The sequence below is a fragment of the Colossoma macropomum genome, unplaced genomic scaffold (genome assembly GCF_904425465.1).
Source record: "Colossoma macropomum unplaced genomic scaffold, Colossoma_macropomum, whole genome shotgun sequence".
NCBI classification, from domain to species: Eukaryota; Metazoa; Chordata; class Actinopteri; order Characiformes; family Serrasalmidae; genus Colossoma; species Colossoma macropomum.
The window spans coordinates 27,953,032-28,192,899 of record NW_023494789.1 but is presented as its reverse complement, the minus strand read 5'-3'; the positions used below and the strand labels follow the sequence as shown (position 1 = coordinate 28,192,899).

Below are 239,868 nucleotides of genomic sequence, written 5' to 3'. Positions count from 1 at the left end.
AGAGGAGAAAGTCAAGCTTCATTCTTGCTTCAGATCTGAAAACATCCACAGGAGTTTCTGTCCATCCTTCTACTGTGAGAAGACAATCAACACTATGGGTCTGAAAGGATGTGTAGCTGTCAAGAAGCCTTTAATGAGAAAAAAATAGACAAAAAAGGCAAAAAAGAGAAATTAAACAAAGAAGCAGGTGTTCTCAGAATAATGGAATGGTCAGCCCAGAGTCCAGACCTCAGCATCACTGAATGTGTCTTGAATTACTTGTATTGTGAGAAGAAGAAAGTTCAACCAACTTCTAAGACTGAATTCTGGAAAAATAATATCCCTGCAGATTTCTTTGAAAAACTGACAGCAAGTCTCCTGAAAAGAAATAAAGGGCAAAGCGTGGACACACTAAATACTGAAAAAATGAATAGTATGTTTACTTTTTATATATATTATGTTTTTTTTTATATCAGGGTTGTTTTACGCAAAAAAGAGAAAAAATAGCATATTGTGTGTGTCCGTTCACCACAAGGCTAAATGAATGAGGAGAAGCTGGATCGGGACTCACAATGCCTCTCATTGAGAGGAGGTCACCTGGCTCATGCTGAGCTGCTGCTTTGACATCACAGCCAGCACGCCGCTGCAGCACACACACACACACACACACACACACACACACACACACAGCCCACGGCCACAGGCTCTTTTCCCATAAGCCACATACGTGAGTGCTGCGTCACATGCAGGATCAGACATCAGCCTCGGGCCACATCAGCGCACAGCCGTCCAGGACTAAAACACTGCTCCACTTTCTGCTGTAGGCACACTGCCAGTATCAGTAGACTGCTTCCACAGTCAGACTGTCTGTATGCTTCAAAGAAGCATCATGAACCTTCCATAAGACTTTAGTCATGTTTTGTTATGCTGCTTTAAAAGTGCTTGACTATTTCTGTGCTTATTTATTGAAGAGCATCCTGTAAAAGGTTGCATGTGAAATAGCAACAATAAATAAATAAATAAGAACCTATGCTCTGTTTTTTTAAGACTGATGTGGTGAATCACAAGGAGTAGATAAAGCGAGGCTCACCGCTGTAGGAAAGAGAGAGAGAGAGAGAGAGAGAGAGAGAGACTATTGCTCAGTTCTTTATATGGCTGCTTGAGGATGTTGGCCCTGGACCAACTGAATATCTGGAGACCTGCTTTTTTTGTAGTTTTCAAAATATTCAAAACTGTTACCTTTAACTGGTTTGACAAGATAATTTAATGCAAGCCTTATTATTTCAGAACACTATTTTGCCGTCTGCAGAAGCAGAACTACAGTAACGTTACCCAGATTCTGAGCTGCCACCACCAAACATAGCAAAAAGCTTTTATACTTTTTTTTCTCTCGTTTCAATACACTTACAGAACAGAGGAATATTCCTATGCTCTTTAGAAAAAAACATGCCAAAAGTGAAACTATAATTCAGTACAGTACAGCAAACTGAAACAAATTAACTACCTGGCAAAAGTCTGGGGACATTATCGTCTTTTGAAATATGAATTTTCAATTTTCTTGCTGTAACGTCTCAATTATGTAAGAAACATAGCTGCAGAAAAAGTTTTGTTAACAAAAAATTACCAGTCAAAAGTCTGGACACACCTACACATGGAATGGTGTGTCATACGTTTTCCCATTTTAGAACATACATACATACATCATCTAAACCGCTTATCCTTCTGGGTCGCGGTGGGGTGCTGGAGCCTATCCCAGTTGTCATTGGGTGGAAGGCAGGATACACCCTGGACAGGTCGCCAGTCCATCGCAGGGCCGTTTTAGAACAATAATGCAAAAAAAAAAAAAAAATTTTGAAATCACACTGTAAAAATCTAAATCTTCTATTTTAGATTTTTTTAAAAATTTGCCCACTTTTGCCCTCACATACATTTACACACTTTTCATTATTCTCTCAAGCAGCTTCATTAGGAGCCACCTGAGATGCTGAGAGCTTGCTTTTGCTGAAAACCATTTGTGGGGGCATTTCGAGATGATCCAATTCTGTGCAAAAGTCAGAGACCACTCTATATTTTTTTATTTCCTGTCAAAACAGCCAATAGGTACAACTTCATTATTTTTCAAAAGATATTTCTGAGGAGATTATATATAAGATTAAATATAAGATAATGTGCATAACTAAGGAGAAAGTCAAAGGAAAATAAAGTTTAAATATTATTAAAAGATACAGAAAATACTGGACTCATAACAACCATACAAGACCTTGTAGACCATCAAAACTGTGACCATCAGATAAACATTCTTTAAAGCTTTCATCTTTCAGAGAGAGGAGAAAATCAAGTTCCACTCTTGCTTCAGATCTGAAAACATCCACAGGTGCTTCTGTCCATCCTGCTACTGTGATATGACAACTTTATGGCACCTTTCATACAAAGTGCTTCACAACATTGAATAAAGCAAATTAATAAAACAGTAAAAACAATAATAAAACAACAAAAGTAACATCATTAAGAAATATGAATACAAACAGGAAATAAAAATCAATGGTACAAAATAAAAACAGAAAAATCAACAATTTTAAGAAAAATAAATAAAGTAATTATGAATAAATCAGAATATGTCTCAGATAAGGTAGCCATTACTAATAAAAAGGCAATCTAAAAAAATATGTTTTTACTTTTTTAAACTGTTAATGGTGGGTGTGTGACGAATAGCTGTCGTGAAAGTGTTCCAGTGATGGTGATGGAAAGCTGTTTCACCTGATTTTTATATTTGATTTTCGGAACCCTCAGCAGGCCAGCACTGGATGATCTTAAAACACAGTTTGGAACATATTCTGTCAGGCATTCTGAAACGTATGAAGGTGCAAATCCATTAAGAGCTTTAAAAACCAACAAAAGAATCTTAAAATCAATGCTAGAAGAAACAGGCAGCCAGTGCAATAATGCTACAACAGGTGTAATATGTGCTTTCCTTCTTGTATGTTATAGGGCTCTAGCTGCAAAACTCTAGAGAAGCCGCAGTCAGTCTATTGTGTTTTTGTAATCCTATAAACAGTGTATTTCAGTAGTCTAGGCATGAAATGGGTTAGCATCATGCAGTGTGAGTAAAGGCCTGACCAGTGCTATGTTTCTTAAATTTTAAAAACTGCTTAACGCAAGATTTAACTGATATGATGCTGCAGGAGCATAACTATGTACTGGAGGGGTCCAGGTAAATGTTCCTCCAGCAAAATTTTTTTAATGGGCCCAAATGTCTGATCATCAAGAACTTATTTGGTCAAACTGGCACACAGCAGATCTGTCTCGTCACATTTTGCATTAAGCACAGAGCTAATATGACTTAAACACAATATTAATCCACTTACAAAAGGCATAGAGATAAGCTGCAATGTCCTAAATACAATATTCAAATACAGATTATAGATCAATTTAGTCTCAGTTGGTGCAATCAGAATGAGTGCGATTTTGCTCTGTACGCATGTTTAATTAGCAAGGTGACAAAACGTCATGGTCATAGTGACATATGATGTAGTGTTCATTTTAACTGAAAGCTTAAACAACTCTCCCTCGCTTTTTACTTGATCACTAACCTCCATCAGATCTGCTATTTCAGTCCTGTCAGTCTCCTTCAGCTTCTTTCTCTCCCTCTCTACCTGTGTCGAGGAATACATTATTTTTTATTAAACTCAGATCTACAAGAACTCAAGGAAATAATGATCAATCAATTTATTTTTTTAACTGGTAAAAATCTCATCTGACTGGCTTTTGACGCAGGTGCTGCCTCTTAATTTCCTTCTACAGGTTGAGGAATTGAGGGATATAAAACTGAGTTAAGATGAACACTACATGACCTTTTCACTGACAACGACTTACAACGCTAACATTATATGGTAAACACTGGTGTCAATGTCTCTAAATACTGAAGTGAATATAAAAACAGAGAATATAACTAACTAGCTTAACGAGCTGTAAATAATGTTATTTTGTCTATGACGCTCATTCACACTCTCACTGTGAAGTGAAGTTTCTTCAAATTCTTTAACTAATGATAGCTGGCTCGTCAGTTAGCTAGCTAGCTAGCTATTGTTAGCTAACAAGCAAACAAGTAAAAACCTGATATCCAGCTATACTGACCATAATTTGCCACAAATTCAAACTGTAGGTGGGTATCTTCACTCTGTTTCACTCTGTATATCATAGATTTTGAATAAGGTCTAATGTTTATTTTAGTGAGCTTATAGCCAAAATCCTGTCACAGCTCCAGTGGTTGCCGACTGACCTCATGCTGCCTTCAAGTCGCGTCGAAAATATCGGATTTACGAGGTGGACGCACATGAACGCCACCACAATGTCGTATTTACTAGTGGGAAACTCGGATTTTTCCTGAGTTTCCGAGTTGGGGGCGTGTCAACAATAAAGAAATGATAATGTGATACATCTAACTGCATAAAAACACTGTTCTTCTTATAAACATCTTCTGCTCTTCACTTTGTTGCAGTAACGCAAAACACACTCTCTTTAATGACAGAAAAACAAGAGTAAACCAAACATATTATTTCCAGTGTATCTACCTTGTTTCCAACCAAACCACTTGAACACAAGTCAAATTGTACTTACAACCTCCTAAGTGGTAAGTAGGAACCTCCAAGGAGCACTTGAAGGCAGCATTAAACTGCAGAGCTTAAAACAAGAGACCCGCCCCCTGGTCTGATATGATTGGCTTCAACTTGCAAGGTCTGATATGATTAGCTTCTAACTTTAGAGCTTTGATATGATTGGCCGAGCCGCGGTTCCACTTTCCACATTACGGTAGTAAATCTCTGGCAGCACAGCAGAGGCAGCGCTTTATTAGAGCAGCAGCAGCGCCTCCCCAGTTCGGTCTCTGCTATTACAAAATATTGTGAAGTTGGAGACGCGATGGCAGGTTAAAAAAAGAGGAATGAGTGAGAATAAACTGATGATTTGAACTGATAATGTACATTTATGTGGGAATCTGGCTTAGCAACGCCCACGCGATGTTGAATCAAATATTATATCCAAGTTTTATCTTTTGTTTGTAAAGCAAGATTCCCAGCCTAGTTATAACGTTTGTTCACTGTGATTCATTCCCAACAATGAGGATTTATGCTTTTCTTTTTTAGTTTTAAAAAAATCTGTTCATCCAAATTATGATGATTGATAGACAGGCAGCCAGTTTATTTAAGAAATTGGTATCATTTGCCTCTGCAGATAAATACAGTGGTGTGCCACTTGCCTAACTATGAAAACTAACCCCATGCTCTTTAATATGTCCTAGTGGTAACATGTATAATGAAAATAAAACGGCCTAAAATGAAGCCCTGTAGTACACCACAAGAATATCATACTCTTCAGTGCAGTGTTTACCTAGACTTACAAAATATTTTCTTCCTAACAGATGTTTCAAATCTTTCCAGTACATTTCCCAAGAGGCCAACCCAATTTCTAAAGTGTTCTATTAAAATATTATAATAATTGTATCAAATGTAGCACACAAAGCCAAAAGTGCAAGTACTGAAACCAATTTAGGAGACTATTTATTTGTGAAAATACTGCCTTTTCTAGTATTTTACTCAGAAATGGTAAGTTTGAAATCTAAAATTACTTAAATTTAATTTCATTACCTACTATGATTTATTTAACTTAAACTCATGCATTGTGTATGGTGGAGAAAATAGATCTTGTATCTTCACTGGATGATAAATAATGTGCTAAACCAGATTGAATATTAGTTATTTTGCCAGTAATTTCATACAGTTTTGTACATTTAATTAAATTGTATAATTTTGTAAACTGTGGAAGAATTTTGGAAAATGTTAAAATCTTGCTGTTTTTTGCAATTTGTATCTTTGTGCTTCGTTTTGAAGATGTGGTGAAATAATTTTTCCTCATTTTAAAGTAGAAAACAGCAAATTCTTTAAATTTGAATGGAGACACTTAGAAGAACCAATTATTTTCTGAAGTAGGATTTAATCTTTGTTAATGGTTGGGAATACGACTCTGGAATTGTCCCCATTTTCATTTATGATTTTTTATAATAAAGAGCGATTCCCTCTCCAACCAGACAGCTTTGTTATAAATATCATTGTTATGTTTAAGAATTTAATAGTTCTTAGGTTTATGTAGGACTTCTTTCTAAATTCCTGCAGGTTGACATTCTTATTTCTATAGATGGACCCAGTATAAAACATTGATCATATTGACAGTAATACATATGTGAGACACACTGACAGCAATAAGACTATTTGGATTGTGAGAAGCAGAAAATGTAACCAACTTTGGACATGTGGAAAAAGATCCCTGTAGATTTCTTCCAAAAACTTTCTCCAAAATGGAATCTGTAATAAATGCAAGGTGTGGCCACAGTACATATTGAAACGTTTGATGTTATATTTGTTTGTTAAGATTTCGAGATAATTTTTCTGCTGTTCCCCTAACCAAAACAATCCTTTTGCTGGGGGGGTTGGGGGTATCAGATTGCTGTTTGTTTTTGGAGCTTTCAGATCAGAGGAAGTGTGTGAATGCTGGTCAGCTGCACCACTGCTCTTTCCTGGAAGTGAACTTTGGAGTTGAGAGTTAAGTTGGCTGTACTCAGCACATGACCGCAGGAATCCTACACCGCTACAGTAGGCTGAGCAGTCAGGAGTAAACAGTCCAGTACTACATTGTGAATTACAGTTAGCACTGGGTTGTAGATTGTCTATTCGCATAGAGTGAGATTGACACATAACGATCTTGCTGATCGGTTTTAGTGATATTTCTAGCAAAATATTTCATAGATAATGAGAATTCTATGCATGATATAATGCAAATAACATAGATGTGGGGTTAGGTTTTAGCTTGGAAATTTCATTTTATGTAATTCTGAGTGCTTTAGATAAAAATAAATAGCAAAAATAAATAGTAGGTTTCCTTTTTGAAAATATGCTTTCAGTCAGGTTTGCAAGACATTCTTTTAGTGTAGAGTAAAGCAGCACTCAGGAAGCATGGCTTCATTGACTTTTAATACTTTAATAACTTAAATACCATCTGATTATGTGCAATAAAGAGCAATCAGAAAATACTGTGATGTAGACTTTTATCTATTCTATTATCTATTTAATTTCTCTTTGGTCCGTTGCTTTGTCAGAAATGTACAGAAATAGTTTTACAGCTCCAGTACAGTACACCAGCCTAACGTGTCCTCAGGCCACCAGAGATGTAAACACAGTAAGTAGCTCATTTACAGTGAGTTCAGCTGACAGAGGGGCATCAGTGGACTAACATACTGTTATATTCACATGAAAGCCTTCTGTTTCTTTCTAATTCCTCCACACTTTCTCTCATTTTCTTTCTTTTCTTTTTCTTTCTCTCATTCTTTTTCTTTCTGCAGTTCTTTCCTTTTTCTTTCTCACATTGTTTTTCTTTCTTTTTCTTTCTCTCATTCTGCTTTTCTTTCTTTCTTTCTTTCTTTCTCCAATTCTGTCTTACTTTTTTCTTTCTCTTGTTCTGTTTTTCTGTATTTTTCCTTTCTTTTCTTTAATTCTATCTTTTTCCTCTTATTTTGTTTTTCTTTCTTTCTTTGTACATAAGACATGGACATGGACAGTGCAAAGTTCCAGTGTGCGCTCTCTGCTAACGTTATCTCTTAGGTCTTCTCTGCAAGCTCTTCCTCTCTCTCCCAGGCTCACTGCTGATTTCCTTAGATTTCTGGAGCCTGCTCTGTGTGAGTCAAGCACCTGACCCACTCCTGGTAATACTTTGTGCTTTCAGCTAAAAGGGAGAAAAAAGAAAAAAGCCCTAAGACGACAAAGAATGCTCCTGATTTTTAAGCCAAATTAAGCGATCATAAAACTTTTTTTTTCCTCCTCCTTTCTCCTTCATACTCCACTGTAAATCCTTTCAGCTCTGCCAGGTCATGTGCTACTACACAGAGAGACTTCACTGGAGCAGAGCGGGACGCCCTTGCTAGTATTTTCAGTGTTTATACACAGTGACTACAGGGATGGGTTACAAATATGAATGATGAATGTAGGGAGTTCATGAGAGCTTTCTAGCTTCCTACTAATTATCTGAAAGCTATGAAGTTACACAGGACTAGCACACTCAATTCAAACTTACTGAAAAGTTTCTCAATAATGTAGCTTTTGAAAAGTTTAGAATCAAGTCTCCACAGTAGTATTGTCATCCTGATTGATTGAACATTTCCTCCATATATACAGACAAGTAACAAATTAAAGGATAAACCTGAATCATTGAGTGGGGAAACATAATGAGTGCTGATGCCTTTAGACAGAAGTACTGCATGTTTGACTTGACTTGGAACTTGGAGGTCAAAGCCCGGAATTGCATCAGTTTTAACCTCTGGGCTCTCGAGCTACAAAGTGGGGAGAAAACAAAACATTATTGTAAGCAACAAGCTAGCCAGCTAACATTACAGATATTTGTGATAACTTTGGAGTTCATGCTGTATTTACCTTTTCAAAACAGGGAACCTTATGGTCAGTGTTATAGTTTAACCAACTGTCTGTACATTGACCAATCCAGAGATATTTTAAAGGACTGATCAAAGGCTAATCTCATTTGAAAGTAGTAAAGTGTTTATTGATGGTGTGAGCAGCCATGCTGATTCGATATCACACACTAAGCTTAAAGTTGAGAATACTGCCCCAGATTTCTGAGTAGGAATTCCTGGTTCTTTGATTTTTCCTAGTCTGTGATTGGATATTCAGAGTTACAAGTTTCAATTGAACAGCATTAATATCTAAGCTACCATGCTCTGGATAATGTGTATGCAGAGCAGGTCCAGATTTTGAATCAAATATGACAAGTAGTGATGTGTTGTTTGCTAATGATTTGGCTATTATAGATGAATGTTAGAAGCTGATTCTCATTGAAGAGTGATTTTTTTTTGTAAGTCAGGAGACCAAACAAGTAGATCTTATGACACTGTAGCTGACCCCATCCTCGATCTCATTGGAATATATGCCTCCTTGTTATCTCCAGCATTTCTTGCTTATCATGTCATTATGTTTTTGGTGTTATTAGGTTCTATGTCATGCCTCCTGACCACCAGAGGGCAGCTTATCCTATGAATAGTTTCATCTGATACCTCTTCAAATTGATGATGGCCACACTGAATGCCCATCCTGCCTCGGTGCAGAGCATCTCAGCAAGGCACTGTGCCGTCATGCCCCTAGCTATCCATTAAAGCTGGCTCACTACCGCAATTGTGAGTATTGATACTATGCTTTCCTCTTCGGAACATGAGCCACCATGAGTGGAGTGAAACATGCAACTACGCACTTCAGTACAGCACATCTACCAAAAAAGAAGTCCAAAACATATTTAAGATCCGAGCTTCATAAGAAAGTAGGTGATCTTTCAAACACCATGGCTCACATGGAAACCTTATTGGTGCAGCTCAAGCCTCAACAGGTGCAGCTAGCAGTTATAGCATCACCTACAACAGTTATCCAGCCTGTACTGGATATCTCTCCCCCAGGTGAGGAATTTGTGGATGATGATATGGTTTCTACTGTGGCTACTAATTCTCTGGTCACCTCAGAAGGTGACAATAAGGCCCTTATGCATGCTGGTTCACAGGCACCATCGTTTTCCTTCAAGGACATGCAGCTCGGTGTGGACCCAGGTGAGACAGACAAGAGCACAGCAAGTAGCTCTCATTCCTTGTTAGCCACCATCCAAGCCCTGAATCATCTATGATTGGAGACAACTACTGGCACAAGTGCCTACTTCAGACGATCCTCCATGGAAGCGCCTGTCCTCATTCCTAAATGAGAAGCATCCATCGAAGAGTTTCTTTCTGTACGTAAGCCCACTGCTACGTGGACACATCCCTGCGATTGGGAAAATAGCAGATTCATCCGAGTTTGGCTTAGAACTAATAATTCCTGTAGATACCAGTGTCATCTCTCTGGGCTGGGATTCATTACCAGGAACTGGCGTGTTTAATGGCAGTCTTTGTACAGGCACAATGCCAGGTATGGTTTTCACAGACTCCTCTGCCAGACACACGTAGAACTACACGCTGAGAGCTTCATTTTGTACCTGGCCACCTCTTTGCACCAGCTAAGGATGCTATGGAATGTCATATACTTGTGTCTGAGTCTTGTCAGTAACAAGTGAGTGTTCCTCAAACCGCACATGTCCGCCCCTCCCTGCAGTCACTGCAATGGTGGAAACTGCTATCTTTACAGGGCATGGCTTCCATCACTTCCAGTTCAGTGTCCTGCCATTTGGTCTGCCCCTAGCTCCAAGAGTTTTCTCCAGATGCATGCAGGCAGCTTAGTCTCCTCTAATGGAAGTGGGTATGAAGATTTTGCCTACTTGGACGACTGGCTGGTATGTTCACCTACTCAAGAACCAACTCTGGCAAACATCACTGCACTAAAACTCCATATCAGGAAATTGGGGTTGAAGGTCAACCTGGAGAAGAGCTCACTAACCCCTAGCCAAACCACTGGGTTCACAGGTATAGTTCTGAATTTTCAGCCCATGTCACCGCAACATTGTTGCCATTAGGGGTGCGGGAAAAAATCGATTCTTAGATGCATTGCGATGCGGCTATAGCCGCTTTTCTTCCACCTCCGCCAGAAAACTTTTCCTCAAAAGTTTAATAGTTTCTTGTAAAATGTCTCTCAAAGCTCAACTGTTTTACGAGGCTGAAGTCGCTTCTTATTCTCCAGCTTCTTGTTCGAATTTTCCCGTTCCACCTTAAATTCTGCATGAGGTGCCAGAACGTAAACGTGGCACTATTTAAGGTGGAACGGGAAAATTAGAAAGAGAAGCGACTTCAGCTGTGCGACTTTTTAGTGTTTGACAGTTTCTTGTTGCAGATTTAACGTACCAGGAAACCAACTGCGCTGCTTATAAATGCGAATAAGTCCATTTGTCTCCAAATGTTCGTCTGTCTTTCTCTTTTCCTGTTTTGTTCGCTACTCGCTCGGAGAAACCTCGTTGCTAGATGACCTGAAGTCTGCACGCCAATTCTCAGTCGTTGCAAAACAGGGCTTTCGCGCTATGTTGCTCACGTCCCGTCTCGAAGATATTTTACTGTCACAGCGACCCCCCTCCCCTCCGTCTCTACCACGAGACCAAAACTGAAGTTATAAAATCACTAAAGAAAACGGGCAGGACGGCTGGAACGTGCTGCGTGGACATCTATCACCACTGGATCTTATTTCACCCTAACAGCGCATTTTATCACCGATGAGTGGCAGCAGCGTCTCATGCGCTCCAAACAACAGCAGTGAATGAGAGTCTTCTAGTTCACTTACCACATCACTTCCATTTGATTTATTAATAAAATATATTGGAAGTAAATGCATTATGGATCATTACAAATGCTTTGCTTTAAAACTACCAAGTCCTCAGACAGTAAGAAAATAGAAATCTTGTACAGAAAAAAAAGATGCATCGAGATGCATCGATAATCATTTTATAATCGCATCGCAGCCCTCTGAATCGTAATCGAATCGAATCATGAGGTGCCTAGAGATTCCCACCCCTAGTTGCCATGGTGCATAGAAGACTTTTAGAACCCAGTGGCACAAATTCGCCTGGGATGCCTCCTTCACTATGCACGGAGAAGTGGTTTCCACTGATGCTTCATTAACAGGCGTGGGGGCAGTTTGGCAGCACTGAGCATTTCACGGCTCCTGGAGCCCAAACTACACCACAGAGCATGTAAATCTGTTAAAGTTGAGAGTGGTGTTTATGGCTCTACGCCACTTCCTACCAAGGTTAGAGGGTTGTCATGTCCTCATTTGTTTGGACAACATAACAGCAGTATTCAATATCATGAATGATGTGAGAACTCCAGCAAAACTGCTGTATGCTAACAGATGGAAACTGTTTTCTAGTTGGTGTGAAGCTTTGGGGGTATCACTTTCACACTGTGATTTTCCAGTGGTGTCAAAATTTCTCCAACAGCTTCTGGATGAAGGTAAATCACCTTCCACAGTTAAAAAAGTATGTGGCTGCCATATCTACTAGGCATGCAGGACTGGACAGCTAATCTCTGGGGGCCCATAGACTCGTCTGTAGTTTTCTCAAAGGTGCAAGATGCCTGTAACCATACAGGCACCACATAGCTCTCAATGGGACCAACAATGGACACTGGATTCATTGTGCATACCCTCTTTTGAACCACTACCTCAGATGGACTGCTTTCTTATTAGCAATGGTCTCTGCAAAACAGGTTTGTGAATTGCACACAATTTCTGTTAGCACCACCTGTTTGTGGTGGAAGCCAGACTTTTCTGGTGTCACCCTGTTGCCTAATCCATCCTTTCTGCCTAATGGTATGTCACCATCCTGTGTCAATCAGTCTACTGAATTGTTGGCTTACACAGAAATTTCTGATGACTGACGCTGGCTTTTATGCACTCAAGCATTTTGTGTAGATAATGGAGTCTATTCATCACACTGGCCAGCCCTTTATTTGCTTTGGGGTATGTCACTCAACAAGGAGCCTCTCTGCATCATGGGCTCCTCTTAGAGAAGTTCCACTTTCAAACATTTGTGTGGCAGCAACCTGGTCATCTTATTTTATTATCATCAACTATGCATTTGTGTGCTTCAGTTCTGTCAGCCATTGATCAGCCTTGATGGTGATGCACCTGTCCTCCTGACTATGCTGGTAGTCATCCATAGGCTAAAATGCCCTCTAGCAGTATGGAGGCATGAAATTGAACATTAATTAGGAATGTAACTGTGAATCTATGAATGCCGGATGACTGCCAGAGCTACTCCTCACTCAGATGCATTGTGGCGACATGAGAAGTTTGCAGAGGACAAATGAATATGACAATTCTCTTTGTAGCACAAGCAACATTACACATGACTTTGGAGGCATAAGTCTTGATCCGCGCTATGCGCTAGGGAACTACGGGTAAGGCACCCTCTGGCAGACATCCAGCATTTATAGAACCACAGTTACATTTGTAATAAATTTGTTCTCAGCAGTTTTCATGCAGTTCTTAGCCGTGTTTCCAAACATGCCTAGTCAATTCTTTTAATTTTTGACTTTTACCTGCCTTTGTTTGTTGATGACTGGTTGATGGATTTGCCTGCATTTTCCTCATCTACCTACTTAGTGATCCCTACCTTTCAAAATTAATCCAATGAAACTGGACAGATCTGTTAATTTTTTTTTGTAATGAAAAATCAGTTATTTCTGTTGATTAATTAGAATGTGAACCAATGTTTTATTGAAAATTAAGTGACCTCTAACAATACTACTGAATGAAAAGCCAAAAGAGTTTGTACTAAATTGGTGTGCGGAGGTAGCAGTCTCTACTACAGTCATATATATATATATATATATATATATATATATATATATATATATATATATATATATATATATATATATATATACACATACATACACACACACACACACACACACACACACACACACACACACATACACATAAAATCAGTGCTGTCAGAACAAAACCTCATATCTGCAAAATGCTAACTTTACAGGAGAAGCAAAAAACTTGTCTGGTTTACTTTTGATGTAAGTCAATGTAATCAGACCTTTTCCAAGTAATTTTGGGCTGTTTCTTTTGATCCATTCATCATAAAATTTACACTGAACAGTGCATATACAACAATGGATATACAAAGTTTTATTCCGACACCAGCGATATACAACTTGAAGGGTGACAACTGTCAGACAGACAGACAGATAGATAGATCATTGCCCACACATGGAAAATTGAAGCCTCCCTTTAAAGTACTGAACTTCAATGAACAGTCTTTTGAAGCCCCTTGGTGGTCCAGTCATTAATCTAACCATAGCCACATAGATCATTAGGAGGAATTTCATTAATCCTACCATGCTAACACCAAAAGAACTGCAGAAACTGTTAGAGGGACAGGGTGTGGGAATCCTAAATAAAATGCTTCTTTGATCAAAAGTACAAACTGTACAATTCACCTGGACTAAAGCCTGATTAAGTTTTAATATTTAAGTATCGTTATTTCCAACACAGAACCAGGCTACAAGAGATTTCATCTATTTTGAACACAAAAACATCACTGAACCTTGCAATGTCTATATATTGATTTGACAAGGACACGGTATGATTAATGCGATGCTGCGCTAGTCCATATGGCCTGGTGCTTTTTTTTTGCCTGGGGTCATCTCAATATTAGCTGGAGTACTGTTATTCTGATTGACTGAACATTTCCCCCCATCAGTAAACAGCTGTTTTCATACCCCAATGTAACGCAAGTTGGCATACACACATATGGTGCATTTCAGGCAATATGTGACAAAGTATTTGTGAGATCCTGCTGATGTGGGTAACATGGGGGAACATGCAAATTCCACACAGAAATGACCCTGGTCGCCCGGCCAGGAATCGAACCCAGGCCATTCTTGCTGTGAGGTGACAGCGCTACCCACTGCACCACCATGCCGCCCACTTCTAAAACGTGTAAAACAAAATATAATAAATAGATTTTTACTACTTTCACATAAAGACTGCACTGGCTAAACCAGATTCAGCCGTATCAATACTGGAAAAAAACACACTGGCTTTGTGCTTTTCAAACTGCTGATTAGGTCCACTGAATACAAGCAAAACAATATTATTTGGATTTACATTTTTTAACAGAAATTTATTAACATTTATTTTATTACATGGGAATGAGACATCTTATGAACACATGGCACAATAATATTATTTACATTCCATCAGGAAGCCAGTGCAGACACACATTGAGATGGAGGGGGAGAGAACACGTAATACAGTGACCGACGACCTAAAAACAACCCCTGAACGAGCTCCCATTGACACCAAGTCAAATTAACATGATTCTTACGGTTCAAAGTTAAAAAGGTTCTTAGAAAGAAACACTGCTATTTTTTGAGAAGGAGGATGAGGAATTGCTGTTTGATGCTTTTTAAAATAAAACAACAAAGCAAGACTGAGGGAGGAGGGGTAAGGGGGAGTGTCAGGGGTCGTCTACCACAGTGCTAGGCTAGGCGGCCTTTCTGTCCGCAGTCATAAAATATATAAACACAACGTCTACAAACAATCAAATGTGCAGTTTCTCCCCTCACTCTCTGGCTCTTTTTTAAATAAACAAAAAGTTTTCTTCATCAGCTTATAGTGCTTTCAAAGCTAATTGCACATAAAGATACATTTTTACCTCTTCATTTTAGTCATGGTAGTACATATGCGTGTATGTGTTTAAGTGAGTTTAAAACAAATCTTCAGTCCTTTTTATTTTCTATATTTGTTTTCTTCTCTTTGCTTGGCAGCATATTACTATGACTCTCCATGTGTTGCATCTGCCACATCAAGGAGTGTGTGTGCGTGAGGGTGTGCGTGGGTGAGACCGTGATACGCAGAGGTCAGTGTCCGGTTAGGTAGTCCTGTGTGGAGTCGGACGCAAAAGAGTCTGCATCCTCGTTGTCGGAGTCATCACTGCTGTCGTCGGCTGCAGGCTCCCCACTCAGCGCAATGCGCGCATAGTCGTCTGTATCGATAGACTTGCAGAAGTGGATGGCGTACTTTAGCTTCTCCTCCAGAACCAGTTTACAGGAGTAACGAGGCAGTTTGAGCAGGAAGAAGCAGGTGTATGACTCTGGGAGGAAGTGGTCAGGTGGATTGTACTTGTCCAGCACCTGGAAGTGGGGAAAAAAATGATCATAAACGTAAAGGGGGATGAACTTTGCTAGTGATGCGTGTTCCCATTACAAGCCTTACTACTCAATACAGCTGCTCAAATCATTCTGCTTTGATGGTTCACATCTATATCTGTCATTAGTTGTGCCTTGAAAGGAACCACATGCAGAGATTTTATCAACACGTTAGCTGCTGCTGACTCTGAATGATGCTGTAAAGTGTGACAAATAAATAAATAAATACATAAATAAATAAATGAATAACAATCTGTCCCTTTTCATTATACCCACAGTCATGCATGGGCCTATGACCTTGTGGCATGCGCCCACCCCCGCGAGTGACGGCGGGAGGAGGAGGAGGATGACGATGGCGCCAGCAACGAGAGGCACCAGGGCAAGGAGCGAGTCCCGAGCTCTGCCGCCTGGGCCCCGTCCCCTGTTACGCAGCGAGGCCACTCCATTACACCTCACATTCAACCCGGGCGGCTGAGCTGCCAGCTGGGTGCGGTGACAAGGAGGTGGAGCAGCGAGCTCTCGTTCCCTCTCTCTCTCTCTGTTCCCTCTCAGCTCTTTTAAAAGGCGCTCACGCTCCTGAGCACCTGAGCCGAGAGCAGACCTCATATGAAAGTGGCTCAAATCTGATTTAAAAATGAGACTTTGTTGTTTATACAGCTCTTAAAAAAGGCAAACTTGTGTTAAATTTAGGTAAAAATAGGATTTGTGCCACTTCAACCCTGTAATGAAAACTAGAGGTGGCAAAATACCACTTTTTCTTTTCTGAAAGCATACAGGCAGTGCTCTGTTTTTATGCACCAAAGATCTAGAACACAGTACCAATAAACATCAGTCAGGCTTCTTTGGTCAATGTTTTTTAAAAACTTTTAAAAACATATTTCTTTACTTCAGCGTTTAACTATTTTTTTGTTGTTTCCCTTATTTTACCTCAATATTACTTTTACTTTCTTGTTAGTTGTATTTTTATTGTGTGTTTTATTCATACTTGTGCATTTTAATTTCACTTATTGTTAATACATCCCTTTTCTGCTATGGTTTTCATTTGTTGCATTTTTATTTGTTTATTTTTGATTTTTTTTCTTTTTTCTCTGTTGTTTTTACTTTTTATTACGAAACACATTTCCATACAGATAACACAAGAGCAACTTCTTTATATGTTTAGCTGTATAGCTAGCTACTTGTTATAATTATATTAACATTAGGTTACTGTTATCATGTGACCTTCACTTTGCTTTCCACTTTGTTGTGTCTAATATTTCAGCTAGATTTATTAGAGAATTGCATCAATCAATCCCAATACAGAGATCAGTGGGATATGTAACGTGGACATAGCCAAATATGATTCAATTGTCATAACCATCATCATCTCCGAACAAAGCCATGTACGGGCCCCTGAAAAAAAAAATTATGTATGTACCTGAAGTCTCAGAAATAGATAAAGATTTTCATAAGTCTGATAGGTAATTTTTTATAGATTATATACATAGTGCAACAAAGCTAATCTAAGTTAGAAAAAGGTGACTACGTTGGCTTGTGCTGATCAGGCTGAACATGCCCCCTCACCTGCACCACAAAGTCTCGTCCACGGAAGTCTGCGATAGTCCTGGGTAGGCGCGTTCGTCCCCACACAAACCTAAGGAAGAGCGAACGCTCTGTATTGGAGAAGGACTCCATCACCTCCCAGAACCACTGGATGAGTGGAGCTGTGGGTTCTACCCCCTTATAGGTAGCTACAGACTTCAGCAGGTGCAGTGGAATGTCAGGACTGCCACACACCTGCAGGCCAAACGTACAGGCACAGTAATCAGAATGAGCATAAAACAAGTCTTTCAGCACACACCAGGCTCATATCAGTATCCATCACAGTGTCACCACCCTTCTTCTCTGTCCTCCCTGGTCTCTATATTTTGAGAGTAGGCCCCTAATAAGAGTGCCTTCCAGGGCTGGGCGATATCTAAAATGTAATTATCACAATATTTTCTTTTTGCTTATTGAATTTTTCCTATTTAGTTCCTCATCATTTCTTTTTCCCCAAAACTGGGGATCATCATCAAGGATCAGATTCAGGTTGCTTGTAAATCACTGCTGATTTCCAATTACATAACCATATTGCCCAGCCCTTAAATGTGGTGTGATGTGTGTGAGGGCTCTTACCATGGTCTCCAGCTCATAACCGGTGAAAAGAGAGAGCAGAGGCACAGGCACAACCCGGGCCATACCCTCCCTCACTGCAGCCACCTGCTCGTCGAACTCATGCAACCTGCACACACAAGAAAATCAGTCAGCAGTGAGCTGACAAAGGCAGACAAATAAAGTCCCGTAGGCACAATATGCAGCCAAGATGTCAGGAAAAACAGAAACACTGCAAATTGGCCATGTTCCAATGCAGATTTGCCATGGTTGACTGGGATGTGTGAGCATATGATGTACTTTTATGTAAGTGGCTGAACTAGGCCTCATGATCAAATAGGCACAGCTACTGTAAAGGCTGGGAGAAACTCTTCTGACAAGAATACTAGTGCAAATCAGAAAGCAGGTCTGACCGTAAATCTAAAGCCAGGCATACACTGTGTGATTTTTTTCCTGTCTTACACTGTGCCATTTTTGATCTTATTCTTTGGTGACAAAGTCAGCCAAAGTCTATAATTTATACACGCTGTAACAATGTATGAAAACGCTCGGTCCAACTGACATGCTGCGATGTTTGTGCTCACACTGCACACCAAATGCAAGCCCTACAGACTACCGATACCGCACTGGTGTAGCTACAGCCTGATCCGTATCGGTGATGGGGATACTGATACCTATGACCAATACCACAAAGCGATTTCTGATGTACATGTGTGCTGACGTGCGTATGTGTGCCAGCAGAGAGAACTTAACAGCACGCTTGTGGTATAGGTTGACAAGCGAAGTAAAACACTCATGGCAAAATCTGTAATGCCAGTATTTCATGAAAAGGCAATAGTAATGGGTGATACACGATTTGGAATTCTTCCTAACCTATTGGTTTCACCAATGTCACAAATATACTAGATAATGCAACATACGAACAGTGTAGAGACTGACACTCTGAAGTGTAAGCGCGAGTGCACGGAACGTACGTATCGGACAACTTCAGAAATGAGGATGCACCGGTGCTGCATATTTACATATACAGACCACAGGTTTAACCATATATTGTTTGGTTTTGTTTTAAACCATTTCACACAATAAAAATGTTTTGCATTTATCTCAGTTGTTAAATATGGTTCTTTATACTAATAGAAGTATAATAGTAAATACTAACTATACATAGTAAATGAACAAATATATCTTAGTCTTAAGCATCTGAAATCATTTAAGCTTGATATGTTTTATTAGTGACAAGGGACATCATTACCAAAATAATATGTTTAAAAAGCAGAATTATATCAATATCGGGACTTATAAGCTAGTAAGGTTAAACAGAGGTAGTATCAGCATCAGTACTCAGTATGGCCGATCATGTATCCATAGTGGTATCGGTGTATCCCTACACCATCTATGGACACTCATTCACAACAGCATGCTGAGTTCCTGAGTACAGAGCAATAAAATGTTGAGAAATCATGCTACAGCAGCTTTGCTGACATATTAACTTTTATACCTTGTAATTTCAGACCAACAGAGCAAAGTGAGTATATACACAGACTTAGTTACTGCAAATGTTGCTGACTGAGTAACTGAATACTGAGACTGCTCAAACTGCAAAACAAGCAACTGAACATCCTGTCTGCTCAATCAGAGCTTGTTTGGGTAGTTAACTGGCAACACTACCACTACGAATTGAACATATCTTAAAACGAACAGGATTACTGCATAACTGACTGCTTTAGAAAGATTTCAGCACTCACCTGTAGTTGATTGCGAGGCGCACATACTCTGTGCGGTTCTCTAGGCTGATGTGAGAGTGTTTGGAGCTTAGCTGCACCTCCTGGCCACAGGCATTGGGCACAGTGAAAGGCAGGGGCATGGCCTCAAACTCTTCTGCTGATGCCTCATTATCTCTGATATACATTAGGCCAGGGATGAAGTCCTTATCCACCTGAACACGTATACAAAGCTTTAGGGTACTACGTTATGCCATTCAGTGCATAGTATGACACAGGAGACATGCAATTTGAAACTGAAACAGGTCAATTAACAGAGTAAATTTCATTTCTCATGGGAAACTAATGATAACATGTATTGGTTAATGTAGGGCTAAACAACTCGGGTGAGGATGGCATGCTGAATGTAGTGGTGTGCCAGACTACCAGTTCAAGCTCTGCTATATTTCCAAAATTTCCCACTTAAAACTTGTTAAGGGAACATTGAGTAATGTGGGACATAATTCATCAAAAATGCAATCTTTCAAATTGCGATTTAGATATAAAAACAGGTTTGACCACTGGCTGAATATTAGACCTGTGCACACCTCTGTGAATGACTGCATGTGTGAGAGAGTGTGTGTCTGCTTGTTGTAGTCTTGTGGTGAAAAGACTTCCTCTTTAACTTTTTTGATAGCTTTAGGCAAAAGACTCTGAACAAGAGCAGCTCTGTGAGTAAAGGCCATCCTGCAATGCAGAGCCCAGTCTCTACACACATTTCAGCATCTCATGATTTCAGCGTGAACACAGGAGAGCTATCCCTCTCTCTCACACACATTCCATCTCTCCCTTATCCCTCACCATCAAATTTTGCAACATAAATAAAGAAATAACTTAAACAAAGATATGAAAAAGGTAGCCATTTCCCAATTCAAACTTTATAAAAGAGTTGGACTTAAAGAGGAATTACACATATGTTTCAAAATTCTGAATAATTCTGTCTTTGCAATGTACACAAAGTCATTTAGAGTGGTCTGACATGACATGGTCTGTTATAAAGTAACAGACTCAGATTTCTTTACAGTGGTAGTGACAGAAACCAGAGGTCGCCATGTCTACAACACAAATAAATATACATTTTATTTACTGTCTAAATGCACCAGTGAACCTACACGTGTCTTCTGCATTTTTATATGGCAGGGTGATGATAGTAAAATAGTGGAAAATCTGGAAGAAACTGCCCTCACAACACCTTGCATGTACCCCACTGCCATAAATGGATAAAAATAAATAGATTAACAAGATGTTTTAGGCCAAAACTTTATCAAAAAACTATGATAAACAATGCCTCAGGTATCAGGGAGACATACATCTAATAACTTCAAGTAATTCGTGTGAGGAGATTTTAGAGGAAGATGTCTTTCTATCACTTCGAGTGTGAACAATTCTAACTTGGGAAGTTTCTTTAGAACAGAGCATTTGACACCAAACCATTCTGAATGACTCTGCTTACTTAAGCATTTAATTATGTGGAACTTTTGAGAAATTGGTGGAGTTCCCCTTTAATAAGAGCAAAAAGGGGTTTAAATGGGTTGAGAACTATGTTATGGGTTTGAGACCTAACAAATATTTAAAACTCATAAATGAGGAAAAAAGCTTTGCACCAGAGAAAGCTAAAGTGAACTAGCTAGATTCCATATGCAGTTCATGGTCAGGTAAACATATAATAGTGTAAAATATGCAATAAATGCAATACAAATAATGAAGACATGACCAAAAAAAAAAATTTAATTCAACCTAAATTATAATCACATACAGCTAGCTTTCACTCCCTGCTTTATCTCCTGTAGGTTATGCAGCATTTCTAGGGTACATATGTACCAACAGGTCACATAGTTTTGTACCACACAGTATAAGTTCTGAGAAAGCAGCTTATATTTACATTAGACGAAGAACTATGACCACGTCTGCTGACCTGATCTCTGGAAAATGTAAAGAACGTAACAAATCCCGTGTCTACTCGTTTGATCTTGTGGTTTATATAAGGGATTTAAGTGGGCCTGAGAACCTTATATAACCTGCAGACAGATTTCTTTTTTTTTCTTTTCTTCAAATGGCAGCACTACAGTAGCACAACCTCCATTTGTGGGAAGTACTGTATGTAATCCCCAGCTGTAGAAAAGATACCCAAGCAGTGCCATTCACACCACAAAACATTTCACCTCTACAAACACACACAAACAAAAGCATCTTACCTCACTGAGATCAGCGATTGTCAGGTTCATGCCAGCAAGCTGCTTCCACACAGGTTCAGCTAGGTACAAACTGAGGGGACTGCCTGTACGGATAGCTATACCCAGGAGCACTCCTACACACACACACACACACACACACACACACACACACACACACACACACACACACACACACACAAAACACACGCACACAAACACACACACACAAAATCAGTTTACAAACTTAATAGCTTAATGCATCAAGCAACACAGACAAAGGTAAATAAATGGTAGAAGTCAGAAGAGTAAAGTGAACCATAAATTCAGTTTAAAACTGAACCAGGCAAAATGAGGCTGAAATTACTTCAATTTAGTGAAGTTTACCAATCTGCAACCATACTGTCTGACTCAGCCAAGGGAACTAAAAATGTGACAATTGTTTATTAAAAATAACAATGGACAACAACGAAATGGCAGCTTTTTTGCACAGTGATGTTATGTGTGCTCCAGGTTTTAGCTTTAATAACCAAAATTTAGGAAGAGCGGAACTTTACAGAATTTAAAATCCGGATTATTCTGTTAATACACTTAGAAACATCAAAACTGAATGGCTGCAAAGTCAAGGGGCGTTCAAATTCCCTTTTTAGGTAAATGCAAAACCTGAAGTCAAATAACACTTCAAGCCTCTGCTTCTACACAGATTGGTGTATACAGTAGTAAAAACATTATAAGATGCAATAAAGATACATGTGTGGAACAAGGTATAGTTACATGTGTGTTAATTACTGTTTTGGTGGAAATTAATTAAGATTCATGACTCCCTAATACAGACGCACAACTAGGCCTTGTACCATGCGTCTATCTTTATTAACCCTACTATCTAACAAACCATTATGAGGCAATTCAGCACTTTTTTTAAATGAAAAATTACAATATTTTCTGTCTCCAGATTTGGGCTCAATAGCTATAATGCAACAACCTAAGTCCTGAGTGTGGGGTTAGGTTGGGTACCTAAGAAGCGGAACATGGTCATGTGTAGAGGGCTCTTGGCAGCAGGATTCAGCAGGAAGCAGTCTCTGTTGGCTCCGGACTCGTCTCGGCCATTAGGAGTGACAATAAGCAGGGGAGTGAGACCATTCTGCAGCTCCTCGCACATTTCTGCTATAGACTCACTATAGCCTCCTCCACAGTCATCTACAGACTCCCCTGCACACAAATACACACAAGAGCTGTAGGCAACAGCGAAAACTAATCTGCTTAGACATGATGGCAACACTTTACTAAAGGCAGCATTTGTAAGGCTACATGGCACTTACTTAGAGCATTTAGCACACCTGCATAAACATTTATAAAGGCTTTTTCCAACAAGCATCAATTGTCAAATTCTGCTTTTGTCAATTTTGATGTCACTTCACCTCAGAAAGAGTGATGACGACATTTGAACAAATGGTTATATAGGTTTACGTCAGTTGTCATGAAAGGCTTTAGTAGGTGTCTTGTAGCCTCATTTTGGCCTGACCCATAATGGTCAGTGTTATTTGGAATATTCTTGGCAGTGTTCCGGTACAAGCTTACCTACAAACTTGACCTTCCAGACCCGATGAGGCAGCAGTAGACTGTCTGGGCTGAAGGAGCTCATCTTGGCACACATCTGCCCAAACACAGACTTAGTGCCATCTGGCCCTGCTAGACCACCCTTACTTCGAGAACGCTTTACCTTAGAAAGAAAAAGAGAGACAGAGAAAGATCGAGAATGTACAAGAGGATGAGAGGGAGTGGACTTTACACTATTGTTCTGTTATTCTGCTATTCTGTTACAGTGCAGAGATCACACAGGCAGACATCCAGGGTTGCATGCCCTACAGAGAACCAGTGGCCCATAAACAGAAATCTAGTCTGGTGAGGGACCCCCTGCTAACTGGAACATGCTTGGTACATCCCACAAACAGATACAAGTACCCTGTATTATAAAAAACATCACATGTGGAGCAGAATACTGGGGCAGATTTGTAGTCACAGTATAATAATAAATCATATGAATGTCATGTGTAAAAGAAATCCAAGGATAAATAGGTAACATGATAATTTTCAATGTAAAAAATAACGTTTGAAGCTTGCCAGCATGTCACCAGCATGTTTACCTGTATTCGGTTGAGCTCCACCACTGGTCCATGTTGCCGGTCTCTCACCATTGTGGCTTGCACCACCTTACGAAACGCAGCCTCCTATGAATCAGAATGCATCATATTAGAATGTTCCAATATAACAAGTGTCATTCAAATGTGTATATCAGAAGTAACCTCTCCTGACCTTGCCCTGCGAGATGAGGATGCCTCGGAGTGTGTCGAAGCCCACAGACGGGCCCTGCCCAGTCTGACCCAGGCGTCCCTCCAGGTCAAACATTGGGATGCAAGGGCAGAAAAGCTCAGAGATGTGGTGCAACAGCAGCAGCCTGTTCCTCAGAACCATGATTGGAATTTCTTGAAGATGATTATACTCCATAGGGACCTGGGTTTGTACACATTCGAAGACAGAGACAACTGATGTAGTGACCTATATGACTAGACTCCAAGTTAGGATACTAGCTTTATATGAATTAAAGGAGCATTACATGCAAAATCCATAATGCACTGTGTCATTTACTGCTACAAAGTAGGTTTGAACAGATTCAGCTATTTACTTAAGCACTCTATAGTTGGACAAAATGAGATAGCAGGAAATTTTGTAGTCATGTGACTTGGGGACTTTTAGAGTTAGACATTAGATCTTCTTTCTTGAACTAGAAAGAAATGTGAATTTCATAAACAACTCACTCATTGATTATTTTTGCTCTAAGACGTTAGAGACCCTTTCAGATGAGCTTTTATTTATTTATTTTAAAGGTATTTGCACCCATGTTCCAAATTCATCTTGCCCCACAACCACTAAGGCTAATTCATTACCAGCTCATTTTGTCCAGTACTGTTGGTTAGCAATCACATCCTAAATCAAACATTGTATATGATGCTTCGTTAATGCAAGACAATGGCACAGCTATGTTAATATGATGATATGACTTCATCTCCCAAACTCTAGCACACTGTTTATTATAATAGTTGTATTAGCACTGAAACTATCCAGTACCTGAGCAGGGAGTTTGCCAGCATTGGTGGGCTTGCTGGTCGACCAGGCGAGGGTGTGCGCAGAGCCACAGGCCACCCTGTTGATCTTCTTGCCCTGCAGTGCTGCCACCAGCCTGGGCCTCTGGATGGCATTGGTTGTCCCATCACCCAGCTGCCCCTCATCGTTATCACCCCACGTGTATACTTCACCTGACACAGACAAATGACCGTTATACACAGATCACACCACTACACAACAATAAAAACCAAATCTCCAACCGGAGTTTAGCATAAAATACATAAAACAATACATTTTACATGGAACTCCAATTTGTAGTCATAAACTGCTCGCTTGACAATGGAAAGTATGCCAACATCTTACCATCTTCAGTGCAGCATACACAATGGAGGGAACCAGTTGCTATGGCAATGACCTTTTTGCCTTGTAAACCCTGGACCTGTCGGGGTCTGCGAACATGGTCATCTGAGCCATGGCCCAACCTGTGGTAGTCACCCTTTCCCCTGAGAATGAAAACACACAATATCTCTACTCTTCTATGTTCTGAGATGTATAAAAGTAATACAATGGACTGCATAATATATTATTGTGAACTGTCAGTATTGCCCTTTACATCATTATCATCATCTCTCCAAGGTTTGAAATGTAGAAATAAGCCCCCAAACAAACACTAAATATTTATCGTGACCCATCTTTAATGTCCTAGATGAGTTTCTGTGGGTGTTTGGATCATCCAACAAACGTAAATAATTTTGGACAAAATTACGCATATGGTTTTCATATATTGCAAGGCATATCATAATATACAGAAATGTAAGGTATTTTATCCCTACTGCTCACCATGTGTAAACAGCTCCAGACTTTGTGAGGGCTACAGAGAACTGAGAACCACACTCTACTTTCACCACTCCCAAACCAGTAAGAGAGTCAATCTACAGAGAGAGAGACAGAGAGAGAGAGAGAGAGAGAGAGAGAGAGAGAGAGAGCGAGAGAGAGAGCGAGAGAGAGAGCGAGAGAGAGAATTTATTAGACTTTCGTTATATATTAAATACAGAGACACCTTGCCGGAGATCTAATGAATCTAAGTGTTAACTCTTGCCTTCATTGGCACTTTGCAGCCATCGCTGCCCCCACGGCCCAGTTTGCCGTAGTCTCCATCTCCCCATGACCACACCATGTCATCATCGGTCAAACACAAAGTCTGAGCATCACCACTTCCACAAGCTACGTCTATCACCCTGTGGCCCTGCAGAGCATCCACCTGCACACAGAGCACACAAATAAAAAAAAGTTTTCACATACAATAACATAGCAACTTGACAATAACCTCTTTGAACAGAAAATACAGAGAATGGTATCACATATTCCAGTGCAATATACGCGTATTCCAGTATATGAATGCCTCTGTATTCACTCTACATCCACATGGGAAGAATGTAGCAGGTGGATAAAGGGATGTAGGAGGACTTCAGCTAAACACAAGCTTGCACTAGTAATGTTCTTACTTTTGCTTCTGTAAATCAATCAATTAGTGCTAACATAATGCATTAACAAGCCTGAAGCATGTAGCATATTAAGGCATATCCTCAGCTTACAACAAATTGAAAAGTTTGAGCCTGAAAAGTGGGTCAACGTACCCAATCATGTCTTGAACTATGTGCAATGGATTTCAAGTATGTTTGTTCACATGTGAAAACATGCTCTTCAGCTGTCTGGTCATGTTAAGTGCCAGATACACAGACACACATGTATGTCACTTCTAAATGTGCATGGGCACTGTAAACGTGTCTGCACACTTGTTAGCCCATCAGCTCCAGAGGCTTCAAGTAAAAGGTCACATCGTGTTGTGCAAATGCCATACATGGTAAGAGCAGTGTGATAAACAGAGACACGTTTAAATCTGTCAGTCACATACTGGCAGCATGTTTTACTCCAGGCACTGACCAGTTTAGGTTTGAGCTGGTCCTCACTGTCTCCGTGGCCAAGTCGCCCATAGCGTCCTTTGCCCCAGGTGTAGAGTTCTCCACTGGCTGTGATGCAGGCACTATGTGCCCCTCCAGCAGCAATGTCCACCACCTCCACTCCCCTCAGAGACTCAATCACTCGTGGACGGTCACACGGGCTGACAAAAAGACCACAGGCTCAGTCAGAGAAAATACATGCTGTTTCTTCACTACATGTGAGAACTCACGCACAAGGTTCATGATGTTCACAAGGCTCAACGTGTGCTAAGCATGAGCACAAGTGACATCTGCTGGAAGCATAGAAAACTGTACAACTCTGCACAATTTCCACTGGAAATTCATGGTATATACACTTACTATACATATACTATATACTGTTATGTCACGTATGGTGTGCGCATAGTGTAAAGAATATTTACTATTTATCTAAAGTCAAAATACCCAAAGGTTGAACTATGCTGAATGTCATATTTAAATTCAGAGAATATATTACCGAATATATACACACAGAGTTTCAAATAGCAGTCACTAAGTAAAGAACACACAAAAGAAACTTCTCCTGACCTCCTATTGCCATGACCCAGTTTGCCATCCTCGGCCTCTCCCCAGGAGTAGACCTCTCCCTCTGAGGACAGTGCCAGGCAGTGCTTCCCCCCAGAGTTCACTGCTACCTTCCGGATGAAAACATGCTGGATGGACTCCAATAAGGTTGGGGTAGAGACAGATTCAGTGCCTCCAATCCCCAGACGTCCTCCAGCTCCATAACCTGTAGCATACAGCTGGAGAGAGAAGCATGACAGTCACTGCAGCACAGCTTGTAAAAGGGTTATCGGGCAAAAATTTTACAAAACAGCTTATTTCAAAATATTAGCACTGTTTCAGCCCTTGATAAATAAATGGAGAACAACAAGGAGAAGGAGCATCTGATAAGACAAAGACACAATTGACAGTCACATATTCATCAAAATATATGTGAGGGTTTTTAACATTGGCATCCGATAATCTATTAGCGGGGCATATTTTTAGCCAAAAATCAAATTTACACATTTTTTTTTCTTATTCAAAAAGTAATCAATGAGTCAGGACATTGTGCCATGCATGTTCGGCATGCAGTCCGCAAAAGCCAGCAGGTGGCTTTAAGTTCTTGTACTTGTTAGCTAAATTAGCCTCAGAGCAAAAATGCAAAACTAAACACGCTAACTTCAGACACCAAATGTCCTAGCTGACTGATTACATATGGAGTAGAGGGACAACTGTATAGACTTTTGGCCGGGCCACTTTGTTTAACACCAGTTTCTGCTAGGTTAAAGTACTGCTGAGGTGGAAGAAGGCTGCCTTACCTTCCCATCAGCAGTTACTGCAAAAAGAGTCTGCTCTCCACCGATGAGCTGAACTGGACGCAACGTGGCCAAGGCCTCTGTCGGTGTGGGAACTTTGACCTTTGCGCCTTCAATACCACCCAGCTGGCCTCGATGGTTGTGCCCCCAGCCATAGATGGTCCCGCTACCTCCAGCCGACAGAGTCCAGTCATCTGGACGTCTATAGAACATTTAGGACATGGTCATTCACCAGAACAAGTTTACTTAAAGAAAAACTACATCCTGATCAAAGATTACTGTGACAATCACCTATTCATCCACTGCACTAGCTGTTCATCATGCTCCCTCTTGAACAGCTCATGACTTTCGTGAAGCCCATTCATGTTCTCATGGTCTGCCATTAGCTCCCGGATTTTCTTAGCAACCTTCAGAAAAAAAAATTAAAATAATTGCTACTATAATGCAATTAATATAAGAGACATATTATGAAACACTGACATTATCAGCATACCTCATCCAGGAAAGGTCGGGGTAAGGGTGTTCTCTTGTCCAGAGCCACTGCCACCCTGGAGGCAGTGCAGTAACGACGGAACCATGCCCACTTGTGAGTTTCAGCACAGCAGGGCAGAGTGTCCAGCTCCAGATCACATGCAAGTGCCACCAGCACCTAAATACAAAACATTTATTTAGTTTTAGTTCTCATGCACATGCACATGTACATGCTCCTATGTCTTTACACACCACATTTCTTACACATACCTTGAAGAAGGGACTATGGAGAAGTTGTTTGCCTCCTCTGACAATGGGGTCCTCATATTCATACTGCCTCTGCAAAGCCTCAGGAAGCCCCTTCACCAGGGCAGCCAGAGCACTGCCCGTAAAACTCTACAAGAACCAATGAACAATATATTAGCCACTTTAACAGATTTTATTTTGATCTGACACATAATGTGACACACTGCACTGAGTTTTCCATTAAAATAGAACAGCTAAGAACAATTCCCAAAACGAAGAAATCTCAACATGACGTTCACAGCAAATCTGACATATATCAGCACAAAAAGTTTGGAATCATTTGTCCTATTAATGTGTCACTTCTCCTATAAATATTGTTGTTTTATTCAATTTGAGTATTAATTCAAACAGTAATTATTTATTTGTTATAACTTCTTTCCAAGTTATCTGCAAGAGATTTGATCATCACCTTTGAAATACAAGGAATTCTGGGTGATAATTTTAGCATAGCTTCACTCTGAACGTTGTACAGCTTTTAAGTCATCACAGAATCGTCTATAGCTCGTTTCATCATTCAAGACACATCTAACATTACTTTTTAATGGCTTCCTACTAATTAGTTGAATTAGTTCATAAGTTAGTTCAAAATTCAAAGTTATGTTTTGTGATTCCAAACTTTCAAATTACATGTACCTGACCATACAAGATGGACATTAATGTTATATGTGAACATGTCTTTCAGACAGCAGGATGGCTTTGGCCAGACTGACCATTGAGCGAGACTCTCCCTCATTGTCTCCTAGCAGACGGTTTATGTTGATGGACTGGCCATACTCAGTAGTCAGGAGTTTGCGTAACCTCTGCAGGGCCCACATACGGTGTCCAGCCGCTGGTCAAAACACAAACACACATGCATGCACACGAAAGGTGAGCAGAAGCAAAACACCTATTACTTTACTCTATGCAATCTTTCTTACTAACAGGCTGATTAAGAAGTCATGCCGACATACCTAGGGCACTGAGCTGAGCGCAGGCTGCAAGTGAAGCAGCCAGTCTGGGAACAATGCTGCGGTTGGAGGCAAAGTTCAGACGAAAGTCCAACAAGCAGGTGACCAGATCCATAGAGGGACAGGACAGGATACAGCGATCAGAAAGGAGGTCTTTAGGGCCTGAGAAACATCAACAAAATAAAAGCAAATATTTATAAAGCCTAAGAACAACTTGTGTGTTTAAATATTAATTTGAATGTTCAAGGTTGGGTGATGAACGTACCAGCAGCAGGCATGATGGGATATACAGTGAAGCGCCAGCCCCAGCCATTGACAGAGCCATCACTGGTGAACTTCCATTTCAGCTCGTCTCCTGGGATTCTTAACTCGCTGGACCAGTCTGACCACTCTCGACCTGAAACACGGCACAAACCGTAAGATAAATCACTTACATACAGCTCTGCCACTTCTTTAAATAAAAGATTTTCACACTGTTAGCATCTAACTAAACAGAATATACTAGACTATCTCTATTGTGACTAAAAGTCTAATTAGCAGAAATAATTAGAAGTTCTTACAACTAAATCAAGTTTAAATCACCTGATCGGACAGACACTATCCTATTGGCTCCATCCATGACAGTTAACGGGTCGTGTCTCCTCTCTGTAGAACACTGCCGGTCAAATTCCACACGCAGTCCTTCAGCACCTGATAATGCATGAAAAAACAGCAATGCAAACAATTATGGACACTGCTTTCCAATGATGTGTCAATTTACTGTAAGAAAGTGCTTTGATGTAATACTGATGCAGCTCATACAGACAGGGTTTGTTACCTGGTATTTTGACGGTTCCACTGGTGGAGGTGTCATCAGTGTAAGGGTGACTGCTCTCCACCACTACAGGCTGAGACGAAAGACGCCCACTCTGAGAATCAGTGGCCACATCCTCCAGCTCAGTCACACACAGCTCCAGTAGCATGTTAGCCACCTGCACATACACAAAATTGCAGAACTTCAAATAACATACAAATGATAGAATCAATGTTCACAGTGAAAAGACATGATCAAACAATAGCTCAACAAAAAAAATGTGTTAACTATAAAAATGGACATTTAAATAATGGCAAATAGGTGATCGCATGTGCAATTGGTATAAGCCTTCTTTAGCCTCATCAGTGCTGCAGTGAAAAATTAAAGAAGCAGACTTAGAAACCAAACTTAACCTAGCTGATCAATTACATTTGGGGCAAGGGAAAAATGTTAATTTTCACAAAATGACCACTTTAAATCAAACAGAAGAAGGCAGAAAGAGGCAGTGTGAACCTGTGGGTAGGCAGTGCCCATGCCTGACAGAACAGCAGATAGCACTTCTTTTCCTTTCTCGCCTGCACGCATAGACACAGCCAGCTTTAACAGGTCCACCATCACTCGGGTGTCATCAGGCACCAGCAGACTTGTGAACTCATCCAGATATTGTGGCTCAGGCCCTACGGCTTTGTTCTGGCACTCAGAGTCCTGTCATAATGAACAAGGAAGCAAAGAAAAATCAAAAAAGTTTCCAAAAAGTTTCAGCTTTCCAAAGACCTTACATGATAAACAGAAGCAGAGCATCAATTCACACTACTCTGTGGCTGACCTCTTTGGTTTTGGTCATAGTCTCAGCAATGATGCTGGCCGCTCCAGGGTCATCTGTGACGGGGATGAAGGGGCGGGAAGAAGCGGCAGCGGCAGAGGGTGTTACAGCAGACGATGGGGTGATAGCATCCTCCGATGATGCCATCTAGTGACAAGACAATATCATCAATAAAAAGGGAAAATCAAAGGTAGGTACATGTTTGTCTGATATCAAGTACATCACCAGTGTTCTGTGAGGTGTGCTTGAATAGTAAAACAAGGAAAGTAGGAGGGAAAGGAATACTCTAGATTGTGTAGTACAGCATACCTCTCCCCTTTTGCTGTCCTGCCAGGGGTGAGGGCTGACCCGCTCCTCGGTGTCAGCAGACAGAGAAGGACCTTTAGCCTCTGAGGGACTGGAGGCAGACGAGCAGTCTGAGGGTGGCACAGGGGAGCTGGATGGACACTCCACCGGCATCATACAGGCTGGCATCAGAGCTCCCACTACTGCATCCCTATACACAAACAAGCAGAGACACAATTCAATTACTGCATGTTCCTGTCCATTAAACCACAGGTCCCAAAACCTGGTCCTGAACCAGCCTCTGCTTTGCACAATTTGTCTGTTCCTGTTTTAACACACCCACTTTAACTCCGGAAGGGCTTGTTAATTAACTGATTAATTGGATCAGGTGTGTTGAGAGCAGGGTAAATTCAAATCTGCAGGCCACTTGGGAACCACTGCATTCAACAATGCTCAACTGATGATTAGGTCTACATCTGTCACAATTATTACATGATTGTCTTATCTTATTTGAGCTGAATACAATTACTTTCCAGTTGTTATAATTTCACAATTTTATGTTTACATCACAACAAATATAATGTGAATTGAGTTGTGGGTGCATTTCTATCCAGTGGTTTGAGGCAAATGCATGTAAATAAAAGAAAGCAGAAAACTAGTCAGGTATCAGAAAAATAACAGAAGTTCTAACAGAAGTTCTGATTTGTGCTTCATATGTTTAGAGGGCAGCAGTAAGTAACATTTCTTTATTTGAGTTAGAGCTCGAGCAGTTGCCAGTCGGAAGCTACCAAAACCCTTGCCCCAAATCTTCCTTTAGAGTACTACTCATCAGAATGACTAAGTGTATCATATGAGCATTACAGAGTGCTTTGTGTTTAAGCAAATAATGTGTCAATCACACCAATTGACATCAAGAAATGACTAATCTGCATTTAACCAACTGTTACAGCCGTAGCGCTTTCCAAATTTCCTTTGAGCTATTCAATCCTAGACCCTATCAGGCCAACACATAACAAAGAGACACACAGTTGGACAGGTGGCATGATACAGTACCTGGCATACATTATTTGCAGAGCAGACAGCACATGAGACAGAGCCTGCTGCTTGGCTAGATTACCATCCAGAGAGAGCAGGATCTTGGCCAGAGATGGCCTGTTGGGCTTCATGCTGCTCTGTCCACTCAGCTTATTACTCAGCAAAGATGGGTCACTGTCTGACGGTACACCTACATGACAAAACAGACACACAAAAAATGATCACATAACTGAACTTACTTTTGGGGTGACCATAAAGAGAATTGTCTAGGAAATGGTGACCAGTGGAAAATGGGTGACAGAGAGATAGATACAAAAAAGAGAGCAAGAGGGAAGAGAAACAGAGTATCCAAGTCAAATTCAGTACTTTCAGAAAAAGCAATACTGTTTCTTTACCGAGGTAGGAGGCTCCAAGCGAGTCCCTGGCAGTCTGGAAAAGGACGGGCTCATGGACCGAGGGCGTGGTGACGTCCACGGTTGTCCAAGCCACGCTGTGAGAGGAGCCGCAGGCTACACGTGTGATCTTCTGGCCCTCCAGACCCTGAACAAGCGTGGGCTTCCTGTTAACTGTGGTAGTGCCATTCCCCTGCTGCCCATGGTCATTATCACCCCATGCATACACCTGAAAAGAGCAAAAAAGGGGGCCTCAGCACATACAGACTCAACATACAGATGGATCCTGACACAACAACACTAATATATGCTTCCTCCATGTGTGCTAACGTAGTTTTGGAACTGAAAAGTCTGGTGTTTACTGAAAAAACTGTAAAACAAATGTAAGTGATGCACACGCTGACTACACAAAATATCTTCAAGAATCTGTAGCCTTACCTGTCCTGTGTCTGTGACAGCCAGGCAGTGCAGGGCCCCCACAGCCACATGAATTATCTTCTTGCCTCGTAGTCCCTCCACCATCTGGGGCTTCCGCACATGCACATCTGTGCCGTGACCCAGACGAAAGTAGTCCCCTTTCCCCCTGCACAGGTCAGCACAAGATTTGAGACATACATTAATAATAATAATAATAATAATAATAAATGTATATTATTACATACTTATGTAGGTTCTATGCAATCTTAATGTAGTGAAAATGTCCAATGGCAAATAATTTAGCTTATTTCCAGAAATTATTTGCCTCGAAAAATAATGTCTAGGCAACTGAAATCATGTGAAATATATATTCTAAATATGTAATATTTCTCATTATAAGATTGTTGTAAGAATATTATTATTTAATTTACTTATGCTTTTCTACTTCTTATTCCAGTTGCAAATCATTTTTCTCATTTTAAGGAATAACATAGCTAAATTTGCTTTGCTCACGCAAATAGAACAGGACATTTTCTTTAGATTAAAAGACTTTAGATTAAGATATTTTTCCAGCGGATGAAGTGTAACAATGTACCAGGTCCAGACAACTCCAGATTTGGTGAGAGCGAGTGAGAATTGAGCTCCACATTCAATCTGGCACACGCCCTGTCCATTCAGCCGCTCAATGTTCTGAGGTATATTGCAGCCCTCGCTGCCTCCACGGCCCAGCTTCCCAAAGTCACCATCGCCCCATGAGAACACCAGTCCTACACGCACACATCATATTATTTATAATGTAATAATTAAGTAAATAATAATTAATATGCATTTATGTAAGAATTAATTACAAAAGTCCACTGCAACATAGAACAACAAAGTGCATTCAATTATACATAGTGAGAGACATGCAATCCAACACTAAACACAGTTTGTACCTTCGTCTGTAAGAGCCAGAGTCTGGGCATCACGACTTCCACATGCCACCTGAATAACTCGATGACCCAACAGCACTTTAACCTGCAAAACAAAAAGATGTAAGATGGAATTATGAAAAATGTTAAGAGACATAACTAAAGCTGATGACATGAATGGCACATGAAAAGTTTGCTAAAGGAGACTGTACCAGTTTAGGCCTGAGCTGGGTGGTGTTGTCTCCATGGCCAAGGCGGCCATATTCACCAAGACCCCAGCTGTACAGCTCTCCACTGGAGGTGATCGCTGCACTGTGGGAGCTGCCACAAGCAATGTCCCGAATCCGCTTGGTCTTCAGAGCTTCAATAAGTCGTGGCTTGTCACAATTCCTAGAGACCCATTTTTCTTAATTTAATGCTATGAAGCATTTAAAAAGGCAATATTTTGTGAGCATATAAGGTAAAAAGACAATTTTAAGTTGGCCTTACATTCTACTGAAATGCCCCAGTTTGCCATCATCTCCCTCACCCCAAGAAAACACTTTTCCATCCACTGTCAGAGCCATAGCATGGCGCCCACCTGTGCAAATACACAAATAGCTTCTAGTGGATTAAACCAACATATGCCAATAAGAAAGAGGAAATACTCATAACAGGCACTGACCTGAATGTACAGCAACCTTCTTCACCACATAGTTGCTGAGGGCAGAGACCTGGCGTGGGATAGGTATAGTACCGCTGGACAGCCCTAAGCCCAGCCTGCCATTAGTGGCCTCCCCACAAGCATACACCTTTCCCTCTGCAGTCACTGCAAGCACAAAGACACACACACACACACACACACACACACACACACACACACACACACACACACACACACAGTCAGGCTGCAAGCATAACATCAAATGACTCAAAACTGCTCATCTTCAGCAACCTGAGACCTTAAAAGAGATCATAAAATGTACACATTCAAGTAACTTTAATGTCATTATAGGTAATAATGTAACTTAAGTATCTTCACGACGTTACAGCGTTCACATATTAAAATATACTGCCATTTTTTGAATAAACAGAACTGAACTCACCTGCAAATAGGCTCTTGGAGCCTCCGGACACCTGTACTACATTCAGAGCAGAGAGCGTCTCAGAGAACGATGGAACTTTGATCTGGCGAAAGGTGAAACGAGACTGATAAGTTCTAATAACTACAAACATCAAAACACCAAGGCTCTCTGAAAAACACATTATATTCATTAAATTCAATCAAGAAATAAGAAGTATTTCACATTACTGACTTTTGACCCTTTGAGACCACCCAACTGGTCTTTGTCGTTGAGACCCCACACAAACACTTTGGTTCTGATGGAGGCACCAGATTCCAGCCCTGAGGACCTCTTTCGAGTAAGGCTGCAGCAGGAGACAGAGTACTCAACTATCACTAAAGTTACAGATACAGTAAAGTAAAAAAGATTCCATGGCAACATACTGAATGAAGACCACAGAATCGAAAGACGCTTCGCACGTATCTTCCATTGTCTTCAGAACCACTTACCTCCCAGTGGCTGCTTTATCATCCTCCTCCTCTTCATTGTCTGATGCCAGGAAAGGCACAGTGGCCAAGTCTTCATCCTCAGCACGGATACGACCCACAATGCTCAGGCCATGGATCTTGCAGTCAATCCCTGAGCTTCGACACTGCTTTATGGCTATCTCTATGTACCTGTGGTACTGAAAATACACAAACAGCTCTGATCTCAACAGAGACATTAACAGGCCTGTTTATAAGAATGGTGCACAGTAGGGCTGCACAATATTGACATAAAATGCAATGTTCAATAAAGCTGTCAGATATCACGTTGACAATATGAGAAGTGATAAATTACCGTTAAAATAATGTGCCTCCGGCTGGATATAACACAAGCGAGGACGTTTTTTGGTATGTGTAAACAGAAATCTAACTAATCTCTCTTTAAACCCAGCTTCAAACAAAAAACAATATACAAAATTACAAAAGGACTATTTACTATTCTGCAAATAAAGAGAAATTATTGTCATTGTCATTGCTGCTCTAACGATACGTTTATCGTGGAAACTCGTACTGTGATAACAATAAAAACACAATTTATAGAGCAGCTCTAGTGCACAGTGAAAAATTAACTCACCTCAGTGCAGTCATTTAACAAAGAAACAGTAGTGTCTGTAGGGTTGATGTTGATGGTCTTCAGCTCAATCAGGTTGTTCAAGGAACTTCCACCTAGCACACATTATAAATATGTTTCAAAACATATGCTTCAAAAGATCCAATATCAGAAGAAAAACTTTTATTCTAAGAACCATGTAGTTTTTACCTGACACAACAACAAGTGAAGGCATGTAACTGCTATCTGCAGGGTCCACCATCATCTTCAGCCTGTGGACCAGAACATCTGGGAAGAGCTCCAATCGAATCCAGTGCTGTGGTGATCAGCACAGACATACAGACATACAAAAAGCAAAAACAAAAGAGCAAGAGATTTAGAGAGTTCCTTCAACGCTTTTTAACATTTTTTATAAGACCTAAACAAAGCAAAAATAATACCATTTCCACAAACCAAACACACACAAAAATCATGGCATGCATTGATATCTATTTTACTCAAACCAAATGAAACTTGAACAGATACATTTTTGTTTGCAATATCCCTGCATGATCTTTTCAGTGCATTTGACTTTTCAATTCTACTGTCCTCCAGGCCTTCATCACAGGTCAGTTTCAGACTACAGGACTACTGTCAGAGGCCTATCTGGGGTTGGTAAACTATTTAAATGTGATATGATTTCATGCTCTAACACGTGGGTATTAGCCTGCTCCTTTGTCTCTGTTTTGAATATGTGGTTTCTGTTAACAACGGTTTTAACGCTGCAGAAGTGCCCAGCATGGCTGGTAAAGCAGAGTGTAACATTTTTTTTTTTTTGTGGTGATTAGTTGATTTTGGTGGCATTTCACTAACACTAAGCAGCAGGAAACACATTCAAAGCTCAATATTCACACATTTACATTTTATGTGCCCATGTTTCGACAAAGCCCAACTGCACTAGACCACTTTGTTAACTTCTGAAATTCAGCCTTACTGCTGCAGTTTGTGAACAACAACTGTTCATAGTGCCTCTCTCCAGCAAAAGAATAAACAGCAAAAAAGACACAAAAGATTAGAACTGTATCGGACCTAATATATACAAAATTAATCCATTAAAATAATAACTGATATAGTCATCCCCAAGCTGAATACTTCTAACATTGTTAAACAAGACATTTTATGACATTTTACATTTAAAAACTACTTTTAGAAGACCTTGAAGTGTCCACAAGAACGCTGTCTTACTTGACACAAATGAAAAACATACTGTCAGCATAGTTACTTTATATTTACCCATTTTAATTTGTATATTTCCACCATGAAAAAGTGTGTACATGTACATGGCTAACGGAACTATTACATTTAAAATGTTATGATTATCACTGAGTTTTATACCACAGTATTATCATTAAAACCACTAACAGCTCCATCCAATGTTGGGACACTATCAGTAACGGTCAGAACTTCCCTGTACATGGAGGAATGCGTAACTGACCTTGCCCTGAGAACCAGAGGACTGCCAGCACTGATCTCCACAGTCTATGAGTCTGGAGGCCTGGTTAACCGAGGAGGACACATTGAGGTTCTTCACTGCTCTCGACCACTCGTCTATCAGCATGCCCCGCTGGCTACTGTGGTGCCTCTTCAGCTGTTTTCCTGACCGCCCACTGAAGGCTGGAGACTGACCTACAAGTCAGAGGTTGGAGGTCAAATGTGTGGCAATGAGCTATATTAAAGCAAACCAATTCAAATCTGCCAAAATACATTTCTAAACTTGTCATATCTAATTTGTACATGAGACTGACCTGGTTCATTTATACGTCCAAAGGAATGCCTGGGGTTGTGTTTGCGGGTTTTAAAGCAACTTTCACAAAAGTCAAAGTCATCACAGCTGCGACACTTAAACCTGGGCCCATTAATCGGAAACATCTGACAGCCGTCGCACCTTCAGATGCAAAAATAGCACAGTCACCAGAATGAACAACAATTTATACTTTGCTGGTGAATACCTCAATCTGCCATTCATATGTGCACAAGCAAACAAGCACATACCTGACCCCAGGGTGAACACTAGGCACTAGCTCCATCTCAGACAGCAAGCCTGTCCAGTGTGACTGCTGAGGGAAATCCACTATCACATCCTTCCCATTGGCACTGAAAGCTGAATCATAAGGTTAAGTAGTGCGCTACTAAGAAAACACAATTCTCTTTTAAATAAACATCAGCTTGTTTTCAATAAACCTCACCTTTGACTGTGCCCACACTTCTGTGGGTAACAGAACCCCACTTGTACTTTGGTGTTGTGACTGAAGGCTTGACTCGCACCTTGTCTCCAATCTTAATGTGGGATGGAGAGCTCTGAGGAGGAAATCCTGAAACGGAAAGAAAAAAAAAAATGCAACTTGGTTTCCATTGTAAAACATCAACGTTATAGGTCTAATGAAACAGAAGCTTGCATTATACCCATATACATATTTTGGAACAATGGGTGTTAAACTTGGATCCAAGGGGCCACAGCTGTGCAGAGCTCAGGGTTCTGTCTCATTAAACACATCTGATTCAACTCATCAGGTAATGAGCAGGGTCTTAATGTGCTGATCTCTGGTTGATAAAAAAGGGAAAACGCTAATCTTTGCAGAGCTTTGGCCAAAAAGGAACCTAGCCTGAGATCTGCTTTAAACCACTGTTAGAACATTCTAAGATCCTTGAGAGTTTACACTTTTCCAGAGTCACTAGTTGTAAAAATGCTGTGTGGATGAGGGGAAGATTACCCAGCAATTCAGTGTGGATGTAGCGGACCCAGTAGGTGCCACCTTTTTGTTGCCAGTCACACTGAACATTTAGGTCATGCAGGCCATCTCTGTCTAATTTGATCACTTTGCCAACATCTCCCTCATACACTTCCTCATACGTTCTGCAACACTTCACCATCATTCCAACCTAAAAAAAGTACAGACAGACACACACAAACACACCATATGAGCTAAAAACATGCAGCATGAAGAGCACTATAGCTGCAAGCCAGTTGCTATGCCATCCACTCTCCAATAAAGCCAACAGGAAATAATGCATGTAATTTCAAACTGGCATGAACCCGCTAAGCCAACTAGCATGTAACATGAAAAATGATGCATGTGTCTCCCTACCTGTATGTTCTCTCTTACATACACTGCATAGTCATCATTACTCTGAAAGTCTGACCGCTTCTTAAATGTCTGACTTTCAGTGACCACGACTCCAGGAGGCTTGAGAGAAAGAAGAGTCAACATTAAACAATGGTCAAAATCTCAGCAAGTGAGTCTTTGTCTTTATTAGACTTGTGTGTATGTGTGCATACCACAGGAAAAGCTGCTTCTGGCTCCTCAAGTTCTTCCAGCACTTCTTCATCCGAGTATTCATCAGATACCGTGTCAGCATCAGACAGCTCTGTGACGTGTACATCAGGGTGATCTAACAGCCAGCCTACCAGTGCCTCCACACCTGAAACAAACAAAACAGAGGTAAGGATGTGCCCAACAGACCAACCCACCATCTTACATTTACATTCTCTAGCTATATATAAAACACATATACACCCATAGAAACTTCATATTATCTTACGTTATAGTAGAGTTACAAAAGCAACAAAAACTGTGTGAACTAGGTACACATTTTTGGAGAAACTACAGGAACTTGCAAAATTTACTCAATGCTTACAGGAGGCTTAAATAATACTACGGGTTTACAAACGAGTGCATGAATGTAGATGAATATTAACACACAAATCAACTTGTGGTTTAAGCTTCACTAGGACAACACAAGCGCAGTCTATTATCAACTGATTAAAGCTCAGTACTATTCACTTGTTTTTAAAAAAAAAGACTAATAAGCTGACTGGACAGAATCATACTACCTGGAACTCCGGAAGCACTTCCTGTGGTTCCAGACAGGGATTTTAGGGCAAATTCAATGTTCTTCCTTTGGAAGCCCATCTCCATGAGTTGCAGTACTATGGGTGCTGGGGGCACTGGTGATGTCTTGTGCTTCTTCTGCTTGGGAGGGCGTACATGCTGTACAGTGACTGGCGTGGTGGCCTCACTCGAACTGCTGTCCTCAAACAGTGGAGATGAAGGGTGAGTGGACTCCACTGCCAGGAACTGACACACGGCCAGAGCCGCTGCCTACAGAGTACAGTACAGCATCCAGTAAGAGAAAGTGGAAATACCAGGACTGCAAGCGTGCCTCTGACCATAAAATGATTCAATTTGTTTACAATTCAATGCATCATGAAGCATTAAACTTTCACCATGATTCGTTTCACAATTAGAAAAAAAAATACACAGTAATATATTATAGACCATAAGAACAAATATACAAATCTTTTGGTCAAAAACACAAAACACACACTTTGAATATTATTATAGCCCACCCACATCATCATAACCAATTATGATCATTTCAGAACTGAGGCACTTGAAATCACTCCCTTGACATCAATGAATCACAATGTATCAATGAACTTTTACAACACCAGAGGACACAAGGGAATAAATAGAATACTGAACACTAAGAAGAAGTATGTGACAAGGTACTGACCTCCAGCTCCTGCCTATCGAAGATTGCTTTAATGGGTGAAGGCTGGGTGGCAGCAGAGAGAAGCTGCTGGAGCAGGATGAGGGGAGGAAGAGGACCCTCAGGGGACAAATCACCTACATCTGGAGATGACACAACTTGCTCCTCTACACACACACACACACACACACACACACACACACACAAACACATTCAAAATAGACATTCAACAAAGTCAATTTACATCATTGGGATAGTATGCCATTATGTCTTGAACCACCAGGAGGCAGCAAATCACCCACATGACATTTAACAATCTGCTGAATACAGTATAAAACAGTGAACAGGGATTTCCCTACACACAATCCAAGTTCCTTAGTAATTACTATCCACACATGTCCGCCCCCATAATGGCCATATTGGCTCTGTAGCAGCTTTAATCCAGGTAAATTCATTAGCATCAGTTAAAAATGTCCACCCCCAAACCATCCAACACTGACTATATGCTGTGTGAGCAGTGAGTAGGAAGAGCTGCTGAACAAACTTCATTAATTTCCCAGCACCTCTGTATCGGGGGGAGATTCACAAGGAGAAAGGCATAGACAAGTGTGTATTGTGTAAAAAAGGAGTATACACAAACACAGCAGAGGCAAGAACAAAGTAAGAAAAGTATTGAGATGTGAAGAAAGATAGGAGGCAGGAGCAAAAAAAAATCAAAAAAACAAAAAAGACAATACAATAGCAGGAGGGAATAATGCAGAAGAATATATCTATGTAAAAGATTCCAGAAATCGCGAGTGAATGCAGTCTTACCGCTGGGGTTTGGGCTGCTGTCTATGACTGCTGGCTGTGAGAGGATCTGTCTGAGTTTGTCCTGGTGGGAGAGCAGAGCTCGTGCAGCCTTCAGGATGTACAGTCTCAGCTGCTGACACCGCAACAAGTGCACGTCCACCTGGTCTGCTGCAAGATCATGGGCACAAAAACGCTGTGTAAAATGCATCATAATGCATCAGACTGAAGGTAGCAATTCAGCTGCATTGATGTATTGTTTTTATTGCCTATTTTGCACTGTTGTGTAAATTTCCTCCATTCACATCTATGCAGTCTGTGTACATTAAAAAATAATATTGATCTGTATCCAATTAAATCATAGTGAAATTTGAGATTTCATGATATACATCACATTATTTCCTAAAAAATGTAACCTAATTAATTAGAGATGCACGATGATATTGGAATTCCAGTGTATATCTTCTGATATTTGCTTAAAACATAAATAAATAAAATACTTTTACTGGACAGATTTTTAGATTAGACTGAATTTCAAACTGATATCAGATGACATATTTCTTGTAATCTGGAAAAGCAGAATGTTGGGTGAAGCTGGGCAACGCCACCAAAATGTCAGAATTTTATTTATTTTACTGCATTTGTAAACCTACAGAAATAAGTTGTATATTTCTCTGTAATGCTAATACTGATATAGCCCCAACTGTTCATGTACAGGTAATAACAGATATGTACATGAAACACATTGGATCTTGGCACTGACCCATTATTCCCATATCGGTGCATCCCTAGCATTAAGTTGAACCTCTAAAGGTCATTTTACACCAGCGCTAAGAAACAACACAGAAATGTGAAATATTTGGACATGATGTTTTTACACAAAACTATAAACACTGGATGTGATGCTTGTGATGATTTTTTGTTGTTAGTGCTGTGAAAACAACTAACCAACAGACAGAATGCAGACAAGGCCAAAAAAAATATAAAAAGATAAAAGATTTTTTGTTGTTATTTATTCCTGAATTATTAAAGTCTGAATAAATCTCTAAAAACTAAAATAGATCTTGGGGTCTGAGAGGCTTAAGTATGACAATTTTTCGCCAACAGCCCTAAAGAGGGAGAAAGGCAGAAGCAGAAGAAAGGGTCAGAAGGCTGTGAGCTGCTGTGCACAATTTTGAGTCAGTGGGCTGATAGTTCCAGGAATTTTCTGCTGACTAACAGGAAGTATGGTCTACCTGACTGCGTAAGAACATAATGAAATAGGCGGTGATATTTTGAGAGTACAGTGGATTCATTTAGCTCTCTTCACCTGTGTGAACTGATATTTGTGTGTGTGGCGGGAGAAAGAAAGCTGTACCAGCAAGTCCTCTGCTTAGGGATTTCTTCATGCGTTGTTTCTCCAGCTTGCTTCCGGCCAGATTGACAAGCTGAGCCCACACAGCCAGCATTGGCTCTGTAAAGGGCAGGTTCTGAACACTGAATGACACAACAGGCAGCTGACAAGAGAAGAAACCAAGAAAGAAAAAGGGGTCAAAGGGAAATTAAAATTTTGTATAATAGCACCATATGTGCAAGAATGAAAGAGAAAGCGAGTGTTTAAATGTAAATACTATCATATTGATGTTTATTTATACTAATGTATCACGCTGTGCGTACACACCGGTTTGAGCTGGCTCAGAAGACACACTCGGCACGTCCTCATTTCGTAAAACTGCACAGTGATTCGACCTTTAGGAGTGATGCGTGTGACTGTGCCTTCCCCATACTCTTCATGAACCACCTGACCACCTAATCTGAGACGTCCATCAATTCCACCAATCACCGCTAGCACAGCCATTAGACTGCCCACCACTGGAGCTTCTGCATTAGGGAAGTACTCCTCCAGTAGCGTCTGACATGGCAGAGACAGAAGAACGAAGAGTCTTTACTTAACTGTATCATATAGACCTCTATAAAATCAAATTTGTGAAATTCCCAGCAATACAGATGCATATTTTTATTTTTTAAAACACGGAAGTCTTTTATAAATTAAATTACTGAAAGATCGTACCGCTTCTGACAGACGACCTGCCATTATGTCTCCAATGCCACTAAGCTGGGAGTTAATGTATTCATTGATGAGGCCATTCCACTGGCTGAGAGAGTGCAGTGTTCGCAGAACGGCCACAATCTCCTCTGCTAGTGTGCTGCTATGAGTGGCTGTCAGGGAGGCCTGTGGGCGGGATTTCCTCCTGCGCAGAGAACCCTCTGTCGAGCAAATGAGACAAGTTTGAAAAAAGTCTAAATGTAAAACTAAGAACTAAAAAAAAAAATCTAGGGTTAATTGCAAGCACACGTTACATGAGAAATATCTCCAAACAGCTAAAATATTTATTTAATTTATTATTAATGTATTCTAAAGTTAAGCTCTTGGTTTATATAAGCCAAAAAAAGACTGTATTGTGAAAGGTGTTCAGGAACAGTACGAGGGGTGTATGCTACCTCTGAGAAGTGGTAAATCTGAGGAGCAGGTGCTAAGAAGGCTGCCCAGGAAGCCGAAAAGTTTCTCCACAAGGAACTTCATATCCTGAGAGCGTTCCATTTTATCCCACGATGGTAGCACTGCCTGCAGTAAGCGCAGAGCCAGGATCTGACAGAGGGAGGAAAACAACGTCAGCTAATTTATCAGTACTGCATATGCAGATGTGTAATTGTGATGACAAGATGGATGAAATGAGTATGCTCTATGTCTGCAGTGCCCAATCCTGATTCTGGAAATCTACCACTGCGCAGAATTCAGCTCCAGGCCTAATCAAACACACCTGTTACAGGTAACAAAGGGCTGTAAGGACATCTGAAAATTAGAGCCATATGTTTTTTGGATCTCTCTCCAGGGTGTTAGATCTCCAGCAAAAGGATTAAGCAGCCTTGCTCAGCAGCCTAGCTATGCTTTGAACTTATCTGAATTCATCGTTGTGACGTCCCAACCATCAATTTATTTACATAAGACTGCCTATTCAGCCTAGCAATTTAGTCGGCTCTCTCAAAAAGATAAACAATAAAAAAAGAATATAAAAACCAAAGAAACATAAGTGGACTTCAGGGAAAAATGAAGTACATGAAAAATGTACCATATGGGCCCTTTAATATTTAAAGGCACAGAACATGTGTTTAGAGTAGCAAGTCTGTACCTGTCTCTGTAGTGTGACAGCAGTGAATGACTGGTGGCCCTCCACAATGCGGATGAGCAGGCTGATCCATGCAGAGGAGCTCAGAGTGCAACACATCTGAGGCATCAGTGCTATACTGCGGATAAAGCCCAGAGTACACCAGCTCCTGTGCTGCTCACGAGATACCAGCCTGTAAGATGGACAACCTGACACAGACACACAAAGAAACAAAAAGGAGTGAGTGAAAGGCATACGTTCTTTAATTTCCTTAAAAATCATTTATGCTCTGCAGAGAGCTCTGCAGCATTATCTCCAATACCACAGCAGACTGAGGATTAAATTACCAGTCTGGTCGTTGGCTCCACTCTCCACAAGCATGCGGAGTAGACCGCACAGAGTCCTGGTGGCTTCAGTCTGCATAACCTCTGCATGAATTCCGGATGAAAGGGACAGAGTCTTCAGCAGATTCACCGTACTGGTTAACATGACGGCTGTGGGGTGAGTGCTCTTCTCCATCACTTCCCCTTCTAACAATTAAGGATAAAAAAAAAGCAGAAGACAGTGCTTGAAAAGACAATCCAATTTGCAGAGCCAACAATGAGCCACTTAAAGGTACCAGAAATTTCTGTACAATAAACACACCCTATATTTTACACCAATGCAATGCAAACCTGGTCTGGGAATTACCTCAGTCCAAACAATTTTTGTGCTTTCCCTGCTCTAACACAATCCTTTCAACTCAGTAGGGGCATGTTAATCAACTGAACAGTTTGGTCAGGTGTGTTATAGCAGAATAAACATCAAAACACACAGGACAGAGGAACTCTAGGATCAGGACAAGAAGACATTATACTAGGAAGAGAATGGAAGTACTGACCAGTGTCATCCTCTGTGTCTGAGTCTTCAGTAGCAGGCTGTGTAGCAGGAGGAGGCTCTGCTAGTTTGAGGTCATATTTGCCCTCTTTGCCCATCCTGTAGGAATTAGTGCTGCTGTTATCCCACTGCACCCGAATCCAGCCATCCTCCCCTAACTCACCAATCACTCGTCCTAGACCTGGAGGAGGGCCATCCTGGAGAGCAACCAGAAAACATGAACAGGGTTATACATGCAGAAATTCACTGCTAAAAATATCAGTGTGAATACGCATCGCTACCTTCATTAACAAGAAAAGCACAGACAGCTGTCACATACCTGATCACCCCATTTCCAGTCCTGTCCCCTCATCACCCTGGTGCCAATCTTCATCATGGCAGCCAGCTCAGGGCCAGATGCGGGGAGGGGCGCTGGGGCGGCCTCCTTCCTGGACTCCTCCAGCACTGTGGCTGAGCCTCCGTGAGCTCCAGCACTTAAATCCTCCTCACTGCTATCTGAACTGGGACCTGCAAGAAATATCACTGTACATCTAAGCTCTATGCGGATTAGAATTAATTAATAATAATTCTATTTATTGATTTAATTAATTAATTAATTAAATCACAAATTCTATCCTACTCACATTCTTCAATTACAGTAATATCACGACAGGATTGGTTTTGCGAAGGGAAATGCAGTAATGTAACTGTTACCACAGTATCTCTACAGATTAGTCCTGTCTGAATTTCTCATCTCAGCTTTTTTTAATGAACTGCATACTCTCGCATTTTTAACAATTACAGCATATTTTACCTTACCATATACCAAACCTTGGTAAATATATTTGTGGAATCGTCTTAAAGTTAGGAGACAATCGAGTTATCATTCAAATGTATTTTCCATGACTCCCATCAAGCCAATATGCATTGAGCTAAAGTGTATGATGCTGAACATTAAAATCCAAAAAACCTGTCAGAGGACTGACGTTTCTGTAATCTTTAACTAACCTACAGTGTACCATACCATAGGTACATTCTACATACACAAAAAAAAGTTTGAACACCTCTGGTCAAATAATAAGATCTGTTGATTTTTGAGCTGAAAATACGTACACATCCTCTATATGAAACATACTTTAACATGTCATTTTCTGCTAATTTTAATGCATTACTTCTTTTTTTGACTAAGTTTAATATGCTGGAAAAATATAAAATTAGCCTGTTTCACAATCCACATTTTATGCCCCCATGTTTAACAAAACATGTTATTTGACCAGGGGCAGCCTGATTTGCCATATGACTATATGTACAGACATACTAATTCTCAACTCCAAGTTATGTGGACACAAGCCTGTTTTTTTTTTCCCACTTTTTAGTCTGATGATGATATGCAAATCGAGTACACTTTAGTCTCTAAACTTTAGCCTTTAGTCTCTTCTGTAAGTCATACAGATATCCCTTTTCCTCTGTGAATTAGTCACAAACATTACAGACATCCTGTCACAACATTATGGACATAGGACCAGAAAACGTATTCTGGCTGAACAGTACTTATGAATGCTTCAGTGTAATCTACAGTAACAGTTAAAAGACTTTAAGAGTATGTCCAGACATGCTATACTAACTATATGATTTTAGATACCCTTGTTCAGAAGTCAGACAGAGAGTGACTGCAAGCTACAACTAAACTGAATAGAAGGTAAAAGCACTGACTGCAGGTTAAGACAGAATAAGTTCAGTTCTGACCAATGAGGCGCAGGACACTCTGTGTGAGGGCCAGGGTGCCAGAGTTGAGCAGCAGGCTGAGGCTGTTGGCTCCATGTTTTAGGGTCAGCATGTGGAGCATGGCCAGGAGAAAACGTGCTTGGGGAATGGTGCCCAAACTAGGCCCTGCTGGGTTCTCATTTGTGATGGTCTGCAGAGGCACAGGCTGCACTCCTGCATGGAAAAGAACGAAAGTTTTAAACAAATCACTATTACATCACACCAAAGCTACTGATCTGAAATGGATTTAAAACATCTTTCAAAATGATTCTTTGTATCAAGGTGTACCAAGTTCTTTAAATTTAACGCTGGCCTCCAGCAGGATGTTGCGGACGTTTTGGATGGCCCAAGTGTACAGTTTGCCAAAGGTGACCTCCAGCAACATGCGGTTAAAGGGAGGAATGAGATCCACATCCTTCAGACAGTCAGACAGAGGCTCTCTACAGAAGGAGAAGAAAACATGCAAACAACGTATATGGGTATATTGTGCAAACATTTCCAACAGTTTAAAAGTTTGGTTTTGCTCACTTACCCTATATTGCGCCCTTCAGGGATGACCCTTTGCCAGCCACAGAGCATGGCGTACTGTACAGAAGGCAGCAGAAAGCTTTTGGAGGCTAGTTTCAGCATGGTGTCTATACCTTCCAGCCTCACCTCTGCTCGCTCCAGCTGAAGAAATAAGGTAAATGACATATGTTTGGACTCAACATATTAACACAAATTCAAAAACTTGACAACGTTTAACATAGAAATGTGTTGATTTGCTGAAGTTTAATAAAAAAGTGCTATGATAATGCTCATTTCTGCTAGCGACCCTGGTATTCGCACCATGGCATGTTAGTACTAAGCTACCAGGATTAGCTCAGTGTTATATCAGATGTCAGATCTAGTATAAATACAGACATTTTCATCTCATAACAGGCACCTAAGTAACATATTCTTTACTTTGCAACTTAATTAGTGAGTTGCAGTATTACATTAGCTCCTTTTTTAAAGGCTGGACTGGAGCGTTAGCCGGTTAGCTTTCTGCCGATCCATTCATCCTACTAATGCGAAGGCAGAATATATCCAGCTACAGAGAAGACCAAAATCAATCAAATCAAATCAAATCAGATTTATTGTCACATCACAAGAGTACAGGGACACAGGTGAGTGAAAACCTTGAGTGCGAGTTCCACAAATTATGCAGAGAACAGTATTTATAACATAGATAAACAAAACTATAGATAAAGATAAAGATAGGAGATAAAGTGTAAACTAGTTAAAGAGAGACTGTTTGCAGTGATGTTCAACTGGTAATTTTTAACTGCTAAACTGTCTAAATTAGATTTTCACCAAGCAGTCACTTTAAGAAATTTGGCATAAAAGTCTCTTCACCTGTTTAAGAAGGCACTTCCTCATCTTCTCCACATCCAGTGGTTCCTCTTTGAGAGCAAATTCCACAATGGTGCTCATGAGGCTAGACTGGGAGCAGGAACCTTGAACACTGTGCTTCAACCAGCGGTATTTCTGAACATTCGCCACAGTGTTCAGTAGAGGCTGCCACTTATCCTGCTAAATACACAAAAGGTAGGAAAGGGAATGAGCCGAAAGAAAACAAGAGCATGGTTACAATATGATGACATATACAGAACAATGAAGCAATGAAACAAACAGTCACAGAGCAGTATAAAGTAAGCAATCAGAGACTGAGATAAAAAGGAGTACCTTTGGTGATTTGACAGTGATTTGTTTCTTGTCCACAGGTGTGGGGCTAATAGGAGGTGGGGGTTCTTCCTCGTTGGTCCCTTCCCTCTCTCTCTCCTGCTTACCCTCTTCCACATCTGCAGATTCTGACTTCTTAGGCACTGAGAGAGAAAGAGCCACAGGGACATCCAATATAGATAACAAAAAAATGTATTTTAAATTCTTACTAGGATTGTAAAAATTTATAAATTCATGATATTGCATCAATCTTATGGTTGCAATTCAACAGCATCGATTTTGGAACATTCTAATAAATTACAAATCAATTATAATCAATTATAATAATATTTAATAAAAGTGTGTGCTCATTTTTTTGTCCAAAAGTCTTGGCCTATTGAAAAACAAGTAACAATTTGTGTATTTAGTGTAATTAAGTGTATTTAAAAAAAACTGTTTTACAACAAAATAATTTATTTAAATTGAGGTGAAATTTGTAATTTCCATGATAAATCGTTTGCAAAAGAATCATAATTAAACTGAATCTCTGTCAGGTCAGAGATTTACATCCCTAACTTTCACTAGGCAAAACTGTCTTGAATAACTAGGTTTATTCTATTTTTTTGTGTTATTTCTGCTAACTGGCCATATTGGAGCCCACCTCGCTTTTTTCTGCACTCTCTGATCAGCTTCCGGGTGATCATTTTCCAGCGGGGCTGGGAGCTCAACAGCTTCAGCTTGCACACAATAGACAAGTCATTACTGACAGCCGGCCTCAGCTCATTAAAAAGAAATCGCAGCCTTTCAATCACAGGAGCACACACTTCCTTATAGGAGCGGCCCTGCTCCTGATGGGTCTGTTCAAGTAACGACAAAAAGGAAGGTATGAGAAAACAACACCCTCAATACAATGGTGACATCACAGTAAAACTGACAAAACTGAGCTTTTCACTTGTTAGAAAATCTTACTCTGATTAAAGAGCACTTGGCCTGGTACACCATTCGACACACATCAATCACAGATTTGGGGAGGGACCGCTGCTTCCCCTGGTCCACAGCCAAGGCACACTGATTGACAAGCGAAAGGGCAACGTGACCTAAATAGGGAGAGATCAGCCGGTGTCAATTCTCTCACAGCAAGTAGAAACATGATCATAACAACATTTTGTTTACATGACTATTGAGATCAATACAATAAGCAGACATAATCTGTCATGATTACAGGAAGCTAAAGGAAAAGGGCAACAATTCACCAGAGTGTAAGAATTGTGTGTACTAAAGGCCAGTTGCTAGGTTACCAAGGTCCTGGTGTTTAAGAAGGCAGCAGAGCAGCAGGCGGCCCACTTCCTCCACAGGGTGCTCTGGCGGGAAAGTGATGGGTGTGATGAGATGATACTGCTTACAGCACCGCTCAATTTGACATAAAAAGTCCTGAAATACAAACAGAAGAAGCAGCCTATTACACAGTATTGGTGACAGCATGAACTACACCATAAAATCACGAGGATGTCAGTCCGAGCTTTAACTAAATGCAGCATAAGCAGCATTAAGGTAGCTAAAAGTGAGGAAACTTAATGGTGCCAAGTTAATGTGTTAGCAATGCACTGACACATTATACTATTAAAAGGCATTAATTTTTTTTTGCCATGTTGCTATGACTACGCAACCTCTTGTTCAAATACGGTTTTTAAAAGCCAACAAGTTCCACTGATTGCTCTCTTGGAAATGAAAAGGTATTTCCAGCTACTGCTATGGGAAATCTGTTTAACACAGAAGGACGCAGAGTCGTAAGTAAGCAAAATATTGCGCTGATGCCAGTAACACCAATAGTAACAGTGAATTCGGTACTGGAGGACACTTTTAGCAGACTATACTAGACAGTGCTCACGGAAGAACGACAGATAAAGAAAAATAAAAAAATTAAAAAAGTGGCAAACTAACAGAAGCAATAGTAAAGCGAAAAGTTACAGTTCCTCTCAAAACAAGATGTAAAATAGTGATATGAGAGTGACAGGACCGTAATTAAGAAGAGTTGAAAAAAAATGCACTGTTGCTCTCAGCTTACATTGTGGTTGAACATTAAAAACTGTGTTGTTGCTTTAAAACTCACATGATTCACATGAGACAAAATCATCAGGGTTCACATTTCACATTCATTCAGCACATGAGTCTGTATATGTGCACCCTGCTACATCTTTGCATTTTGTATACTAATCAGAGTATGAGTGTAGAGTGGCAAACATCACTCCACTCCAGGTTTTCTTTTTCCTGCTCCTCACTCACATTAGAGAAAACTTGCTCCATATGATTTATTCTTAAGATAAGTATTTTATGTCTTGAACATATGGACAGTACTCTATATGCTTCATCTCAAATTACACATTTTATCACCATTATTAATAAAAAAATCTAGTTAAACATTCTGTGCTTCACAGGCTTTTTTCAGTATATATAGGCTCAAAACCACAACCGAAACACAAGCCAGAAAACTGACTAGGGTAAACAAATGCACATGCTTTTAATACAACCTTCTTTATCAATCACACAGCAAAACAGATGACAGGAGACTAATGCTGTTTAATATCTGTAGAACTTTGTTGCGATCAGTGAGAATTTCCAATATGTAGGTCTGCAGCACAAAGAGTATGGCTGCTGTGTGCAAGCTGTAGCAGTCGGACTGCCACATCACTAATGTCATGCAGAGGTCATCAGTGTGGAAGAAGGACTGGCTTGTTAGACGGAGTGGTACTGGAGCGATTTTGGAGCGAGGGAGAACACATTTACTCTGACATTCTAAAAAGCCACTCTGCTCTGTGGGCAAAATCAGGCTGCTCTACTCCCTATTCCGCTCCGACTCTGCACACTCTAATGCTAATCAGTGTACATGTACCTTCACAGTGTGGTCCTGGGTAGTGTTATCAGCAATTGCCTGTAGAAAAGGCTGCGCATGGTCACTGAGAGTGATTCTACGGGAGTAGAGTTTGGCTTTGTCAGGTGTAGTGGTCCCTGGAGAGCTGCAATGGTCCTCATCCTTCTCCTCATTATAGTTATAGTGGATCTGACTGGTCTGCAGACCTCCACAGAAGATTGATGACTGGAGCCACTCTGAAGTAGCAAAGTAAATAAGGTTGTAGTCATTAAGGATGTACTTTTCTAACATAAAAATCAAAATGTACACTGAATGACAATGGATCACTTTCAAAATGTAAAGTATGGAATTGTTTTCATTTCTCATGATATGGTCCATGTTATCTGAGGCAATGCACTCTCTTCCTTCCAGATTAGAGACAGAGATAGCAAAGTGAGAGAAAGGCACTTACTGTCACATTCTATCTCCATGCGAGAGAGTGGTGTGCTCATGGCCAGGTAGGAGGCATGAAGGCCAAGCAGCAGGCCCAAGTTTCTCTCAGTGTCAATCAGCGGAGAGGACAGGCTGCTCAGGTCAGGGGTCGTTACTGTCTCTTGATTGGGCTGGACACAAGAACCATCACCATGGAGTCAGTTATTAGATCATCATGCCCTTTAAACTAGTATAAATGTGCTTTTCACATTACGTTAAGGCCAGTTTAAAAAAAAAAATAATAATGTGGAAAAACTTGCCTCCATATACTGGCCCACACAAAAAGCCTGCATTGATTCTCGGGTGTCTTCAAACTGCAGAGCAGCCTCTAAAGCCACCACAGGGTCCTCACCAGCAAACTGAGCTACAAAGAAGAAGAAAGCATAACCATGATGATACAGCCCCATTCCTCATTTGAAACCAAATACTCTACCCTGTACAGAAAGTCGGAAATTAAAATCAATGTGGTTGAGATTTAGTACCAACACCAAGATATACATTTTCAACATATCTATGAAGTTGCAGATTGGGGGTCATTTCAGGAAACACTTACAGCTATGGTTTAAACTTCCTGTGATAAGATATGGCAAGCAATCTGACTGAATACCAGATATCTTCACTCCTATTTCATATGGCATACCAAGAATAGTGTTTCCAGTAAGAGACTGGGCCTGGAAGTCTTTGATGTCATATACTTTTCCGTCAATGACCGTCCAAAAGCCACCATCTTTGTTGTGGTTCTCCAGGTCAGCTTTGCGGATAAGTGAAACCTCCTCATTGTTCTTTGAGCTCGGCCCATTAAAGAAAGACCCTGTAAAAACATGGAAAATGCCACCTTACTTCCTGCCTCAAATCCTGAAATGGGAAAAAATTTACTTAAATTAAATGACTCTTCATGAGAAGAGCAAGAATGAATGTTCCCACACACCCATGAGACCAGGCCAGGCCAGGTCTTCACTGTCATCTCTCTCATGGCCTGGGGCAAGGTGGTTAAAGCGGTCCACATGTTCCAGCAGAGCAGCCAGCAGAGGGATGGAACCAGTCTCCTGCATCAAGCCTGCATCGAGAGTCAGTAGCAGCACGATGGACACAACCAGCTCTGGGAGCAACACACCTTGGGGAACAGAGGTGGACAGTGCAGTTAACAAGACAAGCTTACCAACACTACATATAAACATATGCTACAAATACCATTCAAAACTTTGCAATTACTTAAATAACTTGTCAAGAATCATCTGCAGCACCATTTATTATTCTAACTTTTTTTTAGTTGCACAGGATTAGCTAGAGCCATTTAATAATTTGCATGCAACAAATTGGTTTTAGATTATTAGTAACATTGATTCCAAACTTTTTTTAAACTTGCAACAGTGCAAATCTGCTTTCTTGCCAAATCTAGTGGCTATGAAAAAAATGCTAGACATTCATTTGCTTTATAGCAATGAGAATTTGGATGAAATGTTTGCGAGTTACCAGTAAGGTCTCCCTCAATGACGCGGGACACCTCAGCAAAGTGGCGGTGACTGTTGAATGCAATGCTGGTGGCTACAGGAAGGATGTCCCCAATGTGTGTACACAGCAAGGCAATGTACTTCTTCAACAGGGAGCCCACTCCTAGAATCTCAGAGTGGGTCAAAGCTAAAACACAGAATACAGAACACCTTCTTTTAAAGGCAAATAACATCTAGTTATCTAGTCTATTCAGGTTCTCTATGGACCCAAACAGATCAATTGTAATTTAAAGCCATGAAGCATGGAGGTCTAACCTTATGTAACATCATGCTCTGTGTGTGTGCGCCTGGTACTCACTGTATCCCCCTACTCCCACAGTGCCGTGGACTCCCACATACAGCTTGCAGACCAGCAATCTCTGAAAGCGCAGAAGCAGGTCCAGGGAAGCAGAGCGCTCTTTACTCACCTGCTCTGCATCCTGGCAGTTTGAAATGCGCCGTGCCACGTCTTTCAGACGTGCTATAGTCTGTGACGCAATATTCCTGAGCACAAAAAAAGTGGGAACAATGAATAAAAAAAAATCTACTTTTCCAATTAGTGTGTTTCCATGGAGTTAATTTATGTATGAAGTTGATATGACAATAAAAGCTTTTGACTTTTTTTGACTGAACGACATAATGCTGTATCCAGCAACAGTGAAAGCAGATAGCAGATAGCTAGAGTTGATTAGCATAGCGAGGTGTTCAGTACCTGAGAAGCTGTTGGACGAGCTGGACCAGCGGTAAGCTCTGTTTGCTTGCGGACTCATAGATGCCCGTGTTGATGAGGTCTTTATCCAGGGTGGTGCGGCAGCGGTGCAAAGTGGAGGCATTAGCCTCCTGCTCATCAATCTCCTTTTCCTTCTGTGCCTCTTTCTTGGCCTCAATATCCTGACAGACAACAACCAGATATAGTACATCTTTAAGAGAAACAGTGCACTCTATGCTGGCAATTACTGTGATACAAATTTGATGACAACTGGTAATAACTCTGGTAATGCTAATGACTCATTTCTTTTTTCACTTGTTTTAGGTTTCAGAAAATGCAAGTACTGCCTGGGTTCAAAAATAAAATTTCTAAGAAGGGCAGTAATAAATCAAAACAAGTGCACTTTTATTTAAAATGTAGCTTTTTTCCTGTGTATGAGAAATCAATTTCCAGACATAGTCTTCCCTAGGCAGGAATTTGGCCATGCTACACCAAACAAGGCAGACGTGAGGCATGCTGGATGTGAATAAATGATGAAATGGCTGCTGAATAATGCACACTGACCTGGATCTCAGCTGTGATGGCAGCATTCAGAGCAGACTCCAGTCCTCCGTCTGCCATTAGACTGCTGACCAGCAGGTCAATCATGAAGCGCCGGCCTGGACTCACGCTCATCTCATTACCAGAGGCTGACACACAAACACACACAGTAATAAACTCAGACATTAATTAAACTACTTTTTTTATCTAGAGCTACTTTATCTATTATATTTTCACAAATATTTACAATAAATCTAATCTGTATGCAGTATCAAACATGTCAAAAATATTTTGGAACAGAAGATTTCTAAAGAAAAAGGCCTGAACATGATGAAGCAAGATGTTGGACGAATCTTTGTGGCAAAACAAGAAAGACTGACCTTTGAGACCACAGACCAGCTGTATGTGTGATGTAATCTGTGATATAACAGCAAATAGATTGCACTCTGATGCCCCAGCCCACAATGAGACTGACCTGCGTTGGGCAGTAGTGAGGACAGGGCTCTAGCTCTTTCCTCTGCAGTGGGCAGTAGCACTGACCAGCCACTCTGGAGCACAGCCTGCGCGGCTGCCTGCACGGTGTTGAGCACCCCGGCGTTGCTGGCCAGCGTCACCACCGTCTGCTTGAGGTTGTTGAGTAGGCTGCTGCCCAGTCCTAGTCCCAGCTCCTCCGGGTCCACCTGGTTACTGATGGCTGCATGGAGCTATAGGCCACAGACAGGAGACCACGACAGGGTTGAACAAACAAGATCAGGTAAAGCAGATCGAAGGGTATTGTCACAAAAGCTAACATTTAAGATAAACTGGGAAAAATATTTAACAGGCAAATACTATGTAGTCCTAGAATAATCTTGAGAGCATATTTTCCTCACATTTAATAACAATAATTACTTAAGTATTTCCTAATGCTTGATTTTCAGTCTGAGTAATATTTTGAGATTTTCAGTCTGAATAATATTTTGATTTTTCAACTACATTTAGCTAAAAGTGCCTTTTTGCCACAGTCACCTTGAGCTCAAACTTGTTCATCAACTCACACTCCTTGATTTCCTTTTTCACTTAATCTTAACACAATTTTTAGCTACTTCAGTTTCCTAACTGGTTTGTGCGGCCAAGAAGGCACACATCACTAACCAGTGTCCCGTAGCAAGAAACTTTTTCCTGCTTATACAAGATTGAGGATCGGAATGTCATAATAATTTTAATAAACAACAAATATGCATTATCAATATCGAAAAAAACATTATTTCAATAATTCTTTTTTTAAGTTTTATCACCCAGGCCTAATGTACCCTACTAGGCTTTACAGTTTGCGGGCCTCCATAGACAATCGCTGACCTGTAGTCTGAGCAGGTTGAGAGTGGCCACCACCATACATTCTTTCTCCTGAGGTGGCGGCCAGTCCGAGCTGCCGTCCATGCCCTCACTGACCTGCCGCAGTAGCAGGTCCAGCTGCTCAAAGGTCATTGGGCACACGTCTACCACAAAGGGAACACGCAGCCCCACTGACCACTCCGAGCAGGAGGACCATGCAAAACTCTGAGAGAGACAAAGAGCAAAAGGTACTATTAAACAAACCTATACCAAAAGTTCCACACAGACACAACAATGGTTTATCAGCAAACCTGTGAAAATTCCCTTCCAACAAGAATACTAAAACAATTTCCTTCACTATGAACTTGTGTCTCAGCCAAACAAAGGTTAGATCCCACAGATAAGAATGCAGTACCTGGCCTGGACCACAAGAGATGCCCACTATGTGTTTGGAGTTGAGACCTGGCAGAGCTTTGGGTTGCTTCTTGTTGGAGAAGAGTGTGTCAAAATGCTGTAGTTTATCGTTACTTCCCCAGCTGTGCACCTCTCCATCCTCTGTGAGGGCCAGGCAGTGTGTGGAGCCCACCGCTATATCCACAACCTTTTTCCCTGGGTAGTTCAGAGAAACACACTCATGACCAAAGAATTTCATCACAAGGTATTCAAGAAATATTTTTCAAACCTTCTGCAACATTAGTCAGGGTAAATTCTAACCTTGTAGACTGTCCAGCAGCTTGGGGTAGCGGACATGCTCATCAGTGCCATGGCCGAGGCGCTGATTGTCTCCTTTGCCCCAGGTATATACCTGGCCATCTTTAGTGAGAGCTACTGAGAACTGGCTGCCACAACACACCTTTACTATGTCTAAATCCTGTAGCTTCTCCACCAGCTTTGGACTCTTACAGCCATCACTGCCCCCACGGCCCAGCTTCCCATAGTCCCCATCCCCCCAGGACCATACCTGACCTAGAGAGAGAGAAATAGACAGATACAGAGAGAGAGAAGGAAAGGTGAGGACAGGGTATAGTTTTACATTTTTATTGTGTACTGCAAGCATCCTGTACAATGACATATTTTCCACAAATTTTTAATGAATAAAGAGATTTACATAATCCACATTAATTAATGGTAAATAATTATGAACAAAAAAAAGGCAGGCCAATCTTTAACCACAGTACATGGCGCAATCATGTAACCATGTTACTGTTAATTACTATAAGTACTATTAATTTCTTGCAATCAAAATATTTTGCAATCACAATATTTAAGCCTTATCATGCAGTCCTAAATATAAGATGCCAGCTTTCATAAGTGAACATTGGCTATGTCACAATACACGTTAATATTAATATTTTTTTTTAAACAAGAATTGCGAGACAAATTGCACTGTGAATTGAATACAGTTATATTTCATGCTATGGAATGTATGATAAGGGGAATAATTTCTACAGTTCTTTTTAACACAATCCATGAATCCCAACAGTGATAACCATCAACAACTGCTGTGCAGCTCTCAGAACTGGAAAAAACTGGTTTGGTAAGTCTTCCTTGAATGGTTGACTAGCCAAGCTGTTTGAAATGAAGCTGGTTTCTCAGTCAAGTACAACAATAGGAAAGGTGAGGCCAAATGAACAGTGACACAGTGCCAACATTGCTTAATGAAAAGATCAGATACCTGTGCTAATACACAAATTATTTAGCATATCTGAAGAAGACATCATCCATACATGTCAGATATGGGAGCAAGGAGAAAACATGAAGCTGAAGTCAACTAGCTTTTAATTCAAATTTTTCACTCCACCTTAAATGGAGCAACAGATGCATGTTACTGCTGCTCCATTTAATGTGAAACAGAAAATTTTAAACCACTTTCAGCCTTGTGGACGAATCACGAGTCTTAGCAGCTACGTCTCCCCACAGGATTCAAGCAGCCACTAAGTGCTGATTCTGAATGGCTCAAACAAATAACTCCCTCACTAAGATGTTAATAGCTAATGACCTGCATCTCTATTTGATTGCGGACTTCACAGTTTGCTGTGAGTGACTGCACTACATTAGAAAAGCCCTCTTACTCATTTCACCAACATTTTATATAGAAACACAAGACCAAATTGTAAATTAACTTGTCATGCTCGGCTCATTTAATACTGAGATGCAGCCACTTAACTTACATTTTTTACTTACTTTTACATAGATATTGTAACTTTTTTTTAATACTCTTTTGTTTAGTTTATGTTATCTAAGAAAAGGACTTGTGCTACTGTTGTCCTTTAGTGGTAAACATGGGAATCACAAATAAATAAATAAATAAATGCTGAAGTTATGTTAGCAATTCTTTCCTAATTCTGTATCAAAAATGTATCATGTGATGCAAAAATGAAAATATGTAAATGTCATGAAATTTGAGAATCTCACCCCTACTGAACATAGTATTTCAAATCTTCACTCTGATTACCATGCCACAGACATCAAATAAGGACATTACCATTGAAAGAGAACCCTGCACAAGTCAAAGCAGAAAATATACAAATTCTTTTTATTTCCCATACCATTCTCTGTGACCGCAAGTGTCTGTGCATCTCCACTGCCACAAGCCACATCTATCACCTTCAACCCCTTCAGAGCAGTCACCAGCATGGGGGTAGTCTGATCCTCACTAGAGCCTAGATTAAGGTCACAGAAATGTCCAGTTAGTGTAAAAAAAAAATAAAAATAAGGAAAGTAACAATATTACTAAAAGTGTTTTTTTTAAAAACGTTATTATTAAGCAGAAGCTATAGTGTGGTAGTAAATGGACAATACCATGGCCCAGCCGGCCGTAGTTGCCTCGGCCCCATGTGTACAGTTCCCCATCTGCTGTGATGGCTGCACTGTAGGTGCTGCCACAGGCTACATGCACTACATGCTTGCCAGCCTGCTTCCCAGAGAATGCTGCAATCATGGTAGGCTCTTCCAAGTACCTGTACAGCAAGAGGAAGTACTGCAGTCACCATTAAAACTATTTGTTAAATTATATAATGCGTGCATATGCACAGCATATATGCATGCATCTTTAGGCCAATCTATAATGAGAACTGTAAGAGTAAGGAAGCTTTGCAGTATTGCAGGTAAACTTAGAGTTTAAGAGTAAAACGACAGAGTGAAATGACATTTATGGCAGACAGACGTTTTCAATGGGTTTTAATGGTGAAAGTTTAATTATAATATGACATCTAACAAACGTTTATTGCTTTATCAGATCATAATTCATAAGGGAGAGGTTCATGAACAGTGGGACTTCTCAAGATCAGAATACCACAGAACAGAATTAGCTAGACTCTTACGTGGTGTCTCCATGTCCCAGGCGACCCCCATCCCCACAGCCCCAGGAGAAAACCTCTCCATTGGCCGAGAGAGCAAGGTAGTGCTGCCCTTCCGGGTGAGCCGCCAGCTTCACTATCTTCCTGGATGACAGCCCATGGACCAGCATGGGGGACTAAAAGACAAACAACTGGCTAAATTACCAGAATTCCATCTTATATTTAAGAAGTATAGATCATGACCATTAAAAAGCTACATTAGAGACACTGACCAGGGTGGTGCTTTTGTAGTTCTGGGTGTATACAGCACCAGAAATTGACAGGATGAGAAAGCCCTTTTCTGAGCACACAATTTGGGTTACGCCCACGCTGGACAGAGCTTTGCACTGAATTGGTCCATTCACATTGGCATGCACCTTCCATCCCAGCAAACCCCATCCGATCACCTCCTGCAATGTACCCTAAAAAAACATCAGAATTATCAGCACTGGTTTAAGAATTTGCTGTTCCTATTACAGATGGCAAAGGCTGAAATCTGGAATTTTAATTCAGACTTGGACAGATTTTGTAGGATTTAATTTAAATGTCAGTATGCATGCATTGCACTTTACACAGCACTGCACAGACCACCATACATGAACAATGCAGCTGGAACTGTTTGGGATCGCTCTAAATCATGGCTATCAAACCAGGTTACTTTCTGTACCACTGCTCTGTAGAGTTTAGTGTTCTGCCTCATTACATGCACCTGATTGAACTCATCAGCTAACTAGCAAGGCCTTCATGAGTGTCAGCAGATGGGAAATGACAATCTCTGTAGAGCTGTGCCCCAGAAGGAACCTGGAGTGACATCTCTGCTCAAAGTACTATGAGTCACCAAAGTCTCTCTCTTTTTCGGGGTGAGATAAATTCATCCTTAGCCACAGCTAAAACATGAACAGTGGTTTGGTCAGCAACCCTGTGATAATTCTCCTCCAACAAGAGTATTAATAAGATTCTCTTTGTGATGCAACTGTGTCACACCCACACAATAGGAACTGTATTTAAATTATGGATCTTCAGGGCTACCCTGAGAGAAAGAGTGCTTTGGTGCAGAGGATGGTTTTATAATCTTGCATAACAATACAGAAGTACAAGACAATCAGAAAACTCAGTCTAGGCAGGAATACATTAACAAACCCAATTACCTGTACAGGGCCATGGTCCTCCAACAGGGCAGACACAGAAAGAACACAGTTAGTCTTGCAGGAGTACGTAGGAATATGCTTAAATATCATAGCTGAAGCTAAAAAGGCAACAAGCAAAGCTTAAAAATGTGTCAATGCAGCAGAAAGATCAGCAACCCAGAATATTTCCAAAACAGTTCTGACCATTTTCTGACATCTCTGCTGAAACTATGTAATGTGCATTGCAAAGCTTCCTAGCAAAAGGCGAAGCACAAAAAGATGAAGCATTAAGTGGCATGGCATATGCAGTACCTTGCTGGAGGTGGGAGAGCTGCATTGTGGAGGGCTACAGGGGACTGCTAGGCGGTCCAGGTGGGCCATGATGACCACAGCCGTCTGTCGTAGGTCAATGGCCAGGTCATTGTCTTGGGGCAGGGTCAGGTAGCGCAGGAAACTTTCATTTGGGCTCAGTGGGGCAGACAGAATCTGTGGGAAGGTTACTAGCTTACTTTCAAGAAACAAAAGGACATACTAGTACTAATACTTGAGACTTCAAGGTAAAAAGGACACAATTAGCATCATTCTTCCATAGCATTCCTATTTTGTTTGGTCATCAATCTAGCTGAAGTGTTGTTACGTTGATCAATATCTGTACATAATCATCATTCCACAATGGCAGCAGCATCAAATGTATTCTGCATTTGTGTAATTACACAGGGTATGTTTAGCATAGTTTTGACCCCTTTTACTTTATCTACGCAATTTCAGGTTGCAAATGCACGCATTCATGAAATCCTGCTGGTGTAGGTTTCCTCCTCTTGAATAATGCACGCAAAAGCTACTTATGAACTAACAGCCACAAAACATAAGTGAGCAATTGAGTGAGTTACATGTCAGGTCTATGAGGTGTTTTGCATCTAAAAAGAAACAGTACAGTAATAATGGAGTGAATGAAGAAGCAATCTCACTTCAACCTCCTCCTCTGGGACGGGTTCCTCCTTGCTGCTGTGGATGCTTTGGAAGCGTTGCAGAAGTGGCAGTAATGGGGCGCTGGTGCCCTGGCTGGAACGCTCATTATCCATCTCTCTGGTGCCACTATCCCACAACCTCAGCAGCAACAACACCGCAGACAGCAGCTGACTAGATGCCACAAGAGGCAGAAAGTGTTACAGTGTACATCGATATTTATCAGACTGGCTTTTAGCTACCATTACAACAGCAGGCTTATTATGCAGTTATTAATTTCAAGACATTATTATTCAGTAATAACTATAGTGGGTGGTATAGCGCTTCATCTGGTATACTGGTTGAAATTCTTCCTAAGGTATCAGTTTTGTCACAACCTTCAAACCAGTATAGACAGTGCAACACATTAATGTTAGCCTGTTTAGCTGAATGGCAGAATCAGGTATGTTTTAGCCAAGTTTCAAGTGAAAATGAAATGCAGCAGCTCTTCGACCACCTGCCAATGAGTTGTCAGTTGCAACCTGAGGCTGTGTATTGTGTTTTTGTGGCAGTGGACATAAGATAGTGATATCAAGGGACGAGGCAGTCTCTTGTAAACCATGGTGTGGCTATTAGACAGCTCCATGTTGATACCTCTAAAATCTAAAAAATTCCAAGAGGATCTAACAGTCGTCGACATAAGCATGAGTGTATGGGACTCATGCATGAGAAAAAGTTACTTGAGAAATTCAGACATGAAACATCAGCACTGTTTTTGGTAGCCCAGAGAAATTCAGCAAAATAAAAACATTTCAGATTTACATATTAACGTATTATGCTTTTCCATTTTTTTTTTCCTTTAGTGTGTTATATAGCTTTTTGTGCATGTAAACAGTCCGCAAAGTTACAAAGCTAAAAGTACACACCAGAGGGAGTAACTCTCTCCCACAGAAACCACTTTTCCCCAGATACGCCACATTGGAATTCCAATCATTTTTCTTTGTTGCAAGATGATGCAATATTTTAACACAATCCTTACTGCCCGCCTACCGGCAAGCTTGGAATCCCCTCTCGCCACGCCAAGAAGACGCTGACCTTACTTTCAGGATCGGACTTTAGCTCAAAATGACAGGGCAGAACCAATGTCCCTGGAAAAATAGCCACACCAAGGTTTACAGCTGCTCAGCAGAGTAAGGCCTATCTGCAGGCTGCAAGACAAGGGTGAAACATGTAGGGGTGGAACCACTCTGGCTGTTGACCAATCAGAACAGAGTGGTGAGGTGACCAATCAGAACACACTGTGCTCTCAGGAGGGGGGCTTAAAGACACAGGAACTCTAACAGAGCATTTCAGACAGAGTGAACTGAGATGTATAGTATGAGGAAAATGTGTTTTTAGAACACTGAAGCACTTACATCTGTTACAGTAGACCCCAAAAATAAAATTATGAACAATGAGAATGAGCATAATAGGTCCCCTTGAGAAGTGAAGGAACATCAGTGTACTGTAGTATGTTGTACAGAACTGTTAGTTGAAGCACCCTGGACATGTAAGAACTCTGTTGTACCTATACGGGTCCTGTCTGAAATGAACAAGACAAATAAACCCTGAAAGCTTGAGAGAGGTAAAATTCATGGAACACAAGCTGTGTGTACCTGAGTGTGCCCCTCTGAACGGCAAGCTCGAGTAGAATCGCAAGGGCCAGGTGCTGGTCCTGCAGAGGAATGCTGCTTGGGGCTTTGCCACTGCCACCTCCATGCACATCACTGCTCCAAATGCAAAGCAACACTCAAGTATTTACTATGACAGTCACATGAGCAAAATTAAAATACTGAGCAACAGTAAATACAGTTACTGGTGAAAACTAGTGAAACAATTTTATTAACATCTCCTGTCAGTTTCATCACCTTTCGTTTTTTGTAACCACATAATGAAGTTACTAACCTGAGGAATTTAGTAGCTCTCTCAACAACCTCTAGCCAGACAGATGACACAGTGCCTTCGTCAAATAGAGTGGCCTCTGGAAGGGCACGTAGAGCATCCAAGGACTCCTGAAGCAGCTCACTGCATAGGTCTGCATCATCACCTACAACACATATTACAATCCAGGTTGAGAGTTAGAATGATTTCATAACTTGAACAAATCATCCATTAGTTGAAAAAATGTTAAGGCATCAGTTAAAGGTGCACCATACATTGCCACACAATGTATTATTCCTAAGGATCAACAGAACATTTTTATTACATCCAATAATTTGATATTTGTGCTTGCACATGCACTGATGCTTGCGTAATCACTAGTTGTGTGCATTTATGATCTTCTATCGGTTCACTTCCCTTCCAGGCAGGAACGCCACTGGGACACCAGTATGAGTTCTTGAGTAAGACTTGTGCAATTAACATTAAATTACCATATCTAATATGTTTAAGGTGAGTTGGAGTGGCACCTGTGATCCAGAGCTAATCAACCAACATCAGTATCCGAACTCACTACTGCTCTTGTGACAGACTGTAATTAAATCTTCAGTGCTATATAAGAAAAAAAAAAGAAAAAAGAAAAAAAAAAAACCTAGAAAGCCTTCCCAGAAGTGTCAGTGCTGTTACTGCAACAAAGGGTGGGAAAAACTCCCTATTACTACCCTTAATTTGAGAAGAAATATTGGATTAGCAGATTTTTGGACATACAGTGGATGTAACTGGTATGTAAAATTATTCAACGATCCATTTTAGCGCTTAAAACAAAGCTTAAAATCTTTTGCTCGGTTTTAATTTGGCATGTAATTGAAACTAAAATGACTGATATCAGTATTGACCACAACAAGGTGCTGATTATCAGTTACCGTTATTGGTCCAGAAAATCCATATCAGTGCATCCCTAGTCTCTTAAAATTTTCCACTCTCTATAAAGCACATTACTGCCAGAATGTTTCATCACTAGTCTGGCTAAAAGTGTGTTCTGCCTGAACATTTCCTCCCCTTATTTCCTGTCTCCTTCTACCACTCCACAATTCATCTGTTTCTTTCCCCATTCTCACACTGTCTCATTCAGAACTACAGCAGTTCTGTTCAAATCTCTTCAGACAGGATCTCTATATGTAGCTCAGGTTACAAAGCAGCTCTCCATTCAGAGCCAGAGCAGCTGGCCTCACCCATTCCCAATGGACACCAATAGATTGTGCAATTCTGCTCTCAACAAGCCATCAGCCCACTGGATCACATCACTCCCCTAATCCACAGCTGATGCCCAGACTCCCAGCAAAAGAATAGAAAAAAAACAACAGAAAGCTTTTCCTGTTTGAGTGTGCAGCACGCTGAAAACATTTTCAGGCATGGAATCTTTTTGGGAGGGTTGAGCTCCACACCTGTCATATAGCCAGATTCTCTGAGTATTTTCTTTTCATGGTCCAACAGTCTCCAAAGGCAAATGGAAACTTACCATGCAAACACATAGGAGTCCATTACAATTTCATTAAAAGGTCCGATTAACATATCTGGAATCAAAGCCAGAGTCAATAAAAGTCACTGCGCATTTTCCACTGCCATGTTATACAGTTTATGGATTCAATTCCACAAATTCCAAAGAATACTGTACCCTTACCACAGAGAGGTGGGTTTCAGGTTGATTCTGCCACCTGAACATAATGTTTCAACTTGGCACAGTGTTTGAATGGGGCTGTGTAAGGAACCCTTATCCCATAACTATGAGAGGATTATACAGCAAGAGCCCAGTTACACAACGCATAAAAACTCAAAGCAGTGCTGTCTCAGGAAAGGGTTTATGAATAAGTGGCTTAATCAATGAATATGTAACAAGAGCTAAAAAATAAATAAGGGTACAAGCAGACAGACATTGTTTTAAAGGCTAAGGTGTCTTTGAAGGTCAGCTTTCAAAGCTTAATTTTTTATAGAGCATTTAGACAGGCAATAAAGTAAATCTGGGCCAAAATAACATCTGCTATTTCATAAAAGATAATATGAACAATTAGGCTTGGGCAATAATGTAAATTTAGACAAACGATTATCGTCTCCAGAATTATCGCGATAAACGATATTATCATGTTAAAAACTAATTTACGAAGAAAACTCAAGTGAGTGAGCCTTTCAGTCACGTGATCATTTTATTGCAGCTTTTGTAAGTGAACTTCTGCATCTCAGTGGAACAGCAAAGGAGAATTATAGCAGTGAATCTTAATTTGCAGTTATGTTATGAAAAAAACAGTTACGTTAGAAGAAACAATAATAATAATAATAATGTGGCATGCGCCCGCCCCCCAGGCCCCGACAATGACGGCCGCGAGAGCCGGCAGGAAGGCGGGGCCCAAACACCGAGCGGCCGAGGGACGCGAATCACACGAGTGACGGCAGGAGGAGGAGGACGACGGTGCCGGCCACGAGGGGCACCAGGGCAAGGAGCGAGTCCCGAGCACAGCCGCACGGGCCCCGCACCCTGTTCTGCAGCGAGGCCGTTTCACTACACCTCATGTTCGATTCGGGCAGCCGAGGTGCAAGCTGGGGGCGGTGACGAGGAGGCGGAGCAGCGAGCTCTCGTTCCCTCTCAGGTCGGGTGCTTTTAAAAAGAGCAGAAAGGGAACAGAAAGAGAGAGAGGGACGAGCAGCAGCAACAGAGACTGACTGAAGAGGTGAAAAGCTGGTGTAAGAAAAAGACTGAAGTTTATCTAGTGAAAGCCACTGAAAAGTGGCAAGCATAGCGTTGGTTTTGTTAAGTTTATTTTGTGAGAGTTTGAAGCAAATATTAAAGGAATGGCTGCTGCAAACGTTTTTCCTGCCTCCAGCGTCCTCCTTGAGCCCGGGGTAGCGCATGACGTGCTACAAATAATTCTTAATATTATTATGATTATAGTCTTTAACAACCTAGATTGTTTCATACACAATTAACACTATTATACATCTCAGGCACCGCTGTCTTTCTGATGTACTTATGGCTTGGCAGCTCGTACTGTGGATTCAAGGTCTGTATTGCCGCCTTTGATGATGATCAGTTTTCTGCATAGACGGCATGTAACACTGTTAACATCTAACGGTTCTCCGTGTTCGTCTGGTTGGAAACCAAAATATTGCCAAACGGGCGCAGTAACACCCTTCTTCTGTACAAGCTCATCTATTTTTCACCGTCTTGGGTGAAGGTCACATAGCGGAGTGTTTCATTTGCATATACCCAGCATTCAGAAATCAGACTGAAACGCTACAGTCTAATCTTTTCAAGTGGCGTTTTAAAAACATATTTGTAGTTAATTAGTTATGTTTGCATGGTGTATACCGTCTTTTCTGTTATAACTTAGGTCTAAAATTTTAACCTACCATAGATTAGAATGCTTGTACAAAGTAAATGGTTAAACACAAAGAACGACAAAATCAGCAAAAGTCACACGGCAAGGTACATGATAAAAAATAAAACGATAATTTACTTCATATAGTCATTGGGTGAAATTATCGCGATATTCAATAATATCATTTATCACCCCCATGACAAAATGCCATATAAATAACTGATGAACAATTTATCAGCCTTTTTTTTTGAAAGTTTATTAATTTAAAAGTTAAAGCCTAAAGTGGAAAAACTGGCCGCTATGTGGCTTCGTAGCTGCTGATACTTAGTTTCCAACTGACCAGTTTGAATAAACAAACATTACTAACTGCTACACTCGAAAGGAGATTTAGTACCAGTCAGAAGTTAGAACTTTTTTTTTTGTTTTCATGAGATCCACAACATTCTCTTTTATTTACATGTATTTTCCCCTCAAACCAACTCATGAAAATACACAGAATTAAATTCTGTATAATTCGATGTTAACATATGATTGTGAGAAATAACAAGCATAGAAAATAACTGTGACAAGATGATTATATAATAATTGTGACAGGCCTATAAAAGATAAGTGCTGATAACGACAACTTAAAAATTAAACGTACAGTTTAACAGAGGATTAAATATTTTAAAAATAAAATAAAGTAGCCAGTGTAACCTCCCAATAATTTTTATTCCATCTTCTTAACACTGATGTGACTGTGGTAGCTTGACAGGAGGTATGAGTCAACTGATTGGCTGCCACCCAGTAAAAATTGCTTATTACTTGCATAAAGCTCAGATATTATTCATTTTTTGCTCTGCTGCCACTACTACAATTCAGAATGCACAACTGTCACCTCTCTCCATGGACATCAGAAGGAGGAAAACAAATCACTTTGCTCCACGCAGTGTATTTTGACGATACTGATATGGTGCCTCTAAGAACAAAGACAGTCTACAACGTCAGTTTTTTGGGCCAAAACCTCAGGATGTGACTGCAGCTATGACACATGTATAAAAAGTCAACAACAGCAGTACAGCACGGGAGCACTCATAGTAACTACAGGCGGACTGTAGAAGTGATAAGAGTGAAACACAAATGTGGTATGTGAGGATTTAAAGCTCACCAAGTCCATGATGACTTCATTTTCCATGCCAAAATGGCTCCAAACTCTCCCTCACCTTTTCAATCACATTTGCCTAGATTATTTATGGTATATATAGTTACATGGCATATGTCACATGGAAGGCCATTTTTTGTTTGCACATTATTTTTCCTTTCGACACAAGACCAGAACAAGGAAGTGCTGACAGCTGGATGAGTCAAGCAGAGTATAAATCGTTTTCTTGATCCTCAAAACAATCTTTATCATAATTTGGCATGTAGCAGAATCTCTACAGTGTGGCATGCCATAAACTTAAAAGACTGCTGTTATTGTACAGTTTGCAAGGGGCTTAACAACAAGGAAAACTGGAGGGGGGGTTTACTTACCAGACCTCCAAGCCCTGCGGAGAAAAGCAAAGGCAAAGGAAAGAGCTGCTCTTGACCCGACTCGAGCCAAGCCCTCCACTCCCTTACTGACAGGACGAGTGCTGTAGAAAGACACACGGCACAGTATAAAGCAAATTTTAATGGACACCGTAGTGTGATTTTGCTTGGTTTGAACCAGCACACATGAGACTAAGCCTAAAACAAAAAAAATATCATGTCTTCTTTCTTTGGTTAACGTCCTTCTCTCATACCTTTTGTTATCCACAGTGGGCAGCGGGGGGCTGGGCGGACTTTTCCACCGAACTTTGTACTTCTCCTCCATCATGCTGTGAGTGAGTGAGATGAGGTAGCGCTCCAGGATGAGCAGCCGTTGGCTCAGACGCCGCGCAGACAGAGTGCTTTTAGCTGTCTGTGTAGCCAGTTTCTGTTGGTCATCCACCAGAACCGTAAGACAGTCCTTCAGCTCCACCTCATCTGAGAAGATGGACATATAAAAATATCACAACATGCAGGTACTTGAATGCATTTGAACATAGAGAATTATTTTTAAGAACAGTATATATTATACACGTGAATACACGATGCATTATATTCTCTAAACATTTATTTTTTAAGAAGTGCAATTGCTAAGGTTTAAGAGTTCATTTATATCTGGAGAAATCATGTAAATGCTTTACAGTTCATGTTGGGCTAAAGCATAATTTGCATATATTTCTTTAGAACTGTATAAGAACAATGTGAATAGCCCCTTAAACCAAAGGTATAATGTTTGAACAATCAAATCTATAAGAAAGTCCAAACAGATCTGCTTTGGATTATTGGGGCTTTCAAAAATACTATAAAAAGTCAGCTGCTTAAGTCTGCAAACATAAGCAGTTTTTGTTTCCTCACACCAAAAAGGCAAAGTTGAAATACCAGGCTTTGATGCTTCAACATCATTTTTCAATTTAAAAAATATACGAACAAAGTTAATATTTAAGTTTGCAGAAAACAACCCCGTTTCTTGAAGGACCAAGAAATTCTTTGATTAAAGCCTATTGACTAACTTACTCACTAGAAGAGTGCAGCTAGCTCCTCTGGCACAAAACTGGACTTGTGATGTGAATTTAGTGCATCTTTGCAGATGAAAGACATTCTACAACGTCAGTTTGTTTAGGCCAAGACCTCTGCATGTGACTGCAGCTACCGCACATGTATAAAAAGTCAACAAGAGCAGTACAGCATAGGATGACTCACACCAACTACAAGCAGATTGTGGAAGTGATGACTAAAGTGAAACGGAAAGATGGTATGTGAGGATTTAAAGCTCACCAACTCCATGATGACTTCTAAAAAAAATTTACTATTAGAAGCAACTTTAGCTTGCCAGTGAAGTCCTTATGCTGTATTTCATCTAAAACAGGCAGCACGTTTTGGCTGGGCAATGGTAGGGGAAAGGCCGTAAGAAATAAAGAACAGAAAGTAGAGAGATTAACAAGAAAAAGGACAGATAAAAGGGACAACAGGACTAATTATTCTAATATAAAAAAATCATGGAAAATGAACAATTTTCCAGTAATGTATGGTAGCATTTTACAGGCAGAGGCATATACCTATTCAAGCTTGTAGTTTTTAATGGTTAATATATTTAATGTGCGTGCTAGTACATGTACACTTATACAGCAGACTTGACATGCATATGGTAAACACCTGCATTATTAAAGCTCATGTTAGATTATGTTTTTGAAAAAAGACTAAACTGACCCATGTATTTGAGGGAAAAATGTTTATATTTACATCACTGGCTTGCTCTTGCATACATATTATAAACCACATTTTGTTCTGTCTTTGATGCTAGTCCTGTTAATTACATCCTACCACAACAAGAAATGAATCAGTTCAAAATCAGATACATTTCTAATAATATCAAAATAATACCTAAAACACGGAGAACACGTTCTTTACACGTTCCCAAAGATCTAAATCAACCAGCATTCATTTCACTGCAATGGCTGGAAAGTGGCATTGTACAACAGACCAGCAAGACAACAGAGTGAGTTAAAATAGCAGTTCCAAAATCCACTTAAGCTTTCTGCATGCCAGCCAGTGTCCCGCTCAGATACCCTGGATGTCTACACTACATTGTGAGCACAACTGCATATGGTACGAGAGTGGCACACCTGTATGAGTGAGAAACTGTGTGAGACAGACAGAGAGACAGACAGAGAGAGACAGAGAGAGAGAGAGAGAGCTGTACATCAAACGTGCCCCTGACATTTTGGCATCCGACTGGCCATGCACAGCTGTGTCAGTGTTGTAAAAACACCATCACACTTCTCCTCCAATTACAAAACAGTTCATCCAACTAGAAGTGTGGTGGTGCAGAGGCCTACTAGAGAACTTTAACTTTAATTTAACCCTTACTGCTTCTAAAGGTGGGTACAGGTGGTAGAACCCCTGAGATCCTGGAACTGCATTACATAATGTAAGTCTAGATTGATGGGCATAGTTTTCGTGAACTGTTTATACAGCAGAGAAAAGATCTAGCTCAGCACAGTCACCTTTGAGTTTTCTCAGCTGTAAGATGAACTTGAAACAGTTTTCACATTGTTTAATGTCAGTCCTGAAGCCTGTATCATAGCTTAGACGATAAAACATTAGCCCACTCAAAATTATTGTAGGCCTAGGCCTGGTCCCAACCACTGATGTAACTATAGCCCTCGCTCTGTGTGTGTGTACATATACATATATACATACATATACACACACACACACACACACACACACACACACACACACACACATACATTACTGAACAGATGTTTACATCTGACTGACAAAATCTGATGATGTATTTATTTTCCTTCATAAAGGCAGAATATTTAGGTGATGCTAAAATGCTGAAGGGTCTGAAATGTGATTCATTTTACTGCATTTTTAATTTGCTACAAATTTCTTCGTAATGCTAATTACAGTATGAAGGTTTGGTTCAAAAATTAAAAGAGTGTCACCATTAATTTCTGGAAATGTATGGGCATATGCTGTATTGTTCTGGAATAACGATGGAATAAAGTTTCTGAACCACTTTTAGTCATTCATTCAAAAAGAAGAGAGATGTTCCCATGTAATCACTCCCTTAACATAACAAATCTATCTTTTACTTTCATGGAATTTCTTAAGAGTCATGAGTCGCTGGGTTCATTCAGTAGGAGACGGGTGTGAAGGGATGCAGTTTCCAAGCATTTGTTGTGTGAAGGGCTTCCAATCATGTGATGTTTACGGAACTTTTTTACCATGTGATGTATATGGAGCTAGCTGTGGTGTAGAGCCTTTCCATCAGCATGCTCTTATCAGCACCCACCAGAAGAGTAGGTTACCCCACCCAGACCTGGCTGTAAACACACAGCCAGCACAGAGAGTCAGTGGGGTAAAAATAACCCCTCAGACAGTTTGTACAGTCACTCGAGCCCCCAACGCTTCACGTGCCTCAGGCCAAAACCTCACACTCTCTAGTTTTCTCTCTCTCTCTCTCACTTACTCAAACACACACACACACACACAAAATACTGGGACACATTTAGATGTCGCAAATCCATCTGCTCTACTCCTTTACTGCTCTGTAATGCCAAGGGTGGGAAACCTCAGCTGGAAACAGTCACAAGGTTTGTACAGAGGTGCCAGGTGGGCAGCTACTTAGCAGAGGAAGACTGGCAGAACAGGGGGGGTACAAAAAAATTGGGTTATAGCAGGGCAAGATCCAAATGCCCACAGCAGCAGTGTTGGATGATATCACCTATAGCAGTACAATGGTGTCACAAAACGAAAAGTTGATTTTAGCAATATTTAGTACTGATAATTGGTAAAAACTGCAATGCATGTAATTTGCTGGGTGTTTCAGATTTTTTGTAAGCTCAGTTTTAAATGCATAAGTTTCCTTTCTGGAAATGTATTTTCTGTATAGTAGACATTTACAGTGCTGTGTAAAGCTGCTGTCATGCTGAACGAGGTACATGCTGCACTCGCTGCTCACACTGTGGCAAGCTGTTTCAAACTTCAGTGGACAGTGGAAAGAGACGGAACTTTGTGTTCAGCTGTAGCTGAATCAAAATTACCAACATGTAATTTTACACATTTTTATAACCTGCTAAAAGGCAATGGCACTTTCATTAGGAAGTCAAATTGGATTAGAATGAAAGCATTCAGTTTTAGCTTGTTTTGATAGTTGAGAGTCTGAGCATGAGACTAGCTTACTATGAGCTAAATAAATAAAAAGTCAGTGCGACTTCCAATTCTAACTTAGAAGCATCATGTTGTTTTTCAATGTGTTTGTGAAGTGCTCACCCGTTGACATGAAAGTGAGCACCACTCTCTAAAGAGTGAGGGAGAATTTTAGTGGACACCAGAAAGAGAGGGAATTTTCTGTATTTAGCTGTAGCTGAATCATTTAAATGAAACTGCAACTCTGAAAAGCCCAAATATTTATGCGTAGCCCATTGTCACTACACGTAACATGTGTTCTCCAATCACAACACAGATCAGCAGCTACGGTACCATACACTGGCCAGTTGGAGATGCCGCAAGCTATGGAGATATCTTAAATGCTAATTAAGTTAACATGAACCTGAAATCATAACGTATTTCCCCATCCATACTGTGACATTTACAAGTAAAATACAGTAGCAGGGACAGTCTCTGCGCTATCTGAGCATTTTCAATCTATGATGTGTGGGTGGTAAGAGAGGGAAGATGATATCATTGGTTAATATCCTTTTTTCCCCACCTGATAATACAAAGTAACTTGGCCAAAAATCAAATCAGACATTTTAGAGGTGGGTAGTAATCACATTTGGGAAAACAAGAATTATAATATATGAGAAAACATGCTTAATATGACCAGGGACATGAGCTAACAAGGTAAAAATAGGTAAATTTTGATTTCAGGATGACTTTTAATAACAAATCTGGGACGCAGACATAAGTAGACATCTACATTTTGTGACGTTACAATTCCTCATACTTACTAAGTTAAACACTTTAACTTTAGGTGAACCTATGCGTTGGCTCTAAAGAACCCACTCTGATCTCAGGGCACCAAAAAAATAATGTGTTTGAAAGCACAGCAGTAAATTTTTAGTGTTCTGTGTGAAAGCAGCTTAAGGCTCCCTTTGATGTAATAGTAAAAGAAGCAGAACAGAACAAAATCCAATCAAAACAAGCTGTGTCAGGTTTGTAAGACATTCTTTTAGCATAGAGTGCTGGTACTCAGGAAGCATGGGTTCACAAAATTTAAAATCATTTAACACTGTGATATATTTGAAAAACACTGTGATGATCTTTTTCAATACATCTGAGCACTAGGCTGGAGTCAGGAAAGCAGAAAAGCAGTTGGAACAAGTCAGAGACTAAATATTTATCCTTCATAGGAAGCAGAGAATAACACTAGTGTCATATTGAAGCCAGAAATGGCATCTTACACCAAGTTTTATTTTGAGTTCCTTTGGAACAGTTCAACAGGCATCGGCACAGATTAGATTGCCTTGGCTCACCTAGCAACAAAGGAATGGACAATGTGCCTTTCAATTTTCCATACAGTGAAGGCTGGTGAGGAATGAGTGGGATGACCTTTCAGAATGACTGTAGGTGGACGCTGCAATCAGCATGTCGAGTTCAGCAGTCTACGTGCCAACACCTCATCTATAACTAGAGTGGGATTTTTTAGCAGCTCTGCTTACCTGGCTGCCTCCCCCAATCCCAGGTCTCTATGATTGAATGATGGACAGACGACAAAGACGCCTCCTCCTCCTCTTTCTTCTCCTTATCATTGCACTCATCCTTCTTTTGAGCACCAGCACAATCTGCAGAGTCCTCTGAGGATGGAACAGAAAACCATGGGAAACACTTACTCTATATACAAAAAAGCTTGAAGAAACTAAGCCAATTAACAAGTTTATAGTACATGTAGAAACAGAAAAACATTACGTGTGGATAATGCTTTTTACCTGGATAGGCAGATTCTTCTCTGTCAAACACAATTTCCTCGTCCTTTACCATTTCATTCCACATCTCACTCAGTCCCTCTGGAGAAAACGCACGCTGTAACAACAAAAATACATCAGACATCACTCATGGCCTTTTCTGTTCTAAAATTACCTAGAAGTAAGTGCATATCATTTTATGACTTGTTGGAAGGTTATGACACGTTCATCTGGGAGCTTAATTACATGAGAACGAAAATATTCACTTTCTGCTTTTTTTTACGTCTCTGTGAGTCTGTCTCTGAGCATGTGGCAAACTAACTGTGAACACACAAGGACAGTATGATGTCACCTATCATGACAATCTCAAGAGAGTCAAAACACTAGAGGCAAAAAGAGCTCAATCCTAACTTAGAAGCATCATGCAGTGTTCAACGGCCACAGTGGCTCCACATAAACATTTACATGAGCTAATCTGAATGGGAGTGGGCCCTAATTTTTAAATACATTAATACACCGAGAGACATAAGGACTCCAATTACACTCCAACATTGCCCACAGCTATTCACAATGGCTACTCAAACTACAAGTACAAAAAAAGAAAGGGGAGGGGGGTAAGAAGAAAAAAAAAAAAAAATTCAGGCAACATTTCAAAAACTATAGAAAAATTGTATGTGTTGATTGCAATATTTGCAAAACAACTCTCTCCTCATACAACAGCAACCGCTATAAACAAGAATCCTCACAAAAACAATAATATATAGAAGCAAATGTGAGGCTGCAGTCTAAAATTTAGTACTCAGGTTTTCCATTAGATGTAATTATACCTTTATCTAACTCATTTAACAGCACATCAAAAAGTGCTTTTATTTGGGTTGTAAGCTCTAGGAAAGCTTTACTGAAACACTTTTTGTTCAGTCTCCCACAGCAGACCTTACCACAGACAACAGATGTGGGTATTTTTAGGCCTAATTATACGGCCATAAAAGAGATATCAAATTTACCTTTTTTGGCACCAATTTGCCAGATTTGATCAGGCACTTATCAGATGAATGAATCATAAAAATATACATAACTCCACAGCCTATAAAATAAATACACATACAGTCACCTTTGTAAAGACCACTGACTGCAGTTTTTATGCTAATTCTGTATATTTCACAGGCTGACATTCAACGACTAGTCTAGACAATCAGTAAGCAAAAAATATTACCAAAGCAAAATGTAACTTTGTAACAGTAGTAATGCCAACATTCAGTCTAGTGAACACTAAACCAGTTCCCCAACTGTCCCCCCAACATGAGAGAAAAGCCATTCTGCTCATACTGCAGACAACAATAGCAAAACATTAAGCACCGTTCCCCATTTTAGTGCCTTTAACAAGTTACAACTGGGCAAGAGCTATCCTATTTTTGAAACAACTGCTCGCTTAATACCTTCATGAGAATAGACATGCAGAAAAAACTATGCATGACACTTGATACAGTTGAGTTCTGCTTAGTGTAAAAATAACTATTTTCATTATCACCTCCTTACGTTTAGTTGCACTGTCAACACTTGGTAGAAGCCGAAGAACCTACATTTAATTAAATTTTACAGTTATAAAAAACGATGAAGGATGAGACACACAGTATCACTGCTTTTCATAAATCCATGTTAACTCACGTCTGATTTAACACTGGTGATTCCATCCAAAAATAACAGTCCCTCCTGCATTATCTTTAAAACTAAACTACTCAGGTTAGACTAACTACAAGTTATTCTCAATGTAACTGCTTACATCCTCTGGGGACTCTATCGCAAATATTCAAGTAAAGTCAAGCTTTATCGTCCTTTCTCCTCATCAAAATCAACGAAATACAGCTCCACTGGAACACAATGCTATGGTGCTTAAAGTTTAACAAAAAACAACCATCATAATATACCATATCATTTAAAACAGTAAATGTGACAGCCCAATAAAAACATGCTCTTAAAAGATTCTAATTTCAAATGTCAAAAGGGAAAACAGAAAATTACATCAGACCTTGGGATGTTTCCTTCCCACAGGACAAGACTCCTTATTTATAGTAAAACAAATCCAGAACTACAGTGTGTCCAATGGAAATGTCCCATACTTGTTCTTGTACTGGACAGTGTAAGATTTCGCCCAAAATCTTGCTTTGTGACAAAGTCAGACGTCAGACGTCAGTGGTTGGATGCTAATTATGGCAATAACGGAATGGGACTCCTTGTGCAATATATTGTCAAATGTTAGCCAACACAGTTCCAAACAGGGAAAAGTATTATGTTCACCACTAGATCACTACCAGGAATTCCTAACACATCCAGTACTCTCATATCAGACAGACTCTAAGGACATAATTTATCAAGCACACAAATGCGTGCAACTCCATATTCACAATCTGAATTCATCAGATGACAGATGCCAGTGTGGGACACAAAGTACATAAAGAGCATCACTACACAGCCTACTTATTTCTACTGCCAGCCAAGCAAATACACAGCAACAGAACCCATTTATAATTTTATAAAGAGCACAATTAACATATTCATGTGAAGACAACAGGTAATACATATACTGACCATTTTACAAATACATACAAGCATAAATGGAAAGTGGATTATGTATTTGATACATTTAACACAATATATAAATGTTATGATACAGGACGTTTTTCATGACACACGACAGGCATAGCAATATTTCATTTTGCTCAAGTTTGATCTTTTGGAACAGACACTATGAGTACAGTGATTTATTCAACGCTTCCCATAATGCACTGCACAACACTCATTTAGCATGTGTATTTACGCTCTTTTGAGCCTGTGGTGTCTTTGGGGACGGAACTCACAACAGCAAGGTGAAACCTTAAGACAGCTACACCACTCAGGAGCACTGGCTAAATCTTTTCATAATGAAACATGTGGTCAGTGAATGTTCTTAAAGGTCCAGAGCACAGATCTATCAATATCCATCAAAAAACTATTTATGCCATTTCACTTTTCCAAAAATAAACTACAACAACAGGGAACAACTCCAAACACAGGGTTTAATATGCTTTTGAACAGCAGTGTTTCTTCTGTAGTGCTTTTAAAGCAGAACAGCTTGGGTTGTACTGTACCTCTTCTCTCTAAGAGGAGACATCATCTTCAATTTTTAAGTGCCACAATAACCAAGGCTACTCAGTAAGAGTGCAAACGTAGAGACTGCATTATCACAAATTATTGACCCACAAATAACAAGGTGATTATCCATGCTTGTTATGCAACATTCAGCCTGCCTGTTTTTCGGTGCTAAACTGCTGTATGTGTTGACCTAGAGCTCACTAAAAAGTCAGCCACCACAATGTAATCTGTAAAGAGAGACATCTGCAGTGTTTCACATGTTTCATGTAATGGGAACAGCATTATAAATGTACAATATTTAACTATATTTTGATTATGTTTACCTGCAAATCTATCTTCAGCCATTTGTCGTGGAACCGCAGCTGGGCATCCAGGGAAAAAGAAGGAGACGGCATCCTTTCCTCTTTCTGCCAGGCTGCAAATGCAGCCTTCCCTAGGTTAAAATACACACTTAGGTAAAAGACTGTACTCACTTCCTAACACAGTTTGTTAAGAACAGAAAACTACCATATCAAGCTACATAACACTACAATAACTGACCTACTCATATTCATTATATTAAATGCATCTACCTGAACAGTAGATACATTTAACATCACATCTTCTCTTACATTTGGGGTTAAATAACAGCCATTTCAGTTCTCCGGGTTTAGAAGATTTATCACAGTTAACAGTCTTAAAGATAAATTCCATAAACAGTGTTCTCCCTTATAATAAATGTGTTTAAGGCAGGGATAATCAGAGCCTATGCTTCAGACGTCTCAGACTCTTATGTTAGCATCATGGAGGGATTAAGCTAAGGTTAGTGCAAATATAACTGGCTCTTAGGTCAAATAGCTAGCTATATTTCAGCCCAAGAAAGACTGAAGCATCACAGTTTAAAATTAAACCTGTGTAACTATGCTGTGTAAAATAATTTATTAAAATAAACAGGGTGTTGGCGTGGCCTGGTCACACTCATCCCTAACGACAGCTTAAGATACTCTGAAAAATCAGAAATAACAACAAATATCTTGCTAAAGAGGCGTTAAGTATGATACGGCAGGCAGCTTTCTCGCTGGTCTCGGTGTGTTTGTTGATGTGAGCAGTCAGTCCGGATCAGTCTGTTAGCTGCCTGCTATCTGACTGACTGTCTAACCCAGCTGTGAAGAGCAGAGCGCGGCTCTGACACTGAGCTGCCCTTCAGCTGCCTCCACACGAACACCGCTGTTTTCAAAAAGAAGGTTGTTTTTCCCGTTACCACATTTATTAGAGCATAAATAACGCGTTTTACCTCTTTGGTTTTCTTACTGTATTCCTGTTTCTTCGGGTCCCCTCACAAGCTCTGCTGCAATTTAACGTCGGCCATGTTGTGTGATGACTGACATCTCCCGCAGCCAATCACACAAAAGAAAACGGGGCGCTACGTCACACCAGGGGACGGGGCAACCGGGTAACCTACCAGCGATTTCTCCTGGAGATGCGGCGAACCGCTGCTGCCGTGAACTTCATTTAAATAGAAAAGAATCACAATAATAACTGAAAACAACAGAAAAATAGACAATTTTTTGAATATAGGGTGCAGTTCAGCCTCTCCACGGCAGTGTACTGCGTTTTAAACGGTGAAATGAGTGTTTCCACCTGATTAAGTTTTTTTTTCTTTTCTTCATGCGGACACCGCCACCTGCTGGTAGGGCTTGAAAACATACAGCTCTGGGGGGATGCGTGCATGATGTCATGATTATTAACATGAGTTTAGAACTCATTTCTAGTTTCAAATTGTAAAAGCACCCGTTTTTGTTTAGTAATCCAACAGTTTTTATATCTTATCAATCACCAAGTTTCCATATCCTGGACGGGGTAGGGATGTAACGGAATACAAAAGGCCTATTGGGAGTATTCAGAATACCGAAATTAAGTATCTGTATACAGTCCAAGTTACATTTTCTAAAGGCAGTATTCAGAATACAATTATTTTTTACATTTTAGAAGAATTATTTTAGAATACTTACCCACTAAATAATAAAAAAGCATACAGAAAAAATGCCATCAGTGCTTGTTTATTATCTGACCTAAGAAAAAAGACCAAACTTAACTGCCTCTTTACAAACACTGAGGCTCCTACTAAAGCCTGAGTAGACTGATAAATCAGTGTTACTGGGCTCTTTTGAATGATCAAAGCAGTCTCCCCAGTAGTGGGCATGTTTGCGAGTAATACGTTTAGCATTAGTGTGGTGACCTCCTGCTCGGGGGATTGTGTGAGCAGCACAGGACAGAAGCAGGAAAAGAGCGAGAAAAAAGTTGAGAATTTTTTTAACTTTATTTTAACAGATGAATTACATACAGAAAGATGATAACCGTGTAAATGAAGTTAAAAAAGGTTTTGCCATGTTTTTTTTTATCAATCTGTATCCTACGTGTATTCTAAATGAATTCTGAACATGTTACCTTTAATGTATTGTAATGGAATACAGTACTGACTACATTTAGGACAGTGTATTCAGTATCCAGTCCCTCCATGGTGAATCCCAGGCTGTGTCCTAATATTTGAATGAAACCTCCTTAGCACGGGCCTTTGTTTTGTCTGATCTGTGGTTCAAGGCATCGCTAAATACTACATGGGCGGAGCAGAAACACTGTGGATCCACATGGCTACCAAATCAGGCAGAAGCAAAGGCAATCCGATAAGAAAAGAAGCTTCATTTAACTATTTGGACAGCGCCCCGTCCTCATCAGCTCAGACACGCACCCAGAGAGCCATAACCATTACTGCCAGAGAGGCGCTGCAGCTCTGCGGCCAAACCGGCTAAAACACCGTCTTCCGGCTTTTCTACCAGAGGAGCGTCCTGGCAGAGAAACCCGAGCTCGTCTTCGTGGCCGTTTAGCTTCGACCCAACCCATCCACACCGGTGAGCGCGGCTGCTGTGAGCAGTACTGAGTATTTCTTTTGGAAGAGATCGTATGATAACTCTACAACACTTATGGAGGACGCTCCTTTACCAGCAGTTGGTGTTGGAATAGCCATCGTGTCCAGTTTCGTCAATGGATCGACATTTGCGCTCCAGAAAAAGGGAATACTGCGAGCTCGCCGGTCAGGTAGCTAACTTAGCTGACTTACTCTATCAGACTGGAGTTTACTGCAGTAAGAGTTTACATAAGTCTTCTTAAACGATGTCACTACTTTACATAGCATTTTGTATGATCAGCCTACGTTCTGGCCTTGGTCAGCCTAGCTGAACGTTTGTTGGGTGTCTAACTCTTGGGCATTATTAAACAGGTAGGACTTACCTGACTGACTGTGTGTGGTGGTGTGGGACACTTGCAAGTGAGTGAAATTTCGCCTCTCTGCTTGACCACTTTTAATGATCACATTTATGAATTTATGGGATTTTCTATGTATGTATGCATGTATTTTATATTGTATGCATTTATTTGTATATTATTCATTCATGAAAATACTTTGCTTTTCCTCAACAGTGATAGTGGGTCAAATAGGGAACTTCCTGGCTCATAATGCAGCACCAGCAGTACTGGTCACTCCTCTTGGGGCTTTGGGAGTCCTGTTTGGGTGAGTTACACTCTTGTGTTGTAATCCTCTGCAAGAAAAATGCTGTTTCTATTTTTTTTCTCCATTTGACTGTTGGGATTAAATCTGTGCTGTTGTTGAATTAATAATAGTAGTATTGGATAGTTTATTTTACATCAGGAAATAAACATAGTAGATTATGCCACAGTACAGTACTTGTTCTGTGTTGATGATGCTTGTTTTGCAATGCAGAGCCATCCTGGCCTCCTGGCTGCTGCAGGAGCATCTGAATATTCTAGGGAAGCTTGGCTGTGTGTTGTGTTGCTGTGGTTCAGTTGTGCTCATCATTCATTCTCCTAAGTCTGAGAGGGTGGCATCGAGAGTTGAATTAGAGGAGCGTCTTCTGGACCCAGGTATGACCATGAAGCCCAATTCTGTAATCGTATTACTGTTACACCATACATGACTACTGTTGTTTTTTCTAAACCTGTTTCTGAACATTTTGGGGGCCCTAAGCAACATCCTACTTTGGCACCCCCACCTACCCCGTATTAGGTGGGGCATATTGATCTGTAAGAATGAAAAATTGATATGTAATTCTTTTTGATCAAGGTTAAATCTGTGCAATGCAAAAACCTGCATGCTTGTGGGGCCCTCTTGTGGCCTAAGCACCATTCACATTAAGACATGTTTTTGTTGTTCTTATTATAGTTTCCATTATAGACTCTTTGTGTGTTTATGTCTTTTAGTGTTCCTGAGCTACATTGCACTGGTGGTCCTGCTGCTGGTCGTACTGATTGGCTGGCTCTCTCCAGCTTATGGAAAGTCCAACATCATGGTGTATGTGGGCATCTGTTCCCTCCTGGGGAGCTTTACAGTGCCCAGTTGCAAAGGCCTGGGTCTGGCTGCAAAGGATGCCTTTAGTGGAGGCTTCACTACAGACAACAGAGCCCTGTACCTCTTCCTGTGTTTGCTGGCAGTTCTCACAGTCAGCATCCTCATCCAGTTCACTTTCATCAACAAAGCCTTGGAGAACTTCAGCTCCAACATGTTTGAGGCTGTGTATTATGTGGTATTCACATCTTCTGTCATCCTAGCCTCTGCCGTCCTTTTTAAAGAGTGGGAAACATTAGGCATTTTGGACTGTTTGGGTATTCTGTGTGGATTCACCACAGTATCTGTGGGTGTTACTTTATTACGCATATCACAGGAAGCTGTGCTCACATGGACTCCAACAAAAACGAAGGAGGAGTAAATAAACTTACTGATTTTTTTTTTTTTGTATAAATGTGCTACAGTGTTAAAAGGGAATTCCACCAACCCTTAAAAATTTCTGTATAATCCAGTCTTTGAGATGTAAACAGTCATTCAGAGTGGTTTGATGTAAAATGGTTCATTATAGAGAAACTTACCAACTCATATTTCTTTAGCATGCAAATATAGCCATTTTATTTACTATCCAAAATAATCACTGAACATACATGTCTTTTGAATTTTTTTATGTAATGGTAAAATGGTAGATGATGGTAAAATAGTTGTAAATCTAAAAAAAAAAGTTTCTTTAGGGTCTGTTGTGCCTTACAATGCCCTGCAGGTACCCCTCTGCCAAGAATGTGTTTCAAAAAATAAGTTTTAGGCCAAAAATTATAATACAGTGTCTAAGACATTAGGCAGTGTATTCATAATCTTTGCATCTAATAATTTTCTGTGAGGAAGCTTTTAGATGCCTTAAACATCAGATGTCTGGTACCTATCACCACCACTGTGAACAGTTCTTACAGTACCTACAGAGTCTACATTTCAAATCAAACCCCTCTGGATGACTTTATTCATATCTTTACCGTTTAGTAATGCAGACATTGTTAAAAATTGGTGAACTTCTAATTTAATACACCTACTAAAGGTTTCTTGGATGTAGGCCTAGATATGAGCTAAACAATTAATTTTTATTTTTTTTATAAACATTGTATTTACACATAATTTGTACTTGAAACAGAGTGTCTTGACTGAAAGGAGTTTCTGAATCATACCTCTGACTTGATAACGCTGGCTTATTTATAATTTAACTGATCTTAAGAAAACATCACAATTACATTTAAATTTTTTTATTTTTGTATTAATTAAAATGTTTATGTAGTAAATAGGATCTGTGATGTGGAAAGGACTGTATACTTGAAATACAAGTGTTTACTTAGACACCTGAGCTGTGGGCCAAAACCTGTTCTGTCTGCTGAATATTCATGGTCTGCACTGTATAAAGCACTTTTGAGGCATACTTTGGAGTACAAACTATTCAGTGCACAAATAATGGCAACATGCTAGACTTTGAAGTAGTCCACTGTGCTGTGAAGTGTTGTAACTCATGCCACTCCTCAAACTGATGCCTCAATGTGGGGTATCACGTGATCTGCTGCGACCTATGGGACAGTTAAGTTCTGGAGAGCCAGAATAATAGTTTATTACAGGCATGAGAAGTGTGCACACTCATCAAATTTCTAAAGAAGTACTGCACAAGTATAGTGAACAATATGGATGTGTGAGCTTTTACCCACTCCTCAAAATGTTGAAAAGCCAACAGGCTTTACGCAGAGGACATTCTTTTGATTTATTGTGGCAGTATTAGATGTTCAATGTCTTAAAATCACACATGTTTACTAGTAGAACATTTTGATAACTTTTTATAACAAATTGTTAACAAATTATTATTGTTTATTATTGCTAATGGAATAAAACGCAATAAATTTTGTTTTAATCTCAGTGAACATAATGGTTAAAAGTGTTACCTAAACGCATTGAACGTTGTTGTTACTGGAGGCAAAAGACAAACGCTTAATATGAAACGTAAACAAAGTAGTGTTATTTCCACCCGTATTCGAGAACCCCGCCCTTCTGCGCGCGGATTGGCCAATAGAGCATACTCACGCAGTGCTCCGATTGGACAATTGAGAAGTCGTTCACATCACCTTAGCAACCGTAGAACGCGATGGGACACGTGAGATTTGACTCAACTGCTGATCTGAGCAAAACGAGTAAGTAAATAAATAATTAAACTAAACTAAATACATGATACAGCGAACAGGTTCAGTATAGTCCTTTTTCCATTTCAATTATACCGAACTGGAAGTCTCCCCTTGTAAACTTTTTTGTTTCTGTTGGTGTGATCAACAAAACTTGACCAAAACTAGTAGTTTGGCACATAATCTGAAAACAAAAGACAATAATTATTTCCCAAGGCAGTTAACCTCATGACGTGACACTTAAGATTTTTGTTCGATTTTGACAAACATCTTATTCTCTAGTTTTAGCTCCTTCATATCCGTCCCGTTGGCGGACAGCCTGTGAGTCCGACATACTAGCCAGTTCCAGCGCAGGAGGCGGGGCTTGTCGGAATACGGGCAGAAAAAAAAACAACACAAAACTGTTCACAGCATTTACACAGTGACGTGACGTCGAAGAGACCAATCAGACGATCGCTTTGGCGCAGGCGCAGTTCCCTGCCCTTTCACCGTGTGGGTGGAACCGTAAAGGTTAGCAAGGGAACGTCATCCGCTCTCTGCGCCAGGAACCGCAAAGCAAAGCCGGACAATGAAAGTCTTACTGTCTGGACCGCACTCGCTGTGACACCGGGAAAACAGACAGGTATTTTGAAATCGACCCTGTGCGTGAAGCCACTTGGATGCCTGAACTCATCAGGCCAGTTTTGGATGCCGGTCAGTCGAGTTAGCAAGCCGCTCGGCAGCTAATCGCTAGAGCCTAGCTGGCTGGAATAGCAGCTTTAAACATCCGGCTCCTGTTAAATGGGCTGCTTTATGTCTCATTAAGTCACCCAGTTATAGGGTGTCAATTCCACGACGGGATGAGAATCGGCTTTGTTTAACTCAGCTGAGGTGAATGTCAGTATTTTGTTTGTGGTGCTGCCAGCACCAGCTAATTTAGCCACTTACTAAGCTAACATGGTGGCTAATTTCTCTGCATGTCGCCGTAATGTGGTGTGCTGAGTGACATTTGGCCAACTAAGAGTTGCACCCTGTTCTAGCCTGACTACATTCCTGACAAGTTTTCTATGGCTCCCTTGAAAAAAACCGTGCGCTATTTAGCCAGACACTATTATCATTTCCTAATTCATGTAGTGCGCTGCTTAGGGAGTTAGGGATCCATTTCAGATGGAGATGACCCTGAGGCTGTTTTCAGACTTTGTCCCAGGGTCAGAGATCAGATCCTTTTATGGCATGGACGTATCACGGATATTATCCTCGCGTTTCCATGTCCAGTTCTGTAGGTGGTGTTGAGTAGTACATTTCATCACCAGCTCCACGGTCAAGTCATAATGTTTGCTCATCAGGCAGCCTAGCTTAAGTAGCAGCGCTCACTTCCTCAATTCCTCAGATCAACGCCTGTTGACCGCGGCTGGTGGAGACACATCATCTCTCTCTCTCTCATTGTGAGAGATTTCGCTTTTTCGTTTTGATATGAACGAAACGCCAAAACACGCCGAATGTATTTTCTGTCAGGGTCTTTATGGAAATGGTGGGCTTACTTTTGTTTGTCGCGCTGAGTTTTCTCTCCGATCGGTACGTAGTGACTGACTAAAGTACTGACTGCTTCTCTTGGATTTCTCTTAAGGCACCGTATCGGGACGGGAGTGCGTTACCGGACAGCGCCTTCTCTGCCAGTTCCTCAATGTGACGGACGGAAGGTCTTTGTCGAAGAGCGCTATGGGGCAAGACCGAGGCAAATACGATTTCTTCATCGGCCTTGCTTTGGCCATTAGCTCCAGTATATTCATCGGGGGCAGCTTTATACTGAAGAAGAAGGGGCTCCTTCGGCTCGCCAGGAGGGGCTCGACGAGAGCAGGTAAACATCTGCAGAAGACGAGCCTGAAGTTGGCTTCCTACTCGCCGGCGTCTTGTTCGAATTTTGTCGTTCCACCTTAAATAGTGCGGGCGCCAGACTAACTACTGCGCCATTTAAGGTGGAACGGGAAAATTCGAATAAGAAGCTGACTCGAGCTTCGTCTGTCACAATATGTTTTTATGAGCTAAGGAGAAGTCATACGACTTTTAAACTCACTTGTTCTCCGTCAGGGAGGTAAAACCGGTAAAGTGTGTTTGAGGTGTTTCGACAGACACTCCTCCTCCTGTGTGGTCTGTGGTTCAGTGCTGGTTCGTCAGCTCTCCAGCCTGAGGGTGCGGCTCATTTGGGTAGATTATAATCCACTTCACATGGAACCACCGCTCAGCCTTGACTGTGTTTTATATTATTACATGAAGAGTCATTAACTGTGGTCCACCCTCCTGATTTCATGATGCAGGGATAGCAGGATGGATGGCCGTGTGCGTTCTGTTAACACACTGAACGGTTCAGTGTCAACAAACGCCTTACTGACAAATTAATCTTTCACCTTTAAGCGTGCAGACTGCTGTTCAGTAACCGCCAGCTTTTTATAGCACTTTAGGCTAAGATATGTGTTACAGATTGTACCTCAGAAGCAGTGTTGCAGTGTGTAAATTAACCATAGAATTGTGTTCAGACGTACCTTACAAGCAAAACATGCATTATCCCTTGTTTTTTTTCCCCCTAGGCCAGGGCGGTCATGCATACCTGAAGGAATGGCTTTGGTGGGCTGGCTTGTTATCAAGTAAGTAACTGTGTATGAACTTCATTTTCATAATGGCTTCTGCAGTCTACTCCACTTCTTAAAGGGGCACTCCAGCCAAAAAAAAAAAATGTAACCATTGCTGCGTCTTCCGTAAAACATGCTTACTTACCTCCTACAACAGTGTCACAGTAGTCCCGAGAGTTGGATTTTATAGTTTAAAGACCAGGAAAACCCCCTTCAGATGAAGGTGGGAGCAAAACTACAAGCACTTTTTGCTAGACACAGGGGAGACCGTTTGATTTTTTTTTTTTTCTGTTAGCTGGTAAATGCAGGAAGCCAGAAAGCTAATGTTACTGCTAGGAAACTGAATATGTGAATTTATGTGTTTATTAATTAAGGATGCACTGATATGGGAATTGTGGGCCAGTGCTGATACCCGATACTTTTCTGGGCATATTTGCAGATGCCGATGCATAAAGATTTAAAAAACTTAGAGAATGGGATCTTCCTGGATTAGTATTACAGAGAAATTCATCAGGGAATGTAACATTTATCTGTAAAGGGTTACGGATGCAGTAAAATGAATAAAATGTAGACATGTTGGCACAGTAGCTCAGCGTTCCCTAAACATTCTGCTTTTTCAGAGTGAAATATCAGCTATATCAGATATATACTGAAATGATTCCTGGTGTAGTCCTAATATTAACCCAAAAATCAGGGTGATTTTTCATTGAGGTGGAGGGGATTCCTAATGATGTATTTGCACCATGCTGAGCCTTGTAGTGAGAGAAAATTGAACAGCACACAAAAAGGATACAACATTGTGAATTCTGTCAAACCAATAAGGTTGAGGAATGCAGTACTGCCCTATAGAATACTACAGAACAAATAATATATTACATCGTAATTTTAGGCCAGAATGCCCCTTTAACGATATAGGACTGTATGTGTTTGTAGCTCTGCTGGCCTATATGTGTAACCTTAATTGGTTAGAATTTTGTGGTAATGAGTAGCACTTGTTCTGGTTTTGCAGTGGGTGCTGGTGAAGCTGCAAATTTCGCAGCTTACGCCTTCGCTCCTGCTACCCTCGTCACTCCCCTCGGTGCTCTCAGTGTACTTGTGAGGTATGCTTTGCATTACAAACATATTTTGCAGACAGATAACTAAACATTAAAAAAAAATACCTCAACTATGTAAAAAAAAAATTGATTTGCACAAGTTGTACTGATAAACACTGCTTCTCTGATGATATTGAACTTGATGAAATTGCGTGTGTAAAATAATGTGCAAGTCCTATCTTTAACACACATTTTGTAACTTACCAGGAGGAGGGATTTCTTAGTTAGCTTGATAATTTTACCCCTTATTATACTGACTACAATGTAAACTGGCTGAGTTATTCTTAGGTTATAGAAGTGTGCAGTACAACTTTGGGCCCTGGCCATTTAAGGGTCAATTCAGAAGTGATTATCCAGTGGCAATGTACTTTACCTTTTCTCTTATTGGATGGGCTTGTCTTTTGGCTTAAGTTATTTGTTTAACTGAGAAACCCTTCTTTTCAAAATATTGTATGTGCTATCAAAATATTTAGGCATGTTGTAAGATGAATATGACTGTTGTTGCAGTGCTGTCCTTTCCTCCTACTTCCTGACGGAGAGGTTAAACCTGCATGGGAAATTGGGCTGTTTGCTCAGTATCCTGGGCTCCACCACCATGGTGATCCATGCACCGCAGGAGGAGGAGATTGACAGCCTAGAAGACATGGCCAAGAAACTGGTGGATCCAGGTACGCTATAACAGTGTTTTCCTCAAGTGGACAAGTTTGTCACTCTGTTTGGAAAATTGTGCTACAGGCCTTTCCTCTTGAGCTTAGTGAAAGATTCCTCACTCTGAATTTACCTGTGAATAGATAGCCTTTGTTCACAATGGATGCCATTTGCAAGTAAAATTTAAGTGAGGAATATGTAATAGAACCGTGAGAGTAGCCGGCCTGAAACAAGAATGTAATTACAATGTAGTGTGCAGAACTCAAGTCTGCTAAACCAAAAAAAAAAGCACCATATTTAGACATAAATTTAAGGCTATCAAACAAAATGTAGCGTGTGAACAGCTATGTCAGTAAAAGAAGCCAACAGCAGTGTTGTACCATATAATGATTCTGATGAGCTGCTGTTCTCATGTCGTACAATCTTCTGTTGTTTCACTCCAGGCTTTGTGGTCTTCGCAACATTTGTCATCATCATAGCTCTGATTTTTATCTTCGTGGTTGGTCCGCGCCATGGACAGACCAACATCCTGGTCTACATCACCATCTGCTCTGTTATCGGTGCCCTATCAGTATCTTGCGTTAAGGGCTTGGGCATCACTATTAAGGAGGCCATTGCTGGTCAGCCTGTACTGCGAAACCCCTTGTCTTGGCTGCTACTCCTGAGCCTGGTGGCCTGTGTCAGTACACAGATTAACTACCTGAATAAAGCACTGGACATCTTTAACACCTCTCTGGTCACACCCATCTACTATGTCTTTTTTACCACCTCTGTGCTTACCTGCTCTGCCATCTTGTTCAAAGAATGGGAGAACATGGGATATGATGACATCATTGGAACCCTGAGTGGCTTTGTTACCATAATAGTGGGCATCTTCCTGCTGCACGCCTTTAAGGATGTTAACGTTAGTCTGGCTACACTGGCTGTGTCCATCAGGAAGGAAGAACGTAACGGGCCAGTGTCCAACGGGGTGGCGGTCCACAGCCATACTTCCTACGAGCTACTGCATAATGACACCTCAGTGGATTTTGAGGACAGAGAAATAGGTTTGCCTTTTGATAGTATCTCCAGACGAAATGGCAGTACAGCCTCTTAGGGCCAAAAAGGGACAAGATCTGAACAGCTCATTAGTGTGTTCTGCTGTGTGGACATTTAGTATTCTTACTCCCCTCAAATCGGAAAAAACCCTAAGACAATCAAAAAGGCAAAAAAAGTGACTGATGGACCAACTGATTGTACTAAAGTGTTTTCCTCTTCTGCCTTACTTTATGTTGGACATTACTACATTGTAAGGCTTCCATCTCATTCCTCATGTAGCACTGTAAATATACACCTGTTTTTAAGAGCCTTTTGTTATACTTTATGTACAGGTATTACTGAACTGGCACTGAACTGGCACTGAATTCTAATTTCCTTTCTACAAAATCAACTGATCAGCTGCTTTCTTTGTAATAAACTCATGTGGAATCTTAGCAAAGCATACTCACATTGAAGAATCTTGATGAAAATGAGATTTGTTACATATTTATTGAATTAAAATCAGAGTACAATCAAATACAAAAGGCAAATGTTTAACAAGAGTAAGAACTTGGTTATTCTGAAACTTTCTTTTAAGAATGGGGGAGGGGGCATGCAGTCATTTTAACAATACCAAATAGAAAATATACTATAGATCTTTCACCACAGCAAAACTTAAATAATCTCTAGATAAAAACCCACTTGGCCGTTCCCACACTTGGCTATAACTTTGAAGGAGTATAAAACATAATGAGTAGCACTGTACTAGATGAAATGAAAAAAGTAAAGTTAAGTCATTCATAATAATAAGGCACATTGTGTATACAAAAAAAAAATCAACTTAGAAGACAGTGTTTAAAACTGGGCCAAAGAAGTCCGCTTCTTACATCTACATCTTTGGGCTTGTCTTACCAAAGCCTTGGTCTTAGTTTTACACAATATCAATATTGCAATCAGTGATTGCTTCATAAGCATGTCACTTGACAAATCACAAGCTGATTTACTGGCTCGATGAACACTACAGGCTTAGGTAAAGTAGTTCCTCTGACAGAATGTAATAGTGAATGTACTAGTAACTGAAAATTGGTCAACTACATTAGATGTAGTTTGCTGTTTTGCTGGTGCCTTGTTAACAACAGTACATCTAACCTGCACCAATCCTGCTAGTTTAATTAAGAATTGGTTTAAGGTAAAAAGTGATCTCAGTTGCTGGCCAGTGATTGGTGGATTGGTGGCTGGAAGCATCGGACATGTTCCACTGGCATGTTCTCTCCATCACCGGATTTCAGGTACTTATTCAGAATGGCAAATATCTCGTCATTCAGAATTTGGAACTTGCGAATGCGGTCAACCATTTTCTTTAATGGCTGAAAGAGAAGAGACGTTAGTTGGACTGTGGAAGTTAAAAGTGAGGAAGACCTTCACTGATAAGAGACAAAAATGTTACCCAAAACAGAACCAACTAAACATTGAGTATAGAGCAGGAACAACTTCTGGATTGATTATTTATTTTTTTTTAATTTATTTTTTTTTAAGTGGGCTGGCCATTATGATTTTTCACGTTAACACTTTTATGAGTTGCACCAGTCATTGTTAAGAAGCACTGGCAGAGTCTCCGAAAAGGGTAATAGTTAAGATAATAAGACTTACCACACTCTTGATGATCTCATCCTTGCCATCATGTTTCTGCACTTTGAGCAGGTGGTAGCTGAAGTCCAAGATGTCAAAGCGTCTCTGCTGGCCCAGCAGGGTGATAATCATGCAGCCTGCCCAGTTCAATCCATCTCCAAAACACTGCCTGTAGATGAACAAAATGGTCTTTATAAAATGGAACTGCTACTGTTACATCTGTAGTTCTTTCAATGCCTCCAGAGAATTTGTTTAGCCCATATAAGAAGTGTCTCTTAACATAAGTGGGCTTACCAGCCCTTAGCAACGTGTACTGTATGCAGTCCTATGCACAAATAGTTTCCTACCCTATTAATCCCTCAAACTGCAGGCTTATTATCAACCATAAAAGTGATACAGGTATTAAACAATCACGATTTCCAATGGGTGGGACCCATTTTGTGAGAGAAACATCACTCTTCCGGATGCCCTAGACACGTCACTGACTGAATACAAACAGTAGCCTAATCAGGGCGTTATTAGAAACAAAAAACAGTGGGAGCAGCTGTATACTAAGACTTTCCGATGAGTCACTGTGAAACTGCTACAATATTTCTGTCACAAGTTTCAAATAAAACGTAATGTCTTAGGTTTTATGTTCCTTAAACAGTGCATTTACATTCTGGCACATTTAGACACAATAATATAACTGCTAACTTCAGCCTCTTTTGAAAGCCTTAAAGCGAATCACCATTAGCCTAGAAGTGAGCATTATCACTGAGGTGTGTTTTGTCTGAGTTTTGACCTTTATGGCCTGAGCTGAAAGCCCTGCTTTAACAGATACCGTTCGCCACTGGAAACGGTTACGCAAGGTGTATCGTATTAGAGTGAGGAATTCAGGCCTGGGCCTTCAACAGGACCGTATAGTTCAAGGGGTTAAACAAGAGATGAAGTAGGAACTGGACTGTTTCTGGGTCACTCACTCCACAGTGAACTCGTGGGCTCCTACAGGGATGCAGTACACAAACTGCATGGCACTCCACAGACGATGGAACTCCACACACTCATCCACGTGCATCACACCATTGCTGGGTAACGGGCCGCGCCAGATAGGGTCGTCCAGGAAACCACGTACACGGGTCAGGATAACTTCAAACATGGACAGTCCACAGCACAGCCTCTCTTTTGTCAGCAGGTCCGCCTCACGAGCAATGGCAATTTGCTAATGGAAGGTGTAAAGGAGTTTTAAGGTTTTCAAGATTGAATTCTGGATTTTTTTTGACAATGCATAACTCAAAATCTAATAAACATGAAATCCTTAAAACAGTGCATAAGAAGATCATTTCCTTTAGCTGCATTTACAGTCTAAACCTTCTTCCTTTTTTATTATTTAAAAGGCTTGTATCCTATATTTTTCTTGTACTTTAATTCCTGCGGTGCACTTTTTTGTATGGGTTTTTGCACCAAAGACGGTCTTAATTTATTTTTACATGAACATTTTCCAACCTCTCTTTATCCATTAGAATTAAACAGACTAGTTCCAATAAAACCCAAACTTGTAATGGCAGTTAAATGTATTAATATTTATTTTCAAGTAATTCTGGTCCATTTCTATTGGTCCGTTTATCATCACATTTGGACACAATACAAAGGTAAGTGGAGTTTTCAAATTATGCAAAAAAGTACAAATTTACAAAAACAGAGATACAAGGTTTTTGCTTGACAGCAATGATATGTAAATAATCTCTATTCTGACTGGCTGCCCTGTACTGTATTCAAAAAGGAGTCAAGAGCTGAAATGACTCTTTAAAACTTCAGTGTGAAGAGAGGAACTAAATGTATGTAGGCTGAAGAGGCAGATATATGAATGATTGTTGGTTTATAACATCATTAAAACAATGCATTCTAAACAGGCTGCTTTTGCATCTTAGTTTCCTTATGTGGACTGTATGGACTGGCCAGTGAACAGTACGTTTTGAAACTGTAGCAGTGTTTTTATCAAACTCACTGTGGTTTTCAATAGGATGGAACCTATAAAATTAACCTCTCTATTGAACATCTCATGACAAATGGACCAATAGAAAAGCTTTCTGGGTTGTTTTCCTGGACATTTCCTGGACATTCCTGGGATTAAGCCTAGTCCAAGACTACACAGCATTTTGAACAGAGTTTCTCAGAAATAGGCTTCAGCCCTGTCCAGGAATTCGACCCTTAATGTTTACGTTTAACCTTGCATCCATCGAGTTACATGAACAGATGTCAAGAATGTTTATTCTTTCTCTAATAAAGTTACCATTTCAAGAATGGTACTGAACTTTGGAAGCTTAGCAGAGCTTGTTGCAGGAATGATCAAAAGGAACTGCTAGGCAGGCTCATCATTGATGGCTAAATGCGTGTAGGAGTGGTACAGTTTGCTAACAAGGTTGGGAAGGTAAATGATTTGGTGCCCACCTGCGGAGTTCCCAGACGCTCAATTAAAGGCACCAGATGCAGTGCCGTGTACTTGGCCTCCAGCCGCTTCATCTTAGCATCCAGGCGCTCGCCCTCTGCATAGAGGAAGGAGAAGGTGCTTAATCTAAGCAAATACACTTCACAAGAAACTCATTTCACAAGATTTCTTTCAAGACATTACAGCCTGAGAACACAAAACCACATATGCTTCACAACCACTCACCACAAACATTCACACTTAGCCCTGTTTATATCTCTCTCACACTACACCAGATACATGCACACATTTCCATTTCAGATTACCTTTGACATGAACTCTTGGCAGAATGTTTTGGAATGGTGCAGCATGCAACAGGTCACATACTTCTTCCTGAGACTATCAAAAATGGAAATTTAAGTTAGAAACTATTAAAGATTCAAGATCAAACATTTGTAAAATGTTCAGTAGCAACACTGACAAGGTCAAACTTAAACATGTGACAAGCATGCACGTTATCAACACTGATATCAAGGTGCTAACAATCAGCGCTTTGTGGTGAAACGCTATTGAGAGTCCAGTTTCAACTGCAAAGAAACGCAATGGCAGATTCTGATAAAGCCGCCAGCATTCACACGTTATTTATTTAGTGTCGTCAAGTTGGTTCCAACTCATGTCGATCGTGTGGACAGTGTTTCTCCAGAATTTGTTTTAGCTGGTTCATGATTCCCTCGATAGTCTCCATCCAACTTGTTTCTGGCCGTCCTCCTCCTCATTTACCTTCAACTGTTCTGAGCGTAGCTGTCTTTTCCAGTGAACTGGGTCTTTTCATAATAAGAGAGCTTCATTTGGTGTCTAGGTTCGGAGTGAAAGTTGAGGCTTGATTTGGCCAAGAATCAATTTGTTCATTTTCTTTGGTGTGCAAGGTATATATTTTATGTAAGACAGACTAGGGGTGGACAATATTTCAAAAATATATTATCATGATATCTAGATATTTTCAAGATACACAATACATCATAATATTCCGTTTGATTAGTTGCAACAGACAAAAAGCCCCAGTAGTTCCACATTTAGGAACCGCCATGCAAAAGTACAATGATTTGTATTCTATGTTTCTTATACTGTGCTGTATTAAATGCAATTAAACAGCACTAATCATGCTCTTTGTAATGAAACACGCAGTTGTTTAGTTTGTTGTTCAAATACTGATGAGATTCAAGATATGCTGAAAAAAGCACACTGTGGCAATTCATCACGATAATGATGACATCGTCATATTGCCCACACTTAAGACAGACAATGATAAAGAAATAAGCATTAATTAATAACGGCAAGAAAAAAAAAAGCACAAACACGTTTTCCCATGTGAAGCACATTCAGGGTGTTGAAATGTTTGCTCAGAGTTTGACTGACTTGTAGACTTCCGGTAAGGGTGAATTACTTGTGTGCTTTCGATCATGGCCACTAGATGGTGCTGTACAGACACAAACACTACGACAGTCTAATTTTCAGATGCTCTGAGCCATTGGCAGTCATATCCTGACCCATGCAATCAGAACATTTCCACTAGGCTGTTCAAGAGGAATGGAGAGCAGGTGCTGGATGTCAGTAATAACCACAAGGAAGTATCTTCTGCAAGTCTGAACATGGCTGAAGATGGCATTAAGAACTCTTGAACCCTGATACAAAATGAAAATGTGGCCTTTGAATCTTTTGTTGGTTCAAAAAGAGCATTTTTGTCTGTGAAATAGCACTGCACTGTCCGGACTATTGGCTCTTATAGGAAGGCCTGATTTGCACCTGGTGCTAAAATGTAATACAAATGGAGTTTTGAGAGAAAAGCTGAAGTGTGTGTTATGTTTGTGTGGTGTTTTCTCTCTGTATGGATGATTATTTCCTGAGAACGTTGTTGTGATTGAAATAAGGACTTGCTTTTGTCTAAACTCCTCTACTGAGACATGACAGATGTGGCATAACTGGGTGAGAGGTCACTTTGTGGAGGCCTAAATGAAGGTGCCTGTTGCAGAGGTCATTAGGGTGAACATGAGGGACACCTTTATTGACTGGATTTAACTAATGACACTAGGTTATGTTTGTGAACCAATCCAAGTCTCTATTTTGTGTCTGAGGATGTGTGTTTATTCCAATGTGTTGACCTATTGAGAAGCTTTCTCCTTTTTTCTCTATTCTCCTCTTTTTTATATTCATATGCATTAAAGTTTACAACATTTCCTCTCTTTTTGCATTATGGGTTATTTTACATCACAGAAATTATGAATGGGTGTTTTTTTGTTCTTAGTCTTGCTGATTCATTTCCTTTTCCCTGCAGTAAAATCTTTTATCCCTCATTGGTTTCTCAATGTAAATTTACAGGAGGACCAGTTAAATAATGAATACAAAATTAAATTTATTTTAATGTGCTTATATCACTTAATATAGATGACTGACAATTCTGAAACCAACTTAAGATGTCCACAACAGATAATAAACTGAATCGCCAGTAACTTGTACAAGGCTTATGTTAGTTGTATTTAAGTGCCAGTTTGTCAAACGTGGAGCATGTTACTGATCTTTTTTTCAACCACAAGACAAGGTCACTCCATGGGCATGGAACAACAGCCCTGCTAATCTCCTAAATCATGTTTACTTGAGCTCTGCTGAATCTGAGGGAATTGACAGAACTTCCCTAAAGGTTTTAATTAAGCTTGAGTTTCAGTCTTATAAGATTTACTACCAGGTTTTTGCCCAAGGTTTTTACTAAATGTATTAGAAATTTCATCATCTACCATTATTTGCTGCTCCTTTTTTCTTAAGATTTTATTTTCTAGTAGCCCATGTTTCAGAACAACGGTTTTGCTGCTTTGATCACTTAAACATTAGCAAATAGTACAAAAAAATATTATGGTATCAAGCATACCTGGTTAATAAAAGGTAGTACTTGTGTATTTGCGCATCAACAATAGTCTAGCAGCAGCCACTGAGTGGTTCCTACTGTTGAAATAGCTGAGACAACAAAACCATGATGCAAGCATGCTCCAATCTCAAATGATATTTTCACAGGGTTGTCAAATGCTTCATTAAATCAATTCAATTTTCTCTCCTGTGCACTACCACTCAAAGCAGTCCAGGTGCAAACATCAAAAACACATCTGACATGACTGAATCTGTTTTCAACTCAGAAACAGCAGGGCAAACTATACTGTGTTAAGAATAAAACCAAATACTGCTACATGAAGCACAAACACAGCTGTGTTTCCATGACAACCCTCAGCAGGCTGCAGGTAACCTCTCTCAAAAACGCATATCCTCAAAAGCAGGTGGGACGGAGTGCAGAAGCCTTTTCTCTTACATTATCTTTACGTTTTGTGCACTGTGGGTATATTTATATATACATATATTTTCTCTTGCATCCCTTAAAGACACAGTAAATAATTCCTGATTTAAAAAACTCAGATATTCTCTTTTCAAAGACTGACTATGGACTCCCCTTTGACAGCTGATACTTATACATTCTGGGACTTAGATCAGTGGAGTGCATGAGAGAGACCACCATTCTGTGCCACTGATATCCTTTGCAAGGTTTAGTGAATCTAGCCAATGCAGTAAATGACGACAACAACGCTATGTGTCACAGCACAATGAAGAGAGTCTTCATGTCCACATCGAGGTTTAATCAAGGAAATGTGGTCAGGTTCATCTTACTGTTTCAATATTCCATAAACCCTCAACATAAATCAGAGTAATACGGGAGGCTGAAGTTCCAGTTCGTCTATATCTTTGTGGACTCATGTGAACCTCCAGCATACATCAGCGTGGTGCAAGTTTTATTCTGCAGTAGATCTGTATGGTGTTAACCTACCAGGCTCTGTTCACTGAGCAGGCAGAAGAGCACAGCGTTGCCCACCTCCCTCAGGTTCTGGAAGCACACAGTCTTCAGCTCAGCATACTCCACAATGTCCTTCAGCTGGTGGTGGAAAAACTCCAGGATACCTGCAAAGGACAAATTCAATGAAACTCCACTACTAGTTAATTATAAAGACTTTTAGGTTTTTAAACTACTGCAACTGCATTACAGCCAAAGCCTTAACATAATTACACGACTAATTACACATGTACTTACACAATTAATTACTTTCACATTCTGTAACAATTCCAACTTTTCTGCTTGTTCTGATTTCATTTACAAGAAAATAAGAAAAACATGATCTGGATGTTTTTTTCTTTTGGTAAAACAATGCTGTTTGCACGGTGATGATTTTTCATCAAATTCAAATCATTTTTTTTATTATTTTAAATTACATTTAAAATAAAACACATTTAAAATGGAAATTTTTCAAAAAATATAAAATTTCTCAGTTTCAATCTCTGACATGTTGTCTGTACTATTTTCAATTAAATATAGGGTTTAAATGATTTGCACATCATTGCATTCCGTTTTTATTTACATTTTGCACAGCGTCCCGACTTTTTTGGAAGCTGGGCTGTGAACAGTGAAGTGTGATTCATCACTCCAGAGAACGTGTTTGATGCTGATGTTGCTTCCAGACGCAGTTTGGAACTCTGTAGTGAACGATGCAACAGAGGATAGGCACCGTGCGCTTCAGTGCTTTGACGCCTCGCTCTGTGAGTTTGTGTGATCTACTGCTTCACAACTGAGCTGTTGTTGCTGCTAAACGCTTCTATGTCACAATACTAGCACTTAGTTGACCAGGGCAGATGTTGCATGGCAAAAATTTCACAAACTGACTTGCAACAAAGGTGGCATCCTACGACAGTTCCATGTTTAAAGTCACTGAACACTTCAGTATGACCCATTCTGCCGCCAATGCTTGTTTGGACATAAAAGGTATATTCTGAATATCCAAATTCCAAACAGGATTAAAGAGGCCCTGGCTTTTGCTACCCTTCTTGCAAGGAGGAGGATACTGCTCAACTGGAAATCACCCCATCCATCAAAGGCCTCACAGTGGCTCTGTGACCTTCTGCTCTTCTACAAACTAGAAAAATCAAATTTATCTCTAGAAATGTGTTTGTAAAATCAAAAACATTTAGGACCCTATGATCTCATAGTAATACACATCATTTTGTTTTTTTCTTCTTGTTTTATATTGATTTGTTTCCTTATAATGCATATTGGGAAAATGTTTGATAGACTTGTACCTGTTTAAACACTGCAAATTTGCATATTTCCACAAAAAAAATCTAATTGAAGTAATTAATAAAAATCCACTACATGCCTTTCATTATTACCAAAAATAATTGTGACTCATAAGAAAATGCAGGATGCTTACCAAACTACAAGAACTGTATTTCTGGGCTGCTACTAACATATAATGCAATTATTTTATCAGCAATGTAAATAAACATAGCTTTGATGCCCACTGAAAACTCCCAATAAAGGTAGTACCATCAGCCACTTTCTCTCTCTCCCTCCTCCTTATCCTCCTTCTGACTGGAGTCTTCTTTGTAACACTCCTTTTACCAAGCCAAGTCATGACCCCAGTGTGGAGTGGACCCCCTCACTACGGACAGCAACACAAACACCCAGCACTCAACAGTCAGAGGCAATTACCCAGCATGTTCAAGGCAGTGGTAGGTGTTGAAGTTGAGAAGCCTCTCATTACAGCCAACAAAACACTGAGTACACTTTGCTCCACAATCTCACAGAGCACACAGACGCCATACAGCAACCTGCTGCGCGACAAATTATCTGAGCTACCTGGAAACACTCACTCCTGTTCCAAAAAAAAATAAATAAAAAGATCATGTTTTGTGTTGGGTTTGAGTGGGAGCTGATTTTCACCAAGTCAGTGCTCCTGGAGTTTGACCATAGCTACATAAAGGCTTTGGTACAAAGCAGAGTCCTTAGAGCTTCTACTTTGGTTGCTGTGTAACACAGAACCCTACTGAGCAGCACAGAGAAGGCAACTCTGTTCCATCACCCACCTGGTGAGCCGTACTCGTGGCGTGGGAGACGGCAGATCTTGGGCATCACTTCCATCAGGGTCTTAACATACTGCAGGATTGTGCCCTGGAGCTGCACCATAGAAACATTCAACTGTTAGCTTCATTTTACAGCCTCAAATGTTCAAGACACTGCAAAAATAAAAAGAATCTATGATAGCACTATGCTATATGATAATATACATTGTCATCTCTATGATAACATCCAAGCGATCCCACATTTTAAGGCAACAGTGACATTACCATGGGATGTGATGTTGCAGTTTTGGGAGTTAAAGGCATTCATATTAGTCTATTCAGTAATACAAGCCTCAAAGTAATGGTTCAAAGCACAGTTTTTCACCTACCCTAGGTGTAATCAACTGATTCTTCAGTTCAGGTCTGGAGGCTAACATTGCTAAACACTAGAAGTCCAGTCACCCATATCTTTTCCTAAAATATATCCCCATACACACTGATACAGACTTGTCACTGGACACAGTATGGCTTATTGTGAACTGTAAAAATGAACAAAACTTCACCTTGTAGCTAAACACTGGGAGCAGTCATTTTAGACAACAAATGTTGTGCCAAATTCTGACTGCCCCACAGAATCTTGACTCCCCTTTGCGGGGACACAGGCATATTGATGCTACATTCCCAATCTTTATAGTTTCTACTTGTAAACATACATCTTCAGTTTGAAAATTCAATATTAAGAGCTCTTTAGAAAAAACAGATATTAAGAATACAATTTGTAGCATCTATATGCCTGTGTAATATGTGTGCACATGAAGGAGAGCTGCATTTTGCCGGGGGAGCAGAATTCAGCGCAGTAGCCAATTTAAAATGTCTGCCCCCAGCGTTTAGCAACACAATGTTGTTTTGTTCATTTTTATAGTTCACATTTGCAGCTCCAGCTTAAAACTAAAGAAGCCACATTTTGGACTCAAAACATGTCTTGGCTAATTAACTACATGCAGGATAAATGGTAAAATTGTGTAATTTAATTTACTATCCCTTTATGCTAAGGTTACAATAGAAAAAAAAACACATTATGCTCTTACCAGGCTCTTAACAACTTTCAACAGTTCCTCCATAACCACAGCGATGCCCTGGTATCCCAACAGTCTGCACACAGCCTTGATGTGGGGTGGGCCTACAAAGTGCCGGTAGAAGCCAAATATACTACTGTAGGCCAAGTTCAAGGCCTACATTAACATAATGAGAGAGAGCGAGAGAGAGAGCGAGAGAGAGCGAGAGACACATACTTCAATTAGATTTTACCAAGGCTTATGTTATGTTACTGCAACAAAAATAAGAAAAAGAAACTACAACTGAAACTAAAATTAAAAACCTGCCCTGTGCACTCCAAGATGAAACAGGCTAGAAAAAGAATATAGTCTGTTTTATTGTAGTCATGCCTTTGAGTCAACTTATGTTTTTATTTATGTATTTAATCATTGTTCTTATTTATCTAATATTACCTCCACATACAGTTGTATGCAAATGTCTGAAAGGCCCTGCGCCAAATGACATTTTGTTGATTTGTGTGAGAAAAAGTGAGAAAAAGATAACAGCCTCTACTGAGAACAAATGGCATTTACTGCAAATTTTAGTGCACAACTTCTATTTATTTGCTGAGATTAACATACTGGAAAAAAATTAACCAAGCAAACATAACTTTGCCCAGGCCACTTTTTTTTTGCTTTATTTTTCCCAATATACTAATTAAAATACCATACTGAGTGACCTATTTAGAAATAAGTAGTTGTTAGCGTAAAAGAGTGCAATGTACCTTAACAGTTAATTCATTAACATCTAGATTATTTTAAATAAAGTGCATTAGCTAGCTCTACTACATTAGTTACCTTGGACAGAGCAGTGCAGCAGTGAAGAAGTACAGGTTTTGTTATACACCAGAAAGGAACTTCTGTAAAGCTGTAAATAAAGTATGTTTCATAGTTTTGATCCCTGCTCCTCATCTGTCTCTTTCAACAAAACTCTCTGTATCACAGTGACAGCAGGAATCACATCTGAGGCTAATGCATCCGAGGAGCTCACTTATGGAGTTTTATATCTTGTTGGAGTCTTTTTGGCTGGTTGCACTGTAGGTGGATGTCCTCTAAAGCTAGGCATACACTGTGATTTTAGAAATCTTGTTGTTTAGTGACTCACTGTAGGTTTGAATACACCATTGTGTACTGACAAATATGCCAGTCAAAATCGCACACTGCATGTCTGGCAGGAATGTTCCGTGGCGAAATGTTTAATGTGACCAACACTTTGGGGTCCCGCTGCCGCGGTGTCAGTGACACTTCTCTGTGTGAGCAGCTTGAGTCACTGCATACACTAGGCTTACGTCACTTAAAAAAAAAAAAACACACAAAACATAATTTGACCAGCGGTTCCCAAACTTCTGCATACAACTGTATAAAAAAATGGATACTAAAATGCCAAAAGCCTGTTACTGAAAGAACAGGTTAAACTGGGTAAATTAGTTGGTTAATTACATAAAAAAACTATATTTCCTGCACACAGCTTGTATGTGTACAAGTCTAGGCACCCTGGTCAAATCACATCTTTTTGTTTATTTTCTAAGTGAAAATAAGTACACATCCTCCATAGAGATGAAACGGTTACCGGTTTCACGGTAAACCGCAGTAAAATTAATGACGGTTAGTAGTACCACGTGAACTTTAAAGTATCGTTAAAATCGTGTGAAAAACTCAGAGATTCGGAGATATTTCAGCCTTCTAAGAAGACCAAGTCTGACGTTTGGTCATATTTTGGGTTTTATAAGGATGCAGAAGGAAAGTTAATTGAAGATGACCATCCTGTCTGCAGAACAGGCCGAAAGAAAATAGCGGCGAAATGGGGGCAACACATCAAACCTTACGAGTCATCTTCGCGACCACCACCCGCTACTTGCAAGAATGCAAGGTTAACTTTAACGGAGAAGTCTGTGGGGACTTCGAAATAGAAGAAATGTCATGGTTTGTGTGGTTTAACTTATGCTTATGGTTTGTTAATAATATAAAATGAAGCTTTTAGCGTAAAAAAAAAAACAAACAAACAAACAAAAAAACAATCGCTGAATCAGCTGTGAATCGAAACTAAAGCTTTTAACAAATATTTCTGTGGAGCAGAGTCTCCAAAATGAGCTCTGAGTTAACAGTCACACAAGCTCTGGAACGAGACGCTGCAGAAGTTCAATCTGCACAGCTCCCCTTTCTCGTCTCGCTTGCAGTGTTTACTGTCTGAGAAGAAAATAACACTCTCAAATCACTCAATGTCCCCTACATAGAGCGCTACTTTTCAAACAAGCACGATCATCATTAACAAGCAGCTGAGCTTTAAATAGGGAATTTGTAACCTACTGTTAATATATTGTTATTGTGAACATTTTACACACTCTTTGGGTGAAGGATTTGCTATTTCATGATCCACAAAGTGCACTACATAGGGAAGATAGTGTGCTTTGAGACGGGACCTTGCACGAGTAAACGCTGTGTGCTGCTTTTAGGAAAAGCAGAGTTTCAGAGATTAAACTTCAGGAGTGTTTCTGCCGCAGCTCAGATGCGCGTTAATTTTAAGTTATGTTTTAGTATTAAAATGCTTTTAGAGGAGCAGCTCCACAAGTGAAGACACACTGTGTGAGTTCTACACTGTCTGCAGCTCACAGCGCGGTCACGCAGCTCCTCTGTGATTTTGTTTTTCCTGGTGCACTGTATTGATTAGGGGTACAGCGCCACAACGGCACAATAATGCTGCAATTGCAGTTAGGAAAGAAATCCCTCGAGTGCAGCACTTCTAAGAAGTAGTAATTTAATAAGTAAGAAGTAGTAAAAGACCCAGAGTTGGTCGAGATTTAATTCTCTATGCAGGGAAATCCCTAGTTATTGTAATTAATAATAATAATAATAATAATAATAACAGTAATAATAATAATAACAACAGTTATAATAATAAGAATAAGAAGAAGAATAACAGTAATAATACATTTGCTATTCTTTTGTTTACAGTGTATTACAAGTATTGTAAGTAATACAAAAACAATACTAAAAATGTATTGTCCTTATTTTTTAATGTTTATGCAAACAAAAAGTGCATATTGCTGCCAATTCTATTTGTGTTAATATAAAAGTTGGTGAAACGAGTTTCCGTTTGTGTTTCAGTATTTATTTTTTAAATTTATTTTACTTTTCAACACATTTGAACAATATCGCGATAATACCGATAATCGTGATAATTTTGGTCATGATAATCGTGATATGAAATTTTAATATCGTTTCATCTCTAATCCTCCACATAAAATGTGGTCTGTGCAAAAGTTACGGCATTTTTACGGCATAATTTTTCCCCCCAATTCATTCAACAAATAGTCAATAAACAGCTTTCATGTCATATTTAAGTTTATTCCCTGTAGATGATGTTATTAATCACTTAGAAAATCAACAAACCAAGTAATTTCCCTGGGAGTGTCTTTTGCATACAACTGCAGGAGTGAGTATGAGATCAAAAGCGCCAAATGAGACAACAAGCATCAAAAGAGAATTGACTATTCCAACCAGCCTTTGTGCTACAGATTTCAGACCCAGAGAGTCAAGACACAATGAGAAAAATATACAGGCAACGCAACTGGCCAACTGACACAAAGAAAGTAAGGATATGAGAGTGAGCGCGAGAGAGAGAGAGAGAGAAAGAGAGAGACAGGAGAGAGAGAATGAAAGAATAAGTAACTGAGTGAGCAAATTTGTGTGTATGAACGATTCAAAGAAAGCCGGGGGAAACTACCATAGAAGGGAGGAGAACGAGAGGGAAATGCCTAAAAGAAAGAGTGAATGAGATGTGAGAAAGACAGAAAAAAAAGAGAGAGGGAGAGGGGCAATGAGAAAGGGAGTGGCAGTGTGTTCAGCGGTAATCCTTCTTAATGTTCCCTCTACTCAGACATACAGCACTCTCTCTCTCTTTCTCTCTCTCTCTCTCTCACACACACACACACACACACACACACACACACACACACACACACACACACATCCCCCCACCCCACTCCTGCCGCTGTGATCAGGTAGCGTTCTTGTTCTCTTCCCTCTGCAACCTTGCGCTGTTGCATTGTGCAGAAACAGACCTTGCCACTGAGCGTCCCTCATAAGCCCAGCTTATTGCCACAGGCATTACGTGCCTGAACCATGCCAGAGAGAAACAGCCACGGGTCATCTTTTCTCAGACATCCGGCTGGACACACCATCAACACAACAGCAAGAGTCACCAATCAATTAATTCAGCTGTCGTCTCTTCTCAGCTCTTTGGGTAAGATGATTTGTCTATCGATTGTTCCATGTCTTCTATCTTTTGTCAGACTCAGAGTTTTAAGACACTTGTATCTTGTTTGCAAGAACGGGAACCTGATTAATTCTGATATAGAAAATCTTTACTACTCTTAGCAGTAAATTTATCATATTATGAATGTGAGATAAAACACCATAAAATATGTAAGAAATATGCAGTTTCCATAAAGTTTAATATTTATCTCATCATAAAAATATCTGTATTTCTATTATGAGATAAACATGTGGATCAGTTACCCTTTGTAACAAATGTAGAAAAAGACAAGGGAAAAAGCAACAGGAAAACTTATTTTATTGCACATATGATTGTATAAGTAGGAATCTACAATTGTATTGTGGAATCTACACTTTTTGTTCCCTTGACTACAGCACAATAGTTTATATGTACGCATAGGTATGTTAGACAGATACAGCTTATCCTCATGCCTTATGTTTTGTTATTTACAGTGGGCTTTATACTCATCATTATGAGCTTTATACCCAGGGATAAGGAAACACTGAGCAAAAAAGTCAAGAAGTAGAGGGGAAATGTCCCTTTTCCTCTTCATGAGCTGGGAAAAATACAAACTAACCAATAAAACTGCACAATTCAGCCAGCAGAGCTGCATTCAATCTTTAAACCATAGGGATGTACATGGATTATAGACGTACACATTTTACATAACTTTAATACTGTGTACTTGCCCTAATGCATGTTTAATATGAATATGTATATGCATTCAGATGCCTACACCACAAAAGAGGATGAAATTCCAAAGGGAATATTACCTTAATAAACAATCAGAACAGTAGTTGGTGAGTTATTAACACAAAGTATATTTCGTACTGTTTGACCTATTTGTTGAGCATTGTGTAGGTGCTGCTTCATGTTTCTGAGAAATCTCAATGACTACTGCTCAGAGTAATGATTATCACTCACAATATCCATGGTTCTGGCAAAGCCAGTAAATCCACTGTAGCCGCCTAGCGCTTATAGTCAGTTCTGGTCTTTACATAATCACAGTGAGCACAGTGGAGAGGTATTGATTTACAGCTAACAGAGTCTCAAATCCTCAGCATATCAAGTGATCGAAAGGTAAAAAAAAAAAAACTAAGTAACTAACTACAACTGTAACAAGAAAGTAGGACAAAAATAAACAAAAAGCCAAGTAAATTTTAAATCAAACTAAATTCGAAGGGGGAAATCACACCAATTATTTTAAAATTCTGCGTGGTTTAAATAGGTAAAATGGGAAAGACAAAGTCATTCAGAGTGGTCTGATGGGAAGTGTTCACGGCTGTGATAGGAACCAGACGTCAGATGACAGTAATGCTTCTAAAAGCTTCCTCACAGAAATGTATTACATGAAATGGCAACAAATATGCTGCCTGATGCCTGAGACATTGTTTTATGATAGTTTTGAGATAAGGGTGGCCCTAAATGTTATTTTTAAACCCTTTCATGGCAGAGAGGTACACAGAGGATGTTGTAAGGCAAAATAGAAAAAAAAACATTTTTTGCATAGTAAATAAAATATTGCTGGTTCCTATCACCACCACTGTACAGAAATCAGTGTTGTTGACTTTCTCTAGAATAAACAATTTCTCATCAAAATATTCTGAATGACTTTGTTTACTCATCAATGACTGAATTAGGCAGAACTTTTGGAAAAAAAGAAACAGTGGAATTCCCCTTTAACAAAGCCCAAAAGTGCAAAAATCAACCACAGAAATTTCACACAGAGACCCTTAGAACAAATAAGAAGGTTACAAAGAACTAAAAAAAGGCAATTCACATTCTTTTACTGTCCTAATCCATGCAAAGCTATGGCAGACACTGAGATTCCTAGAGATAAACCATTTGCCATAAGGCTTGTTTATGAAGTCATGTCTGTGCTCTGCACTGACACCTTTCATCTGTACCAGTAGTGCCAGCGTCTGGGGACACAGTGGCACATAGCTCAGAGGGCAGCTGTCTTTGAAGCTTCAGCCTTTGATAAAAAATTATGAACAAAGACCTCCGACACTGTCAGATGTAGCTGAATGTCTTCACTTCTATATAGCCTCTTTACTAATTAATCACAAGATAGAATACATTCGCCCCACCTGCAGCACATTTTCAGGCCTCAAAATACCAAAAGCTTCATCCACACAACAATATACTACTGCTTGTAAATTCATTTTTATAAACTGAAATCTGTGACTAGTTTCTGCGTACAGAATAATTCAGCTCTGTCACTCTCCCAAAAAGACACAAAGTTCTATAAGAAATGTTTATGATTAAAAGTACTGCATTACAAAAGAGAATTCACATGAATATTTAACACTTGAATTTTATCACTGAGTCACTCCTAGCTTTTCTGTACCTAGAAACACAAAGAGGTGACTGGAATTATAAACATGCTTGTCTCCTCCACTGCCATTCAAAAGGCGAGAGAGAGAGAGAGAGAGAGAGAGAGAGAGAGAGAGAGAGAGAGAGAGAGAGAGAGAGAGAGAGACAGACAGAGAGAGAGACAGACAGAGAGAGAGAGAGACACACACACACACACAAAATCATCTCTGGCTCTTTGTGCTCTTTTGTTCCCAAAAATTCAAAGCTAAGTGCTTCAGGCCAGCAGACTTTAGCTAGTAAGACAGAGAGATGGGCACAAGGTCACTAACAAAAATGTGAATATAAAAGGGGCATATTACCATGGAAACAAAGGTCAGGATGCATATTACACTTGGGATACAACAATCATGACATGTTATGGCCAGTTCCCATTTCTTTACAGCCAAAGCATAATTTTTTTAGGACACTTTTTTTAAAGCAACAGGTAACAAACACAATAACACTGTTTACTTGGTCTTTAGCAGAAGCAGGATAAATGAACACATGGACTAACAAACGCATACATGGTTGGCTCCATTATTTACATCACAAAGTTACAACAACAATCAGTCAACATAAAAATAGAAGCAAATATCAGCCAATTTCAATCCTAGCTGATTGTCATTGTGCACTCTCGCCTTACACTCGTACGTAGGGGAATAGAATACAGAGAGGATCAAATGAACTACAACACACTTAAAAAAGCAATGTTATTTTGTTGCTGGTATATATAATAATGCCACTGCCGGAAAAAATCACATATTGGCTTTCTGTACAGAGATGAAGCATAGTCTAAGGCGAAACTTGATTTTCAAAGGGTAATTTCCACTGCCGGTGTAATTTAGGCCTTAACTAGTCTCCAGAATGAGGAATGGTCCCAGTAGTGCCTGTAGCAAAGCTGATTAAACTTGGTTATGCAATTAAAACAACAATCAATTAAAATTCGGCTTCTTAATGAATCAGCATTGGTTGGCAACATGCATGATGCTACACACGCTTTAAATTCTTTTTCAAGGCTTTCTTTGGCCTTTTAGAAACTGATTACGCAATGAATGAAATCTTTAATATATTGAAACAGCATCCTTGTCTGTTCTTCCAGCAGTGTTACCTACAAACTTGAACTAGCCTCGTAAAACTGTAAATAAATCCGCAGATCCATGAGGAACCAACATTGAACCCTCTGAAGCGCACCCGCAACCTTCAAAAAGAACAATGATGATCAATGTGCAGAATGTTTCCGCCACCTCGGCCATCGTCAGCTGGCCCTCCATGCCTGGCTGTGTGGACACCTTTTACAGTGTGATGTACCATCCCAACTGGAACAGCCTTATGATGGGCTACACACGCAAGAGCTTCATGAGGGAAGAGAGGATTCCAGTAAGCCAGACAACAACGCACCTGGGCAATCTCAGCCCCCAGACCACCTACATCCTCTGTGTCACCTGCCAATCTGCAAATCCTACAAGGGACCAGTGCCAGCTTTTCAGCACCTTGGATGAGGGCGCAGATCGTGGGGGAAGCCGCAGGGAGCTGGCTATGGGTGTGTGGCTGGCCAGCAGCATTCTGCTCTTCATCATCGCTGTGGTTCTGCTCTGGGCCTGCCTTCACTCCATATGCCCAGCAAAGAGGCACTCTGAGGGGGGAAGTCGGCCAGGGTCCACCCCACCCAGCCAAGCTCTGACGCCCAGGAATGATTATGGGACAAGGGAAGGCAGAGAGAGTCTGTACACACCAAGCTACAGCGAGGAAGACTCCCAGCAGGCAACAGTGATAGAGAACCCTTTTCACACTGAGCATGGAGGAGTACCCGTCAACGGACAGAGCCATGAGCTCAAGACACTTGGAAACAAACAAAACGGCGGCCCTGAGTTGGCCTGAACTAAAATAGCCACTGCTGTGCTCTGGACATTATGATCATTCAAAGATAATCATTGTGTTACGTGGGGCTGCTAATGCTTCATAATTTTGGTCAATTTCAAATCCCAAGATAGAAAGAACATGAATCCCATCAAACTCAAATGCAGCCTTTTTGCAGTAACAAAACAAGAAGTTTAAAACAAATAGCAGGCAAACCATCATTTAGTCCATGATAATTGCAAGGTCTACAATGAGTCTGTACACATATATATGTATATAATTCCATGCATTCGCCTAGCTAAGTAATATCACATCTGCCACAGCTACAACAGACAGATTCTACAAAACATCCTTAAACTGCATACAGTCCTATGGCTTTCTGCAAATGTATTAGACATATGACAACAAAAGGACAACTTGATGGCTGTCTTTGGCATACTCGGGTGCCAGGGAAATCTTTATCCATCCTCTCAAACCCACATGAAAAGGTAGGTGGCCTTGTAACGTTTCTCAAGTCTAGTGAAGCAACTGTATATTAATGCTAAAGTAACATTCTGACACTGGTGTATTGAAATAATGTGACCTATACATGGCCATGATTATTGCACCCTTACTCATTTACTTTGTTGAATACTGTGCTGACAGACTTATGACAAATTCAGTGTGCAAAAAAAATGCGCTCTTGGCATTTTCTTCTAGGAAATGAGACTGGAATAATTTTAGAAAAATCACAGGATCCTGTGTTCTGATTAGCAACCCAGGTGAAAACCACTTAATGTGAATGTCAACCTGAAAGGAATGATTAATCTGCTAATTGCAGATCTGGAGAAACAGTACCAGAAACCATAAAAAACTGAGGGCAAATGAAGACTTCCTATGAGATTTTACCAGGACTCTGAGGACATCTACAACTGCCTTTTCCATCAGAGAAACAACCTTTATACATGAAGTATTTGTTTCCTGTATTCTTACAAGAATTTCTTCTATTTTGTGTTGTGAAAAAGAAACTGATAAAAAAAACATTAAATACAATTTATGTTGTTACAAATACAGAAATATTAAAAATAAGGTGTTTAAAATAATATTTTTGACTTTGAGCAATTCTTTACCTAGAGACACATAATAAAGATCTTCATAAATCATCATCCTTTTCTGTAAAGCTGTGACACAATGCAGAGAAACCTTCTAAGTGTGTGAATATGTATGACTTGGAAATCATGACCTGAAAAGTACAAAATGGAAAACAAACTTACCTTAGAGCCATAGAGGTACTGTGGCTGGGCGTTGGGTGGCTTGTCCCGCTGGAACTCCTGTGAGAACGGCAGCACAGTGCGAACAAACCTTGAGGGTGGAAGAAAAAGTCAGTTAAACAGTTTGATATTTTTTAATTGGCCCGGTCGATATATATCAGTTGACCAATAACACTGGCCAATATCAGTGACCTGTGGTGTTAGCTGTATCAGCCGATAACTCAATATCCTCTGACGAAATGGCAAAACATTAGACAGTATTAAGGTACTCTCTGGTTAATTATATCACAATAATACAGGCTGAACTGCTGAATCTAAAAACAAAAAGTTTTATAAAAACACTTAAAAATGCATCCAAACCTAACCTTAAGCATGAGAACAACATAACTAATAAAAAATAAGTAAAACAACAGGTGATAAACATAAACAAAAAGTGCAAAGCATTCTGGGTAGCTGCACCATCAGAGCTATATTATTTTAGCATTTCTGTTGTTTAACAGCGTGACAGTTGATAACTGACAATCACATCAGTCAGTAAAGTGCTGTTTAACTAAAACTATTGGAGCATAAAATGAAATTCTAAAATATGAATATAAAATTACATCGGCTAATAATATCAGTAGCAGTTATCTACATTTTTAGCCCCTAAAAACAGTAATATAGATCATGTTTACCTTCACTAGCCTTTACTGACCAATAGTCTTTTAAATGACCCTCTATCTGCCTATTTCATCATGCAGTCCATCACTCTCCATCCACATCTTTCATGAAATACATATCTTGCCTCTGGTACCCCTCCCACTGTTAATCTTCTTCACGCAATCTGTCCCCTACCCTACATCAGTAATTCCATAATTTCTTTCCTGTTGTTCCTTTTCTCTTGATATGTTCTATTGTCCTCATTTCCTCTCTCACTCTGTGCTCTTCAACTGACAACTGAGGTGAAAAAGTGACATGTACTTCACCCCATACTCCACGCCCAGAAACATAATTGTGTCTGTGGCGTTTAAAAGCGACAGTAGTAGTGATGAAAAGAAAAAAGACAGTTTAGCAGACGGGCAAGCGCAAGCACTCAGAATTCATCTGCTGATGAAAGAGGAGAAGAAATGAAGCAATGGGGAAAGAAATCAGAATGTCTTCAAAAGAAATGGTGTTCTCCTCTACGCCTCTCACCACAAGGACAAAAGCTCTCTTCATCTCCCTAACTGGCTCAAAGTTCCATGAAGCAAAAACTATGAAGTGACTTTCTTTTTATTCAGGTTGATTTCTGAATGCATTTCAAACTTCGATGACAAAAGAGTCCAGGCTGAAAGAGTTGCTCTATCCATTAGGAAAAACATCACAAACACATTAAACCACTGTGTTAAACCAAACATGGGCAGATACGGTTTGATACCATTCAGAGATTAGAATGTTTTATGTTTTAAATTCCGGCTCAAAGCTTTGAGTGCTGTTATTCTGCCATATGCACAGATGGCATGATCTTGCATATTTGTTAAGTACCATAGAAACAACTGTTCGTTTATTTTTTTAAGGGTCAAGCCATAAACCAGAGGGTGTCCAGCAAAATCCAGTGATTTCCCTGCTCAAACATACCTGACTGAACTTAGCAGTTAATTACCAGGTTGAGGAGGGGAAATGACCACACTCTGCTGGGTGGTCCATGACCACTCTTCCTGTCCTCCAGGAATTGGAAGTGGATACATAGCTACAGACATGTTTGAAACCAATTCAGCAGATGTACCTGTTGGTAGAGCCGTTGTAGCAGTAGTTGGGTAGGAAGTCGTAGTTGAGTTCCCAGAAGACATGCAGTGTGATCCTGCCATATGGAGCAGATACGTTGTGGTTAGCCTCACGGAACATGGCATCCATGCTGTCCAGGGTCAGGAACTTGCTGAGGAGCTTGTGGGTCATCCGATTGATCTCCAACAAGCCCTCCAACTCCTGAAAAAGAAAGATGATGGAGAGGCATTAAATACTCAAACACTCAGACATAAGTAGCTTCAATAAAAAGTTAAACACAAATACACTAAAACAGAAACTAAACAAATAAAACCTACAAAAGGCATCCACCAGTGATCATCTTTAAACAAAAATTTAAATAAATAACCAAACACAAATGTTTTTAAATGCATTACTGAATGCACACACATACTAATAAGTCCATGCCCCCACTCAGAAACGCTCCTCACAGCAGTGCAGTTTATTTCTGCCGTGTCTCGCATTTCAATTAATCACTGAACACTGAATGCGTTTACATGCACTTAATAAATCTAATCTGCAGTTATCTTATTATTCAAATGGTCATGTAAACAGCATACTCTGATTTCTTAGATCAGAGTATGGTCTAGAAATCTGACTAAGAAATCTGATAATTTTTAGCTCAGTGATCAGATTTCTCAGTGCATGTATACTCTTATTCTGATTTCTTGAGGATTTCTCAGTCTGTATACGTGCAAAAACAGACCACAGTACCAGAAATAAGCAAGCAGCATTGCCGCTAGATAGTAGCAAAATGCTTTTGGAGCAGCACTGAAACTAAGCACATGCTTGATGAAATAAAGGATTCAAATATTCATCATCTAGAAGATGATGAATATGTTCACATTTTCAGGTAAAGTGTTCTAAAAAAAATAAATAAATAAAATAAGGTGTGGCATGAAGTCTGAATTTCACATTACTTTTACGTCACATCTTCTGTGAGTCTATTGGCTGGTTGCAAAGCAAAAATCTGATTACTGCTTGACTCATGCAGACCTGGAGTTTCCTCATTATCTGATTACTCAAGTGCATGTAAACATGTTGATCGGATTACTGACAGAATCTGAAGTAGTTATCAGATTATTAAGTATATGTAAACGCACTCACTGTCTGATAAGGGAAGCACTGAACTTTACATTATAGTGAAACACTCAAAAAATTCAAGGTTCTTTTGCTGAAAGACAAATGGTTATATTGAAACATTCCTCCTGCATTCCCAGTGGCAGTGCTTTAATGACGAGCATTTGTAGAAAAAGAACGCACTACGATGGAGGTGAGGTCCTCGCTCTCAAAGCGATTAATAGCCAGCTCAAGGGACTTGTAAAGGGCAGCAGACACTCGCTGAGTAATGAGACGGTTCAGGTCAATGGAACGACCCAACAGCTGAAAGAGAAGCAGAGAAAGTTAAATACATGCATAATAACATATGAATACCAACACACACTGGGGCTGCATGATATGAGTGAAGTGAATTCCCATGATAAACACATCACACTTCAGAATTACAGTAGAACATGAAAAGCTGAAAAGCTATGCTATCATTATACATTAGCCTGTAAAATTAGGGCAGCCAAGTACCAAAACACAACAAAGAACAAAAACGTAAATAAGTATACTGCACATCGTACTGTAATTATAACACCATCATCACAATATTGAACAACTGTACCACACTTGGCATTTTTTGTCCATATCATGCAGCCGTAACATGCACAAGGAGTATCAAAGATACATTCTGTCGTGGGAGTGCTGTGTTTAATTTTAATAGACTGGGCATCTTCACCTGAACATGTCTCTGCTTCAGCAGTGTCTCATAGCGGTTGGAAGCAGGCCATGGAATGTTGGCGCCCTGGTTCTTACACTCAGCCCGCAGTCTCTTATCCAGAAGCAGACTGAAGACAGCAAACCAGACATTATCTTTAGGGATGCATCAATAACACTTTCTCCATTTCAATACTGATACCTGATCCTCAAGCATCTGCTGATAACAAGTACTTATACCTTTCCCAGCCCTATCTAACCTAACTACTGGACAGGTGACAATAAATTTAAAAAATGGAATATTTTATTTTCTAAAAGCAGGATTCTGTGTCCCAGACAAAAACAAGCTTGAATGAATGGCATTTACAGGGTCGGATAACTTCACATTCAACTGGTTTCAGAGCTTCAAAAAGTTGCTGTGCTCTCTGACACGGGTTATCTTTAAGTGCTTAATTAAATTTGATGCACTGAAATTCTTGCTGGTTTTACAATACTGGCCTTAGATTATCTTAAATTCTGCAATGAGCATTTTCACTACTGCTTGTCTCAAGCAAGACATAATATCACATCAGCATGTCACTTGCTTTAATTTCGGACCATCTACTGGTACACATGCAAGCATCAAGCAGTAGCGCATCAGAAATTGCTTCACAGTATCAGTACTCTCTATTGCTGATACTGATACAGTATTACCAATACCATACCAATACCAGTCTGCAACTAAACATTATACAAACACCACCCACATCTAAGCACATACTCTGCGACCCATAATTAGACATAGACTTTTTTTGTCCCTGTTCTCCAGCAAATGTATATGGTTGCTGTCACACAAATACTTTGTATCTCTTTTTTTTTTAGTTACACTTTGCTTTTGTCACTGTCAAAATTCTGAAAACTCTGAAAAAAAGTTGTTACATTAAGTTCTATTATAAGTTAATAATTTCTTTCCTTCTCCTGTAAAGTTATAGTTTTGAATGGAATTGAAACTGTATGAAAAAAAGGGCCTGGGACCACACTGTATAATATCACTCACATAGAACATGAGAAACCATTTGATTAGATCATCTGATGCTGATTAGCTTTTTAATTTACCTTCCAGCGAGAACCTTGTAGTACGCAAAGATTTGGTCTGCAAGTTTGTAGACAAACTGGTCAAAGCACAGATTTACCTACAAGTGAAGAGAGAAAGGGACAAATAAAAATAACTAGAGCATTAAAAAAAGAGAGATCTGTAGCAGTACAATCTTAGTGGTATCAAGTGATGCCTCCTTTCAGCACAGAACAGACTTGTTAATGCCACCATTACTCATGTTTTTAGGCTTTTTACTAACAAAACTGTACTACATTAGTGGCCTCTATTATTACTGAAAATCAAAAGCTTTGAGTGCAAATAAACCGTGAGAATTTTACCTCAGCCTCAATCTCATCATAGAGGAACTGCTTCTTGAACTTGGTGAGAGCGTAGTGTGCACTGTCGTTGTACAGGTCCAGGGGATACAAAACATACCTGGGGACACAAAAAACAATTCTGAGTCTGAAAATATAACACAAGTCTAAGATATAATCGACATTTGTTCAGTTTCATTTAACGCAACTACAAACATTTTCTTATATTTAAGTATTTGCACACAGATAATTTCACATGCTCATGCAGTGCAATGTAATAGTGTGCTTACTCCATCATTGAGGCCTCTTTAGTCTCCAGAATGTGATCGGTGAGGATCCAGGGCATGGACATCTCAATAGGGAACTGGATACGGCGGCCCATGGTGAGCTCCAGAAAGAACTCCCTGAACCACAGCTGGGACAGGTCACAGCACTGTTGCAGTGTCTCTGGAACAGGAAACTCAAACATGAGACAATTTCTCCATCACCACTGGCCCTATGCATCAGTTATTTTATTCTGAGCCATTGGGAGTATGGTACGTCTTGAATAGGTGTTTCAGCAGATCCCACAAATGTTTAAGCTTCATAAAACCGGTAGTATACTTTCCGTATATTTTCTAACACATACACAGGATAAGACAGTAATCATAGTGTGCTATATAAAGGAAAAATTGGTGGAAAAAAATCCAAATGATGCCAAATCGTTAAGTCTCTGTGTTTTCTTCTTTTTTAATTTTTCACTGCTGCTACAAGGCTAAAGTAGCCACCTTATACACCACCAATCAGCACTGTGCAAAATGCATGCCTAAATCAACAAATACTCACCTCAAATCATGTCAAGCTGTCATGTAATCTTAATCAGACTAACTAATGTAGTTACCATCACTATATGACATATAGTTACTGTCACATTCACACTGTTAACATAGGTTTACTGCTGACACTAAACAGGTCTTGGCTAATTTAATACATTTGGGGCAAGTGGAAAATTGGGTACACGATACATGTAATTTTTTTGGCCAAATTATTCCTTTAGGTAATTTCTAATGGGCCTGTGTGCTCTAATATATACAAACCCAAGACATACTGTTACAACCAAGTCCATATTTGTAGTAACTCAGAGAATGAATCATCAGCCCCTTCCGGCTTATTGACTGTAACTGGTTAGCTGATTAGTCGAGTGGTAGAGTAGGTGTAGATTAGCCTGTTCAAATTCTTCACAGCTGTGTGACTCTTGGGGTGTGTTGAAAAAGTTGAGCGGTCTGTTTAAAGTTGGTAACGCGTGCTCTAAAAACGAGTTCCACTCCAGTCCTGGCTTTAAGTAAGGTCACAATTTCTGAACTGTGGGAGTATGATAGACCTAATGATACTGTAAATAGTCCTTACCACTGAAATTGAGCAAGTGAGTGTAAAAGAAGGATTCACGATGGAATTTCTCTATGTCCAAGATGGTGGGGCCTTCCAGGCTACTGCGCAGAGTCTTCTTAGAGCCACTCTTATCAGCAACCAGGGATTCCAGCATAGTCCTCACCATGTACAGCTACAGAGAAGATACCAAAGAGATGTTGAAGTAGAACAAAATGGAACTCTTGACACAGTGAAATTGAACGTCAATTAAAAGAACACTCTCTACAGACTGAAAATCCAACACACAGGCCTCACTCACGCCATGCACCATTATCACAGTGGAAATCTTCTGTACAACCTGAGAGACAAGACTCCTTAGCATGTCAGTGTTTGCCTGTCTAGTGGAAGCCTCCACTGAGACACAGAGCCAAGATTAAAAGGACTCATCTTTCTCTCTCTAACCCAAAGAGAATCATGTCCCATATGGCAGCCTTAGAGTGGTATGTTCATGTCTGTCTGTCTGTGTGTGTGTGTGTTTGTGTGCACGCCTGTAAGCAAGCATGCATGCATGAGTCACATGAGCCTGCATCACTGTATTAAAAAATAGCCATGTCTCCCACAGAACAGCTCAACCAGTGACCCACCCTTCAATAAGCATATGAAACTCTATAATATAGACTGATGACCGTCTTTAATGCCCAGTGCCTTAAGCCTCTTAGCACACAGAACACACTGCAATGAAGGACAGCAGCATACGGAGCTCGAGAATGGAAAACCTGAAAAAAGGTTGTGTTTATTCATAACTAAACCCAAACACAGACTAGAGGAATAATGAAAGTAGGAATCTGCTCTCACACACACACACACACACATATAACAAACGCGCGCACACGCACACAGGGGTATGACACAAACGGAATCATCCCTCTTAAGGATTATGTACTTTGTTAGAGCAGATTGATAGATAAATCAGGTCAGGCATAAATTTTCTGCTAAACGCTGATAGCTCTGATTCTCCAGCACACATGTGGAGGCACAAAGCTCAGATCAGTCTGAGTGACTAAACAGATTACAGCTCAATCTCACTGACACTGCTGACATTTAACATGTTACCGGTGGGCTGCACGATGCTAGAGCTAGCACACTATTAGACATCTGGATACAGCATGGCTAAGACTGTCTATGCAGTAAGCACATTTCTCTATGTATACACATACAGTATGTAAAAATTAAGAAAAACTATTAGCTGTTTCAAATGATTAATCGCAATAACTGCATTATTTCATGTAGTTAGATAAGTTAAACTACGTTTGTCTCATTTGTTTCCATTTAAAAAGTAGTGCTTTTTGTCATAAAGTATATGAGTGGACAAAATAAGCATGCTAATTTATTAGCATTGGTTGGTATAGTGTAGTGGGTAACACCTCTGCCTTCTACACTGTAGACTGGGGTTCAAACCCCACCTTGGTAAACACTCTACACTATACCACTAAGAGTCCTTGGGCAAGACTCCTAACACTACCTTCGCCTACCTGTGTAAAAAAAAAGATCACACTGTAAGTCGCTCTGGATAAGAGCGTCTGCCAAATGCCATAAATGTAAATGTAAACGTATTACTTCGAACAATATTAATTTCATCAGCTTCTGAAGGGAAGGGTGTATTTGTTTTGATGTTGAGTTCATATAACAACAATTGTTCTGCAGAATCGCTTACTCCGCCCTGGAACGTGGCATCCAGTCTCGTCCTCGACTGGTATTGGCAATCGGCCAATCGCATTAAAAGGCGATTGGTATCGGTTCAAAAAACACTAAACTGTCCATCTCTAACAAAAACATTAGCAATAAAACTAAAACATTTTAGTTCTTTGAAGAGCTGAACCCTTCACAAAAGTCACCCAAGCAGGAAACTCAATTAGTGCTACTAACTAATTTTGCAACACCACACAAACAACAGCTTTGTCTGAAACCAAATGGTTCCAAAAAATTAAAGCAGAAGCAAAGCATGTCAAATAGGTCAAATATGTATGTAAGCTCTGTGTTCCCCCTGTTAAAATCTGCTTAAAAATCTTTACACCAGAACCAGAAAACAGCAAGCGAATCAATGATTATATCTATAATCCATAAACCTATTAACAATAATTCAATTAACTGACTAATCTACTTATTTTGCATTCTTCCGTTCCTCCCCATTCGCCACCACCGTCACTGTATCATATGAACTTTGTAGTGCACTACAGCATGCTTTTTATGAAAATGAGGTGTGCACAACAGAAGTCCATGTCAACTTTTTCCTAGTAGCCACATTAGTAAACAAATGATCAACTCTGTTGACTAAATGCTGCAGCCAAGTCCAAACTGTAGTGCACAGCTCACAAGTTATTTAGTATATTTAGGTGGTGAGTAAGAGAAGACATACCTGAGTGCTCGAGGGTCCCACAGCACGACGGGGCACTTTGATGTCAAAGCCTCCTTTGGGGTCCTTCTCCCCTCGCAGGGCTGGATCATTATGAGGCTCTCTTCCTGTCTCCCAGTCACAGATAGTCTTTCGGATGGCCTGGAGGACACTGCAATAACAATGAAACACCTTTAATTAGATATATTTTAGTGAAAATCAATCTCTGTTTCAGTTCTTGAATCAAAAAAGTTATTTTGGATCCCATGGAGTATTATGTAGACATCACTGGTCACCTTTATATTTATTATCCATATTATTGATCTATAGTATTTATGTTTATATATGCAATCTCACAAGCACAAGCACATATGCACTGCACATTCTGAGGACCTTTTCAATATTTTTTAAATAAAGCAGCATATTTTCTTTGTCAACTTGCATTAATATAGTAAACAAAAATAAAAGCTGTTCTTAATTTGCAGAAATTGCCAAACTGAAGGAACACCTGAAAACTGAAATAATGCCTTCGCTTTTTCCCCCCTAGCTGTGATCTCATCAGTATGGCTGATATGTCATCTAAATAAATATTTGTGATGCTGCAGTCATCTGTGGCTGGGAGTCCAAGAGAGCACAACTGGCCTCACTCTCTCTGGGTGAGTAGGATGGCCCTCCCTCTCCCCCAGTCACTCTGCTAGCCAGCGCAGGAGTCTGTTAGCTAACATAACAGAATTGGCAGTTAGTGTTCTCCTCAAAGCGCATTCAGCTGTCCAATGTCATTGCAGTTCAAAAAGATGCAGTGGCTGGCTTCACATGACTCGGAGGAAACTCGTGTTTGCCTTCACCCTCCTAGCACTGACAGTCTCGTGTGACTGGGAGAGTCCTAATTGGATACAGCTAAATTGGTGAGGAAACTGGAAAACGAGAAACGAGAAAACTTCCTAATTTTCTCATAATTTTATCTCTCTTAGCTTCGGTCCCAACAAGAAGAATTTCAGTTTTTTGTTCATTAAGTTTAAGGAAATTTCTATTCATCCACTTATCGATGCTCTGTATGCAGTCTGTCAGAGCATTTAGAGCAGTAGTGCTATCTTGCTGTATAGTTAGGTGTTGTCTGCATAGCTATGGAAATGGATGTCATTTGTTCAAAATATGGCCAGGTGGCAACACAACCAGGCATGACCATATTTTCAAAAAATATGACATCAATATTGAAAAAGTACTTTCTACCAGTTAAACAAGAATAAAACCACCTAAGAACATTTCCTGACAGTCCAATCCATTTTAACTGACTGGAACGTTTCCAAAACATTATTACTGAGGAGAAATATGTTTAGTTGTTTTAGTACTATCTTTATTATTTTACTTAAGACATGCAGGTTGCATACTGGTTTCAAATTGCTTCAAGACTGAAGGGTCCACATTATTTTTCTTCAGTAGAGATCTCAAGGCAGCAGTCTTGAGTGGATCTGGAAAGCTACTAGTTTCTAGTAAGTAGTTTACTATGTCCAAGACTGAACTACAGATACTGACAAAAATCACTGTGAAAAAAGGATGCTGGTACCAGATCAAGGTGACAAGTCAAATAATTTAACTAAGACAGTGCTGAAAGCAATTCAGTTTCATTCATTTTTGAAAGTACTAAAGTTACTAAACGGGTTGCAGGATATGAATCTATTTTAAATACTGCTCAAATCTAAACTGTTCATCTGTTCAGATGACTTTTTCAAGCAACTATCTGTTGATACCAATATGATTCAGATGTCATTGTGCATCCTATTTCAATATGTGCTTTTAAGAAACAGACATATCTGGTATCCCAACACTTCTGAATTTGCAGCGTATGTATATTCTAGGGTTTCATGGTACCTCTGAATGACGTTCTTCTTCCTCTTGATGGCTTGGCGCAGCGGGTCTCGGAGCGTGAGCTGGGCGAAGTCTTGCAGGGCGGAATAGATGGTGTAGCGAATGGCGTGGTTGAACACACTCTCCATACGGCCCATCAGCACCTGTAGCCCCTTTATCATGGCCATCACCTGTAGTTGGTGACAGAAAGATAAAGAATTACTACTATACTATCGGAACAGCAGTACGAAATGTAAGTTATGTCCTTTTAGCAATAAAGGAGATCAGAAAGGAGTAGTGATGCTAACCTCCACCAGAGCAAACTTCTCCTCGCTGGTGTAGTTGTACCTAGTGGCACGTTCATACTCCTCAGCATTGTCAGGACATTCCTTGTTGGAGTACTTGTCTGTTGGGTGCACCAATTTCCATGAATACTGAAAAGTGAAAATACTGTCTATTAACGAAGCTGGTATAAGGAATGCTATAATGAGTGAACATCAGCAGTTTAATGGAGGGCAGTCTGTAAGTAACTGGGCAGAGACATTTTTTGTTGGTTTGGATTTGCACTCTATCACTCTGGATTTGAAATTAAGTAATGATACAAAGGTTCAAGCACAGACTGTCGACTCTAATACCATCCTGGGTGAACCATGTAGGAATTACAGCCCTCTTATACATAATCCTCCCAATTTAGGGAATCAACACTAACTGGGCACTCATTTTTTTTGCTAGCTATGAGGTGCTATAACTTAAATTCATGCACAAGAGGATGGTACATTGTTAAGAAGCACTGGCTGTCTTAGCAATAACAAGCAGCCTGGCAGACCAGAGAAGACCACAATAGTGAACGACAGAAGAATATCTTCAATCAATAGAAAAAAAACCTGTTGCATACATGAAGAAACTCATATATACAGACTTTCATAATGAGATGAATACACCAGCATGACTTTAGAGGATTTACCACAACATGAAACCCTTGTAAGTCAGAATAAAACAGAAAGGACAGCTTGCTAACAATGTACATAAAACAGTATAGCACTGGGGAAAAGTCTTATGGATAAGAGTAATCTGTACTAGAGTGATAATAAAAAGAAAGTGTGGGGAGAAAAAAAAGGATACCATGAAATATAGTGGCATGGACATGTATGGCTGCCAGTGGAATGCTGATGAAGAGCAAGTGAAACGTTCCTGAATGGCCGAGTCAATCATCCGACCTGAACCCCACTGAGCAAGCATTTCACTTACTGAATACAAAAAGCCCCTGCAAGAGGCAGAAGTTTAAAATGGCTCCATTATAGAGTGGTTAGAGTATCATCAGGGAAAACAGTGTCTGGTGATGTGAATGGGTCACAGGCGTAATACAGCTATTAATTTAAAAAGGATTTGCAACCAAATACAAAAAATAATGTTGACTTTGTCCAATTACTTGCACTCCCTGGAACTGCGGCACTATGTATAAATCCTATATGATTCACCCAACATAGATGTAAACATCTCTGAACTAAAGCTAACGTCACTGACCGATAAGCACTTTGTCATTCTTCTTTATGCTGGAGACACATAAAAACTCAATCACTGTTTAATTACTGATGGACAGCACGATAAAGAAACTGCAATCAGTCAGAAGAGATTAAAAACAATACTCCCAAATCTAAATTATCTTTCTTCATTACCTGTGGATGATTTGCCTTTGAAGCAAGCGGACGATCACTGAAAACTACTATCGTTCCATTTGATTAAGCGTTACAAGCATCTATGCCCTTTGCCTCAGTATCCATGGCAACCAGATAATATAACCCTATGAAAGGCTTTTATGCTGTTAGTCCTATTTCTAGGTAAAAGCGAATGTGTATGGCCATTCCTGGAAAAGAGAAGTACTTCTTGAGTATCTTGAAGAATGAAAACAGCATCCTGGCAGTGCGCATTGACAAATCATCATATACGGCCATGCACTGAAATTCAGTTTCCAAAAGGCCCCGAATGAATCAAATTATATAACGTCATATATTCATGTTTAATCATAATAAAATCTTGGTTATCTAACCTATGCTGACTAAAGTCAACAAATAGACACAACATATAAATTGTAAAAACATTTTACTTGAAGTCGGTAGTTTGCATGACAAATAGCTGAGTTTAATTTCAATGCACATCATTTCAATACTGATGATCGAGCACCAATATACTGTATTTCAGTGATTAAAATCTGATGAAATGATAAACTATCACACCCCTGGTTGGTGCCAGCATTGGACATGCTAGCTACCAGGGATCTACCTATTATGCTGAGTGCCTCTATTATCCTTGGATCGATAACAAGTAAGTGCCGATATTAGGCATATTATTATTCTCTCATTCTCTTTCAAGTAACACATTTTTGTTATTTATCCTGTATTTAAACGTTTCCTTTTGTACAATCATCCTAATTTATGGCTAATTTGAAAATAAATACAACAGAAAAGATTGCACTTCATTACAGGCTATACAAACTAGTCACCAACTAGTTAACTACATGTATACATACTTTGAAGTCCACTTTGAAAGATTATAACAGATTTTTAGTCTTGCAAAGAATGCTGGGGAACATGCAAATGAAACAAAGAAACCCAAGGGCATCTTTGGTAGAGAATAAAATGGACAAGTGCTTGTCCAGAACAAGGATGGCAACACAGCAGTTTGATAAAATTATGGTTTCCAACCAAATTAACGCAAAGAACCACCAGATGTTAATACTGTTGCATGCTGTCTGTGCAGAATATTGCTGTCACTGTTTTTGCTGTTTTAAGTTTAATGTCAATAACAGCTGTGTTACACTGTCCAATGTTAATCTTACAAATATTCTTTTCAGTCTGTAAAATTCTGTAAATAATAGTTATTATATTATATATCTACTGAGACCTACATATGTATAGATACTCATATCTGCACATGTACAGATATTCACACATCTCTTTAGCTCCTTTCACACTGGCATTTTATTAGTCTTTTGGAAAAATACATGTTACTAGTCTGTGTGGTCGTCCATAAAGCGGCGAAATAAAGTGATTCTGATTCTGCTGTGTGGTGTTTTATGTATTTTTATCATCAAATAAATACAATTAATTTCAATTCAGAACAGATTCACACCATGTCCTAAGAAAAAATGTGGACAATGTTGGACCAACGCATGCCAAGCTCTTTGTACTGTGTGATGCTTGAGATTCACTAGCCGTCTGTCACTAAAGTTACGTTTATTTTCATCAGAAAGGTCAGTCAGAAAGAATCAGTGGGTGAGGAGCAGAGAGAGCGCAAAAGCGAAAATTCGGCAAAAAATCAATTTTCACCTCACCCCCAATGTAGTTGATCAGTCAAGACACGTTTGGTGTCTGAAGTCTGCATCTTTAGTTTTGCACTGGAGTTACAAGCTCAATGTAGCCATCAAGTCAAGAAAGTTAAACCCCACCAACTAGCATCAAGCAAACTGCATACATAAAATCACACGCTTGTCTCATCGGATCTTGAGGCAAGCTCAACCAGACATGCTTATGTGGTGTGAATTTGTTTTTGTTTTAAATGGGGAATTCTACTGATTTTAATTTTTTAGCTTAAACAATTAAGATGAAGAGTCACTCAGAGTAGTACGATGTGAAACAATGAGAAAATTACTGAGTCAGAATTGTTCACAATGGTGGTGATACGTACCAGACGTCTAAAGCGTTTAATGCTTATTAAAGCTACCTCACACAGTTATTACATGAAATGGTTATGAATAAACTGCCTGATGCAAGAGGCATTGTTTTACGACAGTTCTGAGATAAGATTCTTACCTATAATGTATTTTTTAAACCCATTTATGGTTGAGAGTTGTATGGAGGGTGTTGTAAAGTAAATTCTTTTTGAAGAATTACTGCAATTTTACCATTATCAACATTACATATAAAAATTCAATTGAAACGTGTAGATCCACTAATTGTTCTAAATAGTAAATAATAGCTATATTTGTGCTGCAGACATCACAACTGGTCTCTATCCCCACCACACTGTGAAGAAAACAGAGTCAGTAAGTTTCGCTACAATGCACCATCACTCACCAACCACTATGAATTATTTTGTTTACATCTCAGTAACAGAACCATTCCAACATTTTGAGAAATCAGTGGATCACCCTTTTAAGGCTGCATGTGGAACTTACCACTTCCATGACTTGGGCGCTCCACTGAGAGAGCAGCTGCAGGCCTTGCAAAGCCAGATCACACAGCTTCTTGTACTCGGAGTCTGTCTTTTGTGCATCCTGGCGACCGGACCCTGTCACCACCTACACACACACAGACACAGACACACGAGGAATATAAGATGGGGGGGTGAAAACTTGATGCAACAAAAAAAAACTGTTTGCTTGAGGAAAGAGAAAGCAGTTTCTCAGAATAAACCACATCCCCAATTCTACTGGAGCAGTTAGAGACAGAATAAGACAACCAGCCACCTTTCACTGCACTGTGCCACAGCTCAGCACTTGACAATGACAGTGATGGCACCAATTTTTCTCTCTCCAACCCTTCAGCAGGGTGCAACTGCTCTGCCTGGACATGTCAGCATGCTCTCCCACCCAGCCCTGCTCCTCCACTCTCTTATTATGCAGCTTCTAGTCCGACATCTTCACAGAAATATTTCACACCATATTTGCATATTAATCTAATTGAATTTTGATGCATGTAATTCTGTGTGGAAATTCAAATGTGCTCCTAGTCAGCGATGGGAATATAGACAGTCTGAAACAGACAGGTATGAGCTCACAACCTTAGCATCCACAAGCAACCTTAAAGAATACATGATAAGTGGGTACATGATTTAAATTCCAAATACATCATTAAGGTCATAACAGTAATAATGCTGTGGTCACAATAGACTGCTAAACAATAAAAGGCAACAAATATGCTAATAACAAATGCCTTTTTTCAGACAGAAGATACACATTAATTTTCACTGGTGTGGTTAATTCTGCACCCTTACAGAGTATCTGTGCAACAGTAACTGGGTAGAATTTGGCACTGAATTTGAAGATAAATTATGGAAATGACTAATAAATCTCCAACCTGCAGAATCACCAGCCACATGTCAACATAAGCAGATGATTTGGCACTTCTGTTAATGACCATTTCAGGTCTAATGCTGAGGCACAATGTGCTAATTCATTCTGAACAGTGAACATGTCCATGGACACACCAGGAAAAAATTACAGCACAGAGGCACCTTTTATTTCTGTTAATAAGGTCTGAATTTCAGCTGTGCAATTTGGCATCTGTTGCCAGGGGTCCCCAATGCCTAATGACAGCCCACTACTTCATTGTGAATTGGCTACTAAACTAAACTAATGCATGGGAACTAGTTGTTGTAATAAAAAAAAATAAAAATAAATAAATAAAAATAAAGATCAAGTCACTCACCTCACTGTTGCTATAGCGAGCCAACTCAGAGATGAAGCGCATGTGGTCATCTCTGATTTGAAGCATTTGCTCACAGATATTATACTGAGGACTACTGCCTGCAGATGTGCAAGACCACCTAAAAAGGAGAGAAAAAAAAGACAGAGAGAAAGCGAGAGTGTTAGTCAGGTAGACTTTAGTTAAATCTGCTGAATAAAAAATTAAAAGCTTTTTTTATTCTTTTACTGAAGGCATTAAACTCGTGGAGTTGCTAAACAAATCTCCCTGTATTGTATGACAAAGAAGGCATTCATGAATTCATTCAGTGAAAAGGATCTACTATCATGTCTGTACTTACAACCATACACTGTAATACCTGCAGTACACTAACTGAATGTACTACTAAAACAAACACTTAATAGCGTAAAATTACTAATTTTGTCCATTCTACTTTGAGGACACATGATTAAGATCTCTCACCTGGACTTGTTTTCCTCAAAATGAGCACTGGTTTTGATGTAGCGGGACAGCTCAATCTGCATGTCTCCAAACAGTGGCACCACTTGCAGTTGCTGTAATTACATTTCAATATGAGATATTCCAAACTTCTAATTAAGCTATGAGTTATTTCCACATTTGGGCTAAGGCTAGGCAGCTAAAACTATAGCTGCATATACACAAACAAACTTTGTTTAGACATATGCAATCTCTAGCTGTTTAGAGTAAGAGACAGATTTAAACTCTGTAAACTCCTGTTTCCATGATAGACACAAGTTCATTATTTAGTTGGAGAAACTCATTTAAAAAACATTATATTTAAAAGCACTGTTGCAGCTTTCAACACACTGTTATAGCACAACGATCTAATAAAAAATCTTCAATCTGGCTCACTATATTATGGAAAATGAGGATCCCTTTGAGTGATTCACTGGTTTGACTAGCACAATGAAACAAACAATGGATATGGGAAGCAACACCAGTTTCTGGAACTGAAACTCTAAATTATAAATACAATGGATATATGACAAACATGTTTCTAAATTTCTGGCCACAAGGTTTTCACTTTGGCCACAAGATAAATTGGGGAAAAAAAAAGAGACAGACACACACCTTAAAAAACTTGTCAATCTTAGTGAGGTTGATTCTCTTCTTAGCGTCCAGTTTGTAGATGTTGCTGTTGGTTCCGTCCATTAGATACAGGCCAAAGCCCATCACCTGGAGGACAAGGTAAAAGTCAATAATAGAATCCAATAATAGAGTGAGGAATTCTTGTACGTAGTTTTTATATCTAAGTGAGTTTGTGTGCATCTTACTTTGAGCAGCATGTGTTTCTCACTGGGGGTCAAGTACATCTTGTTCTCGTAGTAGTCCACACAAAGATTGACAATGTCAGCCAGCAGCTCTTCGTAGCCATTAATCACCTCTAGCTGCTGCTGCAGGGACTGAGACACACAGGAGACCATTAAACACACATCAGCGTCACCCACACAAACGGGACATTTTAAAGACATTCATTAGTGCGACAGCTACCACAGGGAAAAGTCATTTGTTGCACTGTAGTACCTGGGTGATCTTGTTGTGGTTGGCCAGAAACATGGACAGGTTCTGAGACTCCTGGATGGAGGACGGCTCGGACATTTTTCTCAGAAACTGGGCCGCACTGTTCAATAGAGGACAAAAGAAAAGGCAGAGAGCAAGATTAAAACAAGTGATAGAGAGAGAAGCCTGATCCATACAATCTAATCTCTTTCACAGACACAAATACTATGGCTGCATGATACATATAAAATAAATCTAGTGTACAGACTGTATTGTGATGTGCTTTGTAATGTATGAATAATTAATATGCATTGGTAAATCAGCAATGTGACATGGTTAAGGATCAGTCTGCACTATTTTGACCAAATTAATTTAGTTTTGTTGGATTACATGAATACCTTGATTATCAAAACACCCAGAGAAACACTCATCTGGCACTGAGATTAATCAGTATCCTGACAGCAGCACAGTTAAAAAACTCTTGACTGGCTAGAGGGCCAGATCTTAATATTTCAGATTTTCAAGCTACATATTAATTAATGATATATTTTTACTAAGTTATAAAATATATATTTTAAATATTCATCAAATACAATATTAAAGATCATGTAAAATATTTTTTATTTTTTTAATTTGAACTTTTTTCCTTTTTATTGTTAGATCCTTAAAAACAAAAAAAAATCTGGTCTTGGTCTTGAATTAGGCTCGACTACTACAAAGTTTTGGTCTTAACTCGGACTTGTCATAGACATGCATTAATACCACTGATATCTGGTCCTTAAGTATTGGCCAATAGAGAGTACCGATACTAGTACTAACTCTATCTAACCTAACTAAGTTCTGATATTTATATGGTTCCACGTTTTAAATATTTTATTTTGTGTCCTGTGCCACTAATAAAACATACAAAGCATGAATGATTACATATATATGTTCTTTAATAATAAGACAGGTAAAACAGATGTAAAACAGAACTCAACAATATATAGATAACCCTGTGGTGTGTAAGCCCACAGCAGCTTCTTTGGCCCAGCAAAAATGGTGCTAAATGCTGTTTCACATCTGAGCTTCCCAAGTCATGTGTCTCATATGTGTATAATGCAGCTAACAGACAGAGGAGCACCGCAGACAGTGCGAGTGCACACAAAAGCACAGCTAGCAGGCTGCTAAGCTACAGGCTAAAACAAGGCCAAAGGCTATAGTTTACTTGAGGAAGTGACCTGTTGCTCCTTCCACATGTCTCTCTTACATTCCCTCCCTCAAAAACGACATGGACTAACATTAACTCAGACTGTAACTGACTACACAGCAGAAGAGTGATTACTGAAAGTAGCCTGACTCAGCCGTTCAGGTATGTGGCTAACATTAGCGTGTTTTACATTGTTTGTATGTTGCATTATCTGGTGTACTTGTGGCATATCAGCGAAACAAACAGCTTAGAAAGAATTCTAACTGGTATGTCACCCACTACTACCGCCATTCATTGAAATAAGGCGTTACAGATTTTGCTATGAGCATTTTTACTGCTGCTTGTCAACCCACCCTGACAATGTGTTGTCAAGCTCTGTCTACTAGCACAAATGCATGTCAGAAATTGCCTCATGGTATCAGTCATAGGTATCACCATCGCTGATACTGCGTTTAAGTGCCAGTATTGGTGCTGATACCCGATACAGCATTGGTGCAACTCTACCTACTGCAAAAGCCAATATTCTGGCAAGTTTAACAAACTATATATTGTGTAGTTCCCCTCCCCATACACACACACACACACACACACACACACACACACACACACACAGAGGCAGCTGTAAGCTTTTTCATTCTGACATGCTCAGGCAAGTATAGGCTGATGATTGAAGGCACGGGATAAACAAGTGCAGGGGAGAGAGATGGAGAGAGGGAGATAAGGAGTGGAAAAAAGAAATAGTAGAGGAAAGAAAGAGGGGGGAAAGAGAAAGCGTAAAAAAAGCAGAGAGAAAGAGAAATAGAGGGGTGGTGAGAGAGGAAAAAAGCGGTAAGAAGAAAGGAAAAAGGGGCAGGGAAGGGGAGAGGGGTAGGGAGAGAAAAAGAGAGACGGAGAGACAGGGATAGAGATAGAGAGAGAGAGAGAGAGAGAGAGAGAGAGAGAGAGAGAGAAAGAGAGAGAGAGTAAATAAAAAAAGAGGACGAACGTAGGGGCTGACAAGTCTGACCTTTCAGACTGAGACCACTGAGGGCAGCCTGACTCAAATGAAACTTTAATCCATGCAGAAGAGCGCTGACACCAGTCACACTGACACACACAAACACACTCCACATGCAGATAACAGTAACAACTACAGGAGATCTGAGCAATCTCTCTTAGACACACATGCACACAGAACAAATTACTGCTCACACACAAGTACACACAAGAAGAAACTCACAGCTTATTCAGGGGTTTAATGTAGTTCATCACAAACAAAACTGGTTTGTATGTACTGAGGTGCTACATAATATAGTTCTAGCTTAAATTGTTCTATAAATATAGTAAAACGTACTAAAAAGGGGAAATGCTCTGTGTCTGCTGATCACCTCAGAGCTCCCAGTGAAAACCAGAGCAGCAGCTTGGCTGCCATCTAGAGGCCAAATATATCAGTGAGATGTACAAAAAAGGCATCTGCCAATGTGTGGTGGTGGTGAACGTTTAAGAATATGTGCATCGTTGTGTGTATGACAGAAATAGAGACAGCGTGAGAGAGTGTGTATGTACCGTTTATATGCTGAGTGGTCGTTCTTCACGCTGCACTTCATGTTCTTAAGTTCGTCCAGTACAGCAAACATGTTGATAAACTTTCCCAGTGTGAGTAGATAGGCCTCAGAAACAAAGTCCTTCCGGCGCTCAGCGTGACACAGACGACGCACTTCACCACAGAAACGATCGATAGCTGTCCGCTAGAGAAAGAGAGAAGTAATGTGTTTGTGTAAAAAGATTTAGAAATAGCATTCCCTTATTATTATTTTTTTTATAATTTTACTGCAAAAGTTTAATGTAACAAAGAAAAAAAAAGCATATAAGGCTTTATGTTAAGCCATGCTCACTTTAGTGAACAGATTCATATTTTTACATTATAGAATTACATTGTACAGTCACAAAATATTAGGAAATGTCTTTTATAAAATGAATAAAAACAATGAATAAATATTCAGGCACTGAAGAGGAAGGGGAAGAAAAGTGTAGAGATTTTACAGAAGATCTGGAGGATGGTTTGCTATTATGTAGTTCATCTATTTATTCCTCTGCCAAATGTATCCATCTGAATTCTAGAGGAATAAACCAGTCTTCCCATAATAAATACTTCATTAACTATATCAAAACAGTTGTATATTTTGGTGGGTTTGTGGGACTGCCTTTTTTGGGTAATTGCCTTCTTACTTGTAGTTCCTTCAACAGTCTAATTCGCTTTTAAGTCATCTGAAGCTCTCACACAGAGCAGCGAGCAGCAGAGAGGTTACCTGGAAGTACATGAAGTTCATTAGCTTGGTGACCTCAGGCTCCAGCACCTCCACGGTCTTCTCATAGATCTCCACTCTGTTGGGCTGCTCGTTGCACTTTACCTGAGAGAGTAGGGGAGCAGTGGTGTAAATGAGAAGACAAAGTAAAACAACATACACAAGCAAAATAAAGAGCTTTGCATATGCAAGTGATGTGGTGCACGGCCAAAGTTGGGCGTGTTACCTGGGGGATGGCTCTGGAGCAGCTTCTCCATGTGTAGAGCATCACAGCGTACTCCTGGCCCTCCTCCAGCATTTCATTCTGTACAGAAACACAGAGCATGAGATCACGACCAGCTTGTATGCATAAGCACAACAAACTCACCTACACTGTGGTAGGTATAGGTCAATTGTTTTTCAGTATTAATAGCAATACAGAGTCCTAAACAATACTTTTTTTCCCTACATTACAAAACTCAAAAGTGGATGTGGATTAAACCAGAATAGAGAATGAGGTGCAGGAAGTGACCACAAAGGACTGCAGGCTAAAACTGCTGACCATAATGGGGGTGGGCACTCATGACATAGATACAGAACGCTATTTAGGCAGCCAATCAGCAGTCTAGATTTTGGTACAAAACTGCTTACTGGCTAGCAGATCCAAAGACTGACAACTTAGATGTTAATATTTGGTACTGTATAACACAAAATACTTGATACTTGGTAGTGTTGAAGTAATTCAGTCGAAATCATAAATGTATTGTATCCAACGTGATAACTACCTACCTATCACGCAACAGCAATGCTGTAGTATTATAAAAAACTACCAAGATTTGTAACCTCAAACAAATCTTTCCATACCATCAAAAATGAGAACAACCACGCACAAACACACTGAATGTTAGGCCTGGGTGATAAAATATCAATATCAGCATTGCCTGCTTGAGATATTTTTGATTAAACAGCGATGGCATTTTGCCAAAAGACTGGATGCAGAACAACTGCCACTTTGGATCAGTGCACTGCTAGACAAGGAGGGTGAAGAAATCCAGGCATTTAGTGACAAAAGCACAAACCATTTTGTCAGTTACAAAAGTCAGCTAGCTGTTTTCAAAATGGTCACCTCTGCAGGCTGGAACTGGAGAACAAATTATACCTATATATATATATATATATATATATATATATATATATATATATATATATATATATATATATATATATATATATACACACACACGCACATACATACATACACACACACACACACCCATGCACACGGATTCTCTTGATTCTTGATGATTTAGGCCTGTTTGGTTTTCATTCTAGGAACGCAGGCCAAAGTAGTACATTCAATATACATTAGGTTCCCATACAAAACATCGTTTCAGCTAACCTCAAACACTCCGTGACAGCAATTAGCCCTCACTAACAGAGCATATACAAGTTCTGGTCCAATGCGCTGAAGCTCTAAAGCACACATTCATCACAGCACCATTCAGACCAGGGCCCTGAACTTGGCCAGGGCTCCTCCAATCAGCACAGGGAACAATGCATGCTTCTTTCAGGTCCTCTTTGAGCCATTCATTCTCCTGACAAGCTTCTTTGACCAGGCTGCCAGAGGCTTAGCACTGAGGACTGGTTTGAATGGGTCGGGGCTGAGGCACTGATAGAGCACAGTAAATCAGCAAAGACTCTGAGGGCAAACTCATTCACCCTGCATGGAAAGAGAAGGACAGAGGGAGGTATGGAGACCAACCATGCTGGAGTGGACTGTGGCTTGCTCAATGTAGCGGGCAATTCCAGTCACAAAAGCGTTGCGATCTTCGAAGTTGGTGTCAAAGTTGGGCTGTTGATGGACAAACACAAACAGATAAAATACTAGGACTGGCAAATGTGCACATAAAATCTGTGTGATCTTTATTTCATAGCTGATTCCTAGTACCAGACATAAGTATGGATGTCATTTCCAACCTTTTTTATAACTGAATAATAATCCTTAATATGATTCTTTATCTGTAATCTAAAACATTAGTCCTTAATGTGATACTTTAAATCTAACACATCTAAAATGACAAAGCCCAGCTGGTAAAGTCAGCATTCTGAATATTCAGTATCAATATCATATACAAGCATCAGGATCAGATACTAAAACATTTCTATTCTAAAATGTCTCTATGCTCTGATTCCATATTAACTTTTTTAAGAAAAAGTGTATGCAGTATCAGCATCATTCAGCCAAATGACTGGCTGGTTCCATCCATTAGATACACGCCAAAGTCCATCATCTGGAGGACAAAGTCACACTCAATAACATAATAACGAATGGGGATGTGCTACCTGAAAGATGAGTGAGGATGGAAGGGGCTCGATACAGGGCTGCTGGTCTGGAAGCGGAAGCTCTTCCAGCAGGTCCACATTGGACAGAGCATCCTCCAGGGTCACTGTGGCAGTCATGATTCTGTGGAGAGAGGAATGGAAAAACTCAGACTACAGTAACCAAACACAGTCTATTACACAACAGCAAAATTCTAGACTCAGACAGTTCTTTATTTCCCGAAATAGTCTAAATTCAGAAATCAATAGGCAATTCAAGGCCACTGACTTCAAGTCATGCTTTTCACATACGTATCACAATGTGAAAAGCACACACAAAAAGAGAAAACCATAAAACTGTCATAGTTGTGCAAAAGAGGAAGGAGTGATTTTACAGAGCTGAAGTCTCTGCACACCCACTACTTTCATTAACCAGTTCCCAAAAACTTCTAGAGAAACTTGCAAAATAATCCTGGATTTAAAAAAAAACTACAAAGTCAAGGATCAGAAAAATTTTAAAATAGTAATAAAATTACTCCCATTAAAACGTGGCACATTACAAAGCACAAAATATGACTATGAAAACACTGTACGGTTGCAAAGACTTGCACAACAAAAGAATGATCAAAACATTCTGCTTTCAGAAGTGGATCAATTGGAGTCTTCAGTCCACAATTATTAAACATTGTTAAAAGGAAAAGTGATGTAACACAGTGGTAAACATGCTCCTTTCCCAACTTTTTTGGAATGTAAAATTTGGAACAGGCATATATTAAAAAAACAAAAAAAAAGTAGTTTACATGGTAAGACATCAAAGATTGTGTTTTTGTGCTGCATTCAGGTCAAACAGAACTTACTAATAATTGCGTTCTGTTTTAATTAGCATTTCACATACCGTCTCAACATTTTTAGGATTAACGTTTGTGTTAGCGATGCATGATCATGTAAAAATCACATTGGTATCAGCAGATGTTTAGATTTGACAGATATTTCAAATCAATATATGTACGTATCATATTCTGGAACAATACAACATTTAGGTATTTTTCCACAATACAAATCCAGGTAGAAATCACTCTCAGAAAACACACATTTACATCAATAAGCTCAAAGAATTCAGTAAAAATGCTTGAATGATTCGGTGCAATACAGCATATACATAATTTAACCCTGTACATGCAGCCAGTGAGCCCCAAAACAAATACTGTTTTATGAGTTACCGACTAGCTGACAGTTCAAAACAGTCCAACATCAAAACTCATCCATTACAATTCACCAGAGAACAAAACTTAAACCCATCCCAGCATTCAGACCATTCCACACAATTCATGTGGAAATATATTTAGCAATAAGCTGTGCAATACAGCCCCACTCACTAATCATGAGTCAAAGGAACGACAGCAGTAATTACAGGCACAGAGCTATCTGTTGTGCATAGACGTGCCATTCTAAGCCTTTTATTTGTAGGTGTGAAGTTTGCACATCCTCATCAGCTGTAAGTACAATCTTCTCTGAGGCAATACAAGATTCCTGTAAAACAAGACTGGCCACAACACAAGACTCTGGTGTCACTTAAATGTTACTAGCAATCATTTCATGACTCAGCAACTGTTTTTTGCTTACACTCCTGAAAACAGATGCACTTCTTTATTTGGAGCTAACTATAGGAGGAAACCCAGACAAAGTACCCATAAACCACTGTTTCCACAAGGAGGAAATGCATTCAACTGAACAAAAAAAAGACAAATAAACATGCAGGCATATCATCTACAGCTTTTTCAACTGTGACTTAAGCCAAAGACTAATAACTCTTTCCTACTTGCTTTTTGTCTTAACAATTTACAGGACAACAGAGTCTATACTGGTCACTTTCTTTATGAAACAGAACAGCCCACATCTGCAGCTGTCAGAGTGAAAAAGGAAGCGCTCTGCTACTTGCTGATCCCTTGTTCCTCTAAAAAAAAAAATGCAACATTTCCTTGCTCTCAAATTTCAAACCCTAGCCTTCAACGTTTCAATAATTGCAAATGTAATTCACATTGAATATAACAGCTTGTAGGAGGAAGAGCACCATTAGTTACAGTAGCTCAACAAACTACGCATTGTCCATGCTAAAATGCTAATCAGCATTGTATCACTTAATCTTAGTGGATTTTCAGCCAGTTTCCTGCTCTAAGTCAAGTCAGGTTTGGTTGTTTTTAAAAGCAAAAAGCTGCTTCATTTTAGATCTTAAAAAAAAGAAAAAACACAGCAGAGTCTGATTTCAGAGCTGGTAGAAACCGAAGGCAAAACATATGACGCTGAAACAACTGTAAACTAGGGGCTGCAACTATGAAATATTTTTATTACCCTGAATATATGAATATTTTAAAGCAATAAGACATTTTTCATTTTAATAACTGATTGGAAAAAAACATGATTTTTATTATTACTTTTTCTTGCACTATTGCAAAACCTGTTTTATTTATTTAGTTTTTTTTAAATGAAAAAATATAATTGTTAAATAATGACTTCACAGCAGCTTGTTGATTCTACCCAACGTGACAATGCTGATCTGGCTCTGTCTGGACAGTTGTGGCGGCAGAGAGCAGAACCAGCATCTTTTTAACCATTGTGTTAAAAACGAAAGCAAGGTTTTAAGCTGCTCAAAACTACTTTATACTGGAGCATGCGTTAAACTAAGCCACAATGGCTTTAACAGCCAGTGCAGCCAGGCTGAACTTTCCTACAGCTCTGGACAGCTGGCTAGTCGACACTCTTGTTTATTCTCGGTAATGAATGTAACTGAAAGCCTGCTAGCTAGCCAGGTAGCAAGCAATCCCAAAAAATTAAAAAATGATCTGGACTGAACCTGGAGTTAAAACTGATACTTTCACCTGGAACTGCAAGAGTCCTGCAAGCTGTGCCAAATCAAAAAGGCCAGCGTGCAGAGCTGGCAGCTGTGTGCTACTGGTAAGAACTGGTACTGGTTAGGCTTGATAAATGTTTGTTTCCTCACAGAAGTGACGGGGTTGATAAAAGTAGTAAACATGCTTGTTATTCAAATGGCTTTTCGATTTTCAAATATTTTAATTATTGAATTTATTGAATATTATTAAATATTTGTTGCAGCCCTATCATTGGGGAAATCTGGGGAAATTACACAGATCAGTCAGTCAAATCACACACAAACTACATTACCGGACCTGCTTTGGTAAAAACTCAAGGCTATAGACTGAGGTCTATGAGACAACCATACAGATGCAAAACACTTTTATTGTGCCGCTTTCCACAATAAAAACAAGGTGTTTTCTGTCGATACTACAGCATTTTCATAATTCAGCTAAACATGTAATCTGTACAGAAAATACTGTACACTGGCTGCAGACAAAGAACTTTCTCTTCAGGTTAGGCTTAATTTGCCTGCTCTACACTAACTTTCGTCATTTTAGCTCGTTTTCTTTTTACTGCAGCGAGTTACTTTAAGGCCATGTTCCAAAGCTCATCAGCATTCATTTCCGATTCCATTTACATAAAAGTAAATTAGGGTGAAGACGTGCGGCAAAGCTAGCATTACAGTGTGTAGCAGAGAGAAATAACACTGACAGTTTCTTATCTCTCTCTCTCTCTCTCTCTCTCTCTCTCTCACTCTCTCTCACTCTCACTCTCTCTCTCTCTCTCTCTCTGGTGCGCGAGGCTACACACTTCTTAAAAGTGAACCCCAGTTTCCCTACATATTTTTCAAGCTCTTCAATTGTCTCTCAGTTCTATTACCAAAACTACAATTATCGCTTTTTCCACATCGCCCTTGGGTTACCTGTCCATCATCAACAATATCCCATTACATCGCCTTATCACCCAGGCCTACTGCCAAGTGAGCACTCTGTCAAGTAGCATATGTTTGGCATTCACTAGTTACCATTGTTACCTTGGGTATTACAGAACTGTCTCAGCTACAGCATCGGCAGCACTGACATTTCCATCAACAGTATCTGCTCTGCAGAAGTCCATAAGAAGACTTACCCAGTTATCACCTGGATCTGATGTGTGTTTAAAATCCCTCCGGATTTGATGTCCATCTAAATCCTTCTTGTTTTTAAAACAAGTTGTTATCTGATACATCAAATGGTGTATTTTTGTTAGTGTTCAAGTTACTGACAGCCAACCACTTTTACCTCTTTACAGTCTTTCAGCGATGTGTGATTAAGACTTGCTTTGCTTTCTGAACACCCTTCAAGAGAACTGCAACGCTAAACTAGCAACTCGCAAAAAACTTTACTGCTCTACGTCATTTTGGTTCAAGAAAACCTCAATCGCTATCTCTATCTCTAAAGCTATACCGCAAAGTCATGTTTTTTTTTTCCCTGAAAGTTTAGTGGGCTAGGCAAATGATCAAGGCTGTTTGACAGCACGATTTACCCCCTTTAACTTCAAGCCTCTAAAAAAGGAAGTTAAGTGTGGGTGTTTTAGATGAGAAGTAACAATTCCACAAGCTCTGTGCATTAAGTCAGCAAGCCTCAATACTTTGCAGTAGTGTTGTTTTTTTTTACGCTTTATCTTATTGCTGACGTTCAATGGTAAACACTGTCCTCACAGCGCACAAAATACTGTCCACTTCATATCAAACATTTAAAAAAAAACAAAAAAAAACAACAAAACTTAATGCACGATTACATTCCAGTGGGTTTTCACTTGTTGAAAACAAGCTACTGAATGTCAAAAGTGGCACAAATGAATGTGTGCAACACATACAAACAAGTAAAATAGTTCTAAGTGAACTCAGAATTGCATGGGTGAATAAGGATGGTCACAACACAAGAAGCACTAATTACATCACAGTATAAAAATATGCACCCATGGGACAGACTCGCCCCACAGAGGAAACATGAGAGAAGTGATAAAGCTCAACCCTGATCCTGTGCAGAGGCCTGTGTTCCTACATGCCTCTGTACAGAGACAAAGCCTGTGACATCGTGTGAGACCCAAAAGCCGTGAAAAATTCTCCACAGTTAAACAAGTGTCTATTCTCTTAGGCCTGAGTGGCTGCCTCGAAATTATTTCATGACATTTTCAAGGTTTTCACGCTAATCATGTTTAGCAAAACTAGGCCTGGGCAATAGGGCAATGTAAACAGATGTCGGTGATGATAAACGAGGACCCCAATGATGATGCTTCAAAGACTTCAATCAGCTCACTAAATAACAGGTACAGTGCAGTGAAAAGTATTTGCCCCCTCCTGCTCTGGTCTATTTTTGCATGTTTGACACATTACACGGTTTCAGATCCTCATACAAGATGTAATATAGGACAATGAGACCAAGAGGAAACACTGTCATTTTATTTACTGAAGGTGAAAAAAGTTTTTGCAATACCTACTTCGCTCATGTGAAAAAGTAATTGCCCTCCCTGAACCAAATAACTGGTTCTGGCACATTGTGCAGTGCTTTGCAGAAATGCTTTAATTCAACCATAATGTAAGGCTTTCGAGCGTGAACTGCCCGTTTAAGCTTCTGCCACCGCATCTCAGTGTAGTTCAAGTGAGGCATTTGACTTGGACACTCCAAAACCTTAATTTTGTTTCTATTGAGCCATTCAGAGGTGGGCTTGCTCTTGTGCTTCAGCTCACTGTCTTTAACCCAACTGCACCTGAGCTTCAGATCACAGACTGACGACCAGACATTCTCCTGCAGGATTTTCTGGTAGAGGTCAGAATTTATGGTTCTGGCAATCATGGCAAGTTGTCCAGGCCATGTAGTAGAAGTAGAAATCTCCACACCATCACACTACCACCACCATGTTTTGACTGCTGGTATGACATTGTGAAATGCTTTGTTAGCTTTATGCCACAAGTAACGGGACCCCTGTCCATCAAAAAGTTGCACTTTCGACACATCAGTCCACAGAACATTATACAAAAAGTCTTGGGGTCATCAAGGTTTATTTGGCAAATGTGAGACGACTATATTTACCTCTTGATTAACAGTGGTTTTCACCTTGCAACTCTCCCATGGACACCATTTTTGCCCAGTCTCTTTCTTAGGGTGAAACCATAAACACTGACCTTATCTGAGGTGAGCGAGGCCTGCACTTCCTAAGATGTTTGTCTAGGATCTTTTGTGACCTTTAGATTAGTCATTACAGTAGTTTGGTAGGCGGGCCACTTCTGGAAAGTTCCTACTGTTCTAAGTTTTCTCAATTTGGAGATAATGGCTCTTGAAATGGTTTGCTGGAGGCCCAGGCCTTAGAATTGGCTTTGTAACCCTTTCTAGACTGATGTATTTAAATTTTTCACAACTCTTCCAGAATTTCTTTTAATCACAGCATACTGTGCTTCTTGTTGAGACCTTTAAGCCTACTTCACATTGCTGGAAAGGTCCTATTTAAGTGATGTTTACATTTAACAGAGCTGGCAGTAATCAAACCAGGGTGTGTCTAGTTTAATTGATTGTGATTATCGACGACACTTGGTTAATTGGGTAATTGAGTAACTAAGGGGTCAATTTGTGTTGAATAACTTTTTCCTTTAAAAAAGGAAATGATACGTTTTTGTTTACTCAGGTTGTCTTTGTCTTGTATTAAATTTAGTTTAAAGATCTAAAGCAACTGAACATGACAAATATGCAAAGGCAGGAGGGGCAAATACTTTTTCAAGGCACTAATGATGTATTGTTTTATTTCTTTGCCCTGTTAAAACAATGGATTATAATAGGACATTAATAGGCTGTTAGGCTACGGTACAGTACATTTTCCACTGTCACTGTGGGTTTTCTAGTGTGTATTTTCCACACAGCTTACGTGATGGTTCAGATGAGCTGTAAAATTATGAAAATACAACACTTCATGGTTTTCCACAGGCATCTACAGCTGAATTTCAGAGGGCATGAACCATAATAACAGAAAACATTATTGTATTATTGTTATTAAACAAAAATTATTTAATATGTGCTTTTCATTACATACGTTAATGCTTAGAAAAGCATTAAGGGGGGTATTTAAATAATACCCCCAAGTTTTAAGTTTTAATAAGAAAGTATCATGTTACTTATTGTTACATACCTCCCAGGCCTAATCAACAAATCAAAACACACATGACGAAAAAAGCTGTATATACAAGATAACACTGCAAGATGCAACAGATAATGCTGCACAATGAAAACAGACTTGTTGTGAGAAAGACCCATCTATTAAAAAGCAACTTCTAATAAGAAGAAAACCTATATAACACAACCAGCCTACATACTCCTAACACTGTAGTTCACTCAGAAAAAACATCCTCTGACACTTACAGACTGTTTCCATAATCCACATTAAGTTAAAGTCTTGTCTTAAAAGGATCAATGATGAATCATCATTTAGTCCAAGATTAGACTTTATCCATCCCCAACAAACTAGCCTTTAACACCGCCCACATGCAGCACTGAAGCGATGAGCTATACAGTCCATCTGCTCCAGCCAGGCTGCCCTAAGCCTGACCTCTCTCAAGGCTATCAGGTGCATTTCTCAAATAGTCATCATTACATGACACAGTCTGTTCAAAATAACACTCAATCCACCCTTTAACTACCTCCATGGCACATAAGCCTTGGGAATCACAGCCCTGGATGGTGTATGACTGCAGAACCGAATAACTGAACTACAGAAAAAACCATAGTAGAGAAAAATCATGAAAATCAACATTTAATTTATTTAATGTGTATTACTTCTTAAAATTTAATATTGTCAGCAATATTGTTTTACTGCATCTATAATGGCAACTCATTTGAGAGTAACACAAAGAATAAATGCTTTAACTGGGGGAGGTGACGTTTTATTTTCCTTGTTTATTTATTATCTACTGAATTGTCTGCATGAGTTAGTGTGTGCTTCATATAAATGACGTAAATTAATTACTGGTAAGCCGGCACTTGATTTTACACATTGAAGCTGACATCATTTCCATGATGTATGAACGTTTCATGAATCAGACAGAGTAGTTTGTACATAATTAAAGTTAATCAAATCTGTGCTTTTTTTGAAACTTTGAATCACGATATTTAGTTTTTTCCAAGGTTTGATAAACTCAAACAGACAGAATACATCACCAGTGGTACATGTAAAAAAAACTACCAAAACTATTAATATAATATACTGTATAATAAGTACAATGTCCACTATAAATACAATGATTTTCAATGTTGATTTTCAGCATTTTAACTACTGCACTGCACTAGATCCAATTAAACAGAAGAAATTATGTTCTCTTTGTAATGACAAGTACAGTTACTCAGTGTCATGTACGACTAATATCCACAATATGCTCGGAAAAGCACGCTGTGACGTAACTTATTACATAAATAATTATAGTCATATTGTTGACTCAGATAGGCTACAGCCAGTGAGGTAATGAGACAACTGCTGAGGCATTTGTGAAACAAATTTACTCAATTATTCAACACTTATTAACTGTATTATGATCATTTGTTGATTGTATGAATGTCACAACCAGTTACTAACAAAGTGACATTTAGCTTATAAAAGTATTTTGCTGAAGTAATAATACTTTTATTTTTCCATATTTTTGAGCTTGAACATGAAATCAATAAAACTTTGTCTGGCTTCACAGATGGACAGCCCATCAACAGAGAGATCAGAAGCCATGCTGCAAAGGGATGTAGTATCTAAACTTGAAAGATGTTTCCGCTGGGTGGTGCCAAATTGGACCAAAAGCTCCTCCCAAAAGAAAAATCCTTTCATGCAGGCTGTTCACGCTGCACAGACTCGCTGCACTTCTCTCGCTCACATGCAGAAACTCAAAGAAAACATGTATAAACTGCATTTCCTTCACAACACTGGCACTTTCACACCTCCCTCCCACACAAGAACACACACACATTCCTCTTTCACACATCACATGGGCAGACACTAATCAGAAGTGTGAGTACCAAGTTAACTGTGATAACTATTCAAGGTGCTAGTTACAGATTTTACTCTAAACTACCTGCTTTCTCAACCTTGTCTTCTTGTAAGTAACAGTAAACTGGAAGACAGGAAAACTGCGCTGAGGATTTTAAGGAGATAATATCAGATTGCCTTGAAGCAGTGCCTCAGTGGGGAACGTGCTAAAGAAGCCCAAACATCCACAGGTCTCCTGACCCCCAAACCCAGCAGCTACAGTTGCCCATGATTTTACTGACAATACCAACAATATAAGAGCTCACAGTGAGTCAGGAATGAAAACATGCTGTGTGATGACTATAAAACAGGGATCTACACTGAGATTTTAACAGGCAGGTTTGTGAAAGTCAAAGATGAAAAAAAAAAAAATTGTATGGTGGAGACAAATACAGATTTTAAAGGGCCTAAATTTTGACATGACTTTACTTTTCTTTAAATCAAAGAATCTAATGTACGATGTAGTTCACACAGTTCATATATATGGAAACTAAACTATCAAAACAACCCATTTAGGACTCACTATTTCTGTGATGTCACATAAATCAACACATTTACATATATCCATCTATTTGGCCTACAGCAGTTTAGCTCTGACCACTCACACCAAGTTCATGGAAAATGAATTACAACTAACTGTTTTGGTACATAAAACCACACAAATGTTACAACTGGACATTCAGCTAATTGGAAAATAAAGCTGAAGAAAGTTGCAGGATGTGGACCTTTAATGAAAAAGAACCGCAGGAACATTACAGGACTTTCCACAGGATTCCTATTAGACTAAGATGCCATGCAAACTCTATCATGCACTACCAAAAGACAGTACTGCAGAAATACGGAAATATTTTAGACTAATACAGAAGTATACAGCTCCACGTACATATTTTAGTCTGACAGTATGACACAGTTCCTTTTTAGCCATAAATAGTAATTCACTGCTCTCACGAATGAAAACATGCTGTATAATTCAGCTAAACAGAGACTGAAAATTGAAAACACAGGTTTTTATGCTGTGATTTTGTGATCATTGATCAGCACTGAAGACCTTACAGAATGCTTGAAACTTATCATTTTCACAGCACCGCCGCTTTTCAGGATTACAGGCAATATTAATGAGTTACAATACAAGCAATTAAAAAAACATTCAAACTGCCTCTCACTTCTGAGCTGTTTGCTGACTGACATTCCTCAATGAAATATCCATTCCTAGCCAAACACCCATTCAGGAAGTAAGTAGCTGCAGTACTGCACTGTAGTTTCATGTCTCTTTTTCATGATCTTAGTGTGCGGGGGTTTATTTTCATTTACATGCATTATTAACCAACCATGACGAAGTAAGTAGCTACCACTTCGGGGCTTTACCAATACAAAACCCTGGATTTAGCTAATATAAAAAAGACTAAAACACAGCTACCACCAAAAACAAACCATAGGGAAATCACTTAATGGCTTAATCGTAATTTTCAACGAAAGCAAAGCCCATTTCCTCGCTACTTCCCCTTTCGCCGCTCGTTTCTGTAGCTGAACTCCTAAGACTGACTCGTTCCCACCTGGCTTCGCTGAGCTCCATAAACCACTGCACACTACTCAGCCTGACACAGAGGCCTAACTCAGCTAACTCGCCCCAAAGATTACCACCCTGTGCTAATTAAGCAGCTACGCTGCTTCTTTTCCCTAAAAAGCCTCTCGAGTGTATAACTGTGCCAACTAAACTCCGAGAAACGATTCATTTGAAGCGCAAAGAGTCGCGACGAGCACAAAAGCCAACACCCAAAGCCAGGGAGGAGGAAAACTTTTCGGCTGAGCAGACGCTAGCACAAGCTACCCACCCTCAGTTTCTGTTTTTTTTTCCCAGGGATAAACTGCTCCGTTCGGGTCGTTTAACTATCCATTTGCTGAAGTCGCCGCGAAGATATCTCAGCTCTGGTATGTTGTCTGCCGTCTCAACGCTCGTTGTATTTACTAGTAAAACTTTCCTCGGGTCTGTGTCGTGCTGAAATCCTGTCTCTCGCCTGAAGCGCTGGCAGGCAGGCGGCCAGCTCACTGTGGGAGTTCCCGTTCCTCTACTACAGGAAAACTCAACAGGAAAGTCCACAGGCGCACACCAAGCCCGGCCATCAGGGGGCGCGCACGGACAACCGCCGTGAGCTCACAGAACTGCTTTAAATCAAACTATAACATACAAACATCCCAAATCTAAAACTTCAAATATGAATAGTAGCAAAGGTCGGGCTCTAGAAAGATTAATATCTCTGAAATCATGTTTTTCGACATGTGAATATTGTACTCCATTCTTGTTGAGGAATAGGGTCTAGAGGTTTAGTAGTAGTAGTAGTGTGGTATGTGATATGTGAGGCTAAATGTGATGACACTAATCTTTCTCAAGCACTATTTTGTCCACAGATGAGAGCAGAATTATGAAGAAGCCGCCCAAGACTTCTAACTTCTGTACCTGACAGAAAAATCCCAAATGGCTCCCTTTTGGACACATGCCTTCACACTGACTAAAGTTGGCTAGCTAGCTAAGAGCCTTATTTCACCAATTTATTAAGCGTCCACTGCATATGGTATGATATAGGGTAGTAGCTTTTAGCTGTTTGGAGGGCAAGTGTCCAGCACAGGCCTGATTCAATCCAGACATACACATCTGATTCAATCCAGCTGTCAACTTCCAGATGTTGCACAGCACATTTGACCGCATTTATACAACTTGAGTATATTTGTATACACTGACCAGCCACTTCACTTGTTTCTACAATCTTTCTCTATTTTATCAGGTCCAATTAACATACAGGAGCACTACATACAGACTGTAGCGCATCTGTTTCTCTGCATACTTTGTTAGCCCCCTTTCTTCAATGGTCAGGACCCCCACAGAGCAGGTATTATTTGTGTGGTGGATCATTCTCAGCACTGCATGTGTGAGTGGTATGAGTGGATCAGACACAGCAGTGCTGCTGGAGTTTTTAAACACCTCAGTGTCACTGCTGGACTAAGAATAGTCCACCAACCAGAAATATCTAGTCCTGTCCTGTGGGCAGCGTCTTGTGACCACTGATGAAGGACTAAAGTGTTTAACACAGTGTTTAAAAACTCCAGCAGCACTGCTGTGTCTGATCCACTCACAATAGCACAACACACATTAACACATCTCCACGTCAGTGTCACTGCGGTGCTGGGAATGATCCACCACCCAAATAATACCTGCTCTGTGGTGGATCTGTGGGGGTCCTGACCATTGAAGAACAGGGTAAAAGGGGACGAACAACATAGCAGAGAAACAGATGATCTACAGTCTGTAATAGCAAAACTACAAAGTGCTCCTATATGGTAGGTTGAGCTGATAAAATGGACAGTGTAAATGAAAGGTAGGTGTACTTAATGAACTGGCCAATCAATGCGTTTGTGCATCTTTTAATTTCTTGCCTGTACATCTGGTATATTTGTCATTGTCTGCATATACACTATATAGACAAAAAATATTTAGACACACCTCCTAATTGAGTTCAGGTGTTTTAGCCACACTCATTGCTAAGAGGTGAATAAAATTAAGCACATAGCCTTGCAGTCTCGATATACAAACATTGGCAGTAGAATGGGTCATAGCACTGTCATAGGACGCCACCTCTGCCACAAGTCTGTTTATGAAGTTTCCATCCTACTAGATCTGCCCCTGTCAAATATAAGTGCTATTATTGTGAAATGGAAGCACCTAGAAGCAACAACTTAGCCACAAAGTGGTACACCACGCTAATTCACAGAGTGGGGCTGCCGAGTGCTTATCTTCTGTCGAATCGATCAATAACAAGTTCCAAATTGCCTCTCAAAGCAACATCAGCAAAAGAGCTGCATTTTAGAAGCTCATGAAATGGTTTCCCATGGCTGAGCAGCTACATACAAAACTAAGATTAAAATGCACAATGTCAAACAGGACTGTGGGAAGCGGTGTAAATCACGTCACCACTGGACTCTGGAGCAATGGAAATGCATTATGTGAAGTGATGAATCACACTTCTCTATCTGGCATTCTGATGGACGAGTCTGGGTTTAGCGAATGCCAGGAGAACGCTACCTGCCTGACTGAATTGTGCCAACTGTAACGTTTGGTGGAGGAGGAATAATGCTATGGGGTTGTTTTTCAGGGGTTGGCCTAGACCCCTTAGTTCCAGTGAAGGGAAATCTTAATGTTTCAGCAGACCAAGACATTTTGGACAATTCTGTGCAGCTTTGTGTAAATATTTTGGAGAAGGCCCTTTTCTGTTCCAGCATGACTGAGCCCCAATGCACAAAGCATGGTCCATAAAGGCATGGACATTTAGTGTCTGACCTCACAAATGCACTTTTAGATGAATGGGCAGAAATTCCCAAAGACCCACTCCAAAATCTTGTAGAAAGGTTCCCAGAAGAGTGGAAGTTGTTATAGCTGCAAAGAGGGGACAAACTCCATATTAATGCCTATGAATTTAGAATGGGATGTCATAAAAGCTCCTGTGAGTGTAATGTGTAGATGTCCCAGTACCTTTGTCCATATAGTGAATGTACATTGAAATCTTACTTATCTATAATAAATCTGTACTCATTATACTATACCTGGTCATATTACATTTTATTGATTTCCTGTGAAAATAAGTACACATCCTCTACAGAGAACACCCTTTTTCTTATGCAATGCACAATTACTGGTTACTTTCTGAATTTAACATATTAGGGAAAATAGAACATAAAATGTGCGAAGTGCAAAAGTTATGGCACATTTTATATTATAGGTTTTATTTTTCCCCAATGTGTTAAACACAGTAAATAAATACAAATTGTGCACCACAATGTTCTCTGTAGGGGATGGGTTTTCAAATTAGAAATCAACAAAACATGACCAGGGGTGTTCAAACTTTTGCGTACAACTTTACTTATAAAACCTCTGTTGTATGTTATGCTGCTGTAACTGCTAAATGTCCCACCTGGGATTAATGCAGTTATCTTAATTCGGAGGGGGTTTTTGAGAACTCAGATTACCAAACTGTGCTGGATACTGGCCCTCCAGGACTGAAGCTAAAGAAATACCCTTACTCTACAGAGTGGGGAGTCCTCTGATCTCTCTACATCATGTATTTAGGAGCAATTAAAGAGCCACTCAGATTCACATAGCAAACAATATACTTAAGTGACAGGCTTTAATATGAGACACTAAAGGGATTATTTTATCTAACACTTTCTTTTTTTCTTTTTATTGAAAATGAATTTACAGTCAGTTTTAGAGTAACGGCTCTTTTATTGCACACAAATAGTCACTGAATGAAGAAAAATACAGTTTTCAGCAGTAACAATACATACAAGCAAATAATTAGCTGATATACACATGTACAGGCATTATACATCCTTTAGTTTCACAAAGAATAATGTCCCTATTTGAACAGAAACACACAACCAGCAAAATACCTCTTGTACTCAATCCGCATTAATACACTGTATTGTCTTTGTTGGGGACCATAAATGCTTTACAACTTTCACAGCACGCAACAGTGACCAAGTGCTCTTTAAGTAGAAGTCAAATGAAAAAGTCTTCAGTCTTGATTCGAAAAACATCGAGAGCAACATCACGATGTGCGGGCAATATCCATGTTTCACTGAGGTGGCCTTTATACAGACACAGAAACACAGCTCCCTTCACACTAAAGAAGAGCTGTTGTTTTGACCATCAGCCCCTTATGTGCTTTGACATCAGACATCTTGGCAGAGACAAACAGTACAGAAGGAATCATACAGCATGGCAGTCAACAGCTGGACCAGTGTGCTGTGTTTGCAGTTGAGAGTCATCTAGCACTGCTCAAAACCAGCCATCAGAGACAGAGCAAGGGACTCCACTAGGAAGTAAAAAGGAAAATACAAAGTTAACAAACAGCATAACACTGTGCAGTTAACTTAAGACACAGAAACACCAAACTGATGCAAGAGGGGAAGCAGTTAAATAAAGCAAAAGTAGTCTCACAATGAGGAAACGATCCCCTGCAGACGGCCTTATTTAGAATGGTCACCAAGAACATGTGACAGTTCTTGAAATCCGACTCCATTTTGTCAATAGATTCAATTCTGAAACAGATAAATAAGACACGTTTTGAGAGTCTTCAGAAAATTCCAACGACAGACTAGATTCATAGACGTGTGCAAAATGACTAAATAAATGTGATACCTTATACCAGATTAAAATACATTAAAAATGTTTTTGTAAATTAATACAACATACTTCCATGCTCCAAAGCCAGCCTGCCATCGGTCAGAGAAGATGAGAACCAAATTAAGGACTTTCATGATGGCTTCTTTGACAAAACTTACCTGCAAGGACAGAGTAACCTTGATTCTGTGTTCAAGTACTGCAAACAGCATTGACAGAAAGCAATTGAATATTTATTACGGCACTTAAAATAAGCACAAGCTCCATTAAGATACTGCCCCAAAACGCTATCAGATGGGATGTGGAGGGGGTGTCCTACCTTCTCCCGCAGAAGGCAGCGGTCGTGAATGGTGGACAGATATCTGTAATGGATTTTTATGAGCTGGTCCAGGTCTTTTGCCTCTTGTACTTGGTGCTGAAATTCCAGGCCTGTGCTATGTAGGATCTGAAATTAGAAGAGCAAAGGCAATGTAGTACAAATGAATTTGAATGATACTTGGACTAAACTAAATAAATAAAATGAATCACATTGTTTTGTGCTTTTAAAGTGTGTAGTTAATAAAACTTTGGACTAAATAAGCTTCATCAGACGTTCAGTAATTCAGTGACACTATTGTCACCATTTAAACATATGGTTCATATGAACCTAGGCATGAAAATTACACAATTTCCATAGAGTGAACAGCTTTTCCAGTTTTCAACTGTGGCTTGTTCCAACCACACACACATTTACTTCTGACTACATCACTTTTTTTTATATTGTTTTTCCATTCTTAAGCACTTTTGATGTTCTTTTTGCTTGTATTGCCAATATAAATGTTTCATATCATATATAAAGTCAATGGTTTCAACTCTTATTCTCTTTCATATAGTTTGTCGATTCTTTTTACAGTGGAACAGAACTGTAGCTTTCCACTTTGCTATTGCCTTTGTTTGGTTGCTGTTAGTTAGGTCTCCTGTGAGCTCTGTCCACACAGTCTGCGGAAGGTGTTAATTTAAAAGCCATTTGTAAGCTGTATTTGAACCAGAGGGTTACAACAGCAATTATCATACACATACAACATGTGAGCAGTTTGGTCTGCCAACCTGGATAGTGTTAAATTACAGTTTTGTTTTTTTTGTTTTTTTAATCATGTTAACTTTGACGGCCCTAATTAATACTTGTGGGACATCTAACACAATTCTCATTGTACAACAAACAGAAATCTGGCTAATACAAACTTCAAATACCTACCCTGGTCATAATGTAGTTGTGCAGACTATTAACAAAATGCATTAGCTTGACCCTTAGTAGGAACATCCTATGGATCTGCTGGTTTATGGGTTCTCTGGCTGTGTACTCTTCAGACTGGCCTCCTTCATGCCTCTTAGCAGCTGCTGTCAAATCTGTGGAGAAATAACATTTTTAGCAGACAGAAAATCAGGTGACCTAAATCAAATCAGCTAGATCCATCTCAACTTTCCCAAATGAACTTAAAAAGTTGTCTGAAAGTTTGAGTTGCCCTTCAACTAAAATTAATGCAATGTGAGACACACACAGCACAAAAGTATGTAGATGCCCCTCCTAATTACTGAGTTATTACATTCAGATGTTTCAGCCACACCTACTGCTAACAGGTGTATAAAATCAAGCAAACAACCATGATATCTCCATTCACAAACACTGGCAGTTGAATGGGTTGTTCTAAAGAACTCACTGACTTTAAACGTGGCACTGTCAGAGAATGCCACCTTTGCCACAAGACAGTTTGTGAAATTTCCGCCCTGCTAGATCTTCCTCTGTCAAGTGCTATCACTGTGAAAGGGAAGTGTCTAGGAGCCAGAACGGCTCAGCCACGAAGCGGCAGACCTCGTAAACTCACAGAGCAAAGCCACCAAGCGCTGAAACGCATGGCACGTACAAATCCGAACTGCCTTCAAAAGCAACATTAACACAATATTTGTGCATCAGCAGCTTCATGAAATGGTTTCCATGTCTGAGCAGCTGCACACAAGCCTGTGTGCAGGCTTTACACCAAGCATTGGCTGGAGTGGTGTAAAGAACGCTGCCCCTGGAGTCAGGAGCAGAGACAGAGGTTTGTCCATTAGGACATGAAGAGTGTTTGAAGAGTGTGGTGTGGAGAAACTCGAGTGGTCTGCAAAGAGCCCTGACCTCAACCCCACTAAACATCTTTGGGCTGAACTGAAATGTTGACTGCAAGCCAGACCTTCTTGTCCAACCTGAATGCCTGACCTCACAAATGCTTTTTTCAATGAATGGGCACAAGTTCCCACAGACACACTCCAAAATCTTCTGGAAAACCTTTATATATATTTCACGGGGAGTACTACGTAAGCATAACTTACCACTGAATCGCAGTGTATCCAGACTGTATTTAGCCCATTTTATTTGTAGAAGGAGCAAGAAAACTTGATTGTAGATTTTCTGACATTCGGAACTAATAACAATATCCACAGGCCATGGAACCTGGTAAGCACAAGTAATTATATTAAACAAAAATGAATAAATTCATAAAAAAAATCCAGATCTAAACAAACAGACTGAAAAAATAGGTCTAGTTACCTTATAACTCAATGTAAGACCATCAAGGTTGTTGATTGGCTGTTTTTTCCTTGTGGGATCGATTGTCTCCAGAAAGATTGACAATCTGTGAAAATCAGCCAAAAGACACAGCAGTAAGTCAGAAAACTGAATTACACTAAAACAACAAAAAGACGAAAGTCTTTAAGAACTTATAAACTGTTGAAGTTCAGGCAGTACCTGTTGCTGTCCTCTGGGTGGCGCTGTCCAACAGCCTCCTGCAGCTGCACGTTGAGAAACGCCAGCTGCTGCCAGCTCTCCTTCTCCAGCACCTTGTCAAAGATGGCTGTGTAGAAGTCATACATGGTGTCACCGGCCTCCAAAAGGAAATAGTTTCTCATAGCCTGAAGGTATCCTAGTAGCCTTAAAGAAGAAATGAGACCAGTCAGCCAAGATATGAAATTGCTCAGCCAGAGCTTTCAAGAACAACAACAACAATATAAACTCAGCTAGACTGGGCCGATGTTTTGAATACTAATAGCACAATTTACATAGACTGTATTCAAAACAGACCTCTAAAGGTTTAAAGACAGAATTTTACCTGTAGTCCTTTTTGAGCGTTCTCATGAGGTTGCCACAGCATTCAATGTATCTCTTCTCAATGTGTGGATACAGGCAGGAGCGGAGTGTCAGCTCGAATGTTTGACATGTCACTGATTCTGATGAACGGTCCACAATCACATCACCACCACAGAACTTCTCATGAAAGTCTTTCTGTTCTAAATACAACCTGAGGATGATTCGGAAGACAATTTATTAGAAACACAAGCTCTTGTTTCTTATTCTTCTTAGTCTTCATCCTTATTAAACAGCTGCCTGTGTGAGCATATTTTGATCTCTTTGTATTTAAAAGATTAATACATTTTTTATCTTGTGGTCTGTTGTAACCTTCTGATGCTTCTGCGTTAGGTTAGATCACCTCGCAAAGTTGATGGCCAGCAGGGGGTCATGGATGTCATCCATTTCCAGATGACGGGCCACGATGGACTGCATCTTAATAAGGCTTCTCTTTGTGGCTTGTTGCTCCGTTACCGTATCTGTGGGTGACTCTTCTCCACGTCGCAGACGAGTCTGCACTGATTCCAGAAAGAGTGTATAAAGACTTTTCCTTTCGGCATCTAAGAGAGAAAAACACACAAACAATAAACTGTCTTACATCATTACATATAACATGAGATTAAAAGTGAATATTAGCTTAGAGTTCATGTATTAAAGGAACAGTTCGGCAAAAAATCTAATTTACATAATTTTCTACCTACACCAGATGTAGTTGATCAGCCAAGATATATTTTGAGTCCACAATTTGCTGTCCTCTAAACAAGACTGAAAAATCTGCATGACCTTAATACACAACCTGAATGTGGTTTGGATGTGGTTTGAGAGAAGTTTTGAGGATGTATTCATAAAAAAGATTTCAGTGACAACTGACCTCTACTGTTTGTTAGCAATGTAAGCCTTGCAAGTTCAGCACTGAATTAAAGATACACAATTTGGACACCAAACATATACTGGCTGATGTACTACATGTAGGGTAAATGTAAAATTTGTAAATTTGATTAACAAATCATTCTGTTAAGCTACAGTATTGAGTATTTTGCATCCGACAAAGTAAAAAGGCAAGCTGAAGGGTATTTCAGAGATAAAGACTTCTTAGTAAAAGTGGATACCTTAAGCCCAAAGTGAGGACCATCTCCCACCTCTACTCCAATAGGTCAGGAACGACCTGGGCTTATCATGAACTACTGTTCCCTAACCTGAGATTATTGCATCCTACCCTATCCTTACCATGTTTATAGCACTATGCATACAATATATGAAAAGTGTGCTGGTAAGGCAAATTACAGAAATCAAAACCTTTCTTTTACATTCCACATTTAACCAAACCCAGACCTCTAGAAGATCCATCAGCCTGCTCTTCCTCCTTGCAGTCCAAGTTTTTCAGGAGCTGCATGGACTTTCCTGCCATGATGATCTGCTTAAGGACAGGCTTGAGGAAGGACACCATTGTGTGCTGCTTGCTGCTGGAGCCCTGCTCTCCTCCAGAGCTTCCACTGGCAGCATCACTCAGCCTCTCCTCACTCTCCACTGCCTCAGACACACTGTACAGGGTGTAGGTGGCGTACCAGAAGTCCCTGTGATTCACAGGCACATCCTTGTTCCTAATGCACACAGACCCAATGCTTAGTAAGATGAAGACACTTCAGTTGATTATTATTGTTCTCTTAAATCATGAAATACAAACTGTCTCATATATTACTGTCTAAAGAAATATTATGGAATTTTCTACTATGGAAATTACTTTATGAAAATAAACAGTATAACAATAACAAACAAACAGTCCTACAGGCAGTCCGCGTTCAGCTTTCAGAATTCAGAGTGTGTGCTGCTTTGATGTAGGTTTCTAATGTTGAGTTTTTCAACAGAATATTCTGCTAGAACACAACCGAAAGACATTGTGATATGGTGTATTTAAGCATCTACTTCTTCCTAAATCGGTGCTTTGAGACATTCTAATTCCATTGTGTGAACATATAGAAACAAATGCAATTACTACATTTTTCATTCTTTACCTCTGGATTATAAACTCTTTGGCTGGGTCGAACAAGTGGCCGTGAACAATCCATTCATCCACTATCTCAAGGTATGGCCTCACTGTTTCAACCCAGAGTGAGAAGAGAAGCGCCACCTGGTGAAATAAAGGGCAACTGGGCATCAGATAGTTTACCACTACTTTATTTGTTTGTAAAGCAGTAATACAAGTGCTACAGAGCAAGCAAAACACTAAACTATGCAGGATGCCCACCCCAAATACAGAAAACCACTCAGCGTCAGCTTGCTCACATATACACAAACTAGCATATCTAAATCACATATGTCAGGCTCCAGTACTCACAGGCCAAAACACTGCAGACTTCAGCGCACTGCCTCATTAAACACACCTGATTCAGTTCATTAGCTAATTAGCAAGGCTTTCATGAACTGAATTCAGAGTGTTTGATGAGGGTAAAAACTAGGCTAATGTCTGCAGCACTTTGGCCCAGAAGATCCCTAGTTTGAAACGCCTGACCTAAATAGTGGGTAGTTTAAAAGGTTTTTCAACTCAGGCAAGACGCTATAGGCAGAAATGATGATTTTGGTCCTGTCAATCAATTTTTGTGGGTAAACTGCATCTATAACATGTCTTCCCTTAAACTGTAATCATAAAAAAGTCAGATCTCAGCAGAAACGTATTTACTTCACAATGGTTGTTTGATGCTTCCGTTTGCGAACACTCAATGTCTAACTGTTTTTTCATAAAATCAACAACTATAATGAAGGTACATGTTTTCTTAGTAATACCATTCCAATGTCAGAACCACAAATCTCAGTTTCTAGAATACCTGCATTCATAAAATTTCATTCCTAATACCATTCTAAAGGGTTTTACAGAAGATTTTCCTAATATATTGCTCATAGTCGGATTTATGATTTATGATAACATGAAAAATATTTTAGAATAGGGCTTGGCAATGTGACAATATTTATCGTTAACATGATAAATTATGTCACAGTGAATTACACAGTATGACACAATACGCTCCTCTGAGTATATTGGGGATATCATCAGTACTTAAAAACACTTCTCATCTGTATGCCTGATTACAAAGAGAGCATAACTGGTCCTGATTAACTGGATTTTGTGCAGCATAAAATGTGAAACGCTGAACATAAATCATTGTATTCATAGTTTTTGACAGTATTTTTAAATGTAGCACCACTGTTTCATCAAATGTTAGAAGAAATAAATATTGTGACATATCTTGTGTCATGAAAACTTTTTGAAGGTTTATGATATTACATTTTTGCCACATCACCCAGCCTATTTAATAATATTAGTGCAATGTTTTCTTGATCAGACAATAAAAAATGAGATCCCAGCTATTTATTCTGCAAAATCTTTTCTGACATGTCTTCACAATTTTAATTCTAACATCACTCAAAAACTATCTTTAAAAAATATGCAAATGAATGCATACTTAAGTAGATATCTCATCTAAATATGATTTTTTGCCCAATACAAACCTTGCATGAATATCAGTGATTAGCTGGCAAAGATTGATTAAAAAAAAATCCCTATTTACCTGTAGTATCTCACCTTAAGTACACAAAACTAGGAGACTGCCTCTAGTAATTAGTTTACTGTTGACTACTTTCACCCCTTAACAGATTTAAAAAGACAAACGTTTTTAACACAAACTTACCGATTGCTCAGAAGCTTCACCCACACTGTCATACTCAATGATGGCCTTGTAGAGCGTGTTGAGTAAATGTGAGGCTCGTACCACATTTGGCGTGCCAGGGGGGACCTCAGCCACCCCTGTGCAGAAAACTCTGTGCAAGACTGTGATCTGAGCCAGGTGAGGGCTGAGTCTTTCCAACACAGCGGACAAAGTCACTGTCTCATCTGCACACACATCACAAAACAAACATCATTTTAGAGGCTGCACCCTTGACATCATTACCTTGCATGTTATTCAAACAAATAAAGGTAAACACCTCTTACCTCTGCCGATTATATCTTTCTCAATGGCTGTGAGCTCCTCTTTAAAGCTGGTAAAGTACTTGTACAGTGCCCACACAAAGGCTTGGTAGGTTCTGAATGGGGGCTCAGAGTTCTTCTTGGACGATGAGGAGGAGGAAGAGTTGAGCCCAGGAGGACATGGCTCTGCACTGTGACCAGTCACCTCATCAATGAACCTCTGTAGACGGAACACCGCCTGTCCATAGGCTGCTATATGCTCCAGCACTGAGCGAAGGCAATTCTGTACCAGTTACAATTACAAAGTCAATATATAAACACAAACCAGAGGCACCTTGAATGCATATTTAGAATCTTTTAAGAAAGATCAGACTTGTGACTTAAAGGAGGAAATTCATAGCTATTCTGTTAAATTCTGGCTAGCACTTTACAATAAAACTACATCCATTAACAGTACTTAAGAAATAAGCATTACTAAATCGTTAAGTAATGTAGCAATTAATCATTAACTGATGATAGAAATGAGGACTAACATTTTAGATTTTATTAAGTAGTTTATGATCATTACAAAATGCTTAAGTAATTTTTCAATTAATCATTAACTAATGATAGTAATGATAAGCACGTTATTTTTAAATATTATTAAGTAGTTTATTAATGTGTTAATTATTGTGAATCAATAAGAGACAGTAAAAACTAAGCACTAATGAACACTTTGTTGCAGTCTATAATAACGTCAAATGCGGCTTTAATAAAAAAAAAGGCTTAAATATCTACCTTATTAACACTTCATAAACATGTAAGAGCACAGAGTAATATCTATAGTTGTATATACAGTCCCCTCCACAATGTTTGCCACTCTTGGTAAAGATGAGCAAAAAGGGTTATAGGAAATTCACCTTTTGGTGAACTAGCTTAATCTCACAGTGAAAAAAAATTAAGTAAATTTATTTTCTCATCAAGAAATAATTATTTTTAATGAAACCGTACGTGCCACAAGTATTGCCATCCCTAGAAATTCTTAGAAGCAAAATGCAACTGAAGCATTTTTTCCCAATTATGTTTTACTTTAAGTTAATCAGAAACTTTAAAGCAGTAATCAATGGCTATATACATGCGTGTGTGCGTGCGTGAGTGTGAGGTGACTCAGAGGTGAATGGGAAAGACAAAAGAACATACAATTCAAATAACAGGAAAGTGTGTTGACATTCCTAAGACAGGGAGTGGCTATAAAAAATAGGTACAAGCCTGTAAAATGCCCATATCTACAGTTAGCAATAATTAAAAAGTTCCAATCAGCTGGAACTGTGTCAAGCTTGCCTGGACAAGGACTCAAGTTTATTAAATTCATTAAACAATGTTGTGTGATTATAAAGTGCTCTTTAGACTATATGTGCACATAATGTTACAATAAGAATCATAAATAACTTTAAATGATCTTTAATAATGCTTAAGTAATACTTTGAAAAAATAATTATATATTAATATAATGAATAATATTAAAACTATGTTAATATGTTAAAAGTAAATAAATGTACTAACTACTACTTCTTGAAAGGAACAGAAAAAAGCAAACACCTACATGAAGACCATAGAGCCTGACCATAGATCTTAGGCTTTACCAATAAGTCTTACCTTATCTTAGCACACAGATGATGGTTAAATAGTAGAGCAAGTACACAGTCCACTCTCTCTACCAGTTAAGATGACCTAAACTCTAAGCTTTTTTGGGAAACTTGGCCCTGATCAATTGGAGCAGGGAAACACCTTTAAGGTTTATTAGTGCTTAGTTCCTACTGTTCCAAATGTTATGTTACATTTATTAACACTTTAATAAACTACTTATTAAAATCTAAAGCAATATGCTAGCTATCATTACTATAATTTGTTAATTATTAATTTAGATATTACTTAACCATTAGTAATTAATATAAACTACTAAATAAAATGTAAAATAATATTAGTTTCTATTTCTGTCATTAGTTAATTAGCTGTGACATCATTTAACTGTTTAGTAATGCTTATTAGTTATTAGCTTACTGTAAGTACCGTTAACTGATGTACTCTGGTTGTAAATTGTTACCGAGGACCTAACTAAATAAAAACTAAAACAACGTTAAAGCTTACATTGGTCAAGTGGGTGACCACCACGTCATTCCTCACGCTTACTTTGCCATCATGGTGCTGAAATATGAAAAGCCTCTTTACCCCTGACAACAGCCTGAGCACAAAAAAAGAATACAGGGGTAAATAGCATTTTCATTTGGCCATGTGTTTAGCATGAAAAAGGAAACACCTACCACTGGGATTCAGAAACCTTCGACACTTGATATTGGCAACATTCATGGAAATGAACAGCACATTCCACTGAGGTTTTAAACAACACAACCAATGACATTTATAGAGGGTATCAGTGTAACACTCAACTTATTCTGTCTTCACACTCCTAACTATAACATTCAGATAGAATAATTTCTTATTAATTAATAAAAATAAAACCTATTCACCTATTATACTACTTACTAAAATACTCCTATCATAATTGTAATTTTCATCATATCTATAACTATATGTCAATTAAAATAAATGTATCCAATCTTACCATAAAGTCTCTCGAATAACTTGGGTTTCAGTAACAAAAGCTTTTTCCTCAGGCAGGTACAGCGGGTCAGTGTTGTAAAGATGCTGATCCCTGCAGAGAGAATCAAAGGAAGTATATCAACACACTTAACAAACAGATGTTTCCATTAATTAAAGCTACTCATAAGCTTTTTCCTGGATTTAATTACTCCTTAACTGCTAGGAAATTAGACCCATTTCAGTGTAGATGTTCTTTTCACTGATCTGTGGTTCATTTTTGAATTTCTTACAGAGTTGTAAGTTTTACAAGGGACATAAAATTCAAAAAAGAGGGGCAGAGAACTGAATGATGAAATGGAAAAGCATGTTTAATGCACTTTTAATATTACACTGTATCATGGAGGATCAAAAAATAATAATTAAAAAATAAATAAATAAATAAATGGGCCCATATTGTTGAAACCTGAATTTTCCTCAGTATTGCAAAAATATTAAAACATACCATTCACTCTCCACCCATACAGTTTATTTATGGAAACTAAACTCAAATAAGGGTAGACTGGATGCTCAGGCTTTTTTCTCACCAGACGTTGAGCAGGTTAGAGTGCAAATGGAGACTGTGTGGAAAACGGGGTGAGTGGGGGACCCAGTACGGCGTTACAACATGCAGCTCCAGCCAAGCACGGGCATCTGGCTCACCCACTAAATAAATAAATTATAAAAATTACACGAAAACCATTTACTTGTTAAACACATCTAATATAATTTTCAAACATTGCACTAAAGCTCTTCTGGAATCATCAGTGATGCTTACAATATGATGTTCATAATTTTAAGTACCCCTTGCATTGTCACAATTTGTGTTGAGATCATGCCTTTACCAGTCCAAGTGACTTGTACTGTCTTATTGTTCCGTTCCTGGTCTTCCTGTGGCGTTCTGTCCACCTGTATCCCAGAATCCTCTCTACTGATAGGCTGCTGGCTTTCTTCTTCCTCACTCTCCTCTTCTGACCACTCCTGAAAAGCAACCATATGCATGCGTACTGAAAGATGCACTCACATTGCTACATATATCTGCATCAGGCCATTCAGTAAAGGTATAAGCAGCACTAATAGTAATAGTAATATTAATAGAGCGGCACTAATTCTAAAAGTGCAAGGTTACAACAATTTTACACATAAAGGCACATTTTCAGTGGCATAAAATAGCCCTGCTTGAGTGTGTCACATGTGTGTAACTGTAAAGGACCATATGATTAAACATGGCCAAACACAGACATATGCTTATCAGTATTCAAATTAATGTATAATTTAATTCAGCCTACTCACCGGAGTGTCTGGAAAAGGGCCCGTGTCAATATCTTCTCCTTCCATTAAGTACTTAGCCCAATCAAAACTGTCCTCTTTTTCTGCATTAAGAAATTATTTGACTAAGAATTAGGCACATGCCAAATATTTAAAAAATGATTCTACAATAATTACCAAACTTTTCAATCATAGTTTATGATATTATGATATCAATGCATTTGAAAAAAGAAAAAAGGCTTCATTAAAGCTAGACAAACTATTTCTCTTAAATAAAAAAGCTCTCTAAATATTGGTTTCCTAATGATCATCATTTATGATTATTATATTGAGTTGAGTACCCCTGCCATAGAGCACTGCAAACCTTTGAGAACTGTGAAAATGCTCAAACATAAAATAAAGCAGGAGATATACCAGCTATTTCTTTAACTTTTCAAGTTTTTAATTGTATATTTATAGTAATAAACATACGACAGCTACATGATTTAACACAATCCATGCTTAATGTGGAAGCGTTTGTTTATCAACTGCAACAATAACACATCTCTTTTAGTACATAAATGGCTATTCACACGTTAAGACACCATCAAGCTGACAGTTTAATTCTCTATGTAGCTCTAGTCTACACATGGACATTTGAGCTTTCAACAGGTGTACAAGCAACATATTTTCACTTTGCGTGTTCCAGAGTCATAGTAACTCTTTAAATAAACATTTCAGCTCATTTCAGTGTCAGTGTTAAATGAAAGAGAGTAAGGGTGCTCTCACCCCCCACCTTGCTCACCTCTCTCACCTCTCTCTCTCACTCTCTCTCTCTGTGTCTCACTCACTCAAAGTTGGCTCCTTGAGTTGTAGCCTGTTGATCTCCTTTTGGTCTCATATTTAGTCTTTTTACTGGAGTGAACTCTTTGCATGTGAGATGTATGTTTACGCTGTTGAAATGATTTATGACGGCAACCTTCCTGTTCCTGTAATTTGAAAAACGCTCTTTCTATTAATTATTTTTCTACTAAAACGTTACCGTCTTTCTGGGCAAATTTGCATTCACTTTTTTTTGCTCTTTTTGGGTATATCACAACACAGTTATTATTGAATTGGTGCGTTTCATACACATTCCACCCTCCTGCTATTAACTGGTCATACTGTCTGTCTAAAAACACAGAGGTACGATACAAGACAACCAACCTGATTCTTTCAATCTGGGCCTTTCGCTGTAGGTAGTGTTGGATGGAGAATCAGACAGCAACAGTAACAAGGCCAATACACCATGATGGACATCAGTCTGTATGAAAGAGAAGAAAGGCAACCTTTGTTATATGTATTTAATGTATTTATATCTTAGTGGTACAATATGATTTTACAGTGTCTTACCATGGTACCCTCAGTATTAGGAAGAGGTGAGTTCAGAAATTCTTCCGTCAGTCGCGTCCAACTCTCTGCCTTACTCAGGTCGGAGTGCACCATGAGTTTTTCATAGATCCTGAAAATCACGAATGGTGAACCAGATATGAATTTTCGGAATTTAAAACATTGACGTGGGCAAATTTGTGAAGCACTGCTTGAATCACATTCTCACCCTTTTATTGAGCGCTGTACTTTGTGGCTGCTGACATCTAAGAAACGGTGAAACCTATACAGTGTGAGGAGGAGAACAAAAACTTCATTTCATCGAGCAGCAACATCCACACTACATTTGGAATGAATGGCAGTTCCTTAGAGAGGAATTATGATTTTTCTACATTTTTACATAATTCTATAGTTGTACACAAAGTCATTCAGAGTGGTTTTATATGAAATATTGTACACAAGTTACAGACTCTTATTTCTTCACAGTGGTGGGAATAGGGATCAGGGGTTACTATGTCTTCGACACAAATACAACCATTTTATTCATCATCCCAAACCACCAGCAAACCTACACATTTCTTCTGAGTTTTTATTTGTAATGGTGCTAATGAAAAAATAACGGAAAATCTAAAAAAAAAAAGTTTTCTTTGGGGATTAATTTGTCTTTGAACACCCTTCATGTAAAATAAATGGATTCACAAGAGGTTTTAGCCCAACACTTTATCAAACAACTATCATAAAACAATGTCTCAGGCATCAGACAGCGTATTCATAACCATTTAATGCAATAATTTTCTCTGAGGGAGCTTTTAGAGATGGACGTCTGGTTGCCATCACCACCACCAGTGTGCACAATTCTGACTCTGTGAGTTCCTCTAGAACGGAGCATTCCACACCAAACCACTCTTAGTTTACACCACTGCAGACTTTGTTTACATCTTCAACACTTAGCGCTTCCCTTCAAACAACTAGCTAACGTTACGAGAAACCCACACTGGCACCTGGGAGAGTGCCAAACCCAGGGCTTCAACGGTTTACAGACCCAAGGCTGCCAACGCATCCTCACCTGAAATTTGACCAGGCAAATTTGAGAGCCAATTGGAAGTTCTGGTCCTCTTCATCTTGAATGCCGGTCATATGCGCTATCAGTTTCCTCACCTCTTGGTCCAGTTCTTTCTCGAATTTGGTCCAGTGTGCCATCCTGCAGTCACTTAGCGTTAGTTAACTTACGTAGAAGTCAGCTAGCTACTTTATCAACACCGGGTTATGCAAAAAAGACCAAAAAACACATCGACCGTCACTGATTTATAATTTCCGCAAATATGAGCCCCACACTGAGCTGTTTTATACCAGCTGAGCTGAAGCTTTTTGCTTTCACAGTTTGCATTCTAGCTACGCGGCTAGTTAACAAGCTAACCTAGCATCAACACCATATCAGGCTCAGTTATGTAACCTAGCTGAGCTAGAAGACGGGTGGAAAATCTCCACTCATGGTATTTGCAAATTGCTGCGGGGCAGATTTTGTCCCTTCACTCGTTACGACAATCATTCAGTCAGAGAGCTGCAGTTTATCAACATTACTCGGAGCTTCATCGCCGCTCGGCGCTCAGCGCGGCTCCTTCTTGCCGCTCAGCTTGTTATGAAGCTCCTTCTGTGGTTGAACGCGAACACAAAGCTTACCAGCTCTCTACCTCCACCTATCGGCCTGGACACACGCTGAGGCAGCCCACTGAAACAAAAATTAAAACTGAAACCACGACAGAAAAAAGGGAATTTTCGCGAATAGAAATAAAACTAAAAAGTAAAACATGAAGGATTTTTGATTATCAAGTTAATCATAACGAATAAGGAAATACAATCATTGTCATTAAAACTCATTTCCATGACAAAAGAATGAAAATGATGTGTACCTTCTGCTCATTTGATTTTCATTTTAAAATCTAGTATTGAAAAACCAGAATATGGGTCAATTCTCGTTTTTGATTCTGTGAGTGTCAGTCGAAAAACAAGAAATGGCTTCATTTTACAGTTTCACAGACTAATCAAAAATACAAATAACAAACAAACAGCAATGGAATAAGGGGTCGATTGTACTGATTTAAATTAAGCAAAAATATGGTCGCAGGTTGAAAATTGATGAGGACAGGAAAGATCGAGCATGAGTGTTGAGAAGGTCAGCCCAGATCGGCCATTATTCAAGGCTTTATAGCGTTTTATATGTGTTCATTGACTTTGTTCTATTAGCAAAAACGCGACTCCCGCCATGTGCGCTGTCCTATGTTCGTGGGTGTCTTATAATATAGTGGCCGTGGCGTTGGCTCCGGTTTGGTGGGGGGGGGCGGAAGGGGAGCTTTAGAGGCGCGTTAGTGCTGCGCCGGGGCCTCTGTACTCAGGACTCTGTGTCCAGTTCGCTTCTGGGAGGGATTTTTTTTACTATGGTCTGAATCACATGCCTGGGTGTGTGTTTAGTTAGTTGGGTTAGTTAAGTGTCTACCATGAAGCGGAGGTGACCTTCATTGCTAACGGGCTGCCCTGTATGAGCCTTTTCTGCTGGTGTCAATACAGAGCACCTCTCGTAGCAGAATGACAGTTAGCGGAGTTCGGCGCAACGCCGACAGAAAACTTCTTGAACTTGAGCGCAGCTGATCTGGGGAGCACGAAGCCCCTGTCAAATGGTGGGAGTTCATTTTCCTCCCTATATCATTTCTTTCTCATATGGTTTGTGCACGTCAAATATACAAACGCTTATACAAAAGTAATATAGCCGACCAATATACCAGATCCACAGGCCTGATTTCTGTGATTTCTGAGCTTCCATACCTGCGCTCTGCACGTTTATTTCAGCTTATGATGGAAAATTCCAAATTTGGATCATTAGAATACGACTTCATTGCTGTTTGCTTGTTATTTGATTTTGTGATTAGTTTGTGAAATTGTAAAACAAAGCTATTTCTTGATTTTTCCACTGACTATACCAGAATCAGAAAAGAGAATCGACCCATTTGCCGTTTTTCAATAAATGAAAATCAAATGAACAGAAGGTACATTGACCATAGCAAATACTCAGTGTTGAACTAACAAACTATATTGTATTACAACATACAGTACAATATTGTTTTAATACAAAATATAGGAATACTATAGCTATAAACTCACATTAAAACACAACAAATCTTTATTAGTTCGCTCTTTTACTATTACTGAACTCGTGATCATTCATAAACCGAAAATTAAGAGGGATATGATCATCGCTTGTAACGTAGACCTGCTGATTTTAAATGCATTCTATTCATGAACTTGTTTAAACATTTTATAACCATTCTCAGTGAGTGATAATTGCAAAGAACAGTAAACAAAGTAACAAAGTAACAGTGAACAAAGTAACAAAAACAAATTCATCCCCCATTTGACACTGAGCATAAAACAGCAGCTTGCCTTGTTTCTTCCAAAACAGACTCCCTCGATGGCCTCAACCGCCTCTTTCTGATGCATTTTGTTTGTAATCTACATGGGCCAAATTAGATAAGAAGTACAGCTGAGAACATAATTTTGCTGGGTACAGTGCATGTACACTTCGGGTGGCACACAAGTCTGTCCCAAATGCACCCCTGAGGTATCTTGTCCTTTATGCCTATATATTGCTCACATTAAGTTTGGACTTTGAGGAGGGCTGCAGAGCTCAGGGCGCCTTTTGGGACAGGACCTTTTTTGCCTGGCTGTGGAATTTAATAGTATCTATATTTATTTATTTTTATATTTTATTTTATTTATTTGTCTGTATTTTTATTATATATATATATATACATACAATTTCCTATGTTTGGATTTATGTTGCCTTCTTGTAAATCATTATTTTGTCTGCCTGTGTTCTTTATGCTGCCTTTTTGGGGACTCTTATTTTGCCCGGTTGTAGGTTTTTACATGCCCTATTTTAGGATTTATTTTAGCCTGCTTGTGGATCCTTATTTTGCTCTTTCTTATAAACTTATATATACTTATATAAACTTATATAAACTTATATATATATATATATAGCCTATTTTTGGATTTCTTTTTTGCCGGCTTGTAGACTTTTACTTTGTTGTTTTTGTGGACTCTTATTTTGCCAGGCTGTGGGCGTTGTCAATTTTGTGGATGTAACTATTTTTCCGGCTTGCGGACTTTTACTGTGCCCGCCTCTGTGCCTGCGTATGTGTGTACAAGCTCGTGTGGGCGTGTTCATAGCGGCGCAAGCAGCTGAGCGGAGGGCTTTTGGTGGCCGTTCGCACCGGGGTCGCCAGATCTGAGCGGATCGCAGAGCCGAGCGCTGCGGCAATGAAGAGGAGGCTTCAGAAGAAGTACATCATCCTCATCGTCGCCTACTCGGTCCTGCTGCTGCTCGTCCCGTACGTGCTGGACTACCGCGGCCACTCGGCTCATGCGAAACATGCAGTGCAGCAGCAGCGCTGCCCGGACCTGGAGAACACGATGGCGCTGTGGAGCAGCAGCGGCATCGGCGGAGCCAACGGCAACGGCACGGAGGCGGCGAGCGAGGATAACGGCAACAGGAGCGACACCAAGATCCACATCTACCTGCACGCCACGTGGAGGACGGGCTCGTCGTTCCTGGGCGAGCTGTTCAACCAGCACCCGGACGTGTTCTACCTGTACGAGCCCATGTGGAACATGTGGCAGGCGCTGTACCCGGGCGACGCGGCCAGCCTGCAGGGCGCCGTCCGCGACATGATGAGCTCGCTCTTCCGCTGCGACTTCTCGGTGCTGCGCTTGTACGCGGGCTCCGCCAACGTAAGCACGGCGTTCGTGTTCGGTTGGAAGACCAACAAGGTGATCTGCTCGGAGCCGCTGTGCGCCGCCTACAGCAAGCGCGACGTGGGGCTCGTGCAGGGCGACGTATGCGCGCGCTGCCCGCCGCGGGACCTCGCCGAGCTTGAGCGCGAGTGCCGCAAATACCGCGCCGTGGTGATCAAGGACGTGCGCGTGCTTGACGTGGGCGTGCTGGCGCCGCTCGTGCGGGACCCCTCGCTCAACCTTCGAGTCGTGCAGCTGTTCCGCGACCCTCGCGCCGTGCACAACTCGCGCCTCAAGTCCAAGCTGGCGCTCGTGCGCGAGAGCATCCAGGTGCTGCGCAGCAAGAAGCACGCCGACCGCTACCGGAGGCTCCTGGCGCCCGGAGCGCGCGCCAACCGGGCCGAGAACTATGTGGCGCGCGCCATGGAGCTCATCTGCGACGGCTGGCTGGGGGACATGCTGCTCGTGGCAAACGCACCGCCGTGGCTGCGCAGGAACTACATGCAGATACGCTACGAGGACTTGGTGCTGCGGCCCGTGGACGAGCTGAGGCGCCTGTACCGCTTCGCGGACCTCTCGGTGTCGCCGGAGCTCGAGAAATTCGTGCTGAACATGACGCGCGGCCGAGGCTACAGCTCAGACAAGCCGTTCCTCATCTCGTCCAGAGACGCCAAAGAAGCTATATTCGCTTGGAGGGAGCGGCTGAACGTGGAGCAGGTCAACCAGGTGGAGGCCTACTGCAGCGAGGTCATGCGCCAGCTGGGCTACCAGAAGAGGAACCTGGAGCAGACGTAGGCAACAAGTAAGAGAGATCCTCGCCCTGACACCACAGGTAGCAGTGGGTCTGTTAAGGGAGGGAGGGGTTCAGGCAGGTCATTTAACTGTCTTCTGCAGTGTTTCACTATCTAGTCCTTGGGGACCTCCAGACACTTTATAGGTTCTGCACACCTGAGCCAAACATTCAAGACCTAAACACCTGGTGCAGGTGCGCTGGGAGGTCCCCGAGGACTGGACTGGGAATCACTGGTCCAGTGATAGTGAGTAATGGGGCCTGGACTTGTAGTGTAATCTTGAAGAGCACAGAGCGAAGTGGCTTCATTTGTGGGCTTCAGTGAACTGATGCTGAACTGGCAGGAAGATCTTGAAACATCTCAACGTGGGATTTCAAGATCTTGAAGACAGTCCTCCTATTTTATTTTGAATCCTTTGGGAAGTGATCACTCTGTAGTAGTATCTGCAGCTGTTTTCTCCTCCATCAGGAGCTTTAATGAAGTAATCAGGCTACATTACAAAAGAGATGATTAAGACTTTAAAAATATATATCGCTGTTGTTGGAACAAAACCTTGTTTCTCCAAAATGGTAACTTTACAGGAGAAGGAAAAACATTTACTCTACAACTTTACTCTTAATGTAAGTCAATGGAACCAGACTTTTTTCCAGGTAATTCTGAGTAGTTTCTTTTGGTCCATTTATCATGAAATTTACACACAATGTAAAGTAACAGGCATTTTTAAACTATGTCAAAAACTGAAAAATGACAAAAATGGAGATACGAGGTTTTGTTCTGACAGCAGCGATATATATTTAATACTGACAGAAATATAACCTTTCAGTGACTGACTGATTGTCCCAAAAACGTGTTTCTCTCAGACATCTTACAATGTTTCAGTTTTCCCTTATTTTTCTTCATCAGTTAAAATGAGTTTAAAGGTGTTCCACCACTCATCCAAGGGGCAGGCAGTAGCAGTGGGGATGATAATATCGCAGTCATATTGGTATTGACCGATAATTGCCTTAAAAAATGATCAACATTGGACAGAGAAACCAATATTTGATGATGTATTTATTGTACACCAGTAGAGCTTTTAAAATGTTGCACTAAAATGTTGGCATTTTATTTACCTTACTGTATTTATAACCCTAAAAAAACTAATAATATATTTTTCTCTGAAGTCTATCCAGGTAGATTAGCAGTAGATAAATCAGCATCGACAGATATGTGCATGAAAAATACTGGATATTGGCGTCAGCCACAATTCTCATATCAGAGCATCCCTAGTTAGCAGTATGTCGGTGAAGGGTTTCAAATCACTGAATCCTTTAGTAGTAAGTCAGTGTGTCTGGATTTGTGATATGATCTTGAAGACATCTAGAGGACAATGGGAGTCTAAATGAAGGCTCAAAATAAGACCAAAGTTAGCTAAAAAATTCCCCCCATCAGTCTATCTGAATGCCAGTGATCTCACCAAGTATTTGAGTTGTCTGGTAGTATTAAGTCAAGATGATTGGGTTTGGTGTAATATTGTCGCCACCAGACAGTCAGACTTAAACAGTTCTGACCCACTACCTCCATCATTACTGCCCTCTGTTTATTCTTGTAGTCATTGCTGTTGTAGTGATTGTTTAGACTGGCATTCACTATTCACTATTCACAAATAGATTGCCTGTCTAACTAGAGCTGCCACCTCCTACATGGTGTACTGAATGTCTTGTCTGAATTTTGTACTTTTGTCCTATAATGTATACTTGAATTGTTTCTTAGCGGTGCTAAGAAGGAACCACAAATTAAGAATGCAGTGTAACTGCATATATCACAATAAAGGATGTGAACTGTTTATTTATCAGTTCAAATGAGCAGTTCAGTTCAACTGATGAAGCCCCTCATATGAGTGCTGAAACATATTTTCAGGGATTCACCTTTTTATGAATTTTTATGTCAGGCTTCACTTTCTATTTCTTTATAACGAAATTGGCCAATTGCTGTTTTTCATTAGGCTGTTTTTTAGGCCAAAACTCACACCATGTGGGCTAAATCAACACATGAAGCACACTAGCGCTTTTCCAGTGCTTTCTCTTATTTACAATACAAATAACACTATTTGCTTTTTAATACGCAGACATAGCTATAAAATACAGTGTGAGTACACTTTCCTGACTCACGTTATTTACATCCTAAAATTGCAACCAAAATAATAAATTGGCCAATGGGTTACGTTTGAAACCAAAATCTACAGATTTTGATCATGTGGCCCTATTAAGATTACAAGAAGTCCAGTTTCTTTGACTTACTACAACTAGACAGTGTACTCATAACATTGTTTTCCCAACTGCCACCTCCTATTTTCCATGGAGTCCTGTGGGAAGCAACTGCACTGAAAAAATCTCTTCAGCTGTTTTTTTTGGCACAGCGGAGCCCTCAGGGTTTAGAAGAGTTCTTTCTCCCTCTTCCGTCAGGAGCTTTATTCAACTGACCAAGTTACATTACAGAAAAGATGATTAAGCCGTTCAGAACAGTACAGTTGTATTCATCTTCAGCTCCAAATTTAATACTGACAAAATGTTACCTTTCATTGGCTTCCAAAATTTGCTGAGGCATGTCAATTTCTTACTAATTCAGACAGCCAATCAGGCTGAAAAGAAAAAGGGGGGGTTGCCATAGCAACAACAAAGATGGAAAGAAATAAGATCGGCAAGGAGTTTTTGTTGTTGTTATTGTTAATATTAATAATATTATTATTATTAGAAGTACTCGTATTAATGGTAGTAGGATTATCTGATATTTATAGCTAGGTAGCCAGTATGATAGGATAATGCTTTCTGTTATGGCAACATATGTATATGTATATTTTTTTGTTTGTTTGTTTTCATTTCTTGCCTATATCAGCACTAAAATGAGTTTCAGTAGCGCCACGTTTCTCAAACCCGCTCTGTGTGACGTAGCCTCAGGCAGATACGGCCAGCTCAGTTTGACGGAAACACAAGACAAGCTCAAAAAAGTAACCATCACAGAAGGCTTGGATGAGAAGCCTTTCAGTTTGAATGTAGATTACACAGCAGTGCGAGTAATGCTATGACACAGCACCACATTGTTTCTAATAATAGCCTAATGCACTGAAGAGATTCAATTGATTAACAGAGTAGAGCTGTTGGATGGCAGTCAGATACAGCACCAGTTTTCCAGCTCCAATATTGGAGGCGCACCTGCACTTCACAGCTTTTGTATTCCCTGCAAATGAGTAACACCTTTAGCTGAATCAGGTATGTTAGAGCAGGAAAAACGAGGGCAGAGCAGGCAGAGTACAGGACTGGAGGTAGCAAATGCTGAATATAGCATGACATGCTTTTCCATTCTTATCTGTACTTTTATGGTAAATGTCCACTTGCAGTTGTTTGTCGCCGCACAACGTCACACCGCTTGTTGATTGCCACGGCTGAGCATTTCTGTTATAATGAAGGAAAACAAACTGTAACTGTCACAAACATTTGAAAGGCTAAACAATAAACATACTGTTTGCTATTTATTTTTTAGTTAATGTGCATCTTTTAATGCTTAAAGCTCACAATTAGGATAAACTGTAGGCTTTTACACTTTTATAAAGTACATAATTTGTCCACACATTCAAGACCAACATATAAATAATGAATTTGTTGGCTTGAAGGCTACCATAATAAGTAACCTACATGCCCATGTGAGCCTGCAAGTGAGTTAAAAGCTTTCCCACTCAAACCATGTAAACCTCAGCCAGTCAAAGGTTTTTTCTTCATATTTTTTTTGTTAACAGTTACGTATAACCGGTAATTTTTATTATTCTCCGAATCAGTCTTGGATTCAAAGAAAAGAAAGATAGCCATTGTTGCCTCTATCTACCTTTGGAGAAAGTGTAAAGGATGCTTCGGCCTCACTAGAAGAACTTGCTTCTAAACAAAAGGTAGAAAGAAGATTTGACAAACTACTGCTGCTTTTGGGGTGGATTTTTGGAGCCTATACAGGATGTCTGGAGACTGCCTTTTGTGTGTTGGCAATATAATGATTATTTTGCTCACTGGTGAATGTAGAACATTATTGCTAGAAAGCTAGATATCATTTTTCAAGCAGCCCACCCCCATAAAACCACCCAAAAACAGCAGTTTTCAAATTTTCCTCCCACCTTTTGATGCATCATCAGAAGAGGCTTTAGTCTGTCCCCTTTGACGGTAGTGACGAAGACCAGTCCACCTTTGCCCGAATAGCTAAATGCAAAGCAGTGGTCAGATTCATTTGCATGAAGTAAAAATCTGCTGAACGTTTTCTCCACAGCGCAACAGTCATGCACTGTGCAAATGAATAAGACGTGGCTCGGTGAACTTGCAAGTGGATGTGAACCAAACTGCTGAATCAGGGTTTTTACCGTATGAGCTTGGAGTCCTCTGAGTCCTTCTGTGTAGCTTTAGTCATTGAATAGCATGTATAAGAGGTATTTGCATAAAGCAGTTTGTCATCTCTGAACCTGAAAAGGGCAAGTCAGAGGTGACAGTGGTGAGGAAATCCCCCCTTAACTAAAAAAAGGAAGAAGTGTGAGGAGGAAGTAATATAAACAGAGAAAGCATCCTGTGTTCATGCCTGTAAAGATGTTGGCTTCTTCCACTGAGTGATTGCAATTTGGTATTTACTCAAATCACAGATTGATCTTCTTTACGATCCTTATTGCGAAGTCAATGTCATTCTGGATACTTCCAGTGGGGACTTTGCATCTGATTTGACTAGGGTTTGTAAAGGGTAATGGAAACAGGGGATAGTGAACTTGTTGAGGGTCACTGAATCTCCAGCTGTGTGTTAGTCACTCAGATTAATGTGGGCAGCTTTACTCTCACACTTTACTGTAGTCGTTAAGTTATAATGACTATATTATTGTGGGTTACAAAACATGGGTTACAAAAGTCGCAGCTACATCTTTAATTCCCACCATATGTCCATATACAGTTTCAAAAACACACCAGGCTTTTTAGTCCTTTCTGAAAGTAGGGTGTCTCATATGTAGCTGCTGCTGTCACTTCCCTAACTCTATCGAAAACCACTAGAATCATGTGACCAAGACTCTTCACTACTTACATCAGCAATCTATTTATATTCTTCTCGGTTCAGTTTGGCCATACATACGAGAGACCAAACTGACTCTGCCGTGACAAAACTACCATTTATTTGCATTCAGCAGGAACATGCTGATGAACAGCAAAGCCTAACGCTGAGCTCTTAAACCTCATAGGAACCATTAAATATTTACTACAGAGATACTAAGCTGTAACATCAGTTAGACTCTGAGAGCAAAAATGTGTCCCATTGACAGATGGAACGCATCCAACAAAGTGTATCTGAAATTATATACACTGCCAGTGGCAAAGCAACACAGCAGATAAAATCCACTGGTCTGCTCTTTGTTTGCTGGTGCAAAGTATCACTCTGTTAGTCTCATTGCGTTAAGTGGAGGAGAGCAAGGCACACAAAGAACTCACAGTTAACACTAGCCAGGCTAAAATACAGCCTACACACAGCAGGGTTAGTTGTAATGCAGTGTTGGTGAAATAATGAGAGTAGAGCCTGACCAATATAAAATTTTTAAGACTGATACCAGTTTCAATATTTAAGGATTTAAAAATCCAATCCAAATATAACTGCCAGTATTCTTTTTTCTTTCTCTTCTTCCAAAATACACAACGTAGATTTCCCCCAACTTTTCTTATGTGTAGTTATTTAAGAGTCTTGACCAAGATAATATGATATAATGCAGTTTAAAAATAAACTTGCATCTTTGGGATTTCACACTGTAGTGTTACGAACACAAATTAACATCTATTGTATGATTGTTTAAAGAATTTAATGATTAAACAGATTTTTTACCTGAACCATCTGAACATGGAGTGTTAGGGCCGTTACACAGGGGCGTGATGCGAAAAAAACAACACAAAACTGAAATATTCGCAAGCAAAAGTACACGCTTTTTTGTAATTTCATCAAATTGTTTGTGCTGTTTAAAAAGATGGGCAGAATTTCTCTGAGAAGATCCTTTAAAAATGGGAAAACTGTGACAGTTAAACAGAGTGTCTTCAAGTGCAGTAAGACCTCCTTCATTTCTCACAGATCGAGATTACAGTGATACTACTATCCCTTTGGGAAAGTGAATGTAGCATGAGGCACCAGAATGTAACTGCTGCACCATTTAAGGTGGAATGGAGAAATTTGAACCTTCTTTATCTACGTTCTGTTTTCCAAAATGGTGAACAAGAAGCTGACTTCAGCTTCATCATGTAGGCAGAATAAATAAAACGCTGTAGTTTAACCACTCATTGATGTTAGTTGTTTTATCACTGATAAAGATAGCGTAGCTAGCTTTGTGGGTAACCTAATTTGGCAATGTGCAGCGTTATAAGCTACGATATGTGATGTTGCCCGAGAATTTTTAGACGTGACACTGTTCAACTCCATTTCATAAATAAACAAACAATCAAATTTGTCTACAGCTCAGCACAAGCTCAAAAAGAAGGTCTGGATTAATGTTTAAAATGCCTAAATTGTCTCAAATGCAAAATCTACATTACACTGATGACAATAGATAAATTACATCCACAGAAGACATGGCTTTCTCTCTCAAGTTAGCTTAGGTTTTGACTAAGTTCTCTTTGAATACTTTGTCAACGTGCTCGCAATGAACAGAGTCATAATTCATTATAATTCATTATATTGGCCAGGCCCTGCTTTCAGCTTTATCCAGACGTGCTACACATTCTTAACCTCTTAAATTGCTAAGGCCCACAGTGAAATTCCACACTCGCTTAACTATGTTAGAGTAGATTCATAGTAGTTACTGAATAATTTGTTGCACTTACTAAATAATAAGTCTTAAGATTAATAATTGAATAAGAAGTGTGCAGTAAGGGACTGTATCACGGAGCAAGTAGAAGAAGCAGTGGAAAAAAACCCTATCGGATGTGGCTTAATTTCACACATGCTACTCCTACACAGCTGCTGACGTGGCTTTATTTAACATCGACCACAGAAATGATGTGATAATGAGGTCTTAACCACTCATTTTAATGTGTTGGGATGATAGGTGTTTTTCTGAGTGTGCTTGTAATCCATTGGACACTCAGTTCTGGAGTGTGCTGTAAATTCAACACTGGTAGGATGCATTTACTTTGTCCCTCATTTGGCTAATAGTGTGCTAAGTATGTAAGCGCATGGGCTTTATCTGGATATGTAGCTGCTGTAGCTCATCTGATTGAGCAAGGCCAAGGTCACAAGATCCTTTCCCAGGGAGCCTGCATAGTGATTTAAAAACAGTACTAGGGCGTTAGGCCTGTGTGATATGGCACAAATATAACATCACAATACTTCAAAGCTTTTTTACAATACTCAATATGCATCACAATATTTTTTTTTTCTGAGGTTTGATAAGTTGTAACAGACTTTTGAAATACTCAAAACGATCAAAAACTATGAATACAGCAAACTCCCAAGGGACAATTAATTATGCTACACTTGAGATAAGCTTTACTTAAGCCTAAACATATGGGACTGGTTTCCTGGAATAGTCTCAGACTAAAGTGCCAATGTTGAATCGCCATTAGAAATTCTTTTAGTGTAGGCTTAGCCTTTATCTGGGTCTGGGAAACCAGCCCATAAACAGTTTAAAATAATGTCACTGTATTAGTGCTCCTTCCTTCAGTGCTTATATTATAGTGACAAGAACAATATGAATTTTACTAGTTCGCACCATGCCTCAAATATAGGGTCGTAGTAAGAGAAGAGACTGTAAACAGGGAGAGAGCCCTGGAGTTGGAGTTCTGGGTGGCTTCTGCTTTAAGTTAGAAGGTTGAATCTCCCCATTTGATGAACAGAGGTAGGAGAAAGAATGGAGGGACAAGGAGGACATGGGGTGTATGTGTGTGAAAACTTGAAATTTATAGGATGTTAGATTGGAAGGAGGAGGAGCATTATTATCATCATTATTATCATTATTATTATTATTATCACTATAATTAGGACTGTACTTTCTATGGGACTTCTAATATTACACACAGTCATTAGTTATTAACAGTTGATAACTAATGGTAATCAGTCAGTCAGACAGTTTAACTAAAGTGACTGGAGTCTAAGAAGTTTAGTTAATTGTCCACTAATGTTACTTTTTTAGCTCTTTAAAATCAGCATCAGTCACTAAATGTTTATATCGGTCTGGCCCTAGATATTCTAAAAGTGTATCTTATAAACATATATCTTACGAAGTGATCATGCAAATGTAAATTTGTCTCTTTCATGGCAGAAGCCTGAGGAGGAGGACTGTGAGAGAAGAGCAAAGACAGGAGGCGGAGCTAAAGCTGCAGCAGAAGGTGTGAAGACTGGCACTGAGCTGCGAGGGACTGACACTAGCAATGTTTCCTTTTCTAGGAGAGGCCTCCAAAGCTGTGTGAGGCAGTCCGACAGACTGGACCAACATGAGGGACACTGACAAAACCCACTGGCCTCAGAAGATCAAACCCAACCAACACCCCACCCCCCAAACCTGAATAGAAAAACACTAACAATGACTGTAAGCTTGAACATGAGATGGAAGAGGGTTACACGAAGAGAAAGAGAGCGCGTCAGTCCAGGCTGTGTCCTGACGGCCAGATTTCATCAGTGCTAATCCTTCTCCAATCCCCAACAGCCCCTAATCAGCCACAGGAGATGGAGCCCTGGGCCTCTGGGCCAATCTGTGTGTGTCTGTACGTGTATATGTGGTCAGTCTGGGATGTGGGAACTTAGGAGCTCTGTGTTTAGCTGTCCTACTTTTGTCTTTGGCACGCCATTGTTTGGTTGCCCAGAATGGGAGTAATCTAAACATTCCTGAAGACCACGTTGCTTAAAAAGCTCCGAAATAGACGCACATAAACATCCACAAAAACTCACATCCCATCGTAGCCATCTCATGCATGAACCCCAAGAGGTTGTGCAATGCACAACAGTGCTTGCCAAGGTGGCTTCTGAAAAGGAAAGTGGAAGACATGAAGAGGCAGTGTTCCCTTCTGTCTCCAGACTGGTGTGGGATTGTGTAATAATCCAGGACAGTGCCTCCATCATCACAAACTGTGCAGAAGGTCTGATGGGGTGGGTCTGCAAATGCAGCCAGCAGCCCCTAGAGTGCATGTGACACTCACTGTGTAATGGTCAAACATTTGAATGTGCAAATGGACAGTATCTAGACCAGGGGTCTTCAATTCAGTTCCTGGAGGTCCAGAGTCCAGCGCAGTTTGGTTTCCTTTATCTAACTGACATATTAAACGTAGTAACTGACTGATGAGTGGAATGGGGGGGGGGTATTTCACAAAGCAGGATTTTTCAGGGAGCCAGAAAACTTCCAGTGTTCAACGATTGTGAAATAGGAATGTCTCTCAGCTCTTTGTGTATTGGACAGGCTTGACTCTAGGCTTAAGTTATTTTGCTAAACTGAGTAATCTAGCAGCTCATCTCACACATTAAGTTTATACAGGGTTCTGATTAATCCTCAGGCATGTGCACATGGAAGTGTTTACAATGAACAGCCAATCACTGAAAACAGTTGCTCAAAGAAGGAATGAGAAATCACACTACCTAAATATATATAGGAAATAAAGCATTTTTAATGGTCAAAATTCAACAGTGTCACCACCCCAATCGTACTAGTGCTTTCTGGATTGAAAATGGCTAAAAATTATATTCTTGATATTTATGTTTTCTCCACTGAAAAGCAATAATTTTAACATGACTGATGGAGAAAAAAAGTGACATGAAAAGGACCACAGAAGACTGTCCCTGATCGGTCAGATGCTCATCCAGAGCGATCCAAGAGCTGTTTATGATCTGCAATCCCAAACTTAACCTGCCCTAGAACTGCTTCATGAGATAGACCCGTGCCTTGTGAAATACCCCGCAGGTGAGCAGGGGGAGGGGAAGAGATTTGATATGTAGAGCAATGTGATGTTGAACTCTGTTTGACATTGAAGAATGTTGACTATCATTTTCTTTTGACAAGCCATGTTCATCATTTGTCTTTTAGGGAACTAACAACTGAACGCAACCTCTGTGAATGATCCTGATATTTATGGGGACAGGTTGTAAATAAAATAGTTTTGTAGTAAACACGGTCACTGTTTTTATTTGATAACATAAAATAAAGCAGATCCCTCATTTGTAGAATATTGCTACTGTAAACCAGTTCAAGACATAGAATATATATTTTGTAAATGCACAATTATACTACAATGCATACCACAGTTTTGTCACATATTGTCAGACAGGCTGAGTGCATTTTTAATTCTAGAATATTAATAAGGGATGCTGTCAGAGCAATACAGGACATCTTGGTATATAGGTATTTCACACAGTCAAAATGGCATCCTGCTTTTACATGCAGAACATAGCAGGTAGGAGATGATGGCTACGGGAGAGCATAAGCATAACCTAGACATATGTACAAATTCATCATACTGTGGTTAAGAAAACCAGCTGTAACACGCAAGAGTCTGTTTAGAGCAGGTGTGAAATCACACAGCCCCAAAAGCAGCTGAATATAGTCCCAGAAAGTCTGTTTAGCCACAGTTGGGTACAGATCAACATTACAACATTTTCTTCAGACTGGGACTGACTCATTCCACCTCAGGAAGTTTACTAGCTGAATCACTGATAACAAAGTGCAATTATCCATGCCCACCCTTCCAACCCCACTCTAGTGTTTCATTGCTGAGACAGGATTAGGATTCTAATATGTGATGCTAGACCTGTTGATATTTTTTAACTATATTTGCCAGCCACTGTGGTCAAACAGCAACTTAAAAATGCTTGTCAGCAGTTCACACAACTAACACATGGTGGTTTTCACAGTTTGCTCTCAGGTCTGTGATAGTCTTGTGATAAAGTAAGGCCAGCCAAAGGTTAGAGACTTTTAAGTTCTTTTTTTTTGCTGAAGCAAGTGTTAAATTAAAACAAGTATGGGATTAAAAAAAATAATGATTTTGAGGGGACCCGAAACAAATGTAAGTCAAATCAGTATCCAGTCAAAATAGCCTTAAGCATAAGCAATATAAGCTTATACTAAGGATAAACCGAAGGTAAATGCCGTTTGGTGCTTCTAGCATTGAAGTGAAAGTTGCACTGTTTCAAATGTTCTTTGAAGCAATTGGTTAATGTGTTTAGATTAGTCATCAAACTGAGCATGTCTCTACAATTGACTGTAATCTTGCCTTCAAAGCCTGTTATACCAGATACTGCCAGAACAATACACAGAATGGTGGGAGTCTTTGTAGGTGTAAAGGTGGTGTACAGAGTGGGCTGAGGCTTTGACAAACTACACTGCCACCCACAAACCATTTAGTCACATTTGTAAGCTTCACATTTCTGCTGAACAAATGCAGCATTTAGTCACTTTTCTTTTTTTTCTTATGAGGCCTTCTTATTGTGCTACTCGCATGTAATGCAAATTGTCCCAATAAGAATTCCTTACATTCCAAACAAGAACAATCTAAATCATTCAGTTCCAACTTCTGCATTGGCATGAGTCCAGTTCCAGCTGTTTGTGGTGTTTTCGCAGCTATGATAAGCAGCAACTGGGTTTACGCAGCTTGAATGCCCCAGCTCCACTGCCTCTAAAGTGCTCAGCTTGCCCTCTCTTGCTCTGCACAGCTGTGTAGATCCATCCCAGATGGCCAGCTCTACTGAGAAGGACAATGCAGTCACAGGCTATGTTGCACTGATCATATTTACAATGGCTGGTTGAAGAGAACTGCACACAGCAATGCATTGTGAAAACCTTCGAGTCATCGCACTGGAGCAATGAGACAGGGGTGCCGTCTTTGGGAAAGTAATGTGAGGCAGCACTTGGATGATGGCCAATAAGCTAAAGTCACAGCGTGCCACAAAACACAAACACAGCTGTGAGCTTCAGTCACATTTAAATGACTGCAACCACAACCTACTGAGAGTGCTGGGTGACTAACCATCAGACGTCACCTTTAGGTTATGGAAACAATATGATACAGGACATCCATTGCAATTCAACCACCTTTTTCAGAATACGGAAGCAAAGTATGTAAAGCAGGGCAGGACACTGGTTTTCAAACAAAGTGACTGTACCTGCAGATTTGTACAAAGGAAGTGGGGAGGGCAGTCTGTCTATAAGAGCTCACGACACTGCCAGCTGGAGGCACGTACATGAATAATAAAGAATATGGATGCAAATGATGCATCATGGTTACACTGTGGGCTTTGGAGAGGAGCTTATGCTGAGTAAATACTGTCACTGATGGAATGGCTTTGCTTCAAGTAAGTATGTGATGGTGTGAGAGAATGAAAAAGATACATTTGTTTGTCAGGCAGATCTCCTGTCTGTACTCAGCGTTCAGGTTTCAAACAGCATTGCCATTTGGTGTGGATGATGATTGACACACTAATAAAACCACAGCAGCTGTTGTTCCAACATCTGAAACCAACCTAACCATCACATACCCACATAACCGCTCCAAGAATGCTGCTTTCCACAAAGAGCTTTCCTATTCTCTCAACACAAATAAAGAGAAACAGTGGAACAAAATATCACAGTATATATTTATGGCCAGTCCGTGAGCCTGGGGGTCACCAGATGTGGTCCAGACCTCTACGGCACCTCTAGTAAATGTCCAGTAAACAAATGAGGATGGAAAAAGCCCTATTTTCTCCATCCACCTCTCAAACCCTCCATCTCTCCATCTTTGTCTTCCTTCATCTAAGGTTTCCCACCCCTTGCGTTAATGTCTTTGGAAGGGGGTTCAGTAAGATGAAGTGAAACGTCAGTGGGGTGGAGGGTGCGGTCAGAGAGCAGCCAGGGTGGAGGGGCGGCGGGAGCGGGCAGTAGTGGTTATTTGTACTCAGGCGTGGTCTTCTATGGGGAAAACCAGCCTCGTTCCCCGGCTCAGAAGCTCCTGCTCTCTTGTGTCCAGCTCTCGCTCCAGTGCCTCCTCGGACGTGCTGCCGTTGCGTTTGCTGTTGAGGCCCTTGGGGCCCGAGCTGGAAGAGGCTCCATTGGCTGTGATGGCCGTGTCGCCGTAGGTCAGTGTCAGGTCACCATCCGTCAGGATGAGGTCCGAATCAGCATCTCTCAGCTGCTCGCTGTTCTGTAGAGCACAGCGACAAGTCGGACATGAGGGGACAGGGGTGGGGTGCTGAGGGCACATGGACACACACATACTGACATGCTGTTAATCCTGTGGATCTCCAGCTTAGTCTTGAAAGACATCTGTCCTGCATATTTTGATGACATCCCTGCCCTAGCTCAATGAATCCAATCAATCAGTCCGTTTACAAGCCCTTCCGAAGTTGAAATGGATACGTTAGAGCAGGGTAAACAATAAAATGTGCAGGACAGGGCTGCTTCAAGACCAGGGTCAGAAACCACACAGGAAGACACACTCGCTTGCAAACTCAGAACAAAGGTTCATGAGGGACACTGGAGACACACAAGAACAGAGTAAAGAGTGGAACTAGACTTAGATTGTCTTAATACAAAAAAAACCACACACACCTCCACACCCACACCCACACACACACACACACACACACCTTTGTGCGTAAAAAAAAAAAAACTAAACTACCTGTGTATCTCTGAGTGAAAGGGAAAGTCCCTATTGTCTACAAATGTCTTTCATGCCAGGGCTACAGACAGCCATTCTAACAGCAGATTAACCCTTGGTTTAGCGTTATTTTTGTTGTTTTGTTGTACTATTGCAATGTAATTGCAGTATTACATAATTAATCACACAGGTAGTTACAAATTATATTTACAGTACTGTGTAAAAGTCAGTGACCATCCTTCATTTATAACTTTTCACTTAAAAGAGTCAATAAGTTCAAGTTATTTATTTTTCATGGGATATTTCTAAGGAGATTGTATATAATAAATCAGATTAAAAAAACTAAAAAGTTGAACGATTACTAAAATATAGAGAGACCTGGTAAACCATCAAAACAGCCACCATCAGAGTACTTCAACCTTTCATATTTGAGAAATAAGAGAAAATTACGTTCCACTCTGCTTTCAGATCTAAAAAAAAAAACACAGGTGGTTCTGTCTATCCTTCCCTTGTGAGAAGACAAAGCAACTATATGGGTATGAAAAGATGTTGATAGCTGTCAAGATAGCTGTCAAGAAGTCATTACTAAGAAAACAAAATCATCAAAAAAGAACATTTGTAAAACAAAGAAGCTGCCTATGTTCTCAGAACAATAGACTGACTACCACAAAGCCCAGACCTCCAGAATATTACATGTGTTACAAGTGCAACCAACTTTTAAGATTAAACTTTGGAGTGTGGAAAAAGATCCCTGTAGATTTCTGAAAAGAATAAAAGCTGTGATAAAGGCAAAGGACACACTAAGTACTGTTTTTATACATGATGCTGATAAAGGAATAATCTGTACTCAATGGCCACTATGACTGGAAATTAGATAAATGACAAGGCGGTCTCTGATTTTTGCAAAGTACTGTGCATTTGATAGACATTTTGTATGAACAGGTTCAGTCTGCAATTGTGCCTTTTTTCTGTTTTGCAAAATAAGACTGTATTGAAGACTGTATAACGAACAAAACTGTATAACTAATAAAAATATGGTGTTGAAAGTTTAGAAGTTGCATTTCTGACAGAATTTCTCCATTTTTGTTCAATTACTACAAATGAAAAATAATACATTATGCTGAAAAATAATACAACATGCTTGTGGTACCACAAGCAATAACAGTGACTTCTAGGGATTAAGCTGGACATTTATGGAGCACTGCTGCTATCGTAGATCTGATCTGTCCCAGGCTCTGGTTAGCCATTTTGACAGGTCAAATGCTGGAGGGATAAAAGTACAGCATGTCACTGAAAGGATTACTGCATGTAAAGAGGGATGAAACAAACTAAAGCTTATTACATAACATCTAGTATAAAATGCAGATTCTCTTAAAATCTTTAGAGCAATTCAGATAATTAATGAACCATGCTACTTGAAAGAACAAGAAGAGCTTATGGTTGGATAAAACAACTAAAGACATGCAGTAAATTGAAGAACAGAAGGATATTTGGAATGAACAGTTGGGGGTGTAACAGTGCGTTGTAACACTGTGATACAGCAATGCAAAAACATGACATTGTGCACTGTGTACATGTGAAAATGGAAAATTATTCATTCTACTGATTATGATATGTAATGTAACTACATTGTTTGAACACAGATGTTTACAAACAATCAGCAAATTGTGTCTTTAAGTGAATTGTGCAACAACACGATTATAGTAATTTTTTTTCTCCGTTCTAATCTCGTTCAAAATTTTGTGAGAATATTCAACTGTGAAGACAGTATTGACAATCCAATCAAGCTGTGGGCTGAATTGACTTTTACAGCCCTAATGAGCAGCAACCCTCATGTGTTCACTGTCAACACTCATGCAATGAGCTCTCTAGGCAAAACAATGCATCAGACTGAAAAGTAGCTGCAGCTGACCCTTCACAGACACTGTATCAGGGCCAAGAACCTGTACAGTATAATGACCAAATAAGGAGCATGTCTCACTTAAGCTATTAGGGAAGGAACAAAGAAAGGGGGTTGGAGGAATCAACACAGGAGGATGGAGGATAGAGCTATGATTTAAAGCAATATTTTAATTAAAATCGAACGTACACAGTAACAGGGAACACATTTAAATATGGCATTTCAGTTAAACTAGTTATTTGTGTTTAACAAATAAAAAAAAATAAAACATACATTAGAAATTGCGCCATACCATACACACAGGCCACATTTTATGGTTTGTTTTTTACCAAATGTTATTTGACCAAACTTTTGCACACGCCTGTAGCTGGTCAGCCAAGACATATTTAGTGTCTGAACATTGCCGCTTTAGTTTCACAGCTCTGAGGCCAATGTAACTAGGAAGTAATGCACGCTCATACTCCACTAAATGGTACTGTGCAAATTGCATACTTCAAAATTGCTGCTACTACTATTTAGTACTTTAATTTTTTTGTTTGTTTTTTTTAAACAACCAGTTTAAACAGTATGTCACAACATATGAAACAACATAAACAAGTCTATTCGAGATTACTTGACAACTTGATGTGGTTTGAGGTCACTGGGTGATTTTGACATGCAGATTTCCTCTTCTGCTCAAATCAGCTTCTGCTCAAACTCTCCTGCTCAAATCAGATATGCTAAAAAACTGGATTCGAGCTGTCTGCCTGAACAAAGCCGTATGCATGCAATTGGTAGGATATAAGCTTCCATTATTTGAATTTGTTAGCTACATTAGCCTTGTAGGTTCAGCACAAAACTAAAGAAGCTATCTTCAGATGTCTTGGCTGGTCTACTGCATATGGGGTAAGTGAAAAATTCTGTAATTTTTTTTTTCCGTTTGTTGTCGCTTACTTTCCCCTGAAAGCGATCGTTCAAAAAAAATGACGTAAATAAATTAGAGACGCAGCAAAAAGTGCTTGATTCAGCGAATGCTGACAAGATATTAACAAGAAGAACACAATGATCCTGCAGAAACTACAGGTTTCTAATGTCTGGGAAGCTGTGAGGGTGAAGATGTTACATGTCACATTTTGAGTAGTGACAATCATTTTTCTTTGCTTTTATTCACTCAGAGCTCTGTCCTCTCTAACAATAGAGGAGGATGGGGGCAAGAGGGCTGGGGGGATGTGGCCCAGTAGGACATTTGGCTCATTGTGCCAAAGCAGCACAATGGAGGACTGTGAGACATTTGTGAAATCAGCCAAGCATCCCCAGCTACAGTATCAGCATTGAGATGAATAGGGGAATTTGCCAGAGTGAATCAGACTGTGACCGCACAGTGAATGGCAGTGTTCTCCGTGTTTGAGATATTGGAACGGAATGGCTCGCAGGCCCACGCTCATCAGAGTGCTATTACTGAAAGCCTCTTTTGTAAAAAAACGAATACAGAGCGCGTCTTCCTTCAGTTTAAAAGCTCTGGCGCTTTTGTGCCCTCTCTCCCCCTTTTCAAACATAGTTTCATAGTGCCACAATAATGTCAGCAGTCAAGCTATAGAGGCTGAAGCCTTAGAATGAGGAGCTCACGAAGAGCCACTTCCTTCAGAACAGAGAGCCGAGAGTGCAGTGTGAGGACACTGGAGGAATTTGAATAATTTCTGAAAAAGCTTTAATCTTAGTATTCCAGCCAGTTATTCAGCATTTACTCCACTTTCTCAGTGTTAAATGCATGGTGCATTTTTCCCCTCCATACTGGTACCAGTACCTTGAAATGAGTACCAACATAAAAACAAATACATTTTCCTAAAAAATCTTTAGAATAAGCTTCTTATCATGTCCTATTAAAGAGAAGGCATCATCCACATTTTAGGTCTTTGTGTTCCTGAAAACACAGGCCTATTGTTGTGCCTGTCCAACTGACTGAACTATGCTAAGCCCACAAATGAGTTCTTCCGTAGCAAATGCCGTGAAGTTGGTCAAGCTTTACAGAAAATTGGCAGAAGTTCCATTTTGCCTAATAAAACATTGTAGCATACAACTATACAAGTGCACTGTTCATATCAAATTACATTTACTGCATGTGAAAGTTACACTATTAGAATAGATCATGAGTAGATTTTTGTCACATAGCTGAGATAACATTAGTATGATGGCAAATTTGTTGTTTCCAACTTGAGCAATTAGCTACATCAGCACAGTCTAACGCAAAAGCATAGCATTTTAAACTGGACTTTAGACTAATAACTCAGAGAATCTAAACTCTAACCTAAATTCATTTGGTTAAATAGGATTTCAGGCAAAATCCTGTATAGCTTGTCCAACCTAGCAACAGCTCGAATGAAAGAACGCATTCATGGGTTGAACATGGATAGATCAATTAGACTGTTAAAGCCACCAAACACAGGATGTGCCACATCATGTCGCGCAACATCCAAAAATCCAAAATCATGGTTTTTAATTAAGGTACACACGCCAACATTCCGTGCCAGTAAGTGCTGGCGTTTAGTGACTCAAAGCACTGTTTAATTTCTCAGCATGTCTCAGCACACCCCTCAGCATTTCGCCATTACTACAATAAATAAAGTCATATCAACAAAACAGAAAGCCATAGTAAAGCACATGTAGCTTGAAATTTACACCAACAAAGGCGGTCAGTCTTTTAGCTCAACAGACAAATGGTCTGTTACCTCAGCTAACACTACTAACCTAGTCCTTTTTTCACTTCTGTCTTTCAGCTTGGAGACACAAGTTTGAGAAGAGGTAGCAAACTGATGGCTTTTAACTTCACGTTTATTGGCGCTCTCACTGCAATGCATTCTATGTAGTATTGCAGCGCTTTGTTCTGTATCTGGTATGCGATGCTACGTGATGTTGCTCAATACCACAATAAGCTGTGCAGTGCCTTTAGATCTGTCTAACAACTGCCTGGTAGGCTTATCAATTTCATATAGGATAAACAATTTTTCTTTTAAGTTTTAAAAAGTTTTAAAAATCTTTTGTGCTGGAAAACTCAGTTCTACATTTTCAAAGACTTTTTTTCATTAATGGGCTCCTTCGGACAATAGTGAGTAGGCTAATTTCAAACCAAGATTAGTTAGCTGGCACTAAGTCAATGCTATGTTGGTGGGAGCCAATGTAGGCCTATACAAACAAAGCAGACTGAGTTCTTGTATGGATATGGACAGGATAGTAGCCCTGGGAGACAAAAAAGAACCTTTCTAATACAGTCAGAAACTCTGTAGCTTCACTCATCGATTTTAATTCTGTGTGTCATAATAAGCTGCATTACAGTTTGGATTGAGAACAGGCTTGCGTGTTACCAGTACAAAGCATCTGGTATAGCAATCATCTAGCTTTGAAAACTAAAACTAGTCAGCAGGCCATGTTCGTGCTTCTCTCTTTTCGCTGCTCTGTGAGTCACATAAGGAACCAATCGCATGCCACGTTACATGAAATTTGTTGGAGTTCGGCTACATATGTACCCACAATTATTGCACAAATTCACCATAATATTTGGGGAAAGAGTACAAAAAAGTCTGAAATTTTGTCTAGCCCCTTTACAGACAATGAAAATGTTTTGCCACTTGTAACACACACCAACCTTCAGCTTGTTTAATCAAAACAAAACACACACAAAAAAACCTCCCACATGAAGTTTCTTCAACTTCTGCCTTCAGAAGTTCCACTTCCACAGTAGTGGAAAATGCAAGGCACACTGATTTTAACAACCTGTTTCAGCCACTGGTGTTAGGCAGTCACATGCTATGAAGTATAACATGACTGAATTTTCCTGAAGTTCTAAAACTGACCAAAAATAGTTTAACTCTTTCCCTTCCACCAAGAGTCACACAAATACAGTAGTGTATGTGTTTCAGTACTCTTACTACATGCAGTGCACATGTACTAAATAAATATTTGTAAACTGTTTATTTACACTGTGTGTGTGTTTCTTACCTCGTAGGCCTGAGGGCTGGTGAGGCAGTGGGCCAGGGGGCCACAGCAGGCTGGTAAGGTGGTGGTGAGTGGAGGACCACTGTGGGTCAGGATGGGCTTCAGGTAACTGTGCTTAGGGTTCAGGAGAACAGAAGGGGATTGATGGGACAGTAAGTATACTCTGACAACAGTGGTTCTCAACCCTGGCCTGCACATTTTAATGCTGTCCTTGCTCCCCACACACCTCATTTAGGCATGTACCAATACAAAAAATAATATCACAAATATCAAACCATTTGTCACTGTCAGTGTATAATATTATCATGTTATTGTAATAAGAAAAAAAAAATACTACATACAGTGGTATGCACCTCCAGTCAAATGATATATTTATTGATTTTCTAAGTGAAAATAAGTTAACACACCCTCATTAATTGTATGGAACAAACTTACTACTCTGCAAATTGTATTGGACAGTTTCTATTTATTTGCTGAGTTTAATATACTGAAAAAATAATACTTTACCCACATATTTTTTTCCCCACTGTGCTTGAATTAAACAAATAGTCAGTAATTGTGCTTCAAAATATGCAGAAGTGTTTTCTGTTGATGTGTATTTTTCACTTTAAAAAAAGTACCAAAAACAGCCACAAGTCATTTTTACAAGACCACTTTCCAGTCCCTCTTTACCCACTGCAATTAAATAGGCTGTTTTTGTTTCTGTAACTTTAAGACTGATATGTAAACGAGCCCTGTTTTGATTGGCTGTTCTGTACACTGGTTATAACTTCAGTATGAATAGACAGGGCTAAACTGCTGTGGGCTGAATAGGCAGATGCATGTAAATTTTTTGTTTTTGTGACGTCAAAATCTTCTCTAGCTAATACATAAATTGTGTATGGACGTACAGCACTGTGACTTTACTGCAAGCTGTGAAGGTGCTAAGACTAATAAACAGCTTTATAAACATCAAATAAAGACTAGTGCTACTCTGCATATTTTATTAGCTCATATTCACATCCTCAGATAAAAATGGCTGCTCAATGTTTTTCTCTGAGCAGAACTGCATAACAGGCATGACTTAAATATATATTTTTTTTAATTTGGCAGGGAATAAATTCATTACTTTTAATTGCTTTTTTCCTGGATTGTTTTTGTCATGAGACAGACAGTCCTGAAATCTCCACTTACCAGCAGACTTGTATGAATCTCAAATGAACACTCCACATAACGTCTGCCTTCTCCAGTTCACTTCCAACAGTCCTTAATATGATTATAATGCTAAAGGCCTTTCATTAAACCCAGAGCCTCCCTGTCCTCCAACACAAATACATGTCAGCAACACAATCAGAGGCTTAAGCCCGCTTAATGTAGTGGCTGCTTACTAAGGCTATCACGGTTATTAAAAGTGCACAAGCTGATCTCCTGGCCTGTGCTTGCCTCAGCACAGCACAGCACAGCTGTTGTACTGCTCTGCTAAAGCCATTCAAATGCACTCTTTGCTTAAATAAAGCCATCTCTTGTTTTTATTGCTGGAAGGACTGACACTGATAATGTACCTACAATCCAATTAAAACACTGAGCACTGCAGACAATGGGCCTCATACACCAACATCAATCTAAAGTTTTTTTTTTCCCTTAAATTTATTCTTGAGAAAAGTCTTAAGAAAATGTCTACATCAGATTCTTGATGTGTTCATAACCACAGAACTGTTTGTGCCTTTGTGCTCTTGAGTGTGTAGATTCTGTTCTTACCTAAGAACAAATCCCAAATAAGAAAACACTGGTGAATGTCAGAATCTTCATAAAAACTGTGTAAGTGGGTTTCAAGAAGAAATTTCTTCTTAATTTTTTTCTTAATCTGAATGAGGCCCAAACGTTTTAGATATGAAAATTTCAACCCCAATAAATAACTCTTGTTGAAACACTAGGGTCCACTGGCAATTCAATATTAATAAAAAAATATAGTGAATTACAGATGATCTGTACAGTGATTTAGTCACAAATGTTTACATGTATTAAATGCTTAGATTTAGCAGGATCCATGTGCGTCACAGATCCAAAAACAGTAGTGCTTAAAACATATGCTTCAACAAATGTGTCGAGACAAAGTCTTGTGCCAGAACAGAACTCTCATTTAAGATAAGCATCACTTCACATGATAACATCACTCAGCATGAATTCAGTGCAACAGCCACACTAGCACCACCACTGAAAAAAACCACAACCTAAGCATGTTTTGCGGCTGTGCTTTTCAAATAAAAGGTGGGCCTTGCTGCAGTAGAGAGTGTTACCAAAGGGGGCGTACAGAGTGTCTAATGAAGGTGCTCTATGGTTTAGGTTTCAAAAAGTACAAATAATGAATTTCCAGGACATTTTAAACAGTACTGTGCAAAAGTCAGGCACCATTCTTCATTTATGTAATTTCTAGTCAAACTAGTAACAAGAAGTACAAGTTAGTCATTGTTCAGTGCAGGGAAAAAACAGAAATCAAAAGCTTACAATAATATAAATTTTTCAGTATTTAAATGTTTTGACCCTTTGTCTTTATTACACTTTCCATTTTTTTCTGGAGACTTGCTGTCAGTTTTTTAAAGAAATCCGCAGGATATTTTCCACAACTCCAAAGTTCAGTCTTACAAATTGGTTTACATTTTCTGCTTCTCACAATCCCTACTACAAATTAAAACTCAACAATCTATAAAACCTTCACAAGTCAGATGTTGGTGTTATAGCACAAATCTTCTTCTTTGTCTATTTCCTTTTCTTAGTAATGGCTTCTTGACAGCTACACATCCTTTCACACCTAATGCATCGAGTCGTCTTCTCAAAGTGAAAGAACAGACAAACGCCTATAGATTTCTCAGATCTGAAGCGAGAGTGCAGTTTGATTTTCTCCTCTCTCAAAGACAAAAGCTTCAAATACCGTTTATCTGATGGTTTTGGTGGTCTACCAGTTCTTATACAGATGTTAGGAGAGCCATTTTCTCTATGATTTTTTTTTTTAACTCCAGTTTTGGAAACTCCTGTTTCATGATTTTTCTTTGGCTTTGCCCTTCTTAATGTCCTCAGGTATAAACACTGAAAGTGAACTTATATTTCATGGTTGTTTTGATTGGAAATGAAGTGAAAGATGGTCTGACTTTTGCACAGTACTGTAGAAATGAAAAAGCCCCTTTTTGTCTCATGACTAAGAAAAACATTTAAACCTACTGGATCATGGACAAAATGTTACACAGGCTTTTTAACAGTTTGCCGACGCCAATGACACAAAGATGTTTGATTGCTAAGAACAGTATGATGGAAATTTTTTTTCTAGGTCTTGCTTAAGTTGAGATCAGATAAACACGGACTACGTTCAGATGGTTATCAGATTCGGACCGAGTATCACATGGCTTGTTTTCTTTCACATGTAATGTTTGTGTAATTGGGTTTAGCCCACAGTCATACACCCATGCAGCTTGTTTTGTTTTTCCCTTCAAATGAGGACGTGCCTACACCCTGGCAGATCCAATCAGGTAAACGAGAAGCACAGAGGATTACAGCATGATGTCTCAAAACAGCTGCGCCGCTGAAGGTTTGGTACTGAACAGACCATATGATGATACACAGCTTATTTCTGTTTGTGTTATGAAACTTCAGCTGTTTGAATAGGGTTACAGTGCAGTGTTCACACAGAGCTGGTGAAGCGGGGGGGGTCTCCTGCTGACACTAAAAAACATCTCTGCTGGAGTTCTGGCACCAAGGTCTAACACAGAAAGAGAGAAAACAGCATGCTGCTCTGCCAATCCAATACTGTAACCTTTAGCAACATACAAAAAATAAACACATCCAAATACCTGCTCTCACACCAAGATAAAACAACTAAAATAATAAGCACATAAAAGTTCATGCCCTAAAGCAAACAAGCTCATACATGAAAAAGCATGTGTTACTATGACAAAGTCCCAAGGTACTACAAACACACACACACAAAGCTGGTCTATGGCAAGGCCCTGTGACTCAACTGGGGAACTTGTTGTTCCATCTGTGCAGGAAGTGAGTAAAGGGTTAATGTGCATGCATATGTGCAGAACACTTACTCGCTGTCATTTTTTGCATCTGCATCTTAACTGTAGCCCATCTCCCCTCACCTGCTGCTGTTCTCTTCTGTAACGCACTGCTCCATTTTTTTTGCACTTTAAACTTTCAAAAGCATAAATCACTTCGCTGCCAAGCGCTCCTGCGGCTTGCTCGGATTTGCTAATTATGGATCTAAGAGTCTCAGAGAGCCAGCTGCAATTATTTGCTCTGAGCAACTTTCTTGCAGTAACAATTACAGATAAAAATGAACAGAAGCACACAGCAAATTCAGACTTCAGCAGTGACTACTGTTTTTTAGTTATTCAACATGCACTACCATTCAAAAGCATGGAATTATCATTCAAATGTTTGAAATTCAGGTTTCAGGTTCAAGTCCAATCATTATGCAGATAACTGTATAAAAGTATTCTAAACTACGAATAACATTCTGAATAATTAGCAGGAAGCCAAGTGAAATTAGATACATCCAGCATGATGAACAAAGCTGTATAGTGTATATGGGGGGTCATCAAATCTGGACCTTTAATCCAGTTTGTGGTCCTGGATTTTGCTCTCACTGGTAGGTAGGATGCTAGGTGGCCAATCAGTTACATCAACAAGTCATTTTCACTACTAGTGATTACAAAATGCAGGACTGGAAACTGGATTCAAGGTCTGAAGACCTCTGGTATATATGTATGGTTCTAAAATGTCTGCGAACACTGTATATGAGCAAGAATGAAGTTATGATAAATGAATGAATATCCGGAATGTCTTATTTGAGTTGTGATAAAGAGGCAGATAAACTGAAAGAAAAAAATACTATAAATAATTTAAACTTTTTATGCAATAACTTGTTGTTCCCAACTTAAAATATCGAATTAAATATCTAAAAATAATTTTGGTATCTTGTTCATGAAACTTAAATCTATGCTGTAAAGCTTATTGTATATAAAATAGCAAATATTCATATGACAAGTTTTGTCCATTTTTACAGATAACAATAGCTTAAACCAACCAATTAGCATGACGCAGCTTGCATGTGTATATCATTACACGTTTGTCTCATAGCATAATGCTGTTATCTTAAATAGACTTACTTATTTTATGACAAACTTCTCTATAAAAATGGAAAAAAGTATTTTGCATAGCTAAAAATAGTCGCAGCAGCCATCTAGAAGCTTAAAATTTGTTTGTACCTTCCCCCATGTTCACAAATAACAGTATGTCACACAGAGTCTGAATCCATATAAGCAAGTCTCTTTCTGATTACTTAACAACCTGACATGGTTTTAGGCAAGAATGTGATGATTTAGGTATGCGGTTTGCATGATGCTAACTGGTGAAATAAATGCTTCAGTTACTTGTTAGCTACCTCCAATCCACAGAAAGCAAGCATCTGAACGTCAGATACCAAACATTCACTACTGACAGTCTCTAGGCTAACTGTACAAATGAGATTTTTCCCCAAACTACTGCTTTCAAGCTCATGTCATGTGTTCTAATTTGCCTCCACTGTTTCAGTAACAGAGAGCTCTCTGACAGAGGGGTGAACGTGGGGCACCTGGTGAGAAGGCAGTAAATGGAGGGAGACTTCTTTTAGTGCCTCACAGTCTCTGAGGAACTCCCTCAAGGATCAAACAACTTTTACTAAAGCCTGGTATTATTCACTAATCATCTCTTCCTCTTTTTCTTCTCTTCCCTGTCTCTCATTTCCCTTGATTAAATGCCCCCCGCTTAGTCACTCCAACCAAAATCCACAATGAGATTCTTCCGCAGCTTCCTGAACAGCTCTCCCAGATCCCGTCAGTGCATGCTGTCCTCATTTTCATCCTTTCGCCACATCGCAGCAGACGTCAAGTGGTTTCTTTCACTCATCATTTGTGCGGGTCTAAAGCAACGTCACTAAGCTGACTCACTCAGACATGAGGGTAGAAAAAAGGAGACGGAGGAAGAAAAAGACAAATAAAAGAGCAAGCAGAGAGATGAAGGGTGGAGTTAAAGACAGCAGCTTCAGAAATAGAAGACTGCACTGATGACAAAGTATTTCCTGGGCAGCAGGGCTATAAAAAGTCAACATTTGTGAGCTCTGCAGAACAACATACTGAAAGGATACTTGTGGTCAAAAGTGTACCACAGTCTAAACAGCCAAGCGCTTTCTTGCTTGGTCTTACTCTGGCCCTCCTGCTGAATTCCATCCTAGAGAAAAGACAGAAAACAGCACAAGAATAACAGCAGAATCTCTAAGCATGGTAAATCATATTTTTGTCCAGTTTTCCATTCAGAGCAGACAAAGCAAAAAGTGTACTTTTTCAGTTTTGCCATGAAGCTGTGAGTAGCTTACAAGTATGGGAAGACTGTATCCCATCAATTAGCAATTGGCAAGCCACAGTACATATAAAATTCAGGCCTCAAAATAGCTACTATTACTGTTTTTAGCTACAAGATGCATTTTTGTGATTTGAGGCATTTTTGAGGCATTTTTGTGATTATTTATTTTATTTCTTTAAGTTTGCACAGTGCTAATTGGTGGACAAAAAGCTGTGTCTACCTGTTAGCTAGATTCACCTCTAATCTCTAGTGCAAAACTAAATAAGCAAACTTCAGACATCATACATTCCTTTGCTGACCTGGACCACAATGGGGTGAAGGGGGACTTGTGTCTTGATTTTCACACTGTTGCTTTCAAAGAATTCTAATTCAAAGGAACTTTTCTTTCAGTTGTCAGCCAATACAGTAGTGTATAAGTTTGGACAGCACATACTCTTTAACTTCTGTCATGGGCACAGTGTTCAGACATCTCTCTAAATAAAACATTTCTGCCTTAAATTTTCTTGTTCACTTACCTGTCACTGACCACTGAAAATAGGGGTTTACAGGACATTAAGAATTCATTCACAGCTACCTATTATGCAAATCTTTAAGAAAATCATACTAGTTTTTTTACAAGTAGGTCTAGGAGTCCTAGCTCCTTCCAACCCTTAGTTTAGTCTCAGTTTTTGGTTTTCTTTTTAAGTGAAATGTAATGAGACACATAAGATTTACTGAGAGTATTTAAGGTAAACTACTCTGACCCAGTACCGTTATTTAAACTGTGTCAGAGTAAGAATGCAACAATCTCTTCTCAAGGTGGGTAGATGTGGCCTGAGTTTTTGGACTCATGGGAAAGATCTGTTGTACACTAAAAGGAAGCAAAACCTTTACACATCAAAGGGCTTTGTGGTTAGTTTCAGCCTTCTGTTTCTCTAGCAAGCTCTGCTTATCTAATCTTTTAGAAGCAAAATTTCTTGTGGGGCCAAACTGAAACAGTACTAAATAAAGGATCTAACTAGAACACCTAACCAGAGATGTGGAGCAAGATGGTCTTGCCATGCATAAACACACGGCTCACTCTGATGCACAGGAAAGGCCAGAAGCTCGTTATACAGCTAAATGTAGGCTAACAACAGTCTCTATTTTTGTTTCTGGAAAAGTAAATACATCTTGTATATATTTGGAACTGAACTCACTCCTTGAAGGACCTGGAAGCTATCTCCACATGGCTGAAGGTCCTGATCAGGGTCCACTCCAACTCTGAAACAGATAAAAACTATAGCTCAGGTGTGTTGTGTGTATTTATGACTTGGACCGTGGTTGTGTGATTCACAGTGCATTGCAGAGCTTCCATCCAATGAGAAATGAGTGTCAGTTTACCAGGCCTGACATGCAGACAGCAGTGAAAAGGAAACAGTGACCTCTGCAGAAAGTGCACAGTGGGACAAAGCACTGATCATGAAGGTTGAGGGCTGCTGAAAGAGACACATCCAGGCCTTGATTCTATCTATTCCTGAGCTACTCTTCGAATATTCTATAATACATGACAGATAGGTCACTAACTGGGTTTCCGCCCACATATTTTAAGCGTATTTTGATGTAAACAGCAAATACTGTAGAAAAAAAAAATAAAAAATCAAATTTCAAATTTGCATAGACGTTTCTACACTCACTATAGATGGATACATTTTTCCGAATTTCAATTACTATGGAAACGTATTTGTCAAATAAATAACATAAATGTGAATAGTATAAAGTCATGTAACTATTCAGATGATTCTGATATGCCTGGCAGAAAGCAGCAGGTGCCAGCGGACTGATGAAGAAATTAAAAGGTGCCTTTATCTTATCAAAGCAGAAAACAGAGATATAATGTGAAGGCAGCTGATGGTGAACCATTTTATTACGTCTTTGTGCTCTTATGATTTGAAATATAGCCATAATTAAACATTAAACAAGCACAGAGAAGTTGCCATTACTAAATATTTCTCTGTAAACTCTCTCTATATTTTGTGTTTTTATGAACACAGAGAGCTGTACTCTCCTGTACAGAGCTAAAGGAAACTCAGCCTTTTTTTTTTACATAAGTTTTACACCACGTCAATTAATAGCTTGAATTTAATTTGACAGCTAAATGGAAACCTTTATACCATCATCGCAAAGTAACAACAGGACTAGTAGTGGGCAATATGGCAATGTTATCATGCTAAATTACGTCACGATACATTTTTCGATGTCATGGGTATTGCCTGCACTCCTTATAAAAAGGCTGTAAACAAAAACCACTCTACAATAACTGTACAAACTAAACTGAAACAAGTAACTGATTATAATAAGATCTAGTTTTATTAATGTAACAGTCAAGGGTGGAAAATACTTGAGTACTGGAACATTTGTACTTGAGCACTTTTTCAAGAGAATTTTTTTTTTTTTACTTCTTACATTTTTATTTAGACCTTCAAAGTACAATTTTCAAAGCACAGGAGGGCAGCACATTTTGCCTCTTTTTTCTCCTATCGAGATCCTATACATCTGAATTTACATACATAAGCACAGATAATGCAACAGCGCAAACCACACTGGCGTTATTCCATTTTGCTGGGAGGTTGCCAGGGAGGTTTAACTCATGCTTCAAATGAAAATTAAATTGCAGCAGCCCCTCGATAACCTCCCGCTGTCTAGCCAGTCACTACTGAACAGTGGAAAGGCAGGACTTTTGGGGTTAGCCTTAGCCAAACATGGACACTAGACTGTTGGTGCCTGGATGAGAAGCCGCCTGACTTGGTCAATGTCGCAGGTTCTCGGCCTTGTCCGCACAACAAGTCATGAACCAGCTGATACTGACAGTCTGAAGGACTCATGTGTGTACAGGACACACATATGAGACAGATGACTTGAGAAATACGTCAACAGAAATAAAAACTTGGATTGATATATTTCTGATTTAGTTTGGTTGTTCAAATGGTTTTATTAAAACATGAGAGGTCCCAAAATAATCAGTTACTGTTAACCTAAAAAAAAAGTTTTAATTAACTTTAACCATTTACAAAAAAGATATACCAAAACAGCCTGAAATCATCCAAATAATTGACTTAATAAATCTTGTTACATTAACGCTTTTGCCTTATTCTATGTGGTTATACTGGATATTTTGGAATTATGAGGTTATGTATTTATTATGTCCTCCTTTAACTGCTGTTCATTACACAGAAGAAATTTAGGCAGCATATAGATCAGTACATGATCTACATAGACAGGCATGCTTGGATAGTCCATACTACCTCTTTCTCACTGTGCAACTTGTGGGCTCCATGTACTCCTATCTATCTAAAGTACTGAATGTTCCAGTGTGTAGACACTCTGTCTGTACCCCTATCAGTCTAACACTCCTGTGCTGCATTTCAGCCTGTGCAGCCAAGAATTCTGCACTCTCATACACATTTGAGACTCCCTGCCCACATTTTGAGCTGTGTGTGCGTGCGCGCGCGCTCTCGCGCTCTCGCTCTCTCGCTCTCTCTCTCTCATGTTCATGTGCCTGCCATTATTAATGTCAATTAACAGTTTGCACATTCCAGCAGAGTCATGGCACTCTAAGGCTGATGCCAGTGATCCAAGAGCCCACGTGAACGGCTGTCTGCTTTATTAGAGCGCTCACATAACACTCCATGGGAACATCAGAGATTAGTCAGCACACTCACATGGGGGGGCGCGTAGAAGCAAAACAGGGAAGAGAAATATAATCAGCTTAAGCAAATAAACTCTCACAATCATGTCTATAAGCCAGGAACTAACAGAACATAATTTTCAACTGCAGCAGAGAAAATCTCTACTTGACTTGCCTCTTCTCCGATTTGGCATTTGTTTGATTGCTGAAATATGACCCATATGTCAGTGGCCTTTGGAGCTGTGACAAAACACATCGCTTATTTTGCTGAAGTAACAAAATGCAAAGGTCATTTGAGTTTCCACCCACTGATCCTTCCCAGGCATTTCATTATAGTTTTTCCTTCATTCTCCAGTAGTACTCCAAGCAGTGGCCTGTAGGAGTAGTGTACTTACATTTTAAAAGGACAGACAACACATTCAGTGGGGTCCAAAAGTCTGAGACAACTACTGAAAATGCTTACATTTTGTATTGCTTTCTAATTTGAGAGAAAGTAGAATTTCTAATGAAAACCTATCACCATAGAACTTTGAATGAAAAGCAGAATCTTTGAAATTTTAACATAATTCCAGAATGTCTTTTGTATTTAGTATGTCCCTCTTATACTTAAATGACAGCATGCACTCAAGATGGCATGTACTCTACAAGTGTGTGCAAAAGCCTCTGATGAGTGTAACAAATGCTCCATAGAATGCTCGTCTGAACAGAAGATTCAGCGGAAGAGATAAGACTAAAAAAATAAAATTAAAAAAGAAAATGATCTGACCTTTTTGTACACAGATCTCAATATGATCAGGTTTGCTTAAATTTGAAATAAAGCAACATACTGAATATTTCTTTTTCATTTTACTTGTCATAAGTTTTCTTTGTTTCAAAACGTTGCAAATTCTAAAGTGTTCTCGTGTTTGTTTACAAATTTAAAAGAAAAAAATCCCAGACTTTCAATGTGGTCTCAGACTTCTCAGACTTTGGACCCCACAGTATATATTTCACTTTGAATGGGGTCCTGTTCCTTCTTAGTTTTTTCTTTCCATGGATGAATAGAATAAATAATTGTGCTTTTTCACAGATTTTAGGCTGTGATTTTTTGTCATTTTTTCTGGTGCATTTTTGTCCTTCCAACTTGGCAAAAAACCACAGAAACTAGAGTATCACGACACATACCGTGTATTGTGATAAGGCCTTGAAGTACCGTGATATCTTTTTTTTGCTGTATCGCTATGTGTGAGCAATATAATGACATCTATCATTAATGTGATAAATTACATCACAGTATGCTCTTCTGAGTATATTGTGGAGAACAATAGTGCTTAAAGAACAATGACCAAGTGAAATCTTATTTCACTTTAATGTTAATTAAAAGAAGAGCATAATCAGTCCTGTTAAACTGGATTTACTGTAGTGCAGTATGCTAAATAAAATTAATTATACTTATAGTTTAGTTAAATTGTGTCACTACTGGTCCTTCTTGTCTGTTCCAACTTATGAAACCTCAGAATAACTAACACATAGCCTGTATCATTAGTGGGTAAAAGAGAAAGTCTTACAGCTGTCTGGATAACTTAATTATTAAGGAAGGACTGTGGATATCTGTGTGTTCGAGATTTGATAGCTATCTACATGAAAGGCCAAAGTACAAAAAAACAGTGACTTATAATTTGTCAGAGGCTTCATGAATGATTAAACTATTACTGAGTGCTTCATGGTCCTTGTCCTCACAGTGTGCATAGTGCAGATGAATTTAAATAGGGAAAGTAAAGCTAACAGTCCGGCCATTGACGCACGCCTGTGGTGGGCTGAGCTTCTAACGAGCTGCTGTCATTTCTGCCACGTCTGGAGGAGAGCTAGTGGAATCTGAAGAACAAAAGGACTCCAGCTGAGGGGCATGACTGCAGAGCAGCAACTGTCCAAATAAACCCCTCAGCTCAGAGGTCAGAGAGGGCTGGCTCTAGCAGCAGACTGCCACACTTCCACACAGGAAGAGAGACATTAGCCTGCATAATTTTCCCTGTATCTACATACCTCTCCTCCTGTGGCTGCTTCATGTGAACAAAGATAAAAGCAAAACTCTCACTGTAGCATTAACAATAAAAAAGATTCTGTCATTCTGGAAATAGTCACTTAATTTCTCTCACTCAGATTTGTGTCTTATTCTCTAAACTTGCCTCAGTGCGGTGTCAAGACAGCTAGAATTGCTGGTGGTTTAGAATTTTTGTATTATGGTCTGTAATATGGTAAAACATTTAATAAACAAATCAGTCCAAGTAGTCATAATAAACCATCAAAGAGGAGTTAACCATTTAAAAAACATATTTTTGGTACAGAGCATCTTTTAAGGTGAAATCAAGTTTGTTTGTTTTTTTTTGAGGAAAATGATATAACGCATAAATAAAGTGATGATATTTCACTTCCTCATGTGACATCAGCACTAAGTTCTTTCAGTAGTTTAAACCACCTTTGAGTGGTTTTACATTATTTATTCTTAAACATTCAATAAAAATTTAATATTCATTAAGTAGGCAAATCCTGATTCTCATACCAAGAAACACATTTAGATGAACATGAACCTGAGTGCTGCAAAATATACCCAGAAAAGTTGTGGTGTAACAATTTATTTGTTTTCGTGATGCATCATTTATAATTCTTCTAACAGTTGTTCAGTTTATATTGTTCTTAATTCACAAAACGTTTTTTTAATTGAATCAAAAACCAATGAACTGTGAATCGATCCTCTAGTAAATCGCTATTTAATGTTAATATCTTCAAGGTAATTAATTTTCTTACGTATTCAAAAGAAAGCAAGGTGTCCCCAACTCTTAATGGGCAGCGTACATGTCTGTATAGTTAATATGGACCTTTTCATTTTAAACTTTGGAAGTTAGATTTGGGTGGTCTAAGATATGACCACAATGAAGTATCAGAGGAATGACAGGAGAGGAAAGAAAAGATGCAAATGAACATTAATTAATCAACGTTAATGAACAGGAAAAGGCAGAGAGCAGAAGAGGAAGTGCAGGAACTTAAGAAAAAAAGATGGGAAGTGAAATAAGAGATAGACAAGTAGACAAAGAGAAAGAGTATAGATTACAGTAAAAGGAAAGAGCATGAAGGTTCCACAGGAAGCAGGCCTGCAGGCTGGGCGTTCTGCGACATGACTAAATGACAAGAGGTCAGAGGGACCTGAGGAAAACAAAAAGGGTCCTGAGGCTGGGGGAGAGTCAGCTACAGGAATATCAAAACCAAAGAAAAAATTCAAGAGGAGAGGAAGTATATAGTATAGGCCACACCCATGACCACATATTCAGACAGAAATAATGCAGGAGAAGGGGGGGGGAGGGGGCACTGTACAGAAAAGGCCTATACAGCCTGCAGCCTGAACTTGCACAGACACAACACAGACACAGCAGAGGAGACTCTAAACTCACAAGCACAGGTGGGAAGGTCCATTTACTCAATTACATATACTTAGAAAAAAGGAACCTCGTAAACTCATTTTTACTCAGTTCCACTTCAGTCAGTTATACATTTATAGTTCCTGAGTCATTTTTTGTGTTTAATTGTATTATCTTCTGTTGACACCATCTGGACTGCTTAGCTGTCACTCAGCTGTAACAATGCTCACTTATCAGTTTTAGCATTTATTTTAAGAGAAGAACAGTGCCTTACTGAGTTTGGTTCTCGTGCTGATATACATTGCTGTGTAGTTCAACTGTAATCATTTCATGTTAGTGACTGCTGCTTTTTTTCATTTTCACATTCCTGCGAAAGCAGAAATTGATCCCCCCCACCACACACACACACACGACAACTTGTAAGCTTAAGATAAGAGACTTAGAATGGCACTCTTCTCTTAAATCTCTTCATTTCCTATGAGTCAACAGCATAATTCTTGCCTCTTGCCAGCAGCACACACACACACACACACACACACACAGGAGCTGAGCATCTGACATCACAGTGTGAAAAATCAGAGAGACAACAGAGAAAAACAGAGCACCATTCTTTCTCCTTCTCGCTCTCTCTCTCTCACACACACACACTTAAATTTAGCATTGGCAGAAGTTTGCAGATGCGCCATGGGCACAAACACCTAAGCAGAGACAGTGAGCCAGTGATGGAGGAAAGAGCTGCTTTTGAATGTGCTACATTGCTGTATGGCGCTTTAAATTCAGCAGAAGACTCTGGGGAGCACAGTTCTCCTAAATGGGGCCAAAGCGCCCTTTGAAGCCAGGAAGAACCTTCAGAAATAGCAGAGAGTTATTTTCAATGCAGCTTTTTTTTAGCGAGCGATTTACCAATTTTAAAGTCATGGAATGTGCTGCACAAACCATCTCTAGTTGATGCTTTAAACACAGAGAGGCACAGAAACAGATCACTGCTCAGTCAGAAAGGATTGGGGTATTCTAACTAGGCTCCAGCTGCAATAATGCACATATATTGTGCTGAAGTTTGAGACTCACTACTAATCTTAGTTAAACCACTAATTTCAGAGGATTTTAATGGTTTCATGATTCGTAACAGTTATTGTAGAGACTGCTAGTAAGCAGTTAGTCACCTCTGCTTATCTTTAGTACAGTGTCACAGGTTGAACACAAAACACCATGGCTAAAGTAACAAAAACATGCAATCCATTTTTCATCAGTGCTCCTGTAACAAGGTTTTTTGCGTTAACACATCCTAATGCTAACAGTTAATAACCAGAAAGCTAATAACCAGAAACCAACATGACCTCTTGGAAGAGATATATTAGTATATTAATGGTGCTTAAGTTTGTGCGCTAAAGACATATTAATGACATTTTTTTTAACACCACAACTTTGTTTAATGCTGTTAACTCATTTTCCTAGTTTGCCCCTTCCAACTGTCTACTGAAGCACAGTTGCTTGTACAGTGTTGCTATGAAACCATCACTGTCGGTTAAATATTTGTAATGGCAGGTTCCACTGATGATTTTTGATAAAACCAAAGTTATTTTCAGGCACTGCAATGCCATGAATTTGCTTATCACTGAAGGACACTGTGTTTTAAATAAACACAGCACTCATGCTGGCAATATCAGTAATATCAGTAACGTTAGCACTGGAGGATGCCATCAGCAAACAACAGCGGACAGTGCTCGTGAGAGAATTACGGATAAATCAACAGTAAACAAAAGCAGTAGCAAAGTGAAAAGCTACAGCTGTGCCCCAAATAAGACATAATGTAGTGTAGTAACTACAGTCATAAAGGAATTGGAACCACTGACTAAATATAATAACACAAGACATACACACTCATTGGTTAAAACATGTAGCTACTGTTATTCTCTCTGATGAAAATGGAAAACTGTTCACCTTTGTTTTTCCATGTTCACTCAGCTTTCATGTGATTTTCAGGTTCATGTCAACCCCCCACATCTGCATGAGAAATCATCTTAAGTAAATAAATACATTTCAATGAAGCTTATTTTGTCTACTTACACAACATTTTAAGCAGAAAAAAATTAAGGTAAAATTTGAGCAAACAAGAGAACTGTAACTAATTATGACTAACTATACAAAATAACATGATTAATTGCGAGCAGTTAGTTTAATTGAAAGCCCTAATTTATGCTGTTTACAGCTGAATAATATCAGCCAGTAAAATAACTAAAATGTCCATTTAATTTTTGACCGTGTGAAATCATCTCAAATGTTGTTTACAATAAAAGCTGGTTAATTTTAGCATGTGTGAAAAAAATATCATACTAGTCCAGCCAAAAACCCAGCCATCTGGGTTCTCTCTGCTGCTGGGCATTCTATTCGAGTACAACATGGACCCAAAAGACTCCAATCTAATCACCCACCAGCTTTCATCTGTTCATCCTGCTACATACACGCTATTCAACACTCATACCAATTGCCTTCATTTCAGCTGTTAATTGTCCTCCAGCTGCTAACAAGCTCAGGAATCAAAAGTTGATATTCATCACTATTGAAATTAAAAAAGAACAAATTAAAACTATTCTTAAAATTAAGTGCCTGAAGCAATTAGAACATGAGAACATTGGTGACTTGTACACTTTTCCTCCCCAGAGAAACAGGGACGAGTGCTGAGGAGAAGGCCTTTTAAGGACAGAAGTGAGAGGAAATATGAGAGGGCACCACTGTTTTGACATGGCACTCACGTGTCAAGAGGTTTAGCAGTGCCACTCACACACAGACGATCCCAAAAAGTGTGTATCCAAGTGAGCCCACAGAGACCCAACCACCAGCAACTCCGTGAAAGCCTACATCTACTTTACCTGAGGTAATGCCACAGCTTCAGCAGTCTCTCCTTCTCTGCAGCTGAAGCCTGGCCAACCCTGAACGAGCAGAGCACAGGAACACTCCCTCAGTCTGTTCCCACTCTGGCAGAGCACCCGCAATCTGACTCATTTACAAAACACTCAAATACTGCACATCATGCTCATTTCAAAAGGTCAAACATACTTGATACTGCAAACCTCATTAAGCCATTTTATATATAATATTATACAATTTTATAGGGACACCGACTTTCTTCTACTGTTTCAGCTTTTCCAGCACCTATACGTCTAGGAATCACAGCTCTTACAAGTTCTGCCAGGCATGTAATGCAATAGTTTAACACTCAACCTTGTTTTATCTTCAATAACTGAAATTTCTGATTTTTACCCACTTTTTCCACTATGAAAAATAACTGCTTTAGCAGTACAATTTGGGCGATTCTCCTGTTGCAACACATTTGGACTTATCTGGACAGTTGAGACGCTTCTGTACACTTCAACACCCTCAGAATTTATCCAGCTGCTGTAGTCTTATATTACAGGAGAAAGTGGGATTTTAACTGAGTTTATTAATCAAAAATACAATCAAATAATTAGCTGGACAATGAAAGCACTTTCTGCAGCTCATTCAGATGTAACTGTGGTTAGACATAGAGTTATTCATTTTCTGCTGTTGAAGCTTCCTTTTAGAACTGTGCTGTGCTAAACAAAAGATGTTTAAAAATGTTTAAGAAAAGTAAAACATGGCTTTGCTCATGGTCAATGAATGTAATATTAATGTTCTAGCAGGGCATCACTTAGACATGTTAAGTAACATCACATTAATCCAAATTAGGATGGTTCGGGGGAGGTGGGCAAGATTGGTATTCCCTCAAATTGAGACCTGGTTATCTTTCAATCATCATAAGTCATCTTAACATGTTTGGTCAAGCTATTCCTTTAATCACTTTATAAAGTGCAAAGTTTTGCAATTCTCAGACAAGCTAGAAGAGATGCTCTATAGATCAAGCCTGTTCTCCTATGACATTTTCTTTAATATGTAGTAAACTCATCCGATCTGTTGTAGTAGCCTTGGTCTGGTGCTCTGACGAGAACACCTGCACCACATTCCACCGGCTGTTCTGAATCAAACCTATGTGCCCACCATACTTGTTCACAGAGGAAGTAAGACCTCCCTAGACTGTTCTGGATGGAGGCAAACCCAAACAGGTTAAGCTTCAGCTGAGGAACAGAGGGAGCCTCCTGGCTCAGTGTGTACACAGCCGCAGAGTCCTCTGACCAACAGAGGCAGCAATATACTGAAAAATAAGACGTAGGAGTTTAAAAATGGATTCATTCCACGGCTGTAAGATTAGTTGAAATGGCAATTTAAAGCAGTGCAATTTTAAAATTACAGGAGTTGCAACTTAAAGCAAACATGATCAATAACATCATCTTAACAGCTTCAAGAGGGGAAGTTTAACCTAATAATATGGAGCTTGTGAACTGCCTGTAGGTAAGTTAGACCAAACAGAAGCAACCAATCACTAATGTACTGTGTACATGACATACACAAACACAACTAACTGGCAGTGTGGTACACGGTGTTCAGTACTCAGCCTCAACATTAAAAAAACGAATATGCTTCGTCCTTCACTGTATCAACTTTGGAATAACAGATTTGATCATAGTAATATTCATTAAAGCAATTTTTGGGTCAAAATAAATTCTCATGCTATTTTCAAAAATAAAATAAAGGTTTAGTGAAGTATTTTATTGTATGTTCTACTACTGTGCAAATAACTCCTCCAGGCACATTTGCTTTTTTCAGCGTTTTTTCAAAAAGAATTGAATTGTACCATAATAAACACTCCACGATCATTACTAACTGACATCTGTCACCCCGACGCCTATTGTGGTTAGTGAACATGCCGTTCCAAAGCATAAACCCAGATACTACTTCTGGAAAATGCTGAGAGCATGTTTGTGTACAGTGTTCTGAATGCCATGGGTACACCAACGAGAACATTGAGCTGGCCTTTTAAAGTAGCTTGTATTACTGATGACTGTGGCAGAACCTGGGAACAAAGGACTTTTATTACTTATTCCCCCCCTTTAACTTACTACAAACACTAACGCAGTAAGAGCAGCCTTTATCTAGTGGAAAGAAGTGAGGTACCATTAAATAAGAATCTGCACTGTGTTATTAATGTGTTATGAATAAGGGTTTAGAAAGGAACCAAATGTACCCATGCATTTGCTTCAGGTCTGCTTTTTTCCAGCATGCTGGAACTACATTGACCAGTGCGTGACCTAAAGCACATCATTGATTTTGATGTCATAGGAGGCTCAGCTAAAAGCATCTTTTCATCTTGAGCCAAGATGGTCAGGCTGAACCACACCAATGCTCTGGCATGGGGGGAATCACTGGTGTTCTATTCTCTGACGTGAAACGGCTTTGTTCGTATTTTTCCAATGAATGATCCGACAGCCTATTTTAATTGTGGATCGATCAGTCTGTAACAGCCCTGAGCATGAAATCCACTACAGTAAGGTTGGGGGCAGCAAGCGGGAGAGAGAGAGGGAGAGAGAGACTTGCGTGCATGCATAGTGTTGCAGGCTCTCTTTATTACATGGAAAAAGCTGTACAGTCCAATGCCAATTGAGTCAATTGTAGAACACCTCATAGAGAGGAAACAGGGGCACTACAATAAAAAGCATCTCTTCACTCCAATCCCATTTCAGCGTTGAATGTAAGCCAAATAAACAAAGCGAATTCCTCAAATTCCTCCCTAGCTATGTAACAAATAGCGAGACACTTCTTTACCCCATTATTAAATCAAACAGAATTAAAAGCTCATTCTCAAGCTCAATATTTATTTGCCAAAATTCCAGAAATCTTCCGTGTTAGCTTTAAGACTACAAAATTACAGAAATACCTTTAGTGAAGTACATCTTTATGCACTCATCATGACACTAGAGTCTTTCTTGCGTGCATTTAGCTCTCACTGTTCAGTGGCTTTAGCCATGCATTAAAGCGTGATTATGTAAAGTGAACATAAAGTAGCGATATAGCAGAGAAAATCTGCAGCAATGATCTAACCACCTGACCTTTCTGTGTCATCATGGCCTTTTTACAGGGCCTGTTTTTGGCTTTAAGGCGTTAAGAGTGTGGGCTGGATCATACAGTGCAGAGAATTTAATGGGCCCACTCAATTCCACACTGATATTTCCTTCTGCGTTCATAAAATACAAGACGATGGCTGATTTACAAATGGCACCCACGCATATCATAACTTTAAATGAAGTTTTTAATACATGCCATATAAAAGATCTTTTAGTAGGAATCTGATTGTTTATAAGTATTTGCTTTCATTTCAAACTGTTGAAACGCTTATGAAAAAGTCTGGAAGCAACAGTCACACTATGTTACCAAAAATTTTTTGATACACTGACATGAAAATTCTTGGCCAAATCCAAAATTCAGGACACCCTCAGCTGAAAACGAAAACCCATCACCTTTTTTTTAGTTTTTTTTTTTGTTAGCTTTTTAATTTATGCTTTTCAATTAAACGTACAAAACAAGGAAATAAACAAAACACACTTTTAATAAACAAAACAATAACAACTAAAAACAGTTAACAAAAAAACTATACTTGATTACAGTATGTGCCAACAAAATCCAGTGTCCTTGACAACAAAGAGCAGCCGGTCATCTAACGCAATGGATTCAGGTATTTATTTTAGTAACACTTTGCACTGTAGCACTGTCTTTGAGAATTTTTCCATAATTTCCTGTAATGGAGAAGTTGTATCTTCTCGACATGAACAAAGATTACGAATCGCTTGTCTAATGTCCCTCGTTGGAGCCATAAATAAAATGGGTTCATATAGCCAATATTTTCACTGCATTTATCTGTGTAACTGCTGTCCTATACATTGTTGTTGTGCGCTTCTGCCCCCCCACCAACATTATGTTGCAGTGTATGCTGGGGATTGGTAAACGGGCTAATATTAATAGAAAACTAAAATAATTTCGTGGGCCGGATAGGATTGAGCCACAGGCCTTATGTTTGACACAGGGGCCCTAGAGCAAGAGTACATCACTGCAAATTAATTGAATATTTTGGGGGGAAAAAAGTTCTTTGATCCAACCAGATGTCAATAAACATGAGTTTCAATGGTTGTTGGCAATTTGTCTTACAAACTAGCTTTAGCAGTCTTTTTTGAAACTTCACTTTTTAGAAAAAGAAAATCACTGCCTGCATTCATATTTCTTCCTGCAGTGGATATAAATAAGAATTTAAGTGTTTTCGTTGGCCCCTCAGCAATTAAGACAAAGATAAGCACCGCCTCTGGATCCCGGGGTATTGTTTACATTCTAGGGTCACAGTTACACTGGGTGAGAAGAATGGCAATACCATTCCAGCAATTTAGCCTGTGCTGGGTCACGTATGCAGAGCTAACCTGTTGGCAGCAAAATATTTAGCAGACTGGATATGGTGAATCACAGGAAGAGGAAGCCCTGAGAAAGAGAGGGAGCAAGTCCAGAGTGGATATTATCTCCCCCTTCCCTGACCCCTACAAAGACACTGGGCTTTGGCTTAGGCAAAAGGATTATCTAAGCTATGCTACTTCTGCAAGAGCCAAAAGCTGGAAAAGACGTGCTGTCTTAGACTTCAGCCGAGCATTAAATAGCTTCACTATAGAGCAAATCCTGTATACCTTTCCAGTTACGTACATATATTTAACCACATTCATTAACTGGTTTACTTAAAAATGCGTTTCTACCATCACAATATCAAACCTATATTCCTTAATTACTATCTGTTCCCTTGTAAGTTACATAAGAAGTGGCACAAATCATTGCCACTTGTACTAGATAAGCTAAACACTATAATTCTGTTACTCAGCAAACGTAACGTCTGGGAAGCCTCAAGTCCTCAATTATAGTTAAAATAAAGAACAGACGATATTTGAAAGATGATATTTGAAAAAACATTACAATACCACTGAATACAGTAGGTACAATACTGAATAGAATACCATCAAGTACAACAGCAATAAAGACTGCTGGCTGCAAATCTATTTCAAAAAAAGGAAATCAGATTCCCTTAAAGAAGCAGTTTATGTTTGCAGAAAATAATGTTTGTTTTTCCATCTCTTACTTAAAACAAAAATATTTTAACTGCCTTGCTTGGATGCATTTGTAGTGCTCCTACTGTAATCACTATCTTATACATATGTGAAACCCAGGACTGGGAATTAGTGCTCTTCCTTCAGGAAACTCCAGAGTGACCTGGCACCATCTGCTAAACAATGCAGCGCTGCCTAGGCTTGCTGTCACAAAACTGTAAACAAAGGAGGAGAGGGACAGTGGAAACAGCCAAACACAGGCAAAACATATCAGGCTCTTACAGATGGTTGCACTATACTGTGCAAAAATCAGAATCTCATAAACTAATAATTGTTTTCCTTTGTAAGGGCTTGAAGAATAAGATGATATTTGATGAGACTGAGGTTTGAGGTAAACCTCAGTCTTGACTGGCATGTTTGGAAAGGCACTGCAGGCAGCAGTGATGGAGAAATAAAAGGGGTGTCATCCTGCTGGACTCTGCATACTTAGATTAGAATGCTGTTCGCCAACTTTCTTCATTTGTAATCATAAAGGCTGCAGCATAAATTTGAGGGAACATGTGTGTACAGACCTTAACAACAGTTAGTAACAACAAGTTCATTCATTAGTGTAATATGTATAGTACAGTAGCAGATTTAGTTTCTCCTAAACATGTGGCGCTCAAAATGGTCCAAAGTTCTATTCTAATACACCCTTTTATAAAACTTGAGAGCAAGACTTTGCCCTGTGCTGGATGCTGTTTGTGCCGCCTGTATGGGGCAAGTATCTGTGTAACTGTGAGACTGGCTGATTAAATGAAATTCTTTGAAAAGTTATGTCAGAAATTTTTGAAGTATCCCCACTGCCATTTGACATACCCCTGGGGGTATGTGTAACACAGTTTGGGAACCACTGCTTTAGATTAACCAAAAAAATTTACAAATGCCAGCAAGGCCAATAGAAAATCTTAGAATTTAAATCTTATAACTTTACTAAACAACGAATTTCAACACAAAATCTCAAATTTCAACATTATTTTTGCTAAAATGTGTATTTATAATTAAAAATAGAAAGAATACACAAAATAAAAAACATTAGTACAAAACAGATCATAAAAACAATAGTTTATTGAATATTATTAGGGAAAAATGGGGGGAAATGCTCCACTTAAAAACACTTACTGTAAAGCAAAACCATAACTGTATGGCAGTTTATCATTTACAGGATGATGATGCATAAATATTCACACAGTTCAGAGGAATGCAGATGAAATTTCAGAATTAGTAAAAGCATAAATCATTCAGTAAATGAGCAGGATGGATAATTAGGATTAGGTGGGTATTGCACATTACTCTGAGGGTCTTCCTCCCCCAAGTTACCAAATGATTTGAACATTCCGTCAACAATGTACCACCACAATACGCTGATGCATGTTTATTCACCTAGAAGTCAAAGAGCACAACCAAATTATTATTAGACTAAATAAAATTCTTTGACATTGGCAAACATAGCCACCATACACACCCTGGAGGTACAGGTGCAGACTTACAATCAGAAGACCCTGGCAGAAGTGCAAGCAGCAATTTTATTTACTGTCAGACACCCTCAAAAGCACTGCAATGTCTACCAATAAAGCCTGTGAGATTATATGTCTACATCTATTATTTATCTGAAACACTGGACCACATTTAAGTAAAGGATGTCTCACACTTCCGTTAATTTCGTCTTTGCTTGTCCTGCCAAACCATTCCACAGCTCCTTCACTGCACAGCAGCATTACACACAATAACATGAGCCATTGAGTCCCATGAAGCATCTGTCATCAGCATCACAGTGCTATAATCCTCTTTATCTCGAGAACTAGAGGCACTTATTAACAGTGTGCAGAATCTACAGCCAGCACAACCCCCGGATAAACAACTCCACCTGCTCTTTCTGTCAGCCCTGAACCGGCTCTCTGCTGCTTCAAAACAGCTGCTAACCTTTGGTTTGTTATCTACACACTCGCTCTGTTATTATTCCATTTATTATTCCATTTCAGACTTTATTACAATAGAAGGATTTGTCTGTGAATGTTTCACAGCTGACCGATCTGGTATAAATGCCACGGGATAAACTATGCAGCAATTTATATCTCTTTTCTTTTCTACAGATTTTCTGAACCCTGATATCTTACACTCGAAAGCTAAGGATATGCGTCATAAGTCAAACCTAATATAAACTTCACCATAAATAAAAGCCCACTCCTCTATGCCTGCTTTCGCAATGAAGTGTTCTCCAATCCTCTCTGGCTCAGCTCTCAGGCCATCGGTCGTCATGGAGATCATACAAGAGCAATACAGTTCAAAGGGGTCATTAGTTGCTGAGGGGAGCTTTTGCACCCTCTGCTGGGCACTGCAAGTAACTGCCAACAGCTTTAAAGAAATAGTTTAGTGAAAAACCAGACTGACACAAATTTCCCCGTACCACAAATTTGGTCAATAAACATTTATATATAAATAACAGAAGCAGCCACCAATTAGCTTCAGGCAAACAGCATGTCTAAATCAGATTTGCTTATGTGATTTTGAGACTCTAACAGATAGTTATCTATAAAAATGGAAAACATATGGACAAAATTCAGATTTCAAGATGCCTGCTACTGCTGTTTTAGCTGTGTGACATAACTCTGTGTAATTTATTTTATTTCATTAGCAAAACTAATGAAGTGAACTTCAACTACATTGAGTGAGGGGGGAGATCATGTATATTTAATTTTTCACCAAACTATTCAAGAAGTGAGTGAAGTCTTTCCTGACCTGATATGCAGCCATGACAGCATGGGCGTAGTGCCTCCGCCAAACACCCATACAGTGAAGAACACGATGAGCAGCGTGGTGGTGAACATCATCTGGCGTGCATAGGTCGCTGTATCACGGATTGCCAGTGCGAACGCCATCGCCCCTCGTAGCCCTGCATCAGCAGCACACACATAGTGAAAATCATACAAGCACAAACTGAAGTGTATGAACAAAAGAAAAAAATGTGAACATTGTTGATGTGTGTACCCATTCACTATGAATACAGATTTACTGCACTGAACTGCATTCCATCCAACCTTCTGGTGACTAGTTCTTATTATAAAAAGTGCTTAACTGAAAACAGTTTTGACTGATTATGGAGCGATAATACCATACCTGCAAACATCATCATGTGCTGGAAGTTTCCGCCAATTTTGTGTCTGCGCCCCAAGTTAAGCAGGAAGGACAAGGGGTAGATGTTAGATGCTCGGCCGATAAAGATGGCAATCTATCAATCAGGATGAGGTTAAGAAAAAATACAAAAGTAACACACACACACACACACACACACACACACACACACACATACATACACATACACACATACATCATCTCCTTTCAATGGATAAGAAATGCCATAATAGTCCTAGGAGTGGTTATGTAACTGTAAATCATGACCCCCATTTCAACACTACTTTTAACATGCCCTCGCCAATTGTGAGAAAGTGCATCACACCTGCCTGACACAAGCGATTATCCACAGCACAGGGAGGAGGGGAGAGCAAGGAGTGGATTGTTCAATATGAACACACTCACCCTCGGCCAGGTTAACCTCAGTCTGAACATAACGTACCTAAGTCCTGTGAATTCTTGCTTTGTCTGACTATAAGCTTTGATTTAGAACCATGGTGTATTGCTTCTCTTTTTGTTATTATCTGTGTAGCCTTTAAAAAGGCAGCTGTATAGAGAAGAAAAGTCATCAGACCGCCTCCTTACACATTGCAGGTTAAAACAACATAACGTGGCATGTCACTCCTGTATTGAGTTACATGTGACATTACGTAACAGATCCAAATAATTGACAATAAAAGACAGATCTACACTTTTTACAAGTGTTTCAGCACAACGGACTACAAAGTCTGTTGCATGGGAGATGTCAGCTATCACACATCCCACAAAAGGGTGCCGGCATGAAACCATGGGAGTTTAGCTGTATTTCATTTTTCAAGCTATAGAAAAAAATATACTGTTATTACAGTCTATTTGCAGCTGTTATTAAAAAATCCCTATGGAGAAAGAGCTTGCTACATAAAATCACTCAGTATGAGCACAGCAAGTTGAACATTAAAATTTTGAAAAGTTAAAGTATTTTACTGCTATAGTTTATAAACAACTTTGTCCAACTTTTTTGCCATTTGAAAAGGGAATTGTGTTAGAACAAAGTGATTTCTGGGCAAGTTCTGCTGCTGAAGTCGACATTTATGTTCACTCAATCCCTCGCCCCTCCAAGAAGTCATCTAACAAACTTTATTTGAGGACGGATTGGAATGGCCCTTAAGTTAGCATCAGGGACTGACAAGGGCACAGTAAAAGCAGTATGAAAATGGGCAGACAGAAATATCTTTCATCTCGTTTTTAAGTCAATGCGAATCGCAAATCACAAGTTTTCCATTTGCATCATTACATATTTCTGAGTGAAACACATTATTAGAGCGGGTTTCTGAGCTGGCAGAGCATTTTCACTTGATGATAGGAGGGTGGAGAGATGAAATGTATGTTATTTGCTAAATGGTGATGTAATCAAAATACATACAAAGGCAGGCAAACTACTACACTTTATTCAATGATTATAGCTAAACAAGAAATTTGTTTTTTAAACTGTATCGTATGATGCATCATGCTTAATATAACTCAGGACATTAAATAACCAGATTAAAAAAAGGTCAACTTTGATTTCAGATTGACTTTAATGTATATGCATTTATGCATATACAAAGGCCTTAGTGTAGCCTTGTTTTATAATGGATTATTATATTGATTTACATTGACTACAGCACAGTATATCAAGAATTCCCAGTTAGACAAATTACTAATTACTTAAGAGAAAGGTGAAGACTGTCCAATAATACAGGTAAGGGTCATTCAACAGTCTTGATCATTGGTTTATTTTTTTTCCAGCTGAATGGGACATTTTGCTGTGTGAAATACCAGCCCACCTCCAAAGGCAGCATTCTTTAGGTGCAGTTTGCAGGCCTTGATCAAACATAAATTGCTAGCTGAGAGAGAGAAAGGATACGAATGCTCCGACGATAAAGATGGGACTGAAGACGTGGTTCTGGAAGGTGAAAAGAGCCAGCCCCATGTAGGAGAAGATGAAGTTCTCTGCCAGGAAGTGCAGCACCTCAAACAGCTGAAAAAAGTGATGATAAAATAGGTTTATTCATATCTATGGACACAGCACATGTACACAAAAACATGTAGCATGTCTGCAGGAACTCAGCATTCTGTAGTCTAGTGTCTCACCCACCCCACTTCAGCTCTGGTAATTGGGTTAAGAGCATCCCTGAGGGACAAGAACAACCCCAGAGTGTAATCATAGTCTCAAAATTTCCTCCCTCTCAGGCTAGCACAGTGTGCGCTACTTTGTGGAACACTGCAGGGGGTTCTGGCAGTTCTTTTCTCACAGCATCCTGACTGACGGCAGCTACCAGTAGGGGTCTCTTAGAAACCCTCACCAGACTCATCCTCCCCTCCACACTTTTTTCGCTAAATCTTTCCTTTCACCACTCTGCACATGCAGGAATGTAGCAAGTTATTAAATTCACAGGCAGCTGTTCCAACTGCTTTCAGAGAAGAGGCAGCTAGAGAACAATTTCAAGCAAGTACAATTTTACAATTATTATGACTTCACAAGTCAGAACTTAATAGGGCTAAAGGATCTGCTTATTGACAATATATTTTGCTGAGGTCTATCATCAGGTTCTCCAGATTAGAATCCACAGGTCCTCCAGACTGTAGAACAAACTGTAAACAGTTTAAACCCTAGTAAACTGTTTTTTACGCTTCGGCCTAAGTACATCAAATACAGAACATTTCATTTATGTGCCTATTTAAAACATACTAAAGCTCTTCAACTAGCCCAATGGCAAATTAGCTTCAAGATCATGTTGTAAAACCTGCCTACTGCTGCCCCCTGCTAGCCACTGCTGATAACACTGTCGAGGTCTAAGCAAAGGGCACTAAGGGGCAGCACACTGATAGCAAAGGTGGACACAGAGGGCCAACACAAGAGGAAAGAGAGAGAAAAGAACCTGTTTGGTTCGTTTGGTAGACTCCTCAGAGAGATTGTTGTATGTGTAGTGAGCCTGAGTGATCCCACAGAACAGCACTGCTACAACACCTGGAACAGAAAAACAGATAAACACAGCAATAAATTTGAGTCTAATAAATATCGCCAGGCTGAAAAAAACATAACAGGAAAAAGGTAAATAAGAAAATGCACACACATCTGTAAGTTCAACATCCAAATACACTCTATAAAAATAAAGCATGACAAGTAGTGGCACATTCAACTAATATATTGACTGCACTGGTAATTCATGCCTGTAAACGTCAGTAAAAATGTTGAAGATAAATAATGTGGCTGCAAAAAGTATTTGGACATTTGTGCCATTCTTAAAAGTTCACTGGGTCAGGAAACAATGTGTCAAAAACAGACCATTCAAAGACTGTAAATTTCCTTTTTGGAAAAGTATTCTTTCAAAAGTTGGCTGGTGTTTCAGATTGTTATCGAGTTCATGATCCCATTAATGACGCCGAGCTCACCAACACCACTGTAAGAAAAACTGCCCCAGACTTTGACATTTTCACCTCTGCGCTTTACAATCCTCTTACAGCAGTCTGGCTGGAATTCTTCTCCAGGATTTCTCCACACAAAGAGTCTGACATTAGTTTAATTTTGTGCAAAAAGTGAAAAAAAAAAAGTTTCTGTGAAAATAATATCATACTGCTAAATGCAACGGTTAAATGATTTAAAGGGAACTCCACCCATTTCTGGATAATTAAATGGTTATGATTTAAACAAAGTCATACAGAGGGGTCTGGTGGAAACGCTCCACTCCACAGAAACTTACTGAGTCAGAATTGTTCACAGTAGTGGTTATAAGAACCAGACATCACTAAAAGCTACCTCACAGAAAGTTATTAAGTCGGTAAGCTTCTCTACATGAACCGTTTCACAACAAACCACTCTAGATTACTGTATTTACACCTCAACAAGCACATTATGAAAAATCAGTAGAGTTCCCCTTTCCAAATACTTTTTGGGGCCACTGTAAAGATGACAATGGAAGTAAAAACACACACACACACACACACACACACACACACACACACACCTGTGAAGCCACAAGCTTCTGCCAGTAGGAAGGTGCTCCAGGACATGAGGAAGAACAGTGCCGTCTCCAGCAGAGGGAAACAGTGCAGCTTGGTGAATTTAGTGACGTAAGAACAGAGTTAAAGCCTTTAAATACACAGAGATGGAATGAAGCTCAAACAGCCATTAAACACAGCTCACTGATAACAATATCTAACTGCTGGGTCAGAGCTTGAGATTTACAATGTACTGAAAGGATATGAGGGCAGTGACAACTCCAGTGACTGCACCCATAGCAAAAGATCCACTGAAGATCCCCAGAAAAATGCCAACTGATTTAAAGAAGGCGGAGGCATCAAATGTATGAGTGTTTACTCCAGCGGGCTGATAGGCCACAATAGACCTACAGAGAACACAAAACAAGCCAAATTTAAAAATACATAATGAATAATAAATCAATTTACAAGGCCTGTACCTGAAAATACAGGTGGTCATAAATAAGGGTTGTCATGTTGCTTCATGAAGTCAGTGAAGTCTGTTGAATACCAAAAACAAATGTTTTCTACATGAAAGATATATATTTTCTACATTAAAGGGCCTATATTCTATGTCTTTATTGATTTATTCTTTATTTTTTTTGTCTGTATCAAAACAGTCCATTTTTGATCATGTGCCTTTAAGACGGACAGGGTAAAAAACTTCTATTTTGATTGGCTGTCCTGTATTGTGGTAGTGTGGCTGAAACACTCTTCATAACTTGATTCTGTACTGCTTAGGTGGGAATTTTCTAGAAAAGTACCCCAAATGACACACTGATTGTTTTGGCCAGCAGATGGAGCTCAAGGTCAATTCTTCCTAGATTTGGGCACTGACAGCAGTTTTGAAAACATGTGTTTTATCTGTTTCACATTAGATTGTGGAATTTCCCCCACAAAACACACTGACCTTGCAGCCTGGGAAACAGCCAGGAGAAAAAGCAAGAGTGTGTGTGTGTGTGTGTGTGTTTGTGTGTGTACCAGAAAAAGAAGAGGAATAAAGTTTGTGTGTCTGTGTGCGTAGTGTGCACGAGAGAGAGAGAGAACGAACAAGAGAGAAAGTGAGCAAATGAGTTTGGGCAAGCGAGAAAGAGTGACGTGAAAGAGCTTACGACGAGAGGACAATGGCCACAGCGTCGTTCATTACACTTTCTCCAAACAGCAGGGCATAGAGATCCACATCAGCATGGAGCTCGTTGAAGATGGCCAGTACAGTGACTGAAAACACACACAAACAAAAACACACAAAAGTATGACTACGCTGACAATATCCTTACTATATATTCAATTTATTTTGCACAATTAAATTGTTAACCATATGAACCCAATGAAAAAAAAAGAAAGAAAGCCACTTGTTTAAAACGACCAGAGGAGTTAAGACGCACACATATCTCTGCTGGCAAGAGTAAAATCATTTCATTCATTTTAGCGTGCATAACCTTCTTCTGTGTACTACTATGTGTTCCGTCAGTATATAAAAGCTGCACAAGGCTTAATTTCTCGTGCTTATTTAATCTGAGTAAAGGTAATGTGACTCATTTGTGACTTATATTTCTTTTCATGTTTTGAAAAAATGGTAGTTTGTGTCACAAAGTGAATACAAATCTCAGAATTGTCAGCTTTGTTAGATCATATTCTTTACACATCAAATAAATGCAACAAACGCATTAAGAAACTGGATTAATAAGTGAAAAGAGTAGACAAATTGGCAGAAAATGCCTTTTTTTGCATCGGCCTTAAAGGGTTCAGATGTAAACAAAGTCATTCAGAGTGTCTGGTGTGAAATACCCCATTCTAGAGACACTTGCTGAGTCAGAACTGTTCACAGTGGTGGTGAAAGAAACCAGACGTCTAAAGCATTTAACGGTTCTATAAGTTACCTCAAAGAAAGTTACAACAAATGGCTGCAAATACAGTGCCTGAGGGCTGAAATATCTTTTTAATATTTGTTCTGAGATATAGTTTTGGCCTAAAATGTATTTTTTAAAATACATTTATGGTGGTGTAAAGCAAAATAGTACTTTTTCAGATTTCTCACTATTTTACCATTACATGAACACTCAGAAGACATGTAGGCTCACATGTTGTTTTAGAATAAAATGGTTGTATTTGAGCTGTAGACATGGTTGGTCAATAAATGTCTCTACAATGCACTACTTTACTTTGAACCACTCACTGACATCTAACAGCTGAATTGTGCAAAAAATCAGCAGAATTCCCTTTTAACTTATTTTGAGAGCATAATCATCATCATCACTTTTTATTAATGTAGAGCCTGTCCCATGCTCAAGGACGCTTTATAATCATAGAACATGAACACAACAAACAGGAGGTAAACAAAAACAAAAGACATGTCTATCAAATACACAGACATTACATTAAAATACAAGACGCACACTGATAGCATAGGGGAAACAAATACGTACAAAACAGAGATTTAAATAAGGATAGAGAGGAGGCATCCGAGACAGCATAGTATTAATGCCTTCAGAAATCCAATGAAATCAAAGAAAGCAGTGCTTTTTTCAAGAAAAGAGAGGTGAAGCAGAGAATGCAGAAAGCGAAAGAGAGGGACAAAAAGCATTACCTGGATCTGTGGCTGAAATGATGGCTCCAAAAAAGAGGCAGTCTGTGTAGTAGAACTTATCAGTGAGCTGCCCAACCACCTGCATCAGCTTCACCACTCCATACATCATGTTTCTGAAAAACAAGGGAAGCCATTCAAATTCAGGAAGGAAATCAAACAGTTAAAACACTGATTATTACCAAATGTCCTGCAAATTACAGTATGTACACTTCCAGAAAAACAAGCCCTCACTGGATGATTAAGTAGGTCATTTTAAAGATGCCAAGCAGGTTAAGTTCAAACCATTGCTGTAATGCACAGTGTTGTGGACTTACCCAATGACAAAGCAGGAGATGGCTGTGCCCAGGAAAGCGTATGTTATAATGGAGCCCAGGTTTCTGAAGAAGTGCCTCTGGAGGAAGAGAGGCAGACATGCATCACTGTCTGCTCCACAGTGCAAAAACAACTACAGCATTGCTAACCCACTTGAAAATAACAGCCACCTAAACCCAAACAGTGAAGAATCTGGAAAAATGATATTAAGCACTGCATTTAAATGCTTGATCACTGTTCACTCTCATTTTACCAACATCACTGGTTTACCTTTACAGCGTTGCACTAGCAGCTATTTACATCCTTTCATTTTCATCAACTATGTCTTATTAGTTTCGGGGCTGCGAGGCTAATCTAGTTACTACGAAATGGAAGCTTATAGCCACCAATTAGCACTATACAAACCAGCATGCCTAAATCATCACACACTTGCATTAAATTGCTTCATAATTAAGTGGATAAGACACAAACAGTCAAAGTGGTTTTATAAAAAAATGCTCCATTCTAGAGAAACAGAGTTAGAACTGTTCACAGAGATGGAGACAGGAACCAGACTGAAAAATTTAATGCCTCTAAAAGCTACATCACAAAGTTATTTCAAGATATGGTTGTGAACACACCGCCTGTTGGGCAAAACATTGTTTTATGTTTTTAGATAGAAAAACTGTTTTTAAAATTACATGCTGGGTGGACAGGTACATACAGGGTGTTGTAGAGCAAAATTATAAAGAAATCAAATCATGTTTATATTTCAGCAATAGAATTTTACAGAAACACTGAATGGTTGTAACTGCTTGCGACACTGCATGTCTATGCATGTACAGGAGTGTGTGGCTGTAAAATTATTGCTGAACAACAAAATGTTCACTAACAGATGCCACAGATTGCATATGACAGTATCATCAGCGATTTAGCATTTAACAAAGCTACAAGATGAAGCCACACCACAAAGCTGCAACCAAAAGGCTAACAACTCTGCTACTGCTGATTAAACTTTGTCTGTGACAGTGAAACTAGCTCGAGTACACAACTAACACAGAGCATAAAGGACTTAAAATAACAAAGGTTCCTAAAAGATATTCATTCATGCAAACAACAGCACAGGCAAAACTAACAGAATTTATCTTACTCTGTGCTCAGTTTCTCCTGTGCATGCAATGCACAGAATGGACCAGAATTAAACACTCTCTCCAACACAGATTTTTACACAAAAAATTATAAATAAAGAATAAAACGCTAACTGTTACAGCATAAGTTTCCCATGTGCTTTATGTTATAAATATTATGCTCTCAGATTTTAATGGAGCACCAAAGCTCCATTCAACTAAAGCAGATTCATAAGTATTAACATACTCATCGCTGTTTATGCACCGTTCACATGTCTATCCATAATATAGGCCTCGATATAGGTCATGATCATGAAACTTTAGCTTGCCATTTTTTTTGCCATGTAAATAATTACGACAAACAATGTAACTGTCTTCTTTTGTTCAGTGTTTACAACTAGTAATAAGTACAAGGCTACTAGGGGTGGGAATCTCTAGGCACCTCACGATTCGATTCGATTACGATTCAGAGGGCTGCGATGCGATTATAAAACGATTATCGATGCGTCTTGATACATCTTTTTTTTCTGTACAAGATTTCTATTTTCTTACTGTCTGAGGACTTGCTAGTTTTAAAGCAAAGTATTTGTAATGATCCATAATGAATTTACTTCCAATATCTTTTATTAATAAATCAAATGGAAGTGATGTGGCAAGTGAACTAGAAGACTCTTATTCACTGCTGTTGTTTGGACCGCATGAGACGCTGCTGCCACTCATCTGTGATAAAATGCGCTGTTAGGGTGAAATAAGATCCAGTGGTGATGGATGTCCACGCAGCACGTTCCAGCCGTCCTGCCCGTTTTCTTTAGCGATTTTATAACTTCGGTTTTGGTCTCGTTGTAGAGAGTTTGGGGTCACTGTGTCAGTAAAATATCTTCGAGACGGGACGTGTGCAACATAGTGCGAAGAAATTGACTGAGAATTGGCGTGCAGACTTCAGGTCATCTAGCAACGAGGTTTCTCCGAGCGAGTAACGAACAAAAATGGAAAAGAGAAAGACAGACGAACATTTGGAGACAAATGGACTTATTCGCATTTATAAGCAGCGCAGTTGGTTTCCTGGTACGTTAAATCTGCAACAAGAAACTGTCAAACACTAAAAAGTCGCACAGCTCAAGTCAGCTTCTCTCTCAAATTGTCCCGTTCCACCTTAAATAGTGCCACGTTTACGTTCTGGCACCTCAGGCAGAATTTAAGGTGGAACGGGTCAATTCGAACAAGAAGCTGGAGAACAAGAAGCGACTTCAGCCTCGTAAAACAGTCGAGCTTTGAGAGACATTTTACAAGAAACTATTCAACTTTTGAGGAAACGTTTTCTGGCGGAGGTGGAAGAAAAGCGGCTATAGCTGAAGCTTAAAGCAGAGCAAAGTAAATCTGCATTTTCATTTATATTTTTTAGTCTATACTAGAACATTATCACATAATGAGACATACTGGACATTAAATGTTGTGGCTCCCAAGGTGGTTTGATATTTGTTGAAAGGACAAAATGGCTCTTATCATTTGTGCTGTGACTCCTGACCTAACCTGGCTTTTAATGCAGAGGGAGCCGGCCGGATTTCTCGCTCATCCAGTTGTGTTTTTGTTATGTGCGTGTCACAGAGTGTCTAGGCGCTGCACTTACCCACTTACAGGTTCCGCTTTTTGCGTTCCGTCAACATTACGTTATAAATTTAAATTTAGAAAATTGATTTTTTACATTTGTGAATCGATTCAGAATCGTTCACGTCCGCATCGCGATGCATCTAAGAATCGATTTTTTCACACACTCCTAAAGGCCACTGATCCCAACTGACGACAGACATAGCTTGAGCTAAATAAACAAACATTACTCACCACTGCCCTCTAAAAGTGTTCACGAGCACCAAATGAACAAACATTACTCACTGCGGCCCTCTAAAGACGTTAAAGCCACAAGCTATAACTTTCACAGTTTTTTTTCCCCAAGACTCATGATGCATCTCAATATATGCATCTTTTACTTAACTGTATTTGCTGTAAATCAACTGAAACACATCCAATTCACATTATGTTTGTTGCAATGTAAACATACATTATGAACGCTAGAAACTGTGGAAACTGATTGTGGTCACCTCTAAATCATTATGATCGGGTGATTATGTAATAAAGCCTACCACAATATATTGCCATATCAATATTCTGAACACAACCCTGGCAATGTTTCATCTACAAACTCACAACTGGCATTACAACAATGGCATGTGTTCACCATTAATCATGTCGTTGGAAGACTTTACGTAAAACTGCATCTCATCACTGGTGAAAGGCCCATGAGTTCAAGGCATTTTGTTAATGCCAAAGCTAATAAAACTCAAACCTCCCCAGCTCATCTCTCCATGGTTCCATAGTGCAGTGATGTGGGGCAGGCTCCCCTGGGCCTGGCTCTCAGTCTCAAGATGCTGAGTCACCCAGTCCTTGTCTCACCAGCTCCACTTCCACGGGTGGTCAGAGGCAAGTGTGAGAGTGAAGTCTGCCAGCAGTGCACTGAAGCGTTCAACACAGACTGCATTATGAAAATTCTCTAGAGTCATTAAAGCCAACAAAATAGTTCCCATTACGAAGCCCAATCAGAGATATGAATATTATTTGACACAGGAAAAGTTATGTTGGAAAGTTATGAGACTCTGGAGTAGAGGTTACAGCATTAAATCTTGTAGTGCGTTTTACTGCTGTCCTATTAAATCTTTTGCCTTTTTTCATCTGAAACTTCTAACCTTCTTCCTCTTTTCGGTTGAAAACCGAAAGTGCCACTTAGGATCATTTTTGGCTGAAATTGTTTGGTAGCTGAAATTTTGGTACATTCCTCCTCGCAGACTGTTAATCACCTTTACCGACAGCAGGAGGAAGTGTGTGTGTTTGTGGTTGAGGGGGGCCAATTTTAAAAAGGCTTGGAATCAAGTTAATTTACATTTATGTAATGCAAATCAAACATATCAAAATAGCAATAATAACTCTGAACTAAGGTTTGTAACACTTGTGAGTTTAACGAGCTCCTCATTTTCTCAGGGATGGTCTTTCACAGAAGCAACAGCATTAGTCCCAGAGCAGAAGGTGCAGATGCAGAGGCATACAAAGGAAATCCCCGACTATGTCCAGATCAGTTTGTGCTTGTCATGCAGCCCTGGGTAAAAGAACGCCACTCAGACATCCAACATGCATCAAGGAAAGCAGAGAGCATGATGCTAAATCCATGCAGCAATTGCACTACTGACTCTCCACATAGACAGCTCTACTGTCTGCTGACTTGTGTTGCCTCTGTTTGGTGCCAGATATCAACCATCTGCTTTAAATTCTGTCTTTTTCCCCTCCGCTGTCAGGCACACAATCAGCAAAACACTGTTGAAAAGCGTCTCAGTGTCAGCGAGAGAAAGGAAACAGTGTTTATTTCTCTCTCGCTCTCTCTTACTCGCTCTCTTGACAGAAATCACAGAGTATGCAATTTTATATGAATTCACATGCAAAACATGAGTGAGTGAATAAAAATTTAAAAGTGATAGTTTGGTTAAAAAAAGAAAAAAATTCGAAATTTTCTCCTTTGCCCAAATAAAGTCGATCAGCGAAGACATGTTTGGTCTAAAATTTGCTTCTAGCAGTGGAGTTACAAAGCTTATAGCCCGCCAATTAGCATCATGCAAACCACAAGCCTAAATCACACTTTGTCGAGTTGTTAAATAAATTCAAATAGACTTGCTCATGTGGTTTTTGATATTGCATGACTTGCTCTCTATAAAAACAGAAAAAGCATACTGCATAGCTAAAAACAGTGGTAGCAGCCACCTTGAAGTCTGATTTTTACCTACACTTTTGTCCATTTTTATAAATAAAACATGTTACACAGTGTGAGTAACTGATCAGAAAGCCTACATTTGGAATAAAGGCACTATCATGTAAATTTCTCCCTTTTTTTTTTAAACTAGCACTTTAAGCATGTACAGAATTGCAGGGTGCAGCCTGTGAAAAACTCTCTCTCATTCACACGTTTCAAATAAAGTCAACCCTCCAAGACTATAACAAGACTGGAACTTACACATTTCAGCTACCACTAGAAAAAAGACGCTGGACTTGATATCAGGTATTACATTACCATGACCACGCATTACTAATTTCACTGGTTTGGAATCTCCCTGGATTTCTACACCCACCAAAGCAAAAACAGTAAAGAGGCTTAAAGAATACTGTAAGCTGTGGAAGTCACAAGATGCCACTCTTTCTCACAAAACCATGTTTTTGATTACATATGCAATACTCCAAATATTAAACTGCACACACAGAGCCAAGCAGTGTTCCAGAGGAATATGCAGGATTTAGTGTTTTCAACATGGCTTGAAACAAAATCAGTTAATTTTGTGAAACGAAAGCAAATAATGCAGCCCAAAACTTGAGTGGATACACATAGCTGATAGCATCCTAAATCAATAGTTCATAGTGCTAAACAAAAGTTAACAATGTATATTCAAAACCCACAGCAATTTATGAACACACAAACACTATGCGCAATGATTTTGTCAGAACACATCTGGCAAATCTGCATGGCAGACCACTACAAACGTAGAAAATCAAAGGCCCTTTTTAAATAAAAGACCCTTTGTTTGCCAGGCAAGCATGGAGGTCGTGCCTGTTGTAAAAATACCATACAGAACACTGGTGGAAGGTAACTGAAGGGAAGTGAAAGACATCTGGACTTCGCTTCCGCAAAAAAGCTGTTCATTACTAACACGCAATCAGCATTTTTTTAACCAACAAAGGCAGTTCTCTGCTCTTAACTAGCCAAATTCCCCAATTTCCAGCAGTTGTGTTTTCACCCAGGCAAAAGAGAGAGAAGCAGGGCCTATTCCACTATCATGTGTCCATTTCAAAATGCAAAGGATGCAGCAGCAGGGAAACCATTCATGAACGCTCTGCTGAACAGCAAAACAAAGGATGACAACCCAGCCATGAGAGCCAAGTCTGACATTACTGCTCAGAAGAGTCTCCCTCCAGCTACAACACTAGCTTACCTTTTTAAGGCTGTATCCAGCATGGAAAATGATGGGAGGTAGCAAGATGTTGAAGAACACCTCTGGGTCAAAGGTGACCTGTAAAACAACAAACAACATTTATTTGCAATTTCAAAAGATGGATTAAATGTATGTTTACATCAGCTACAAATTAGCTTAACAATGCAGACATACACACACATAATCACATAAACTGAATTAAAGAGGTCCCCTAAATCTTGCTGTACATTGTGCTGGACAGGGCGCCAGAGGTAAACAAAAACAAACCAAAAGAGGCTGCCCCTAGTTAAATACACTTAGTTTAAGAAGCAGTTTGGCAAAAAAGTGAAATTTGGACAATTTTCTCCATAATCCAAATGTAGCTGATCTGCCAAGACGTTTAATGTCTGAAGTTCGTTTCTTCAGTTTCACACTGGAGCCACGAGGCTAACGTAATGTAATCTAACAAATAAAAGAAGATTATACACGACCAGCTAGCATTTTGAGAACCGCATTCCTAAATCAACACATTCTTCCCTCAAACCGTGTTCTCTGTTACAGGAATGGTTTGGCGAAAAATCTGATTTACACAATTTTTGACTTTGTCCAAACATAATCGATGAAGATTATGGTGAAGACATGCTTTCTGCCCAAACTCCTTCTGTAGTTCAGTGCACTCACTCCTCTTCATTAGGTTCTTGCACACTTATCAGTGTGGTTCAGGACCTAGTATGACTTACTGTAAACTATAAAAATAAAACTTCATCATGCAGCTGCAGCAGGCAGCCATTTTAGACAACAAATGAACAAAGTTTTGTTGATCTTAATAGGTCACAGTAGGCCTGAGTCATACTGAATCCACATCAACAAGTCTGTATGACTTAATGAATATGTGGATGCGGTTTGAGAGTTTTATATTTATGAAAAAGATCTGGGTCACTACTGACTTGTGTTTTTTAGCAAAGTGAGCCTCATAGCACCAGTGCTAAGCTAAAGAAGCAAAACTCAGACACCAAACATGCCATGGCTGATAAACTACGTCTGAGGTAACTGTTCTTTATAAAATTAAAATTCTGAAATACATTTAGATAAAAACATGTCATACAGTGTCAGATACCAAATAAGCAACACTGACATTATCACAACTTGACATGGTTTGAGGCAAGCATGTGATTTAGGCATGCAGTTAGCTCAACGCTAAATGGGATATTAGCTTTCATTATGTTTTAGCTTTATCAGCCTCAAAGCTCCAGTGTAAAACGAAAGAAGCAAACTTAAGACTCTAAACAAGTCTTAGCAGAATAGCTACATTCAGGGTGGGGGAGGGGGGTGTTTTGACCATCTTTTACTTTTAGGGGTTGGGTTTGTGAATGTGTGTGTGGGTGTATGTGCTCTTTCAGAAGTACCTTACGAAGCATGTCGTTCTGCTCCACATTGTGTATCTCGCGGGAGTTGATCTCACCCTTCAGTGTGTACTCAAAGAATTTGCCACTGACATTGAGCAGCAGGGTGCTGACCGGACCCTCTTTCAGAGAGCAGCTGGGGGGTGTTTTATTGTGGTAACTGGTGGAGGGGATACCATACCGCAGGATCACACCTACCAACAAACCTGTGGACAAAGAGAGATCAAGGTCAAAAACAGGCCCATCAACAGTTGTCAAATAATGGAAAGCAACCCTGTGCTCAGATAAATACACAGTTTCAGATTTAAATCCACTCAAAACAGGGTGAGACACAAATTAGAAGAACAATTTTCTTCCTCCAATGTGAAGTCCCTGTGTGTCATGCCTAATTTTGGTTTAAAAAAACCAAGATTAATCAAAGTCTAATGTCAATTAATACAGACATTAAGGGGGCTTTATCAGAGTGCTGGGCCAGATCTGTCAGGAAAACCAAATCAAAAGTGTTACTGTTCATATTATTCCCCTGAACAAAATGAAAAATCGGTTTAAATATAGATTTTTCTAACTTAAAGCAGATATGCTAATGTTAGCATTCTGAAATTCCAAGAAGTAAGAAGTAAGAGTAAAAGCAAGCAATTAAAAACAAAAATTCACAGATTCGTCAAATTCACTGAATCAAAACTGGTCCAGTGAAGGTTTTGACCTTAATATATATCTCTCTCATTTTCACTGGCTTTATACCGAGCTGCACTATTAGTTGTTTTCAGACGTGTCACACTTCAGTGGTCGCACTCCAAGATTTAGGACCAAAAATTCTGATACTCTCTGAAATTTATCGCAAGCTGTCTTTGGCCACAAAGGCACTAAACTGGTCACCATGGAGCACATCACATTAAACACTCAAAGACTGTCGATTTTGATTCACAATCAAAGAATTCTTTCATCGTTTGCAATTCTTGTCTAGAGCAGCATTTTCGTGACGAAAACTGTGCAGTGTAAACCTGCCTTAAGGCCAACAAAGGGCACACTTTGATGAGGACAGCAAGGGAATTAGGGGCACCTTCTGTGTTTCCTACACTGGATTTAACAGATTAGAACTTCTGACCAATAAATGTTTGTGTATTGGCACAGGCATTTACAGGGCCCTTCACAAATACTGGCACCCCTGTTAAACATGAGCAAAACTGGCTGTACAAAGCATTTTATTGCTTATCCTTTTGATCTTTTATTAAAAATATTTATGTTAACTCTAACTTTTAATTGAAGGACAAATAGTAATAGAAAAATTTTCTTTTTATAATAACTTTTCTTTCATGATATAAATGTTTCTCAAATTGTGCCACAAATGTAGGCAGCCCTTCATTTAATACTTCATTGCTTCCCTTTGCAATGATAACAGCTCTGAGCCTTCTCCTTTAACGCTTAATGAGACTGGAAAACACATGGAAAGGGAACTGAGACCATTCCTCCCTACAGAATGTCTTCAGTCTTCTCAGATTCCAAGGTTAATGCTTGTGGACTCTCCTCTTAAGCTCTTCCCTCAAGCTTTCTATGGGGTTTAGGTCAGGGGACTGAGATGGCCATGACAAAACCTTGATTCTGTGGTCAGTGACCTATTTTTGTGTTGATTGTTGGTGTTTGCTTTGGCCCAGTGTCCGGCTGGAAGATCCAAACTGTGGCCCAGTTTATGTTTCCTGGCTGATGCGGTTTTGAGGTGTTGATTCAATATCTGCAGACACTTGAGTCTTTGGTACCATGCATCCGAATAAACCATCCAGGGCCGTCGGAAGAAAAGCAACCTCACATCACAAACTCACCTCTGGTGTTTGTTGCAAAAAAGCCTTATTTTGGTCTCATCTAACTATAGAACACAGTCCCACTAAAAGTTCCAGTTAACGTCTGGCAAACTCTAGGAGCTTGAGTTTGCTGGCCCTTGACAGCAAATGCCTCCATCTGGCAACCCTCCCAAATAAGTCTGATTGTAGTTTGGGAGACGTTCCGACCTCAAGACCCAACTAACGTCTGCAATTCTCCATCTGTGGTCCTTGGAGATTCTGAGGCCACTTGAACCATCCCTTCACTGTGAGTAGGGTCAATATAGATTCTTAACATCTCTAGTCACTTTAAACTTATTAATTCTTGCCTGATAGTGGAAATTGCCAACTCTTTAGCTATTTTCTTCTAGCCATTTCCTGTTTTGTGCAGCTCACCAACCTTTTGTTGCACATCACTGCTGTACTGTCTGGTCTTTCTCATAATGATGGATGACTAAGGGAATTTTTACACAGGGACAGGAAACAGGACAGTAATTTAAGTGCTCCTATTAAATCAGGTGAACTTTAAAACATAAACTATGAATGGGAATATACTTCAGTTAGATTTCACGCTTAAGAATTTCTATGGGTGCCAACAATTGGCGCATATAGATTTGAGAAAAATATTTCATGACAAGATTTAGGTTTAGTTTTTTTTCCAATCACTGTACCTCAATTAACGGTTAGATTCCTGTAAATATTTTAAACGAAAGATTAAGACAATCAATAAAGAATATCTGTGGAAGGCGCTGTCTGTACATGAAAAATATCTGGTATCAGCATCAGCCCACAATTACCACATCATGGCAACCCTATATAGAATTTAGAAAGACCAATTTTGCTGAACTTTTCCTTTAACCTTATAAATGTCATTTCCTTTAGCACTCAGAACTGTGCAACAGCAGAAAGACAGAATCTCAGAATCTTACAGGAAATGCCATTTGTCACCCTCTCTAACTTCACTGCACTGCTAGTGCACATACAGTGCGCACCCAAAAACACACACAGCACCTTATCTCAGTGAGGGTGCATTATGAGTGTACGCGCCCACTGTGTCAAACCAGATTTTAATTCAGCACACATGCATGCTCACCAGCCATGCACTGCTTCATTTAGGGAAAAAGTCACAATACACACTGCAAATACAAATAGATCCAACACAAATAATAGCATTAGCACTAAGGAAAAGGAAAATGATGACCTTGGAGATGATTATAATGTGAGAGTCATTGTTATTACAGCTGAAGTTTGCAGGGTTTCTAGCCTTGCAGAGTCCAGGCCTCAGAGAGACAGCTCACATTTCAGTAATCACCAGACTTAAGTCTGCCATATAACTGGATTAGCAGAGGTGTGTGCACGTGTGCATGTTTGTGAGTATAGACTGAGCACAGTATAGACAGATTATAGACTGTGGATTGTTCACACAGACCTGATTAAGCTACAGAATGATACACATTCACTGTGCATACACAAAGACACATGTCCAAGCAGTTTTCTGACCATTCATCATGATATTTCACCATAACGTAAAAGGTAGCCGGTATTTTCAAATTCTGTTAAATGAGGAAAAATACCAAAAATTAAGGACTGGCAACTAAATGCGCGTGCGCGTGCACACACACACACACACACAAAACTCACAAACAGTGCCCGTGCTGTGTACTGTCAGGTCCTAGGCTTAAATCAGCATAGGGGGGCATTAGTAATTGGGTTAGAGCCCCAGCAGCACACTCAGAGCCAAGCAGGGGCAAGCACTGACCTTGGCCACAGCCTGCCTAGTATCCAGCTAATACAGCTTAGTGCTCTCACACAGGCCACTGCAGGAGGAAAACGCTCAGTCCACTAAGTCCACAGAACAGGAAAAACACCCGCCTTACCAAAGTGCCGCTGGCTAATTTCAGCTGTGTGTGTGGCAGAGATGGCATAGTGATACAGAAAGTCCCTGCAAATCCTCCTAAACTCTCAGTGGGCTGACAGACAATGGTAATGAATCATAAAGGGGGGGGGGTGGCACTAAACACACCCTGGTGGGGGAAGTAATGCATCTTAAAAGAGGTAGTTTGGTGAAAAATCTAATTTACACAGTTTCCCCTTACCACAAATGTACAGTACAGTGCAAGTTAGAGACCAAAACAGCTATTAAATACAAGTTATTCATTTTTCAGCACCAGCAAAAAGCAGAAAACATACATTTAACAGAAGATGACAGAAGTCTCAATAATGAAATATACTGTTTCAATATTTAATGCATTTACTCTTTGCCTTTATTACAGCTCCATCCTTTTCAGGAGACTTGCTTTCAGTTTTTCAAAGAAATCTGCAGGGATGTTTTTCCACACCTCCAAAGTTCAGTCTTAGAAGCTGGTTGCATTTTCTGCTTCTCACAATATAAGTAATCCCAGACACATTCAATGATACTGAGGTCTGAACACTGGGGTGGTCAGTCCACTGTTCTGAAAACACCAGCAGCCTGTGTTTGATTTACACAATTTCTTATTTTTCATCTGTTGTCTTTTTCTTCTTGGCAGCCACAAATGCTTTCATACTCAAAGTATTGAGTTGTTTTCTAACAGTGGAAGCATGGACAGAAACACCTGTGGACGTTTTCAGATCTAATGAAAGAGTGGAGCTTGATCTATCTCTCAAATATCAAAGCTTTATGTACTGTTTATCTGACCGTTTTGTTGGTCTACCAGGTATGTCTTTTAATACACTTCCTAATGCAAGAGGATTCTCTTTTATCTACTTGCCTCAGAAATCTCTCCTGAAAATTGAATAACTTAACACTTTATGGCCATTTTGATTTTTGAGCCTAAATAAATGAAGAGCTGTCTCTGATTTTTGCCCAGTACTATAGTCGATCAGCTAAGAAGAGAGATCTTAATAGCTTCTGAGTTCCACGAGGAACATCTGTGAAAAACCCAGCAGTCACAATTGATCCCGATCTGTCCTTCAATGCACACATAAGCAATACTACTTGAAGAGCTTTCCTTAAGCTTTGAAATACTGTCAAGTTAAGAAATGCTCTATCCATACAGGATGTGGAAAATGTAGTTCACACCTTTATTACCTTGAGGTTGAATTATCGTAATGACCTGCTGTCTGGATGTTCCAGCAAAAGCCTCAACAAGTTTCAGTTAGTCCAGAATGCTGCAGCCAGAGAGCTTAGAGCTCGGTTTTATCAACCCTTCACGGGCTTATCTCTTTGTCTGAACCATCATGCCTACTTAGATCACAAGGTGCTGGCTCACTATTAGTACCTAGAAATAAAAAAGCTTTAGCAGGGTGTAGAATTTTTTATTCAAAGCCCCTTAGCTTTGGAATAACCCTCCAATCACTGTTCAGGACTCAGCGAAGTCTTTTTTAAGACTATGCTAAAAACATACTTGTTTTCTCGGGCATTTGTTAACTAGTCTTTCCCTTGGATAAAAGGTGCAAGGGTTACAGAGATAAAGTATTCTGGTAAACTAAGAATGTCAGTGCTGTCATCCCAATGCTCTCACGTGCTCACTCAGGTTTGTTGACGTTGGAATGTAGGGGCGCTGACATCTCAGGGAGCCTTCACGTCTTTGCTATCTTCTCGATCTGCCTTTTTAGTTAATCTGTAATAGGTAGGCCTGCTGGAGTCAGTGCTTGCACTCCACTAACACTATGTATCTGCTTCAGACCCAGATTTTCTTTGAAGCTGATTTGTGACAATGGCCGTTGTAAAAAGTGTTATATAAATAAATAAATCTGGAATCTTGTGTTAGTTTGCTTCATTAGTTTACTTTTGCCCATTTGTATAGACAACTGTGATATAATGTCAGAAACCTCATAAGCAAGTCTATTTGAGAGTATTTAACAACTTTATATAGTTTGAGGCAAATTTAGGCATGTAGTCTGCTTCCATTAGTTTTTAGCTACATTTTGTGGTCCAAAACTACAGAGGCAAACTTCAGACACCAAATGTCTCTTGGAAAATCAACTACATTTTGGGGTAAAGGGAAAACTGTGTACATTTGATTTTTTTTTCTGCTAACTATCGCTTTAAGACTGACACTATATAAGACTGACAAAGAAATTTATCATAACTGAGCACTTTTGGGTAAATCACAGATCCAACTGTACTGCTGCTATCTCCTTCAGGCCAGACAATTCACATGCATCACAGAAAACCGTTTCAGCTTTTGGAAATGTAATGGTTATGTAATGATTAATTATGAATAATTAGCCAAAGCTCCAGAAGAGCATACACATCTGTGGTTCTGTACTCATAATGAGCACGCACACATGAAAACTGTTGCCATCGGTCCCAAATTTTCACTTCATGCATCTTTATCAAAAACCTTTTAAATCAGACCGGGTTGCCTGAGTTAGTGAGTAATAAGCTTTGCTGGCATTTTGCCATTTAAACATTTTTGATTACATGGAAGAAAATAGAATGCATGCAATTGGCTTTCTGCAACACATACTGTACTACTGTCTTTAAACAGACTACAGGAGAACAGCTGGGTCATTAAAATTATTTGTTAATTTTTCACAGTATCAGACTTTTTCAAGTCTCTTCAAACCTCTACAAGCATAAAGAGACTTGAAAAAGTTTAATACTGTGACCTACTGTAACCCAAATTTGTTTCAGAAATCACTCTAGATCAGAGTAAAAATGAAAGTATGTACAAAGTACATAAGCATGAAATTGCCTGATGTATGACTGGAGCATGCAAAAGAAGGGAAGTAAGGGTACCATAGTTCAGGACGTTAAAACAGAAATGGGAAAATACTGAAAACTAACAACAAAACAAAAAAGCTTTAGTCTGGATGAGTCAGGGAATCTTTCTACACTATCAAATTTAAGCCTCAAAAACTGATTAGAAAACCGAATTCACATTAAGTAAAAAGTAGCATAAGCATGTGCAAACACACAAAGCATTTGCAATAAGTTGGTAAGATAGATCGTTACATCTAACATACCAGTCATTCTTAATCTCATGAGGTTTTACCTCATTTGAGACAGTTTTAAACAAATTCACACATCATCTAACTGGAAAGTGCAAGCACTAAGCCTGTATCCTGTTAAAAAGTGAACTCAGCATTCAGCACCATACGGGACGCGACCCACAGCAGTTACCACACCACCAGCAGAAACATTTTTAGAAACTCAAGCTATCTGTGTACAGGTCATGTCCATTTGTCTTGACCAGCAGACACTCACTATTTAAAAGGTTTACGGAGCGATATAAAAGACTGGGCCTAAGCACTATACCCACAGATCTGAACAGTAAAGAGCTAAAGGATCAACAGCTCATACAACACAAACACACCCCCACAAACAAGATCCGTATGTATGTATCTCAGCATGTGCAGTGGAGCCACACTGAAAATCTGAGATTTTTCTTTCAAAACTGGAAATAAACAAAAGAAATTCTTTGAATTTGAGAAATTTAAAACAAATGAAAGTTATGACTTAGTAAAATGCAAAGAAAATATTCAAAATGTCTGCATTATTTCTAAGGCACTATTCAAATTTAAGCAAATTTGTGAAATAGAACTTGTTAAAGCTTTATATATATAAAAAAAAACGTGTCCAGACGACTCACAGGTGGATCTGATCTCATCAGAAGCTTTTGCACAAACAATGTGGAGCCCATGCCAATCTGAGTCTACGCTGTCATTAGAGCACGTACTAAGAAATTCTGAATCTGTATGTGTCGTAGATTTCAGAGATTCTACACACTCAAATTGTTATGCTGATAATACAATTTGCAATGACAAAATTTGTATTAATTTAGAAAAGAATGCAAAATAGAAGTATTATTACTGGTGGTCTCAGACTTTTGGACCCCACTGTATGTGTGGGCGTAGGCATGCATGTACTGCAAGGTGAAAATCAACAGTTTCAGTCAATGTTGATCTATATCTGCTGCTTTGAATTTGTTCAAACCTGGTATAAATTTGCTTGACACACTTAAGTCCTACAACACAAAGCCTTCTTCCTCTATCTACCACATTTTGACCGAAGAGTAAATCGGATTCAGATAAGCAAATTTAAGGATACAACTATTAAACAACAGGGATTTCCCCCAAGTGTTTGGGATATTAAAGACAATAAACAATATTTCTGCTGCTTATCTGTGAGGCTCAAGTCAAAAACATCACATCCTCAAGTGATAAGAGCTTAGCAAAACATGGAAGCCGGAGGTCTGATCTAAAGCCATCTGTATACTAGTGTAATCTCTCAGAGAGCAGGAATGTTTACATAGTGACTGCTAGTCTGCTGTCTGGTATACTTCTCGCAAGATCTTGATGGATTTACTCCTGGTATCTCCATAAATAACAGAGGGGGGTTCTCATAGTGTCATTCACTTAAAATACTGGGCCTTTCTGCTTAGCTTGCCACCCCTCCCCAGCACATCCCCTGGGAATCTCTAGGTATCTGCAATGGCAGAGAAATGAACAAACCTGTAGGCTAAAACTCACATTTATTCAAGAAACCTAAACTTGGGCAACTTCTCCTTGGAAAGTCAATACTGACCCACAGAAGTATCCAGACTAAGGCTTAAAGCAGCTCCATAACATTCAGAGACCCGTCAACAATGTATTCTTTTAGTAGCATGAAGCTTAAAGCCCACAATCATCCAGCAGTATCAGCTCTTCCCTTCTCCTCCAGTCTCCTGTGCACACATGAAATGATGCTGATGGAGCATTACCCTTGCTGAAGACCTTCGTTATTAACTTGTCCAAATTACAGAGCTCTGCTGAACAAGCTGCTCTACTACACACATCACTGAGCTTATAACCCCCAGCTAAAGATTTCCTCTGTTCAGGTTCTATTAAACTGCACTGCTTTCATACACGCCGTACAAGAAAAGCTGGTCTGACAACAGTGTGCCAATCAGACTGTTACTCACATAAATTAAAATGTAGCAGCACAATTCTACGTTGCTGCAATAAGCCTTATACTAGCTGCTTGTGGGGGTCCAGTTTCGATTTCCGAGATACAACACTGGGTTTCTTGAATAAAAATCTAATTTTTAATTGATTCATCAAAACAGCCACAAAAAGGATGCTCAGAGCACAAGATAAAAAGCCCTGATTGGTTAGAGTGCTCACTAATGTCTTCTGTACTATAAGCAATGCAAATGCTTATATTGTGATAATGATTAACGAACAATATACTATACAGCCCTAGTCTGAAATCAGCATTACAGTTAAGTGGAACGTCTCTTCAGGGAAGTGCTGGTTCGCTCGTTAGGTATAAAATGCGGCAGCTACAGTGGGAATCACTCCTGTTACTTTAAACTGAGCAGAATCTAATTAATCTAGTTCATCAAGTTCGTTAACCTAAACAGAGAACATGTGAATGACATCTGAACTCAAACGACTGCTGTATTACCATCACCACTTTCTAACACCATCACACTAGGGGTGGGCAATATGACGATATTATATTGTTATCGTCATGAATTATGTCACAATACGCTTTTCTGCGTATATTGCGGATATAGTCAGTACTTAAGGAACACTGATTACCTACATGTTTTATTGCAAAGTGAGGATAATTAGGCCTGTTTTTAATTGGATCTGGAGCAATGCAGTTTGTAAAACACTGAATAAAACTCACTATAGCTGTAGGTTTAAGACTGTTATTGTTATCACTTTTACTATTATTACATAATTTTTTATATGTGGAACTACAGGTTCTATTGTGTCTGTTCGAACTTATTAAAGGGGAATGCCACCGATTTTTCAAAACTTTTGCATAGTTCTGTCATTGCAATGTAAACAAAGTCATTCAAAGTGCTTTGATGTGAAATGGTTCATTGTAGAGAAACTTACAGACTCAGATTTCTTTATAGTCGTGGTGAAGGGAACCAGTGGTTGACATGACTACAACACAAACATAGCCATTTTATTTACTATCCAAAACCACCAGTGAACCTACACATGACTTCTGAGTTTTATGGAATGATGATGGCAAAATAGTGGAAAATCTGAAAAAAGATTTCCTTTGTGGACTATTTTACCACACAATGCCCTGCATGAACCCCTCCGCCATGACTGGATTAAAATAAATGGATTAACAATAGGTTTTAGGACAAAACTTTATCATCAAACTACCGTAAATCAACGTCTCAGGGATCAGGCAACATATTCATAACCATTTCACATGATAACTACCTGTGAGGGGAGCTTTTAGAAGTGTCTCTAGAACGGAGTGTCTCTAGAACGTATTTCACACCAAATCACTCTGAATGACTTTCGTTACATCTTAACCATTAACTTATGTAGAAATTTAGAAAACTCTGAGGAGTTCCCCTTTAAATCTTAAAAAAACGCTATCGTGATGATTATTATGTACTGTGACAATATCTTAAAGTATCATGATATAATATTTTTGCCGTATTGCTCACCCCTACATCACATCAAATGTTTACTATATCTCTCAGTAGGTGCATTCCAGATTTAGTGACCGGGGCCATTTTGGAGTCTCTGCATTAGGGCAGTGCTTCTCATTCTCAAGCAATGGGAAATCTCCAGTACAGGACAGTTTGTGCTCCACAAAGCAGATTCAGATCATGGAGGGCACCATAAGTACATGATGAGTTGACAGCTAGGAAAACATGAAAATTTGTGGGACAGAGAAATACCAAATTGTGTACTTTTTCCCATATTTACTGTAAGTGAAGAAAGAACATAAGTTCATGGTTGAAGTGGACAATTTTGTTGTCCTGTTTCATTTAATAATTTTTCAATAATTTCATGACCAAGGTTATAAATATGGGCCAGTATAGGGTCATTAAAATGTCAAGATGACAAAAAACATTAAAACCTCATCTATCCAGCTGTGGATGGTGCTGGAACTCATCTAAGCGTTCATCAGGCAGATGGTAGCAAACATCCTGGACAGGTCGCCAGTCCATCGCAGGTCAGACACACAGACATATACATCCACACACACATTCACACCTAGAGGCAATTTAGTATCTCCAGTTGGCCTGTCCGCACGTCTTTGGACTGTGGGAGGAAGGAAACCCACGCAGACATGGGGAGAACATGCAAACTCCACACAGAAAGGACCCTGGTCAGAAAATCAAACTCAGGCCCTTCTTGCTGTGAACCGACAACCCAATAAGAAAACTAAAATACAAACAATACTCATGGGATTTTACCTTTACCTTTAACCAAACGCCAAACACCTTTTGCAGAAGCCACGGCTATATCCATGGCAGACAGGTTAAGATTTCTCTAAACCTGAGATGACAATTAAACTTCCTTTAACCTTTCCTTACACATTTCACCACTGAGTGCTTGGCTTGGTGAGTTACATTTCAACACAAGTCAGTCTCCTAGAAATGGATTAAGCTTAGTTTTGGGATGAACTCACAATGCCAGTGGTGATTTACTGTCGGCAACACTTCTGCAGTCTAGGCTTGGAATTAATGTATTTCTGGGAAACCAACCAGCCCCACTCTATTGGAGTCTTACCAAAAAATTACCAAGTAAGAGAACAGCTGCTTAGAGGCAGCCATAATTTTCTTTTGTGTTATGCAAACCCACATAGATTTCTTTCGTGCACAAAGCCTGAGTAAAAAGAAATGGGTAATGGTGATACCTTCCAGGTCACTGCCCATGGTAAAGCACTGAAAGGGATTAAGTTACACTGTATGCTCCATAATGGCACATTCTAGAAATGGGTCCAGCTGGGTCCTAATGTTACCACCAACCACACCACCAAAAAGTGTCAAACCCCCAACGTCTGCAGAAACGTCAAACTCCCACAGACACGTTACGCCCAGTAAACTACACAAACGTACAAAACATATTTAAATTTACTTATTTTTCGTGCCATGTCGTCTCAAGCATCGTCTGAATTGTCGGTGGGACTGGAGCATGTAGCAGCTAACAGGCTAAGCTGCCTCATTCATACGAGCACTTAAGTGGGGGTTTACATACTGTGTGATGCGTTTTAGGCTCATTTCTCACCGTATATCATCGCCAGGCCAGTTTCGTGGAGGAAACGGACTCTCCTGTGCTTGAAGAGCCATATTGTTAAAATGGTGAGCGTCAGCAGCAGGATAAATGTGAGTAAACTGACGCTGTCCTGACGGTGACTCTCCTCAGCCTCCTTCTCCGTCGCGAGTTCCTCCATACCGCCGCCGCCGCCTCCGTCCTCCGCGCTCACCCAAGCCGCCTGGATCAGCACGACGGCCAGAGCCGGGAGCACCGAGCGGCCCTGTGGGACACATTTCCACCCCTTCGGCGATACGGCTGCCTCCATGATGCAGGATGCTAGTAGCGGCCAGGGCGGGCTGCCTCTGCTCCGTGTTGGTGATGGTGACACGTAAAGGTAGCGCCAAGGAAAACAGACTCAGTCCGCAGCTCAACCTTTTAAAGCCACATGGCGCCGTTTGAGTGGAGCCTGCGCTCAGTCGGCCTGTAGGGGGCGCTGATGCACAACTCAACACACGAATTCACAATAATTTAAAAGATAGACACAGAAGGCTTAACCCATATATACATAAGTTTAAAAAATACTTAAATACTAAATTCCCCAGATCTGCAGTGGAACTTTAGTACATCCAGAATCTGGATGTCCTGAACACATGCCTACATCTGTCAGCATAGGAACTGAGGGATGTTTGGCTCTGTTCTTTTGTTGAGATTCTTTTGGTCTCAAATAAAATGATAAAGTTCAGAAGTCAGATGTCTGATCGGTCACAGCGCTGTACAGCTGCTGCCACCCATGTACCATAATGACATTAAACACAAAAAATTAGTAACAAAATATTAATGACTAAAATGTAACTGAATAAAAGTGGAGCATCTTCCATACGTGGGTAGAAGTATTGTCATTTCAAAATACTCCAGAATGTATAAATCCACCTACAAATACTTCCTACCCCTGTTAACATGAGGTTACTATGATCTGTGTTCGCTAATATCTATGGTTGCTTATTCGTATCTACTAACAGTGAAGGAAAACAATTATTCACACCCTTTTGTTTTTGTTATTTAATATATTTCCAGTGCATATATCCACTTCAAATGCACACACATAATGTCTTTTTTTCTTCTATTGTTACGACGTTAAGCCTGTAACAATAGAAGAACCCCCTTTTTAAAAAAGGTTCTATATAGAACCATATAAAACACATTCTCCATCAATCTGAAGAATGCTATCACATTGCAAAGAACCCTTTAATCATGCAAAACATTTTTTGAGTGTTCATGGTTCTATATAGAGAACCATTTTCTTTACTAAAGAACCCTTGAAGAAACACATTCCAGTTTAACAGAACCTACCCATCGAAGCAGCTTTCTATCTGCAGGAGCATCAGACTTTATTTTTCTGTCTCAATAATATGAAATCTAACTATGAACCACATGGATGAACTGTCACACTAACAAGAGCAAACAGGACGTTCATATTTCCTTTGCATGTTACCCAGCTTCCTTTGCAGTTCATGAAATGAGAAAGTCATCAGTTTTCAGGCTCCAAAATATTCTCTTCTGCTGAATCCTTAATTTCCAAGGGCAGCCTTCTAAACTGTAGCATCACCAATTCCTGTTTAGAGGTTAAGCTGCACTCCACCAGTCTTTCCTTACATTACAGCTTAACACAGACGTCGCTGCTCTTTTCAGTGCATGACAGCACATGTATTCACTCATTTAAACAAGTATTGAGACTCTTTTCTTTACAGTTCCCCCAGACCTGATATTGTGGGTGAAGATTTTGTCATGCCAGATGTAACATTTAACAAATAAGAGGACACTGGGGAATAGGTTGGTTTCTGTTTGAGTCTGTACATATGTCACGTGCTAATTCACATATAAGGGAAGGAACAAAACAAGGGACTTTTTATTAATCTTATGCAGTGACAGGTCTGTATAGTTAACCATAATGATCCCACTTCCTTTTCCTCAGCTCTAAAAGCATATACTCATGATCCTCATCACTGCTTTTTTGCTTTTGCACACAGGTGGAACAGTTGTTTCAAAGCAAAGCTACCAGGTGTTTAAATGCTCAAAGACTGGGTTATGAAGTTGGTTGTAAAGGGTGCCACCAAAAGACTGAGATTCTTACATTAATTTTAGGACAAAATCCTGCACATCTAGATCTTCACTTGGATGAAAGTAGAACTTCAGAATGTAAATACTGAAGTCACCTCTGCCACAGTGATACAGTGTACTTTACTTTGATCACACAAGTAAAAGACTGGGTGAAGTAGCGCCGCCATGTGTCCAAAGTGGCTTTTAGTTTTTGGGGTCACTCTGTGGTTGAAACAGTTGTGTTTTCGGTGTAACGCGGTTGTCCAAAATAAAAGTATCTCTTTGTTCATTTTTAGTTTTCTACTGTATTTGAACATGGTAGCTGTCCTTTATGTTGTGTAACAGTTTCATGATGAATGAAGCAATAGAAATGCTTTAAAAAAAAAACTTTTTTACATTAACTGACATTAAAAGCTAAGACATGATTGCCTTCTCCTGTAAAGTTAGTATTTTGGAGATTGGACAGTAATATGCAAACAGGTAGTGTCTCTCATCAGCATGAGAAAATTTGACCATTAGCCCTATTTTACCTACAGTTATCCACAGTATCAAATTCCATAGTGACTACAAAGCCGCCAACGGCGACAGC

The 239,868-nt window shown here is 39.6% G+C and overlaps 8 protein-coding genes across 16 annotated transcripts; 4 read left to right on the top strand and 4 right to left on the bottom strand.

The window, feature by feature from the left end:
* Nucleotides 1-14,613: 14,613 nt before the first annotated feature.
* On the bottom strand, nt 14,614-79,480 carry herc2 (HECT and RLD domain containing E3 ubiquitin protein ligase 2). Of its 5 annotated transcripts, none has more exons than XM_036570729.1 (94): nt 79,391-79,480; nt 78,441-78,550; nt 75,013-75,106; nt 74,746-74,880; nt 69,286-69,508; nt 69,035-69,135; nt 64,179-64,320; nt 63,890-64,000; nt 62,258-62,429; nt 61,602-61,775; nt 61,311-61,331; nt 60,396-60,584; nt 60,148-60,299; nt 59,627-59,784; nt 59,374-59,487; nt 57,539-57,790; nt 57,240-57,433; nt 56,849-57,049; nt 55,986-56,214; nt 55,535-55,659; nt 54,974-55,152; nt 54,581-54,765; nt 54,245-54,409; nt 53,700-53,885; nt 53,412-53,582; nt 53,032-53,135; nt 52,752-52,902; nt 52,322-52,536; nt 50,730-50,862; nt 50,401-50,528; nt 50,093-50,288; nt 49,456-49,595; nt 49,126-49,302; nt 48,281-48,417; nt 48,037-48,188; nt 47,731-47,922; nt 46,325-46,512; nt 46,010-46,202; nt 45,477-45,659; nt 45,154-45,338; nt 44,465-44,612; nt 44,034-44,230; nt 43,644-43,874; nt 43,341-43,479; nt 42,008-42,154; nt 41,219-41,361; nt 40,536-40,803; nt 39,981-40,123; nt 39,790-39,888; nt 39,415-39,583; nt 38,890-39,015; nt 38,696-38,804; nt 38,449-38,588; nt 38,139-38,329; nt 36,875-36,980; nt 36,689-36,780; nt 36,079-36,254; nt 35,822-35,933; nt 35,612-35,693; nt 35,191-35,334; nt 35,016-35,106; nt 34,739-34,916; nt 34,551-34,632; nt 34,211-34,382; nt 33,637-33,781; nt 33,202-33,427; nt 32,825-32,996; nt 31,796-31,982; nt 31,490-31,633; nt 31,177-31,368; nt 30,688-30,841; nt 30,453-30,560; nt 30,136-30,267; nt 29,874-30,032; nt 29,634-29,752; nt 28,888-29,013; nt 28,640-28,795; nt 28,438-28,553; nt 28,150-28,348; nt 27,374-27,588; nt 26,790-26,967; nt 25,945-26,106; nt 25,686-25,777; nt 25,209-25,348; nt 24,849-25,036; nt 24,036-24,233; nt 23,867-23,950; nt 23,301-23,442; nt 22,737-22,931; nt 21,747-21,859; nt 19,537-19,727; nt 17,816-17,921; nt 17,225-17,437; nt 14,614-15,646 (listed from the first exon to the last, which is right to left on the bottom strand). In XM_036570729.1, the coding sequence occupies exons 2-94, from the start codon at nt 78,510-78,512 to the stop codon at nt 15,374-15,376; spliced, it is 14,529 nt and encodes a 4,842-aa protein (XP_036426622.1). In that variant the 5' UTR covers nt 78,513-78,550; nt 79,391-79,480; the 3' UTR covers nt 14,614-15,373. The 5 variants fall into 5 exon arrangements, with proteins under 5 accessions (XP_036426622.1, XP_036426624.1, XP_036426623.1 ...); XM_036570731.1 differs by having other exon boundaries at nt 15,374-15,646; nt 49,126-49,299; XM_036570730.1 differs by having other exon boundaries at nt 15,374-15,646; nt 61,311-61,328.
* Nucleotides 79,481-80,920: 1,440 nt separating this feature from the next.
* Nucleotides 80,921-82,984, top strand: nipa1 (NIPA magnesium transporter 1). Its single transcript, XM_036569575.1, has 5 exons — nt 80,921-81,192; nt 81,374-81,421; nt 81,574-81,664; nt 81,875-82,035; nt 82,372-82,984. Exons 1-5 carry the CDS (start codon nt 81,078-81,080, stop codon nt 82,875-82,877), a joined length of 921 nt encoding a protein of 306 aa, XP_036425468.1. The 5' UTR covers nt 80,921-81,077; the 3' UTR covers nt 82,878-82,984.
* Nucleotides 82,985-85,141: 2,157 nt separating this feature from the next.
* nipa2 (NIPA magnesium transporter 2) lies at nt 85,142-90,231 on the top strand. 2 transcript variants are annotated; one of them, XM_036570726.1, is made up of 6 exons: nt 85,142-85,261; nt 86,246-86,476; nt 87,204-87,260; nt 88,255-88,345; nt 88,847-89,007; nt 89,431-90,231. In XM_036570726.1, exons 2-6 carry the CDS (start codon nt 86,338-86,340, stop codon nt 90,081-90,083), a joined length of 1,101 nt encoding a protein of 366 aa, XP_036426619.1. In that variant the 5' UTR covers nt 85,142-85,261; nt 86,246-86,337; the 3' UTR covers nt 90,084-90,231. The 2 variants fall into 2 exon arrangements, with proteins under 2 accessions (XP_036426619.1, XP_036426618.1); XM_036570725.1 differs by lacking the exon at nt 85,142-85,261 and adding an exon at nt 85,779-86,149.
* A 264-nt stretch (nt 90,232-90,495) lies between these two features.
* Nucleotides 90,496-144,979, bottom strand: cyfip1 (cytoplasmic FMR1 interacting protein 1). 2 transcript variants are annotated; one of them, XM_036570723.1, is made up of 31 exons: nt 144,751-144,979; nt 134,033-134,153; nt 133,452-133,541; nt 131,937-132,014; nt 131,714-131,815; nt 130,971-131,152; nt 128,261-128,357; nt 128,011-128,139; nt 127,808-127,912; nt 127,178-127,269; nt 126,719-126,836; nt 125,467-125,589; nt 121,601-121,726; nt 121,317-121,483; nt 119,472-119,619; nt 117,095-117,248; nt 115,999-116,155; nt 115,733-115,829; nt 115,415-115,491; nt 114,342-114,450; nt 113,822-113,941; nt 112,542-112,741; nt 110,801-110,888; nt 101,054-101,197; nt 99,990-100,080; nt 97,903-98,033; nt 94,367-94,439; nt 94,064-94,158; nt 92,596-92,834; nt 91,655-91,802; nt 91,207-91,371 (listed from the first exon to the last, which is right to left on the bottom strand). In XM_036570723.1, exons 2-31 carry the CDS (start codon nt 134,147-134,149, stop codon nt 91,207-91,209), a joined length of 3,762 nt encoding a protein of 1,253 aa, XP_036426616.1. In that variant the 5' UTR covers nt 134,150-134,153; nt 144,751-144,979. The 2 variants fall into 2 exon arrangements, with proteins under 2 accessions (XP_036426617.1, XP_036426616.1); XM_036570724.1 differs by lacking the exon at nt 144,751-144,979 and having other exon boundaries at nt 90,496-91,371; nt 134,033-134,149.
* Nucleotides 108,903-110,157, top strand: LOC118808228 (fibronectin type III domain-containing protein 9). The gene has a single exon (XM_036570727.1). It carries the CDS (start codon nt 108,903-108,905, stop codon nt 109,566-109,568), a length of 666 nt encoding a protein of 221 aa, XP_036426620.1. The 3' UTR covers nt 109,569-110,157.
* Nucleotides 144,980-148,170: 3,191 nt separating the features above from the next.
* Nucleotides 148,171-163,101, bottom strand: tubgcp5 (tubulin, gamma complex associated protein 5). Of its 2 annotated transcripts, XM_036570722.1 has the most exons (23): nt 162,489-163,100; nt 161,652-161,705; nt 161,447-161,555; nt 161,261-161,357; nt 160,100-160,179; nt 159,652-159,787; nt 159,355-159,472; nt 158,793-158,882; nt 158,318-158,411; nt 156,215-156,473; nt 155,913-156,115; nt 154,242-154,357; nt 153,562-153,830; nt 152,591-152,789; nt 152,213-152,401; nt 151,852-152,034; nt 151,654-151,738; nt 151,437-151,557; nt 150,325-150,476; nt 149,410-149,535; nt 149,163-149,251; nt 148,908-149,008; nt 148,171-148,782 (listed from the first exon to the last, which is right to left on the bottom strand). In XM_036570722.1, exons 1-23 carry the CDS (start codon nt 162,620-162,622, stop codon nt 148,736-148,738), a joined length of 3,051 nt encoding a protein of 1,016 aa, XP_036426615.1. In that variant the 5' UTR covers nt 162,623-163,100; the 3' UTR covers nt 148,171-148,735. The 2 variants fall into 2 exon arrangements, 1 of the variants encoding a protein (XP_036426615.1); XR_005007271.1 differs by lacking the exon at nt 148,171-148,782 and having other exon boundaries at nt 148,976-149,008; nt 149,163-149,289; nt 162,489-163,101.
* A 2,544-nt stretch (nt 163,102-165,645) lies between these two features.
* Nucleotides 165,646-176,938, top strand: chst7 (carbohydrate (N-acetylglucosamine 6-O) sulfotransferase 7). 2 transcript variants are annotated; one of them, XM_036570720.1, is made up of 2 exons: nt 165,646-167,012; nt 175,289-176,938. In XM_036570720.1, the coding sequence occupies exon 1, from the start codon at nt 165,737-165,739 to the stop codon at nt 167,003-167,005; it is 1,269 nt and encodes a 422-aa protein (XP_036426613.1). In that variant the 5' UTR covers nt 165,646-165,736; the 3' UTR covers nt 167,006-167,012; nt 175,289-176,938. The 2 variants fall into 2 exon arrangements, with proteins under 2 accessions (XP_036426613.1, XP_036426614.1); XM_036570721.1 differs by having other exon boundaries at nt 165,646-167,042.
* Nucleotides 176,939-177,111: 173 nt separating this feature from the next.
* slc9a7 (solute carrier family 9 member 7) lies at nt 177,112-237,641 on the bottom strand. The gene is made up of 16 exons (XM_036570719.1): nt 237,213-237,641; nt 225,436-225,638; nt 224,051-224,128; nt 217,926-218,002; nt 217,612-217,724; nt 216,137-216,242; nt 215,251-215,392; nt 215,012-215,117; nt 213,926-214,014; nt 212,911-213,024; nt 211,011-211,122; nt 210,633-210,786; nt 194,007-194,070; nt 192,614-192,696; nt 186,457-186,562; nt 177,112-180,128 (listed from the first exon to the last, which is right to left on the bottom strand). Exons 1-16 carry the CDS (start codon nt 237,505-237,507, stop codon nt 179,883-179,885), a joined length of 2,088 nt encoding a protein of 695 aa, XP_036426612.1. The 5' UTR covers nt 237,508-237,641; the 3' UTR covers nt 177,112-179,882.
* Nucleotides 237,642-239,868: the final 2,227 nt, after the last annotated feature.

Bases quoted from the DNA above. Each gene is read 5' to 3' on its own strand.
- herc2 (XM_036570729.1), bottom strand. From the start codon at position 78,512: ATGCCGTCTCCTTCTTTTTCCCTGGATGCCCAGCTGCGGTTCCACGAC. The intron at 53,583-53,699 runs GTGTGTGGGAAC...ATGTTTTTACAG, and splicing joins GGCCTGGCCTGGTCTCATGG to GGTCTTTCTTTAATGGGCCG. The intron at 35,694-35,821 runs GTCAGTAATGTG...ACCTTTCGCCAG, and splicing joins GTGGTCTCAAAGGGTCAAAA to ATCAAAGTTCCATCGTTCTC.
- nipa1 (XM_036569575.1), top strand. From the start codon at position 81,078: ATGGAGGACGCTCCTTTACCAGCAGTTGGTGTTGGAATAGCCATCGTG. The intron at 81,193-81,373 runs GTAGCTAACTTA...ATTATTAAACAG, and splicing joins ACTGCGAGCTCGCCGGTCAG to GTAGGACTTACCTGACTGAC. The intron at 82,036-82,371 runs GTATGACCATGA...TATGTCTTTTAG, and splicing joins GGAGCGTCTTCTGGACCCAG to TGTTCCTGAGCTACATTGCA.
- nipa2 (XM_036570725.1), top strand. From the start codon at position 86,092: ATGAACGAAACGCCAAAACACGCCGAATGTATTTTCTGTCAGGGTCTT. The intron at 86,477-87,203 runs GTAAACATCTGC...TTTTCCCCCTAG, and splicing joins GAGGGGCTCGACGAGAGCAG to GCCAGGGCGGTCATGCATAC. The intron at 89,008-89,430 runs GTACGCTATAAC...GTTTCACTCCAG, and splicing joins CAAGAAACTGGTGGATCCAG to GCTTTGTGGTCTTCGCAACA.
- LOC118808228 (XM_036570727.1), top strand. From the start codon at position 108,903: ATGATGATCAATGTGCAGAATGTTTCCGCCACCTCGGCCATCGTCAGC.
- cyfip1 (XM_036570723.1), bottom strand. From the start codon at position 134,149: ATGACTGCCACAGTGACCCTGGAGGATGCTCTGTCCAATGTGGACCTG. The intron at 127,913-128,010 runs GTAAGATGCACA...CTTGTCCTCCAG, and splicing joins AGAAACACATGCTGCTCAAA to GTGATGGGCTTTGGCCTGTA. The intron at 121,484-121,600 runs GTTAGCATCACT...CACCAACTACAG, and splicing joins AGAAGTTTGCTCTGGTGGAG to GTGATGGCCATGATAAAGGG.
- tubgcp5 (XM_036570722.1), bottom strand. From the start codon at position 162,622: ATGGCACACTGGACCAAATTCGAGAAAGAACTGGACCAAGAGGTGAGG. The intron at 160,180-161,260 runs GTTGGTTGTCTT...TTCTTAATGCAG, and splicing joins GCCCAGATTGAAAGAATCAG to AAAAAGAGGACAGTTTTGAT. The intron at 152,402-152,590 runs GTGATCTAACCT...AATCATCCTCAG, and splicing joins CTGGCCATCAACTTTGCGAG to GTTGTATTTAGAACAGAAAG.
- chst7 (XM_036570720.1), top strand. From the start codon at position 165,737: ATGAAGAGGAGGCTTCAGAAGAAGTACATCATCCTCATCGTCGCCTAC.
- slc9a7 (XM_036570719.1), bottom strand. From the start codon at position 237,507: ATGGAGGCAGCCGTATCGCCGAAGGGGTGGAAATGTGTCCCACAGGGC. The intron at 211,123-212,910 runs GTATCCTTTCTC...CCTGATTGATAG, and splicing joins TCTTTATCGTCGGAGCATTC to ATTGCCATCTTTATCGGCCG. The intron at 192,697-194,006 runs GTGAGTTCAGTT...TCTTTTCTCTAG, and splicing joins GCTTCCAGGTCCTTCAAGGA to GATGGAATTCAGCAGGAGGG.